This window comes from Puma concolor, chromosome A2, assembly GCF_028749965.1.
Source record: "Puma concolor isolate L17-30 chromosome A2, mPumCon1.1.hap2, whole genome shotgun sequence".
NCBI lineage: Eukaryota > Metazoa > Chordata > Mammalia > Carnivora > Felidae > Puma > Puma concolor.
The window spans coordinates 79,277,924-79,522,194 of NC_141668.1; the positions used below are offsets into that span (position 1 = coordinate 79,277,924).

The window sequence follows — 244,271 nt, forward strand, 5'->3', positions numbered from 1 at the left end:
AAATACAGCTGCTCAACTTTTGTTCAGAGTACAAGTTATACAAAGATGAGCCAAGAGGAACCTATTTCTTTGCAGGAAATATGGCCTTACAAGGACAATCTCTCCCATGATTCCATGGTATGAACGGCTGGCCACCGAGAAGAGGCACATCCTCAGAGAGTGGAGAGTGAATTATCAAACCCTTCTCTTTTGAGGTCCAATGTTATTAAAACCTTTTAAATGGTTGGTGTTTGTCCTAAAGGAAAATTGTTGTCAGTATGTCCTTAAAGTTCCCCAATGGGTTGCTAAAGATTAGGGAAGGAGAAAATGACCTGATAATGGAGACCTGAAGGTTCATGAATGTAGAGCTGAGTACATCATATATCTATTGTGGAACACGTGGGCCCTGCTGATCTAAGCCAATCTGTGTATCCTATGCTTTTAACCCGAGTGATTACTTCAGACATGTGTGTGTAACCAGATCACAATGATATTTAAGGTCACACTTGCTGAACTATCTCATTAAAAGAAAGGTAAAGAAAAAAATTTGATTGTGGAAATGGCAGAGATGACATGTCTTTTGTCCAAGATGTTGAGGTATAACATGTGAAGTTGGTTATATTGAGTCCTTATTACTGTCACCAGCAGGGAAACCCTGAGGCTTCCCTGGAAGGCCATTATGTAGATCCTGAGGATAAAGCCTGTGTGACAAAAGGCAGAGTGGAGAGATGGAGAAAACACGGAGTCTTTGATGACACAGACTATTGTTAAAGCCTGTCTGAGTAGGTTTTTCTTTCATATATACTGATAGTTAATGGATTCAACAATTTAATTGTTTTAAGAATGTATGTAATATATATAGTTTTACCTGATTTCGCCTGTATATAAATATTGACAAAGGAAGAATACACATAAAATGATTGATCTGAGCTCATTAACCCTTACAAACAGTTCTGCCCTTATCTCTCCTAACTTCTACCTCTTTCTCCCACTTAGTTTTGAAGGATTTCCAGAGATTATTGTGTCTTGGCATTTAATGTTTTATATGGATATACTATACTTCCTTCATAGAGGGACCAAGCTAAAAATTGTCAGTCAAATGTTGTTGAATAATGACTATTTATTTTATTTTTTAAAAATTTTTTTTTCTCAACGTTTTTTTTTATTTATTTTTGGGACAGAGAGAGACAGAGCATGAACGGGGGAGGGGCAGAGAGAGAGGGAGACACAGAATCGGAAACAGGCTCCAGGCTCTGAGCCATAAGCCCAGAGCCTGACGCGGGGCTCGAACTCACGGACCGCGAGATCGTGACCTGGCCGAAGTCGGACACTCAACCGACTGCGCCACCCAGGCGCCCCAGGACTATTTATTTTAAAGTGGACCTTAATTTCTTTTTTAATTCCAGGACAAGATGACTTCTCATAGTCACGTGTTAGGTGATCCGTAACTGGAAATCTGTCATTCCTGGATTCTAACTATATCAACAGAGACCATGAGAGATGATTTCTGCTGAGCACCATGGAAGTCATTAACAGTTTGGCTTGTCTCCATTTTTAGGTCAACACTCTCATACCCTCCCTCATTCTATTTCCAGTAGTTCATGTTTTCCCAGAATAGCTATGAAATCATGTAATTAGCCTCCAAATCAGCAACGCTGACACAGCCATTGGCATTAAGTACAGAAAAAATTGATCAACTTATTTTAAAGAAAACATCCTAAGGGAGTGAGGTCTGCTTTCAAATGCCAGGGACAGTTTGATCTATTAATACTACATTTCTGTCATTATAACACGAAATGGCTACTAAAAACTGTTCCCACATTGCCTCCAAGAATGCCTGCTTCTAGATGCAGCACATACCCCGTTGATCAGATTTCTGCACATGTATCATGGTGTGCCCATCACAAAGGCAAAGGAGCTGGGTCCAGATGGAAGACTATAAAATAACATATTTAAAGGTGAGGTAGGTGGTATATGAGGGCAAGAGTGGGGTGCTACCCAAGAGATTTTTTAAAAAGGAAAATGGTGGGGTGCCTGAGTGGCTCAGTCACTCAAGCGTCCGACTTTGGCTCAGGTTATGATGTTGGGGTTTGTGAGTTCGAAATCTGTGCTGACAGCTTGGAGCCTGGAACCTACTCAATATTCTGTGTCTCCCTCTCTCTCTCTGCCCCTCCCCTGCTCACACCCTATATCTCTCTCTCAAAAATAATCATTAAAAAGATTTTAAAAAAAGGAAAATGTATTTTCTTTTGTGTTTTTTTTCTATAAAATCAATATATGGTGGATATGTCAGACATATAAGATATTACCTGGGAAGACAGAAAGACTCATGAATAAAAGTAAGACATAATGGTGACCTGATTGGTGGTGTGTCTGGGTGTATATTTGTGAGTACGTGCATATGTAAAGTCAATCCAATTTTCTCATCTGAAAAATACAAATAACAATTGCACCTATTTCACAGTGGCCTCATAAAGATTAAACGGAGGGAAGCATGGAAAGCATTTAGTGCAATGCCTGCTGCATTAGAAGAACTTAGAGGGTGTGGAGGAGAAAGCAGCAGGCACAAGAACACATAGGCGACGCCATCCATTTGCCTCCTTTTCTGCACAGTCTGAGGTCTGCCCAGGAGCTGCTCTAAGTGCTTTACATGTTTTAACTCCCTTCATTCCCACAATAGGTACTTTTGAGTACCTTTAAGGCAGGTGCTGTTTTATCTCCATTTCTCAAACCAAGAAACAGGCACCAAGGTGTTACTAAGCTTAACCTTGCCAACATTACAAAGTTGGCAAGCAGACAATCGCCGGAGAGGGGATGGGCCCCCTTCAGTCTATAATGCTGGCATCAATGGAGTGTGAATGTCCTTGGAGCCCACCTTGAGGTTCTGATGGTTTCCAGGAGTTCCTACTTTTTGCCCAGAGGCTATCTTTTCCAAAATTAGTCATCTCGTGGTTCTTGGTTCATGAAACTGCTTAAATTTGTATAATTGTAGATTTATAGGAGTCCTGTACATTCTTTAACTTTTCTGCCTGTTTCCAGGCATCTGATGGTTGTAGTTTCTCTTAGGAGCTGTTAAGACCTTTCTCTTTTAAAAATTTTTAATGTTTATTTATTTTTGAGAGAGAGAGAAGGGGGGGAAGGCAGGGACAGAGAGAGAGACACACACAGAATCCGAAGCATCTCCAGATGCTTAGCTGTCAGCACAGAGCCCAACATGGGTCTCGAGCTCACAAACTAGGAGATTGTGACCAGAGCCGAAGTCATACGCCCAACCAACTGAGCCACCCAGACACCCCAAGATTTTCTTGGTTCTTTGTATGCCAGGTAATTTTGGATTTTATTTTGGGCATTTTGAATATTATACGTATCTGGGTCCTGTAAAAATCCTTAGAAATGTTGATTTCATTGTTTCAAGTAGACAGCCTGGTTAGGTTCAAACTACAAATCCTATCTTCTGTGGGCAGTGGCTCAATTTTTAAAGTCTTTCAAACTTTAAAGCCATGTGGTCCCAATCTGGGACTTGAGTGGGGCTCTATACTGCAGTTCCATGGAAAGCTTTCACTATGCTGTTTTGGGTCTCTATTGCACATGTGCATCTCAGCTATGAACCTAAGACCTGTGTGGGTTCACACAGGGATGCATAGGTTGAGCGAATTTTCTTTCAGCTTCCTCTTCTGTGATTTCCCATCTTCCAAGGATTCCTTATCCCAGTCCTGTCACTAGAAAGCTGCAGTTTCTCCTAGAGTTTCAGCCTCCCCACACTATTGTGCCCTTCCCATAACTGGAGCACAGGGGCAAGAGAGAAAAAGAACAAAGAAAAAAATGTGAGAGAAATCTCTTGGGCTTCTCTCACATTTTTGGGTATGGTGAGCAGGCCCTTCCCTTTTTGCCTGGAGATGAGGGTTTCTCTTTGGGTTTTAGCTGCTGCAAGACATCAAGTTTCACTACTCTAACACTGGAGTTTGCTTCAGGGAAAGCTGGGATAGAGAAAAAGAAAAAAATAAAACAAAGATTTCTCCCACAATCTCAATCAGGCTACTACCCCATCTTGTGATAAGAGAGTACAGTAAAACCTTGGTTTGTGAGCATAATTTGTTCCCGAAACATGCTTGTAGTCCAAAGCACTTGTATATCAAAACAAATTTCCCCCTAAGAAATAATGGAAACTCAGATGATTTGTTCCACAAGGCAAAAATATTCATATAAATATTATTACAATAGTGTAATATAATACAAAACAATAAATAAAATACAAAATATAAAGAAAAATAAACAAATTCACTTGCACTTACCTTTGAAATCCTTTTTGACTGGTGTGAGGGAGATGAGAAAGAGGAGGGTTATTGTGTAGGATGATTTTCACTGTCACAAATGAAATCACTGCTATCTGTTGGCCCAATGGAATCTTTTTCTGCATGGGGGCCATTGTATACACTCACACAGGTGTTGACTGCAGTACAGTATTAATAAACTCTTGTCATATACTGTATTTAATGTAAGTGGCAATAAGGCAGCAGAGGAAAGGGTCTGTATCTGCAGAAAGCCTGACCTAGCAAGGAGCAAAGCATTCCCAAGCTTACTCTTACATGGAAAACTAAAGGACTGTCCATAGGTGCTTTGAAGTGACAGAAAATACACTTGTGCCAGTTGTGGACACCTTCCAACTTTCTGAAAAATCACTGATTTCTGCCAAACACCACAGGCTGAGACAAAGCATCCGAGCATGGGAGGCGATCACCTATAATCCCACAGCGAAAGAGAGAAGAATCATTGGCTCAGTTGTGATCATGTGATGTTTGGCATCACATGCTAATTGTATTGTAAGACATAACTCATTTATCAAGTTAAAATTTATTAGAAATGTCTGCCCATCTTGCAGAACACTCACAGAACAAGTTATTCGCAATCCAAGGTTTTACTGTATTTTTCTCAGAGATTTTCACGTTCACGTGTGCTGCAAGTAGTATTTGGGCTGCTCTCAAGTCTAAGCTGGGAAACTGTTGCATAGGCTGTTCTTCAGTTTTGGTTTCCTTCCCTAATATGCCTGCTCTTGTTTATTTTCAGAGACCTCAGATAGTGCTCTTTGTATTCTCTTGTAGGACTTTTAGTTATAATCACTAGGAGAATTAGGGTGTAGTGGGCTTACAACAACTTACATGGAAGCAGAAACTCTTTAGTTACCTTTTAAGTTGAGATAATCCCATTCCTGGGTGTTATATAAATTCACTATGTACTGTGGTATAAAGAACCTTAATCCACTGGAGATTCCTATCCCGTTGATTTATTTATCCACTGAACAGTTGAATGCCTACTATGTTCTACACCCTGGAAAAAAGTGCTGGATTACATAAATAAATAAGACCCAGTTTTGAACCAAGTGTCTCATAGTATGCACAGAAGATGGATAAACCAGTAATTGCAGTATAGAATAAGGACTCTAGTGGATCTTGAACTTTTTTTTTGGACCAACCTCGAGTAGGGAACGTTCTCTATTAAAGGCTGAGCTCTGATCTCTCCCTCATTTTTCATTTCCTTTGATAGTTCCCCGTTTCCCTCTCTGCCTTTTTTTTTTTTTTAAGTACAGTCCAGAACAGTTGGTTCCAAGGTAGAACTAAGTGTTTTTATTTCACAAAGAAATTTCAAGGCTATATTTTAAGCAAAATTAAAAGTAAATTCTCACTTTGGTGGGTTACATGAGAAGGATTTAGAACCTGGATACATCATCTCCAGTGTCCTCTGCCATCATTACCCTTTGGTCTCAAGATCTTATCTCTTGTCAAGGGATCAATCTCTGACTGACACACTTTAAAAATACCTTCTTTCAACCATTGAGCCAATGCTGAGCTATAGCTGTGAGTTCTCTTTTAGCTTGCAAAACTTAGTGGCCTAAAGTAACAAATGTTTATTACCTCACAATTGCTCTGAGTCAGGTGCTAGATGCCTCTGGTTCTGAGTCTCTGGTGAGGTTGCAGTTAGGCTGTTAGGTGGTGCCATGGCCTCATTGCAGTCTTGACTGGGAAGGATACACTTCCAAGTTCATTTATGCGGTTGTGAGCAAGATTCAGTTCCTCTTGGGACATTGGACTGAGGACTTCTGCTCTTTCCTGGCTGTTTTTTGTTGGTCACTTCTTTCCTATGTATGTCCAGTTCCAAGCTATGCATGTCCAGTAGGCTGCTCTTAACATGTCAGCTGACTTCCCTCAGAGCAAGTGTGTAAGAGAGTGAGAGAGAGAGCCCAAGATAGAAGTCAAGGCCTTTCTGTAACTTAATCTCAGATGTTAGGCCATCACTTTGGCCAAATTGTATTTGTTAGAAGCAAGTCACTAATCCAGCCCAGGCCCACGGGGAGAGGATTATAAACCTTGACTGCCTGGACAGTCCATTTCTGATTTACTGTAAAGAGGACTTCTCTGTCCTAAGTCATGAGATATTATAGCCTTTGCATGCTGACTCAAAGCATCTAAAATTCCATAGATATTTATCTTTGCATTAAAAATTTTTTTAAATGTTTATTTGTTTTGAAAGAGAGAGAGAAAGAGAGAGAGAGAGTCAGAGCACAAGTTGGGGAGGGGCAGAGAGAGAGACACAGAATCTAAAGCAGGCTCCAGGCTCCTAGCTGTCAGCACAGAGCCTGACGCAAGACTAGAACTCACTAACTGTGAGATCATGACCTAAGCTGAAGTCAGATGCCTAAGGACTGAGCCACCCAGGCACCCCATCTTTGCCCTTTTTATTTTGTTTATTCATTTTAGCTTTGAACAACTTCTTTATCAATAGGTTGGATTCAGTCAAACTAGATCTCCCTTTAGATTATCCTATAGGAAGTCATACTATACATTTATATATCAATAAAAATAATCATCTTCCTAAAAAGTCTCTACTGTCTTTTCAAAAAAGTATGCAAAGTACTTAAGGCTTCATATTCATGTTGTTTTCATGTGCCTTGTCTTCCTCTTGTTTGTTTGTTGCTTCTTATTTCCCAATTACTCTTGGAAGATTGAGGACATTTTGTCACACCACAAAACCTTTATCACCCAGGGTCACTTTGGGTATATCATTTTTCAGGACATGTGATTCTGGGAGAACTCTACAAATTCAGAATTGTATTATTATTTATGTATTAGTGCATAACTAAAGATGTGCTGATCAAATCAAAACAAGGGAATTGCTGCCATGGAAAAATATACATATTCCATTTCTATTCCATGCTCTGCACCAGTAGGACTACCTCTAATAGAAGAGAATGAACAGCCGTAACATTTTGGTTTAGCGTATCATTATAATGGAACGGCACTTACAATCTTCTGCTTCTTCAGTTTGTGTCCACTTTAGAATTTAAGAAGTTATGTACTACACAATGTGTTGTTTTTATTTTTCATATGATTTGATTTCCCCCAATTCGTGAATGTTTTCAGTTTAACAAGACAAAATTTGGAGCATCCTCTTTGGTCTGTTCAACAACAATCTACCTGTTGCTAAAGCTAATTGAGCATCATTAACCGCATTATTACCACAATGCTATAGGGGCACATACATGACACGTATGTTGAGAGCCATGAGAAATAAGGACTTGAACATTTTGTGCTGAGGAGTCTAAGAATCCAGAGCTAGACTCTAAAGACACAACCCTGAAATAAAATCATTGTACATAGATAATGCAGAAGTGCAAACATCAATTTCTCCTAAATCCTAGAATAAAATGTATAGTTTGTTATTTTTTGTCAAAACTTTTATTCACTGAACAGATGTATTGAGTATCCATAGGTGCCGGTTCTGAGCTGAAAATTGTCACTTCTCTTAGGGTTCAAAGTATGATAGAGAAAATGGGAGTAAATGGCCAGAAACAGTGCCATCTTTCTCTCTTTTTTAAATGGCCTTTTTAAGAAGTACATTTTATTATGAACTATATTGCACATATATAAACTTTTTTATTAATTTTATTTTTTTTAATTTACATCCAAATCAGTTAGCATATAGTGCAACAATGATTTCAGGAGTAGATTCCTTAATACCCCTTACCCATTTAGCCCATCGCCCCTCCCACACCCCCTCCAGTAACCCTCTGTTTGTTCTCCATATTTATGACTCTCTTCTGTTTTGTCCCCCTCCCTGTTTTTATATTATTTTTGTTTCCCTTCCCTTGTGTACATCTGTTTTGTCTCTTAAAGTCCTCATATGAGTGAAATCATATGATATTTGTCTTTCTCTGACTGACTAATTTCGCTTAGCATAATACCCTCCAGTTCCATCTACGTAGTTGCAAATGGCAGGATTTCATTCTTTTTGGTTGCTGAGTAATACTCCATTGTATATATATACCACATCTTCTTTATCCATTCATCCATCGATGGACATTTGGGCTCTTTCCATACTTCGGCTATTGTTGATAAGTAAATAGCTTTTTAAAATTGGTTTCTTTTCCTTAGTCATGTGCATTTCAAGTTCCTCTATGACTTTTCATGGCTTGACAGCTCCTTTCTTTTTAGCCCTGGAAAATATTCAGGAAATGCCCCAGTTTATCTGTTCACCTACTGAAGGAGATTGTGGTTGTTTCCTAATTTTGGCCATCATGAATAAAGCTGCTATATATATCTTTGTGCCAGTTTTTGTGGGGACGTGAATTTCCAACACATGTGGGTAAGTAACAAAGAGTGCTTGCAAGGTCATATGGTAAGAGTAGATTTAACTTTTCCCATCTCCTTTTTACACCCAGTTCTATTCTTCCATACTCTGAAGTTCAGCTTACAATACATCTTCTTCAGAAAGTCTTTCAGATCACTTCTGCTCACAGAATTCTTTCCTGCCTTTAAAATCATTTTATGGAGGTGGTATGGTACAGAGCAGTGGTTCTCAAACTTAAGCAGGCAGACGGGAATCCTGGTGAGAGGGCCTGTTAAAACACAGATTCCTGGGCTCCAATCTCAGAGCTTCTGATTCCGTAAGTCTGGTTGGGGCCCAGGAATATGCTTTTCCGACAAGTTCCCAGGGGATGCTGAGGCTTCTGGTCTGGGGACCACATATTGAGAACCACTGCTAAAGAAGCACACAAGACCACCCTTGGAGCCAGACAGGTCTGGATTTGTATCCCAGTTCCTCTCCTTCCAAGTTATCTGACCTGGAACTAGTCATTTTACCTCTCTAAACCTAAGTTCCCTCACCTGTAAAAGGAACAATAATAATGACTACCTCATAGATTACTAGGATGAAATAAAATAAGACATACAAATGTTATAAAACACTGGATTTCTTTGGTATTATTTGTATTATCTATGATAAATACTAATCTATAACAGTTATTATTTTTGTTGTTGGAAAATAAAAAAGTTAGGGAGAAGAGATTTGTTGGTGTTCACGGGCCAAACCCAAAGAGGACAGCCAGCACTGGTTGGCATGTGAGCAAGCTCCGTGGGGAGTGGGGCAATTGGTTACCATACGTTCTGCCTGCAAGACTCACTTCCGTGTGCACGGTATTTCATCCTTAGCAAGAGGCACAGCGTGTGCTGGTACGTTACCATCTGATACAGAACATCCCAATTGGGCAGTTTCACTGAAAGTTTCTCAGAGGATTAGCTCTTCTTAATGTGCAGCTTACCATGTCTGCTTAATTTAGCATAGACAAGAATATCTGGTCCAATCTGCTGTGCTCTAAGTGGCAGGCTTGGCTGTTCTTGATGTACACGGTTTAAGTCACCTCAGAGACAGCTGGGGGCTGCTTTCCTCACAAGAACACAGTGGGCATGGCAAATAGGACCTTTGAATGGTCCATCTTGACAGGTAATGTCACCCATAACTCTTGGCTGGGCTTGGCTGACTGGCTTTGCTCTGAGATCTGTCTCTGGGTTGGAGGGTTAGTGGCTATAGAGAAAACCCTTTTTCATGGCCATGGCAGCAGTGGAAGAGAATGAGCAGAATAGGCCAGGAATATTGAGGCCTAGGCTTGAGACCAGCATTTTATCACCTTTGCCTGCCTGTTTTGGTCAAAGCAAGCTTCATGAGGTGGGAAAGGTAGTCTGCCTCTATGATGACATTACACAATCAATTTACCCCCCAAAATTAACAAAATGAATGAAGGCTCTACATGAAGAAGACTATAGCAATTTCAACATAAAACCAGGGTCTGAACAAATTGAGAGGTATACCATGTTCTTGGATGAGAAGATTCAATTTAAAAGGTAATTATTCCCAAATCAATGTATACATTTCATATAATTACAGTTAGAATACCAATTTGGATTTGTTTCGTGAAGCTGGGCATAATTACCTTAAAGTTCAGGTGGAAGACAAAAAAAAAAAATCTTAAAAATACCCCGGAAATTTATCAAAAAGAATAATGAGAGGGCCTTCCCTTCTATCAGAACATAGTATAAGGGTGCTAAACCCCAAGTAATATGGAAGTGGCACAGGAGTAGATACATTGTCCGTCCATATAGAGCAGGAAACATTAAAATTTAACATATGACTGGGGCACCTGGGTGGTTCAGTGACTTGAGCATCCAACTCTTGATTTTGGCTCAGGTCATGATCTCACAGTTGTGGGACTGAGCCCCACGCTGGGCTCCACACGGAGCGTGGAGGCTGCTTGAGATTCTCTCCCTGCCTTTCCCTCTGCCCCTCTTCCCCAACTTGTGTCCTCTCTCTCTCTCTCAAAAAAGTTAACATATGGCAAGAGTATTTCAATTTCAGGAGAAAAGATTTATTTAACAATTGGTTGCTGGTAAAACTGATTGCCCATCTGTAAGAATACAAAATCAGACTCCTATATTTCATATATATTTAAGTAAATTCCAGTTAAAATACTTACATATAAAAAATTAAAATATTTTTTTTAAAAATTTTTTTTTTGTCAATGTTTATTTATTTTTGGGACAGAGAGAGACAGAGCATGAACGGGGGAGGGGCAGAGAGAGAGGGAGACACAGAATCGGAAACAGGCTCCAGGCTCCGAGCCATCAGCCCAGAGCCTGACACGGGGCTCGAACTCACGGACCGCGAGATCGTGACCTGGCTGAAGTCGGACGCTTAACCGACTGCGCCACCCAGGCGCCCCAAAAAATTAAAATATTAAAAATTTTGGAAAGAAATTTAGGAGGTAACATACAATCTAAGGAGAGAGAAAGATCTTAATAATAATAATAATAATAATAATAATAATAATAATAAATCCTAGAAGCTGTATTTAAAAATTGACATAGCTGAGAACATAAATAGTAAAAATCTTGCATGCAGAATAAACTATAAGCTATGCCTGCAGATAGTCATTAGATCTGGAACAACTATTTACAAAGCAGATGATGAATTTAGCAAGGGTTAATAACTATAATACACAGCTTTTATAATTTGATAAAAAGACAACTCAATAGAGAAATAAACAAAGGATATAAATCTTCAGGTCACAAAGGCAAATCCAAACAGCTGATAAATATATTAAAAGATGCTCTAATGCAATAGTAGTCATAATAATGCAAACTAGGGGCACCTGGGTGACTTAGTGGGTTAAGTGTCCAACTCTTGATTTTGGCTTAGGTCATGATCTCTTGGTTTGTGGGATTGAGCCCCACATTGGGTTCTGTGCTGACAGGAAGGAGCCTGGTTGGGTTTCTCTCTCTCCCTCTCCGTCTGCTCCTCCCCCACTCGTGCACACATGCACGCATATTCTCTCTCTCAAAGTAAAAAACAAAAACAAAAACACCTTAAAAAATGTAAATTGAATTAACATTGACATGTTGCCTTATACCTTCCACGGTGGCAAATATATATATTTTATTTTATTTTATTTTATTTATTTTATTTTATTTTATTTTATTTTATTTTACATTTTATTTTTGAGAGAGAGAGTGCATACATGAGAGGGGGAGAGGGGCAGAGGGAGAGAAAAAGAATCTCAAGCAGGGTGCTGGGCGTGGAGCCTACTTAAGATTCTCTCTCAGGACGCCTGGGTGTCTCAGTCGGGTAAGTGTCCGATTTCCGCTGAGGTCATGATCTCACAGTTTGTGAGTTCAAGCCCCATGTCGGGCTCTGTGCTGACAGCTCAGAGCCTGAGGCTTGCTTCGGATTTTGTGTTTCCCTCTCTCTGCGTCCCTCCCCTGCTCACACTCTTTCTCTCTCTAAAAAATAAATAAACATTTAAAAAAATGTTTTTAAAAAAGATTCTCTCTTCATCTCCCTTTGCCCCTGCCCCACTTGCATTCTTTCTGTCTCTCTTTTGCAAAACAATTCAGATATTATATGCATATAGTTCAAAAAATAAAGAAAGCTTTCTCCTTCAATATTAGGTGTTTCTAATGCATCCTGGGGACTGGCATGGGGAGTGTTTATGTACTTTTTAGCATATGTAAGTCATTTTGATTCACCTCCCCTCTCCCTTCAACCTTAGCTTCATTAGTTTCCTGCTGCATATAGAATAAAATATAAACTTCTTCACATGGTCTGAAAGACTCATCATGATTGCTTCTTTAACTTTTTCTTCTGTTGTCTCCTTTTAGCCCATTTCACCTCACTGGCTTTGTGCTGTCTGAGGTTCTTGCCCTGGATGGGTTTCACTGCTTAAAAGACTCCTGGATCTGACTTTCAGGGCTTTCCTCAGCCTATTTATACAATGTATCCATTAGTGTGTTTTATTTTCTTTATGGCACTGGTCACTCTCTGAAAGTATCTATCCATTTAATTGTTTATTATCTTTCTCTCCCATGCACAAGTAAATTCATGAGACAAAGGACTGTCTTTTTCCTGTGTTTCCATAATATCTAGAAAAAAGCAGTGCCTGGCACGTAAGAGGGCATAAGGCATGTTTGTTGAATGAGTGAATATACCTTCCTGAGGACACACGGACAGACAGACACATGCATGCAAGCATGCACACATACTCAGAGCAATTTACACCAATAGGATCATGCTACCTTTAAAAACAAAATTAATGATATGTCTTTGAGATTTTCAGAACAACAGACATACATCTACATAGTTTTTTTTTTTATGGCTTAAAGATCTTCAAGATATAAAATTTAGCTAAAGAAAAAAGCTAAGAGGAGAATGTAATACTACTTTGTGCATGTACTGTGATTCATTTATCTAGTCCCCTATTGATGGATATCTTGCTTTTGATTCCAGGAGTTTGCTATTTCAAAAATGCAGCAATGAATATATTCATTGTATCTTGGAACACTTCTCTTTCTCTCCCACTTTAAAAATTTTAATATTTCAGGTGGGTACATATTTGAACAACATTTTATCAGAATCACCATATTATGTGACTGTTATTGCTGATAGGAGAGAGAGAATATTTTTCACCATTATGTTTTAATTTTTTTTTTTTTTTTTTTTTTTTTTTGAGAAAGAGAGAGAGCAAGTGCAGGCATGGGAGGGCCAGAGAGGGAGGGAGACAGAATCCAAAGCAGGCTTCAGGCCCAAGCTGTCAGCACAGAGCCCAATGTGGGTCTCGAACTTACGTTCTGTGAGATCATGACCTGAGTTGAAGTCGGACATCTAACTGACTGAGCCACCCAGGAGCCCCAGGGGGAGATATTATTAATTACAATTAATACCTGAGGATTTTCAAAGATCAACAGGATGATTCTTAGAGAGAAAACATTGTTCTTTTTACTTTAGCTCCAGACTTACTGTAAATGATATTATTATATGTGAAATGCCAATTTTTAAATGAATTTCCTAGAAAAGAAAGAAGTATTTCCCTTATTACTCTGACTTTTGAAATAAAAGCAAGAATTGGTTCATTTCTCAAGTGCAAAATTCAGCAGAAGCCATGCCTGCTGACCCATAAGAATTTTCAAAAGGCTGGCTAATGCATTATTGATTGTACTCTTTCTAATTAGTTCTAGGAAGTGGGCAGTCCTTGGGGTGGGGTGGAGGGTACGGGGCCTGGAGCAGTATTGTGCATCCCCTTCTCTGCTCCATGGGTCTTGTTAATCTAGTGCTATGGAGTCATGAGGAACACAGACAGCTTGGGTGGTGAAAGTTTCTAGAAGGGCTAGCCTGAGGCTGGTGTGAGGCAGTAGGGAGAGGGAAGGCCTCCCGCTGAGCTCCATGGCCTAGCAGAAGATGACCTACACCGCATGTTCCCGTGGAAGACTCAGGTCTGATTAGCCCTCAGAACCAGCCCCTGCCTTACTCCATGGCTGCTTCCTGCTTCACAATTCATTTTTCAGCAACAGCTGAGGACAAGGGGAGACGTAGGTGGTCCAGGGCTGTTTATTGGATCCTCACATCCTACATTAGTGTTTCTCAGAGGGTGACCTTTGTACCTGTGTGTACCTCTGGGCATACTCCAGTTTACCAGTTTACCGGTGGTTCTTTTAAAGGCATTGCTGTAAGCCTAAGCAGGGTCTCCCACATGCTGCTCCCAACCCCAGTCTGTATCTTGTCACAGTACGACCCTCTGGGCAGCCAAAAATTATGGCAGTGAGCAGTAATGGCCAGCTCCCTAAGACCTGGCAGGGCCTGCCCTTTCTTGGCAGCAATTTCATGCCTATTTACGCGCCCGGCGCCAAGAAGAAAGCCAAGAGAGAATCTGTGTGCGCTTTACGCGCTTTAAATGCACAGTGAATTCTCATACTTTTAAGTGTGGCCAAATGAATATTTTGAGCCGTATCAATCTGGTTAGCAATTCCTCTTTCCTCGGAGAGAAGAAAGGGTTTGGCATAAGGTGGGTAGAGTGGCAGATGTGTTTTCTTTTCTATATCTGGATTAAGTTTGAAAGGAGAGGTTTTCCAAGTAGAAAAGCTAGAATTCAGTTTAAGCAACAGAAGTCTGAAGATAGGGGCTATTTTGAACCCACCTTGGTCTGTGGTCCCCTCCCTTTTGTCTTTCTGTACTGTTTTTATGTGATTTTGATTTTTTTAAAAAACTAAACCTTGGGAAGGCCACATATATATCTCAGTAACATACCTGTGACATGATGTCAGGAGTATTTTTATCTTTCTGGAGCCTTTTTCCAGTGCTAATGGCTGACTCCATGAGATGCCAGAATACCTCAGAAAGAAGATGAGGTCACTGAGACTTCCCATTCCGTAAGCAGGACAATATCTCAGAACTGCAGATGGCAACCATTTTGTGAGATGCCCCCATCCCCATCCCACCTTTTCATATCCTAGTGTTTACCATGGGAGGTTCTAATGGTAAGTAGTGTGGCATTGAACTTTAAGAGATAATAGAATGTGGGAAGGTGACCAGTTCTTGACCAATATATGAACCTTTACAAGCATGTGTGCCTTTGAGCTGGTATTGAGCATTTCATTACATATTCATGCCAATAGGTCGAACTGCATAATACTTCCAAAGGTTCTACCTGCCAGAGTCTATCTATGTTCATGTTGTATTCTAGAAGACTCTGGAAGGACTTGACACTTAGGAAGAAAGGGCTGGTTCTGCTATTAGTGACTGTAGGTGTTTGTTCATTTTCTATCGGGAAAATTGCTATTCTTTCACCAAGATGTTTATAATTTTTTAAAAACAGCACTTACTAAATGATGAGGTAGTGTTTTCCCTTTCAAATAGGAAGAATGAGTATAATATTTTTTCTTTTTTTTTTTTTTTAAATTTTTTTTTTTTCAACGTTTATTTATTTTTGTGACAGAGAGAGACAGAGCATGAACGGGGGAGGGGCAGAGAGAGGGAGACACAGAATCGGAAACAGGCTCCAGGCTCCGAGCCATCAGCCCAGAGCCTGACGCGGGGCTCGAACTCCCGGACCGCGAGATCGTGACCTGGCTGAAGTCGGACGCTCAACCGACTGCGCCACCCAGGCGCCCCGTATAATATTTTTTCTAAAGAACCTATTATTAATGTTCATGATCTGTAGGTCACCAATTACTTTGCTTGCTGCTGATGGGGCAGTGGCAGGACCTGAAGGTCCAGGACGTTACTCCCATAATTATAGTATATTACTTCTAATAATAACTGAAAAATTATTTTTAAATATAATTTTATAAATAGTTGAATCATAATTAAAGCTCAGTAGTGAATATTTTGTTTCATGTAGGTTTCCATTTTTAGTATACCACATGTTCTTTTTTTTTTAAGCTAGGCACATTTTACTTTCTATTTTGTAAATTCCACCTTGGATGTGGGTAGTCACACCTCTATTATCCTAGAAGGGAAGGAGTAAAGAGGTGAAGATTACAGGAAACAGGAGTAGATTGAGTATGTAACCCTCTTTGTAAGTAACAAGGGTAGTCTAGAGAATATACTCCAAGGGTGGACCTACTGTTCCATGTAAGTGTTAGTTTCCTGAATGTTCTTGTAGATATCCCATCAGAAATAATATAGTGAGCAGAGATGAGCACAGTTTGTAATGAACAAATGTCTTCTCCACTAGAGTAAAATTTAACATCAAAGACATATTTTTATGCTTAATTTTTGGTTGTATGGTCTATTTTAAAGCTCCAAAATGATTCTATAGTGATTTTCACTAAAAGACTTAAATAATAAGCTGTGTATCTCTTGAAGGTTAGAGTCAAAGATTATGACAGGCCCTGGGAAATCACAGCGGATAGTGGTAACATGATCTCAATTGACGTCACAGAATTCTCATACTTTGACCAAAAGCATAATGGAAAGAGAGAGTAGGTATTTGTAAAACTGTAAGGAGCCAACAATGATGGGAAAGATTACTTTAAGAGTGGACATTTCATTCTATGTCAGTGATGACAAAGCTTAATACACTTTAGCATGGCACAGATAATTGCGTATGCATGGGATATCCTTTAATACGTAGACCGAATTTTCCTAAGGCCTACCATGTCCAATTTCATGATGTCATGAAAAGATAGCCATAAAAAAATAATAAGGAGATAGGCCCATTTGTTATTCCTTCTTAATTTTGTTGCTGTTTCTTTCTGCAAATCCCCTCAAGAAGGGAATGATACCCTAGCATGGTTTGAGATCTCTCAAGGTTTGCATTTCTTTCTTCCATTCCTCTTTTTCCCTTTTGCTTGGCCTTGGAACACCATTATTTATACTCTAGTTGTTTACCCTTTGAATTAATTATCATGACTTATAGAGACACATGTTCTGTTATCTGTTGCACATCATTAAGTGGCATCATTAGAACATTAAATTATATCAGGGTGAAAAACATTGGTGAGTTCCACTCATTAATATACATATCACCCTTGCAAACTCTAGTTATGAACAACCATCTGTGCAAAGATCTTGCTGACAAAGAGAAGAAGCCTATAGATTATAGCCTCTGCACAAACACAACTGAGGAACTCCACAATAATTGTTAGCTCACGATGAGTCCCCACAGCACTCCAACCAATATAGTTTGAGTGAGATTGTGGCCAGAGCGCCACTAGAAAACTATGTTCACACTGACTGGGGAACATATACTGTACCAGTTTCCTACTAAGAGCTTGTCTGTTACAGTATCTCTGTTAGAGAGTTATTGACTCAGCAGAAGTGTTGCTACAGAGAGCTTCAAATCTATACTCCAGGTAGTTGGAAGAAGGTGGGAGGTCAGCACATGGGTAGGCTCTGTGAGCAGCAGAAAAGGATGGAAGCAAGGTTTGTTTGGAGGGTCTTCTTCTGTGTAATGGTCTGCCCCTGGTCGACTGGCTTCACTCTGGTTTGACAGAACCTTAGAATTCGGTCAAAGATCTATATCTGTCATGCAGTAGGGCTTCTTGTTGTCAGGGCTGTGATGTAGGAGATCTTGGTGTCAATCCTGGGTCTGCCACTTACTCTGTGTGAAGTCCAAGCCTCAGTTTACACGTTTGTATTACTTCCTAAAGTGTCTGTAAATGTACTCAACTAAGGCTTCTCACTCTTGCTTCCATGATGTAGGTGGAAGTGAAAATGCAAATCATGATGCTTCCATTCTTTTCTTAAAGACTGTATATGAGTGACAGGGAGAGGAGAATGAGTGTATGAATGGAGACGGCCTGAGGGTACCTAGGATTTCCCATATTTCCCAAGGTTCATGATGCTCATTGGCTTTTCAACTCTTGTTTACTTCCTTTTCTTCCAGAGCCTGAGTTGTAAGAGTCAGCAATAATGGACTGGTGAGTAGGCAATACTGAGGTGGTACCCATCTCTCTGCCTATAAGGTATTTGTTTCTGGGTAGATATAGAATTAACTGTAGTCAAAAGGAAGCCAGAGGCTATAAGTCAATCCTGCTCTTTCCTGAAGGCAGAGCAAAGATTCTGGGTTATCAGACTGAAGCGTATAGAAAATTTACTAAACACGGTTTTATAGGTTTAATTGTGTTCCCACCCCTAAATTCATATGCTGCAGTCCTATCCCCCAGGAACTCAGAATGTAAATTATTTGGAAACAGGGTGATTGCAGATGGAATTAGTCAAGATGAGGTCACACTAGAATAGGGTGGGCCTTTAATCCAATACGACCAGTGCCCTTATAAAAAGGGGAAGTTTGGAGGCAGACACACACACACAGGGAGAACACCACGTAAACATGAAAGCAGCGATCAGGTTCTTGATCCTAGCAGTCAAGGATCACCAAAGACTTCCAGCAAATCACCAGAAGCTGGGAGAAAAGCATGGAACACATCCTGTAGCACAGTCCCCAGAAGGAACCAAGCTTGCCAACATCTTGACCTTGGACTTCTAGATTCTAGACCCATGATACAATGAATTTCTTTTAAGCCATCCAGTTTGTGGCTCTAGCAAACTAATATATGTGGGGAAAATTAATCTCCATTTCTCTTAAAGCTGGGAATAGGGTGAAGCAAATGAGGCACTTGCCTCAGCACATTTAAAGGGCACCAAAATAAATAAATAAATAAGTGAATAAAGTCCTCATAGTAATCAAGATAAATAGCACCTGAACGCAATGTTTTAAAAAATTGAAAGTAATGCAAAAAATCAATGCCAAAAAAAATCAGAAGTTTAAGTAGCAACAGGATCAGTAACAGCTTCATGCTAAGCATATTGGAACACGGTTCAAAAGAAATGAAAAAATTAGTAATACTGTGTTTGTAGTGTTCTTAAAGGACACTAGGCTTATATCTAGCTTTTACTGCTATACAAAGCATCACAATCAACACCTTAATACACATACACTTGTCTAATGACATCCTCAGGCTAACTGATTAGAAGTAGAATTATTGGACCAAAAAAGTACAGATTTTATGATTTGATGCTCATCGTTAAGCTGACAAAATGTTACTTTCACCATTGATCTGTGGATACATTTTACTCCTGGATATAATTTGGTGTTTTTAATATTTCACTCATTTTGTGAATTGCCTGTTCATGTCATTTACATATTCTTTTGCATTATTCATCTCTAAGTGTTTTATTTAAAGAGCTCTTATCTGAAGGATATTATCTGGATAGTAACTCCTAGTTAATGTTATAGATATCACTAAAGGTTTCTCCAGTTTATCAGTTGTCTTTTAACTTAATATATGTTGCATTTTACCCAACCAGAAACCTGAGTGTAGGTGGAAAATAAGATGGTAGGTCGTTTTTATATGGTTACAGACTCATAAATATTAAGGGCAGACACCTGACGTCAACAACAGGCCAGAACAGTGAGGAGCTTTTCCCTGTATCTGTTCACTGCTGAATAACTGATACACGTGTACGTAGTACATACATACTGACTGATTGGCATGGACTAATGACTTCTACTTTTTACCTAAACCAATTGGTGTTAAGTTTTTGTAACTTACAGTCAGAAAGAGTCTTGATTTGTCGGGCCACATAATTTGGGGAAGATACTTTTTTTTTCCTGCTAAACACAAGGAGAGATTTCCAAGGAACCTGAAGAACTGAAGAAACAGGAGTCTCCATTTTCCTGATGTTGGAGGGCAAAGGCTCAGGTGGTTTTCTAGATGGACTAATTATAAATGAGAAAATAAACCAGGTTTTGGACATCAGAATCATGGAGGCTGTTAGCATTTACACATATCTGAAGCTCTAAGTGTAAAGGTTGGATTGGAACTGAGGGTCAAAATTTTTTGTTTACCCTCATGGAGGTCTGCCTCCAGGGAGAGAATGTGCTGATCCATTGACTTTAGGCATTCTGGTTTATGGCAATGATTTTTTATCGTATAATATCATGGTGGCATTTGGTTGGTTAATAGGAATCTTCCCTTGGGGCGTGACACAGTACCAGGGACTTGGCTATTGTTACTTCACTCCAAATTTAACCTTCTCTGTTCTCCTCTGCGATGATGTGGCAAACTACATTTGCAAACTACATTTCCCAGAATTCTTTGCCTATTAGGCTCAAGTAGAAGGCCCTACAAAGAAATTGGGAGTTAGGAGGAGGAGATTTGGTGCCTGTTTGCTTGCTATTCCTGTTAGTAAGGCCTCTACATCGGCATTTTGTTCCAGTCTCCAGCTTCTTTTAGTACTTTGCTTATTTGTCTTCTCAGAGGTACCTGGAACAGCCACGACTCCCTCCTCTGAGCTTCTAGGCTTTGATAATCTAAACTTTGTATTCCCTTGGCCTAAGGGGTAGTGGCTGCACTTAGGATCTCTGCATTACCTCAGTGTTTCTATTTTGCTCTTTGGGCCCCCAAACATTTATGTAACCAATTCCTTATATTTAATTCCCTTCCTGGCTAGACCCTACTATGTAATAACAGGAATGGTCTCAGGAAATATATCCTAAAAGATAGAATTCTGGAATTGGTTCAATTATGCCTTTGGTCTTAGGTATACTGCTTAACTCCTTGGCAGTAAAGAATGAGTTACTAATAATCCATGGCATGCTTTGATATCATGATTAAATAAATGATCTCTTGTGATGTGTTTGTTGAAGCAAATGCCTTAGAGACCAAGTGGCTATCATACTTTTTTTTTTTTTTTTTTTGGCAGTAATGAAAACTGCAAAAACTAGAAGGTAGAATAACTACTTCTGATTGCACTCATGGGTTTACTGAGAAAAAAATAGTAAATTTAGGCCTTTACACTTTCAACTCAAGACACTGTTGGATAATCAGAGTTTCTGTAGCAGTCCTAAAAGAATCTCTTATACTCTGTAGCCACTGAGCTGACTTTGCTGAAGATTAATCCATAATTTAATTGGGTAAGTTGCAGAATTACAATACCAGTTGCATTTATAACCTATCAACTTCTTGCTTGAAAGTTAGGACATTGACTGGGAAGGAGTGGGACCTGGAATGGGGTTATCTGTGAGACTCTGAGGACACCGGCTTTTCTCACTCAAAGGTCCTACGGTAACCTCACTGATAGCAGCCTCTTAAAAAAGGCATGCCTCTGGGCACCTGGGTGGCTCAGTTGGTTGTGTCCAACTCTTGATTTCAGCTCAAGCCATGATCTTGGTGGGTGACTTCCAGTCCTGTGTTGGTCTTTGTGCTGACATTGTAGAGATTTCTTGGGATTCTGTCTCTCCCTCTCTTGGCCCCTCCCCTCCCTCTCAAAATAAATAAATAAACTTAAAAAAAAAGCGATGCCTCACCTTGTCAAGACCTATCAACACTATCTCTCATGGACTCTATAACTTGAGTCAGAACAAGTACAAGGTGTGAGTCAGGAGCGTATGGCTATGCTCAAAATAATTAAAAATTTTTGTTATTACATATTGGCAGAAACCTGGTGAATTTATGTGGGAATGAGTTTTCTGGTTGTTAGACTAAGAAATGGAATATAACGTTGGATTAGGCTAAATTTATTGGTATGGGTTCCCAGAGCTTCTGGATTTAATGGATTAGCTCAAACGGCTGAAAGTGGTTGTGACAGTTTGCTTGGTTGATTGATAGTCAATCCAAGGAGTCCTTGGTTGTCTACATTCAACGAGGTTGAGATGTCAAAGTTTCTGGGATAATGCGGAGGAAGAAATTCAAAGGTTTGGAGAGGTGCAAACTTTGGAGTGGATTATTCATCTGGCAGCTTCTCACTGCTCCACCCTCTTCACTATCATACTAGAGAGGGCCCAGCAATTACCCCATTCACTAAGGCATTGAGACATACATTAGTGAGAGGAGCTCCAGCATCTATAAAAAAAAGTGCATAACCATGGTAGCTGTTCTCTGGAGGCTAGGGATGAGGAAATCAGGGTGCTTTGACTTTCTTTGTGCAGGAAGACACTGAGGCCCCTCAAATTTAAGTTTTTTGGGAGCAGAGGTAGAACCAGAGCCGATATCTCTTGACTTCTAGCTTGAGACTCCTTCATTAAACCTCATTAGGTCCAAATCCATCATTCTTGTTCTTGTATATACTTTAAGACTCAAGGTCACTTTGGTTTTACAGGTTTATATTCATGCATATTTATTCTCTTCCTCACATATGATTTATGGATAGAAAATGATGAGATAATCTCATAACGTGCAAAAACACAACTGCAATCCATTAACGTAGCTGCTGCATGCATGTTCACGCTGCTTTCCAGGTACAAAGACTGTGCTGAACAGTTTTAATGGAGACCTTGTGACCTGCAAAGCCTGAAAAGTTTATTATTTGGCCCTCTATGGAAAATGTTTGCCCACCCCTGCTCTAAAAATAAAAGCATTTAAGATAAAGCTTAAATGTTTTGTGATCACTCTTCTTTTTGTCTGTATAAATTTGCTAATATTGTGTTTTCATGTTTGTAGATTTAAAGTTATCTATGATTTCTCTGGTCACTAGGAAAGATGGGGCAATTTTCCCAGAAGACCAAACAGAATGACAATCCTCTAAAGAAGGTAGGCTACTTGAGCTCCCTTTTCTTAGGTGAATTTAATTTAATTTAATTTAATTTAATTTAATTTAATTTAATTTAATGGTTTAATTTTAAGTAGGCTTCATGCCCAGTGCGTGGACTAACACGGGGCTCCTACTCATGACCCTGAGATCAAGATCTGGGCTGAGATCAAGAATCGGACACTTAACTGACTGGTGATACCTCCTATGATTAAGAGATAACTTTACTTTTACAATTGTTAATATTCCCTCTATTTTTAAAAAAGCCTCTTTCAATATAGCTGTATAGACCAAAAACTTAAAGACAACCATTGTTAATTGTTACTTTGGGTTCTTTACGAGCATTAATTTTAATTGAAAAATGCTAAAGAAGTACAAAAAATGGATGCATTCATCATTTTCTGATTGTTTCTAGCTTAGCCTCGTATGCAATATTTATATAATATTTAGTCAATAAATAATTAGTTGTCACCTGCCTCTTTTTTTCTTGTGGAACATAAGATTGTATGTTATTTTCCATAAGTCAACAAGCATGCTCATATCCAGGACAGGCCATTATTTCCGAAATTACTGAAGTCATCCTGGAGATGAAGTTGTTTTGAGATGACTGATTTTTTTCATTATCCCACCAGTCTGAGTATTTACTGCTGTGCTCCTTGTCATCGTTCATATTTTAAGAATCTCTCAGGGAAATAGAAACATAAAAAGCCCCTAGGATCCTTCTCCCTTTCAGGGCTGCTGTGACGCCCACCCTTCCTAGCTTCTGTTGAACTCCATCATGGCTTCCTCCTCAGATTTGTCTTCCAGAGAGACTCCATGAGGGAATGCTTCCTGATGGAGGAACAACCGATAGTGTATCAGTCTGAAGACGTACTCAAACACCTTTTCTCAAGTGACTAAACAAATATGCTGATTGAATAATGATTTGATTCTTCCTTCAGCTTTGCTTCCCTTCGCTTCACTTAACACTGTATTAGTGTCCGATTGCTGCTGAAATAAATTACCTCGAATTTAGTGGTTTAAAACAACACAAATTTATTCGCTGACAATTTTTGGAGGTCAGAAGTTCAAATCGATTCTCACTAGACTGGAAATCAAGGTGACCGCAGGGCTGTGTTCTTTTCTGGAGATCGTAGGGGAGCACCTGTTTTCTTGCTTTTTCCAGTTTCCACTTCGTTCCACATCTATCTTCAAAACCAGCCATGGCCTGTCCAGTCTTTCACACATTGCATTACTCTGACACTGACACTCTGGCCTCCCCCACATTTAAGGTCCCTGTGATTACATTGAGCCTCCCAGGGACAATCCAGGATAGTCTCCCTGTCAAGATCCTGAATTTAACCACAGCTGCAACGTCCCATTGGGCACATGAGACAGCGTGTTCACAGGTTCTGGGGATTAGGACATGGGCATCTTTCTAGTGGGTGCGCTGTTCTGCCTACCACAAACACTTGAACTCAAAAAAGCAGATAATCTCTGAAAAGGAACAGAATCATTGGGAAGATTTTGTTTTTCCATTGCTATTTCTCAGTCATACTAGTTGACTACTTCAGCTGTTGCAGTATAAAATACATTTCAGGGATGAAGTTACTATTCTTGTGTGCCTCTTTTCAGGGCTAACTTGAGGCAAAAATGTTTTAATTTTTATTTAAATTCTAGTTAGTTAACATACAGAGCAATATTGGTTCTGGGAGTCGAATTCAGTGATTCATCGCTTACATACAACACCCAGTGCTCATCAGAACAAGTGTCCTCCTCAATGCCATCACCCATCTAGCCCATTCCCACCATCTGGCACTTACCCACCTGCCTCCATCAACCCTCAGTTTGTTCTCTGTCCTTAAGAGTCTCTCATGGTTTCTTTCTCTCTCTCCCTCCCAGCCCCATATGTGTATCTGTCTTGTTTCTTAAATTCCACAGATGAGTGAAATCATATGGTATTTGTTTTTCTCTGACTGACTTATTTCACTTAACATAATCCTTGTCATTGCAAATGGCAAGATTTCTTTCTCTTTGATGTCTGAGTAATACTCCATTGTATATATATACCACATCTTCTTTATCCATTCATCAGTTGATTGGCCTGGGGCAAATTGTGAACCTATAATTGAATTTGTTTGGCCTGTCGATCCACCCCATCCCCACCTCTGCCTTGTCCTATTTCTTCTTCCCCGAAACTTCTGTCTTTTCTTACTCCTGGTCTTAGGCTAATACTGATAAAGTATTTTGTAATAGGAACTAAAAAAAAAAATGACGTTCCTGAAGATATTCACAGTATCAAAAGGTTTTGAAAATCAAAAGACTTCTATATCTTTTTTTTAAATTTAATTTATTTTTTAAATTTACATCCAAGTTAGTTAGCACATAGTGCAACAATGATTTCAGGAGCAGATTCCTTAATGCCCCTTACCCATTTAGCCCATCCCCCCTCCCACAACCCTTCCAGTAACCCTCAGTTTGTTCTCCATATTTATGAGTCTCTTCTGTTTTGTCCCCCTCCCTGTTTTTATATTATTTTTGCTTCCCTTGTGTTAATCTGTTTTGTATCTTAAAGTTCTCATATGAGTGAAGTCATATGATATTTGTCTTTCTCTGACTAATTTCACTTCGTATAATACCCTCAAGTTCCATCCAAGTAGTTACAAATGGCAAGATTTCATTCTTTTTGATTGCCGAGTGATACTCCATTGTGTGTGTGTGTGTGTGTGTGTGTGTGTGTGTGTGTGTGTGTGTTTATCCATTCATCCATCGATGGACATTTGGGCTCTTTCCATACTTCGGCTATTGTTGATAGTGCTGCTACAAACATGGGGGTGCATATGTCCCTTCAAAACAGCACACCTGTATCCCTTGGGTAAATGCCTAGTAGTGCAATTGCTGGGTTGTAGGATATTTCTATCTTTAGTTTTTTGAGGAACCTCCATACTGTTTTGCAGAGTGGCTGCACCAGTTTGCATTCCCACCAGCCGTGCAAAAGAGATCCTCTTTCTCCACGTCCTCGCCAACATCTGTTGTTGCCTGAGTCGTTAATGTTAGCCATTCTGACAGGTGTAAGGTGGTATCTCATTGTGATTTTGATTTGTATTTCCCTGATGATGAGTGAGGTTGAGCATTGTTTCATGTGTAGGTTGGCCATCTGGATGTCTTCTTTGGAGAAGTGTGTATTCCTGTCTTTTGCCCATTTCTTCACTGGATTGTTTTTTGGGTGCTGAGTTTGAGAAGCTCTTTATAGATTTTGGATACTAACCCTTTATCTGATATGTCATCTGCAAACATCTTCTCCCATTCTGTCGGTTGCCTTTTAGTTTTGCTGATTGTTTCCTTTGCTGTGCAGAAGCTTTTTATTTTGAAGAAGTTCCAATAGTTCATCTTGCTTTTGTTCCCCTTGTCTCCAGAGATGTGTTGAGTAAGGAGTTGCTGTGACTAAGGTCAAAGAGGTTTTTGCCTGCTTTCTCCTCGAGGATTTTGATGGCTTCCTTTCTTACATTTAGATCTTTCATCCATTTTGAGTTTATTTTTGTGTATGGTGTAAGGAAGAGGTCCAGGTTCATTTTTCTACACGTCACTGTCCAGTTTTCCCAGCACCACTTGCTGAAGAGACTGTCTTTATTCCATTGGATATTCTTTTCTGCTTTGTCAAAGATTAGTTGGCCGTATGTTTGTGGGTCCATTTCTGGGTTTTCTATTCTGTTCCATTGAACTGAGTGTCTGTTTTTGTGCCAGTACCATACTGTCTTGATGATTACAGCTTTGTAATACAACTTGAAGTCTGGGATTATGATGCCTCCTGTTTTGGTTTTCTTTTTCAAGATTGCTTTGGTTATTTGGGGTGTTTTCTGGTTCCATACAAAAAAAAAAAAAGACTTCTAAATCTTTAAGACGCAGAATAGAGCTATAAGCAGATACCGCTTATATGCACGTAGGCCTGTGTGGTCATTTCAGCACTATGCTGGCATATACCCTGGCCCCAGACATATTTCTAGAGGTGAAATCATAGTGGCTTCTCAGTCCCAACTCCATACTTTTGCCGGAGAGTCCTTCAGCTCTCAGAACATTGTATCCCTTTGTCAGAGCATGCAGCAACCACTGGGTCCCTTGTATCCCTCGTGTGAGCTGTAGGACACATGAGTGCTGCTTCAGGCTCACTTGGTGTCTTTCCAACACAGCATTATTGCTTCTGCATCATGTGACACTCCAACTATAGCCAGTCTTTCAAGGGTTGCAGATAAGATTACCAGGAGACATACTCCAAGATGGAAATTTGCATGCAGAAGTTTGTGAGGAGGGCTCCCAGAATCTCCACCTGGGTGGGAGTGAGAGGAATGATGAAAGCAGTATTGAAGCATGATGGAATGTGGCAAAGTCTCAGCCAGTCCTGTGGAAAAGCTTTGAAGCTGAAATAAGCCATAAAGTTGTCTTGAGTTAAGGCAAGGGTGCTAGGCACCCTATTTTGACCAGTATTGGATCAGTATCAGACCTGTATTGACCAGTCATGGGATGAGAATTGCTCCCTGCCCACCAGACCCCCTGGGGGCCATTCCCTTAGGCAGTGTGGCTCTCTTTATCTGAAAACAGTTCCCTGAGAAATATTTAGCTGTGAGCTGTCAGATATCAATACTGCCATAGTCTAAGAAAATGAGTGTGTTAGTCTTGAAGGAGGGAGAAGCTGGGGGCCACACCACAGCATCCACTATCGGGGGGAAGCATGCCATTAGCCACTCCTGACTCCCAATTGACATTCTTGGGATCCCCCTCTATTCACCTGGATATTTCTACTTCATTCCCCCATTCTGTCTAGGTATTCTGCCCTGAGAGGGAGAGAAGGGGTGTAGTCATTTGATGTTATTTCTTTATCTCCTGTCATTTTTATTTTCTACACTCTCCCTGGACAGTAAGGTGTGGGCTTTCTTTTGTCCTCCTCCTCCTCTCTGTAGTGGATTTCTCCTATATTATGTTGAAAAGAACGGTGAAGGGTCTGAGATTTTACCCTGCTCTCAAGCTAACAAGTTATAACGCTTGCCACAGTTTCTAAGGCATCTGGCAGAAGACATGAGACTCCCAAGTCGGAGACTGGGGCTTTATTACCCAAGGCATGTGAGGTAGTATGAGCTTCATGTTTGTGCCCACCCTCCAGTTCCCCCAACTCCCATGGGAGCAATGTTCATGGCTCTATATGGGTGTTATGCACAGAATGGATATATGTCAGAAACTCTAAGCACAGGAAGCCCCAAATGTGCTCAAACTTGGAACCAGAGGGAGACATTTTTTTCATTTTACTAGATAACAAACAAACCTACCCTGTTCTCCAGAGGGACACACTAGTCCAGAGTAGTCCAGAGTAGAAGACTGTCAGTGCCTCTGCTTATAAGATGTAAAGAAACATGATTCATGGAGAATTGACTCCCAACACACACATCCTAACCCATAAGCTATAAGCTTTTTTTACAGCTCAGCCTTAAAGGTAGGTGTGTTATTTCTACATTGTGCAAGAAATTATCATCAGAGGCTTCTAGGCTTGACTATTGTTGTAAGAGCTTTGGGATACTAGGAACTAGGGATTTTTAAGGATAAAACATACTGGCTTGATATCTCCCAAATATTGCCCAAATTATCAACTACTTTTGTTTTCTTATACATTTTCTATCTAAAACTTAGGAAGCTCACAACTGTATGATGTTTGTAACACACAGATATTGTCTTGTCTAGGACCATAACAATCTAAAGACTGCATTTACCTGAATTGACCATGTTGAGGACCACACGGTATGTTTTAAGGGTTGGGCCAGAAAGTGAGATATATCACCAGCCATATGTCTTTGGCCCACGCTAGTTACACAGTCTGACCTACATGCCAAGGGTGGGGAAATATGATCTTCCTATTGACTCTGTCATATTCTTTAATAAGAATCTGTCAGTCAATAATATTTATTCATGATCAGCTTGGTGCATATCTTTGTATTAAGCACCGTGAAAGTAAGGAGAGAGTCAAAAGTTCCCATGCATGGTTGTAGAGAATGGGTTCAGGCAAGAAGTCTTTTTTGACTCATTCTGTTTAAGTAAATCATTTAGTAATAGGTTGAGTTCAATGCTCCACTGCACGTTAGTTTTTTAATTTTATTTATTTATTTATTTATTTATTTATTTATTTATTTATCATAATAAAAATAACTTTATTGTTTTTTCTAATTTGTATCCTACAAGGAAGCAATAAAATTGAAAGTGAAAATCACCTGCAATTCACTACCAAAATCAGACTTAAAAAAAATCTAATTGGCTTTATTTTTTTAATATATAATTTATTGTCAAATTATTTTCCATACAACACCAAGTGCTCATCGCAACAGGTGCCCTCCTCAATGCCCATTACCCACCCTCCCCTTCCTCCCATCAACCCTCAGTTTATTCTCAGTTTTTAAGAGTCTCTTATGGTTTGGCTCCCTCCCTCTTTTTTTTTTTCCTTCCCCTCCCCCATGGTCTTCTATTAAGTTTCTCAGGATCCACATAAGAGTGAAAACATATGGTATCTGTCTTTCTCTGTGTGACTTATTTCACTTAGCATAACACTCTCCAGTTCCATCCACGTTGCTACAAAAGACCATAGTTCATTCTTTTTCATTGCCACATAGTATTCCATTGTATATATAAACTACAATTTCTTTATCCATTCATCAATTGAAGGACATTTAGGCTCTTTCCATAATTTGGCTATTGTTGAAAGTGCCACTATTAACATTGGGGTGCAAGTGCCCCTATGCATCAGCACCCCTGGATCCCTTGGGTAAATTCCTAGCAGTGCTATTGCTGGGTCATAGGGTAGATCTATTTTTAATTTTTTGAGGAAACTCCACACAGTTTTCTAGAGCGACTGCACCAGTTTGCATTCCCACCAAGAGTGCAAGAGGGTTCCCGTTTCTCCACATCCTCTCCAGCATGTATAGTCTCCTGATTTGTTCATTTTAGCAAGTTAGTTTTTTTTAGAAATTAGGGGCATATTTAAACCCTGGAAATGATATATAAATTATGGTGTGTGTATCAGATACATGTTTTCTGGGTTCAAACATTAGGTGCCTAGATCCCTGGTAGTTATTGTGGGTAGTCCTCTACTTTCAACAGCTGAGGCAACAGAAGAGGATGAGCAGAAACACTGTAAGCAGTTGGGTATACCAGTAACAGGTTAATTCTTTGTATAAGCATAAAGAAAGATACTTCATGTTAGGCAGTCAGTGGCAACCTAAAGGAAGTTGGGATCCGGCCTAGGGATCTGGGTCATGAGAAAACTATATGAAAGAACAGGAAACAAGTGACAGGACATGATCATGGTCATCAAATTGGTAAGGACTTGTAATGTAAAAGCGGGGGGGCAAACCATTGTGATTATTGAATATGTAATGATGTTAATAGCTAAAGAAAAGAAAACCTAAGTTAGAAATTACTATGACCTCCTTTTTGCTGCAACAGACACAAATATATTTTCAACAGAGTTGGTGACCTTGTAATTATAAGATGAAAGCAAATTAAGTAGCTGCTTGCCTTCTGAGGTCCAATTTTGATTCCCCATCCCTTTTCTTATTTTTAAATGATTCAGATAATCAAGTAGACCAATGATATTAGTAGGGAACTAATACTTATCGAATGCCTCTTATATGTTGGGAAACACACTGACACTTAAAAGATGTTTACTATTTAAAAAATTTTTTTTGTTTAAATTCTAGTTAGTTAACATATAGTCCAATATTGGTTTCAGGAGTAGAATTCAATGACTTATCATTCACATACAACACACAGTGCTCGTTATAACAAGTGTTCTCCTTAATACCCATCACCCATCTAGCCCATGCACTTACCCACCTGCCTCCATCAACCCTCAGTTTTTTCTCTATTGTTAGGAGTCTCTTATGGCTTGTTTCCCTCTCTCTCCACGTCCCCCCTCCTTTTTCCCCCTTTTTTCACCCTTCCCATATGTTCATCTGTTTTGTTTCTTAAATTCCACATATGAGTTAAATCATATGGTATTTGTCTTTCCCTGACTTATTTCTCTTAGCATAATACACTCTAGCTCCATCCACATCATTGCAAAAGACAAGATTTAATTCTTAATTCTTTTTGATGGCTGAGTAATATTCCATCATATATATATATATATATATATATATATATATATATATGATATGTATATATATATACACATAACATCTGTGTATGTTGATGTGCATGTATATATGTGTGTGTATATATATATATATACACATAACATCTTCTTTGTCCATTAATTAGTTGATAGACATTTGGGCTTTCTTCATAGTTTGACTATTGTTGATAATGCTGCTATAAACATTGGGGTGGATGTACCCCTTCAAATCAATGTTTCTGTATCCTTTGGGTAAATATCTAGTAGTGCAATTGCTAGATGGTAGGGTAGTTCTAGTTTTAGATTAAAAAAATTTTTTTTAATGTTTATTTTTTGGAGAGAGAGGGAGAGACCAAGTGCAAGCAGGGGAGGGACAGAGGGAGAGGGAGACACAGAATCCAAAGCAGGTTCCAAGCTCTGAGCTGTCATCATACAACCAAACATGGAGCTGGAACTCACAAACCTTAAGATCATGACCTGACCCAAAGTTGGATGCTTAACCAACTGAGCCACCCAGGTGCTCCTATTTTTAGTTTTTGGAGGAACCTCCATACTGTTCTCCAGAGTGGCTGCACCAGTTTTCATTCCTACCCACAGTGCAAGAGTGTTCCCCTTTCTCCACATCCTCACCAATATCTGGTTTCCTGAGTTGTTAATTTTAGCCATTCTGACAGGTGTGAGGTGGTATCTCATTGTGGCTTTAATTTGTATTTCCCTGATGATAAGTGATGGCGAGCATCTTTTCATGTGTCTGGTAACCATTTGGATGTTTTCTTTGGGAAAGTGTCTATTCACGTCTTCTGATCATTTCTTAACTGGATATTTTGTTTTTGGGGTATTGAGTTTGCTAAGTTTTTTAAATAAATTTTTGATACTAACCCTTCATCAGGTATGTCATTTGAAAATATCTTCTCCTATTCTATAGGCTGCCTTTGTGAAACAGGAAACTATCAAAATCTTCAAGGAGAACACAGGCAGCAAATTCTTTGACCTCAGCCATAGCAACTTCTTACTAGACACGTTGCCAGAGGCAAGAGAAACAAAAGCAAAAATGAACAATTGGGACTTCATCAAAATAAAAAGCTTCTGCACAGTGAAGGAAATAGTCAACAAAAATGTTTACACTTTTAATTCTCATGAGGATGCTTTGAGGCAGGCAAGATTATCCCTGTTTTATCAGAAGAGAAAACTGAAATCCAGTGAAGGAACATGACTTAATGAAGGACACATGACTAATTGTGGAATTGGAACTAGAAACCAAGTCTTTGGACATGGTTCATTGATTTACATTCTAATGGTGACATAAATTTAACTGCTTCTTGTCAACCAGAGATGGTTGATATTTTGAGCAATTTATAAAGCTATATAAGGTAAAATAAAAGATTGCTTATTTGAAATCTAAAAAAAAATGGTGAAAGAAAGGAAGAAAGGTAAAATATTGAAATGCATTGATTTGGCATCACAGAAAAACATGTGTGCCTCTCTGACTCTACAGTTCATGCTCTCATTCTCTTTCTGTCCCTTTCTAATTTATATTTCATCAATTTCTAGAAAATGATTGATGTAAATTCTTTGGCTGACTCCCAGGAAAGTATCAATGCAGTAAAATTATTTTCAGATTTCTAGCTAAATAGATTGCTTGCCTCCAGATTGTGAAGAACCAACAACATGGGCAAAAGAAAAAAAAATCAATGCAGGTAGTACGTGCTTTTGTGCTTTATACAAATGGAATCATATTATATACATTTTCTATAGCTTTTGTGTCTGATATTATGTTCTTGGGATTTATCCATGTTCTGCGTCATCTGTAGTTCTTTAAGTTTTACTGCTGAATATGCAATTCCATTGTACATATATACCACAGGTTTTTTTTTATCCTTTGTATTGTTGACAGACATTTGGATTGTTTCCAGGTTTTTGCTGTAACAAATAAATTCTGGTGTGAACATTCTTTTACAAGTATCCTGGTGCACAAATGCAACTGCAGGGGATGTATATTCTTAGGAGTATAATTGCTGGGTCCTACAGTGAGTGTATCAGCTTACTGGATAATGTCATAGTGTTTTTCCAGAGTGAGTGTTGTGCCAGTTTACACTCTCAACAGCCGTGTAAGAGTTTTGATGGTCTGCACGATTGATTGATTGATTGAGAGTTAATGCACAATGTTACATTAGTGTCAGGTATAAAACAATGTGATTGGACAAGCCTATAGGTTATGCTCTAGTCATGTAACAGTCTTATTGTTCCAAAATCACATCTTACCCTTGTTATTGTCACTTGACTCTTACAAATCTCATAGGTCAGTGTAGTTTAAACTTGTATATCCTTGAAAATAATGAGATTAAACATGGTTTCTTATGTTTTTTGGTCATTCATGTTTCCACTTCTGTTACTTTCTAGGCTCTTTGCCCATTTTCAGTTGGGTTCTTTGACCTTTTATCATTGATTTGGACAAGTGGCTTTTTTTTTTTCTTCATATTTTCTGGACACAAATCATTTCACAGTAATTTGTGATGCAAATCTTTTATGATTTATTATTTCATTTATAAATGGATTTTTTGGTAAACACAAGTATTAAATTTTAATGTTGTCAAATTTATCATCATTTCTTGTATAGTTTGCACTTATTGTGTCTTAGTTAAGAAATTTTTTCTATTCCAAGGTTGTAAAGATAGTCGCTACATTTTCTTCAAAAGTGTTTCATTTTTGGGGCAACTGAGTGGCTCAATTGGCTGAGCATGTGACTCTTGATTTTGTGTCAGGTCATCATGATCCCAGGGTTGTGGGATGGAGCCCCATGTTGGACTCTGTGCTGAGTGTGGTGTCTCTTTAAGATTCTCAATCTCTCTCTCTCTCTCCCCCCACCCCCCGACCCAAACCTCTCCCTGCTTGTGCTCTCTCTCTCTAAAATAAAAGATAAAATGAAATAAAGGAAAACATTGCTTAAAACAAGTGTTTCATTGTTTTGTATATGATTTTATGAATATATATGGTATGTTTTAGAAATGTAATTCATTTGTTTTCCATGTGGTTAACAAATTAGAATCCATCAAATTGGGGTTTTCTTTTATATATCAAGTTTTATGACATATAACCAAAAAGCCACTCCCCAGTTTTAGACATTTTCACATGATATTATGTGATTATGATTATATATGTTTTCATTGAAAACTAAAGTATGGTTAAGGTGGATTAATCTAGATCTGATAAGCAGGAAACAGGAAAGGTATAAAAGAGAACTTTGAGGCAGGGGAGTCCAGTTAGGAGTTTATCACAAGTTTAAGACAATTTGGCTCTGAATCATGACAGTGACATGGTAATGGAAAGGACAAAAATGTGAGAAAAGTTGCAGAGGAGGAACTCTTCATTTGGTAAACAATTTAATATGGAAAGCAAAGTAAGATAAGTGGTAAGCATAACTGTAAGTTCTGATCTTGGATAACTCCAGTTTTAGGAAAAGCAAGGTTATTTAAATATTAAATTTATTAAAATTGATATGGCCACAGGATACAGGTAGAGATTTAGAAAGTATTTGTACATAATTGATAAGTTTTTTTGGAAGGTTGTTTTAAATTTGGTTTCTGCTTTCTTATTGTTTCATAGGAATTCTTTATATATTGTGGATATGAATCCTTCTCCTAGGAAGCTCTTCCAGTTTGTGGGGTTTTTTTGTTGTTGTTGTTTTTGTATCTTTTTATGGTGTCTTTTGAGACAGGTGTCTTAATTTTTATGTAGTCAATTCTATCAGTTATATTGTTTGTTTGCTTTTTTCTTCTGAGAGAGAAAGAGAGAGAGAGAGAGAGCGAGCAGGGCAGAAGCAGAGAGAGAGAGGGGGAGAGAGAAAATCTTAAGCAGACTCCATGCCCAGGGCTCTGCCCAGCGTAGAGCCTATAATGTGGGGTTCGATCTCACAACTGTGAGATCATGACCTTAGCTGAACTCTAGAGTCAGAGGCTTAACCAACTGAGGACCCAGGCGCCCCTCAATTATATTCTTTATGTTTGCACATTTTAAGACATTTTTCTGTGCAGTGAGGTCATGAAAATATTTTACTATATTGTATTCTAATTATCATTTTAACAGTCATGTATAGATTTTTAATCCAACTGAAGTTGAATGTTGTTTAACAATATCAGGTAAGGATGCATCATCATTTTTACCCCTTGTGGAAACTCACTTGTCCTAGTACCATCTTGAAAAGTCCATTTGTCTCTCACTAATTTATTTTTATTTATTTTTAGTTTTTAAGTTTATTTATTTATTTATTTATTTTGAGAAGGGAGAGAGAGGCAGAGTGTGCAAGACAGAGAGAGTGTGCATGCAAGTAGGGGAGGGGCAGAGAGAGAGAGAGAGAGAGAGAGAGAGAGAGAGAGAGAGAGAGAGAATTCCAAGCAGGCTCCAAGCAGGGCCCAACACAGGGCTCAAACCCATGAACTGTGAGTGAGATCATGACCTGAACTGAGATCAAGAGCTGGATGCTCAACTGCCTGATCCACCCAGGTGCCCCTCTAACCAATTTTTACTACCACCTTCATCATATATCATGTGATAAATGTATGAGTCTATTTCTAAGCTTTTTACTAGATTTCATTTCTCTAATTCTCAGTCTGGGCCAATACCACCTAATTTTAATTTCTATAACTTTATAAAAAGTTTCGATATCTAGTAGGGCAAGCTTTCACAACTTTTTTCCTTCTCCTTTGATAGAATAGCATCTTGGCAATTTTTTGACCCTTGAACTTCAGTATAAATTTTAGACTAAAGGGGTGCCTGGGTGGCTCAGTGGGTTAAGCATCAACTTCAGCTCAGGTCATGATCTCACAGTTTGTGAGTTCAAGCCTCATGTCAGGCTCTGTGCTGCCAGCTCAAAGCCTCGATCCTGCTTCAGATTCTGTGTGTCCCTCTCTTTGTCCCTCCCTTGTTTGCACTCTGTCTCTCAAAAATAAACATTAAAAAAATTTTTTTTAAATTTTAGACTAAACATGTTAATGTATACACACACAGCTGATGGATTGTTACTGCTACTGCATTGAATTTATATAACAATTACAGAGCTATGATCTTTATGGTATTAGTCTTTTAGTTAATGAGCATCGTATACTTCTTGATTTACTTACGCCTTTAATATATTTAAGCACAGTTTTATATTTTTGTCTCTAATAGTTTTACATATTTTTATTAAATTTCCTTCTGAGTATTTCATGAATTTTTATGTTAGTTTTTAAAAATGTATTTTTGGAGGCACCTGGGTGGCTCAGTCAGTTGAGCATCTGACTTCAGCTCAGGTCATGATCTCACATTTGTGGATTTGAGCCCTGTGTTGGGCTCTGTGCTGACAGCTCAGAGCCTGGAGCCTGTTTTGGATTCTGTGTCTCCCTCCCTCTCTGCTCCTCCCCTGCTGGTGCTATCTCTGTCTCTCAAAATATAAAGTAAAACATTAAAAAAATTTAAAAATGTATTTCTCAACTCTGTACTATTGGTATATGAAATGTAATAGATTTTTACTCGGCAAATATACTAAACTCTTTTCTTATTCTATAAATTATAGATTCTGTTGGATTTTCATAATAGTCATACCACTTGAAAATAATAATATTTTAATTTCTTCCATTCTTTCTAGGGGCTATTTCCTTTATTCCCTTTTGGTACTGGCTAGAGACTCCAATGCAAAGTTGAACAAATTGGGTATTCTAGTCATTGTCTTGATCTCAAATGGGATATTTTTATCATTAAGTATGCTGTTTAGTAGTAGATCATGTGAAGAAATTTTGCTAATTAAAAAAATTTGAGGTTGAATCATTGGGCTGGAACAAAAGAAAAAATGGGCAAGAAGACTTTATTGCGTTTTTAATTTTAATTTTTATATTTTTAATTTCTAAGTGTCTTATATGGTTCCTTTTTCCCTCCTCCCCCCCCCTCCATTTCTTTTAAAATCAGTTTAATCTTTAGGGGCGCCTGGGTGGCGCAGTCGGTTAAGTATCCGACTTCAGCCAGGTCACGATCTCGCGGTCCGTGAGTTCGAGCCCCGCATCGGGCTCTGGGCTGATGGCTCAGAGCCTGGAGCCTGTTTCCGATTCTGTGTCTCCCTCTCTCTCTGCCCCTCCCCCGTTCATGCTCTGTCTCTCTCTGTCCCAAAAATAAATAAACGTTGAAAAAAAATTTTTTTTAAATCAGTTTAATCTTTAAAAAAGTATTCTCGTATTTTTCCTTTCTATCTTTAGGGCCCTTTTAATTTTTAAAATAGATTAGGTATATTTAGTATTTATTCTTTGTCTTCTGATTACAATATCTGAAGTTCTTACATATCTAACTCTGTTTCTCCTATCTCTCACTCCACGTGGCATATTTCCTCATGCATCTTGCAAGTTTTAACTATAAGTTCTTAGTTTTTGAAATTTTATCTGTTTGAATTTTTCAAGTCCTGTATTGGCAATTTATACCTCCAGTGACTATTTGTATTAGCTTCTGCCAAACCTATGGAACTCTACCAACATAGGAACACTTTACATTTTCTTGCTTGAAGATTTTTTTTTTTTTATAGTCCCAGGTAGGATGAGATCAGGTGAAGGCCAGCTTGTGGATATGAATTCCAAGGTAGGATTTAATGTTTCCTTTTACCCAATGCCACATTTTATAATAGGCAATTTTCTTTGTTGTCTCCTGGATTTATTTCTAGTTCACATATACCTCGAGGGTTTAGGCCTCTGGGGTACTTGATTTATTAAGGTATCTTCTGTTAGATTCCTCATCTTGGTCAGGTGCCTCTCAGGATTTATCTCCTGTTACCTATAAATACAGAAGCTCAAGTTCACCTTCATAGGCAAATGTCCTCAAAGTGAAAGCCAGATTCAAAGCTCAGGTTACCTCTCTGGATTTCTATTTTCACATAGTTTTGGGTTTCTGAGGGTCCTTACTTTTCTTGCTAACATGGGGATGTATTTAAATTTTTTTCAATTATTTTAATTATTTTCAGTGGGAGGGTTGGTCATGTGTCAGGTGTATCATATTACTGGAAAATAGATTTCTTAGAGTCTTTGAAAATAATTTATTCCTATAATAAATTTGCATTGGCATGAAAAAATGGGGGAATCCTTTATGAATAATAGATACTATAAACATAACATCACAGACTAAACACTTATTCAATTATTCACTGTTTTATACATATTTACTGGGCATTCTGTGAGATGCTGTGCTACACTGCAGGCGGTACCAATAAGTATATTGAAAGGTCCCTGGACTTCAAAATCCTTTATATCACTTATAGATATAAATGATAAATTCAATAGAGACAGGATAAACTAAATACTCATACCCAGTTGGGGAACTAAAGCAAATCTCTGTATAGAAGTTGCTATTTTATCTTAGTCTATAGGATAGACAGAGAGAGATGAATGGAACTTCATTCCAGGAATGAGCTTTATATATATATATAAAGCTTGGAATGGCTTTATATATATATATATATATATATATATATATATATATATATATATGCTTGACTGGATCATAAATGATTTTAAGGAAATGGTTAATGATAAGAATGGAAAGTTAGGCTGAATCCAGAGCGTGAAGGGCCATGAATTCTAGGCCAAGCAATTTGAACTTAAATTAGTAGGGGGGCTGAGTTATTAATAGATGTATATACTTGTCGGTTTTAGACAGTTTAAAATGTGTCATTTACGGGAGGCTGAGAGTGGAATCAAGACTTACTCAGTTAATCGATTGAAATTGTAAACGGGTAAATGAGGATGGGATGAAGTATGGGAGTGTGAGACAAGCAAAATACAGATATTTTATTCAGGGTTTCTGATGATGGTGGGATGTTGTTTACATAATTACTTTCTTCCTTAGCTTAGAAAAAATGTTATTTATATTCTGAATAGGTTTGAAGCAACATCTTGGTATTTCCTTCCATGAGTTAAGATTCAAGCCTGAGTTGTGACCCTAAGGACACATTATTTAGAAACTAATATTTCCCTCATTTTAAAGAGAAAGATCTGGGCCAGTTCTTGCTCAGTTTCGGTCATTTTATCTTTTCTATTATTGTTGTTAGGATATTAGTTTAAAAGAGCATCTGTATAAATTTCTTAGGTCAACTCACTTTGACAATAAGAAAAAGAATCATTAAATGCCAATTAGGATTTCTGGTATCGAAATTCAAGGTCTACTTAAAAACGCTAGGGATCATAAAATGATCAAAGGAATACTAATAGGCATACTACAAATGGCTAATATAATTTTTATTTCAGAACTGAGATGCAAACTGAGAATGTGCATCGTTCTCCACTCCAGTCCCAAAACCTCATTAGGCTGCGGCCAGCCTGTGGGGGAGTGACACGACTGAGGCTTTCTCAGGCAAAAGACATTAACATTACAAATGAAAGTTGGTCCAAATCTATCTCAAGCAGTATTTTCTCTCAGAGGTATAGTAAGAATTACATTAGCAGTGCCGCTATTAAGCTCTGTTGAATAATTCTGTATTTTGGAAAAGGAAAGTGACCTTTTGTATCTCTTCGAGGGGAATAGCCATACAGATATATTTAAGATAAGGCTAATTGGGACAGGACACCAGAGTTACAAAAATATGTGGGGATTTTTGGTATTCAGTTAAAAGATACACAGTATGTTACACAAAGCATTTCATAATACTAGACAGATGTGTGACCTTCCTCACTTCTTAATCAACTTTATCTCCTGTTTAGAGGCTGTAGATAGGGAATGGAGGACAGAAAAACACTTGCTAATTCTCCATTTTTGTACTGCTCTGAAATATGAGCACAGTTTATAACCTAAACTCCTCAATAATTAGTGTAACTATTGTTTTCTTCAATTATCAGAGTTACATATTTTTTTTTATGTTTTGACATACTTGAAATCTGGGTGTTTCCTAAAAAGCAATGTCAAAAAGGAACATGGTGCATTTCCTACACTTCTTAGTGGTCATTATCTTTGTGAGTAATAATACAGTCGTATGTGGTAGGATTCAATGCTTGAATTAACTTGGGTTGGAATCTGTAATGTTGCTTTAAAAATTAAAAAAAAAAAACCCACTATAATACAGAAGTAAAAGAAAACATTTTATACAAAGAAAGACTATTGAACACCAAACAACGAAATCAAAGATAGTAGAAAACTGTCAAATCTCTGGAACATATTATGGCCTTTCAAAGCCAGGAAAGAGTACATGACAGATTCTTGGGCCTGAAGGATTATTACTCAGGTGCCAAGCATCTGTCTAGCAGAAGCTTCTGGATGACTCTCAAGAGAAGGTAATTCACTTACAGTGATGGTAATTCAATTAAGGAAAAAGTGAAAGTATCAGCTTAACCAGATATGAAATGCAAACAAAACCCTAAAATAATACTGTCAATCTTAAAGATGCCCAAGAGCCAAGATCACAAGCATGGATTATAAAAAGCAACATGTTGTCATGCTGCCTGACCAAAATCAACTCAGAAGGCTGAGTGGGAAGACACTGGAACTCAAACTGCATTTTGACGGTGCAGAAAGGGCTATCTCCAATTACATGAACAAAAATATAGTACCACAAGTATGAAAACAACATATATCTCATTTAGTGTTTTGTTTCTGAAAACACAATAAATACTTAGAAGCAGAAATGGTAATCACTAAGGTCCAAAATGGATTTGCCATCTCTAAATTACTTCCCACGAACATGATATTCTTTTTTGATAGGGTTCTAAGTTTGAGATGGGATAACAAATCTATATTTCAGTAGAACACTTAACAAACTCATTGCATTCTTGTGGACAAAATGAAGAAATATGGCCTAGATTAGATAGTGTATTAGAGTTTGAATGAGTGTGGATATGGTCTGACGAGTAGATTTATGGCATCTGGAGAGGTTTCTGGTGGTTGTGGATAACTCTTTCCGAGGCCTCATTCTATGCAGTGTAATTTGTTGGTAACTTGAACACATGGAAACCTTTCTCATGAGACTTGCAGTTGTAAAAAAGTAGCAAGGATAAAAATACTTTAGATCAAATCAGTATCTCTAAAAAATTTTGACAGACTAGAGGGATGGACTGAATCCAGTAAGATAAATTTTATGAGATAAATATAAAATCCTGAATCTGGAATCCTGTTCGGATAAGCTAGTTCTTAATTTCTAACCATTTTGCTACACCTCTCTAAGCCTCAGTTTCCCTATGTATAAAATGGGAATAATAATACTATCTACTTAGCAATTTGAGGTAAGGTCTCAGCACAGTGCTGGCACATAGTAAGTGCTCAATAGGTATTAGCTACGACTTTTCCAGAAATCCTGGAGCAGAATCCAAATTCTGTCATTTATGGGGTATTTGAACTTGAGTAAGGTACTTACTCTTTTTTAATTCTTAAAAAAATGTTTATTTATTTTTGGGACAGAGACAGAGAGAGACAGAGCGTGAGCAGGGGAGGGGCAGAGAGAGAGGGAGACACAGAATCTGAAGCAGACTACAGGCTCTGAGCTGTCAGAACAGAACCTGACAGAGCCTGACGTGGGGCTTGAGCTCACGAACCGCGAGATCATGACCTGAGCCGAAGTCGGATGCTCAACTGACAGGGTCACCTGGGCGCCCCTGTACTTATTCTTTCTAAGTCTCATTTTCTTTACTTGAAAATGGGGATAAAAATAGTACCTACCTCGGGGCGCCTGGGTGGCGCAGTCGGTTAAGCGTCCGACTTCAGCCAGGTCACGATCTCGCGGTCCGTGGGTTCGAGCCCCGCGTCAGGCTCTGGGCTGATGGCTCGGAGCCTGGAGCCTGTTTCCGATTCTGTGTCTCCCTCTCTCTCTGCCCCTCCCCCGTTCATGCTCTGTCTCTGTCTGTCCCATAAATAAATAAAAACGTTGAAAAAAAAAATTAAAAAAAAAAAAATAGTACCTACCTCATAGGTGGCTGGCACAAGAGGTAAACGAGATGATGGATGTGAGGCCCTTTTTGAGGTGCGTGGCACCTAGTGAGCTCCTAATGAGTGTTAGCAATTACAGGGAACATTAGTGTGACTTGTAGAAAGTCTACCTGGAATTAAATTGCAAAAATAGAACTACAGCCTCTCTAGAATAAGGGAAATTATACTTCTACTCTATCAGAGATTAAATCTATGCTATTACTTCAGTTTAAATGTATACTTTTGAGAGAACTATTGGAAAATTGAGGTGAACAGAAAATCAAACAAGGTGAAAAATAATGGCAGAAACTGGGGATGTTTATTTTGGAGAAGGTTGTGAGAGGAGGAATCTATTTGAAGGGTCACCATGTGAAAAGGAAAGAGGCTTGTTTTGTGTAGGCCCTGAAGTGAGGATTATGGCATTGAGACATGTTTGTTTGTTTTTTTTTCCTTTTGTTCCCCCGAAGGAAGACTTTCGTCCTGTGAGAGTTGATGCAAAGGTAGGATGACTGCCTGAGAAAGTAGTGATTTCTCAGTGACGGAAGTTTTTTAAGTCTGAAGAGTCATTTGATGGAGGCTTGCAGAGAGGATTCGGGGATTTGGGATGGGATTTGGCTCAGTGATCTTTAAAGGCCAATCCTCTTCTTAGGTTCCGTGGTTCTGCAGCTGTTGACTTCTTTACAGTTGCTTAACATTTAAAATCTTAAAACAAAACAAAACAAAAAAAAAAAACCCTGCCGTCCACTCACCCAGTTTCTCTTTCAAAAAACTATTTGACTGAAGCACCTCACAGTAAGTAAGAATTGCATATCCCTGACCTTTAAGGGCTGAAATTTATTTCCTTCGCTGCTCTTATCTGCCAGTATCTGGGTAAATGGATTTGCAGAATCTGTGTGTGCCAATCAGACTTGCCTTTCTTTTTAATAGGACAGTTGATAAAATGGTTAAAGAGTGGTCAGGCCACAGGATTCCTGATGGCTCAGCTTTTAGAGCCAGGAGTGATTTGTCCCAGGTAATGTCAATTTTAGTTAATAGACATGCAAATATTGGGTATGTGGTTCAGACGCAAGCTTGTTATTGCAGAGAATTCTTTGAATAGTATGTCTCATAGGAAAAAGTTGTATTGACATTTACTATTTCATTCAACATAATAGTCTGCTTCCAAGTGGTTTAATGTTTCTTTGATTTTTAGTTTGTGTTTCTTGGCCTACAATTACATGTTGGAAAACTCAAAGACTATTTCCCTGCTTTTATATTGATTAACAGATAAATCATGTGTGTCTCTGAAGGACGATGGAAAAGGGAATTTCTCCAATGGATACACCCTTAGCATAAACATTGCCTGGAAGAAGGTAATATGATGTCTAATATACATCAGTTCGTGGGTAATACTAAAGATTTGGCATCTGGTGAAGGAGTTGGAAGGAACAAGGTCTGAGGTTTGCTAATAAAGAGGGTTGAGGATGAATTATGTAAATGAATCTCTTGAAAATAGCCTAGCGTGTAGGAGTATTAATGTCCCATGCAAAGTTTCACCAAATGTTCAATTAGCCAGGTGAGCCAGGTGACTCACGCTGTTGATGTCAGTCAACTCCTTTCTCGGGTTACTTTACTGTGTCAATTAGCTCATAAACAGTGGTCCATCACAACAGTGATGAAGATTGTACATGGCTTAGTAAAAACTTGATTGCCTGTCTCCAAGACTGTTTTGGATCTCCCACCATGGCTGAATGCTCGATCTGCCAGCAGTAGAGATGGACAGTGAGCTCTTGAAATTGTATGATAGAATGAGGGGACCAGCCTAACTGCTGGTTGATTATATTGGGTCCCCTGCATTATTAAATGAACAGCATTAATCCTCACTGAAATAAACACCTAATCTTGATGGTTTGTTTTCTTGGTCCATTGTACTGCTTCTGTTGCCTTGATGCCTTATTGACATCGTCTCTTATTACCTCATGTTTCCCCACACAATATTGCTTTTAATCAAGAAGCTCATTTCACAGTAACATAATTAAGGCCAGTGCTTTTGGGTTTCACTGGTATTTCCACAAAACATTCACCTAGATGACCTGGCTTATGGTCTAGCAGAATGACCCAAGGAATTGATTTACTGTGTCATCTGGGAAACAGTACCCTGTGACATTAGGGTGGTGTCCTTTAGGATAAGGCATATTCTCTGAACCGGTGACGAATATATGATGCTGTTTCTCCTAAAACCGGGCTGCATTGGTCCAGAAACCAAGGAGGGAAGTGGGGTGGTATTTTTCATTATTATACTGGATGAACAAAGCACAAAAATTCCCTTCCCAAGACCATTACTTTAGCTTTGGCTAATTTGGAGGTCTTAGTATTTAGTGGAGAAATATTCCACCAGATGAGACAACTGAACTGAGAGTTGAGATGCTGAGATGACCATTCGGCCTTTTTGGGCTCCTCCTGATAAACAGACCAGGAAGCACAAAGGGAAACAAAAAGTTTCCTATGATTTTCAACAGTGGACCTCAGGAATTCCTCTGGAATGCATCCTAGGATTGTAATATCCAATGATAACAGTTAATGGGAGTCTACAGCAGCCCCATTTAGTTAAGATCACCAAGGTTCAAACCATTTGGGAATTAATTTGTGGCTTGCCTCCCCAAGGAACCAGGACCACTGAGATACCACCTGAGTACAAAGGGAACGTGGAGGAAGAAAGTCATCAATACCAAAGGTAATCTCAGAAGCAACTGAAGAAATGAAAATTATTGTCCCTACTCGTATTTTCTTGTTTTTGTATTTTTATAATATATATATATATTTTTTTCTCTTTTGTTTCCGTAGTTTTTTTCAAAAATTAGTAACTTCTTCATGTCTATAAAACCTAACATATTGTCAACTTCAGTAGTTGTTACCTTTAGGATTCATGGGGTTGCACTATTTAATTCTTGGGGTGCCTGGGTGGCTCAGTTGATTGAACATTGGACTCTTGATTTCAGCTCAGATCATGATCTCACATTTTGTGGGATTGAGCCCTGGGTGAGGCTCTGCGCTGAGCCTGCTTGGGATTCTCCCTTTCATCCTGCCCCTTCCCTGTGTTCTCTCTCTCTCTCTCTCTCAAAATGAATAAACTTAAAAAAAAATAATTTATTCTTTAACATACAGTAAAGTTGACTTTTTGGCGTCCACTTCTATGAATTTTAATGTATATGCAGATTTGTGTGACTGCCATCACAATCAAGATACAAAACAATGTCATCACTCCCCCCAAATTTCCCGTGGGTTGTTCCTTTGTAGTCACACCACTTTACCGCCATAATCCCTGACAACCACGGGTCTAATTTCTATCGTGGCAGTTTTATCTTTTTGAGGGTGCCATATAAATGGAATCATTCAGTACTCTTTTGTACGCTTTTGAGACTGACTTCTTTCCCTTAGTATAATGCCTATGAGATCCATCCAAGTTCTAATGTGTGTCAATAGTTCATTTCTTTTTATTGCCGAATAGTAATCTCCTAGTTTTTAATATATGGTGGATTGGTGGTAGTTAACTTTATAATTCATCTGATAGATTTCAGGATATCAAGATGGATTGTCACTGAGAGCTAGAAGAGCAATGAACATCCCTCAGAGATGCAAGTTTTAATGCAGGGGTGAAAGCGTTTATGTAGGTTGAGTGGCAAGGGGGGGAACTGCCGTAAAAATGCACTTTAACTCACTTCTACCCAATCTGTCCTACTTTTAGTGTGCCTTCCTGAAGCAAAGAGGAGAGACAGCTAGCTAAAACATTTCCAGACTCCCTAGAAACCAGATTGTATATTAAAACTAGATTTTGCCTAGGAAATGTCCTCACATGAGATTCGGAAGGAGGGAGGGAACAACATGAGACAGCAGCTGCCTGAGAGTAGATGGATTCTTCCGGCTGACATGGCAACAAGGGCATTTGAGTCTTCTGCTCTAGTAGTCACAGAGGTTTGGATGTTTGGATTTTATTTTTTATTTTTTGGATGTTTAGTCTTTGAGCATTGCATGTGCTGAGATCCAAGCTTTGTTCCCTGGCCCCTCAAGAAATTCTGTAAAGCACTCCATGCTGTGTAATAAGTTCCTTTTTTCCTTAAAGAAGATAAAGTGGATTCCCTTGTCCGCAATTCATCCTTTGGTTCTCAAATTGAGAATTTGGGGATTTCCCCTCAAATTCATTGTTGGATAAATTTTAGAAATGATTAAATTCATTGCTGTGAATCTGAAATATTTTGTGTGAGCACTAACAAACTAACTGCTCTCATTAATGGTACTCTCATGATGCATTCATCCATGCAACCCATATTTAGTGAGTGCCTATGTACTAGATCTGGAAATACAGCAATTAAAAGAAAAGCAAAACGTATTTTCATGGAACTTCCATTCTAGTGAGGAGAAATAGACAATAGGTAAAATAGGCAACATGCAAGATGATGATCTGCCAGGGAGAAAGGTAAAGCAGGGAAGGGGATAGGGAGCATCAGCAATGTGAGAAAGGGTGGCCAGGGAGGTCCTTACGGGGAAAATGACATTTGAGTCCTGAACAAGGAGCATTCTGGGCAGAGGGAGCAACAAATACAAACACTCTAAGGTGGAAGAAATACCTCTGGCAGGTTGAAGGAACAGCAAGGAGGCCAGTGTCGCTGGTATACAAGGAGCAAAACCTAGGGATCATAAAGTCAAGTAAAACAATGGTATTAACATTTTGTGTTAATGAGTGACATACAAGTCATCTAGAAAACGTATATTTTTATGCATATGCATATACTATTTCTGATTATCAACAAAATGCAAATACAAAACATAAAAATTCTGACAGGTGTAAGGTGGTACCTCATTGTGGTTTTGATTTGTATTTCCCTGATGATGAATGATGTTGAGCATATTTTCATGTGTCGGTTGGCCATCTGGATGTCTTCTTTGGAGATGTGTCTATTCATGTCTTTTGCCCATTTCTTCACTGGATTATTTGTCTTTTAGGTTTGAGTTAGGAAAGTTCTCTGTAGATTTTGTATACTAACCCTTCATCTGATATGTCATTTGCAAAGATCTTCTCCCATTCCATCAGTTGCCTTTTAATTTTGCTGATTGTTTCCTTCACTGTGCAGAAGTTTTTATTTTGAAGAAGTCCCAATAGTTCATTTTTGCTTTTGTTCCCTTTGCCTCCAGAGACGTGTTGAGTAAGGAGTTGCTGCGACCAAGGTCAAAGAGGTTTTTGCCTGCTTTCTCCTCGAGGATTTTGATGGCTTCCTGTCTTACGTTTAGGTCTTTCATCCATTTTGAGTTTATCTTTGTATATGGTGTAAGAAAGTGGTCCAGGTTCATTTTTCTACATGTCCCAGCACCACTTGCTGAAGAGGCTGTCCTTATTCCATTGGATATTCTTTCTTGCTTTGTCAAAGATTAGTTGGCCATATGTTTGTGGGTCCATTTCTGGGTTTTCTATTCTGTTCCATTGATCTGAGTGTCTGTTTTTGTGCCAGAAATACTGGTATTTCTTAAGAAGGAAACATTTATAAAGAGCTACAAATGTACCAATAAGCATGGCAATGCTTTAGGCACATTAACTCATTATTTTATTAATTCATTGCAAACCAAGTCTACAATGTCAGTTATTTTTAAGTCTAAATTATGGATAAAGACACAGAAGCCAAGGGAGAGTAAGTAATGTTCCCCAGATCACACAGCCAGTAAGCAGTGGAGTTTTGATTTTAAATGCAGGTTTTGGGGCGCCTGGGTGGCGCAGTCGGTTAAGCGTCCGACTTCAGCCAGGTCACGATCTCGCAGTCCGTGAGTTCGAGCCTCGCGTCAGGCTCTGGGCTGATGGCTCGGAGCCTGGAGCCTGTTTCCAATTCTGTGTCTCCCTCTCTCTCTGCCCCTCCCCCGTTCATGCTCTGTCTCTCTCTGTCCCAAAAATAAATAAAAAACATTGAAAAAAAATTAAAAAAAAAAATAAATGCAGGTTTGACTGACTTCACAATCTTTTGAGTATCTCCATAACCTCTTACAGAAGGTTCAACTGTATACCCAAGTGAAACATTTTTCTTTCTTTACTAAAAATAGTTCTGTTTTGAGCCTTGAAAGAAATGGAGAGCAAGGGACATATATCCCACTGGTAAAAGTCTTTGTGGACTTAGAGACAGTAAATCAAAACACCCTAATTTAGCCTTTCCTCATATGACCTATTTTTCATTTTTTGAAGAACCATTTTGTTTCTTTTTGAGTCCTCTCCATTTATCCTCCCCAATCCCCCATTCTTTTTCCCCTACTAGTTAATTTAAGATATGGTGACCAAACTGAGGTATAAAATATAAAATATACCAAATTGAGGTATAAAATATGGATAAAATATAGGATATGGTAGAAGAATCACTTAAGAATTACACTCCTTTTTAATATACTTCAGCTCTCTTGTTTTAAAACTTGAACAATGTGTATTTTCTGTAAAAAAATTTCCAAACATTTCTAAGTGTGGAAAAGTATAAAGAAATAGGAAAAAAATCACCCATAACATATTATCTAGAAAACATCGTTATGAAACAGTCTATCCCTTCAGTCTATTATCTATCATCTATCTGTAATATATATATATAATATATAATATATTATATATATAATTTATATATAATATATTATAATATATTAATATATATTATAATATAATATAATAATATATAATAATTTTATATATAATATGTATAATTTATAATATGTATATGTAATATGTAATTTATAATATGTATATGTTATATATATTATATAATTTATATATGCATTATATATGTAAATTATACATATTATATATATATATTTATTTATTTATTATTTATTTATATATTTTTTAAGAAGGTTCCATGCCCAGCACAGAGTGGGGCTCAAACTTAAGACCCTGAGATCAAGACCCTGAGATCAAGACCTGAACTGAGATCAAGAGTCAGCCGCTCAGCTGAATGAGCCACCCAGGTGCCTCACTTCCGTCTTTTCAAAAGGAATTTTTGGGAGCGACTAGATGGCTCAGTCGTTTAAGCATCTGACATGGGCCCAGGTCATGAACTCGTGGTTCATGGATTCAAGCCCCACGGGGCTCTGTGCTGACAGCTGGGAGCCTGGAGCCTGCTTCAGATTCTGTGTCTCCCTCTCTCTCTGCCCCTTCCCCACTTGTGTGCACTCTCTTTCTCTTTCTAAAAATAAGTAAAAATTAAAAAAAGGAATTTTAAAAACGAGTAAAGATCATATTCCTTGAAATAATTTAAATTTTTGAATATTTTAAAAATATAGAACAATATAGAGGGTAATAAAACTAACTTCCTAAGTGGGTGAGCCCTAGGATCAGACTGCTTGTGTTTGAATGCCTATCCTGCATCCTGCTGAGCAATCTTTGCCTTTATTTCCTCATCTGCAAAATGGGGACACTAAGAGTACTTCCCCGAGAGGGTTGTTTTACAGGTTACATGAAGTAGTGCTCTGAACCCTTTTGGAACAGTGTTGGTCTCTATCTATGAATAGCTCAATAAATGTTAGCCGTTATAATAATTACAACCCAACACCAACGAAACAACATTACATTCTGTCATATTTACTCCAGATACTTCCTTGTTTTTCTCTTTCCCTATTATCCCTCTTTCCTTTCAGAAATAAAGTAAGGAAGGTGTAAGTGAAGTACCTTGTATTCTTCTCAATCCCAGTCTCCTTTATTCTCTAGGCAATCACTCCTGAAATTGGTTCATATCCTCCTATGCATGTTATTTTTATTTTTATTATACTGAAAAGATCTATTTTGTATAAGTTTGTATCACGATTTTTCCCATTTAACTGAATGCATTTCATAAAAGCATTTCCCTCTATCAGAGATTTTTCATAAAACAATTCTTTGTGTTGAGAGTATATACCATTGAATATTATTATTTACTTAACTATTTCCTTAGTATTAGATAGTTAGATTTTATTTATTTTCTTTGACAAATAACACTGGTGCACACTTTTATCCTTACGCTTTTATATGATGATTTCTTGAGGTAGGATTGACAGACATTAAAGAAATAAACATTCTAGCAATTCATAATGATTATGAAAATAATCTATGATAATTATGGAAAAATTAAAAACAAATCTGTAAAAATAAGAGGAAAAACATCTGTATGCCACCATTGAGAGATTATCACTACTGACGTATTGATTTCTGGTCACAGTCCTTCTATAAAGCACTTAAACACTCCTCTTGCCCTACACACTATACTTGGGAATGTGCTGTTTATGAAAGTTTGTTTCTAGCTTTTTTATATTAACATTATATGAGCACATTGTCTTGACTCATTCAGTATTCTTTGGGAAACATAATTTTCAACATCTACATAACTCTACCATGGGAAGTAGCAGAATTCATGTAAACATTCCCCTATTGGAGACATGTAGACTATTTCATTTTTAGTTGTATTAGACAATAATGAGTATTCTTTTTATTTATTTATTTATTTATTTATTTATTTATTTATTTATTTATTTATGAGAGAGAGAGAGAGAAAGAGAGAGAATGAGGCGGGGAGTCGGGGAGAGGGGCAGAGGGAAAGAGAGAGAGAATCTAAAGTAGGCTCCAGGCCCAGCACAGACCCCGATGCAGGGTTCGATCTCATGACCCTGAAATCATGACCTGAATCGAAATCAAGACGCTTAACCAACCGAGCACCCAGGCACCCAGTGAGTATTCTCGTATAGAACTTTGTGCTCCTTATTCCCTACTTCCTTAAACTACAGTCCTGAAAGTAAAAAGTACTGGATTAAGATGTAAATATACTAAAGGTACTTGATGTATATTATCAAATTGGTTTCCAAAATACCTGTTCTTTTGAGTGTATAATGCACAACATACATTTGCTTAAACTATTATCGCTTTGCTAATTAGATACAGAAAACACTTTTCACTAATATTTTCATTTTGACTGTTTAAAATTGATTTTTAGAAAATTTGTTGCTTGGGGCGCCTGGGTGGCGCAGTCGGTTAAGCGTCCGACTTCAGCCAGGTCACGATCTCGCGGTCCGTGAGTTCGAGCCCCGCGTCGGGCTCTGGGCTGATGGCTCAGAGCCTGGAGCCTGTTTCCGATTCTGTGTCTCCCTCTCTCTCTGCCCCTCCCCCGTTCGTGCTCTGTCTCTCTCTGTCCCAAAAATAAACGTTGAAAAAAAAAAATTTAGAAAATTTGTTGCTTGAATTCATTTAGATTTTTTCTAACCTTTGTGAAGTTAGACAATGTCTAAAAAATTGGGTTTATTATACCATAATCTGATTTAAGTTAAAAAAATTAAAAAAAAAATCTATGTGTTTAGCATCATTTGTCTATAGCAATGGCATTGTTAAATAGCAAAGTTTGGTTCAATTTTCAGGTATCTACTGCAAAAGTTAAAGTGGAAAACTGATGACCATCTAGTGACTTTAAGCTATTTAAACCTTCCGAGTTGAAACTCTCCTTCATCAAATTTCATTAGGGATTCTATATTATTTTTTTTAAACTCGATTTTTTTCCAATATATGAAGTTTATTGTCAAATTGGTTTCCATACAACACCCAGTGCTCATCCCAAAAGGTGCCCTCCTCAATACCCATCACCCACCCTCCCCTCCCTCCCACCCCTCATCAACCCTCAGTTTGTTCTCAGTTTTAAGAGTCTCTTATGTTTTGGCTCTCTCTCACTCTAACCTCTTTTTTTTTTCCTTCCCCTCCCCCATGGGTTTCTGTTAAGTTTCTCAGGATCCACATAAGAGTGAAAACATATGGTATCTGTCTTTCTCTGTATGGCTTATTTCACTTAGCATCACACTCTCCAGTTCCATCCATGTTGCTACAAAGGGCCCTATTTTGTTCTTTCTCATTGCCACATAGTACTCCGTTGTGTATATAAACCACAATTTCTTTATCCATTCATCAGTTGATGGACATTTAGGCTCTTTCCATAATTGGCTATTGTTGAGAGTGCTGCTATAAACATTGGGGTACAAGTGCCCCTATGCATCAGTACTCCTGTATCCCTTGGGTAAATTCCTAGCAGTGCTATTGCTGGGTCATAGGGTAGGTCTATTTTTAATTTTCTGAGGAACCTCCACACTGTTTTCCAGAGTGGCTGCACCAGTTTGCATTCCCACCAACAGTGCAAGAGGGTTCCCGTTTCTCCACATCCTCTCCAGCATCTATAGTCTCCTGATTTGTTCATTTTGGCCACTCAGACTGGCGTGAGGTGATATCTGAGTGTGGTTTTGATTTGTATTTCCCTGATGAGGAGCGATGTTGAGCATCTTTTCATGTGCCTGTTGGCCATCCGGATGTCTTCTTTAGAGAAGTGTCTATTCATATTTTCTGCCCATTTCTTCACTGGGTTATTTGTTTTTCGGGTGTGGAGTTGGGTGAGCTCTTTATCGATTTTGGATACTAGCCCTTTATCTGATATGTCATTTGCAAATATCTTTTCCCATTCTGTTGGTTGCCTTTTAGTTTTGTTGGTTGTTTCCTTTGCTGTGCAGAAGCTTTTTATCTTCATAAGGTCCCAGTAGTTCATTTTTGCTTTTAATTCCCTTGCCTTTGGGGATGTGTCGAGTAAGAGATTGCTATGGCTGAGGTCAGAGAGGTCTTTTCCTGCTTTCTCCTCTAGGGTTTTGATGGTTTCCTGTCTCACATTCAGGTCCTTTATCCATTTTGAGTTTATTTTTGTGAATGGTGTGAGAAAATGGTCTAGTTTCAATCTTCTGCATGTTGCTGTCCAGTTCTCCCAGCACCATTTGTTAAAGAGACTGTCTTTTTTCCATTGGATGTTCTTTCCTGCTTTGTCAAAGATGAGTTGGCCATACGTTTGTGGGTCTCGTTCTGGGGTTTCTATTCTATTCTATTGGTCTATGTGTCTGTTTTTGTGCCAATACCATGCTGTCTTGATGATGACAGCTTTGTAGTAGAGGCTAAAGTCTGGGATTGTGATGCCTCCTGCTTTGGTCTTCTTCTTCAAAATTACTTTGGTTATTCGGGGCCTTTTGTGGTTCCATATGAATTTTAGGATTGCTTGTTCTAGTTTCGAGAAGAATGCTGGTGCAATTTTGATTGGGATTGCATTGAATGTGTAGATAGCTTTGGGTAGTATTGACATTTTGACAATATTTATTCTTCCAACCCATGAGCATGGAATGTTTTCCATTTCTTTATATCTTCTTCAATTTCCTTCATGAACTTTCTAAAGTTTTCAGCATACAGATCTTTTACATCTTTGGTTAGATTTATTCCTAGGTATTTTATGCTTCTTGGTGCAATTGTGAATGGGATCAGTTTCTTTATTTGTCTTTCTGTTGCTTCATTATTAGTGTATAAGAATGCAACTGATTTCTGTACATTGATTTTGTATCCTGCAACTTTGCTAAATTCATGTATCAGTTCTAGCAGACTTCTGGTGGAGTCTATCGGATTTTCCATGTAAAATATCATGTCATCTGCAAAAAGTGAAAGCTTAACTTCATCTTTGCCAATTTTGATGCCTTTGATTTCCTTTTGTTGTCTGATTGCTGATGCTAGAACTTCCATAAACTCGATTTTTTAAAGTGAAGGTATTGATCAGAAAATCACAAACCATTTGAATAAACTGCTGTTAGATTCTAAAACAGGTACAAGAGAACCAGAGTTGTTTGTTTGTTTTTTTTAATTTTCCTTTCTCTGTCAGTCTTGTGGTGGTTTTAATTACCTAAAGTCAAGATCTTTTCTACAGGTAAGACTGCTATGAAAAACATTATTATTATTATTATTATTATTATTATTATTATATAGTTGACATACAATGTTACATCAATGTTACATTAGTTTCAAGTGTAGAACTTAATGATTTGATAAGTTTATACATTATGTTGTGCTCACCACAAGTGTATCTACCACCTGTCCCATTACATCACTCTTACAATATCATTGACTCTATTTGTTTTCCTCTGCTTTTTATTCCCATGACTTACTCCTTCCATAACTGGAGGCCTGTATCTCCCTCTCCTCTTCTCCCATTTGCTCAACCTCCTCCCTCCTCCCTTCTGGCAACCTTCAATTCTCTGTATTTATATTTCTGATTCTGCTCTTTGTTTGTTTATTCATTTTTTTTAGCTTCCATTTATGAGTGTAATCATATGGTATTTGTCTTTCTCAGTCTGACTTATTTTACTTAGCATAATACTCTCTAGATCCACCCATGTTGCCTCAAATGGTACAGATCTCATCATTTTTTATGGCTATGTAATTTATTCTTTTATATATATAATTATATTATAAATATATATATAATTATTTGTTTATATATGTGTATATATAATTCTACAGGTTTTCTATCCATTTGTCTATTGGTGCACACTTAGGTTGCTTGGCTATTATAAATGTCTTGGCTATTGTAAATAGTGCTGCAATAAAAATAGAGGTACGTATATCTTTTCAAATTAGTGTTTTCACAATTTTGGGTAAATACCCAGTAGTGCGATTATTGGCTTGTAGGGTAGTTCTATTTTTCTTTTAATTTTTTGAGGACACTTCAAACTATTTCCCACAGTGGTTGTACCAGTTTACATTGTTCCAACGGTGTAAAGCGCTCCTTCCTTTTTCTCCGAATCCTTGCTAACACTTTTTGTTTCTTGTCTTTTTGATTTTAGCCAATCTAACAGGTGTGCTTTTGATTTGCATTTTCTTGATGATGAGTGATGTTGAGCACCTTATCATGTGTCTGTTGGCCATCTGTGTGTTTCTTCGGAAAAACATCTATTCAGGTTCTCTGCTCATTTTTTTTTTTTTTTAATTTTTTTTTCAACGTTTTTATTTATGGGACAGACAGAGACAGAGCATGAACGGGGGAGGAGCAGAGACAGAGGGAGACACAGAATCGGAAACAGGCTCCAGGCTCTGAGCCATCAGCCCAGAGCCTGACGCGGGGCTCGAACTCCCGGACCGCGAGATCGTGACCTGGCTGAAGTCGGACGCTTAACCGACTGCGCCACCCAGGCGCCCCTCTCTGCTCATTTTTTAATTGTTTGGTTTTTTGGTGTTGAGTTGTAAAGTTCTTTTTTTTAAATGTTTTATTTATTTTTGAGATGGAGAGAGACAGAGCGTGAGCAGGGGAGGGGCAGAGAGAGAGCGAGACACAGAATCTGAAGCAGGCTCCAGGCTCTGAGCTGTTAGCACAGAGCCTGATGCGGGGCTCGAACCCACAAACCACGAGATCATGACCTGAGCCGAAGTCGGACGCTTAACCGACTGAGCCACCCAGGCGCCCCTATAAGTTCTTTATATATTTTGGATATTAACCCTTTATCAGATATGTTGCTTGCAAATATCTTCTCCCATTCAGTAAGATTTTTTGTTTTCTTGATGGTTTCCTTTACTGTGTAAACGCTTTTTATTTTGATGCAGTTCCAATAGTTGATGTTTGCTTTTGTTTCCTTAATGTTTCCTTTGTTTTTTAGATTTCCTAAAATCTAGAAAATATTGCTATGGCTAATGTTGGAGAAGTTACTGTCAGTGTTCTCTTTTAGGATTTTTATGGTTGCAGGTCTCACGTTCAGGTCTTTAATCCATTTGGAGTTTATTTTTATGTATAGTATTAGAAAGTAGCTCAGTTTCATTCTTTTACATGCAGCTGTCCACTTTCCCCAGCATTATTTATTGCAAAGGCTGTCTTTTCCCCATTTTATATTCTTGCCTCCCTTGTCATAGATTAATTGACCATATAAATGTAGAGTCTCTGTGGAGTCTCTATTCTGACCTGATCATTGATCTTTGTGTCCATTTTTGTGCTAATACCATACTGATTTGATTACTACAGCTTTGTAGTATATTTTGAAATCTGGAATTGTGATACCTCCAGTTTTGTTCTTCTTTCTCATGATTTCTTTGTCTTTTGGGGTCCTTTATGGTTCCATACAAATTTGCTTTAGTTCGCTGAAAAATGCTGTTGTATTTTGATAGGGATTGCATTGAATCTATAAATTGCTTTGTGTAATATGGACATTTTGACAATGTTAATTCTTCCAACACATGAGCATGGAGTATCTTTCCATTTGCTTGTTTCATCTTCAATTGCTTTCATCAATATTTTATAGTTTCCAGAGTACAGGTCTTTTACCACCTCAGTTAAGTTTATACCTGTGTATTTTATTCTTTTTGGTGCAATTGTAAATGGTATTGTTTTTTAAATTTCTCTTTCTGTGACTTTGTTGTTAATGAGAAAATTGTTTATGGACAGTGATAATATGTCTCACTGGAAAATCTGTAATTGTCACGTAACCTATGTGCATCAAGTAGGACAATCTTTATTTTTACAAGGAAAGAAACTATCCATTAGCCATGTTGTTAAGTCTTGCTCAGATAAAAAAAATATATAATCTGACTCACACAGTTTGGATGGATTAAAGAATAACAAATATATAAAAAGAAAATAACTAAATAAGAAATTATAGGATCATTTACACGATCTGTAGAAGCACAGGTGTCTCTAAAGATAAAACATAAGAAGAAATCACAAAAAGAAACATTATATTTGAGTACATAAAAATGACAATCTTCTGCAAAAAAGGCCACCTGAAACAAAATTAAAAGACTACACACACAGAAATGTATTTGTGACATATGTGGTAAACAAGGTGTGGTACACAAAACTTACAAGATTGCTAGGGTGCCTGAGTGGCTCAGCTGGTTAAGCATTTGGCTCTTGGTTTTGGCTCAGGTTCCTGATCTCACAGCTAGCGAGTTGGAGCCCTGCATAGGGCTCGAGGTTGACTGTGAGGAGCCTGCTTGGGATTTCCTCTCTTCCTTTCTCTGTCCCTCCTCTGCTTGCTCTCTCTCTCTCTCTCTAATAAAAATTAAAAAAAAAAAAATTAAAAGAGATTGCTTACAAACCAATAAAAAAGATGGAACTTTAATGGAAAAATAGCCAGAGTGCCAGTGGAAAGTTCATGTGCACTGACAAGAGAAGGAAATATACAGTCAGTAAAAATACATATGAAAAACTATTTAATGTCACAAATTGTAAAAATACATTTAAAATACTAATAAGATAGCATTTTCATCTTCTACCAAAATGGTAAATATCTAAAGTTTTATTACAATCTAGAATGATGTGAAAGAAATACTCAAACTGCTGGAAACAACTGATATAAAGTTTTTGGAATTTGGGAATTTGTGCACTAGTCATCAAAACCTAAAAATACACATACAACGCTATCCAATGACATCAATTGCAGAAAGGCATCATAGGAAATTAAAAGTAGAGGTGTGAACAGATTATGTACCAGTGGCAGTCATTCTAGAATTATTTATAACATCAAATACTTGAGAAACAATGCCTAATATCTGATAGAAAATCGTGTATCTCCAAAGAGCAGACGTTATCAGACAACTATTAAAGCTGTGTTGGCAGAGGGGTGCCTGGGTGGCTCAGTCAGTTAGACATCTGACTCTTGGTTTCAGCTCAGTCATGAGCTCACAGGTCCTGTGTTCGAGCCCCACGTTTGAGCTCTCTCAATCCCACGTTTGGGACTCTCTCTCCCTCTCTCTTTGTCCTTCCCCCTCCCCCCTCCTCTCTCTCTCAAAATAAATAAACTTAAAAAAAAAAAAAAGGAGCTGTGCTGGCAGAGACTTCAATGACTTGAGAAAATATTCACCTTGTTAAGGGAAAATAGAAGTTACAGATTATAATTCTAGTTTTGTAGTACACAGGCAGTTAAAAGACCATGAAGAAACGTCTTCCAGATGCTAATACCATTACCGGTGTCATGTCTCATTGGTGGGATCCCTACTAATTTTTACATTCTTCCTGATGCTTTTAAGTATTTTCCAAAATGTTTACAATAAACATGCATTATTATTACAACCAGATGAGAGAGAGAGCGAGAGAGAGAGAGAGAGAGAGACTTCACATTCCACGTGGAAATGTTTATTTAAAAAAAATATTAGGGAGTCACAGAAATATTCAGGTCAATTTATGAGTCTGCCAGGTACATTTCTCCAGGTACTCAATTTTCAGAAACTTGGGCGCTCCTGTTGAATAACAGGATAATTCATGTAATCACAGAATTGCAGGCCAAGAAGGAACCTCTGGGATCCCCCAAAGTGAGGAAGGCATCATGCCCATTTCGTGCACCAGTTGGTGTCCACTACCCCGTTCAGTATGTTTTCAATGAAAGAAAACATGGAGACCACCCCAGTAATCGTACTTATGGAAAAACTGCTTCCTCCAGAAACGAAAGGGCTTTCTTGCCCAAGGTGATACGGTTCCCATGAAATGACACGAGGAGTAGCTGTTCTTGTGGTCACTATTACTACCAACCCGTACCGCACCTACTGCTTGCCAGGCACTGCCCTAAGTGCTTCATGCACGTCGATTAATTCAATTCTCTTCACAACCCTACGGGGGTAGGTATGGTTACTGTTTTCGTTAAGCAGGTGAGAAAACTGAGTCACCAACTGCATCGATATTTCATTCCCCTTTCCTCCCTGCCATATCACGCAAACCCTAACCATCAAAAAATCGATCTGACGCCCTCTAGCTTGGATCCTCACCCAGGGCTGTTCCTAGGGCGCATCTGGGAGTGTGTGTGATGCGGGTCAGCTGGGAGGTTTTAAAACGGCGCCGCCGGATAAACAATATCCTGGTGTTCAGCGTTTTACTCTGGCTCCATCCCTGGAGCGCCCCTCCTGGCGGGCTGCGGGGACCGGGGACACCAAGGGGGGCCCCAACCTCGCTCGCCCTCCGCGGCGTCGCGAGGCGCGGGCCCGGCGGCGGCGCAGCCCCCTCCGGACTGGACTCGCTCGGCCGGGCCGCAGCCCCCGCCCGCGCCACCTGCGCCCAGGCCCCCGCGTCTCCGCCCCGCGTCCCGCCCCCGCGCCGCGCCCGCGCCCCGCGGTCCCTCCCTCCGGCGTGACGGGAGCACCGGCGCCGGCTGCCCGGCAGCGAGCGCAGCCGAGCTGTCAGCGGGCGGACGGGCAGGGGGCGAGCGCGCGGCGAGCCGAGCGCGCCCCACCCGGGGAGGCTGCCTTCCTGCCGGCCGGCCGACCGCAGCGGGACAGAGATGCGGCTCCTCGCCCCGGGGCCGGCGCGGGGGAGGGGCCGGGGGCGGCGGGCGGGGGCTCCCCGCTGCGGGCTCTCGCCGCCCTGGAGCCCCGCCTGGATTTGCTGCTGGGCGCTCGCCGGCTGCCGGGCGGCCTGGGCTGGGGACCTGCCCTCCTCCTCCGGCCGCCCGCTTCCTCCTTGCCTGGAGGTGAGCCGCACCTGGTCCTTTACCTGGAGTTTGCGGGGGAGGGGGAGGACCAGCGGGAGGAGAGGGGCGAGGCTGGTGCCCGTTCGTCCCCCTCCCCGCCGTCGCCTTCTGCCTTCCTTGGGGGACAGGGGCTTTGGTTTGTGGCAGGGATGAAGTTGCCCGCCCCGGGAGGCTGGCCGAGAGAGGGTGTGTGGCTTTGCTGTCTTTTGGGTGATGCTTTTTCCGTTCGCGCTCCTGTTCTCAGGGCACTGAAGGACTTTGCGGCGCCCTCTTCAGAGTGCCAGGCTTGAGGACCTGGGGCCTCGGGAGAGATTTCAGCGAGTGGGATGGCGGGGAGACTGGGGAAGCCCCGCTGCTGGGATTTGGAGACCTGTCTCTTCACAGCTCTTGCAGAGAGCCAGATACTGCCACAGGAGGGTTTCCCGCTCCCCCCGCTCCCCGCCCCTCCTCGCCCGTTCTCCAGTCCCCTGGCTTCCCCTAGACCTTGTGGGGTCTCTACCAACCCCTTCTTCCCCCTCGCCCGCGCTCAGCTTCCTAATGAGGCCCTGGGGACTTGCTAAGCCAGTGTGTGGTATCACTTGGCATCCTTCTGGCAAAATATGGATATGAATTAGGGAGAATAAAAGAGTGTGTACTTAGAGAAGAGGCGGGTTGGTGATCTAGAAAATTAGAAAAGACAGAGTGAATATGCTCCTTTTGGGAGGTGTTCATCTGGATGAAGCATTGCCACTGTTTATTTTGTGGTTCGAGATTACTGTTGATTTACAGCCAGAAAGAATAATTATGGGTGATGAGTTTTTCTCCTGCTTTTAGGGGAGCTGGACTTAACGTGCCAAAAATTTACAGGGGGTGTCGTTGGTAGTTGTATTGGGTGTTTATCTTTCCTTTTAGTGTTCCAGAAAGTCCATCCTCTTAATGAAAATCAATGAGGGGAAGGAAGCAACATTTCTGACCTACTTTGAGTGATTACATTGGGCAGGATATGAGGATTGAATACTGTTTTTAGGAAGATTGTGAGGAATCAGGGTGATGGGTCATTTTAATTTTTGTAGCAAAAATAGGTTAGCCCATAGCCCCTCTGGGAAGAATGGCCAGACACAGTTCCTTTGTGTGTGAATGCTGTAACTTCTGAATTTTACCCAGGCTTGAACTGTAGAGTATTTGTGTTCTGGACCTCATCCATCTTCCTTGGATTTTCATCTTCCTCTCCCATAGTACAAGTCCCAGGACAGACCGAAATGAGAGAGAATCAGATCAAAGGCACGTGTGGGAGCACGCAGAGCATTGCAATTGGGGAAATCAGGGCAAGTGCTCAACACACAGCTGTGTTTAACTTCAGAGTTTATCAATATAATTAGTAGTGTAATCTGTGTTCTCCAACTTTACCTATCACTTGGGAATGATCCGTTCCTCCACGTTTCCATGGGAAGCTGCTTCTTGGATAGCCTCCGGTTGAACAGTTGTAACAGGACAAACCTAAAGCCTTACCTCCAGCCCCCGGCCTCAATATGCACAACATACTTCCTTTTTCTGAAATGAGAAGTCTTGTAACACTAATTCTTAGTAATGAGGAATCTACTTGAACCTTCAGGGTGAAAGACATGGCCAATGGAGTGATGCTTTTTGGTCACTACAACTAGACTGATCCTTTAAATTTTTTTTTAATGTTTATTTTTGAGAGAGAGAGACAGAGAACAAGCAGAGAAGGGGCAGAGAGAGACACAGAATCTCAAGTGGGCTCCCGGCTCCAAGCTGACAGCACAGAGCCTGACGTGGGGCTCGAACCCACAAACTGCGAGATCATGACCTGAGCTGAATCAGATGCTTAACTGACTGAGCCACCCAGGTGTCCCATCTGATCCTTTAGATGACCACATGGACCACACAGGTACACCTAGAAAGAACAGAATAGGAGTCTGCAGCCTAACAAAGAAATACTGAAATGAAAGGCAGGAAGGTGCCAAAAAGTTGAGGAAGTTTCTCTTCAATTAATTCTACTCTTTGTTGCACTAACTTTAGAAATTGCATGTGACTCAATTCCTTGAGGTCTCGTTTGAATTTTCCCCCCAAAAGTGGGAATAAATGACTCATAGAGGAGGGTTGTATTGAGCTTGCCTGTGGCTCGTTGTGTTTTTAGAAATGGTGATGCACAGATCCATTTATATTCTTTCCGATGACTGGCAACATTTGTAAGATGACTGACTGGGAGTTAGAGCTTTCTTTGGAATTTGGAGGGGCCAAGCAGGATCATAGGGGCTAAATTTGCTCCTGGCCATCTGGTCTAACTAGCTGAGACAGTTTTATAGAATTGATCACGGTTTCTCTCTGACATTATTTTTGAGAGCAAAGGGAGAAGGGCAGGTGTTTTTCAGGCTCTGAGGGTAAGGGTCTGCTTGTCCTGGGAGGTAGGGGAGAGGTGTCCTCCGAAGTAGAGGTGTGGAATTGTAGGCCAAACTCCTGTGAGCACAGACATAAAGTAAGTATTTTGTGTTCAGTCTTGCCCATTTGTCCCTTTCCACTATTTAGTAATACACACAGGTGGGGCACCTGGGTGGCTCAGTTGGTTAAGTGACTGACTCTTGATTTGGGTTCAGGTGATGATCCCATGGTTTGTGAGTTTGAGCCCCATATCTGGCTCTGCACTGACAGTAAGTAGCCTGCTTGAGGTTCTCTCTCTTTCTCTTTGCCCCTTCCACATGTGCGCATGCTCTCTCTCTTAAAATAAATAAACTTAAAAAAAAAAAAAAAGAAACAGAGGTGAATGGCACACACTAGAACAGAACTGTGAGCTGGGGAGGATTGTAAGAGTGGGGTCAGAGGCTGGAAACAAAGGCCAGCTCTCAATAATCTGAGAGAATGTTGAAAATGATGGAAAAATCTGTAATTCTAAACCTGATATTTTTTTCCCCCAGGAGTTTGAGTTTCACCCTCATTGATCAGTATTTTTATAAAAGTAGTCATGATTAACTGAGTTACGTAGACTCTGATTTTCCTTGCTTGGTTTTGGAGGAAAGCAAGGGAAGGAAAAAGAGCACAGAAAATTGTCCTGGGACTAGTCAAGTTATAATTGCTGGAGTTCAGGGAAAAAAAAAAAAAAAAAGACAACTGGGTTATGGATAAAGTTTCACTTAGATTTTTGCAGAGCATTGGACTCAGGGGTGAAACTCATAAAATACAACTTACTTTGTCAAGTCATTGGATGATGGAGCCAAAAAAGGGAGAAAAAAGATTACTTTGGAATACTCAGCTGGTGATCAGATCAGTAGAGTGGAAGCACAGGTATTGACAGGAAAGCTATAGGTTGGGAGACAGAAATAAAACGTAAAGTCAGTGTGCCAGCAGAGGGAGGACAACAGGATGTGACTTGGGTAAATGGTGCTTAAAGAAAAGAAAAAACGAAGACTGGACATCAGAATGTGCAGAATTAATTTCTCAGGCCTGTGTGTGGGGAAAAGTTATGAAGGATAAGCATCCTATGGATTTCTTGGCCCGAGTTCATTGCTTGTAAAATGACAGTAATAAAAACTGACCTACCTATTTCTGTTGTGAGGATGAAGTTACTATATATTAAAGGAAAAATAAATCTATATAAATGTGAGAGTTGATTATTGCTGGATTAGTAGACCTAGATTGTGATATTTCAGAAAGGGTCTACGGGGAGATTTCAGAGCTTCTTCAGAGGATAGGCTTATCCAAGAATTGAATGGAATGGAATTTTTGACTCATTGAATAATAGGACTTAATGGAACTGCCAGAGGAAAAAATGATAAAGGCCAACAGATGACTCAGAATTGGAGTAAGGTATTAGAAGATAGAGTTATGAGAGTAAAAAGAACAGAAGTAAGTGGATTATGTTTGCATTATTTAAATTTTGAAAATTAAATCAGAAAATAGCTTGATTCTTAGTTCACTGCTCTCAAATCCTGCATAATACGATTCCACTGGTCTCTGAATCTTGAGGATGATGATGTCCTGCCAACAGATTTTATTCCACAGACATTTATTGAGCTTATACTATGTGCCAGGCGACATGTCAGATGATGTGAAATTACAAATTAAAAAAAAAAAAATTTAATTGGGTAAGGGTGAGACAGAAATGTAAACAATTGCAGTGATTGGGTGCCATGAAAGGAGAAAGGGGATGTCACATCTAGTGAGAAAGATCATAAAAACGCCCTGTAGAGGAAGTGAATGAGACCTGAAAGATGAAGAGGAATTTGCCAAGCAGACAAGGATCATATGTGAGTGTGGGCTAGAAAGGACATCTCTGGTGTAGAATATAGGTTGAAAAAGGGCAGAGAGACAAAACAGCTTGTAACTGGAATACAGCATGCTCTGGAGAGTTTAGTGAGAGATGAGTCTGCGAGGCAAGCAGAAGAAGCTTGATCATAGGGTACTCCATATCATGCTAATAAGCTGGTCTTCATTTGGTGGGTGTTGGGGAGCAATAGAAGGATGTAAAAATCAGGAGCAATAAAGTATGCTCTACTTTGGCAACAATATGGAATCCATATTAGAGGGCTAGGAGATAGAAAGGGGTAAGACCTGCTAGGAGCAATTGTAATAGTCCGGGTAAAGGATAATGGACCTCAGCTAAGAAGCAGACATGAAGATGGCACAGCGGTTGTGCTGGGAGAAGGTAGAATTTTCAGTAAGTGGATGTGGAGGGTGAGGGAATGAAAGGTCCTGGCTTGAGGAGAAGATGGTGCCTCTAACCTCCTTGAGAATGAAAGTGAGGAAGACAAGATGAGGACCTTGGTTCTGGAGAGGTTGACTTTAAGTAGAGTTGGTCATTAGGCAGTTGGTTATCAGGCCTTGTTGCTCAGGGGTCTGTTCAAGTTCACTTGAACTTGAACAAAAGACATGGTTGAAAATGCTGGATTGGATGCTCGTCCAGAGAGTGGGAACAAAGAGGATGAAAGGTAAGGTTTTACTAACATTAAAGGCGGTAGAAATCAAGGCATCCGCAAAGGAGACATGTAAGTAATGCTACTGTAAGGGAAATGGACTGTACAGAGTGTGAGGAAGGTGAGAAAAGCCTTGGAAGAAGAAAGGGGTGGTTGTGGTGTCAGTTGCCCAAAGAAACTCCAGTAAGATGAGGATTAAATAGAATATTGAATCTGACCATCAGGTTGTTGGTACTCAATGCCAGAGTGGTTCCTGTGGAACGGTGGGGATAGCTTGAGTATCAACTGAGAGGCGAGGCAGGGGTGATAGAGCAGAACTTTATTATACAGCATTTGTAGATTAGGTAAGAGATTGGGTCTTCCACATCTGCATAAATCAGGAGAATTGCAAATGGCCATATCTTCTGTTTCAGATTCGGATGGCAACAGTTGAGAAACTTTGAGCAGGTGGTCTCTGAAGGTCATGAGCTGTGGGGGAGGGTGTCAGAGATTCTAAAGTCACACTGCCCGGAAAGAGGTTAGGGCCCAGCCTCTGTTTTCAAGCAGTTGAGATAATCTTTTCTGCGAGGCTTGTGGAGGTGAATTTTCCATTTCAAGTCCTTCCGCTGAGAACCGTTTCTCATGTTTTAGGCAAATGCGAACAAGTCTTCACACCATCAATATTTACAATGTAAAACTAAGAGTTGACAGTTCTGTGAAGTGTCATATTTTAGCACAAGGGATGGAAATAGCAGAGCATAGTATAGAGTGGCACATTTTCCTATCATAGTGCGTTCTTCAGAAGTGCCTTGGATCTTCTTCTTTATTGTCAGAAAACACCAGCCAAATTTGGGTTGCCTTTTCCTCCCCATTGAAGAAACCATGGATATTTCTTGTCCCTTTTTGCATTTCTTAATCTAAGCTACCTGTAATATTTCAATATTAAACCCATATTTATTGTGTACTTAACTACCAGCTACTGGTGGTGGTGAAATGGCGCACCATGCATATGGCCCTGCCCACACTGAGCTTTATAATCTTGTGAGGGCAGAATCGAAACAACATAGCCCATCATACAATCATGTTTACCATCGTGGTGTGATTTGCTGTGTGCAGGACGGGTGTATAGCTCTTCTAGTCCAGGGGATTCCCGAGGAAAGGACGTTGAAGCCCAGTCCTAAAGGAAGGGTAGGGGTTTGCTGGATGAAGGTTGTGCTTGGTGACGATAGAACATCTCAGACAAAGGAAGCCGCCCGGCCAGGATTAATTCCTGTATCCTTCTTTAACGCCTCAACCCTTTAACTGCTAAAGACAAAGGATCTTTTCTCCGAATTCTAGTCGCAGCCCATTGTTTACTCTCGGGCATGTGTATGCTGTTCTACAAATGTTTTGCACGCACAGGACCATCCTGTACGGTTGGGTGAGTTGTGCCCTGAAGAAGGGCACCCAGCTAGGGGGGCAAGTAAGAGCTAGAATCTGTCCTGTGTGCATGTGGCCAGCCAGCTGTCCTGGCACAGGTCGGCGTCCATCTGCAGGAAGGAATACCTTTTCCCAATTTATAGTCCAGGAGAGACGTCATTTTCTAAGTCATGCAAAGGTCATATGCTTTACCAGAGGCTCGGAACATCCTCCCCCACTCCTCCAAGTACATGATATGCTCATTGAGGGCAGGACTTCATCATCTTTTTCAACAGACAGTGATTAAATATCTTTACGTTGAAGACACTTTAGGGGTTTTAAAGATGAGTGAGATGTAGGTCCTCTTTTCTGGCAGCACTGATCACTGCCTTGAAAGTAAAGTAGTGTGGGTGGCTTCCACTTTTTAAATTATAAAAAGAAATTGATCTTTATAGTACATTTAATCTTAATTGACATCTTCTCTCATTTGTACCAGATTTAAGACACTGAAATAAAAACCCAGTGATCAGAATATATTGAAGTCTATTCTCAACTCAGTTTATAGCTCTGGAGTTCAGGATACTATTTATTGCTTATTCACATCTTCACTTTTATAGGTCTTTTCTCTAGGTCAGTGGTTCTCAAAGTGGGATCATAGGACTAGTAGTGTTAACATTACCTGGAAACTTGTAAGAAATGCAAGTTCTTGGGCCTTGCACACAGCCTGCTAAATCAGAAGCCCTGGGGTTGTGGCCCAGCAATCTTTGTTACAGCCAGCTCTCCAGGGTTATGTTATACCCTGAACTGTCCTAGTTATAAGGGGAGGAGTACAGTTTACTGCCTTAAACCCAGGGATCTGTTTCATCGTTAAAACTCCTTCAGCTATAACTCAAGCTGATTGCTGTTTCTGCAGGGCATTTTAGAAACTCCTGCAATAATCACATCCAGTGGGGCGTGAGCTCCTCCCATTAGCCTGAAGTGTATCAGAAAGCATTTCTCTGTTATCTTCTGTACACCAGGTACTAGGCAGGATGCTGCTGCTAATACAGGATGCAGAGGACCTTGTCATCCCTCTCTAGGAGCCTAAGGCCTGAGGGAAGACGGAAACATGGGAATTAATGAGTGTTTCTCTCTGAAATAGACATTGGAATAGATAAACATGGTAATATAAAGAAAGTATGGTCAGCCTTTTTGGTTAATGTTTTCCAATGTTTGCTACTTAAGAGGAGGAGAGTGTTGTGTATACTTTGCTCTAACTGCAAAGTGTCTTCTTGTTAGAGTAGATGTAGTATCAAAGGTGGGCAATCAATATTCAAATTTGTACTCGGTCACCGTTTTATGTGACCATGTGCAAATCATTCTCTTTGAGTCTTTCTTTGTCTGAAAATGAATATAGTAACTCCTGCCTTATCTACATTAGAGTTACTGGGAGAATCTAATGAATTTGAAAATGCTTTGTAAATTTTAATGCAATCCAGATAGCAGTTATTATGCACGTTGAAGTTAAAAACAGTGTTTCTGAAGGGATGGATTGAAGTATGAAAGGGCTAGGAGGTGGATAAGAAATTTGTTAACTTAAAAAGTATTTTATAGGGGTATTCTTTTTTTCATGTTTAAATTTTTAATATTTTATTTATTTTTGAGGGACAGAGTATGAGTGGGGGAGGGGCGCGCGCACACACACACACACACACACACACACACACACACACAATCTGAAGCAAGCTCCAAGCTCTGAGATGTCAGCACAGGGCCTGATGTGGAGTTCAAACTCAGGAAGTGCGAGATCATGATCTGAGCCGAAGTTGGGCACTTAACCAATTGAGGCACCCAGGCGGCCCTAGGGGTATTTTTCTAATTATTGAGGTTGTGTGTTGTGAAAATTTTAGAAAATAAAGTATAAAAAAAGTCAGCTGTAGTTCTTCCACTTGGGGATATCTGGTATTAATGTTTTAGCACATTTCCACTTGCACATTTTCTTTCTTTTTTTCTTTTTCTTTTCAAAACCACAAGCGAGCTTGTCTTGTGTCTTTTCCTCTCTTGTTATAACCATTTTCCAATGCCACTAACACTTCTTTGTAAATATTTCCATAATAGTTATAAATATCTTAATATGTAATATATTGCAAAATATTGCATCATTTGAATGTCTACCTTTGTTTACTTGTAAGTCATTTATTTCACCATTTCACCGCATATGCTCTTGTCTAGGTGAACGATGATCTTTTCTTTGCTAAATCCAGCTGTTGTTCCTCACCTTTCCCTGCCTTGTCAGAAGCCCTGGACTTGGTTGCTCTGTCACCACTAAAACTTTTACATGGTTTCAGGCACACCTCACTGTCTTGGCGTCTCTCTACACTGTGATTCTTCAGTCATTACTGGTTCTGTCTCATCTCCCTGATTTCCTTACACTGGGGCTTTCCAGGCTTAATCCTTGGCCCTCCTGTCTTTTTTTTTTTTTTTTTTTTTTTTTTGGTCATCCTCACACTCTTGGTGGTATCATCTAGTTTCTTAGCTTTAAATACTATCTACACGTGGACAGCTCTCAGATTTACATCTCTCCTCACTGGACCTTTCCCTGGATTCCCAGCTTGCACAGCCTTGGTGTCTCCACTTGGATAGTTGAACTCCAACCTGACACATTTGAACCTGAGCTCCTGAAACTGCTCCAAACCTACTCTTTCCCCATTTCCTCTAATGAGAACTCCCTTCCAGTGGCTCAGGCCTAAAACTTTAGAGTCTCCACAGACTTCTTTTTCTCCTACTTCCTATATCCAGTCTGTCAGCAAACTCTGTTGTCCTGCTTCAATATAGTTAGCGTCAGAACTTTTCACCTTCTGGGCCACACCACCATCGTCTCTTGGCTGGATTATAACTTCCCGTCTAGATCTCCTTTAGTTTAATCTCAACAGAGCACTTAAGAGATCACATTAAAACATAAGTCCAAAAAAGTGTTATTCTACTACTCATAGCTCTTTGAAGGCTTCATTCAGAACCAAAGCTGGTGGCTTATAGGACCCAGTGTGGTCCAACTTCCCATTAAGCCTCTAATGACGCTTGAGAAAGCCTGTTTCATAGGACTCTCTCCATTCTTAATTCTGCTTCAGCCTCTCCAGTCTCCTTGCTCTTTCTAGAATGTGTTATGTGAGCTCTTTTCTTAGGGCCTCTGCTTTGCTCTGCTTGCAACTTCATTCAGCTCTTTGGCTTTTCTCCCTCATGTGCTTCAGGTTTCTACTCACTTGTCATCTTCTCAGTAGGGCTTTCTCGGGACTCCTGTTAAAAATAGCCACCTCCTCCTTTGTATCCTCATTTTGTGCTTTCATTTTTCTCCACAGCACTTTCCAGCATCCATTATAATATATATTCTAATTATTTTTTTGTTTTGTTTTTATGACCCCCCCCCCCCCACCAATAAGTTGCAAGCTCCATCAAGACAAGCCAGTTGCTTCTTCCCTTCCTCTCTCTTTCTCTTTGAAAATAAGCTACTTTATCCCTGGCGTTTCAAACAGGGCTTGAGACAGTAAATGCTTAATAAATGCTTCTTGAATGAATGAGTATATTTAATTTGGGGTGCTGAGGTTTTTCATTGTTTGTAATGTACAAATGTTATAATAACATAAAACATTGTCTGAGTTTGTTATTATTGAAGATACATTACTTGCAGCAGAAATCTTAGGTCAAAGAATGTGAACTATATCCTGGGCAACACTGGAAATTGTTACTTATTGCTACTAACTTGATGGTGGAAAATGCTGTCTCACTGATGTAATTAACATTTCTTTATCACTATTGAGAGTCAATATTTTTCATATCACTTAGCTTTTTGGAGAATTTTCTGTTTAGGTATTTTCATTTAATGTTTTTCTTAGATATATGGTAGTAAGGATACCATTCAGTATACACTGAAGATATATTTCTCTAGATTTTTTTCCTGTCCACATGTCTTGAGATAATATAATACCCAGAGAAAGCAATTAGTTATTTAGACTGTAAAAATATATGGTCTAAAAATATATAGAATTACTTAACACATCAAATAGCAATAAATTTAATTTTTATTTATTTTAATTTTTACTTTTTTAAAGTTTATTTTGAGAGAGAGAGAGAGGGAGGGAGGAAGGGGGAGAGAGAGAGAGAGAGAGAGAGAGAGAGAGAGAGAGAGAATGAATATCCCAAGCAGGCTCCAGTCTCTCAGCCTTGAGTCCCATGTGGGGCTTGGTCTCATAAACCATGAGATCATGACCTGAGCTGAAACTGGGAATCAGATGCTTAACTGACTGAGCCATCCAGGCGCCCCTAGGAAAATATTCAATTTTTAAAAACACTGTTGTTTGGTACATAGTACCTTACTAAATTCCTCCAATAAATGAAGTCTATCATGTGTTTGGCTGACAAAAATACTAAAGCAACTGCAAAATGACTAAGAATTCTTGGGCTTGGAATGACAGTCTTTTGTTCTAAGATTGTGTTTTTGAAATTTCAAGATCGTCCTACTTCATCCTGTGTTCTTTCTTTTTCAGTGGCCATTCATATGTTTATCTGTTCATCTAGCATGTAATGAGTTCATATCCTGTATTTCTTTCACTGGGAAACTACTAATGCCTAAGTCTGTGATTATTACAGTACAGACGGGTTACATGCTGTGAGGGAGTTGTGCACAGGGTTACACGGAAGCAAGGAGAAGGGGCAACTGAATCAGATTAAGGAACCCTGGCCTCAGAGAAAGTCCTGTTGGAGCTGAGTTTTGAAAGATTTCCCGAAGTGCTTTCTGGGATGCACAAGAGGCCAGCATTTCTCGGTCAGAGAAAATAGGTTGTGTAACAGCACAGAGGACTTAACTCCTATGACCATTTCAAGGGCTACAGTGAAGGCACGTGGATAGGAGTGGCAAGAGATGGCTAGGTTGTGGGGAAGGCAGGAAAGCTATGGGGAGCCACTGACATCAGGTTAGGATTATTCTGTTGGTAAAAGGAGGATGATGAAGGAGGGATCTTATTGGAGGCAGGGAGATCAGGTAGGGGACAGCTGCCTCTCCCACGGGGAGAGCAAGAAGTCAGAGCTGGGCAGCTGACAGAGCGGGGTAGTGGTAGTACTCAGTGATACATCGCAGCCTCCAGGGACTGCTAGGGCTTTAGCCTTGGGCTGCTGGGTAGATGCTTAGCCTTTCATTGAGACTGAACATTTAGGAGGAGGAGGCCAGGTGGCTGAAAGAAAGAGGATGAGTTCATTATTGGCATCATGAGTTTAAAGTGCCCAAGGGACTTCCAAATAGCGCTCTCCCAGAGACAGCTGGATGTCTGCGAGTGCAACAGAGAGACAGCGTGTAAGCTACAAGCACATAAGAGGTACTTGAGGCCACTGGCGTTGATGAGGTCACCTGGGCTCTTAGCAGGCAGCAAGAGCAGTGTGCTGAGGAGAGGGCTCCGGGAAACGCCTGCATGTAAAAAGCAAGCTGAGCCAGAAGCAATTGAGAAGGAAACTGAGAAGGCACAGCCGGTACGGTGATAGCACAGAAGCTGGCTGAGGATTGAAGGGGTAGCTGACCACCAGGAAATCTGGAGGATGATACCCACGTGGTGTTGCTTGACGTTTAGTAAGGCGTTTGAAACATCATATCCTTGTGGGCAAGAAGCAGAAGGATATGCTGAATGATCGTATCACTAGGCAGATTGTTGGCTATTTGAACCCAAATGTACCCTAAGGTTATTAATTTAAGGAATTGATGCCAATCTGGAGGGAGGTGTTCAGTGTAGTACTATAGTCCCCACGTCATGCACAGGGGATATATTCCAAGACCCCCAGTGGATGCCTGAAACCCTGGACAGTACTGCACCCTATATATACTGTGTTTTTTCTTGTACATACATTCCTGTGACAAAGTGCTCTACATTTTGTGTAAGAGATTAACAACAATAATAAAATAGGACAATTACAACAGTATACTGTGGTAAAAGTTACATGAATGTGATCTCTCTATATCTCACTGTACTGTACTCACCCTTCTTGTGATAATGTGAGATGATAAAAGGCCTGCGTGATCAGGTGAAGTGAGGTGAATGACAATGTTGCATTAGGCTATTATTGACCTTCTGGTTATACATCAGGAGGGGGTGGGGTTCGTCTGCCTTGGGTTTGGTTGCTTATGGGTAACTGAAACCACCAAAAGCAAAACCACGGCTGGGGGCCTAGTGTACCTTTGGTCTTAGTATCTAATCTTTGAGTTGTTGTTGTTTTACTATTTAATCGATGTTTTGGTTTTGGGAAGGCTTAGCCAAATTTTGTAAAGTCAGAAATCTGGGAAAGATGCCTAATGACTTGGAAAGCAGAATTGGGATTCAAGATGATTTGAAAGCCTAGAATAATGGGCAAACATAATTGTTCTAAGTATAGACTGTCCTTTTGGGTTCTGAAATTTAGTTGTTTAAGCATAGGATGAGGAAGTCTTGCTGAAAAAAGATGAAGAAGTCTTGCTTAAAAGTACTTTTGAAGCCACAGATGTCACGTGGCTGCTAAAAGCACTGATGGTGTGTGTGTTAGGCTCTATTAATAAGAGCAGAGTACTTGGCTCACAGAAGGTAGACGTTTAACTTAGGTTAGTGATTCAATTTAGGAGTAATATTTGAAGAGGGATATTGACATATGGCGATGTTGACTTGACGTGCCAGTTAGGAAATGAAGTATTTAGAAGGTATGTCCAAATACTTGACGACTGACCAAAGGAATTGAGGCTGGGTAGCTCTGAGAAAACTTGAGGGAATCATGATAGCTTCAAATGCATTATGTGCCGTCACGTATTAGAAGCATTTATATAATGCTCTTTTAGAGGATGGTATTAGGATTGGTGGGTAGTAGACAAAAGGGTGCAGATTTTAGTTCATCCGAGAAGGTGTTTTATATCAGTAGTGTCATGAACTGCTTCTTTGTACTTTGGAAGTTGCAGGTTTCCTCTTTTGGGCAGGCTGATGGCCTAGGTCACATCTGTGGGAATGATGAGTTCTGGTTCCCTACTGTGTGCCTATATTCATATGGTGGCTTTAAGGGGCAGTTCAATGACTGTTCAAGGTTACATACATCCCTCTTGTAACAAGTAAGAAGAGAAATCTTTATCCTCGGCGCTTTAGTTCTAGGACACATTCCTTCTTAAGCTGTCGTATTTAACACTTTATTCTAAGATTGCTACCGTGTAAACATAAAACAATTGCCCTTTGGTGTTTAATGTAACATCCTAAAATGGAGAGTGGAAAAAATTGGCCATTTGAAATTTAAGTCTGATGCCGACTTCTATTTGGTAATTCTTGGGCATATCAATAATGCATACTAGGAAATAACTTGAACTAAATAACAGTTGATGCTTAAACATATCTGAGCTTGGTATGCTGGGGAAGTGCTTCCGTATCTAAAGAGCAGGTAAATATTAAAACTATTTGCTCTATTTTTTTTACGATGTCTTTTTTTTACATTTGACCTTTTGAAAATTAAATGCAGTACGTGTGCATTCTAGAAAAATGAGGCGATAAAAATACTCATAATTTTACCAAATAAGCACACTACTTTTAACATTTTAGCATTTGTAGTAGGAAAAATTAATAAAAAGAGCACTAGGAACAATTTTAGGGCATTTCATTTACTAATTGATGAATTCATCCTCCAGACTCTAATGAGATTGGTCCTAATACTTCCAGCTTGGTAGAATTACTACCTGTGAGCCCCAGCTGCTGCCCCATTGCTCACATTTGTAACCATCAGGAAACCCTGTCTCTATCACATATTTCATATGTCTTTGCATATATTTCATGGCAAATATACATGTATGTTTACAAAATTGGAATATTCTGCACATACAGTTTGGTAATCTTTTTTTTTTTTCATTTAACTCTATGCTGTGAACTTATTCCCTCATTTTGACTTCTCTAGAATTTTTATTCAGTGCTTAATGTAAGGTAAGCATCTAACTTTATTTTTGAATAACCAGATTTCCTAAATAGTGTTTTGAACAACCTGTAATTCATCCTTTCTCCATTGATTTGTTTTCTGTACCATCTATTGTGTGGGTATATATATTCTTTTTAATCTATTATGTATAAAAAGTGACATACATATCCTCAAAAGTATTTGATTTCTTTTGGGCTACTTTGTATGCTGTTTATTTATTTATTTTTACCAAGATTGCACACAGAATTTTGTAATATGATTTTATAATATACTTGTTGCTTTTCTTTCAAATACTTTTCTGCTGTTCTCACTACTCTTCAAGTTCAACTTCAGAATAATTTTGAAAAGTTAAAAAAAAAATCTCACTGGAATTTTCTCTTGGATTCTGTTAAATCTTTTAACTTATTTGGAAAAACTGTCATCTTTGTAGTGTAATCTTCGCATTTGAAGACCTAGTTTCCTTTGGCGCTTGGAGTATTCTGTACGTTTCATGAGCACTGACTTTGTAAGTTTTTTGTTACTATTTTTTTATGGCAGCTTTCCCCTACCATTTTATCTTTTTGTTTGTTTATTTATTTATTTTGAGAGAGAGAGCACGAGCAGGGAAAGACAGAGAGAGGGGGAGAGAGAGACTCTCAAGCAAGGTCTGCATTGTCTGCATGGAGCCCGATGCGGGGCTTGATCTGACAAACTGGGAGATCATGACCTGAGCCAAAGTCAGACTCTTAACCGACTGAGCCACCCAGGCACCCCTACCATTTTATTTTTTAATTGATTTTCCCCTGATAGGCTGAAAAGCCATTGGTTTTTGGAAATTGTGTATCTTGTTATAGAGTGGTCTTATTAATTCTAGTATTTTGTTATCTTTGATTTTCTTTCTAAAAAAAAATTTTTTTTAAATGTTTGTTTATTTTTGAGAGAGGAAGAGACAGAGTGTGAGCAGGGTAGAGGCAGAGAGAGAGACAGAGAGGGAGACACAGAATCTGAAGTAGGCTCCAGGCTCTGAGCTGTCAGCACAGAGCCTGATGCAGGGCCCAAACCCAAAGACGATGAGATCATGACCTCAGCTGAAGTCGGACACTCAACCGACTGAGCCACCCAGGCGTCCCAGATTTTCTTGATAACCGGTACCATTTATTGAATAGTGAAATGTACGAAGCACTTTACTTATATTAACAGTAATCCTCACAGCTATCCATACCTTTGCTTTTAGAGTTGAGGAAACTGAAGCTCAAAGGCAATTCATACCTTGAGAAAGATGTCAGAGGTAGTGAGTCCTAAGCCTGGGATGTGTGTGTCCTCAGAGATCTCACTTTCCACTGAACTTCACTGCCTTCCACTCTGCCTACCCTGAGCTGGTTTGTACCTCTAGTTCCTTACAACTGCTTCTGTCAGGATATACATGGAATCTTACCAAGTGTACCGAGCAACTATTTATAATGTTTTCCTCCTTCAGGCCATCATTTTTAGATTCCTTTTTCTCAGGGTAGTAATCCCTTTCTCATGTGTTTTAGAAATCTATCCTCTGCTCCAAGGTAGATCTTGGTGTTGCACATGTTTTAACAAAATGAGCTCTCTGTACGGCTGTGTTTCAGCCACAGACAGGTGTGTAGGTGGCCATGGCCACTGGTCTCCTTGTCTCGAGGATGAGGTGTCTGTGTAGAGTCCTTAGTGCAAATTGTGTTGTCTGGCAAACTGTGTCCTGCTGGGCTGATCAACTGAGGGGGAGCTCATCCTGTCTAAACTAGATTCTTGTTTAGGAAAATTTTTTTTGGAAGAAGAATTTTTTTAGACAGAAAAAAGGAGGACAGCTGTTCGTGGTTCTTCCCCAGTAAGCACACCTGACGGGCCCTGGACGTAGTGCATGTTCTGTCTCTGTCTTGCCCTGTGCAGTTCTGGGAATAGAGGATGCCGAAGAGTTAAGCCAGGGCGAGGGGTGTGGGTCTGATGACATCTTAAACCAGAAGCCTGTAAAACTTCAAACATAAAAGGCTGAACCCTGTTGTTGAAAAAAACCTCTATGTACCAAAGACAATCCCGAATGGAAATCAATGGGCGATAGTTCTATCATTTTACCACAACTCTTTCAGTGTTTTTGTTCTGTATTCCCTTTTTCCTTAAACACTTACATCAGAGTTATGTGGGCCAGGCATTGTTCTAAGTGTTTGAGACGTATTAGCCCATTTAAAAGCACATATGTAAATAATACTGCTCTAAAGTGTTATTCAGATATTTTAGCGGAAGGCTAACAATTGCCTCAATCTTTTTTAAACTTTATTGAAGATTAATTGAAGTACATTGAACGACATAAATATGCAGCGTATAATTTGGCCAGTTTTGATGTATGTATACACTTAAGAAACGAATGCCAAAATCAAGATAGCCATTACAAATACCCGCAAAGGTGTCTTGCTTCCCCTCATAATCTACTCCTCCCCCCACCCTGTCCTTAGGCAGCCACTGATCTGCTTTCTGTCACTATAGATCCACTTGAATTTTCTAGAATTTCATATAAATAGAATTCAATGGCATTCACTCTCTCTCTCTGTTTTTTTTTTTTTTTTTTTTTTGCACTGGCTGTTTTCACTTAGCATAATGATTTTGAGATTGATTCACGTTGTGGTGTGTTCAATAGTTTGTTCCTTTTTATTGCTGAGTAGCATTCCATTGTATGGCTATACCACATATGCGTATCTATTTTTAACATACTATAGTTCTAATCATGGTACTTGATATTCTTAACCTCCAATATGATAATGTAATCTATGAATATCAAGAACTCATTAGCGAGCATTTCAAATGGGTTGTTTATAAAGTTCGCCAGCAGCAGCCCAAAATGTAAATGTAAGCACTAAAGGAATGTTGACGTTCTGAGATATTCTGGGAGGTAATTTATTTTTCTGTTTTACTGAGTATTTAGTGCTATTTCAGATACGTCTTGATTTTTGAAAAGCTAATCATTCAGTTAGTTAGATATGCTTGTTGGGATTACTTCCACTTGCCTGCCTGTCTGCCTACAGATCATTTCATTACCAATTAATGTTTGTCAGAGTGCAAGGGACGAAGGCAAACCTCCCACCAAGCATTCAGAAGCTAAAATGAGAACTTTTTTTTAGTTCATCGTGGTGATGAGCATTTGTGTACTCTCTAGATGAGCGTTATGTTTGTATTCATTTGGAAGGACAATTAAATATATTCATTAGTTTCATATAATAGTTGAGATTATATTTCAAAATAAAAATCCAGCAAGATAGCTAGGTTTAATTGCATTTTTCTTTTTTTGGTGGGCGGTGATAGGAATTCGGTTGGCTAGAACCGAACATTTAGAACAAAGTAAGAATGCTTTTAGACTAGTAGTGGTTCCATAAACTTTGGGGACTCTTTCTTTCTGTCTCTTTCTCTCTCTCTCTTTCTCACCCACCCTCCCTGCTCTCGCCCTTCCCTTCCCTTTTCTTTTTTCTTTCTTCTTTTTTCTCTTTTTCTTTTTCTTTTATTTCTTCTCCAAAGAAGCTAAAGGTACTAATGGGAACTATAATTGTGAGACTGGCTGATCTGTCCTATTTGGGTTTATTTCTTCTGTAGCAGTAACTGATGACTTTTCCAGGACAGGGAGAATGATGTGACTCATTTGTCTTGATAGCAGTGAGTTCTGCCCTCTCTGCTTGGACATGGATACAGGAAGACCATTACTTAAACCCACCCTTCTTTTCTGCCCCTTTTCTCTGTCCTTCCTTTCAAAACCAGACTCTTCACCTTTATTTCTTCAGTTTTCTACCTTTTTTTCCCACACCGTGTAGTCTGGCTTTTATCCCAATCATTTTCCTAAATCTCTTTTTGTGGTCAGTAATCATCACCTAATTATTAGTGGTTTCTTTGTTCTTCATCATACGCCATTTCTCTGCAGCATTAACCCTGTTTCCAGGCTGCTGACTTTGCTTTCTAAGACAGTGAAATCTTGTATTACCCAGTATTAATATCTTTCCTTCTTTAGATAGCTCCTCTTTTCTTATTTTTCTTGGAAAGTGGTGGTTTTCCCAGGGTTGTGCTTTTGGTTGCCTTCTCTTTGTATTATATATGTACTTTCTGAGTCTTAGCCCTATTTTCTTTTATTCTTATTTTTATGTAAATAAAAGTAATACCTACTTATTACACACAATTTGAGTGTACATTTGAGTACATGATTTGAGTATATGAACACTTTTGAACAAGCAAATGATGAATATCACCTGCTGTCTCACTGTGGTGAACCATTGTTGAAATTTTTCATCTGACTGCTTGTCTTACCTAAACCTTTGTTTAAATCAATCTTAAATCCAACTTCTAAATGCCCAATTCTCCACTGGATTCCAAAAACACATTTACAACTCCTTAACAGACACCTCTAGTGGGACATCCTGGATGCCTCCAAATTAAATACATTCTGAACCAAATTAATTATTTTTCTTGTACTTGAAACTAGTTTTTCTTCTTGCTTCCACTTCTGATTGGTTAATAGCAACTTGATGTTATTGATCCTTTTCCTTCTTGTCTGTAAACTCCATATCACTAAGTCATAAGACAGATCATTTTAATTTGGTCTACGAAGTCCTTTATCACGTGGTCTCAGGAGATCTTTCTTAGCTCTCTCTTTGTGCTCTTAACTTTCTCCTGTTTCAACCCTCTGTCTTATCCTCCTGTCTAACCACAATTCCAATTTTCAGGAATTCTCATGCACTTCTATCCTAACGTGCTTAAGCCGGTGGCCACATCTGAAAAACCATTTCCTCTCTCTCTCTGGTATAACTTATCTCTAAATATCATTCGCGATAATGTGGTTGAGATACTCCTGCTCAGATGGAATGAATCTAGGGCCTAATACTTCCTACATTTGCTTTGATTTGTCCTGACTAGAGAAGAAGCCCATTAAAAGGGCCCCTTACTATTGCTTTTAAATCTTTGAAGAGCTACCTGTGAAGAATGGACTTCAAGTATATTTCAGACAGCTGACCTGGGACCAATGAGTGCATGTTATGGTGAGGAAGATTTTTCTTCATATTAAGGAACAGCCGTAACCTTTAATGATGTACGGCAATGGAAGAGACTTGTTAAACTAGTTAACTATACAAGCAAAGACTAAATGACCATTTCTCATGGATTCATTCATTTAATCGATGTTGTGATTCACTTTCTCAACTGCTGTGCTAGAGGTCGAAAGATGAAAAAAAAAATCTTTTCTTGAAGGAGCTTACAGTTTAATGAAGTGGTTCTCAACCCGGCTGTGGATTAGAATCACAGACCAGTGAATTATTTCCATTTTAGAAATGTCAGAGGACAGGGTCTAGGTAACATATCCAGTGTACATCCATGGATGGTTGTGATGACTTATCTAAAGTTTACTTCTCAAAGTGTCATTTATTTAACACCGGCCTTAGGGCAAGCCATATGATGTTGATTTGGGCAAAAAGAGACTTACTGCTCTTATGGAATTTATAGAATGGTAGAGTATAGACATCACACAAACACGCGACAGTTGGTATTAAGTCTGAGCGGAAAAGTAAAGGAGATGAAGGGACATAGGAGGTGTCTGGTATCTAAGAGGTCAGGAAAGGGCTTTTGATGCTATGGCATTTGAGTAGTGCCTGAATGAAGAAAGAGATCAAGCTATGCAGACATCTGGGGAGAGGGCTTCAGGCACAAGGAAGAACAAGTACAAAGGCCTTGAGATGGTCATACACTTGACATGTTCACAGAAGAGTGACCCACTGTGGCTGGAGTAGAATGAATGAAGGGCATGTGACAGGAGGTGTGAACACAGATCACATGATGCTTTCTAGGGGATGTTAAAGACTTTGACTTTCATTCTGAATGAGGTGAGAGAGCCCTGGAGGGTGTTGAATACAGATATAATATGATTTATATGTAAAAACATCAATCCAGCTGCTGTGTGGAAGTAGATGCTGGGACATGGGTGAAAACAGATGAATTAGGTTATTACAATAATCTAGATGAGGCAGTATGGCAATTTAGATGAAAGTTTTAGGGGTGGAATGGTAAGAAGCAATTGGATTCTGTGTATATTTTGAATATAAAAAATGTTTTTAAGGGGGCACCTTGGTGGCTCAGTCAGTTGAGTGTCTGACTCTTGATTTCAGCTCAGGCCGTAATCCCAGGTTCATGGGATTGAGCCCCAACATTGGGCTCTGCACTGAGTGTGGAGTCTGCTTAAGATTCTCTCTCTCTCTGTCTCTCTCCCTCTGCCCCTTTCCCTGCTCATGTGCACTCTCTTTGAAAAAATATATTTATTTTATATATATGTATATTATATATATATATTTATATGTATATTTTAAAAATATTTTTAAAGGGACCATAGGCTTTACTAAGATTTCCCAGGGAGTGACTTTAGCCAGAGAAAAAAGGGGTCCAGGACCAAGTGCTGGGATGTGTCAGGGGTAGGAGAGCCAGTGGAGGAGAATGGGGTCCCCGAGGCTAGATGAAGCAAGTGAGGGAGAAGACAGGCACTGAATCATACTCTGTTGTTAGACTGAGTGAGAGGGAAGCTGAGCACTGATGTTTCAGTTTTGTGAGGTGGAGGTCATCAGTGATTTTGACGAGAGCAATTTTGATCAAGAGGTATAGGCAAAATGTGACGGGAGTGGGTTCATGAAAGAATAAGGAAAAAAAAAAGAAGGCAGGCACAGTGAGAACACACAGTGCTTTGGAAGAGCATTGCTAATGAGGGGGGAAGAGAAAAATGGGAGTAGCTCAAGGGGGGAGTACAAATACTTGGTCACACTAATGCCAAAGCTCCTTACAAATGCAAGATTTTGTTCTATAATTAGTGGCCCTGGTTTTATTTATTTTTTGTGATGCCTTGTTTAAGAATTGCTTGAGGTGAGGCACACCTGTAGTTTCCTACCCTGTTTAATTTGAGACTTTTAGAAACCAAGCTCAGCCATTTTATTTACACCACATAACTGTTCTTCTTCCTTTCTAGCTTGGGTATGTCTTTTTGCATTAGTTTTCTGGGGCTCCAGTAACAAAGTGCCACACACTGGGTGGCTTAAATAACAGGTATTTATTGTTTCACAGTTCTGGAGGCTGGAAGTCCAAAATAAGGTATCCACAGGATGGGCTCCTTTTGGGGGAGGATCTGTTTCAGGCCTCTCTTTGGCTTGTAGATGGCCAACTTCTCCCTCTGTCTCTTCATATCCATCTTCCCTCTTTGCCTTTGTGTACAGTTTTGCTTCTTTTTTAAGGATAGCTGTCGTATTGGAACTGGACCCACTCTAGTGATCTCATTTTAATTAGATTACTTCTGTAGAGAGTCTGTCCCCAAATCAGGGCACATTCTGAGGTACTGTGGATTAGGATTTAAGTGTATGGATTTGAGGAGGGGACAGGATACCTTTACTTACTCATAGGCTCATTTCTGAAGATTTATTCTAATATTTAAAATGTTTCTACTGGGTGGCATTTAGGCACAGTTAATTTAGTCATTTGGGGGACATTAGTGTTGCTTTAGAGAATTCGGGCCAGGAGGTGGATTTCTTGATGTAAAATGAGCACTTGGTGAATTGGAACCTCAATAAACTGCCTTTTTGAAAAGAAATATAAAATGAGTTAGAGAGGTGATTTCTTTATACTTTATGTGAACGCGAGGTTAGACTTCTCTTAGACTTCTCAGTTACTTTCATGTTTAAAATAGTAGAAAAAGTAAGCCAGTAGATACGGACTCTCTCTACCTTGGGAATAAGAAGGGGTAAATCAGAGTGCCTTCTCCAGGAAAATGGCCACATAAAGTGTAGGTATCACCTCCCTGGTGTTATAAAGATGGAAGTACAGCCTAAATAGAGGCCAACATCTGACCCCATAATATATCAGCCTTGTTATAGAGAGAAATTCAGTTGTTTATGAAGAAAACTTTTGTTGTTGCATTAAAAAGCATTATAGAAATTGGTTCCTATTTGCATTTCTGGGTGGATGACCCAAGGAACAGTTTCCAACAATTGTTTGCCCATCCTGTTCTCTGTACAGAGTTGCTTTCCCAGAGCAGGTTTTAGTTGGAATACCCAACTAATAGCCCATTAAGATGTATCCTCCTAAAGCAGTCTGTGACTGTAATGACTTTTATTTGGGATTTGTTAAACTACAGAATGTAACTAATGATTGTAGTTGTCAGCACATGGACTCATTAGCTCTCAGTTCTGTATTAGCGCAACAAGGGAGAGATGTAAATTTAATTGCGCAATAGCAAATATTTTTTCGTGGGCTTATTACTCCCTTAGAAGGCAGAATACACTGCTCTAAAATGAAGAAAACATCTGTGGTGAAAATTAGTGCTAAATGAAACACTTACCTGGACATTTTTTGAATTATTACTTTTTGGTTTAGAAACCTAACCTTTGGCAGTGCTCTGAAATAGCGCTGAATGAATCTCTTGGGGAGAGCCATGATTTTTTTTTTTTTTTAATTTTGGGTATTCTTGGTTTAAATAGTTAAATATTTTTTTTCATATCGTTCAACTTTGAACATAAAAAACAACCCTCTGAATAAGAAAGTGAATTCTTCTCTAGTGTAAAATAGCAGCAAATATATCCTCAATAAGCTTTCCACAGATTAAGCCTGGAAATAGTTCAGATACTCAGTATATTAAAGCAGACAATTTGTTATGATGGATTCTTATTTTAGGTCCACAGTGTACCTAATTGATAACCGTGGCTCAGTGAGATCTGATATTCTCATGCATTCATGAAATCAACTTCTTCCCTTACTTTCTCATGTTCAGCGACTCTAGAAAGGCATCTTTTTCTTAGTACTTTCTCAGTGACTGTACTGATGAAATACAAAGAGCATATGGAAGCAGATATATGCGTAGGTCTTGATTTTATGTTTTGGTAGACTGGTTTATTTAAGCAAATACAACAGGCAAATATGTTTGTTTAAGGTTTTCCTTTGTACCAGCTGCTGCTTTTTTCTCTTTCCTAGGCTGGCCTGCCAGAATTGCACACCTTTATTCCTACACTATTTGACAAAAATTTCCAACTGAAAAATTTTTCAGTGGGTTAATATATTAATATATTTAACATGTATATTTTAAGAATGTTGAGGATTTTGAGTGTTTTTAATTTACTAAAATTTTTTAGTGATAGAGGCTTAATGTTTCTTAAATATTGTTTACAGAATCGGCCTTAATTTACAACGGCTTAAAAATCATACAGTCTACTTTAATTATTCAGAAGAAAAGTTTTATTTTTATGGCATTTTTGGGGGGAAATGAAATGCTAGAGAGTTAATGTTCAATTGGATGTGTATATACCACACTTGGGTGAGATGAGCATTGACCAGGGAGTCAAGCGACCCAGGTACAGGACTTTTCTTACTGGTAGTTAGCTCTGTGACCTTGGGTGACTTGTTTTCTCTTGGATTCAATCTTCTCATTTGTTAGAAGAAAAAGATTGGTTTAGATAATCTATAAAGGCTCTTCCAAGCTCAGCGTTATCTTAAGACTTCATTTCTTCTAGTTATATATTTTTAGAGAAATAGGGGTTATGTCTCTGCTTCTTATTGGATACTTTGGACTGAATGTGAAATTTTCTATGTCCAGTCTGGTCATACTGGGCAGAGTGATGAGGCTTGATAGTTTCTAGAAACTAAGCATTGTCTACAAATAGTCAACAAGAAGGCTTGGTGAATCGGGCCTGTGCTACTTTTGTTTGACATAGACATGTCAAACCAGCTGATGACTAGTTATATAATTTCATGTAGTCATCCAAGTCAATTGAGTTTAGACATTTAGCCTGAGATACCTAATATTCCTCAAGACAAAGTTTCGGGGAGTTAGAAAGTCTTAACCTTCTCTAATTCTGCCTTGGCTTGTGGGATGATTTAGAATAAATAGGACTCAATTTTAGTAATAAATTACATCTCTGACAGTCTAGGATTTTTTTCTGTAGGAAAAGACTCACAGGTTACTGACATGAAGCAGGCATGGGTGACATTTGCTTTTCTTCTCAATCCTCCTTAGTTTAGTCCCTGGCCTGTGGTCCTTATTTCAAGTTCTGAGACCTTGTTTACTCATTTGAAAATGATCATGCTCCACAGGGATGTTTATAAGAAGAGTTATTCCTGAATAGACATCTATTCTTAGAAAGGCTCAACATTTTGGAGATGTCTGTGTTCCACAGATCTATGCATCTGAAAGCATCTCCCCAGATCTAAATAAAGTGTTTTTCCTTGGGAATATGTATCTCTTGGAGGGGTGGAGTAGGGAATAAAATATGTTCTGAGACCAGCTGGTAAAATTCTGCAAAAGAAGTGTGGTAAAATGAGGCACTCTCATAATCTACAAATGAGAGTATCATCTGTTAAAGACTTTATAGAAATTTTCGGTATCATTGGTCAAGAGCTTTGAAACACATAGTCTCACCAAGTATTTTACATCTTAAATTGGTCAACTTAACAGTGATGTACTTTTTTTTTAATTTAATTTTTTTATTTTTTAAAATTTACATCCAAATTAGTTAGCATATAGTGCAACAATGACTTCAGGAGTACATTCCTTACTGCCCCTTACCCATTTAGTCCATCCCCCTCCCACAATTGCTCCAGTAACCCTCAGTGTTCTCCATATTTATGAGTCTCTTCTGTTTTGTCCCCCTCCCTGTTTTTATATTATTTTTGTTTCCCTTCCCTTATGTTCATCTGTTTTGTCTCTTAAAGTCCTCACAGGAGTGAAGTCATATGATTTTTGTCTTTCTCTGACTAACTTCACTTAGCATAATACCCTCCGTTTCCATCCACGTAGTTGCAAATGGCAAGATTTTATTCTTTTGGTTGCTGAGTAATACTCCATTGTATATGTATATACACACCACATCTTCTTTATCCATTCATCCATCGATGGGCATTTGGGCTCTTTCCATACTTTGGCTGTTGTTGATAGTGCTGCCATAAACATGGGGGTGCATATGTCCCTTTGAAACAGCACACCTGTATTCTGTGGATAAATGCCTAGTAGTGCAACTGCTGGGTTGTAGGGTAGTTATGTTTTTAGCTTTTTAAGGAACCTCCATACTGTTTTCCAGAGTGGCTGCACCAGCTTGCATTGCCACCAACAATGCAAAAGAGGTCCTCTTTCTCCGCATCCTCGCCAACATCTGTTGTTGCCTGAGTTGTTAATGTTAGCCATTCTGACAAGTGTCAGGTGGTATCTCATTGTGGTTTTGATTTGTATTTTCCTGATGATGAGTGATGTTGAGCATTTTTTCATGTGTCAGTTGGCCATCTGGATGTCTTCTTTGGAAAAGTTCATGTCTTTTGCCCATTTCTTCACTGGATTATTTGTTTTTTGGGTGTTGAGTTTGGTAAGTTCTTTATAGATTTTGGATACCCACCCTTTATCTGAAATGTCATTTGCAAATATCTTCTCCCATTCTGTCAGTTGTCTTTTAGTTTTGTTGATTGTTTCCTTCGCTGTGCAGGAGCTTTTTATTTTGATGAGGTCCCAGTAGTTAATTTTTGCTTTTGTTTCCCTTGCCTCCGGAGACGTGTTGAGTAAGAAGTTGCTGTGGGCAAGATCAAAGTGGTTTTTGCCTGCTTTCTCCTTGAGGATTTTGATGGCTTCCTGTCTTACGTTGAGGTCTTTCATCCATTTTGTGTTTATTTTTGTGTATGGTGTAAGAAAGTGGTCCAGGTTCATTCTTCTGCATGTCACAATCCAGTTTTCCCAGCACCACTTGCTGAAGAGACTGTCTTGATTCCATTGGATATTCTTTCCTGCTTTGTCAAAGATTAGTTTGTGGGTCCATTTCTGGGTTCTCCATTCTGTTCCATTGATCTGAGTGTCTGTTCTTGTGCCAATACCATACTGTCTTGATGATTACAGCTTTGTAGTATAGCTTGAAGTCTGGGATTGTGATGCCTCCAGCTTTGGTTTTCTTTTTCAAGATTGCTTTGGCTATTCGGAGTCTTTTCTGGTTCCATACAAATTTTAGGATTATTTGTTCTACCTCTGTGAACAGTGATGTACTTTTAAGGTGATTGATCTCAGCGTTATTCATAGACAATCCCAAATTTCAATAGGAGGCTGGTTAAATTGTTTCCTGTGTTAAATGGAATACCATGGCACCATTAATTTTGATGACATAGCATTGTGTTTATTTACATGGGAGAAGTTTATAATATATTAAGCAGAAACTAAAGCATGTCATGAAAACTTTGGTAAAGGGATATAAATGTGTATATTTATTTGGAAAACTGTATAATAGGTTAACAGTGATTTTACTTGGGTGGCAAGATTATGGATGGTCTCCCTCCTATTTCATACACTTAACCTCTATTTCTCATTTTCCACCAAGACCATGCATTCTTTTGAGAATAAGTAGAACATAACAAGTGAAGCACTTAAGATAGGATTCTGAAGTCAGCCTGCCTGGGTTTAAATCCCAATACTGTCACTTGCTGGCTGTGTAGTCTTGAGCAAATCACTTTATTTCTTTGTGTCTTTCTTTCTCATCTATAAATCAGAGACGATAATAATAAATAACAATAATAATACCTACCTCATAGATTTGTTGTGAGGATTCAATATACTCCATGTATATGAACCTTTGAGAAGTTTGTAGTAAGTACCATATTCATGTTAGCTATCATTATTTGTTAGTAAGAATAGTGAGTAGGCAAGTGAGAGACAGATGGACAAACAGACACACTAGCATACCTAGAACTCAGTGGCAGAGGTAATGGTCTCTTATGCAATCAAGCATATCAAATTGAAACAATTTGGTAAACTTTGAAGAGGAATATGATGATTAGATGTTTACCTTTTTTCTTTTTTAATGTTTTTTGAGAGAGAGAGAGAGTGCGAGAGCGTATGAGTAGGGGGGCACAGAGACGGAGAGAGAGAGAGAGAGAGAGACAGAATCTGACACAGGCTCCAGGCTCTGAACTGTCAGGACAGAGCCCAACACGGGGCTCTAACCCACAAACCGTGAGATCGTGACCTGAGCCGAAGTCAGACGCTTAATGGACTGAGCCACCCAGGCTCCCCTCTATTTTTTTAACTTTTAAAAATAATGAAGGTGTAATTCACATGACACAAAATTAACCATTCTATTGTATTTTTTAAAATTAACCATTTTAGGAACACCTGGGTGGCTCAGTCAGTTAAGCATCTGACCTTGGCTCAGGTCACGATATTATGGTTTTTGAGTTTGAACCCTGCATCAGGCTCTGTGCGGACAGCTCAGAGCCTGGAGCCTGCTTCAGATTCTGTGTATCCCTCGCTCTCTGCCCCTCTCCCACTTGCACTCTGTCTCTGAAAGATAAATAAATGTTAAAAAAATTTTTAAAAATTAACCATTTTAAAGTGAACAGTTCAATGGCAATTAGTATATTCACAATATTGTGCAACTATCATCTTTGTCTAGTTCCAAAACATTTCTTTCATTTCACAGTAAAACTGTGTACCCATTAGGCAGTTTGTTCCCATTCCTCACTCCCTGCAGTGCCTGGTAACCACCAGTCTACATTCTGTGTCTATGGACTTACTTATTCTGGGTATTTTGTATAAATGGAATCATATAATATGTGACATTTTGTGTCAGGCTTTGACTTAGCATAATGTTTTGGAGGTTTGTCCACATCATAGCATGTAACAGTACTTGACTTCTTTTTATGGCTGATTAATATTGTATTTTGTATGCGTGTATGTGTATGTATATGTGTGTATTTACATGTGTGTTTGTGTGTGTGTGTGTGTATATATATATATATAATTATGATTTGTTTATCTTTTCATCCACTGATGGACCTTGGATTCTTTCTTCATTTTTGCTCTTGTGAATAGTGCTGATATGAATAGATGTTTGCTTTTATATAATAATTGTGGTGATGGTCTATTATAAAAAATTTAAGAAATGCAGAAAAAAAAAAAAACGGAACTACCATATAATCCAGGAATCCCAATACTGGCTATGTGCCCCAAAATGTAAAAACACTAATTCAAAGGGATACATGGAACCTTATGTTTATTACAGCATTATTTACGATAGCCAAACTATGGAAGCAGCCCAAGTGTCCATCGATAGATAACTGGATAAAGAAGATGTAGTGTGTGTACACACACACACACACACACACACACACACACACACACACACACTGGAATATTACTCAGCCATAAACAAGGCTGAAATCTTGCTTTTTGTAATGCTAAAGTGAAATAATGCTAAAGTGAAATAAGTCAGAGAATGACAAATACCATATAATTTCATATGTGGAATTTAAGAAATAAAGTAAATGAGGTAAGGAGAAAAGGAGGAAAAAAAAGAGAGAAACCAAGAAACAGATTCTTAATTGTAGAGAACAAATTGATGGTTACCAGAGGGAAGATGGGTGGAGGGAGATGGGGGAAATAGGGAATAGGCGTTGAAGAGTACTCTCATCATGATGAAAATAAATAAATAAAAAAATTTAAGAAATGTAGAAATGCAAATAATCTCATTTCACATTTTGGTATAGGTCCTTTCAGTATTATTTTTTTTTTTAATTTTTTTTCAACGTTTTTTTATTTATTTTTGGGACAGAGAGAGACAGAGCATGAACGGGGGAGGGGCAGAGAGAGAGGGAGACACAGAATCGGAAACAGGCTCCAGGCTCCGAGCCATCAGCCCAGAGCCTGACGCGAGGCTCGAACTCACGGACCGCGAGATCGTGACCTGGCTGAAGTCGGACGCTTAACCGACTGCGCCACCCAGGCGCCCCCCTTTCAGTATTATTTATGCATAAACACATGTATAAAAACACACCGTGTAGAAAATTTTTTTTAAACATAAGGTTTTTAAATTATTTATTTTATTCATTTTTCTTTTTACATTTATTTATTTAAATTGAAGTTAGTTACCATACAGTGTAGTATTGGTTTCAGGAATAGAACCCAGTGATTCATCACTTACACAAAACACCCAGTGCTAAAGCTTTTTAAAAGAAAATTGAAGGTCATGTACATTCTGAGTTTTTTCCTCATTAAACTTTGTTGTAATGGATCTCAAATTCTGTGACAGATTTTTGGTCAACTTGTTTCCCTTAAAAGATGCTGATTTTAAGATTTAAAAAAAAAATTTTAATTTATTTTTGAGACAGAGTGAGAGCGGGGGAGGGGCCGAGAGAGAGGGAGACACAGAATCTGAAGCAGGCTCTAGGCTCTGAGCTGTCAACACAGAGCCCGATGCGGGGCTCGAACTCATGGACCTTGAGATCATGACCTGAGACGAAGTCAGATGCTTAACCGACAGAGCCACTCAGGTGCCCCTAAGAGCTACTGATTTTAAAACCTAGTAACTAAAAACTGCCACCCACACACAAAACAAATGGTCCACAAAATATTCTCCTTTTCTGAAAGTTTTACAATGCATTATTAAAATCAACCAGTCTCTTACTAATAAACTTAAATGGCCAATTGAGATATACAGTTCTGAGACCTTTCTTCCACCACTGATTCAAACTAGTGTGGCAGCTATTGGGCATTTATTCATTTAGCCTTCTGAGCTTCTGGGCAGGCTTGGTAACCTTGCCAGCTCCAGCTGCCTAATTGTCCACTGCTTTCATGACGCCCACAGTGACGATCTGTCTAGTGTCACGAACAGCAAAATGGCCCAGAGGAAGATAGTCAGGGAAGCTCTCAACACACATGAGCTTGTCAGGAACCATAGTAACAGCAGTAGCAGCATCAGATTGCAAGACGTTGGGGCCATCTTCCAGCTTTTGCCCCAGAACGATGATCAATCTTCAGCAAACTCATGAGCAGTGTGAGCTGTGTGACAATCCAGCCCAGGTACATAGCCAGCAGTGACGTGGCCTGGATTATTCAGGATAATCACCTGAGCCATGAAGCCTCCTGTTCTCATTGGGTCATTTTTTGCTTAGTCAGATCACCATAACGAACATCTCTGAGAGACGTGTTCTTGACAGTGAAGCCCACATTGTCCCCAGAAAGAGCTTCACTCAAAGCTTCATGGTACATTTCAACAGAGTTTACTTCAGTTGCAACGTTGACTGGAGAAGAGGTGACAACCATGCTGAGTGTGAGAACACCAGTCTCCACTTGGCCCTAGGAACCAAAACCACCAGTTCTGTAGATGTCTTGGACAGGCAGACGTAAGGGGTTGTCAGTTGGATGAATTGTTGGCAGGAATCAATCCAGAGCCTCCTGCAGCACTGGTTCCACTGGCCTTGCCATCTTTACATGTGACTTTTGATTCCTTGAACCAAGGCATGTTAGAGGTTGGCTCCAGCATGCTGTCACTATTCCAACCAGAAATTGGCTCAAATAGTACTGTGTTGTGGTTGTAGCCAGTTTTCTTAATGTAGGTGCAGACTTCCTTAATGATTTTTTTGTGCCTCTTCTGACTCTAGGGTGGCTCAAGAGTTAATACCAGTAGTTAGTTGTTTCTCACCCAGTGTGTAAGGCGAGAGGGCATGCACATGGATCTGCCCATTCTTGAAGATCCCTGATTAAAATTCATTAACACCAACAGCAACAATCAGGACAGCATAGTCAGCCTGGTAATGTGCCTGTAATCAGGTTTTCGATCAAGTCTCTGTGTTCTCTGTTATCAGTGATGGTCCCATCACACTTGCTGTCTTGAGTTTCCACAGGGCAATATCAGTGGTGGTCATAGGCTCACACTCAGTTTTCAGTTGCTGCAAGACCCAGGTATACTTGAAGCAGCCCTTTACCACCTCAATAGCAGCCTTCTCAAATTTTTCAATAGTTCTTTTGTTCCCATCATGTTTGTATATGGGACGGCCAGTAGTGGTACACTTCCTGAATCTGCATGTCCAATGAGGACAGTATTGATAGGAGTCTTTTCCTTTCTCATTCTGACAGATTGAGTGAGGGTTTTTACGACACCTGTGTTTGGGCAGCAAACCCACTATGAACAAGCTACATTCTGTTTTATGTCAGTACTTACCATCTACCGTCTACCGTTTTAAATATTTTCTCTTGTCTTTAAGTGTTCTGGTATGTCATGATTTTTAGTAAACAGAATTTATTTTTCCAATCTCTTTTGATAAAAATTTAACTCTTGGCTTCTATTTAACTAATGCTATGATGAATATCTTTTTTTTTTTTTAATTTTTTTTCAACGTTTTTATTTATTTTTGGGACAGAGAGAGACAGAGCATGAACGGGGGAGGGGCAGAGAGAGAGGGAGACACAGAATCGGAAACAGGCTCCAGGCTCCGAGCCATCAGCCCAGAGCCTGACGCGGGGCTCGAACTCACGGACCGCGAGATCGTGACCTGGCTGAAGCCGGACGCTTAACCGACTGCGCCACCCAGGCGCCCCTATGATGAATATCTTTTTATAGAAAATATTGCTTAATTATTGTTTAAGGATAAAGTCCTAGGAATAGAACTGTTTTGTCAAAGAGTATATGCTTTTAAGGCTTTTGACACACATTGCCAAATTTCCTTCCAGAAATAATAGGCTGATTTACAGTCCTCCCAGCAATATTTGAGTGTCTGTTTCTTCTTTCATTTGTTCATATTCTTTTATTCATAATCATTTTCACTTTAACAAAAAGCATATCTATTTATATTGTATTTTAAATTTCTACTTATATAAAATGTGTCACCATATGTTTGTTGTTTCCTTTTGTGAATGCCTACTTCATGACCTTAGTGAATTTTGTCTTTTTGTAAATAACTAGAATTTTAAAAATGGGTAATGAAGATGTAAATGTTGACAATCTGTTACAGACATGTTCCTAGTTATTTGTCTTCTCATTTTGTTGATGTATTTTGGTCACAGGGGATCAAACTGTCTTTATCTAGTGAAATCTATTGTTCTTTGTTTTTCTTGGTTTCTGCCTTTGTGCACACATTTTTCTAAGTTTTAGGTGATTGTGGTATTTGTGTTTGATAATGAGCAAAAACCTTATATTGTCTTGTATGAATGTGGTTTAAAACTTAAATATTTTTTACAAATGCGCTTGTCTCAGTATGCATTTGCTGTATAAGAATTTTCTCCAGTGACTTACACAAAATTGCAGTTAAACTGAGAGCTTCCTGAACCATCAGCCTAGGATCTTCTGTGTTAAACTTAAGAGGCAAATACAGATCACAGAAGACAAGAGCCCATCTGGGATTTTTTCAGGGAACCCATTTCCACAGCATATGTCTGAGTCAGAACCCATTGACTTAAAAAAATTTTTTTAAAAATGTTTATTTATTTTTGAGAGACAGAGTGCTACCGGGGGAGGGGCAGTGAGAGAGGGAGACACAGAATCTGAAGCAGGCTCCAGGCTCTGAGCTGTCCGCACAGATCCCGACACGGGGCTCTAACCCACAAACCGTGAGATCGTGACCTGAGCCGAAGTCGGACGCTTAACCGACTGAGCCACCCAGGCACCATGAACACATTGACTTTATCTTCTCTCCATATTTTCTCTGGGTCCAGAGCCTTTTAGCTTGCATTGACTTTTGAGGCAGTGAGATCCTCATTCATCAAAGAAAGATTGAATTTTGTTCATCATGCCCAATTGACATGTACAGGAAATTGGGCTGGTTCTTTTTCAGGGGAAATTGTTTTTACCCTTTGAAAATCATTTCACTGGAATACCTCCTTTCTTAGGCATTCCAATTCATTTGTCTTTTTATATCTTAGGGAAACAAATTATATGAATGAGTGCTAACCTAGGTAGGCATCTAGCATTTTTTCTTGCATTAAAAATGGGAAGTGACTCTTTGGGTGGTATAAAATGGAACATCTGTTTACTTCAGGGTGAGGATGTTAATGACAAGTCATTTAGTGTTTATCTACTTGTTTTTGTATTTTATTTCTAAATGATCTGATTTTTTTGTTTGTACAAAAAGAAACATGTTTCTTATGAAGGAAATCAGGAAATAGAAGCAAGCCAAATATGCCAGGGTGATTACTGTTGGTACCTTTGTACAGATGTATTCTAATCCCTGTCATGATGTAGTCATTCACGCATTTTACAGAAACACAGTCATGTTATACGCATCATATCATGAGCATATTGCCATGTCAGGAGTAGATATATACAGTTTGAAATAAGTGCACAGAATTCTGTGTGCGTGTATCAAAATAGAATGCAGCAATTCCCTACTGTTAATCATGTAGAATGTTTTCTATTTCTTGCTATTACAGGTATGTAATAGACATTATTTTTTAAAAAAAAAATTTCACACTTTAATTTTTGAGAGAGAGACAGAGCGTTAGTAGGGGAGGGGCAGAGAGAAAGGGAGACACAGAACCTGAAGCTCTGTGCTGAGCTGTCAGCACGAAGCCCCATGTGGGGCTCGAACCCATGAACCGTGAGGTCATGACCTGAGCTGCAGTCGGACACGTAACTGACTGAGCCACCCAGGCATCCCTGTAATAAACATTATTGTAGCTCTGTCTTTGCTATATCTAGATATTTATCTTATATATTTCCTTAGGACAAATTCCCCCAAATGGAATGTTTCCAATTTCCCAATTTCTGAATGTTACAAGTGTTCTTTGTGTGTGTGTGTGTGTGTGTGTGTGTGTGTGTGTGTGTGTGTTTTGTTTGTTTTTTAGAAATTGTCAGGAATGTGAAAAATATAGATTGGGTACCTTTTCAAATTTATTACATGAAATCAAATAAAAATTCCTCTTAAGTGTAAAGGCATTGTTTATCTTTCTATTTCTCTGTGGCAATTCATCTTCCACTCTAATGTATTTTCCTGACTATAGAATACAAATGTGAAAAGGGTCATTGTGATAGGAATTCTATCTTTATTCTTTCTGGAAGGTTGATTGTATGTGTGTAGGGGGGTTACTTTTTGAGGGTAAATTTTTAGAATGGAAGTTTCTATTCTTTTGACCGTGCCTGATCTGTTTTCACAATTGGGAAGGTTTTTGCTGTTGGTATTACTGTTTGCTGAGGATTACTCACCTTGTTTTCAACTTGTACCCTTTATCTTTTCCATGGACATCAAGAGCCCACCTCGTTCAGTTGCTGAGCAAGATTGTGGGGGTGAAGAAAAGATAGGTCCATTTTCTCCAAATAGTCATGTAATCTGATGTGACAAATACTTTACTAGGGCCAATTCTTATATAATTGAGTAGAGCAATTGGAACATTAAGTTATTTGGGCAGTGCTCTGTTTGCTATTTTGGGTTCTCTTCCTTGTAAATCTTAAAAGTTTCATAACCTAGAACTTCATAATTTTATCAATGATAAGTGATCTGATTCAGAAAACAAAGATACAGATTGGAGCTAAAATATTCCAGTATACATAAACACAAAAATACAGGACAGTTTCATTGTCAACAAAGTCTTTGAGAAAAGGTGACTGTGTCTCTCTACCTTTTGAAGGGTAAGAAAGAATTTTTTACTTGTTTGCTTTTGTGCATTTAGATTTGTTTGTCTCAGGTTTCAGTTTCCACTGTGAATCATTGAGCGCAGAAATGGCACACCACTAATTTAGGAAAGACCTGAGCTTGTGAAGGTAATCACACCTTGAGAGAGAGATTTGTTGTCTGGAGAGGAAATTGCTGCTGTTATTTCCAGTGCTTTAATTAAGCAACTGGCCAATGCAGACCTATTCACTGACAAATAACCCACTTTAGGAAAATGTGTCGTGTAAAGGGCTCAAGCTGAAATCTGAAATGTAGGGATATTATCAGAATAAGATTTTTCATTTTTGAAGGATTCAAAACAGGCCTTTCAAAACAGCTTTGATAGTTTCTGTTACTGAAGGATTAAATTATTGAAAAAACTGTAGGCAGAGAGTAGCAAAGACCTGGGATTAAAATTGGTGTCAGGAAACTCTCAGGCAGGTAATTGATTTGTGTTCAGTGACCATTAGATACAGTATTGCAGTTCACAGCCAATTTATCAGTTTTATTTGTGGTCCTAGATTTTGGTACAGAATATTGATGAAGATTGTTTTGATAAAATATTAAAGCCAAAAGGTATTTTTGCTTATATTGCAAACATATTTAAAAAATATGAAGACAGACTTTCTAATATACTACATGATTATTTCCTGGTAACAGAAATCGCACATGAATCACTTGTATTTTTATTGAAATATGACCTGTAGACAAAAAACTATACATATTCAATGTATACAGTTGATAAGTTTGGAATATGCATTCATGCGGTGAATTGCCACCATAATCAAGGTAGTGAACGAATTCATCATCTGTAAAACTTTCCTTGCATAGAAGTTACTTCCTGAAGTGAATCAAAGAATGTTTAGTTTATATGCAGTTTCATTTTACTGTTTTCTCATGTAAACATTATTATAGGAACCAAGAGCCATCTAATTACATTGGATGAGAGAGAAAGTTTGCTAATTTCTTATATTAAGTGGTTGATTTGTATAAATCAGTATTTAAAATTTAAAATATACACCATGTTTGCTTCACTTCAGCAGAATTTTTAAAAGTTGTTTCTTGGGGCGCCTGGGTGGTTCAGACGGTTAAGCATCTGTCCAGCTTTGGCTCAGGTCATGATCTCACTGTTCATGGGTTCGAGCCCTGTGTCAGGCTCTGTGCTCACAGCTCAGAGCCTGGAACCTGCTTTGGATTCTGTGTCTTCCTCTCTCTCTGCCCCTCCTCCGCTTGTGCTCTGTTTCTCCGTCTCTCAAAAATAAATAAAAATGTTAAATTTTTTTTAAGTTATTTCTTTTACCTTCATATTATTTGTGAATAATATCATTGTGACGGTGTTTTTGAAAAGAGTAGATAATGTGTTCCACTGGAGTGCTTGAAATTCTGGAAGTAAACTTGTGTTCAGACATTACCTTTAGCTTCTTAGTACAGCTACGCTTTAACTAAATCTAATATTACCAGACAATTTTCTGGAAATATCATTTATGTAAGCATTGAAGCTTTTACCATGTACATGTAAGTCTTGCTTTTCATTATAATTTTAGTCTGTAAAGTTGCCATAAAGATTGAATTAGCCGATAGTGAATCTTTGCTTCCAGTGGAAATACAAGAGGCTCTGGTTACAGCATTTTCATCAGCCTATCAAAACATGACCTTGTTTTATGTATGTTTCCATTTAAAGACATCTTATTTAATATATATTGTTAACTCATTATAATTGAAGTCACAACCAATGACACTGTCACTCACATCTGAAGGAAACTTATCTAATACATGTGTTTTCTCCATAAGGCATATTACAACCTTCTAGGAAAACTAGACAGCACTTCAGCACTATGCTTCAGGCCACTCTAAAGGGTGAAATCACTCGTATAAAGCACAACAAAACAAAAAACCAAAACAGAAACAAACCCCCCCCCCCAAAACTTGGCACAACATATGCTGCCAAAAGGATACTTGTTTGTAGCGTGAGAACTGATACAGGAAGGCAGAATGTCATCTCGTTTGACCTCAGCTGGGAACCTGCATGTTCGGTGAGTCAAATTTTTGCTATTCTTTGCACATCTGTGAAGGATCCCGAGAGCACCACGAGTATTGACCTTGGGGTTACAAATACGTTTTTGCAAGTAGGAGAATTTGCATACATGGAATCTGCAAAAAATGAGAATCAACTGTAGCTATTTTAGAAGGGCAGAGTTTTTGCTGTTAGGTCAGCGTGGACCAACACTCAAGCTTGGGTTAATATCTTGAGCTTTATTCTTTTCTTTTGAGATTGTACATAATCTATGATAGTTTATGTACAATTATCTGTTGGTAATTTTTGCGTACATTCCCACATATAGGTACGTTATCTTCATTTTATAAGATTGGATGCTGAGGTCTGGAAACAAGCTAAATATCTTAAAGTAATAGCAGAACTGATGAGGAAGTTGGCCAAATACTTCTTTGTCCTGTGCTCAACAACATTGTAACCACATGTGCATAATTTTGTGTTTTACTTTTTTCCTTTTTAGGCCAGCTTTAAATTTTGTCATGGTCAGTAATCTAGAGGATTTTTTGCTTATTAAATTTCTTGGGTTTTAGTCTAGTGCTTTACTCCTTAATGTATTCAACAGGCAGGCTGTGTGAACTTTGTTTCCTTCTATGAACAATTGCCGATTTAAAGCTACCTTCTGCCAAAGGGCCCATTTCAGATATGACTTTTGTTATACTTTGTTTATTCCAATTGAAACTTTCTTTTAATCCCTGCTTATCTAAGACTTAGCTCCCATCATATTTTTGTTGCAGTGAAGTATCTCTCAGAGTGTTATACATGTTGTCAATGCAGAAACGGTCACTAGCTCAGGATAGAAAGACATGATATAATTGAATAAAAACCTGATGATTGCATGTAGATCTGTACTGTTTAACACTGTAGCCACTGGCCACCTGTGGCTATTGACCACTTGAAGTGTGGCTAGTCCAAGCTGAGATGTCCTGTAAGTACAGAACTCACACTGGATTTAGATGATTCCATAAAAATAAAATAACATCATTTTTCATTAATATTTTTATATTTAAGTATTTAAATGATGATATTAGGTTAAAATATATTGTAAGTAATCTTACCTTTCTTTTTACTTTTTTAAAAAAATGTTTATTTTTGAGAGAGAGAGAGAGAGAGGGAGGGAGGGGGAAGGGAGAAAACGAGCAAGCGGGAGAAGGGCAGAGAGAAGGAGACACAGAATCCAAAGCAGGCTCCAGGACTGAGCTGTCAGCACAGAGCCCGACCTGGGGCTCGAACTCATGAGCTGTGAGATCATGACCTGAACCAAAGTTGGACGCCAACTGACTGAACCACTCAGGCACCCCTCTTTTTCCTTTTTTAATGTGGCTACTAGAAAACTTAAAATTACATATGTGAGTCACATCTGTAGTTTATATTCTATTTCTTTTGGATAGAATACAACTGATATCAGTGTTATGCTGGATGTTTAAAATGTATACATCACATCTCTTATTTCCTTCTCTGATCTTTGCTCCCCTCTTTTGAATAAGCCTCTTTGCTCCCCTCTTTGAATAAGTAATGTTGTCCTGTTGGGTAGAAGGTAAGAAATATAATACTCTTGTTCAATGATCAACTCCCTAGTGACCCACCCACTATACTTCTCATTATAGGTAGTAGTTATGCACTTCTGTAAAAACTCCCAAGATACAAATTAGTGAAAGCTGAGTAATTATATATTTTAAATTTTTTTATTTCTTACTTGATAATATTAAGCCAATTGGCAATTTTGAGAACTCACCAAAACTGAAAAAAATTATCGAAAATTTGCTAAAGGGAATTTGAAGTAAATATCAGCAATCTTTGCTCTCAAGAATGAGTTCATTTTCAAGGGGCCTGGGTGGCTCAATGGGTTAAGTGTCTGACTTAAGCTCACTCCGGTCATGATCTTGCAGTGTGTGAGTTTGAGCCCCTCGCCAGGCTCTGTGCTGACAGCTCGGAGCCTGGAGCCTGCTTCGGATTCTGTGTCTCCCTCTCTGTCATCCCCACCCACTGCCTGTGTCTCTCTCTCTTTCTTGTGCACTCTCTCTTTCAAAAATAAGCATTAAAAAAATAAAAAAGAAGAATGAGTTTTTTTGAAATTTGCTACTGTCACTAAGAACTGAATATTACCAGGGTGTTGATTAGTACTATGAATTTTAAAAAGCTGGGTGCTATTTTCCAGTATATAGAGGTGGATTCACTCCAAGATATGTTTTGCTCTTATTATTTTGCTTAGTGTAGCATCAAGCACAGTTTTTATTTGCAAATTTGTGTTGTGGCAGTACTTTTAAATTTCTAAAGTCATTATTATAAAAGCAACATTTTATTCACATGAATTTGGACAATGAAAATTTGTATATACTAATTTTAATATGCTATCACGTTTGAGTCTCTACTATATATACCATACTGCTATATAATATTTTAACAGATAGTAATTGAACATGTATAAGGACCTTTTGGGAGCAATGAAAATTTCTCTTAAAAAAATTTTTTTAATGTTTATTATTTTTTTTTTAATTTTTTTTACATTGATTTATTTATGAGAGACAGAGATAGCATGAGCAGGGGAGGGGCAGAGAGAGAGGGAAGAGACAGAATCAGAAGCAGGGTCCAGGCTCCAAGCTGTCAGCACAGAGCCGGATGTGGGGCTCGAACCCACGAACCGCGAGATCGTGACCTGAGCCGAAGTCGGACGCTTAACCGACTGAGCCACCCAGGCGCCCCTAATATTTATTATTTTTGACGGAGAGAGAGAGAGAGACAGAGCATGAGCAGGGGGAGGGGCAGAGAGAGACAGGGAGACACAGAATCTGAAGTAGGCTCCAGGCTCTGAGCTGTCAGCACAGAGCCTGATGCGGGGCTCGAACTCACAGACCGCGAGATCATGACGTGAGCGGAAGTCGGATGCTCAACTGACTAAGCCACCCAGGCACCCCAGTGGAAATCAATTTCTAATATTTGCTGGTGAATTTAATGTTTGGTACCACGTGATAGATAAAAAAAAAATTGTAATAAAAAAAGGCTAATACACTTTCTGACTGTGAGGGAAACAGTATATTTTGGCTAGAATTAATGTTGATTTAGTGATTATTACAGAGTTCTTTGTGTGTTTATCCTCAAAGATCTATTTTGACTTTTACCATTTCTTCTGAATATTTTGCTTAAGGGTGTCATTTTTGGATTGCTCTGTTTTACACGATTGGTTTTAGGTTTGGTTAGTTATATTAGGCAAAAAGTGACTTGGCACAAAATTAGTGTTCTCTCTCCACCATCGACTGCCCCCTAAACCTCAACCAGGAATATTTATCCTCTCATATTTTTAGGAGGCCTGGGTAACTGTATCTTTTAAGTTAGAAAGTTTAGTTTTGTTCCTTCCATTAACAAAATATTGTAGCTACAGACAAGAAGATACTCTTGAAGATGAGTGGCTTCTCAGTTCTTTTGGTCCTACCCATTGCTTTATATTGTTTAAGAATTACAGCTGCTATTGAATGCATATTTGGGACCACTGCTAACCTATACGGTACCTTTGTGTGAATTAAAAAAAGAGGAGGTGGGGGGGTGCCTGGGTGGTTCATTCGGTTAAGTATCTGACTCTTGATTTCTGCTCCGGTTGTCATCTCACGGTTCCTGAGTTTAAGCCCCAGGTCAGGCTCTGCATTAAGCATGTGGAGCCTGCTTGGTATTCTCTCTCTCTCCCTCTCTCTCTGCCCCTCCCCTGCTCTCTCTCTTTCTCAAACATAAATAAGTAAACTTAAGAAAGGAGGAGGAGCTGGAGCACCTGGGTGGCTCAGTCGGTTGAGCCTTCGAGTTCGGCTCACGTCATGATCTCGTGGTCTGTGAGTTCGAGCCCCGTGTCAGGTTCTGTGCTGACAGCTCGGATCCTGCTTCTGCTTCTGTGTCTCCCTCTCTCTCTGACCCTCCCCCACTCATGCTCTGTCTCTCTCTGTCTCAAAAATAAATAAACATTAAAAAAAAAATTAAAAAAAAGGAAGGAGGAGGAGGGAGGTGCCTTTTGCCTGAATGCAACTTTCACCATGTGCCCTGGTGCCCTTCATGTGCAGTGAGGGGTGAATTTTAACACCTCATCTACTTTGTCCCCCTCAGGATGGTATGTTTACAGTGTTCAAATGGCCCAGTAATGCAAGGATTCCCTGAGGAGTATCTTACTTATATTATCTAATCTGAAATATATTTTATATCCACCCAAGTATTAAGTCCAACTGCTATTGCTTATTTTACTAGAAACATTTATTTTTATGAGCACTTAGAATTTTGATTTCCATAAATGAAGAAATTGAAATTCTGAGGGGCCAGGTGACTGGCACAGTGATGTAGAGCTGGCTAGTGGCAGAGTGGGGGGTCACTCCTCGATTTGTGTTGCTCCAGGTCTGTGCTCTTGTCTACCATCACCTAAATTCAGTCCTCGTTTTATGGCCAGAAGTTAAAACAAATGAAGATGGGTAATTCATAATCACAGGTTGGATGGTGTTGGCTACCAAATTATGGCACATGGTAAGATTGGTGAAAATCATGGTCTCTTAAGTTTGACAACTGTAAAGGTTTTTTTATGTAGTGGCTCATGTAGAAATCCCACTGGCTTTTTCTTTTTTTTTTTTAATTTTTTTTTTCAACGTTTATTTATTTTTGGGACAGAGAGAGACAGAGCATGAATGGGGGAGGGGCAGAGAGAGAGGGAGACACAGAATCGGAAACAGGCTCCAGGCTCCGAGCCATCAGCCCAGAGCCTGACGCGGGGCTCGAACTCACGGACCGCGAGATCGTGACCTGGCTGAAGTCGGACGCTTAACCGACTGCGCCACCCAGGCGCCCCTACTGGCTTTTTCTTTATAAACTGTAGTAGCCCCTGCCTATAAGTGGTGCTATTCTTAGAGAAATAGTAAAGACAGTAGCAGAATGAGGCTCTTCTCCTTTCTTCTCTGAGGTTCATCTCTCCTGTCATCTCCTAAAAACAGAAATTGTTAGTGAGTTCAAATTCTAAATTTCACTGTGGCTTTCAATAGGAACGTAACAGAAATGTAAAATACCACGTTGTTTAGCTTTTCCCAAACAGAAGTGACGATATGCTGTGCCTCCCCCTATGTAGCCTATCACTTTAATTCTGTGTCAATATGAACACAGATGAAAATTGTAGATGGTGCTTCTGATAGTTTGTTTCTACTCCCTACACTGGAGCTTTATTTTGCAAAATGAGCTTAGCCCTACTTGAATCCCGATTTCAAAGATTTTCAGCTGCAAAGTTGACAAAACTTTTGTCAGGGGTGAGAAGTATTGAGAATCTTGCTTTAAATCTCTCCTTCTCCCTCCCGCCCCCACAAGAATGTATTTATTTGTAAGAATTGAAACTACAGATCTTCCTCAACATAATGTCGTGTTACCTCCTGACAAACTCATCATAGATTGAAAATCTCGTAAGTCACAAACGCCTTTAATACACCTAACCTGCTGAACATTATAGTTTAGCCTAGCTTAGCCTAGCCGACGTGAAACGTGGTCTGAATGCTGGCAGGTGTTTACCCTGCAGTTGGGCAAGATGCCCTATTACAAAGCCTCTTTTACAATAAAGTATTGACCATCTCCTGTAGCTTATTGAATACTGCACTGAAAGTAAAAGACAGAATGGCCATACGGGTACAGAATGGTTGTAAGTGTATCAGTTGCTTACTCTCGTGCTGGTGAGGCTGACGGGGAGCCGGGGCTCACCGCTGCTGCCCGACATCACGCGTGTCGCTAGCTCAGGAAAAAATAAAAATTCAGAGGGCAAAGATGGTTTCTACTGAAGGCGTTTCGCTTTTGGTGTCATTGTAAAGTTGAGAAATTGTAAGTCCCCATCCTAAGGCGGGGACCCGCCGTAACTGTACAATGATGATATGGAGGAAATGCTGAATGCAAATTCCACTGTGACGTTTGACAGTAGCCATAGGCACAGATTTTATTTCTCAGTCTGGGGGGAAAAAAAAGACTTGGAGAAAGGAAAGGCTTTGGATTTGGGCTTTTTCTTTAAAAAATTTTTTTTTCAATCTTTTCAATTTTTGAGAGAGAGAGAGAGAGACAGATTGCGAGGGGCAGAGAGAGAGGGAGACACAGAATCTGAAGCAGGCTTCAGGCTGTTGGCACAGAGCTTGACATGGGCTTGAACCCACAAACTGAGAGATCAGGACCTGATCTGAAGTCAGACACTTAACCGACTGAGCCACCCAGGCACCCCTGGGCCTTTTCTTTTTCAATGAACTTACTTGGAAAGAACCTTCAAAGGTAGTGTTTATAAAAACAGTTTTATACACTGAGATTTTAAAGGGTGTTCTTAAAGCTTTCCTAGGTTTATGGCACAAAAACAGACACATAGACCAATGGAATAGAATAGAAACCCCAGAACTAGACCCACAAACGTCTGGCCAACTCATCTTTGACAAAGCAGGAAAGAACATCCAATGGAAAAAAGACAGCCTCTTTAACAAATGGTGCTGGGAGAACTGGACAGCAACATGCAGAAGGTTGAAACTAGACCACTTTCTCACACCATTCACAAAAATAAAATCCAAATGGATAAAGGACCTGAATGTGAGACAGGAAACCATCAAAACCCTAGAGGAGAAAGCAGGAAAAGACCTCTCTGACCTCAGCCGTAGCAATCTCTTACTCGACACATCCCCAAAGGCAAGGGAATTAAAAGCAAAAGTGAATTACTGGGACCTTATGAAGATAAAAAGCTTCTGCACAGGGGCGCCTGGGTGGCGCAGTCGGTTAAGCGTCCGACTTCAGCCAGGTCACGATCTTGCGGTCCGTGAGTTCGAGCCCCGCGTCAGGCTCCGGGCTGATGGCTCGGAGACTGGAGCCTGTTTCTGATTCTGTGTCTCCCTCTCTCTCTGCCCCTCCCCCGTTCATGCTCTGTCTCTCTCTGTTCCAAAAATAAATAAACGTTGAAAAAAAAATTAAAAAAAAAAAAAAAAGCTTCTGCACAGCAAAGGAAACAACCAACAAAACTAAAAGGCAACCAACGGAATGGGAAAAGATATTTGCAAATGACATATCAGACAAAGGGCTAGTATCCAAAATCGATAAAGAGCTCACCAAACTCCACACCCGAAAAACAAATAACCCAGTGAAGAAATGGGCAGAAAACATGAATAGACACTTCTCTAAAGAAGACATCCGGATGGCCAACAGGCACATGAAAAGATGTTCAGCGTCACTCCTTATCAGGGAAATACAAATCAAAACCACACTCAGGTATCACCTCACGCCAGTCAGAGTGGCCAAAATGAACAAATCAGGAGACTATAGATGCTGGAGAGGATGTGGAGAAACGGGAACCCTCTTGCACTGTTGGTGGGAATGCAAATTGGTGCAGCCGCTCTGGAAAGCAGTGTGGAGGTTCCTCAGAAAATTAAAAATAGACCTACCCTATGACCCAGCAATAGCACTGCTAGGAATTTATCCAAGGGCTACAGGAGTACTGATGCATAGGGGCACTTGTACCCCAATGTTCATAGCAGCACTCTCAACAATAGCCAAATTATGGAAAGAGCCTAAATGTCCATCAACTGATGAATGGATAAAGAAATTGTGGTTTATATACACAATGGAATACTACGTGGCAATGAGAAAAAATGAAATATGTCCTTTTGTAGCAACGTGGATGGAACTGGAGAGTGTGATGCTAAGTGAAATAAGCCATACAGAGAAAGACAGATACCATATGGTTTCACTCTTATGTGGATCCTGAGAAACTTAACAGGAACCCATGGGGGAGGGGAAGGAAAAAAGAAAAAAAAAAAAAGAAGTTAGAGTGGGAGAGAGCCAAAGCATAAGAGACTGTTAAAAACTGAGAACAAACTGAGGGTTGATGGGGGGTGGGAGGGAGGGGAGGGTGGGTGATGGGTATTGAGGAGGGCACCTTTTGGGATGAGCACTGGGTGTTGTATGGAAACCAATTTGACAATAAATTTCATATATTAAAAAAAAAGCTTTCCTAGGTTTATTGGAAGAAAAGCATGAGAGCTCATAAATCTGTATAAATACTTTCATTCTAGTGTAGAGAGTGTTAATAGGTTGCTTTCCAGATAAACTTATAAAACCATTTTGTGAGCACCCTACATGCTTATTAGCTTGCTTGGTAACCAGTGGTTATCTTGAGTTTTTTTTGTGGCTAAGGGTGAGAAGACCGGAGAAAAGTTTTAGGAACACAAGTCTTTTTCCGCTTCCTCTTGGTGCAGACCTGCTTTATGGGACTGTTGGATGAGCATTTGTCTGACTTTATATGTGAAATAACCATTCCTTCCCCATCCTTTGTTATCCCAAAGCACTGGGACACTCCATTGACTAAAATTAAACTGCTGCACCTCTGCCACTAAAGGCTCCTATATAATCTGTACTCAAGCTGTTTTTCTAGTTGTTTTTTTTTTTTTTTTTTCAACTATTCCTTCTCAAACTCTGCTTCCAAGTCATACTGTGTCCTTGCAATTCTGGCAGTAAGTACTACAGTTGGTTTCTCAGTGCATCTCTCCATAATGTTCCCTCTGTGTGGGACACCTTTCTGCTCCATTCCCTACTTCTGTTTTCTCTGTTGAAATACTATCCACAGGCTGAGTCTCTGTTTCCTCCGTGAAGCTACTCTGAATCTCCCAAGTGGAGGTCCGTGCTCTCTCTGCTTCCCCGTTCAAGTTATACCTTCACTGTAGTAATGATCCCAGTTCATCTTGCGTGCTGATTAGTTGAATTCATGTCTTATCATGCTCATGTCTTATAGGTCTCTTTTATCTGAGCAATGCTTAACATTTGTAACCATTCATTACAAATATTAGCATTTGTAAATATTTTTTGATTCATGAAAATCAAAGAATTCAGATATGTTCTCTTTCCTTCCAAGTGTCCTAAATTCAGCATTCTATTACTTATATAGTGCTGGATTTCCATTTACTAAATAACTTTTCTATGCTTCATGTTTCTCTGATTGCTTTTTAAAATTGTTTTAAACTCACAGAAATGTCACAAGAGTAGTACAAGGAACTCCTGCATAACTATAACTATTATACAGATGCACAGTTTATATTTTGCTCTTACTGCTTTATTCATTCTGTGTGTGTGTGTGTGTGTGTGTGTGTGTGTGTGTGTGTGTGTGTGATTTACGAGTAACTTGGAAGGGTGCCTGGGTGGCTCAGTTGGTTAAGCATCCGACTTTGGCTCAGGTCATGATCTCCTGGTTTACAAGTCTGAGCCCTGTGTTGGGCTCTGTGCTGACAGCTCAGAGCCTGGAGCCTGCTTCAGATTCTGTGTCTCCCTCTCTCTCTGCCCTCTCCAGCTTGCACTCTGTCTCTCCCTTAAAAATAAATAAAAACGTTAAAAAATTAAAAAAAAGTCTAACTTGGAGTTAAAAAATTTAACATTAAAGAATTAAAACAAAACAAAAACAGACTAACTTCTGTTCCTTTCCTAAGAACAAGATGATTTTTTTGACACAGCCATAGTATCATGATCAGAGTCAGGATATATTACATTGACACTTTATTTCTATCAACTCTAGAGTTCGTATTCAAATTTCATCAGTTCCAGTAACGACCTTCATAACTTCTTTCCCTAGTCCAGTACATGATCTAAAATCCCACATTGCATTTTGTTGTTATTTCTCTTTAGCTTTCTTTGATTTGTAATAGTTCCTCGGTCTCATTCATCCATCCATCCATCCATCCATCCATCCATCCATCCATCCATTTAGATTTTCACATTTCTGAAGAGTATAGATCTGTTATTTTTGTAGAATGTCCCTTAAATTGGATTTGTAGAATATTTCCTCATGATTAAATCATACTGGTAGTTGCGTGATTATCAATTTGTCCAGGTATTGATGAGAACTTTGATTATTTTGTTAAGTCTGCCAAGACCTTCCCCTAAAGAAGTACTTTTCCCCTTTGTAAGCAATTAGTCATTTGTGGGCTGTACATTTAGGCTGTAGGAATATCCTGATTCCTGTTGAACTTTCACCCGCTAGTTTTAGCAGCCATTAATGGTTTTCTAACATCAGTATTCCTTCTGTGCTTATTGACCTTGTGTGGAAAAGAATCACTTTTTTTTAAAATTTATATCAATATCGATTGATGGATTCTTAGTAATTCAGAGTATTTATTTTGATGCACAAATTGGCCCAGAGACACTCCGAGCTAGCTGTGGTGCCACTTTTACTCGTTTCAGTTATTTTTTAACATTTCCTTCCTTTGTGACATAGCATGTTCTAGTCTTATTGTGTACTTTTCTGCTTCGGCCCTGAGTTAGATTTTTCTTCAAGGAGACCTGATTCCTTTAAAAGAGGATGATATTTAGAAACTGAATTTTGGGAACCGACCCCTGTTTTCTAGATCTTATTAGTAGAGCTGGAAAATGGGTGCTTGTGTTCAAATATATACATGCACATATATATATGTACGTGTTATTTAGTTCCGTATCTGTCTTTTCAAATTAGAAGTTACAGGTTTATATTGGTAACTTCATTCGCAACATAAAACCACAGGGTATGTTCATGTTTTCCTCCTTTAAATACTGGTAATTGCGTTTCCATCACTGAGAATGTGGTTTCAGTTATCCTCACTGTATGTACTCATTTGCTCAAGTCTAGAATACACAGAAAGTAGTTGGAGAATTAGTAGCCTGTACTCCTGCAAAAAGCAAACCTGCTAGCTAGAATCCAATACTTACTTTTTTGAGGTATAACGTACACATAGTCAAGTGTACAATCCTAAGTGTGCACTTTAAGTTTGACAAATGTGTGACATAAACCTCTATCAAGAACAGAGGATATTTCTTTTTTAAATTTTTAAAAATGTTTTTATTTATTTTTGAGACAGAGAGAGACAGAGCATGAGCTGGGGAGGGGCAGAGAGAGAGGGAGATACAGAATCAGAAGCAGGCTCCAGGGTCTGAGTTGTCAGCACAGAGCCCGACGCGGGGCTCGAACCCACGGACTGAGAGATCATGACCTGAGCTGAAATCGGACGCTCAACCAACTGAGCCATCCAGGTGCCCCGAACGGAGTATATTTCTGTCACTCAAAAAGCTCTCTTGTATTCCTTACCCGTTAATCATCTTCCTAACCCTGCTGCCAAGTGGCAGTAACTTTTCGGACTCTTTTGATCACAGTTTAGTTTTGCCAGTTCTCAAACTTTATCTAAATGGAATAATACAGTACATTGATGTGTGTGTCTGGCTTCTTTCACTTAACATGATGTTTTTGAGATTCATCCACATTGTTTCATACGTCAGCAGTTCATTTTTTTAAATGGCTGAACAGTATTCCCTTTTGTAATGGTATCACTCCTTGTTTATCCCTTCTTCTGTTGATGGATGTTTGGGTTTGTTCCTAATGATAAAGTAAGTAGCTGTCGACATTTTTTGTACAAATCTTTGTTGTGGACATTTTGTTTTTATATTTTGGAGTAAAATCTTAGGAATAGGGTGGTTGGACCACTGGGTAGGTGTTTATTTACCTGTATTAGAGACTGCCAAACACTTGTTGCACAGTGGTTGTACTATTTTTTCATTTTCATCTTCAAGATAGGAGTGTGCCAGTTGGTTCACATCTTTGTCAACATTCTGAATTTTCACTATACCTAACTGTAGCTGTTTGGGTTTAGTTGTATCTCACTGTGAGATTTTTCATTTCCCTGGTGGCCAGTGATGAAAACACATTTTTATATGTGTATTGGTCATTTGTTTATGTAACTTTGTCAAGTTTCAGTTGAAGTCCTGTGCTGATTTTAAATTTGTTGTTTATTATTGAGTTGTAGGAGCTCTTTATATATGGTGAATGGGAATTCTTAGCCAGAAGTATGTTTTCGGGGTATTCTTTCCCAGTCTGTGACTTGCCTAATCTTTTTTCTTAATATTATCTTTTGTTGAGCTGGACTTTTCAATTTAAATAAAGTCTAATTTACCTTTTTTCTTGTTTTATAATTATTGCATTCTTATCCTGCCACAGAAATCTTTACCCTTGTCATGAGGATATTCTCCTGTTTTCTTCTACAAGTTATAGTTTTTAAAAAAATGTTTATTTAGTTTTGAGAGAGGGAGAGGGTGAGCAGGGTAGGGGAAGAGAAAATCCCAAGCAGGCTCTATGCTCAGCGTGGAATCTGACGCAGGGCTTGATCCCATGACTGTGAGATGATGACCTGACCCAAAATTAAGAGTTGGGATGCTTAACTGACTGAGCCACCCAGGCGCTCCTCAAAGTTAGAGTTTTAACTTTAAATTTATGGGGCTTCTGGGTGGCTCAGTCGGTTGAGTGTCTGACTTCGGCTCAGGTCATGATCTCACAGTTTGTGAGTTTGAGCCCCGTGTCAGGCTCTGTGTTAACAGCTTGGAGCCTGGAGCCTGCTTCGCATTCTGTGTCTCCCTCTCTCTCTGCTTGTCCCCTGCTCACACGCTGTCTCTCAAAAATAGATAAAGATTAAAAAAAAAGTTAGGTCGATGATTTATCTTGAGTTAATTGTTTTGTGTAAGTATGACAATAGGATTTAAGGTTTATTTGTTTATCCTTATGGATATTCTGATCCAGCACCATTTGTTGAAAGGACTGTTTTTTCGCCATTGAATTACTTTGGCACGCTTTTGGACGATCAGTGGCCCATATCAGTGTGAGTTCCCTGAATCATCTTAATTACAAACATGACTTTTGTATTCATCGAGCTGTTACTTTCTATTTTGAGCAGCATTCATACAAACTTTTATTCAGTTTTTACCTGGGAAATATTTGTGTTTGGACCACCTTTTCCATCAAATGTTAGGATAAGTTGGGGTGGGATTTGTTCTGGGGCGAAATCTATCACTGGGTCCTAGCACGTGTACTATTTGCTTCTCTCCACATGGTCCTTTTGCAAGCATAGAAAGCTTCCTGGGCAGTTTCTTTCTCACCCTATTTAAGAAATCAGACTGTAATAATGCAGTCAGTCTTTCATTTTTATTAAAATGTATGTGCCATGGTGCTTACAGTAAATAAATAAAGGCAAATGCCCTGCTTTTCTTTTCTAGTTTTCTTCATCTACTTGGCATGTATGTATTGAGCTTCTGATATAAGCTGCTTCACTGTGGGCCCATAGGACGAATGACAGTTGGCTTTGGTGATTACATTTCATAAAACTTCGGTAACATTTTGAGCACAGACAGGGCTGAAACTTGCCATACGGGGTACCTGTGCTGAGCTCATAAAATATGCACACACATGTGCATGTGCCTTCCCCTACTCCTTGGAAGAGATAGAAGATCTACCTTGGAGATCTCATTAGGAGCAGCTCTGGACTGTTGGAAAGAGAAATGATAGCTTTCCTTCTTACTGCTTACTGTTTAGGATTCATTTTCCTTAGCTTAGCAATTTTCTGATGGAGTCTAATATTTATCCTTTGGTGGAAAACATGTAAAATTGCCTTCCTTTTTTGTTTTTAGATCTCTCACGCAGAGCGGTTTTAGGGCTTCCTCTGCCATTAATGTGATGTGTCCGACGGCTTCATGGTAAGAATGTGCTGCCGATAATTGGGTGTGCGGCTGATGATGTGCCTCCCGTAGCCATCAGCCTGCGACCTTGATGGTGTGTGTTAGAAAAGAGTGTGTTGGGCGACTGTTGTTAGGTCTAATCCTCTGCAGCTGATCAAGAGTAATGGCAGATGACAGGGCCGGCAGGCTCAAGGCTCCCAGGAAGAGATGCTCTCTGCAGCATCTTGCATACAACAGCCTGTCAGAGATGCTTAGAGTTTGTAGTGGGAGCTCCACATGGCTGACAAGGCAGCAGCATTATGTCTGAAACATGGACACATATTGAATTTGTATTAGCTTCTTTTGTAAGGCAAAATGCAAGTACCTAATGAAATAAGTAACATGTGTAGCAACATTGATTTTTGTTTCCCACTGGTGCACAGAGGCCAGGTCTGTTCTCTGCTCTGGTGTTCAAAAGGGGCTGATCCTTAGCCTGCAGCTCTTCTGCATCCATTTTGGCAAGAAGCACATTCTTCCTTTGTTGTCCCCGCCCATCCAGGACAGAGGGGCATCTGTTGTCATTTCCATTATTTATCTGGGAGAAACAGTTTTACTTAATTATCTTCTCTGCTGCTGGAGGCCTGGCGCGGCTCGCTTCCTTTTGAAAAGATAATAGGACTCAGGGCTGTTAATACGTTTTAATTAGTGAGCTCATGGCAAAGCCAGTGTCTCACACTTAGTTCTTTAGATGGCTTTGTAGATAAGAACCTCCGCAGCAAAACCAGGAGCCTGGGAGCTGCCGGCACGCTTCCCGGGAGCCGCTGGACTCCGAGTGAAGTAGCTTGTTTTCTCAACACCAGCATTCCTGTCTGACCCTGCCAAAGTGGCAGAGGATGCGTTCTGGGCTACTGCACGTAGCTCCTTTGTATCGTACCTTTTCCTGGCTGTGGAGGAAACCTAGCTCTTGCCTCCAGCAACGGTGCCGCTCGTGTTCTCAGAGAATGGCTTATTTAATGCTTTATCCTCAGAGCTCCAGCTCCTTCATTTTAAAACAAGACATTTGAACTGAGATGAGCTTTCAGGCACTTTTGAGCTCTAAGTTTAGAGTCTTTAATGAATGTCGAGGTTCTGGAGATTTGTAAGCCGTAATTCCAGGAATCCAGGACTCAAGGAGAGGAGCCCTTGGCCGGTACCATTCATTCATGTGTAGCCTTGGGAAAGGGTGGTTTCATTGGAGCTCTGCAACGTTAGTCTTTGTAAAAATGCAGGGTGAGGCCTTCCTGTCTCCCTTATCTTTCTTTGAAAATAAACAAGGTGATATTTCTCAGCATATTCACATGTGTTTTTAAAGCTTGATAGTTTTCAAAAGGCTTTCATGTCAGAATGCAGATGGTATTAATTTCTCTTGAGGAGCATAAGCCCAACCTCTGAGAGGTTAGGTGATTGTCCCACCTTTCTCACCCTGCTGGTACATGCTAGGGCTGGAGGTAAGAACCTGAGTTCCTGACTCCTGGGTCACATGGTGATGCGTAATAACTCTGGGAGATGCCCTTCACAGTTCTTCTTTGCTCTGGAGATGGTTCCTCATTGAGAGCATAAGAAAATGCAGTCCATAGATTTTAGATCCAAGAAATGCCCTCTGTTAGCAGTGCCAAGAGAGGGCAGACCTATAGCACTTTTGTAGCTCCTTGTTTACTCATATATGTAGGTAGCAATAGAAAGCCTCTGGGGAGATCAAGTTTGCAATGTAGTAATTAACTCTTTCCCTCCTCCTCTTGGAAGGGCCATTCATCATGTCCCCCCCCCCCCCCCGCCCTTTTCTTTAATTTTTTAACATTTATTTTTGAGATACAGACTGAGTATAAGGGGGGAGGGGCAAAGAGAGAGGGAGACACAGAATCCCAAGCAGGCTCCAGGCTCAGAGCTGTCAGCACAGAACCCATTGCAGGGCTTGAACTTACAAGCTGTGAGATGATTACCTGAGCCGAAGTTGGACGCTCAGCCGACTGAGCCACCCAGGCGCCCCTCATGTTTCCCTTCCAAAACTAAGCCCCAAAGCCAGAGAGAACGTCTGGGCCAGAGTGTAGCAGGGGAGGTTTTGAAGGAGTTTGGTTCACTTCTCATCTGTAGTTACTGTTGACTGGCAAATCAAACAAGTGCCCTGTGTGTCTCTGGGGGAGGGGCACTTAGGAATGAAGAGGGTGGAGGCATCTAGCCCCAGATGCCAGAGCTTCACAACATCCTCTGGACCTGAAGGGTAGGGGGTCTTTAGTCTCGGGAGGACCTCAGTGCTAAGGACACAATAGTTGAGTGGGGGGCATTGTTGGATTTCCTGCGAGATGTTCCTCGGCTATGCCTGATGTACACCTCTGATGAGGAGCATTCGGGTTATCACTGGTGGGTCTAGAGGAGATGCGACCCCCTCCACCCCCTTAGCATCTTGTGTGCCTTTGTGGAGGGAACACTGCCTGGTTGCATGCTTTGCCTATACTAAGAAGACTTGGTTGGTAGAAAACTTCAGTATTTAGCATTCATATGGGGGGAAGAAGCCATGCCTAATTATTTGTCACTGGCATCAGATGGAGACGTAGCAGTGGCCAATCGAATGGGGAGCACTGCTGCCCAAGCAGCCTCCACCCCCTCGGTTTCTCCTTGCTGTCCTCATTAGAGTCAGGGTATGGGTTCCCTGAGGAAGCAGGCCACTTCCTCTCCATCTCCACCAGAACTAGTAACTGACAGGTGTAATCTGTGTTAGAAGGGAAGGACACCCTGGCTTTAAACTGGATTGGACTAATTTTTAAAGTAGAAACGGCTGGGAACGTTCCTGGATTAGACTGAGATATTTCTAGTTGGTGAATTACTTTGACCCTTACCCAATTTGATGAGATCCCTGATTTTGGGATTGGTAACATTTAATGGAAAAAAAAAAAAAAAGCATGATGTTGAGACTTTACAGCCAAATCTGACAGAATAGATCAGCTGTGACTGGCAGCTCTCGTGGATCCCAGTTTACTCCATTAAGTTTAGACGTGCACAGGAAATAAAGCTGCTGCATTTTCCATCATGAAATCTCCTCAATCTGTTTAACAATGCATCTAACTCCTCTGGGACTGGGGCTCCAACAAGTAAGCTTTAGACACACCAGCTCACCACTTCTTTGCACACCCTCCTTTTCTCCCCACGGTAATTTGGGAGCCTGACATAGTGGGCTTTCCTCTTCCAGTTGGACCAAGTTTTCCTTTATGTCATTTCTTGGCAGAATGTTTTCCAGGAAGCCTAGTTTATGGAGGAAAACAATAAACAATACACTCTTATTCCTGTTACACATCTCATTTGATGTCCCCCCAGATCTAAGCTACATTATTTGTTTATAAATTAAGACTCTTTTGTAGATGATGCTCGGAAAAGTCAAGGAAATCTCCCAGGCCACACATCTAGGAAGAGACAGAATTGATTTTAAACCCCTCACTCCATCATGCTGCCCCCTAGCTTCCTCCCCAGAGTATGCACTTTTTCTAGGTCAGCGCTTTGCAGAATACACTGACTTCGCCAGCAATTCAGCAGTGCGGTTACTTCCTGATATGGGTCAGTGGATGATGTTTTGTTCCCTTGATTGAAAACATTGAAATGATGGTGCTTTTCCTACATTTTTAATTAGCCAAGCTGATGCTTGTGATGTGAAGCCAATGAGTGGGATTCATTTCCTATTGTCTATTCTGCACAATGTGTGGGATGCGGTTGTCCCTTGCTTAGGTTAATAGCAAAGGCAGAGTAATGACAACAGCAGCAGCAAAATGAAAGGCTGGCTCGGAACCTACAGCAAGTCAGGGACGTTGCAGGGCTGAGTCAGACACTGAGTCCCGGCCAGTGAATGGATCCAGGCTGTCCTTCTCTCTACTCCTTCAGGCATCTCTGGAATGGATTATATATACAGGACACGTTAAATGTTTACTGGGAGAGGGGTCCAGTGGCTTTCTCTTTCCCAGTTTAGAAAACCACCCTTTGGTCAATGCCTTGGGGGCAAGGAGGGGCTTTTCCTAAGCCATCTGTGAAGTCTGCAATTGCCCATGATGTGCCAGTCTTACCTCACGGCTTCCTTCACAAATGTCACCCTTCCTGTCCCTTTTTTTTTAATATGTAGTTTTCAGAGAGACAGCACAGCCTTTGTTGATGCGTATTAACCAGGACAGTTTCATAAGGAGTGGTGTGATAGCTTGCAGGGATGGTCGTCAAATGTCACATTTAGCTTTCGATAGTTCATGTGGCATTTTGCCTTGCATATGGACACTAATGTGTTCTCTGTGAGGTTAGCCTGGTTCTTTTGGACGTTTTTCAGGCACATTTAGGAAGTCCCATATGGCACTGTTTATTCTTTCATCATCGTTCCTAGGTATTGACCTTTAGACCTGAAATTGGTCTGTTCTAAAAACAAATGAAATAAGAATATCATCAAGTGCATGGATCTTTGTTACAAAAATGCACAGAATTTATCCTTAGTGTTTTAGGCCATCAGATTATTCTTATCCACAGGAGATCACCTGGAGGAATAGAATCTGTTCTCTCTAATCTAGATTTGGCCTTTTAAAATACAGGTGAAATATGGTGCTAAAACCGTACTCAGTGCTTGTTACTGTTGTTTTCCCTGGAGAGGCTTGGTGCTTCAGCGGGTGTTGATAGAGCCGGGTACACTGTCTCCAGAAGCTCCTGCATGATTCTAGTGAACAGAGCAGAAAAGAGACCCAGGACACATGATTGTGGGAACTGACCTAATTTTTTACTTCAAGCTATAATTTCAAATCATTTATATTCTTTACTCTGCATTTTGTACGCTCAATTGATTTTTATAGTTGAATAATCAAGATGGTAATTGATAGAATATATCATTTACTAAAATTAGTCGAAAGTTACCCCAGAGAGTTTACTGATGGGTGTTTGCATTTTTCATTTTAACTATTTTGCTTCTAGGGCTTTTAAGGTATCTTTATTCCTGCAGTAGAGCAAAGCACCAGACGTAGAGATGAAAGAAAAGTGTTTCCAAAAGATACTAGAAAATCAAAATACTGAATACCCTGCACAAATCAAATAGGATTGCATGCTTGATATTCTTAAGTGGCTACATTGGAGAATGCCAAGGAAAGGTGATTGGTGCCAAACTAGGGGCTTTGTCAGCTGTTTTTCCTTGGCTGATACTGACTAGGTAATTTATTAAGTGTCTCTCTTTTCCTCCCTTCCACCGCTGAAAAATATGGATAATATCAGAAGAGAGAAAATGGAAAAGAAACCAATTTAGTGTTTTTGTGGTGTTGTTAACCTCACTAATATGTGAATACATTTAAGAAAAAAAGATTTTTTAAACCATGAAAGTTGCAGAACTTTCTGTGAACCACCACTCTCCATTAACTGTCCCTTTCCTACATCTGTAGCTTGATGTTGTTGGTTATAAGAATTCATTATGGTTGCCTCAAGGTTCTTGGAAAAATTCAAGAAACTGGAATCCTAAAAAATACTTGGTAAAATAGATTCTTTTGTGTATATATTTACATTTGGTTTATGAAAACATGAGGATTTAATAAATCAGAATTGTCACATACTATAAATGTATAGTTTCATTTAGCCTGAATAGAAGCCTACAAAGTAGATTAAGATGAGTAGCTGTCAATAAGGGGTGTGTGAATTTGCACTCCCTCCCCCCAGGGGACATTTGGCTCTGGGGAAGGCAAGCTTTTCTACTGGCATTTGATAGGTAGAGGTCAGGGATGCTGTTAAAATGCTGCAGTGTGTGGGGCAGCCCCCCATAACAAAAAAAGTGGCCCAGAATGTCAGAAAGTGCCACTTTTGATAAGCCTTTTACCAGATCCACAGGTAGGAGGCCTGGATTTAAATTCTAGCTCTACCACTCAGTAAGACTTTGGGCAAAACTGTTGAGCCTCAATTTTGTTTTTGTAGAAATCGAGATAATGCTTCATCATCCACCAGTTTTTTAAGTCTTACAGTGCTGATCACTGTGAGCTAATGGGTGTTAAAATGCTTTATAAACTAAAGGAAGGCTATGTACAAATTGTGTGATAATAGAGTAAAAAAAAAAAAAGGATGTTTTTATATTACCATTGTTTAATCAGAGTACTTTTTTGATGAATTCAGAATTTTCTGAGTAATGATCTCTTGAAGGGTAAGACTTAAATTTCTTTTATGGGGGCGCCTGGGTGGCGCAGTCGGTTAAGCGTCCGACTTCAGCCAGGTCACGATCTCGCGGTCCAGGAGTTCGAGCCCCGCGTCGGGCTCTGGGCTGATGGCTCAGAGCCTGGAGCCTGTTTCCGATTCTGTGTCTCCCTCTCTCTCTCTCTGCCCCTCCCCCGTTCATGCTCAGTCTCTCTCTGTCCCAAAAATAAATAATCGTTGAAAATAAAAAAAAAAAAATTAAAAAAAAAAATAAATTTCTTTTATGTCGTCAAGTAAAATGCCATGTATATAAAGGAACATCATATTTTTGTTAATTATGCATATGCATATTGCAGACCCTCTGTTAATGAAAATCTATACTTTGTCCACCCTCGTGTAGTGCTGTTTGATTCTTTCAGCTCCTAGATAGTGGGTCTAGGTGCTTTAGTTTGCTTGATGAAATGTTGATCACACAGAACGTGTTTCCTAAATAAACACATACTATATAGGTTTTTTCATAAACATTCAGTATCCAAACTAACTGAGGAGGTTAGGGTTTCTAGAGCAAATCACTTTGCAGTGCACCTGACTAGATGAACACTAGATTGAGAGACACTTCTGTATTTGGTAGGGATTTGGGTCTACATGTCATCTAAAATGGACCCAGAAATACCCTTGGCCAAGTGACCATTGTGGGAAAGGACACTTAAGACAGTTTTGGGTCAGATCTGTCTTGCATCAAGTCAGATCGAGGAGTGTGAACAATTCTGGAGGGGATCTGAATTTCCTGACTTGATGTGAAAGCCCGTGGCTACCCAGGCCAATAAGGGTGTTGTTGATGCTTCCATGTTTTTTCATGCCATTTGTTTTCTGCCTAAATTTTCCAAGTGCATGGAGAAATAGGTTGGAATAGTTAATGTCAAACATTAAAGTCATCCCTGGAACCATTGAAGTCTCCTGGTGTCTTGGAAGAGACAGAAGAGCTTCTTTGGCCATAAAGGAGGCGCATAAGTGGAGGCTGGCAGCTTCTGATCTCATTCTCAGTGAAATCAGATTTAGTGTTAGTTGGTAAGTCCCTGGAGAACTGTAGTGGCTGCTCTTTGTGATGGACATCTGCCTTCATTTAAATTTATATATGAATACCGCCCACTCAGGCAGGCAGCCTATAATTTAAATGTATTTAGGTTACTTGCCAGTTTCTTTCATTGGACAGCAACTTTTCAAAACATTAGTCCAGTACCTTCCCTTCCATACTCTTTATTCTAAAGTCTTAAACACCCGTATAAAGTGTGAAACATGGAAGAAAATACAAATTTGTTTTCTTTCCCTTCCTACTTACTGATTTTTTATTATTTTTTTTTTTACATTTTTATTTATTTTTGCGAGACAGAGACAGACAGAGCACAGTCGGGGAGGGGCAGAGAGAGACTGAGACACAGAATCCGAAGCAGGCCCCAGGCTCCGAGCTGTCAGCACAGAGCCAACTATGGGGCTGAAACTCACAAACTGTGAGATCATGACCTCAGCCGAAGTCGGACGCTTAACCCACTGAGCCACCCAGGCACCCCTTCCTACTTACTGATTTAACCATAGTGATAGATAGCTATTTGGAAAGATTAATGACAGGCTCAGAGAGAAATTTGTAACATACGTAGATAGTTTTAAAAGCCTTATAAGAGTAAATGCTGAATATAGCTAAATTTGTGACTTTGCTTGAATATTAATATAGTTAATGCCATATTTAGAATTATAAGTGTTTCAGGAGATAGCTAAAAACTTCTAACTCAGCATGCTGGTCTCAGAGTCTTGACTGTTCTGCATTCAGAGTATATGTGGGAGAAAGTAGATTTGTGTGATGGTTAATTTTGTGTGTTAACTTGACTGGGCCACAAAATGTCCACGCTTTTGTTATACATTACTCTGGGTGTTTCTAGATGAGATTAACATTAGAATTGGTAGACTAAGTAAAGCAGATTTCCTTCTCTGATTTAGGTGGGCCACATCCATCAGTTGAAGATCTGCATAGAATAAAAAGTCTGACCCTCCTGTGAGTAAGAGGAGACCCCTACTGACTGCCTTGATCTGGGTCATTGTTGTTTTCCTACCTTGGACTCAAACTGAAACATTAAGTTCTCTCTGGGTCCCAAGCCTGCTGGCCTTCTCACCGGAACTACATCATCAGCTCTCCTGGGTCTCTAGCTTACCAACTGCAGATCTTGGGATTTGGTGGCCTCCATAATTGTATGAACCAATTCCTTATAACCTATCTATATCTATCCATCTTCTTTCCTTCCTTCCTACCTACCTACCTACCTACCTACCTACCTACCTACATACCCGTTTCTCTCCCTACCTACACAGCCTCTTTGTTCGGTTTCTCTGGGGAATCCTGACTAATACAATCAGTGTTTGCCAGGGAATGGGAAGAGGGATAAGGGGTATGAGGTGTCTTTTTGGGGGGCAGTGATCTAAATGTTAAATGATTCAATAGTTGATCCAGTGGTGGTTGCACAACCTTGTGAAACACTACTTGTACACTTGAAATTGGTGAATCTTATGGTATCTGAGTTATATCTCAACTTTAACAGGTCAGGCACATCTGGAATCCACACCACTTTCTTCTCTTTCTTGGACCATTGCACTAGCCCCTACTGGTGTCCCTGCTTCCCTGCCTCCACTTCTATGTAGCAGCCAGTGTGCTCCTTGAAGAAATTGGAATTATTTCACATTAGCCTCCTACTTCAAACTCTGATGATTTCTCATCGTACTGAGGATAAAATCCAAATTCCACTTTATGGTCTGCAAGACCCTATTTTGTGGCCTCCTTGCCTGTCATCATGCCACTCTTTTGGTTCTTAAAACTATGGTCAGATTCAGCTCCTTTGTATTCCTCAATAGTCCACTCCTGTTTTCCTTCTGGGCCTTTGTAGCTGTTGGTCCATCTGCTGGGAATGTTCTTCAGGCTCCTTCCTTCTGTGGCCAGTTCCTGCTGTTGGTGGCCCGCTTTTGCTCCCCATCCTTGGCACTTCCTCCCCCATGACTGCCTACATCTCATGCTTCAGCTCATATCATAAATGTCACCTTCCATGAGCACCCCATCTGCAGTATAGCACCCTGTTTGTTTCCAGTTTACATTATAGCCTCAATGATCTGTTATTGTAGTTGTTGATTTTTTTTTTCTTCTCTAACTAGAGAGTAGGTTTCCCAGAGGCAAGGCTCTTATCCATCTTCTTGTCCTTCAGTTCCCTCACATTTTAGCTCAGTGGCTGGTTTTGTTGTGGTTGTGGGTTTGGCTCTGAGAGGCAGATGACCTGGTTTCCCTGTACTGTCATTGTGATCTTGTTACTTGTATTTCTTCTCTGAGATCAGGGAATCTGTCTTGTGGAATTGTTGTGAAAAGTAAATCAGATAATTCATAATTCATGTTATGCATTTGACACCATGCTTAGCCCATAAGTAAGTGCTCAGTAAATTTTAACTAGTAATATAATACATAATAATTGTTCAAAAAAGAAATTAATCTAGAAAAATAGATTCCTGGGGAGAATTTCCTCTCCTGGCTGTCAAGTTTATTTGCTAGTTACCTTCTTTTTCTTGAATCTTACTTATTTTGTACTTTTCCCCTTGCTCACCCCCCATTCCCAACCTGCTGGGGCAAGTCACTTTATATTTTTATTATTATTCTTGAAAGAGGAAACAAAATCCCAAAAGGTTAATGGGCAGCCTGGCCTAACTCACATTGGCAGCGTTAGGGCGGAGCACCGAGCAGGTCATAGCACCCCCAGTTGGGTGCTGCGTCCATTTGCTCAATTAGATCTTCCTTCTCACCACTCAACTGTGTTTATGAGTCTACCATGCTTTTCTGGGAAAATAACCGTATATACAACTATAGGAGTACCTTTGGTTAACCTAAAGTAGGAGGCAGCAAACTACATAAAGCCAAATCCAGCTCTCCACCAAATTTTGTAAATATGGTTGGAATATAGTGGCTCTTAACTCGTTTGTGTATTCTCTATTCCTGCTACAGTGGCAGAGTTAAATAGTTTGCTCATGCACCATCTAAGCCAGTCATGGAGATCTTCTTTCCCTTGCCTGAGATTAAAAGTGAGCATGTGGTCCTGTCCTGGCTAGTGAGAAGCAAGGGGAAGTTTCCTTAACCATAAGAAAGCAAAACTGAAAAGATGTTCCTTTATTCTGTTTTTGGACATTGTGTTGTGTGGAGGTGATATGTGGAACTACTATAACCATCATATGGCCAGTTTAAGGATGAAGCCAACCCTGATAGAAGGGAAAAATAGAAAGGAAAATGTCCTTGAGGACATCCTTGAGCCATTGAATCAGTGAACTTTAAAAAGTATTCTACCATGGTGGCTTCATGTTATAGGACAAAAGTCAATTTTCTTGAGAAGGCATTTTCTTTTCTTTTCTTTTCTTTTCTTTTGTTAATTAGTTTATTTTTTTTTTGAGAGAGAAAGAGAGTGAGCGGGGGGGGGGGGGGGAGGGGGGCTGAGAGGGAGGGAGAGGGGGAGAGAGAATCCCAAGCCAGCTCCATGCTGTCTGTGCAGAGCCCGATGTGGGACTTGAACTCATAAACTGTGAGATCGTGACCTGAGCTGAAATCAAGCATCAGATGCTTAACCAACTGAGCCACCCAGGTGCCCAAAGAAGGCGTTCTCTGTTACTTGCAGCCTAAGGTATTCTAACAGATATGTTAGTATGTAACATGTTGGTATGAATGAATGAATGAATGAATGAATGAATGAATGAATGAATGAATCAGTCAATCAATCAATGAACAAATAAATGAGTGAAGTGTTGGGCAGGAAGTGTAGCCCTGTCTCTTTTCCTTTCTTCAGTGAGGAGTTGATTTATGGGATGTCTGTCAAGTATGTCTGTGAAACTCATTTTTCTTTTTTGTATCAGCTGAAAAGTCAGCTTTGTCTTAGCACTATTCTCCCATTCATTTCCTGAGATACTAGTCAGTTTATTATTTTATTTTTTCCATATTGACAGTGAAAGTGCCTATCTCTTGACCCCTGCCACCCAAGCTTTGTGACTGGGGAAATTCCTTAGACATGTCTTTCTTATTATAAGATATTAGGAAGCCCTAAAAGGAAATTTTATCACATTTTAGACAAGGATTTTTAACCAATTCAATTTTTAAAAAGTCTATGTGTTAGCAGAGCCATTCCTCAGGGATGTGCATTTTATTCATGCTTCGCCACATCACTTAAGGAATCAAAAGTGATTGATGAGGACTTTATACTAATTTGATAGCTTTTATCTTGGAATTTCAAAGCACCTGATAAATGATTTTGGTTTACTCATTGTTTTCCTCATAATTCAAAGGAATGTTTTATGCTTATCTTTGCAACTCTCTGTGTGTTTGGAAGAAAGAAAAGTCCAATATGGTTTCCTCATTTCCTGGGTGGGCATGTCATTTCTAGGATTTTTCTTTTGCCCTTCCCTCTGTGTATAAGGCAAAGGGATATGATTGATAATTACCAAAATCATCAATATTCACTGAACACCTCTGCTACTCTAGGCTCAGATGATACAAGAGACGTAAAAATTCCTGCTCCCATGAGAGGTCAAACTTTGGCCAGGAACAGAAGATATGTAATAAGAAAGGAAGTCAGACGAATCATACTAGTGGTATGGGTGGAAAACCTGAAGGAGAGCAAAGATTTTGATGTGGTATAGATTCTGTTGGGGAGAGGTGGTAGGTGGGTTTGCATGAAGAGAAGAATTTAGCTGAGTAGACTGTGTATGTGTGCGTGTGTGTGTGTGTGTGTGTGTGTGTGTGTGTGAGGGAGGGAGGGAGATTGATAAGGGAGTTTCTACTAATAGAGGAGGCAGATGAGCACACAGTGCCTTTAGAGGTTAGTAATTAGGCCAGTTTGGTTGGAATGTTGGGACTGTGTAAAAAGTTGGATTTTGAGAAGACTTTGAGGGATAGATTATGGAGGAGTTGGAACGATGGGAAAGTGGTTTGGACTCTATTACAGTATTAAATCCATGATTGCTTTTGTAAACAGGCTTGATTTGTAAAAGAAAATAAGCAATAACATAATTCTAATGTAATATAAAAATACAGTTATTAAAATGAGGGGCACCTAGGCTTAGTTGGTTAAGCATCCACCTCTTGATTTTGGCTCAGGTCATGATCTCATGGTTTGTGGGTTCGAGCCCCGCGCTCACAGGCTCACAGCATGAAACCTGCTTGGGATTCTCTGTCTCTCTCCTTCCCTCCCTCCCCCTCTTTCTCTCTGTCCCTCCCTTGTTCATGCATTCTTGTGTGCATTCTCTCTCTCTCAAAATAAATAAAAATTAAAAAAATACAGTTATTAAGTGAAAGATTTATCATTGTTAGTAACTAATTAGCTGTCCTCTAAGTATTTGTAAGATTCCCCTCATTTTATAATAACCAAGATGCATTATTTTCTTTCCTCTTTGGAAGTTCTATGCTCAGTAGTTATGGCATTATGTTGAAATAACTCATTATCTCTTGAATTCCTCCATTTGTTCTAGAGGGCAGGCCATGTCTCATTCACTACTATATTCCTAGCACTTATTGTGTGGACCACTGTGTAGTTGTGGGAGTGAACTTAGTTCTGGGTTCTAATCACTGCATTTCATAGGATTTTCTTTTTACTCAGTTTCTTATAGTTTCTATAGTGGCCCTCTAGATAGGTGATCATGACATTCTTTTTTTTTTTTTTTTAAGTTTATTTAGGGGAGCCTTGATGGCTCAGTTGGTTAAGCATCTGACTTCAGCTCAGGTCATGATCTCAGTTCGTGGGGTCGAGCCTCCCATTGGGCTCTTGGCTGACACCTCAGAGCCTGCTTTGAATTCTGTGTCTCCCTCTCTTTGTGCCCCTCTTCCCCTTGTGCTCTCTCTTGCTCTCAAAAATAAATAATACACATTAAAAAAATTAAGCTTGGGGCGCCTGGGTGGCGCAGTCGGTTAAGCGTCCGAGTTCAGCCAGGTCACGATCTCGCGGTCCGTGAGTTCGAGCCCCGCGTTGGGCTCTGGGCTGATGGCTCAGAGCCTGGAGCCTGTTTCCGATTCTGTGTCTCCCTCTCTCTCTGCCCCTTCCCCGTTCATGCTCTGTCTCTCTCTGTCCCAAAAATAAATAAACGTTGAAAAAAAAATTTTTTTTTAAAATAAAAAAATTAAGCTTATTTATTTATTTTGAGAGTGAGAGAGAATCCCAGGAAGGCTCCATGCTGTCAATGCAGTCTGTTATGGGGCTCAAACTCATGATCCATGAGATCATGACCTGAGCTGAAGTCAGATGCTTAATCAACTGAGCCACCCAGGTGCCCCAACATTTTTAATTAAAAAGATTTTAGGTGTTGTTTTCAAATTGATTTAGGGTTTTCAGAATATAATATGCTGAAATTATTTTGGATCAAAACATCAGTGAAGACATTAGAGAAACTTCTGTTTAGAATGACATTGTTCTGTCCCCATAGCAGCATAGAAAGGAGGAATTTCACCTTTCCATTTAATGTGATTAGTCAGTTTGTGCTAAGAAAGAATATTTATGAGGGCTTAGCTGTAAAACTGCCTTTCTTAATTTTTCCACCTGAACTTAGCTTAGGAAATAATGTGAGTCTTGTTTCTTTAGCATGACCTATAGTAAATCTCCATATTATTTAGATTTCATCGTGATTGAAGATTCCTGAACTAAATCTAGGAACAGTATATTTTAGAAATGTCTTTTATTAAAACAATTTTTTTTTTGTTTTAGTCAGCTTCCTGTTGTAGCAGTAGTTTACTTCCCTTCCCTTCACTGATAACACTCTTTTTATTTACAAACTGGAAAAAGCATATGAGGCAGTTCCCTCCCAATATTTACTATTCCCTCTTCCTTAGTGATAGAAACCTGGGAAGCATGCTTAGTTAAAAGATGTTTTCTCAAGATTCTTTGCAGCCTGTGGCAATGGACCAAGTTTTGGCAAATGAGCTATAAACAGATGTGTCAGATGGGATTTCCAGGAAGGCTGTTCGAAAGGAAGAGGGCACACATTCTCTTCGCTTTTTCTTAGGTTCTTTTTGTCTTGGTGACTGTCATAAGAATGGCAGGAGTTCAGTAGCCTTCTTGGATCATCAGGTGACCTTGAGAATGGAAATCAAGATAGTTGAAGCGGAAAGACAGAAGGAGCCTCATGACTTCATGGAACCTTCAAACCAGCACTAAACTGTTTCTTGCTTGTTTATGCCGAAGAGAACAAACCGTGGCATAGCTAAGCCAGGGCACATTTTCCCACCTGTCAACAATAATTCTGTAATTACATTTATAATAGGGAATGTCATTCAGGTATTTTGAAAGTAGAAGACTGTAAATTTTTCTCAGCAATCACCTAGATGATGATAATCCCTAGAAATGAGGAAGTCTGGAGGTGAGAACCTATTTTCCTGGAAGGAGAGGCTGTGTGGTGTACTAGACAAAACATCAAACTGGGAATAGGGTACCTTGGAGTATCTGCCCTGATTCTGTCGCTGACCAGCTGTTCAGTAACATAGTTATTTAATAGCATGGAACTCTTGTTTCTTCAACTATAAAATGAATCATCACCACTCTCCCAAGCACCTGATACAGTCACTTGCCAAGTGTTTGCTTCGTGCCAACTATGTGCAGGCGTTTTGCTAGTCCTTGGGACTTCATAGCACTTAAACTGCGTTTTAACGGAGTGCTCATTGCCCTCAGATACGACGTATGGCAGATCTAAATAGGATACATTTATAAATAAATCTATGATTGCATACATTGGTAGAGTAATAAAGAGTGCTGGTGAGTTTATTTATAGCTCAGATGTACAAATTCTATTTTTTTCTTTGTGACAAATGTGTCCTATAGATGAAAGGAACAGACATCATTTCCTTTGAAAGTAGGGTTTCCAAGCTTTGTGGCTACAACTTGCTGTATGGTGAAGGTATATATTCCAGGGAGATTACATAAAATCTTTGTAGTTTGCAGTTGAAGAGTTTATTTCTTTTCTGCAGATACTGAAAAAAAGTAATATTTTACAGTGAGAGCCATGGTCTATATAGATAAAAACTAAAATAAAACCATTAACCCATCCAACTAGTTCTGTATCTTTGCTGTTTGTTCAAGTGTGTTGTAGTGGTCCTTGGAAAACAAATAATCTTTGACGTCTTTTTTGTCTCCCTGAGAAGAGTTAACAGCTAGTTCAATACTTTGAACTCTTTAAATTTTTATTTTTTAATATTTATTTAATTTTGAGACACAGACACAGAACGTGAGCAGGGGAGGGGCAGAGAGAGGGAGACACAGAATCTTAATCAGGCTCCAGGCTCTGAGCTGTCAGCACAGAGCCAGACTCAGGGCTCGAACTCATGAACTGTGAGATGGTGACCTGAGCCCAAGTCAGATGCTTAACCGACTGAGCCACCTAGGCGCCCCTCAATACTTTGAATTCTTAGGGAACTAAGATTTGCAAGAGTATTTTTCATGTGATAGCTCTTAAAATATTATTTTGACCTATGGTTTCTCTTTTAATTTTATCCCAGGTTGAATCAAAGTTTTGGGGGCTTATAAGTTTGTTCTACAGTAATAAGGATATACTATTTTTCTGTATATTTTGAATGTGCATGTTTTCTACTCTTTGGGATCTCAGTGAACACAACAGGACTCCGGGCATTTCACTTGAAAGTTGAGGCAAAGAACCAGGCCCATACAGGAAGTCTCAGAAATGGTGGTCAGAGCTGCCCCATGAGGGGAAAGCGAGGGCTAAAAATGAAAATCGACTCTGCCTCACGAATTTCTTTTCAGTCACTTCTGCGTAAGTGGTGGTAAGTGCCATTGGCAGTGGCATGGCAGTTTCTTTTCTTGAAATAGAAGGGCCCAAATATGTGCAGATGTTACTTTTAAAACGGGCTGTCTATTCTAGTGTGCTTGTTTACACTAAAAAATACTCAGAACACTTCAAAACACAATAGCAGTCCCTAGCCTCCTGAGGCGTCTCATGCTCAGTGCAGCCAGCCAGTCTGCTGATTTGAGAGCCAGCATAGCCAAAGGCATCGTGGGAGCATCTCTGATTTCTAAACAGGCACATGTTTTGTATGTGCATATTTCACCGTCTTCATTACAGCTAAACCAAGCGATATTTGGAGCCCAGAGCGTATAGCCTGCGTAATTTAAAAGGGAAATAAAGACAAAATTGATTGAAATTGCATATTTAAAAAAATACCTACAATCTGTCGGTTCATTATTTATGGAACTCTCACAAAAATAGGTGATTGGTTCGCCTTCATGTGTTCATTTTACTGTAATAGCGGGAGGACCTTTCACTACCAAAGGCTCCGGTGATTTTAATTTTTAGTTACTAGTAGTTTTATAACACTGTGTTGGGTCAGTTTCTACTTAAACTGCTAGTGTGCATGAGAGAAAAGTAAAATTACTCACTTAGGCCTGCTCTTTGTTTTCTTAAAACTTTGGAGAGAATTTTATTTTGGGGTAAGTGGAATCTATTTTGGTTCATTGTTTCATGCAGCGCATTGTGTTGTGACTCACGGGCGTGCAGTTTCAGGCTCCATGATCGGCTTTACGAGATTTATGAAGATAGAGGTGGCATTTGACCCTTTCCCTTGGGTGGCTTAGGTTCTCTGGAGGAAGGGAGACACGTGCACACAGGCATTTAACAACATGTCATGACGTTAATGTAGACATGCTTTTTTTGCAAACTGTGTTTAAAAGTTTTGTAGTAATAGTGGCAATACATCACAGTGGTTGCTAGGATCTAGGCATGTCCTAAGCACTGTCCTGTATTAACTCATTTAATTGTCAAAACAATTTCGTGGGGGAAGATACTATCATTACTGCTGTTTTACCCAGGATGAAACATTAAACAACCTGCTGATGCATCAAAGTAGGTCTAGTTTCAGAGTCTTGGGCTTAGATGAACTACATAATTCTGCCTCGAATTAAATTACTACAGCTAAGAAAATAGTTGTAAATAATGGTTTCTTCCAACACCAACTTTGAAATTCGATGTGAAGGCAATCAAAACGAGCATTTAAGCAGAAGAGTTTAATAAAAATGTTAAAGGAGAACTTCACTTTTAAATTTAATTTCCGAGAGGGTGATGGTTTTCACAGTATCATCTGTGAGTCAGCTACTTACCAGTAAATGTAAATATGAGCCATTGGTTGAAAGAGTGGGGAGCCTTCATTAGAACAGTATGTCAGTCAAGAATGTGATACTAGAGAAGAAATTTGAATATCCCTTTGAGCTAATCATGATGAAATTTAGGTCCTCCAATAATGGAGATCCGGAGCACAGACACCAGCCTCTCTGCGTTAGGAGGAGGAGACTAACTCTGTTCTGAAGGTGGTGCTGCAACTTTGATGGAAACCCTCTTATCTGGCTGATATTATATTGCCTGTAGGGGAGGAAGAGGATTGAATGACATTTCAAGATGTCTTCCAGCAATAGGTTCCTGTAGGGGACTGACCTACAGGATGTGAATGTTGGCCAAACCTAAATTTCAACTCGTCATGATCAAGGACTTTAACAGACCTGATTGTACTTGAGTTAAGTTGTGGACACAGGCTAATTTTTCTGCTTTAAGGTTGAAATGGCTAATGGTTAACCCTACCTTATTTGCTTGGTTTAAGCATATGACTAAGTATAATCACAGTTGATTCCTTCTTATCAAAAAAAAAAAAAAAAAAAAAAAAAAAGGACTGGGAGTTCTTTCTGCTTTTTTGTTCTAAGGTATATAATTTTGGCCTTATCTAGACACTAGTGAGTGATACACAGGTAAAATGTGTTGGGGGAAGGTAAGTGAACATGGCTATGATATTGGAGACCTGCACTGGTTTTTCAGAGAATGGTTACTATGGTTTCAAGTATGGAAATTTGATTAGTCTTTATTAATGTGGTGTGGAATTTGGATCCAGTGGAAAATCCATTTTCTAAAACAGTTTTCTACCACTATATTAGTATTAGAAAAAAATGGCTTCAGTCGAATGGCAACATTTCTAATTTTTAAACTGTGAGATTAATTTGGGGCAGCTGAGTAGGATAGCCCTGCACAGTGGGGATTGTCCCACAGCACTGAGAAACATTGGTTGATAAATAAAACATCTTAGCTTAGGGTATTAGATTTGTCTCTGAAAGGGAAGATATTATAAAAAGGTTGAACTTACTTGCAACAGTGGACTGCCAGCATCTCATTTTTAGAAGGCGAATTCTCATGAGCCTCATTGTTAGCTGTAGTCGGGTACTGTTTGTGATACTAATGGCTTAGTGGACTTAACCACTGAGAGATTTAGACTTCTCGCTTGAGGTTAATCAATTGGGCACAGGTATAAATTCTTCTCCCAGTAAGTTAGTCAGTACATATATATTGAATGCTTATTACTTTTCTAGAACTATATTGGGTTCTTGAACCACATTGAGTTTATCACCTCAGATCTGGGCATTTGTCTTGTTGACTGAGGCAGCCTTTGCTGCTCCCACAGTGTGGCTACGCTGTTGTGGGAGCTATCTCTCAAGTTGCTTGAGGAAAGAACCCAAGAGCATCTTCATGACCACGGTATGTGCCTCTTAACTGAAGCCCTAAAGTTTCCCTTATTGCCACTAAAACACGGTGGGACCTATTCAGCACTCACATATGTGCAACCTACAAGTTGTGGGGAGTTAATATCCTATGTGGCCAAGCTTTGACCAACCAGAGAAAGAAGTCAGTGGCCAATTTCTTCTTTATTCCTACATCTGCACTGGCTGTTTGGAGATCCAGTGGCTTAATCCTGCCTCTATGAATACATTCTACAAATCTCCGGATTCAAAAGGAAATTTTGGCTAGCTCAGTGACACACTTTCTTATGTTTGCTTTCTCTTCTTTCCTGCCTCACTCCTGCTTCCCTGGAATTGGACTTCTCATAAGCTTTTGCCTCAAGATGCAAAAGGAGAACCTGGGGTCATTCTTTTCTGAAAGAGATAAATGTTTTGTGGTATTGCAAGATAAATCACAATGATATAATGTGATGAGTGCAAGAAATGGATACAGGAGCTTGGCAGTCAACTGAGGAACAATTCTAGCTGGTGGAGGCTGGTGAGTTAGGGAGGGATTCCCAGAAGGAGGTGCTTCTTGAGTTGAAGCTTGCACAATGACTAGGGATTCACCAGCTGCCTGAAGCAGGTGGAGGGAATCCTGTAAGAGTCCTAAGACAACCAGTGGCACTTGTTATGGTTGGGGACGTGCATGGATTAATGGCAGCTGGTGGGAGACATAGATGGAAAGTAGACAGGGCCAGATCATAAATGGTCTTGAATATTCTACTTGAGAGATCAGTTGGGTGGATTCATGGAGTAGAGCAGAAGCCAGGTCGCAGTGAATTGAGGGGTAAATGAGAGACAATAGTGAACGATAGCACAGACTTCTCTTTCATGAAGCATGCCTGGTAAGAAATAGAAAAGAGCTGGAAGGGGACATGAGGTGTATCAGTCAGGGTCCTGGCAGGAAACAGCTCACACAAAAAGTTGAACTGAATAGAATTTAATATAGAAACTTTTTCGGAAGGTATGGGCAGCTTTTAAGGGGCCCAGCGACAGAGGCACCAGGAACCAGCAGGAACAGATTAGGAAACTGTTAGCACTGATAGGCCTGAAGGGGCCAGGAGAGCACGAATGGGCTATGGAAGCTCAGTGGCTGTGGAAGGTGGGAGGGAGGCAAATACTTCCCAGCAGTCTCCTGTCAGTCCCTCCTGTTGGATGAACATAACCAGAATCCGGAGGACAAAGGAACTCAAATGATAAGGTCTAGAGTGATCAGCCTCTCTGGGCCTAACGTGGGGCTATAAGATTGGAGATTGGATCTCAGGAGCAAATGATGAGTCACCAGCATGCAGAGTCAAAGATTTTTTTTTTTTTAAATAATAGGAGAGACATGAATAATTTACATGGCTCCGAGAGGAGAGCCAGAAGAGAGGGAGGCAGAATAATTAATGGACCAAGTTTGAGGAGAGGATAAGACTTGAAGAACAGATACTCGCTTTGAAAAATATGAAGGATGCATTGCTACATGAGACCAAAGGCAGGGAGCCAGGCAGGTGGGTAAGTTTGTACCTGCACAGGCACACACAGAAGAAGGGAGACCATTTGAGGAATCTCATGCCTGGAGAGCTTCTATTTTCTTGTCGAGGTAGGAGGTGAGGTTATCTGTTGCGAGTGAAGGGACCGGGCTCTGGTATATGGCTTGAAAATAATAGTGTTAATTATAGAATCGTCATGAAGACAGTGGAAAAGAAGCACAAGAAGACAGCTGAGGGGGTGGGTGTCCAGCTGAGACAGGAAGTACTAAGCACTAAAAGCAGGTAATAAAAGGAAGAAGTACCCATAATACATATTAATAAGTAAATGGCCAACATTAGTAGCTGTGATCTAGTGAAGACAGAATTTTCCTTGTGCTGTTTTTGGCTCCTAACTATGTTTTACATGTACTGCTGGGTCTCGGATTTCTCACAATTCCGTATTTCCTCAGTTCTAAGGTACTATTTATTTTAAAATACAGCAGAAGTATATTAACATTTTTGACAGTCTTTTTTTCTTTAATGTTTATTCATTTTTGAGAGACAGAGAGAGATAGAGCACGAGTGGGGAAGGGGCAGAGAGAGGGAGACACAGAATCTGAAGCAGGCTCCAGCCTCTGAGCTGTCAGCACAGAGCCTGATGCGGGGCTTAAACTTACAAACCGTGAGATCATAACCTGAGCCGAAGTCAGATGCTCAACCGACTGAGCCACCCAGGCACCCCAGTGTATTCACATTTTTGAAGGATGATGAAATCCTCATTGTGTTAAGCATACAATTTTTTCCAACCACTCATAGTAGAAATGTATCCGCTTCGTTATAAATCATTCTTCTTTACTACCTCTGTCAAAGACTAAGTCTGTGCCTTTACCTGAAATAGCTAGATTCTTCTGAGTTACTTCAGGCAGCAGTCCCAGAGATGGAGTGGACTGTTTCTTTTCTGAACCTGTGCTTGGGATACTGGTCTGTATCGTCTTGGTCTGACACAGCCTCTGTCTCGCCATCCATGACATTGGTCTCTGCCTCATTTTCCTCTGTTACCCTACCGTCCGTCTTGAGTTCTCTCTATATTCTGACTTTACTGGCCACCATGGAGTTTGTCTTTTGTTGGCTCACGCCCTGGCTCAGCAGGGCTTAGGCATGTGTCAATTTATATACTTAATTAGTTCTTAGAGTATTCTATGGTTAACACTGGACTGTGGTTTCCCATTTCCTACTGTTTCTTTCTCTTAACAAATTACATTTCCTGGTGTAAATAATTTGAGCCCTGTTTTATAAATATCCCTAAAACCTTTTTTTTTTTTTCCTACCAGTTACACTCCTGGATTTTGTCACTTGTAATGAAACACTATTTCTTTGGAGTTATTCTGAACTGTTGGGCAGATAATATTTTAGTGACAGTTCTGCGAGATGCGTGAGGTGGTCTTATTCTAGTGTTGAAACATCAGTGGTTTCTTCTTAGGGAGTCGGCAGCTTCTGCCCCCTCTTGTTACATTACCTCTTGTGGGAGAGGTGGTCTTGCACACCACACCCCCTCACTGTGGTTGCTGTGCTGTATTCCTGTGTAATTTTTTTTCCCAGCTGTTGTAAGCCACAAAGATAACATTCAATTCTTGGGATACAAATAACTCAGCTGAAGTGATAATCAAATGAATGGATCGTTGACTTACTGTTAAGTTTTTCCAGGCCCTGGCTGTGACAGTCAGGCCATTCTGTGTAGTTAGTGACAAGTTTCTTTTGATAGGGATTTCAGCAGTCTTCAGATTTGCATCTTAGAATTGAAGAGGTGTGGTACTCCTTCTTGCACATTTCTGCCGCGAAGATCACATCCGAAAATACATCTTTGTAAACTACAGTAAGCTAAATAGGTTGCAGTACTTATTTGTATGCCTAGTATAAGGCGTGGCCTGAAATATAGTAATTCAGTAAGAAGTTTTTAGGCACACAAACCTAAATATTACTTTCTTTTCTGTATGAATGATCATCTCACGTTTGTATAGTGGTCTGTTAATTTACTTACAGTCCTATAAGATAAGAAGAGAAACTGTTTCAACTTTATTCCAGGTAGACAAGAAAATCAAGGCTCAGAGATGTCAGGTGGCTTTCCTAAGGCACACAGCTGAAAAAATGGAGGTGCTGGGACTAGAATCAGGGTCATCTCAGGCTATGAATAATATGCCTGCTTAACAATTCTGAGCTGTATCATAGCTGTGGAAAGGCTGTGGAAAGCCCTGAGAAAATATTTATTTTTACACAAAGATGCCCGTATGTATTGGGGAACAGAATAAATTAAATTAAATAGACTTTATAATTTCTAACAGTGTGCCTTGTGTATTTTTTTTGTCTTAATTCATTCCTGTGTACAGAGATGTGTATTATATTTTGGAAAGACACATGTTTAATTTTCTTGTTGGAAGTGACTATTGTATATTGCCTTTAAAAATATGAATCAAGGCATCTTGGGGGGCTCACGGTTAAGCGTCTGACTTCGGTTCAGGTCATAATCTCGCGGTTCCTGAGTTCGAGCCCTGCATCGGGCTCTCTGCTGTCAACTCGGAGCCTGCTTTGGATCCTCTGTCCCCCTCCCTTTCTGTGCCTTCCCCCCTACCTCAAAAACAAATAAACATTAAAAAAATGAAAATATGAATCAAGAGAAACCTGTAGAAAGGAAAGTCATCCTTATCTGTATTTTCTAATTTTTCCAAAGTAAACATATATGACTTAATGTCAAATAGGTAATATAATTGATAACAGTTTCTGAGATAAAAACCTGCTTAGAAATATGACTGACACCCTAACAGTGGTTATTTCTGGTTGGTGAGATTATAACAGATATTTATTGTCTTTGTGTGTTTCCGTATTTTCTAAACTTGTCACACTGAACATGTATTGCTTTGTAGTTAGAAAACAAAACATTAAATATTATTTTAAAACCAACATAAGAGGAAGAGAGACAAAGCTGAATAATCAGAAGCCTTACCATAGAAATTAAAGATACCTTGGAACAAGTAACTTGTGAAGAATTATTTTTAAATTTACTTTGAGGTCATTGATTCCCCAGGACACAGAGTGGTGGAATCAGCAGGGAAGTGTGGGGAGGGATTGGGCAAAGGGAATTATTGCTGGCTAAATTCTGCTTTCTGTGACTTACGGAGACAGGTTGTGAGGTAGCAATTTTTATATTGATTTCTGCTTCTAAGATTTTAAGATCTGTCATTAGCTCTTAGGACTTAACAAGGAAAGCATGGAAGCATGGACCAACAAGGAAGTATGATGTCATGCTTTGGAATTCGGCAGATTTAGGATTAGATTAGGTTCTATTCCTAGCTTTGCTATAGATCAGCTGTGTGACACTGGGAGGTTACTTAAATATTTGCCAGTTTCATTACCCATAAAAACTCTCCCTTCAAAGGCTGTGGACAGCATTGAGATTTGTGGGAAGAACATGGCACTGTGACTGGTATATGTTACTCAGTAATGGTTGGCAGCTGTCACAACCCCTGCAGTCATCTACCTGACCTGGGATTTGAGACAGTCTTGAATATGAGTTGGTTTCATGAAACTACCCTGTACCTCAGATATCTGTCAGCACTCTTTGTTGAAGGTGGCAGGAACCCAGCTCAAATCAGTTTCAGCTTTAAAACAGGGGTGCCTGGGTGGCTCAGTCGGTTGAGCGTCCGACTTCGGCTCAGGTCATGATCTCACGATCCGTGAGTTCGAGCCCCGCGTCGGGCTCTGTGCTGACAGCTCAGAGCCTGGAGCCTGTTTCAGATTCTGTGTCTCCCTCTCTCTCTGCTCCTCCCCTGTTCATGCTCTGTCTCTCTCTGTCTCAAAATAAATAAATGTAAAAATAATAATAATAATAAAACAGGGTATTGAGTGCATGTATTTTTGGGGTAGCTCCAAGAATTGGTTGAAATATGGAATAGCCATGGGGACTTTTGAGTATCGTAACCTCGTGGGGGATGATTATAATAGCTGCTTTAAATTCTTTGATAACTTTAATATCTGTGCATTTTGAGTTACTGATTGATTTTGAGTATTGGTCAGATTTTTCCTAGTTCCTTGTATGTCAAAATAATTTTGCATTTTATTCTGGATATTTAAAATGTTATGTTGGGGCACCTGGGTGGCTCAGTCGGTTAAGCGGCTGACTTCGGCTCAGGTCATGATCTCGCGGTCCGTGAGTTCGAGCCCCGCGTTCATGCTTTGTCTCTCTCTGTCTCAAAAATAAATAATCGTTAAAAAAAAAAAAATGTTATGTTGTAGAGCTTCTAGATACAGAGAACAGATTGGTGGTTGCCAGAGGCAGAGTGTGGGGGGTGGACGAAATGGGTACAAGAGGTCAAAAGATGCAGCTTCCAGTGATAAATAAGTCATGGGAATGTCCTGCACTGCATGATGACTATGGTTTATAATGCTGTGCTGTACATTTGAAAGCTGCTAAGACAGTAAATCTTAAAAGTTCTTATCACAGGAAAAACATTTTGGACATATGCATCGTGATGGATGTTAACTAATTGTGGTTATTAACTAACTATGATCATTTTGCAATACATACAAATATTGATCATTGTGTTGTGCACCTGAAACTAATATAATGTTATATGTCAATTATACTTCCATTAAAAAAAATCTGCTATGAGACTTCTGGGTCCTTTAAAAATTCTCTGTAGAGTTTTTTTGTTTGTTTTAGCAGACGGCTGACATGGTTAGGTTCAGACCACCACCTTTTGTACATGGCATTTCCGGTGTTAATTCAGTTTTCAAAACATTGTCTATTTTTTATTTTCGGTGGTTGGAGTTTCTGCCTCCTGCTTGAGCCTCTCAGGGTTTAGTTGGAGTGGTGGTTTATACCTTACTTGGGTTCTCTGTGGCAGTGCTGTGATTCTTTCACTCTATTCCACACGGGCCTGCTTGGAGGTGAGCCTGGGGCTTGTGTGGGTCCACACACAGAACTGGGCGATCCCCTTCGCCGTCACTCTGGGATATTTCCTCAGGGACTCCTTTTTCTACTTCCTATGGCCAGAAAGATGGGATTACTGCATATTTTAGCTTCCACACTTATCTGTGATTCTTCCTGAATGGGGTAAAGAGGCAAGAGAAGAAAGGGAGAGAAGAAAAAGGATTTTCTCCCAAGCTCTGCACAGCAGAATCCCCTGTTTTCGTTCTTTTATCCAAAGAGATGGGTTTTTTCTTGGAGTGTCAGCTTCCTGGGTCACTGTGGTGTCATCAGTGCAGGTCTAAGACTGGGGCTGGCCTTGGGGCAAGGCTGGAAGAGGAAAATGAGGGCCAAAAAAACAAAAACAAAAACAAACAAAGCCCATGGTCCTCTCCTCCCTGTCCACAATTATCCAGCTAACAGAGTTCACTTTTCTTCGTCCTGTGGCCAGAAAGATAGGATTCTCTTGGAGCTTTTGAAGTTTGCACCTACCAGACAGGTCTCCGACTTGGCCCATCTTTGGCTCAAAGCCAGGAGAGAAAGGAAGAAGAAAGAACCAGTGTGCTGGTTATCATTTGAGTTTTGATTTTCTTCCCCAATCCACCTGCTGTGTCTTGTTTTGTCTTGACTTTTGTTTTTTGGGGCAGGCTGGGAAAGAGAAGTTGTGGTGGGCTTTCTGTACATTGGCTGACACCAGTGAATATTTGCTAATAATGGCCAGATGACAGGTCTGTATTACAGCATGGTGTTCCAGGCTGCCCATTCAGAACTGCATGGGATCTTAGAATAGTTCCCCAAAAGGTAACTAGGGCAAGGGGCATGCTGTTACCTGATAGAAATGGGGAAAGGATGCTGGTCAGACAGAACAACTTTTATTCTTTCTGATTAAAAAGGAAAACCTTTTAATAGATATTAGATATTTTAAGGTTGTTTTCTAGGAGTGTAGTTATGACAATAAGTGTTATTAGGATTTATTAGGATTTTTTAAAATTCTGTTTATTTGAGAGATTCTTATAGCATCAGTTGAGTGCAAAAGAACTTCAGCTTATTTTTACTCAGCTCACAAAATTTGCAAGCAAAAACATGATTGAGATGTCAAAATGTTCAGAGCCACTTATCACCTCTGCTATTTCTGTAGACACTCTTTACAAGTAAAGCTCAATTTCAAGTGGTAGCATTGATGATTATTAGCTTTTGAATTTAAAATTTATTTTTATAAATCTTTTCTGTCTGCCCTTGGCCAATGGCTTAGCTGGATCCAGATGTAGAGTTTGCCTCTTCCTGGCCCAAGTTCATGAATCCCGCAGGTGTGTTTTCAGAACTCCTGTACCTCCTTGTTCTCTTTCCTCCCTTCTGACTCTTGCCATCTTTCTTTTTCCTCCTTGTAGCAGAATCCTCCTTCTATCTGCCTGCTTATCCAGTACTTACGCTCTGGGTCTTTTCTTCCATGTTACCTTGTACAGAATTTATCTGACCTATGTCTTGGGACCTTTGTCCTTAAAGCCTTGCTTGGTGATTGACACTCATCAGAGAAACTAACCTAGACTGAGGTGCCAATGAATGGTAATGGAATAAGCCTTCAGTGAAAGTCTTCAAATTTTTGCACGTCCTACCAGGTACCTTATCCTAAAGTCAAGAGAAATATGAGCATCTTTTTTCTGTCTTAGCAGAGCAAGTACCTCAACTTGGAGAAAATAACACATTTTAACTATAGAAAAACTTGAAAATACAGAATCACAAAAGAGAAAATAGAAATCACTATGTTTAGCATTCAGTTCACCATTGTCAACCTTTTGGTATATATACCTTGAGTCACTTTTCCATATACTGATTATACACTCATGTACCTTAAAAGGGTTCAGGCATAGTGTTTCTTAACCTTTATATTATACTTACATGTCAGAAATATTTTTATTAAATATGGCATTGGCATTATCATTTTAGAATGGACTATATAAAATCCTGTCGTGAGTATACAATAATTTATTAATCAGTCTCTTGTTGCACATTTAGATTGTTTTCAAGTTTTTTGTATTTTATTTTTTTAAGTTTATTTATTTTGAGGGGGGTGGTGTTGGAGGGGTGCAGAGAGAGAGGGAGAGAGAGAGAATCATCTCAAGAAGACTATTGTTGTCCGTGCAGAGGCCAGTACGGGGCTCAGTCTCACGAACCATGAGATCATGACCTGAGCTGAAGTCAGATGCTTAACTGGCTAAGCCCAGGCGCTCCTTTAATACGTTTTTGAAACTTTTGATGCTGTTTCTCTTGGTGCTCATTAAATAGTAAGTAGTTGCTCAAATTTTGCAGAAGCAAAGGTGCCTTTTCAGTTTCAGCCTAATTTACATCAAAAAACGTATAGTTGATGGTGCACCTGGGTGGCTCAGTCAGTTGAGCATCTGACTTTGGCTCAGGTCATGATCTCACGATTCGTGGGTTCGTGCCTGGCATCGGGCTCTGTGCTGACAGCTCAGAGCCTGGAGCCTGCTTTGGGTCTGTCTGTCTCCCTCTCTCTCTCTGCCCCTTCCCAACTCATATTCTCCTCTCTCTCTCCCTCCCTCCCTCCCTCCCTCCCTCTCCCCCCCCCCCCACCCCGGTCTGTCTCTCAAAAATAAACATTTAAAAAAATGTATAATTGCTATTACACACAGATAAGCTTGCAGCCATGTGTAATTAGACAGAATAGATGGATTTCCAGGGATTTGGCTTTTCCCTGTTTGGAAAATTGGCCTTCTACATACCACTGTGCAGTTTTAATTGAGGTTAGGGGGAAAAAATAAACAAACAAAAAAAAATATATTACCTTCACTCAAGAAAGCCGTCCAAAGTTAGATCGGATTCTTCCTCTCTCCTAGGATATTCTGTCTTTTTTGTATGGATGTTGTTATACAGTGGGGATCATTACCACCTGCAGAGGGCCTCATTCTGGTCCTCTTCCAGTTGTGTTCCTCTTCTTGTCATGTAGTCACCTGGCCAAGGAACCCACCTGGATGTCCTGCCCCCCACCCTTGTATGCCATGCTCTAGATGACATGACTTTTGAACTGTATGCTTTAAGGGCCTGGGTCTGCTGCCAGGGCCTTCATGGGCTTTTCCCAGGTGCATCCTGATTGTGGGCTGTGGGAGCAGTGGTGACAGACCGGGTGGGCAGCGGGCATTGTCACTTGTATGTGTGGAGACTATTTAAGGTGTGGGTGGGTATAGAAGAGGAAAGGGCACCTCAGACCCTTGCCCTTGGTCCCACAAATGTGACGGATGAGACTGAAAGAGAGCTGCTACATGGTGCTTTGTTACTGTACAGATGTCCTTAGGTTATGACCAGGTACGGGCAGAGAGAGACTTCCAGGCAGAGAACAAGTCGTGTGCGAGGGCCTGGAGGCAAGGAAGAGTGTAGCATGTAGCACATAACCTGTTTCGATATTTCATACATGAAACAGGTTGAGAAACGAAATGTGGAGAGACAGAGACCTTTTATGTGCTTTTTCCTCAGCCAGATGGAAGTTGTTGCAGGGTTTTGAGCAGGGATGACATAATTAGACCTGGCTGCAGAGCGTCATGAGGGAGAAAGAGCAGAAGATGAACGCCACTTAGGCTGCTGGTGATAGCCATCCAGGAGGCACGAGATGGTGACTGAAACAGGACAGTGGCCCTCATGACAGAGATAAGACCCTTGCCTCCTACATAGGGCTATGCTGTGGCCTCGTTTGAGTCAGAAAAGGTTATAAGCATTATTTTGGAAAGCTTACAGGGTTCTGCAAATGTGAGTGTTATTGTTAATAACAAAAATAATTACCGTATTTGTGGACAAGGGACAAAATTGAGATTCTAGCTAATATCAATTATAAGGTAAGCATATATGAAAATCAGTTGAAATGATAGGGGTGACTGTCATAATGTGAGGTGTCACAGCCCCTGAGGGCTCCTTTGGGAGCAAGAAGGTCGTTCTGCTAGTGTTTAGGGAAGGTGGCCCAAGTGGAAAAGACACTGGTGTTGGAGGTGGCTGGGTTGGATGTTGGCATTGAGTGTTGATGGGTAAGTGTCTTTGAGGTGGATCTCATCATTCGGTATATAGTTCACATGGTCCCCTATGGGGACCATGGTCAAGAGGCCTTTCCTTCCACTTGTTTTGCTCATGTCCTGAATCTTTAAACTCCCTATTCCACTTTTTCCAGAGGAAATAATTCTTATCTCTTGTCATGATGTGGAAAGGAATTGGGAGGAAGGGATCTATATTCTCAAACAGGTTTTCAACCAGTCTTGTTCGTAGATTTTGTTGACTTTCTGAGATATTTGGTACTTTCAGTTCTGAGAGTTCCTGCGGCTCAAATCAGCTTTCTTCTCATTTCATCTGCCTATGTAGCTCTTCGCTTTCAGATTTTCTTGCTTTGGTAAGTTGATAAAGCTCATCTTAGGCTTTCTGTCTTCTAAAAAATTGTTGATATCTGCGTCTATTGTCATTTTCACTTCTAATCTTTTTATCTTTGTCTTTTTAAACTGTTAGGATTTTACTCCTTACTCTCCTGAGAAATTCTTGTGGGTTTGTGGGAGCAAAGACAAACATATGTTTAATTCAGCAAGTTTAAATGTAGTTAGATAATAAAATAGTGATTGCATGCGTTTAAAGACTTAAAAAAAATTTTTTTTGAGAGAGAGCATGAGTCAGGGAGGGGCAGAGAGAGAGAGGGGGGCAGAAGATCTGAAGCAGGCTCTGCACTGACAGCAGCAAGCCTGATGCGGGGCTCAAACTCATGAACCATGAGATCATGACCTGAGTCGAAGTCGGACGCTTAACCGACTGAGCTACCCAGGCGCCCCCCTTAAAGACTGTTTAATACATTTTACTCAGTATCTTCTATGAATGTATTAAAGTTAACATTTCCAATATTGGTACTATTATAGATGTCTAGCTATAAACTACTTGAGAAAATTGAAGTTTTCTTCATTTCTTTATGGGTAGACTTGGTTTAGAATATTATTCCCTGACAGTGCAGGGTAGTACAGGAGGTAGTTGGTTCCCATTTATTAAGAGCCATGAAAATATGACATATAGACTATAATTCTACAGTTTTCTTTCAAAGATTAAGAGGAACTTGAATGCATACTGTTGGTTGAGTTGCTTGAGGTCTTATATTTTGATGCAGGCAGGCCGGGCCTAAGGACCCAATCCTATAGGACCAGCCCAGAGGGTCTTTAGTTTCACGCAGGATGGAAATCAAATGTGAGCCAGCAGGAGGTAAAAGCAAAGTTTATTGAAGGTATAGAGAGAGGAAATATGGACAGAGCATGTGGGAGACTCAGGAAAGAAGCATGAGCCTTGTCTTTGTTTGGGGGGTTTTATTGAGGATGGTGGTCAGGTGCACATATCCTCTCAGGCATCCAGGAACCGCTTAGAACCAAGACAAGAGCCCAGGCATTATTCCTTGGAGCCAGGGGGCCTTGGTGTGGAGATGTCTAGCTCTGGTGGTCTGGAATGCACCTATGATAGCTGTCTCTGGCCATTCTCACCTGGTCCTTTGTTAGATGTTATCTCTTCTAGAGAAGTGATTGACTCCTTGCCCCTTCCAAGGAGGACATACAGTATTGGCATTACAAGACATGTGCAGAGTAGGGTGGGGCTGTAGATCCTAGTAAGAATAGAAGCTGGAACAGAAGCAAAGGAAAGAAACCCAACTTTTTCTCTGATGGGGTCCCGTCCATTTCCCTAGCTCAGTTTCTCACTGGTAGAGGTGAGATTGGGATCTAGGTCTGTTGTTTCCAGTTCTTTGCCTATCCCTTTAAAAACTTGCATTGAGACACCATAGAAGGAAAATGGTCTAGCCTGGATTCTTCCAAGAAGCCCTGGGCACTTTTCACTGACACTAAAATGTAAGCCCAATGAGACGAGGGACTAGGTCGCTTTGTTCACTGCAGTATCCCCAGCGTCCACGTGTCTACGCTTGGCACATGGGAGGTGCTCAATAAATATATATTGATTTATAAAATGAAGTGACTGCTTATGAGGCCCTGTTTACACAGAGAGACATTGAACTCCAATTTAAAACATGAACTTTGTCAAAATAATTTCACAAAAGCAATAGTGTCTGCAAATGTGGCGAAGAGGATGTGTCATAAATAGATCAGATACCTATTACTTCACTTAGCCTTAGGTTCCCATGGTAACTCTGCGTTCCTTTTATAAAAGAAAAATCTGAATATAAATATTACTGCACATTGCAGTGCACATGTACTTGATAATGTGGGCTAAGGAAGTTTTTATTATAAGATGCGTGAGTGTCTGCAGTAAGTATTCTCACACTTTTGACCTTCGCATGTAAGTAGGATGAGTTTGCTCACTCCCTGGAGTGCAGTCGAAGTATTTGTGTGAGGCCCTATAGGCTCGTATTCTTTTTCCTTCTTGCTGCTTCGCTGTCTCAAATATGGGTGCAAGCTGTTTGCTGAGCACTTAGATTCGAGAGCTTTCCTCCCAAAGGAGCTGCAGTCTCATCAAATACAGGGTGTGCTGTTCTCAATGCTTTACATAAAAACGTTCAAGGAGAAGGAACCATATATGAAGAAAATGGATTATATTTGCTTCTTTTTGTCCCATTCCCGTGTGCGTGTTCTCGTAGGTATTAGCACTTCTTCTGTGAGGCCTGAGTCCTCTAACTGCCTGTATTCTTTTGAATACAGTGTGTGCTCATCTGCGTCTCTATAATTAACCATGGTCACCTCTTAGTTGACTCTAGGGGCTACTCGGAACTGAATTTCTCATTGATGGGTCACTGCTATGAACAAACTTCAGAGTTCCCCTGAGGTCTTCCACAGAAGACCAGGCAGTTTCGTTTGTTCTTTTATTAGTTCACTCAGTGGCTCATCTGTCTCTCCACCCTCAGGCTACTGTATTTCACTGCATATCTTCAGGCATCTTACCTTCAGGCTTTGTGTCACTGTTTGTCACACCCTATCAAACTAACCAGGAAGGAACTGGTAGGGCTAGAATGCGTACAAACCCTGCTATCTTTCAGGGCTTTCTTCTCAAAAGCTGCTCAGGTGGTCCAGCTCACAGAAATTTGTTCTGACTCTGAAATCATTACATAATGAGGTCACCTCATGCACATTCTCCCTTATTTTTCCAGAAAACATGGCTCCTAAAAAGCAAGCCATTTGGGTGCTAAGAAATAGTTGTTGTGTCTAAATGGGGTGTCTCTCCTGATCAGATGAGGGCCCCCAAACGTGGGGCGACTGACTGGGTGGAAGTTGGTGGTGCGGGCAGTGACAAAGGCGACAGAAGTTTATAGAATACATCTCAAGAGAGCAGGATGCAGGACAGCAGAGGAGAGGCTGTCTGCAGCAAGGCCGTGGATAGGGGCTGTTTTAAAAGGGGGAAGATGAGGAGGTATGGTGACATATGGAATCTTCCCCCCTTTAAAAAAAATTTTTTTTTGAATGTTTATTTATTTTTGAGAGACAGAGAGAGACAGAGTATAAGCAGGGGAGGGACAGACTGAGAGAGAGAGACACACACACAGAATTTGAAGCAGGCTCCAGGCTCTGAGCTGTCAGCACAGAGCCTGACGTGGGGCTTGAACCTACAAACTGTGACATCATGACCTGAGCTTAAGTTGGATGCTTAACCGACTGAGCCACCCAGGAACCCCAGAATCTTCCCCTTTATTGGTAGCTGTGCCTGGTTGTACGTAGCCCATTGGTTAGTTATGGCCTATGGATTTTTTGAGGTGGGTCCCCTGATGGGCCTGTCTGTATTCAGCCAGGTGTTGACCATGGGCCCTTTCTATGTTCCATCGCTCAAGGCTGTTTGCCCGAAACGGCCGCTACAGTAGTTATCTGCTAGAGGGTTTAGACTGCGATGAATTTATTGAGAAGTGGAACAACATTGTACCTTATGGGAGAGTTAAGGGATGTTTGTTGGTAATTTTCACCAGAAGGAGTTTTTATTTGAACACTGACCTCTGATACTTGTATTCTACTCTGGAGCCCCTAATCTTTATGCTTTCTTATAAAATCATATGGTACGTGTGTGTCCTGTCTGCTCCCAACAAAATAATAAGCCTGAGTACAAGGACTATGTGTTGTAATTATGTTAGATCTTCCCCATAGCACTTAGGCCATAGTGCTTATTTAATAAACCAAGTGCCACATAGTAAAGAATGGTATATATTAATGTTAACATATAAAAATGATACATATTATTATAAGCATAAATCATTATATATGTTAATGTTTCATATAAAACGTGTGTATTGTCAAGATATGTATATATGCATATTATTTTTATATTTGAGATTTATTTGAATCATTGGCTAGCCTATGTGTAGTAAAATTCTAATAGTTGTCATCATGCTTAGAGGCAATACCCCAGGTTTTTAGAGGATGCCATGAAGCTTTTGAAATATAAACAACTTTTATGTTTGGGGGTGTCAGGGGAAACCAGAACTGGTTGGTGGTTCAAAGAGTAAAAACAGATTTTATTCTGGAACGGTTGTAATAGCAGAAAAGAGACGTTGTAGAGAAATGGGCTGGGTTTTGAATATAGCACGGACAAGTGGGGGTTCATAGGCAGGGAGCAGGGTGGGAAACCATCAAGTATAAATGGGGGGAGATTCTGGGTAAACTGACTTCTAAAACTGGGTGATGCAAGGATGAACACAGACGTCCAAAGGCCAAGGCTTCCCTGGGAAGAGAGTTCAGAGGAGCTCGCCTTAAGATTGGTCAAGGAGAGTGTTTGTCAGGGGCACTTGGGGACTCCAGCGTTTATTCCATCGTATTCTGATATTTTGTGTTTTAGTTGTAAGAAAACACAATTTGAGTTTTTGCTTTTTGAGAGTTTGTGCCTAGGTTTTTATTTGTGAGCATGTGTTTCTGGGGGGAGGACCATGATTTCTACTGAGGGATTATCTTTCCTTAAATGTTTGGTGATCAGTAGTAATTCCATGCTCTCTTTCTTTTTGGGTTGTTCTCTGGTTCCCACATATTTACACTGCAAAGTTTTCGAAGGATACCATCATTTTGTTATTTGGGGCAGTGTCTCCGTGCCCCAGCATTCTGGGATTTGCAGACATGTCTAACTAGCTGCCATCTTTTGTGTATGGTAGGTCCCAAATGCTTTGTCCAGTCTGTGATTTGGAGAGTGTGGCTTGCGAGCTGATGTTGCATTGTTTTTAGAGCACACTCTGATTCATGTCATTATGTTTGGCAATAAACTGTCTGGAGCCCTGAAATTATCAGGACTTCTGCCCCTGCAACTTGTCAGGAAAACTTGTGAAACATGATGAAATAGGCAGAAAAGATGACGGGGTGTCCTGTGTGGTGCCCCTTGCTTGAATGATCAGTTGCTCTAGGGACCTATACCTTTGTCTTCGAACTATTTTACAACACTGTTGAGTTGTAGGAAACCAATAGTAATACAGATGACTCTTGTCCATGGAGGTGAGAGTGTGTCTTATTCTTTGGAATGCAATTAATTCATCATCATCCTCTGGATATTTACTCTTTCTGCATCTCTTTGTTCATTTCGCTTTCCTGATTGCCAGCTAATGGGTGTTCTTTGAATTCTCCTTGGAACTTGTTACAACATGTTACGGATTGACTTGCTAATTAATGATACATAAAATCTTTGACATGTATTCTACATTGGTATAAGAAAAAATTTACCTTTTTAATAGCTCTGTAACACCTGGGAAATTCCCATTTCCAAAGGATCACTGAAGTGCTCAATGGTGTAGATGGGTCTGTGACTAGAGTTTTGGGGTATTATGTATAAATCTGAAAACTTATTTGCTATTAACTCTCTTTATTTGGTACCTTGAATACCAATAAGAATATTTGAGGAGTATATATTGTATCTTTAGTCATTTTACTACTTCACACTATTGCTTACATCTTTGGTATGGATTTAAGGGTTGCCTTCAGAAACACATTTTAAAGAAAATTCTCTGTTATCTGCCCAGATGAAATAGCCTATTAAATAATTTAAAACCCATCTGGCTTGGGCTACAACCTAAATTCCTGACCCTGAATGCTGCCCTCTTCATGAAATAGGTCTGCATTTCAATATTTTTAAATTATGAATAAACACATTAAAGCTTCCTGCTGTGATCCTAAGCATTTTGTAACATAGAGTAGCTGTGGCCCTTGAGAGGTCAGTAACTGGGAGGAGGCAGATAGGATAAAGAATTTTAGGAAAGTTAATTGACATATGACATCTGCCATTACAGCCAGAGAATATGGTATGCCTTTGACCTGTTCTTATTGATGTTTTCATCTCCTAATTGGCAACTTGAATGACAGTGGTAAAAGAGAGTTTTCTGAGCTTCCTAGCTTATTCTGAGGCCTTCTTTTGGAATTCATGTCAGACTTCTCAGCATCATTATTTTGCAACAATGATAACAAATTACCTGAATTTTACATATGAGGGCCAGGATCTTCTCAGTGGGATGTGAAAATAGAGAAGACTTCCTAATACAAATAAGTGGGAACAAGAGACACAAGGAAGCCATTATGTAAGTGCATGGCTGGTCAAGGCCATTCTACAATAGTGGGTTGTGATAGGCTGAATAATGCTCCCCTGCCCAAGTCCTAATCCCTGGAACCTGTGAATGTTACCTTTCCATGATAAATAACAATAAAAAAAGGCTTTGAAGATGTGACTAAGAATTTTGAGATAGTAGATTATCTCAGTGGGCCCTCAATGCAGTCCCAGTGGGAGGAGAAAGAAGGCAATGTGTCCACGGAGGCAGAGACTGGAGTGATGTGGCCACAAGCCAACAAATGCTGGTAGCCACCAGAAGCTGGAGAAGGCAAGGAATGGATTCTTCCCTGAAATCTCCAGAAGGAGCGTGGCCTGGCTGATGCCTCAGTGATGCTTGGACTACTGGCCTCCAGAATTGTAAGAAGACATTTCTTTTGTCATACGCTGCTAAATTTGTGGCAATTTGTTACACCAGCCATTGGAAAACCAATTCAGAGATTACTACCCAGAGGTGGGGAGCTGCTGTAACCATACCTAAAAATGTGGAAGTGGTTTTAGAATTGGGTAAAGAACAGAAACTGAAAGAAGTTTAAGGCACATTGTAGGAAAAGCCTGGGTTGGATGGAACAGACTGTTGGCAGAAATGTGAGTACCAAAGACTCTGCCATTGAGGGCTCAGTGAGAACTTGGTGAGGAGCACAGTAGAGAAAAGGTGAACTGCCCTAAGCAGAATGTTGGCAGAGATAGTGAAGGTGCTACTGGTTAGGGCCGAAAAGGAAATGAGGAATATGCCATCGGAAATTGGAGGAAAGATGGTCCTTGTTATATAGTAGTGGAAAATGCAGAAGAATTTTGTTTTATGTTTGGGTGGAAGGCAACACTTATAAGTGATGAACTTGGATATTTCCAGAGGAGATTCCTGAGCAAAGTATTGAAGGTATGGCCTGGTTCCTTCTTGCTGCTTGTTGTAAAGTGTGAGAGGAAATAGACAAATTGAAGGAAGAATTCTTAAATAAAAAGGAAACCAGACTCGATGTTTGGGGAAATTCTCATTTTGTCCAGGTTCCAGACAATGCTAAAATCAGGAGACCCGCCATTATGAAAGTACGCTGAGGAGAGAAGCCCAAAAATGTGTCTGGAAAATCTTTTGCTAGTGCTGAGGAAATTGGGTGTCAGACTCATGGGTTTTTTTAACCCTCTCAGCAGAAGCCAGGAATAGGGCTGGGAGTGTCCAGGAAAGATCTATGGAAGATCCTCCATCTAATGGAATGAATCTTGTGACATGCACAGGAGACTCACAAGGTTTTTGATAACATGAGTAGAAACACCGCCAGCTTGAACTGAAAGGAACAGAGGGGGGTGAAATGGAAGAAGGCCATTGGAATCCCAAAATTTTACAGGCAAGAAACAGCTTAATAAACCAGCTCAGCTGCAAATATGTTCTCCTTTTCAAAAAACAAACAAACAAACAAACAAAAAAAACCCAAAAAACAACCTAAGAATGACTCTGAGGGTGGAGCTCTGGGACCAGATGTTGGAGCCCTAAACTGCAGAGGATTGTTTCTAATGGAATACTAATGGAATCTGTCCTGCCAGATTTTGAAATTACTTGGGACTGTTGGCTTATTCCTTCCCTTTCTCCCTTCCAGTTCATCCGTTTTAGAATGGGAATGTCTATAACTGTTGTTAAGGTCCAAACCCATTGTATTTTGGAAGCAGGTAACACAGGTGCCAGATGGAGAGGAATGTTGCCTCAATGTGTATCATAATGAGTCTTCCCATACCTGATTTGGAGGTTTACTTCTGGGACGTTGGAGCTGATGAGATATAGACGATGTTTTGGATTTTGAGTTGGTGCTGTAATGGGTTGAGTCTTTAGTGAATGTTGGGATATGGTGAATATATTTTGCATGTGAGAGGGACATGTGCCTTTGGAGCCAGGGAGTGGATTGTAGTAGGTTGAATAATGCCTTCCCTGCCCAGAAAACATAGGCATGTCCTCATCCCTAGAACCCATGAATTATCTTTTATGGAAACAAGGACTTCGAAGATGTGAATAAGTTAAGATGGGGGGATTATTCTTTATTATCTAACTGGATCCTAAATGTAATCACAAGTGTACTTACGAGAATGAAGCAGAGGGAGATAAGACAGAAGAGGAGAAGGTAGTGTGATTGCAGAGGTGGAGACTGTAAGCCAACAAATGCCAGCAGCCACCAGAAACTGGAAGAGGCAAGGAGTGGATTCTTCCCTAGAGTCTCTGGAGGGAGGCCGACACCTTGATTTTGGCCCAGTGATACGCATGTTGGGCTTGTTGCCATCAGAACTGTGAAACGTAGGGGGGAGTCCAATGGTTTCTGCTTCTCTGCGTGCTCTCGTCTCCTGTTTGAATATACAACATCCCCAGGCTCACTGTTAGACTTGTCAAACCATCAGGCTTTGATACTAGAAACTTTTCCCATTCCTTCGATTTTAAAACAGTAACCTTCTATTTTAAGCATAATGGTGTTATATAAACTGAAAACTCTGGTAAATAAACACAAGGCTTGACTTCTGCTCTTAGCTGTGTGACATAGTAGCTGGGTGTCTTTGGCTAAATCATTCACCCAGTCTGAGTTTCAGTTGAACCATGGCAATATTGTTAACTGTCCTTCCTGAACCATGTCACTGTTATGAGTACCGATGCATGTGTAGATGCATGTGAACAATGTCAGATAAATAATGTATGGTTCTATCATGTTCAGCTATTCATGGTACTACTTCTAGTTATAGGGAAGCTGTGAGGAGCATTTTTGCACATAAATCTCTGACCACATTAACTGTTTTTCCCCCTTAGATTGGGTGCTACCAGAGGGATTTGAGGTTCAAATTTTTGACCACTTTAAAGCTACTGATCCACTTTTTTCCAGAAAGGTTGCATCACTTTACTCCGTGATGGGAGGCACACAAGTGCCCCTTTTACTGCACTGAAGTCTAAGAAAACTTTTTTTTTAATGTTTATTTATTTTGAGAGAGAGAGTGCACACCTGTGAAGCGGGGGGAAGGGCAGAGAGAGAGGAAGACAGAGAATCCCAAGCAGGCTCCACACTGTCAGCACAGAGCCTGATGTGGGGCTCGATCCCACATCAAGACATAGAGTCAGATGCCTGACTGAGTGAGTCACCCAGGCCTTAGAAAACTTTTAAACATGATTTTAAAAATGTGCCAACTTGATGAAAACTGTTTGTATTTCTTTGTCGAGGTTTAAGTTTTTTAGTTTGTATCGCTCTTTAATGAGTTGTGTATGTTCTTTGACCATATTTCCAAATAATTATTTGTCCTTTCCTGGATTAGTTTTTGGAAACCCAGGATTGTTAATTAACCTTTGTTGTGTGTTGTTTCTTCACCCATTTGTTTTGTTGTTTATTTTTTACTTTATGATGACTTCTGTGTCTGACCATGGTATGTAGTTACATTTAGTGAACTTTTACTGCTTTCCTTCCCCCCTCCCTCCTTCCTTCCCTCTTCCCAACTTTTCCTCTGGAACATTTTTCCCATTTGGCTGCTTTTAATGATTTTTTTTTTTTAGGTATGTAGATTTACCCTTAACTGGAAGCCATATTTGAAACCAGGATCTTGTCAACTTAATCTCAAATTATCTGTTGTCTTGAGTGGTCAGATATTTGAGTAGAAAAATAATATTCACAGAGGATCGCCTGAAGGTATACTAAATTTTATTTCTGAGGCAGAGTCTCAATGCAGCATAAAAACCTTTGCTTCCAGCCTGATAATTCCACCTTCTCTACCTTCTGATCCCTTATCATTTTGTCTTATGTATATGCAGAAACTGAAGCAGAGGAAACAGACTCAGACAGTTTGTGCTTTACCACATCTCCACTACCTCCTTTCTCTATCATCCTCTCCACCCTCACGATCCTTAGTAAGGATAATATCTCTACCATCCATCAAGCGCTAACTCAGTGTAGCCTGATACAGCTAACATTTTCCATGCATTATCTTAAATAATTTCCACAACAGCCATACAAGGTAGGAAATATTCTTATTCTAAGTTTACTCATGAAAAATGGATGCTTTGAGAAGTCAAGTGGCTTGCCCAGTATTACACAGATTGTACCTGGTGTAGTGAGATGGGAGTTCAAATCCACACCTTTTTGATTTCAGGAGCCATTTCTTAAGTGATATTCTTTCTCTGTGTACACACGTGTGCATGCGTAAGCACACGCACACACATACACCTTTCCACCTCACACACCTGATTTCCTGATGGTGATAGGACTTGAGTTTTCTGTTCTCTCTGGTCACTGATATAGTAAGGGAGGCAAAATAGAGTGAATGAATCCAAATAGCCACATCCAAGATAATAACTGAATAAAGAGGGTATTGAACTGAAAATATTTGGGGGAGGATTTAGAATTTCTTTCATTCTTAAAATGCTCCAATGACATTGTGTCCTTGTTCTCCCTCAGTTCAAGCACCTCACAGTTGTAATGTGCTCTGACCAGGGGAGGGGTCATTGTGAAAACATCAAAGCACCCAAAAGCTAGAGCTAAGTGGGTTTGGTCTTAATTTGGCATTTGTAATAAATGTCTATTTTATATTCTGTGATTGACGGCAGCCTGCTGTGGTGGGTGTGTATGGAGCCTGGGAAAGGTGCTTAAAAAACTGCCTTTTACTAACATTTAGATGATTAATTATTATACCTGCTGTTAAATTTTAAGCTGAGAATTAGGTCAGTGGGAATGGTTTCTTCTTTCTTTGAACAACTGGGGACAGGGGTGGTATTCAGTTTCCTAGTGTTATTTAGCCCTTAGAATCATATCTATCAATTATTTGGAGCTTAAAAATATCTGCAAAAGAAAGAGGGTAGTGTGCTGTAGTGTGCTTTTCTAGGAGGTGAGACTCAAGGTCAATGGTCACAGCTTGAGAGCATTGGCTGTTCCTCCTCATATCCTCAGTGCCTACTCAGTGCCCGGCCTGATAGAGTTTTGATAAACAAACAAACAAAAAACAAAGCCCTGCTTGGTGTGAAGGCAATAGGGTAAGACCGAGAGTCAAGCAGAGAGTACTGTTTGGAATCAGGCTTGTGCGCAGGTTGGGGGGTGATTGAGAAAGCACAGTCATCCCATTAAAACTAGCTCTAACAAAGGCTTGTTTTTGTGATTGTTTGCAGAAAGATTACCACTTTGAATATACAGAATGTGATAGCAGCGGCTCCCGGTGGAGAGTCGCCATTCCGAATTCTGCAGTGGACTGCTCTGGCCTGCCTGACCCAGTGAGAGGCAAAGAATGCAGTAGGTTTTGAGTTTTTGACTGTTCGTTTTCCTGATTAAACTGTGTCCGTTTGGCCCACGAAGTTAATTATAATGAATGTAAGAGACTTTTAGAAAAATGAGCATATAGCATTGACATCTAGCAGAGCAAAAGCTTCTTCTTAATACTCGGTGCCCTTATGCCTGAAGTCTGTAATTAGACACAGCAGTGTTGAAGGTGCCTGCCCGCCCGCCCACCCTCCCTCCCTTCCTTCCTTCCTTCCTTCCTTCCTTCCTTCCTTCCTTCCTTCCTTCCTTCCTTCCTTCCTGTTTATTTATTTATTTTGAGAGAGATTAGGCATGCGCACAAGCCAGGGAAGGGCAGAGAGAGAGAGAGAGAGAGAGAAAGAGAGAGAGAGAGAATCCCAAGCAGGCTCCACGCTGTCAGTGCAGAGCCCTATGCCCGGCTCGTGGTTCCTGAGATCATGACCTGAATCAAAATCAAGAGCTGGACACTTAACTGATGGAGCCACCCAGGCACCCTTTATTTATTTTTAAGAAAATCTGTTTAAAATCTGGTTTACCGTCTTAGTTGCAACTCTGGAAGGCGGAGTGGCAGAATTTCTCTTTAATAGATTTTTTTCTTTATGTTTTTAAAAAAGTTTTCCAAAACTTGGGTAAAAAAGACATAAACTCTACCATCTGAACCATTTTTTAAGTGGTTCAGCAGCATTAAGTACATTCTCATTGCTTTGCTATCATCACCAACATCCATGCGTAAAACTCCTCCATTTAGCTCTGGGTTTTTTTTTTTTTTCTAAGCCAAAGAAATAATGTAATTTGCCTTTTTAGTGTAACCTACAGACAGATGGTAGAATTGATGAATGTCACATTCAGTAGCTTGTCTTTTAGCAATTAAACAGGTTAGAAGCGCAGCATTATGAGTTAATAGAGAAATAGGTTATTAAATTTGTTTTCATTTATAAACTCTGCTTTTTTTAATCCTTTCATTTGTTGAGTGATGTGTTCCTGCAGTGAAGTAGTCTCGGGATAGATTGGAGTTCAAAGCCAGAAGTAAGACACAGACAGGTTTTTTTGGGTTTCATGCTGTCTCCAAAATGGTATTCCTAAAAGCTAAGTTTTTCTGTTTCCAAATACAAGAACAAATAGATAAGCAAATTATTAAAGGATCGTTAATTCTTTCCCATTCATAGAACCTGTCTCTCTTACTGGCTAGAGAAGGTGTTAGCATGGGTGGTGGGTTTACTGATGAAAGGGAGACAGGAAGACAGCAGTAGTCTTATGGGGCAAAATAGTGGAAGATCCTCAGTGAATAAAGAGAGAACCTGGGATCCTTCTAGCCAGTGAAGACTTTAGTCTAGCAAGACTCTTTAAAAAAAATTTTTTTAATGTTTATTTCTTTTTCAGAGACAGACAGTGAGAGCCAGGGAGGGGCAGAGAGAGAAGGAAACACAGAATCCAAAACAGGCTCCAGGCTCTGAGCTGTCAGCACAGAGCCTGATGCAGGGCTTGAACTCATGAACCATGAGATCATGACCTGAGCCAAAGTCGGACGCTTAACCAACTGAGCCACTCAGGTGCCCCTCAGTCTGGCACGATTCTTCAGAGGATAGCAAGGTCACTATAGAATAAGCTGATATAAGGCTGGAATGTTGTCAGCCACCTATGCAGAAAGAGCATAGCTCTCACTAAGGGGGAATTTGAGTGAAAAAGGGAAACAGTGAAAAATACCTGTGGAATTAGCCTGTTGTAAGATGCTTCAGTTACTTTCCTAGAAAATCTGTATATTTTTAAAATCTATATTTGCCTTTTACTTGTGAGCTAATTCCTTGGTTCCCTTGTAAGCAACCCTGTTGGGGTAGACTACCTAACCATTATGAACGCTACTCCTTATCTGGGTGCTGTGGTGGTGCTGGCTGGCACTGGCTTTTGGAAAGTGATTATTTGTTTGAAACAGGCCTGGGTGGAGTATTTCACACCATGGACATTTGCAAATTGTACAAACCAGGTGCCTCCTTTCCCCTGAGAGCTGGTTGTTAAACATTCACCAGCATATCACTGATTAAAGGTATTGGCCGGGGCGCCTGGGTGGCGCAGTCGGTTAAGCGTCCGACTTCAGCCAGGTCACGATCTCGCGGTCCGTGAGTTCGAGCCCCGCGTCGGGCTCTGGGCGGATGGCTCAGAGCCTGGAGCCTGTTTCCGATTCTGTGTCTCCCTCTCTCTCTGCCCCTCCCCCGTTCATGCTCTGTCTCTGTCTCTGTCCCAAAAATAAATAAAAAACGTTGAAAAAAAAAAATTAAAAAGAAAAAAAAAAGGTATTGGCCAAAGATTCAAAAATCTATCATAGATTTGATGCTTAAATAGGAAATATTTCTATTGGAAGAAGGCCAGGGACATTTTTTTTTTTTTTGCACATTATTTACCAGTCTTCCAAAGATAATGTTATGAATCTCACACTCCAGCTAGAACTTTTCTAAAAAAAAAAATTGACTAGTAATCAAGTCACTATTAATTTTTGTTTTAAAAATGATACTACCTACTTTAAAAATGGTACTGACTTTAAAATGACAATACTGACATGATGGCTGGGGACATTTTTAATCTTGGCATTTTCTCTGAAGTCTGAATTTTCATTTATTTCTGCATAATGTGATTATGTCTGCTCTAGAAACTGTTTTAAAAAGCACGAAAAACATATCTAAGAAACTTATAAGCTGAGTTAATTCCTAGCACTAACCATGGTGCTTACCACATTCCTAGACATTAAAGTACTCCTGCAGGCAGTTATAGTAATAACTGAGTATTTGCTCAGTGGCCTAGATTTTCTATGGCTAATAATAACTATCATTTCTCATGCACCGATTGTATGCTAAACATTGTGCTGAGGGCTTTATATCATTCTCCCATCGTATCTTTATGACAACCCTCTCAGATAGATACCATTGTTTCCATTTTATTGATGAGAAAAGTCAGAATTAAAGAAGTGAAGTACCTTACACAGGTCATATGACCAGGATGTGGCAGATCTAGGATTCAAGTACAGACATGTCTGATTCCAGAGCCTGCCTCTGATTTAGGCTGCCACGTCAGGATGGGGGACTTTACTGGGTCCCACGTGGGAGATGTAAAGCTTATTGGTGGATATCTTCAAGGGAGGATTTTAGAAACTCTTGTGGTTCAAGGATAAAGGAGGCTAAAAGTGTTACGGTTCCGGATTGGCATGCTTCTTGCAAGCCGTGGGACGATACCACAACCTTGGCTGGCGAGTGATGCCCATAGGTGCTAGACTCAGTAGTTAGGTCATAATGATGTGGCCCAGGAGTTGGGCCACAAGGAAAAAGAAAAGAGAAATATGATGTGTGGCAACTTCAAATAAGTGAAGAGTATTAGGGCAATTATTGAGTTGGACTTAATTTCTCCATATCGTAATGTCTAAATGAAATCACACCCAGAGTTTGGCCTCAGTCGAAATTGCTGTAGATGCTTCAGAATGTAATTGGGTAGGTTTTTTTCTTTTTTCTTTCTTTCTTTCTTTCTTTCTTTTTTTTTTTTTTTTTTTTATCAGGAGAAGCAGTACAGGCCTTTTCTTAGGAAAAGGCTGATAGGAATGTTCAGGTAACCATTGTAAATTTTTCCAGAAGATTGATGGGCAAGCTATATTGTATAATCTTTATTAAAAAAAAATCATATAAAAAACCTGGCTGCGAGGCTCTTGTAAGTGAAGTTGGTGAAGTCTTTGTTGTGCTAGAACTCTGGGTGGTATGTGAGCGGGAAGCTTGTAGGGCTCAGGAAATGGCATAGAGAGGCCTCTGGTTGTTAACTGACAGTGGCCCCCACTGTCCTCCTGTCCCGTCTGCTGGGGCAAGCTCCTCAGTCTCTCAGGTAGTACTGCTCCAGGCAGGCCTGTGAGATGCCCTCATTTCCCTCCTTCTGTCTGGTAATTCCAGGCTTAGCTCCAGAGAACTATGCTGCTTCTCCAAAGCCCTGCCAGGAGACTTGTGTTTGTGAGTGTCACTGGTCATTTGAGGTCTTGGTGTCACTCAGGCCCAGCTCGCAGACAACATGCCGTTGCTGGACTACGACACTCCTTGTCTTCTCCCAGAGCAAGGGACAGAGCCCGTATCTCTACTCCACCTCTTCTCCACTGTTGGGTCAATTCCCTAAAATCTTGCCTTGACCCTCTGGGGTCTCCTTGACCTTGTTAGATCATCACAAACAATAGTCTTTTTGGAATGCTTGCCTGGGTGGGGGTATACCTTCCTTCTCTCTCATCCCTCATCTCTTCCTCCCTTCCTCTTCTTCCCTCCATTCGCCCCATCTTTCCCTCTCCCTTTCTCTCTATCTCTGTCTCACTGGGGAAAAGGCCCAAACCTTAAAAATAAAAGCCTGGCTACTGGGAATGGATAGAGGATTCCTTTACTTATTTCCTTACATATTTTCAGACAAGTCTAAGGCACTGAGGTGGACATAAACATTACAAGATACCTCTCCCTCCTGGGAGTGTCTTCTGTTGCTTTCCCCTTCAAATATTAGTCATGACTTTGAGCACAATCATAGCACACTGTTTTCTAATTGAGGATGACCATTTAAGATAGCTGTAATTCCATTTAATATGTTGGCCTCAATTCGGTCAGAGTCTTGTGGGCGTTTTGTAATCTTGTGCTTTAGTATCTGTATAAAGTTCTAATATTTGGTTATCTTGGATCAAAAAGTGTTAATGTTCTGATTAGAAAAAAAAATGAATATAATTTTTTCCCTTTTTTCTTGATTTCTCTCAGATCTCTATTGTTACCTATTTATAGCCAGAGTCACTCATGACGGTTTCAGTGAACAGCTTTCAATTTCAGTTTAGAAGTAAAGGAAGAGGAGGGATTCTCCTGAAGAGAGAGTTGGTTTTAGCTTTCTGAGGGGGGCAGATTGAGAAATCCATTCCTTGGCATCACAGCTTTTGCAAATGTAAACTTTTCCCCAGGATTCAACTCATAGTCTGTTTCTGTTCTGTGATGAGTTGTTACTGGGACAATAGCAAGTGCACTTGGGCAAACAGTACCTGGGCACTAAGTGGCAGTCACATATTTTGCTGTAAGTCTGTTCCATGGAATACTAATCCCAAGAAATACTTCATGTAAACAAAGTGTTTGCAGGGTTTTCTGTGGTGAAATACTAGTATGTTTAGAAAATGGTGAATCCCCTTCATGGAGGGCTACAGTGAACAGTTTCATATTAAAGTCTCTGAGAAACCTAATACATATTTATAGAACATTTCCTGTGTGCTGAGTGCATCCTGTTTTGCTCAGAGTTTGCCAAATTTATTTGATTACAGGACTCTTTTATCTAATGTGTAGCTGGACCCCACAGGCTAATTTCTGCAGATATAATTTTTGGAAAACGCAGGTGTAAGCACACGTGCCTGGCTAATTTAGTAAACTTTTATATGGTTCTACTTACACTAGATTTAACTAATTTCTTTCTTTTTTTAAAACTTTTTTAAAAAAATGCTTATTTACTTATTTTGAGAGAGAGAGAGCACGTGCACATGTGAGCACACGAGCTGGGGAGGGGCAGAGAGAGAGGGAGAGAGAGATTCCCAATCAGGCTCCCCACTGATAGCATGGAGCCTGATGCAGGCTCGAACTCATGAACCCATGAGATCATGACCTGAACTCAAACCAAGAGTCTGATGCTTAACCAACTGAGCCACCCAGGCACTAGGTTTAACTAATTTCATGTGATTTCTTTGCTCTGCAGGTACATTTGCAGCCTTAACTACATTGGTGTTTGTTTGAAGACCTCTCATGGTTGATGGTCAGGTGTGATATACACATATGGTTAAATCCCAGATCTGCAACCAACTTGTATATCTTGGGCAAAATATTCAGTTCACAGCTACTTACTGAACTTTAATTTATTCACTGGAACAAGCATTTATCATTTCCTATGTTCTTGACAATAGGAATCCAAAAATAATTTTACAAAGATGACTGTTTTCTGTGACCTTTCATTGTAATAAGAGCAGATGGGTAAACATGTTATAGTATTGGGGCAAAGTGAATGATAGATATAAACACCTGAGGTGATCTTACCAAGGAAGATGGATGATTTCTGTTCACAGGAAGAGGGCTCACAGTGAAGCAGATAGAAGTTTGAAGTTCAGAATCATCTGTTACCAGCTTAATAACCTTGGAAAATTATCTAAGCTTTGGCAGCTTCGTGCAAAAAATTGTGTCCATACTGAGGATTGAGTCGATAAATGCCATATTTAATGGGCCATATATGTTAATTCTCTGAGCATCTCTGAAGCAAACCCTGAAGGAAGTTGTTGAATTCACTGATACAAAGTGGCCTTTGAGACATAGGAAACATGGACACAGGTGCAGACTGGGGGCAGCACTGGGTTTCCCTGGGTGCATTCTGAGAGCTGTATGAATGGTTGTCAGAGAATATAAGAGGGTACAGAGATTTTGGCAAATCTCACAGGCTCCTGTGTGTCATACCAAGGACTTTGACCTGGAGACAGCTATTCATGGATGTCTGAGGAAGTTAAATGAATTGATACATCTAATCTACAGTGCTAGGTAACATAGTAATATAACTTAATGGTAACAATAATAATAATATTAAAATAATAATGTAGAATTATAACAGCTAACAGTTATTTGCTACATGCCAGGCACAATTGTAAATGTTTTATATGTATTCATTCAAATTTATTTAGGCATCACCACACCTTTTGAAGTAGGTACTTGTATTACATCACACTGGTAGGTCAAGGGCAAAAAGGGGATTTGAACCCAGGCAGTCTAGCTCCTAGGTTCATGTTCTTAACTCCTATGGTGTCCTGACTCTTTGGAATATTCTACAGTATATACTGAACAAGTGTTAGTCCCTCTTCTTGAGACATCCATGCTCCCCTAACTTTTATCTCTTGAGTAAAATATAATGCGAGTTAATATCCAGATAACTAAATGATTTAAAAAAATAGCATGTAAAGGCTCAGATATATTGATTGATGGGTCATTTTAATGCATTAATGATCTTGCTGTAGATTTCATTCTTTTTTTTAATGTTTATTTATTTTTGAGAAAGAGAGAGCAGGGGAGGGGCAGGGAGAGAAAGAGAGAATCTCAAGCAGGCTTTGCACTGTTAGTGCAGAACCTGATGTGGGGTTTGAACTCATGAACCATGAGATCATGACCTGAGCCGAAACCAAGAGTTGGACACTCAGCTGACTGAGCCATCCAGGGGCCACTACCTTAATTGTATCTCTTTCTCTGAAAGGTAAGAGAATAACATTCAGAATTTACGGCACATTTGCAGTTGTATCCTCATATACAACGAAAAGTTGGTTAGTATTTTTTTCCCTGTGCCTAGAATATTGTTGATGCTTAATACATATACTTTCATTATTCAATGTGTATTAGAAAAAATTGGTACTTTATTCAACTGTAGAATTTATTATTTTTTATTTTATTTAAAAAAAATTTTTTTTAACGTTTATTTATTTTTGAGACAGAGAGAGACAGAGCGTGAATGGGGGAGGATCAGAGAGAGAGAGGGAGACACAGAATCCGAAACAGGCTCCCAGCTCTGAGCGGTCAGCACAGAACCTGATGCGGGGCTCGAACTCACGGAACGCGAGATCATGACCTAAGCCGAAGTAAGCCGCTTAACCGACTGAGCCACCCAGGCGCCCCTATTATTTTTTAAAAGTAGGCTCCACGTTCAACGTGGGGCTTGAACTCACGACCCTGGGATCAAGAGTCAGACACTCCACTGACTGCGGCAACCAGGTGCTCCTCAGCAATACAAATTCTTATTTTAGAATAGGGTTCTTCTTCATTCATGCCAAGAAGAGAGGTGCTGTAGCCCTCTCATGGCTCCTAAGAAAGCTCTAGAACCTTCGAATGTTTGTGGATTAAATAACTGTGGTGTTCTAAATTAGAGACCAACTTGGCTGTTTCATTCTGTAGGCAAAACACAGAGACCCAATCAGATTTGTGAAAATTTGTTTTATATGGAAAAGGAGAGGCATACTTTGTCCTTGATAGGCTTTGTCTGGAATGTTGACACATCAAGTTCCAGGTGGGAAGGTTGCGGAAGTTGCATGGGCTCAGCAACACATGAGGCAGGTGAAAGGCCTGAGCAAATGGGATTATGAAAGGGACAGCTCAGAAATCAACCTTTAGGTCACTTGTGGTTTTCAGTGGGAACTAGGCTGAGGGTGGTTCTCTGAAAAACATGTTTTATAAGGAGATGAGAGAATCAGCCCTCAAAACTGCAGAATCATATTAGGAAGTAGAGGGTGACTGACACCTTCTAAGGAAGAGGAAAAGTTCAGGATGATAAGAATCAAAGTGTTAGGACATAATTGGAAGTTGAGAAAACTGATTTCACAAATGCATCGTTTCTGGCCCCTTTGGTGACCTCATCAAGTACTCTCAATGTTTTCCTTCCCCTGACCTTCGCTGTTGTATTTTTTTCTATAAAACTTATGTCATCTTATGCCTGATGGACTGGAACTGGTATTCTCCCCTATTAAACACTGAAGTCAGAAAGCAACAATAAAAACCATTTGTTATTATTTTTTTTAAAGATGAAAACTACCTTAGTTAGCTTTTTCTCATAAAAGGTTGGAAACCAATTTAATGGGGATTGTTAATCTGCCAGGATAACAAATCAATTTTCCTGCCAGGAGCTGTTTTGTTTTTTTTGGGGGGGGGGGTGGCTGGGGATCATTTTCTGGTTCATCAGTCCCCTTCAAGAAGTGCAGTGACAGTCATATGGTCCTATGGACAGAGCTGTGTGAGGACCCATCCACTGGAAAGGATGTTAGAGGCGGGAATTGGTTTTCAGAGATGCAGGGGCAATGCTTTCACGAAATCCTCTTTTTCAGAGAAGAGCGAATTAGAAAATATTAGCCAGGACTGGTTTGTATTCATGCACTTGTTGGAATGTCTCCTATCTCACTTTAATTTTTGTAAAAGGAGATGTAGTTTTTTTCTTTTCTGAGAATTTCACAAGTAAAAATATAAAAAGGTAGTCTTCACGTGTTGCCTACATCACTAGCCCTGAGGGAGGAAAAAGAAGATCTGAGATTTGCTGGACTCAGTATTGTGTTCAATTTCTCCTAGATGCCATTTTCTACTTTTTTTTTGTTTTGTTTTGTTTTCTGACTGTGCTGTCAGCACAGAGCCCCCTGTGAGGCTCGAACTCACGAGCTGTGAGATCATGACCTGAGCCGAAGTCGGATGCCCAGGCACCCCTTATCAATCTTATTTAAATTAAACTAAACAACTGAAGAAAAAAGAGGCACATTTTCTTGTCTTATTTCTGGAATTGATTTATTCATTTTCCCATAAATATATGTAATTACTTTTTATTTAGCTATTAACTTAGGTTTACAGATAAGATAGAATTTACAGTGAATTTAGCTTAGTGCATATAAATTTTGAATCTATTTTGAGGTAGATAAGTCTAGACTAGATTAGCATAGAAACTCCATCAGAATAAGGATTGTTTCCAAAATATACATGGTGCGTGGTCTTTGCCAACCAAGTGCTGTGTACTCAGGAAGTATTTGTTGAATGACTTCATGTAATATAGTGTGATTCTCAGGTACTTATCTGTAATGACATTACATAGGCTTACTAACTTGTCAGCATCTCATTAAAAATTAAAAATTTCTTTTATTACTAGTTTTTATTGCTGTTTACTGTTTAGAAAACAAATTTCAGTAATAAATTATCTTGAATTAAATAGAAAAATGAATGAATTATGAATAAATGTAATTGATAGTTACCATCTTTCAAAGCATGAGGTCTCTGGAGGAAGAAATAGCAAAATTAAAAGGCCCTTGTGGTGAAAGGATTAAATAGATAGTCTTTATTGTTAGGCATAAGTCATAGATGATAATCAGCATACAAATGATTAATTCAGTAGCTGTTATTTAGTACATTGTACTGGGTGGTTGCATGATCATAGAGATGCTTTGAATTTTCATGTCACTTTTCACTTTCAGAGTGATTTCCAGTGTCTCAGGGGACCACAGCAGTCCTATGAGGGAGAAAGTGAAGTGATCTCTCACTGGAATATGAATGAATCAAGGTATAGAGGGTTAAATAAATTGCCCCAGCCTTTTTTGCTAGTTGGTGATAGATGACTATAAATGTTTTTTTTCCCTGTTTCTTCACACATGCATATTTCAACCTTTACAGATTCACAGTAGCAGAAATAGAGGTCAGAAAAGAGGCATAAAGCTGAGAAAAAGAACACTGAGTTTAACACATGACCTCTTGGTTTAGATTGTAAGAGAATGGATCTTTTTTTAAAGTAGGCTTCATGTCCGGCACGGAACCCAGTGTAGGACTTGAACTCAAGACCCTGAGATCAAAACCTGAGATAAGATCAAGAGTTGGATGCTTAACTGACTTAGCCACCCAGGTGCCCCAAAAGAATGGATTTTTGACATCACTCTTTCTCTGGGTGCTTAGGTAAAATACTGTGAGATATCAGACTGTTGAGTAGCATGGGACCTTATGCAAATAAAGTTTTTCTGTTCTTAGGCCAGAACTTTGATGTCTGCTTAACTTTAATTCAATTCAGATACTCTAGGATTTTGAAGTGGTTGAAAAATTATATTTATTTAGAAATGACTGTTCAAATGAAATGTACTCAACTGACATTTAGGAGAGTTACAACAGCTACTTACAATAACTATCATCCTGTTTTTGTTGAAAGTGTCCTGTTATACTCTAAAGATATTTGAATGAAAATAGTTTAGTGCCTAAGATTATAAAAACTTTTACAATCCACCTAAGAAACCAGAGTCCGAGAAAGCAGTGTTGAAGTGGAAAGTGGGTTTGGCTAAGATGGATGATACCAGAAATGGGAAAACTGGTCATTGTTGGTGACAGCCTAAAGGTCAGCAGTGCTTTGTTGGCATAATCTCATAGAGCACATTGTATTTAACAGGAACATGGGATTCTTCTCTTCCTTTGACATGTGACTCAAGAGCTGGATTCCAGGATGGACAAAAGATTGAGAAACAACAAATGATGAAAATAAAAAAATGGTTTAGACTCTTTATTTCCCCTGGATCATTAAAGGCCCTGTAACCATTTGACTAGCTTTGATTACATAATTATTCTGAGGAAATAAAAAATTATCAATCCAGTGGCAGAACTCTTGTTGTCTCAGACCCCTGAATTGTATTATTACTAATTATTGCTAACATATATTGAGTGATTTATGGCAGGCACACTGCTAAAGGCTTTTTATTGAATCCCACAGCAGTTCTTTGAGTTAGATATTATTATTATCTTCCTTTTTACAGATGAGGACAATGAGACTTAGAGAAGTCAGTAACTTGCTAAAATATTTCATGAATGTGTGTTTTAGGAATGATATATTAAAAATTCCACAAGATTTCTCAGGATGGGGAATGGTTATTGCTCCATAATGCACAATAATCAATATTGTTTAACAACTCAAGACAGGAAATGAAGAAGGATGTAAAGTATAATTATGGATTCATTTGGAATTGCTTGACCTTTTTTGCATCAATTATTATTATTATAAGTTGAGTTTTCCTGAGGTAGCTGCTTTGGAATCAGACCTAAATTTGGGTATCAGTTTTGCCACTTATTAATGGGTACCTTCCTAATTGGGTTATTTGAATATATTGTGCTTCATTTTTTTCATGTGGTAAATGGGCATATCTTCCTTCTTCACAGGTCTGTTATAAACATTGCTCCCAATTATTTGTGAATTCCATATTTGAAAATTCACATGCTTCATAAAATTTGTTGGTGACCCCCCCCCATCAATACAAATAATACTTTCACAGTCATTTGCAGACATGTACAGAGCTTTAAAAATTTGAGTCACCCTATCACACGGTCTCAGCTGAGGTCAAGCAAGGTGACATTCTGCCTTGTTTCTTACAGTGTCAACAAATGTCCTCTTCACAATCTATTCAGTGCACTTTTTTTCTTTGCGTTTTTATACTTTTATCGGTTATTTTACTGTCTAAAATGGCTCCCAAATGTTCTGAAGTGCTGGCTAGTGTTCCGAAGTGCAAGAAGGCTGTGATGTGCCTTATGGAGAAAATACATGGGTTAAATAAGCTTAGTTCGAAGATGAATTATCGTGCTGTTGGCCATAAGTTCAATGTTAATGAATGAACAATGTACATTAAATAAGATATTTTTCAACTGAAACACACATAAAACAAGGTTACGTATTGATCTGTTGCTGAAGATATTGTGGCCAGAGTCTCATAGGAGCCTAACCCTGTATTTGCCAAGGATAAAAAGAATTGACTGTGTAATAAATACTCAGAACTTTGACTGTCAACTTTATCTTTCAGCCTTCCTTCTGGTCTTACAGAAGGAGCCACCTCTGAAAGAGTTGGGGGTATTCTTAATGGTTTTAACAGGGCAGTGAACACTCTGAAATAGCACAACGCAATCTTCTTCTTAACTTCTAGAGTCCCTTATAGTAACTTATAAAATATTACTTCTCATTAATTAAAAGTTCAGTTTGGGACACTAGACTAAACTATCTTGAACGATTATTTTATGAGAAAGTATTTTCAGCTTACCAGGTGCTGTAGTCCCTGCTGCAACTGTTCAACTCTGCCATTGTGGTGCAAAAGCAGCCATAGACAACAGTAAATGAATGGTTTTGACTCTGTGTGTGTGTGTGTGTGTGTGTGTTTTCCTTTAAAAGTTTTATTTATTTGAGAGAGAGAGAGAGAGAGAGAGAGAGAGAGAGAGAGAGAGAGAGAGCAAGTGGGGGAGGGGCAAAGAGACAGGGGGACAGAGGATCTGAAGTGGGCTCTGCACGGGCAGTGGAACCGATGCAGGTCTCATACTCCTAAACCATGAGATCATGACCTGAGCTGAAGTTGCACGTTCAACTTGGTTTCTTACAGTAGTTATCAGTTTACTAGAAGGCCTGTAAACCATAGAAGGTGAAATACAGTTTTTTCCGTTACTGTGTTTCTCTGCTGATAGCGCTGGGAGTGGTAATAATAGCAGAGGGAGCATTTATTAAATGCCAGGCACTATGCTTGGCACCTTATACTATATTTTATTTAATTACTATCGCCGTGCGAAGCAATACTATGTTTTTTATCTCATTTTTCAGAGAGGGAACTGAGGACCCACAGAAGTGAAGTAACTCACTTAAGGTCATAGGAAGTTGTATAACCTGGTTCTAGGATGGTTTTGACTTTGTAGCCAGCATGCAACATCTTTTGCCTAACCTTTTCTTATTTTCTGATGTTCTACTAATTTTGGGATGTTGAGAGTTGGAATTTCACTGTATAGACAAATTAAGCTTTTCTGAAGAAAAACATTCTATTTTTGTGAGTGAATAAGTAGATGAATGTGGGTTTTAGCTCTAATTCTTTATTTTTTAAAAATTAACTTGTTTGTGTATCTTGATAAGTATCCAAATATGTTATAAAAGGAGAATCTATCCAAATGTGAGGCTTTGCTCCTTCAGTCTGCTGGGAGATATGTTTATATTGATCAATTAATTTGGAGGTTTTATTTTATTTGGAGGTCTTGTTTCTTTAATATCCTCATTAAATGGTTAGAAAGTCCTTTGCTTTTAAGTCACTAATATCATTTTGAACACGGAACCACACATTTGGGGGACATAGATTTGCATTTGTTGAATGAATAATAACTCAGCAGCACAACTACATTCCTTGGTATAACTCTGCCAACTCTTTTTCCCATTGCCCATGCCTGCTGTGTCTGCTTAGTTCTCAGTTCTGAGTTAGTTCTCAGAATTAGCACAGAGCTTGTCATCAGCAATAAGATGGAGGTTATAAAAATGACTGTCACAGCTGTGAATATTGAAAAAGTGGAGATATTGGTGTAGCTATTGCATGAGAAACGCTATCCTCCTATTACCCCTTTATGTTGAGTTCTCACTCACTGGGTCAACCTTTTATTTGGACTTAGTATTTGCCAGATAGATTTAGGAATCCAAAAATAATGATACTTGTTTTCTGGAAGCTCAAAGTCTCACATCAACTGATACACATATATATCACCTTATGAGTAAGTTTGTGTGTGTGTGTGTGTGTGTGTGTGTGTGTGTGTGTGTGCACGCACACGCGCACGCGCGTGCCTGATGCCTAAATGCAGGTGTTATGAGAAGAGGATTGTAGGAGGACAGAGGGAGGCACAACTGACCAACCTACTGCCTGGTGGGGACAGGGAGGTCTTGTGAAGAGGGTCATTTTTGATGTAGGAATTGGAGTTTTCCAAGTGGAGCACATGGATTCGTTAGCTTCTCTGGAGAAAGATGACCACAGTAGGAAGAGAAGGGATGAAAAAACTTGGGAATGATATGAATTTTGTTAGCTTTGGAAGAGGATGGGGCAACAGATGAGGCTGGGAAAATACGGTGGGGCCAAATTGTGAAGTGCATGTGGTAATAGGGACAACTTCAGAAAGCTTTAGGGGTGCCTGGGTGGCTCAGTCGGTTAAGCGTCGACTGTTGCTTCAGCTCAGGTTATGGGCTCACAGTTAGTGGGTTTGAGCCCTGTGTCAGGCTCTGCGGTAATATGACAGTGTGCAGCCTGCTTGGGATTCTCCCTCTCCCTCTCTCTGTCTGCCCCTACCCAGCTCATGTGCACACTCTCTCTCAAAATAAATAAGTAAACTTAAAAAAAAAAAAAAAAAGCTTTAATTAGGGTGTAGCATGATCAGAACTTTATAAAAGTAATTCTGGTGACTAAAATTGATGGAGAAGTGCAGTGACTAATGGGGTCTATATTCTTCTGACTTCCAGCTTTCTCCTGTGCTTCTGGAGAGTATCTAGAAATGAAGAACCAGGTATGCAGCAAATGTGGCGAAGGTACCTATTCCTTGGGCAGTGGCATCAAATTTGATGAATGGGATGAATTGCCAGCTGGATTTTCCAACGTTGCAACATTCATGGACACTGTGGTCGGCCCTTCTGACAGCAGACCAGATGGCTGTAACAAGTAAGAATCCAAGGGAGTCTCTGGATCTTGACTAAGTACTTGAGAAGGGTATAGTTGCTCTTTTCCAGAAAGAAGTTGGGGATAATCTTGGTACCGAATGGGATTATAGATAAGCTAATTGCCAAGAGTCATTTTTTTTTTTTTTTTTTTTATGGACAGTCACTACAAATAATGTAGGTGAATTTTCATGAGGTTAAAATAATTGCTCTTAGGACATAATAGCTACCATATTGAAAAATGCAGTAAAGCTATTAGAAAAACATTAATTTTCTGATAATAAATTTATAACATTGAAGCCACTGGAATTTTTACAAACCCTTCTCTGATTTTTAATGGGTAACTTTGGATTTGTTTTTCTTTTCCTCTGAAAGGAAGAATGTATAATCTTCATTTAGATACTCAATGATCTCCTGTAAGAGAGAGTAGGTTAAATAAGGTGGAAAGCTCTTTTGCTTAATTTCTACCTTAAAAAATTTTATAATTGAAGTATAGTTGGCATATGATACAACACTTTTAGACGTACAGCATAGTGATTTCACATTTATATATATTATGAAATGTTCATGCTAACTATAGTTACCCTCTGTCACCAGAATTATTAAGATGTTATTGACTATATTACCTATGCTGTAATTTCTTCCTTTCTTTAGGGGATTATTAGCTTTGCCAATGACAACACTGGTGGAATGTTAAATTGTTTTAAAAAGATATAAAATGTTTATCTTTGGGCTGTAATCCTTCCTGTTCTCTTGTATTCGCTATATAACATTTCCTTCTATATGGCCATGTATAGAATAATTAAGCATTAGGCCTCTGGCTACTTTTGAACAAGAATGGCTTCTCAGGAACTGAACATTTTTACCATGAGCTAAGGATGCTTGGGAATAATTATCTGAGCTAAGATGCATTCTCTCCTTCCTACCTTCCCTTAATCCCTCTTGTTTTCCAGTGCTCTTTCTCTCTCTGCCAAGTGACATTTTTACTCTTTTGATAATCATTATTTCATTATATATAGAGAGTTGTGGCATTAGATATCATTAATGTCTAAATATATATATATTTATATGTGTATATATATGTATGTATGTATGTACACACATATACATATACATGTATATATACATGTATATACATATGTGTATAAATGTGTGTATATATTTTTTAAATGTAATTTAATATTTTTAAACAAAAGAGCTCTTTAGAGGAAGGTACTAGTAGGATGTTATGGTACCTCAGATCTTTGTTTTAGTGGGCAAGAGATGTTGACATCGCTTCTTTTTCTACTTAGAATATGTAGTTTATTCAGTAAAGAAGTTTAATGATGAGTACAACTTTTTCAATGTACTGTCTTGTGTAATTTTCTCAATGTGAATTTCAGTCTGATATTGCTATGATCATCTCCCTCCCTCCCTTCTTTTATCCATTCATCCAATCTTGCTTCAATTCTTTTTAATTGGTTGGGTCATATAGATGTATGCTGAACTTCATAAGGAATTGTCAGAGTTTTCCAAAATGGTTGTATCACTGTAGACTCCAGTGTGTGTTTGAATTCTAGTTACACTACACATTTACCAATATTTTGTTTTGTCAGGTTTTGTTTTAGCCATTTATGTGTGTGTGTGTGTGTGTGTGTATGTGTGCATGTGTGTGCACGCATGTGAAATGATACCTCCTTGTGGTTTTAATTTGCATTTCCCTTGAACAGTTTTCATATGTTCATTGTCCATGTGTTTTATTTTTTTGTGTGTATGTGAGATGTCAACATGTTTTACCCATTTTCTATTTTTTGGGGTCATTTTATTATTGAGCTATATGTGATCTTTGTGTATTCTAGACATGAGTTCTTGTCATGTATATATTTATATAAAACTTAATATATACGTGCATACACAAATACATATATATATATAGGTATGTGTGATGTTTTCTCCCAGTTGGTGGCATTTGCCTTTTTATTTTCTTTTTTTGATTTTTTTTAAAGTTTATTTATTTTGAGAGAGAGAGAGAGAGAGAGAGAGAGAGAGAGAGAGAGCAAGTGGGGCAGGGATAGATAGGGAGGGAGAGAGGGAGAGAGGGAGAATCCCAAGCAGGCTCTGCACTGTCAGTACAGAGCCCCATGTGAGGCTCAAACTCACAAACTGTGAGTTCATGACCTGAGCTGAAGTCGGATGTTTAACTGACTGAGCCACCCAGGCACCCTGCCTTTTCATTTTCTTAATGGTGTCTTTCGATAAACCAAAGTTTAAAATTTGAGAAAGTACAGTTTATCAGTTTTTTTTCTGTTACGGTCAATGTTTTTTATATCTTCAGATATCTTTGCTAACCTTGATTACAAAGGCTATACCTTACAATATGCATTCTGACAGTGTAATTATTTATTACTGTACCTTTTGCATAATATGTAAAACTTTACAACAGTGTGGTTACAATTATACCCTCATCTGTGTGCTATTGTCCTGTATTATATGTAGAAACATCTTATAATTCCTATAATACAATGAAACATATGTTAAATAATCAGTTGTTTTTAAAAGAACTAATGAGATAAAAACAATATAGGGGCACCTGGGTGGCTCAGTCCCTTAAGCATCCAACTTCGGCTCACGTCATGATCTCATGGTTCGTGAGTTTGAGCCCCACATCGGGCTCTATCCTGACGGCTTCAGAGCCTGGAGCCTGCTAGGGATTCTGAGTCTCCCTCTCTCTCTGCCCCTCCCCAGCTCATGCTCTGATTCCCTCTCTCAAAAATAAATAAACATCGGAAAAAAGTTAAAGAAAAAGAGATGAAAAAATATAGCTTTATATGTTTGTCTACATAGTCACCGTTATGGCTGCTCCTTCTTTCTTTATATAGATCTGAATGTTTAGGATTATTTTTTTCAACCAGTGAAATTTTCTTTATCATTTCTCATAGTATAGGTCTGCTGCTCCCAAATTCTCTCAGCTTTTCTTTACCTAAAAGAAAGAAAGCCTCTCTCTTTTTTTTTTTTTTTTTTTTTGCCTCCATATTTTGGAGAATATTTTGAAGAATATTTTCTTGGACATTGGACTGTTGACTTTACTTTTCTCTTTCTCTGCTTTAAAGATGTTCTACTACCTTCTGAACTCTCCCTTATTTGTGATGAAAAGTTAGCTGTATTGTTTATGATTAATTCCCTTCTATGTAAAGTGCCTTAATTTCTCTATTTATAAAATGTTCTCCATATTTTTGCTACTTAGCAGTTTGACTATGACATATCTGGCATTGGTTTTCTTGTATTTACTTCAAGTTTAGTGAGCTTCTTGGATTTGTAGGTTGATAGTGTCACCAAATTTAGCAATTATTTTAGCAGTTACTTCACCAATAATGTTTTTCTGCCTTTTTCTCTCCCTCTTCTGTTTCTTTAACTCCAATTACACATAGGTTAGACCACTTGATATTGTCTGAAGGTCACTGAGGCTCCTTATTTTTTTTCAAATTTTTTTCTCTCATATTTCAGAATGCATGATTTCTATTGCTCTATCACTAACTATCTTTTTTCTTTTCTTTTTTCAGTCTCAAACTTGCTCTGAGCCCATCTGGTGAATTTAAAATTTTACATGTTATGATTTTTCAGTTCTAGAATTTCCATCTAGTTTATTTTATGGCTCTTATTTCCCTTAAATACTCGAGATTCTTTATTCCTTCACTTATTGTGTTCATCTTTTATTTATAGTCGACTGTATTTGGAAGAACTGTCTTAAATACTTGCCTGGGTTTTTTTTTCCTGTCTTTTTTCTCCATTAAGGGTCATATTTTCCCACTTATTTGCATGTCTAGTAAATTTTTATTATATCTTGGGCATTGTGAATGTTAAGGTGTAGGGAATGTGGATTATTTTTTTTCTTCATTTTAAGAGTGCTGAATTATGTTCTGGCAGGCATTTTAGGTACTGAAAGAGCACTTTGACCTCATCAGGCCTGGTTTTATTATTTTTTAGGGTGGCTCTGTATTAGTTTCGCACTTAGTTCTAGGTCATGGCCTTTATTTTAGTGAGGGAGTTGGCAAACTGTGGCCTTTGGGCTCTCTCTTTGTTTCTGTAAACAAAGTTATATTGGAAGACAGCTGTACTCATTTATTTATGCATTTTCTGTGGCCGCTTTTCAGTTACAACAGCAGAATTAAGTATTGCAGGAAGGACCAGATGGTCCACAGAGCCAACAATATTTAGTCTCTGGCCCATTATGAAAAGGTTTGCTAGTACATGCTTTAGGGCATGGCCCTTATTTTCCAAGATGTGGCACTTCTGGGGTCTCCCATAAATGCCCAGTATGGTTATCAAGTTTTCTCCTCTCTGGCTGACCTGGAGCTCCAGTGACTCCCATTAAAGTGAGCTCTGTGATTATGTCTCAGCTTTGCAGTGGCTGTTTTCTGCTATGTCTGGACACTCCAGCCCCAAGCCCAGAGAAACTCCATATGGACTTCTGGACACCCTGTTCTCTGATTCTCAGGCCTATCAATTCCAAGTGCTTCAGCTGCCCTAATGACTCATCTCTGCTCCTCAGCTCAGTGAGACTCTGTGCTCTGCTTGAGTGCTGTCTCCTGGTGCCACAGTCTGGGAAGTGTCCTGAAAAGTGAGGTCAGGGTCAGTTTGGGCATTTTCTTGCTCTCAAGAATCTCAGTCCTGCATTGTGTATTGTCAGTGCCTGAACATGGCTCATGTATTTTCTTTAGTTTAACAGTTAAAGAGAAAGGGCAAATCCAAATACCAAAGAGTGAGTCATATTGGGATCTGGAAATCTCAGGCTTCAGATTTTTTTTTCTGTTAGAAGAAAGAAAAGAATTTGCCCAAATCTCATTCTTATCCATATAAACAGTTACATCTGAAGAGAAGGGTGTTAAGTTGTGCTTTCATACATTTTGGTTAGAAATATTTTTGGCCAAAGAGTCAACAAGTGACTCATTATTGGTTTATCTAAGAATTAGGGTTAGATTTACAACTTAATTTAATTAATTAATTAATTAATTAATTAATTAATATATTTATTTAATTTAGAGAGTGAATGTGTGTGTGTGAGCATGTAAGGGGTAGAGAGAGGGAGAGAGAGAATCCCAAGCAGGCTCCGTGTTGTCAGTTCAGAGCCTAACTCGGGGCTCAATCTCATGACTGTAAGATCACGACCTAAACCAAAATCAAGAGCCAAATGTCCAACTGGCTGAGCTACCCAGGTGCCCCAACAACTTACATTTTATTCACCAGTGTGTTTTCTTAATTTTTCACTTTTTTAAAACAAAAACTCCAACCAGACTCTTACCCCTATTATATACTCTGAAACTGGGATCTATATTTTACCTAGATTCACTTTAAATGGATTTTTACTAGTACTATTCCTTCTTTCATCTCAAGGAACTCCCTCATCCCCCTGCCAGGTATATGTGTTTATAAATAAAACTTGAGATGTTGTTTGAGAAAATAATTCTCCTTCAGACAATTGTAGTTTGTGGTCATCTATTTAGTAACCAAATTTTTGGTGGAAAAATAGTTTCCTAGCAAATGAATCACATAACCTTAACAAATTTGGGAAGTCCTGTGCCATAAGAAATGAACCTTTTCCCAGTAACGTGTTGGCCTTCGAGTTCCAGAGAAGCTTGAGACTTCTCTGCTGTGCTTTGCCGATGGAACTACTTCTGAAACTGAGTTAGGTAACTTGTGAACAGAAGAGGTTTCTGAATGCTAATGTAAAAATGCCTGTTGGTTTTGTTTCCACAGCTCTTCTTGGGTCCCTCGTGGAAATTACATAGAGTCAAATCGTGATGACTGCACAGTATCTTTGATCTATGCTGTGCACCTTAAGAAGTCGGGTTATGTCTTCTTTGAGTACCAGTATGTCGACAACAACATCTTCTTTGAGTTCTTTGTAAGGCCTTTTATGTTCTCAAATTCACTTTTTGAGGAAATTCATGTAAAATTTCCATTAATCAGTTGTTGCCATTGCGTTGTATGCCTCCTCATTTTTTCCTGTTAATTGAACCTTTTGATCTGAAAAGAAAACCTTATATTTCTCTATAATACTTTATTTTCTAGTTAGTATTGTTACCTCTGAACTCTCACCTTGTCGAGTAACATTGGGCTTGTTTCATTTTTGGTTATGATCATTGGATGAGCATTTGACTTAGACTTTTTGTGTGAAAAATACCTTCACCGAGAGTCATTTTAATTTTTTTTATAACTACAGATACGATTTTATTCAAAATATGTTTTCACCAATTTTTGTGTTTTTTTTCCTCTTTGCAGTTTCAAGTATTTGACTGATTTATGTGTAAACTTGGGCAATATTATAAAAGTAGAAGTGGCTGTATGTTTCTGATTCTGTCAATTTTGTACAATCTAAAGGCATCAGTGGATGAGATAGTTGATGTCTCTGGTAAGAGATGAAATAGCCTTACGGAATATAGGATAAAATAATAGTCTGACAGAATAGGCTGTTATCACTAAAATTATTTAAACATTTAATATAAAGTGTATCTAATCTAGGAAATATTTGTTGTGTCAGTCACTCTTATGCTTGAGAAAATGTTTTCGGATTGACTTATAAAACGAAAAAAAAAATGTGTGTTCTACATATAAGTGGGAAAAATATCTTACAAAATGTTCCTGTGGTCCGAATCTCAGGAGCCTATGTGCTAGTAATGCTAAAACAAATTTATATTGCTCCTGATTATGGAAATTGTTAGTCAGAAGTTTTTTGGTAGGAAGAGATACTTGCTGTTGAAGTATGAGCCTTGGATTTGAAGTCAAGAGATTCTGGCTCAGGCCCCAACTACAGTGGCTGGTTGTGTGTTTCAGGCAATTAAAGTTAACTTTCCAGCCCTCAGCATTCCCTTTTGCCAAGTGGATTGTATGACAAGACCTTTTAAGGAGCCTCCTGGTTCTAATCTTTTGATGACTTTAAGATGTTAAGTAACATTCAAACAGATTTCCTTTTGAAGCTACATTTTGTTTGCAAAACACTTATTAGAGTAAATGATTCCCAACTCCATGGGACGTTTTTGCAATCTTGCTAAAACTGGAATAAAGTTAAGAAGCAAGGTAATTATGTAACTGTTAGAATAAGCATTTAGTTTTTGTATTGTCAAGTAAGTCCTTTGAGAGTTGTTGGTAAAGGTACTCTTGAGGCATGAAGTTTGATTACTTCCTTTCAGTGGTCCCTTTGTTCTTCTGGTTATAGACTGAGAAGGGGTGGTGAGTTCATGTTCCTTCTTTTATTGATGTTTCAGCCTGATAGGGAGAAGTTTATTGACTCAGAAAGTCAACACTTAAGTCGTCATGCTAATGGTTAATGGAAAGGAAATGTCTCAAGACTGAAAGATGCACTTGTACCTAGAGACATTACACAATTTAAATTTTTTTAAAACGTTTATTTATTTTTGAGAGACGACAGACAAAGCACGAGGAGGGGGAGGGGCAGAGAGAGAGGGAGGCACAGAATCTGAAGCAGGCTCCAGGCTCCGAGCTGTCAGCACAGAGCCTGACGCAGGGCTCAACCCCACGAACTGTGAGAACATGACCTGAGCTGAAGTCAGTTGCTTAACTGACAGAGCCACTCAGGCGCCCAGAGACATTACACAATTTAAAGCAATAAAGTAATTTTAGAACTATGTGGGAACTTCATTCAGCTCCTCCACTCTTCTTTTTAAATGACAAAACTGAAGCCTAGAGAGAATAAGTGATTGGACTAAGGTCATACCTTTACTACTTACCTTTAGAATGAAGAACAGAAATCAGATTTCAAAATGCCAGTAGAACGTCCTGAAAACACATGATGTTTGATTTCAGCTGAAAAAAAAAATGCTTTCAGCTTTTCCAAACAGTGATCATCAAAGGTATATTTAGGGTCCATAGCTGCTTAAAAATGGCTTACCACTTGCATTAGAATGGCCATTATGCTTATAGTATAAATATGACAATTAGATTTAGTTAAAAAAAAATAGCCTCAGTAGGTGATATTCCCTGATCTTTTGAGATGTTAAAACGATCTATTTTCCTGTTAATAACCTTTATGAAATATCTATTACAGAGTACATTTTTTAATCATTTTCTTAAGTTTATTTTTTATTGAGAGACAGAGAGAGCATAAGCTGGGAGAGGTGAGAGAGAGGGAGACACGGAATCCGAAGCAGGCTCCAAGCTCTGAGCTCTCAGCACAGAGCCTGATGTGGGGCTCAAACACATGAACCGTGAGATCATGATCTGATCTGAAGTCAGACACTTACCCCACTGAGCCACCCAGGCTCCCCCAGAGTGCATTTTCATGTTGTTTTTAAACTAGTCTGGAAGGTGAATACAGTGGCAAAGATGTAGAGACGAAAGAAATAGCAATTCTCGCAGAAGTAGAGGGGATGAGTTCTTCCTTTAACCCTACTCTGTTGCTGACTCGTGTGCAATACAGCAAAATAGCCTAACCTTTTGATGTCTGTGTATTCTTCACAGGCCTGGAAAAATAGTGTGCAAACTCTGAGGCATTTTTAAGAGTTGTCTGGAAAACACAAAGTGTTTGGTGCTAAAGATAGGAGCTATAGTCATTTGAATTGGCTTGGCATATGATTAACATTTATCCTCCTCCCCCCACGCCCCCAACCTGAAAAAATTTAGGGCTTTGGCTTTGGCTGTAGCCACTTACCTATGTATGGACTTTGGAATAAGTCCTGTGGAACTGAACACAGAGCAGATTTCATTTATTTATTAATTTAAAACGTTACTGCCCTAAATCTTATAAAAATAAACTTTATACTTTGGGGCCTGCATGGTGAATGCAAGCTTTGGACACATTGGATAAGTTTTTGGTGATGACTTTTCTCCTTTCTGTGAATTTTCAGGGTTGACTGCTCTCATCCTCTCTCCTTCCCTCCTCTCTGTTCTTAACCCTTTTGTTACAATAATGAGGATGCTTTACTTAGAACCACAGTAAACAGTTGTCGCTTGGGCTCCAGAGGCCTTGGTTATGCTTACTTGCTGAGAATTACTCACGGCCATTATTTAGTATGTATTGAAAGAAGCTCTTACAGCCTGTCTTGTGCTGAGTAGTGCCTTTAATTAAAGCTATTATTCAAGAAGCTTTACTGGGGCCATTGTGTTTCATCCATAGATTCAAAATGATCAGTGCCAGGAGATGGACACCACCGCAGACAAGTGGGTAAAACTCACAGACAATGGAGAATGGGGCTCTCATTCTGTAAGTCTCTCTTTGTTCTTCTTCTCTCCCACCAACCCTCATTCTGCTCCTTCCTTTTCCCAATTTTATAAAGAAGTTTATTTTATGAAAAAAAATTGTTCATTAATTTAGACAGTTTCTGGGTAGGGAAGAAATTGCCTCAAAGTTTCATGGACACAGGATCTTTCCAGATGTTTTTTTTACTACCTTTCTCTTTGGGTTTCTTTCCCTTCTCTTCGCTGTCAGACTCCAACTTTCCTCCTTTTCAAAGGGGCTTTGACAAGAAATAAGGCTATTGAAAACTAATACACAGAACCTCTGGGTGTGTAAGTTTGCATATGTGCCTGTCACGTGGGAGAGGATCAGTGGCTCTTGGCACTGGACGGATCCTTTGTTCCATCTTTCTCTGCAGTGTCTCCAACAAGTGACTTTCAAACTTGTTTTGTTGGGGGCTGTACTGACTCCATTGTTGGACAGCACTGCATCTCACAAAATCCATCCGTGTTTGAAGCCAAACCTGCTTCCTGTCTATTTGTCACCTGTTGCTCAAACTTCTACCCTCTCTGGTCACATTTGGTAAAGTTACTACCTACTCCCCACAGTACAGCTCCAAATGCTTGAAAGCAATGATCAGGTAACACAGTCTGTGAATCTGTTATTATTGGAGGCCCTCTCCCGTTGGAGTAAGGCATGGATTTAAAATCTAACTCTGGCTTACTGTAGTTGTGTCTCTTTAGGTAGTTGGCTTAATCTCTTTGAATCTGAGTTTTCACAAGACATGGGGGCAGTCTTGCAGGGTTAAATGAGATGTTATACAGGAAAGACCTCATGTGGTACCTGCAGTGTAGACTAAGCTCTATGTCAATAAGTGACCATCCACCCTCACCTTTCCGTTATAGCAGGTGCCCCATCCTTGAGTGATTCATACAGTGTACCCTCTCTGACTATTTTTGATCTGTATGCCTGGAAGTGGTAATAGAACCACTTAAGATCCATTTGTCTAAGCATTCATTAAGCTGCGTTTTGAAGGTACAAGTAACCCTTGGCAACAAATATGCTTTCTTCACTTAACCCAGGGGAAAGTATGTAATGTATAACTTTGCTGAATCTCTGGCATTGTGAAATACATGTTTTAATTTTATGGAGCTTGAATCTGGCCAGCCAGAGACTACACAGAAGAATAAAAGTGGCAAATGAGAAAGCAAGGGACTCTTATATCAGTTCCTTTGACAGAAACGGCATGAGATTTATCAGAAAAGTCATTTGATATGTAAAAAGAACATGGGGCGCCTGGGTGACGCAGTCGGTTAAGCGTCCAACTTCAGCCAGGTCACGATCTTGCGGTCCGCGAGTTCGAGCCCCGCGTCAGGCTCTGGGCTGATGGCTCAGAGCCTGGAGCCTGTTTCCGATTCTGTGTCTCCCTCTCTCTCTGCCCCTCCCCCGTTCATGCTCTGTCTCTCTCTGTCCCAAAAATAAATAAATGTTGAAAAAAAAATTAAAAAAAAAAAAAGAACAATGTGCTGGTGGCAAAGGAAGCAAGTATTAGATGTACTGATCATTTAAGTGCTGGAGATACACATTTAAATCATGTTATTTTACAACAGTCCTATTTTTCTCTGGTTGCTGTTGGAGTATCGTTTCTTAAATAATTTTATTTCTATTTATTTGTTTTGAAATACTGCTTTTAAGTTCATTTATTTTGAGAGAGAGTGAGAAGGTGCAAGCAGGGGAGAGTCAGAAGGGGGGGTGGGGAGAGAGAGAATCCCAAGCAAGCTCTGCACTGTCAGTGTGGAGACTAATGTGGGGCTCAAACCCAGAACCGTGAGATCTTGACCTGAGCTGAAACCAAGAGTTGGACGCTTAACCCACTGAGTCGCCCAGGCACCCCTATTAAATAATTTTAGAAGGAAGCAAACTCATTCTGTTGCCTTTTTGTTTTCAGAGCCCAAAGATCTGCTTGTGAATAGTGGCAGTCAATAAACACTGGGCTGCGTGTCTTTTTACTGTCTAGAATGAGCACCTTTTAATTATGAGCCAAGACTTCATGCACATGGTTTAAACATCATTTTCTCTTTTTGTTCAGAGTTAAAGAATTCTCTTTTCCTTCTTTACTGGCATATTTTTTTGGATTGGCAAACTGTTTGTTTGTTTTTTTAAAAGAATGTGACCACAACAGATCTTAGGTCTGAATTTGCAGTAGACTTAAGGTTGTAGGTTCCCAATTAATGCTGTTTCATAAAAATGTCTTGAAAAGTGTATACGGGGTCATCTTTCAGGTATGGTTGAAGGAGCCTGGTTTGTCTGATGTGAGTGCCCTGTATTCCTCTTTACAGGTAATGCTGAAGTCAGGCACCAACATACTGTACTGGAGAACTACCGGCATCCTTATGGGTTCTAAGGCAGTCAAGCCTGTTTTGGTAAAAAATATCACAATTGAAGGTATTTTATAGCAATCTGTTCTAGTGATCACACATCACATTTTAGAGTTAGTTAAAACATTGGCCAAATGTTTGGTTTGGATGTCTGAAGGGCTTATGGGGTAGGATACATGTCTAAAGACTATTTTTTTGGACAAGTTGACTGGTGTTTTTATACCTGTAAACTAAATTTAATCTCTGTGAAAAAATAAGTATGATAACAATTTTGGTGTCTTTAAGTAAAATAAAATGATCCTTGTTAATAAGAACCTATTCTTCATTCAACAGATGTCTATTGTGCCAGGCATGGAGCTCACTGGGATATAACAGCTCACAGTTATATCTGTAGAAATAACAATAACATAAACTTCTCTGCCTGACTGTCTCCTAAACCTCTTATGCCTCTCTGAACCAGTCAGGCATTTTCTGGCCCAGGAGAGAAGCCAATAAACCCTGGAATAGTTCATTCTCAATTAGGGCTACTTTTAATTAAAGCAGTGATTCTCCTTTATTAATGGCTTCTATTTTATTGCTTTCTGTACTGGTTCCTGTGACACTAACTCATTAGTCATGGGGACATCTGCTGGCAAAGGCTGGAATTACAAGCCAGAAGAAAAGGCCATTTCCCCTAGGGTCTGTTACATCTTGCCTGTGACTTAATGATCAGTGGAGGAAAGGGAACAGGTGGTCATAAAGGTCAGAGAAAAGTAGGCTCATAGAGAGCTTAGAGTTAGTGGAATTGTCTTTTTGACGACTCAGTTGATAATTTAGTATACCTCTGTGAAATCTCAATCTCTTGTTTAAGTGTCTGCTCTACTTAGGATGCATAGGATAGTTTCTATCCCAGTTTTTTGCACACGGTAAATACTTCATTGCTGTTGCACGAATGGGATAAAGGATCCCGGCTCACTATTACTACTTCTGGTAGAAGCAGCAAGAAGGTGCTGATCTGCTTGTTGCTCGTGGGTCCTCCCTCCCATGCTCTGGTTTTCATTACCACACAGGGGTGGCATACACATCAGAATGCTTTCCGTGCAAGCCAGGAACCTTCAGCAACAAACCAGGCTCGTTCATCTGCCAAGTCTGTCCCAGAAACACCTACTCTGAGAAAGGAGCCAAAGAATGCATCAAGTGTGAAGAGGAGTCCCAGTTTTCAGGTAGGACTGGTCTTTGCCAGTTAATAGTCTTTGTTCTTTCTCTCTAAAATTATGTTTGTTTATAGTGTAGAGTCATGAGTCAGAAGTCACATGTAAAATGTGGGAACGGTGTGCCAGGAACCAAGTGCTAAAGTGAATCAGTATTGAATGGATAAAATACGACTTACTGCCCTTTGTGCATGACTTTTCCATTTGTAATTTTTTTCTGTTCTACACCCTACAGGGAATTATTTTGGATATATTTATACTAATCTAAAAAAAATCAGATTGTAATTTTACGTGATTTGTTGGCATAGAGATGTACTTAGAAAATTTTACTTTGTTGCAGATTTACAGTGTTCAGATAATAATGGAAGAAATCTAATGTCTTCTTGGAAAAATTATATGTTTCTTGTGTATCATGGAAACATGTATTGCTCCAGGGTAAATAAAAATACAGGCCTTTATTTTCCTTAGGTCTAGCTAGTTCTTCCTAAATTCCTTTAGTGAGGAAGGTTATTTTTAATTTTTAGTTGTCTGCTTTTTTTTGTTTTGCTTTGATTTTTGCTTTTACTGAGAGTCACAACATACATGACTCATTTCTGAAATGCATTTTTATGTTGCAGAGGAAGGGTCCAGCGAATGTATGGAGCGACCTCCCTGTACCACAAAAGATTATTTCCAGATCCATACTCCATGCGATGAAGAAGGAAAGGTATATAGGCTGTATTCAGTCAACTGCATTCCGTTTTAATCCAACCCTCTTCCCAATTTGAGCAGACTCTACTTTGTTGGTGAGAGACTTAAATGAGTTGATTTATAACACATGTCTGTAAGTGGTATGGCGGAAGTTTAAAAATGTAGATTTTGAATCCTGGTGTCCTGGCTTTGATTTCACACTATTACTTATTAGTGCTGTGGGCCAGTTACTTGCTCTAAGTCTGTTTTTTTTTTTTTTTCCATCTGTACAATGGGGCTGATTCCTACCTCATAAGGCCACTCAGAGAATGCATGAGATAGTCACTTTAAAGTTCTTAGCATAGTGTCTGGCACCTAGTGAGTGCTCAATAAATTACTGCTATTCTTAACAGGAATTTTTTTTTTTTTAAATAAATAATAGGATCAGGGGGAGCACAACCTTTAAAACGTGTACTATGACTCCCAGGATGGAAGCATCTTATTTGGTTCCTCAGTAGGTTTGATCAATAAAAGCCATGCAGCCATAGGCACATTCAGTTATGGCAGATTATCATGTAATTGCATTTAGAAAACGCAAAGTAATTACCATACAGATGGCACTTAGCCAGAGGAAGAATGCATACATGAACCCTGCAGTTGATGTGCTGTTCTCTTTATTACAGTTAGACTGTATTAGCTTATGTCTTGGAGAAACGGATTCAAGTGGCTGCAATGCAGCATTTTCTTTGTGTTTACATCTTTGAAATAATGGCATTTAATTAATTTTTTTTACACATTTATTTTAGAGAGAGAGTGCAAGCAGGGGAGAGGGGCAGAGGGAGAGAGAGAGAGAGAGAGAGAGAATCTTAAGCAGGCTCTATGCTCAGTGCAGAGCCCAACGTGGGGCTCAATCCCACGACCCTGGGATCATGACCTGAGACAATAGTTAGAGTCTGATGCTTAACAGACTGAGCCACCCAGGCTCCCCCGTGGAATTTCATTTCTTGACCTAGTTTGGAGAATACACATAGATGTCAGTATTGCTTTTGTTTTTAATTTTGTATCCGTAGTTTCTAGTCTGTACTTTTTATATTTATGTTATTATTACTCTTGCTCTTAGTCCTAAAATTATTTTAAGAATTGACTTTTGGGGCGCCTGGGTGGCGCAGTCGGTTAAGCATCCGACTTCAGCAAGGTCACGATCTCGCGGTCCGTGAGTTCAAGCCCCGCGTCAGGCTCTGGGCTGATGGCTCAGAGCCTGGAGCCTGTTTCCGATTCTGTGTCTCCCTCTCTCTCTGCCCCTTCCCCGTTCATGCTCTGTCTCTCTCTGTCCCAAAAATAAATAAACGTTGAAAAAAAAATTTAAAAAAAATAAAAAATAAAAAAAGAATTGACTTTTGAATACTTAAGACCAAGCACATTCTAGTATTTACAGGAGAGTCATTACTTAGAATAATTCAAGAGAAGGCCAATTTACATTAGTTGAAAAAAATTTTTTAAGTTTATTTATTTGTTTTGAGAGAGGGAGAGAGAGAGATGGGGAGAGAAAATGAGCAGGGCAGGGGGCAGAGAGAGAATCCCTAGCAGGCTTCACACTGTAAGCACAGAGCCCATCGTGGGGCTTGACTCCTTGAACTGCAAAATCACGACCTGAGCCAAAATCAAGAGTCAGACGCTTACCCAACTGAGCCACCCAGGCACCCCTAAATTAGTGGAAAATATTAATAATTATATGTATTATTTTTAATAAGTATATGTATTATTTTTAATAAGGACAGTAACTCAAACAACCCTTAAGTTAGAAGGAGTTATAAAGTAATATCTTGATGGCCCTATAATAGTGGCCAAACAAAGGGTATTTCCATTTAGAAAATACATGTAGAGAACTACATGTATGTTGAAAGTAATTTGAAATAATGGTACTTAACTAAGTTTTTTAAAACTAAACTTGACTTATTTAAGTAAGGTGAATTGAATTTACTTTATTGTATGTATAGTAATCACTAATTCAGCATTACTGAAGCTTATGTGAATGAGATCCACAAATGGTTCTAGTCTTGGCTATAATGAAAATATTTAAAAGTGCTGTTTTTATTATGTCAACAAGTAGTTTTTTGTCAGTGAATACTGTGACAAGATTTAGTTGACCTGGGCCAAAAGGAAGTAAAGCTATACATTAAATGTAGAATGCACGGAACACACACACACATCTGTGCACACATATGCATGCCCCCATAGGCATGTTGTGTTGACACATTCACACAAATTGCTTTCTTTGTTGAGTCTGGGTAACCCCTGAACATGTTCTCAGTGTAGAACAACACATTGTACTAGCATTCCATAAACCCAGTGAATCTTTAAAAAGTGATTTGAGACTTATTGCAAGATAACAATGTCTTGCTTCAGAAGTAAACAAAAACCAAAAGGAACTTAATTAACAGGTACAATTAATTAATTAATTGGTGGGGAAATAAAGATTGCACATGTGAATTTGAATTTTTTTTTTTGTTTTTTGTTTCAACATTTTCATTTGTTCTGGTTTCATCTTTTAAAAAGGTATTTTAGGGGCACCTGGGTGGCTCAGTCGGCTATGCATCCAACTCTTGATTTCAACTCACGTCATGATCTCACGGTTCATGAGTTAAAGCCCCTGCATTGGGCTCCCACTGATAGTGTGGAGCCTGCTTGGCTCCCTCTACCCCACTTGAACTTGCACACTTGTGCTCTCTCTCTCAAAATAAATATATAAAGTTTTTTTTAAAAATAGAAAAGGTATTTTATTCTTGCTTGGCTCATCCTGGTGATTTGCTGGTGGTTTAGTGATGTTTTCAGGTTGTTCAATGACTGTGGCTCTTTTTGTCCTGTCGTATTCTCTTTGATCTTATTTTCCCCTTGTGTGGAGAGGATCCTCAAGGAAAGCAGCTACTGATGTATACAGACTTTTGGACATGATAATTTATATGACGTAGAAATGCCCAGGTTTCTGTATTCATTCTGAAGTTTAGTTATTTGATTGCTTCCTTCCAATATGGAACATTTTTCAGAAATATTTTAATTAGTAACTGAAACCGTTCTAATCCTGATTGAGAGACTGATTAACATCATGAAAAATGTGGAATGTCCATTCATTCATTCATTTATTCAGTGAATCTTCACTGAGCACTGGTTATATACAGAGTGCTGGGTGATGAGGGCAGAGCCAGGGACAGGCAGAAGAAGAAGGTAAATGTCTTCCTGGATTGTAGGGCAGTGGTTGTCAACTTTTTTGTGTGCATCAGACTCACCTCGAGGCTCCCATCCCAGATTTTCTGTTTCAGCCGATCTGGGGTGGGACCTGAGAATTTATATGTATTTTTTTTATTTTATTTACTTTTTTTTAAAGTTTATTTGTTTATTTTTGAGAGGGGCAGAGAGAGAGAGAGGGAGAGAGAGAATCCCAAGCAGGCTCCACGCTGCCAGCACAGAGCCTGACACTAGGCTCAAACTCCTGAAATCGTGAGACCATTATGTGAGCTGAAACCAAGAGTTGGATGCTCAACTGACTGAGCCACCCAGGTGCCACAAGAGAATTTATATTTCTAAGAAGTTCCCAGGTAATTCTGATTCTTCTGGTCTAGGATCTCAGCAGTTTGAGAACCACTGGTTTGGATTTCAGTGGAATAGAGATAGTCTGTCAAAAAAACCCAAAAACTATTATTTCCAATTGTGATTAGTGCTACAGGAAGAGAAGTCTGAGTTTTATGGGGATCTGACCTAGCCTGAGAAGGCTTCAGAACTGTATGAAACCTCAGGCCCAGGTATGGAAGAAGAGCATTTTGGGAAGAGGAGCAGATTGGTGAAGATCTGATGTTGGAGGGAGCATGGTGTGTCTGAAGAACTAAAGAGATTTGAGTGAGACTGGAGTGTGGGGATGTGGGTAGGGGGTTGCATTAGCTGCAGCTAATGGCATAGTTTCATGCCAGAAGAGGGAGGTTTCATAGTGGTGAATTAACTTGAAATTTTTGTGTATGTTTTGTTTCAAAATGTTCAGAGCCCATTTTTTAAATATATTAAGATATACTCATATGGCTGCATGCAAGCCCATGCACAGATTCATTGCTGGAGATTTGAACTTAAAAACATCTTCACCTTGCTAATGGCCAGGTAGTCATCGAGAGAAGGCATCTTGTAATGTTTAGCAACATATTTGAACCAGCTTCTCTGATCTTCCAATGGCTAAGATAGGGAATTGTGGACTAAATGATCTGGTTAAGAGGATATATGGCTAACTGAGGAACTGTATGTAAACGTCTGACTTAATAAATGGATATCGACCAGGAGTGTAGTTGATATTAACTGGTAGTGTAGTTCGTATCATGTATTGGCTGTAGGAATATAAATTTAGCAAACTAATTATATATATCCTATGTCATACCAACAAGAATATGAGTACATGTGAGTTATTTTCAACATTTGATTTAAAAATCCTCAACTTACATGAGGATATTAGGGATAAGTGTGTTGAACTGTAAATCAGTAAAGCTGGGGAGAATGACAAAAGTAAAATTTAGAGAGACCTCAGTGTGCTTGAACAGTGAGCTCAAATGACCAAGTGTTGGTGCTTATTGTGTTAAAGTCTCAGATATAAAAGTATTTAGAAAAGAGAAAACATGAACTTGCCAAAAATATTTCAAAGAGAATCCAAACTTTAGAACCTGGCTTACCAAAGAAAAAATGCAATAGAAATTTAATGGGGGAAAAAACTCCCCAAAATATGAAGGGTACTTAGTTTTCAGGTAAGTAGGTACATAGTTGAAAAACAAGTCCCCCACTTGTTTATCCTATCCACAAAGGGTGTCCCAGGTCTGCTTGCAGAAGTTAGAGGGATGAGATGATTTTGTTAGGGAGTCAACCACTTACAGACAAGGCTTAAGCTTTTGTTTATTTTGGGTAACAGAGCTAGATAGAGTAACTTTATTATTATTATTTTTTTGGTCTTTTATCTCAGGGTAAATGGTAGTTCCCTCCCATGCTCTGACCATGGGATGCGATACACATTTCTTCTGAATGGGTTGCAAAGCAAAGTGTCAGTTTTGCTTCCACACTTGGAGATGATTGACAATTCTGTCGATGAAATTAAAAGATACTTTTCAGCATTTGGGGTGAGTGGAAGAGGGCAGGAGCCTCTTGACTCATATGACTGGGAATTCAACCCAGAGCCAACAGCTTTATTAGGACGTTTTTCTCTTGATCTTCTCATTGGTATTCTTGGCACAGTTTGCTTTCCTTCAGAGGCAAGCTCATTCCTGTGGTACCAGATGCCTGTTGGCTTCTCCACTATCATCCTCACAGCTTTTGATCAGAGGGAGGCACTGAACAAGTTTCAGAAAAGACTCTTACTAGTCCTGCTTGAATCGTGAGCCAACCTCAGACCAGCCATTCTGTCCACTAGCGTGGGATACTCTGTTTGGACAGCTTCGTTCACTGACTGATCCCTGTGGCTGGGCAGCTGGACTGTATAACTCCCTTTTCCTCTCAGTGTCACACAAGTCAGTTCCTAAAGAGGAAAAGATGATATCTCTTACCACACTGAAAAGAGAGTGATTCTGTGCAGTTTCACAGAACTCTTCTGCTCTTAAATAACATGAATAGACATGGCAAGGTTGTCTTCATATACTGGGAATTGCCACAGAATTTTTTGCATACCTCTCCTGATAGTTTCATCAGTGGTCATAGAAGGTTTGCTAGTGTTTTGGTATCAGTTCACTTTATTGCAAACACAGTTCTTGTAAAGATGACTGTTTCCTTCGCCGGACTCTCAGCTTCCTGTAGACAGAAATGTGTTGTTAATCACTTAAAAAGAAAAAAAAAATCTCTAAGCCTAGTAGAGTACCTGGAATATAGAAGATAATGAAGCATGTTTTGAATTAATTCATAAATAAGAGAATTAGTAAGTGAATGAATGATTAACACAGTTACAGAGTTGTGTTCTGTCCTTGGCAAAGGGCTCAAAATAATTTTGACAAAACGGGAAGAATCTAAAGTAGAGGGGTCAGGATATTAAACTCTTTGATAGGAAATATGGTTGAAGTTGCTGGTAATATTTTTTCAAGTTGAAGAAAAGACACCATGGGATGGAGGAATTTTGGTCATCTTTCTGACATTTTCTGCTTGTCCCAAAGAGATTTCATCTCTTTGAATATCCATTACATCTCATGTTTCAAATGATGGTGGTGACAATAATGATAGTAATAGAAATGATGGTATTAATAGCAGAAGCATCTGTCATTTACACAATTGCGTGCACACTCTGTGCATGCATGTGTATTCAAACATTGCCTCTAATTATTTTTCTGAACAGCTATGCAATTTAGACATACTCAGTTTGTAGATGAGAAAACTGAGGCTTGGTGAAGTTAAAGTAATTTCCGTAAGGTTATAGGTAGCCAGAGCTAGTAAGTTTTAAGGCTGGAATTCTAATCATGTTTGTTTCCAAATCCAATGCTTTTGTATTCTCTTCAAGTATTTTCTTTTTTTTTTTTTTATGTTAAAGTAGTTTGTGAACCTGTCTTATCATTATTAGACTGTAGCCACCTTCAGAAAAAAAAAATTTGTCTTATTAATATTTAAATTCCCCACAGTACTTTCTCCCAGTAGGTACTTAATGAAAACTTCCTTAATAGTAAGCTAAAGCATTAGGAGGGAAATCGTAGAAATGAAGAAATAGACTTTTCTGTGTTATTCCATAAGGCAGAATTTGGGCGACTTTATAGAAGGTAAATTCCATTGACACATACTGTTCTGATGTTTTGTCATAGAGGAAACTTACTGCCAGGGTTAGAAGGGTGCCTGGCAGGACAGGATGGTTTAGAAGGAAGCCTTGTTGAGAGGGGACATTAGACTGTGCAACTTAGTCATCTCTGAGGCTAGGAAATTGGTGGAATTTGTCTAGTATTTTCTTTGCCCTTTAATGAACTTCAGTGTTCTAAGTTATTCCAAATGCTCACTGTCTCTTACTCAGTACTTGTGAATTGTATGGCAAGGGTAAGATGTAGGGGACATTAAAATATAGGGTATAAAGGGATATGGGTTTTATAACTGCCTTCCTTCCTATATGGCTTAAGCAAGTCAAATATAATTGGAAACTCTGTTTCTGAATTAGGATGACGGGAAAAGACCATGGCATTTCCCAGTGATTAAAGAGTTCTAAATCTGTATAAAATAAAATTTCATGATAGTCTTCTTTAAAATATTTTTAACAGCTTTATTGAGATGGAATTCTCATATCACACAATGTATCCATTTAAAGCCTTAGTTCAGTGTTTTTAATATTTTCACCCCAATCTAATTTTAGAACATTTTCTAAAGCCGGAGCTAGAACGTCCGGTACAGTGTTCAATCCCCAGAGTGTCTTCCACATAAAGGTAGAAGAGGACCCAAGCTTGGATGCATTTAGAAAGGGGACAAGGACATAACCACAAGGGAAAACAGAAAACATTAGAACTTTCACAGATAAGGAATCCAGGTGAATGCTGGTATGTAGTTGGGGAGCTGGGCACATGGTGAGAGCGTGTGTGGGTGTTGAAAAAAAATATTTTAAAGGAGACTATCATGAAATTTTACCTGATACAAGTTCAGAGCATGTCTTTGAAGGAGGGGTTGGACACAACTTGGCAGAATGGTGTGGGCATGTTGGAGAGACAAAGTGATGAGGGCTCAGTGTCTCACCCCTGGAAAAGATGGAAGGTTGGAAAAGGCAGGAAGGAGAGTAATAGTCTGCCTAGTTGGGAACATACAAGTTAGAACATCATAGGAGCAGAAGGCAGTGAGGCTGGAGTAGCGGTTGATAGACTTTTAAAGACCATGGAATTTAGCTCTAATGAATTCAGCCAGTCTACCAAGCCCTGGTGCTTCTGTACAGGGACATTTGCAGGAAGAAAGTTGACAACTGTGGACAAATCCAGTCTCAAAATCTGTCTAAATTTAGTCTTCCCAGTCTTGAATTTTATTTTGACATGAGAATTGATACCTCCATGTATTTCTCTAAAAAGTATTTTATTCCTGCGTAATATAGTCAGACACTATAGATCTTCTCTAATCTTACTGCCCGTTTGATGAGTTTTGTTTTATGAGGGGTTTTTTTTTTTCATAAAATGTTTCATGATTTTGTCTCAACTTGCCAAAGAATGAGTTGATTGTTGGTTTTTTACCTGTGCTGTGAGCCATCTGGCACTCGGTATCATTTATATTAATTATTATCTTTCCCCAGTCAGCTCCACTTGAGAGCATCTGTCCCCATTAGAAAGGGAGGCACAGAATCAATCTGCCATGTGAAGCAAGAGGCTTTGTGAACAAAACTTTTCCTATAGAGCATTCGAAATTTGGCTTCTAAATGTTTACATTTAAAGATAGTGCACATTTTCTAATTTTTAAACATTTACTGTGCTTGGATTGAAATGCAGGTGGTCAGCTGACTTGGTCAAAAATATATTTGCGTATTTTACTATTTTTACCCTAACCCAACTGGCTCTTCTTGACTAGTGTTACTTTACTGTTAACTAGCTGTGTCTAATTCTTGGGCAAGTTGTTTCACGGTTCTTATCCACAGCTTCCTCATTTATGAACTTGAGGATAATAATACTGACCTCCCAAAGTGGTGGGGAGGATTACGAGGTGAGCCCCCAAAATCAGTGCGAATGCTCAGGTTAGCACCACCCCACCCCTCCTCTCACGTGGGACCCACCTATTTTCAACAGTGCGGTAGGTCATACCTAACGTGATGGAATTTTAATGAATGTCCAAATAGGTCAGCGAATTTGTGAATTGATTGGGTTGAAAATTTGTTTTCTATACATGCTGAGCCAGAATTCTAAAAAGACCATCCCCCAATATAATGATGTTTCATTTGCTTCTATTCTCAGAATTTTAGACTCCCCCTTTCTTCAGGGGAGTGGAGAACCCCTGCGGGATACAGGATCTAGTTTATTATCTTAGCTGTTGAGGAAGTTTCAGCAGGAGCGGCCATCATTTTACAGATGGGAAGAGGGAGGCATATGGGTGCAGTGGCTGGTTAAACTGTATCATGATGTGGGCCATAAAATGAATGCAGGAAGAGAGAGTTGTAAAAGGAAAAACATGTTATTTATAGTTCTGTTGAGACAGCTACCTTTTAAACCTTTTTCTTAAGCGTCCTTCTTCAGATCAGGTAATTTGCTCTTCTGTAAGAGAATACTTGAGAATAAAACTGAGTAGTCTAAAGGATATGCTATATAATTTTTTATTAACTGGAAATAACCATAGACAAGTACCTTTAATTTTGTTTCTCCAGCTTCAGTATTAGACTTATTATTGCAAAAATTGTTTTAAAGGAGAAAGATTCACTGGATTATATACCTATTGAAGGAAACTGAGTCTCTTTTTAAAAACTACAGTTATGAAAGAAATGATTTTTCTCTTTGCATTTAGAATACCTTTTTTCCCCTTTACCGAGTATATTGATTTTGTTTGTGAATGGGTAACCCATTTAATATTTCTGGTTTCAAAATGAGAGTAATTTTATAACCATAACTTTCTGGGTTTGGCTGAGTTACAGCTATTTTGTTGTATTTTGTGCTGTGTAAGGGTGTATGTATGTGTGAGAGAGAATATGAGAGGATGAGGTCTAAAAGATGACTGTCTGTTAAAGTAGAGGCTGTGTTAGCCATAATGTTAGAAGTACCTGTAACAGGGCCCAGAATTAGAAATATTTTAGGTATGGCTCTTGAAGATTAACATCAGGTAGACAAAGATTCAGAGAGCAACCACATGTATTTGTGAAATGCCATAGTCTTCTTAAAAAGATGAATCTGTTCTTTTGTGATCACGTTGTGCTAAGCCTGGTGTTATGTGCTGGGGGGTGAGGGGGAGGAAGAGGGCGGTGGAGATCTCCAAATGAGAAAAGTAGTGTCTGAATAGAAACATATGTTGGTTATGGAATAGAGCGAATGAGTAGCTAGAAGAGTAAGGGTTATACTCATGTGTCTATATTTTAAAGAGGAATTCCACAATGAGGAACTTGCTGTATGAATGAGGTAAGGCCACCTGTAGCTCATAGTGAAAACATTTGGAAGTAACAGTCATTCTCCCACCAAAGGTTTTTCTTGTCTCATTTTGTTACTAATGTTTTAGATTCTTTTCAGCTGGCCCTTCTATCACTGTGTGACTCTTCCTAGGCTTTATGTTTAACACTTTTTGTTATTGGAAATTTAAAGGAAAGATACAATTTTATATCACCTGCAAGTTTTGTTTTGTTTTGTTCCCTACCTCCCCCTTTCCCCCCTCCCAGACACAAATTATGTACAAGTGGATAGAGCCCAAAATCTGCCGGGAGGATGTCACGGATGCTATTAGGTTGCCCCCTTCTGGAGAGAAGAAGGATTGTCCACCTTGCAACCCTGGCTTTTATAACAATGGATCATCTTCTTGCCATCCCTGCCCTCCTGGAACATTTTCGGATGGAACAAAGGGTAGGATGCCAATTGGTCAAAGAATTGGACCTTTAGCCAAATAATCTTGCTGGACTATTGTGACCTTGTTAACTGTTTTTATGGAAGACTTATAAAACATACTTATCTCAGGAGAGTTGAGAAATATTATAATGAATTAGGAGATGAGGTCTTCTTTAGCATACCAAGGATAGCTTTCTAGGGGCATCTTGTGTAATATGTGTAATATTCTCTTAATGGGATGACTCTTCCTTTGATATTGATAAAAATTCCACCATATTAACTGATTAAGGATAAGCACTCATTTTTTGGTGAGAGTGTACACATATGTGAATGCAAGCATAAAACATAACCTCCTCTAATTTACATTTTGTGCTATAATAATAGCAAAAATTGCTCGATCACATGGCAGTGAAAATAGTCTCTAAGTTGTTTCAGAGTGTACAGTTGGGAAAGTTTTAGTGTATATCGAATAATTTAGAAAATAGTATACAGAGTTTTTTAATTTTCATAGACAAAAATTAAAATGCATTTCAGTTATAGCCATCTCACTTGAATATAGCCATGCCATATATTTACTATCTAGAGCCTGTGATAGATGGCATAAGAAGGACTCAGGAGTCTAATTGACTTCATTTTGAATCCACATCCTATAGGTGACATTTAGTATGATTGATCTAAGTTACTTAAACCTTTTTTTTTTTTAAGTTTACTTATTTTGAGAGATAGAGAAAGCACAAGTGGGGAAGGAGTAGAGAGCGAGAGAGAGGGAGAATCCCAAGCAGGCTCTGTACCAGCAGCACAGAGCCCATCACAGGGCTCAAACTCAGGGACCGTGAGATCATGACCTGAGCTGAAAATTAGAGTTGGACACTTAACGGACTGAGCCATCCAGGCACCCCAGTTACTTAAACCTTTTGAACCTCAATTTTCCCATCTGTAAAATTGTGGATAATAACATCTAGCTCATTATCACTGACCAGGTTATGTAAAAATGTGTCCTATAGTAGTACTTTGGTATCAAGAAGTGTTTGCTCAGTAAATATTTCTCTCTACTGATGTGATTAATGCAAAGTGTGTTGGGCAAATTCGGAAATGGTTGGGAAGGATCCTTCCATTTCATTGTTGCAGATGTTAATTTGAATCAGGTTTATTTATAAACCTGCCTCTTTCCATATCTCTCAACAACTATGATTAGTTTTCAACATAGTGAGTATTTTGAATTTCAAGTAATCAGTCCATAATTACATGGTATAATACTCTGTTAAGTTTAATAAACAATAGGAAAGTTGAAATATTTCCTTGCTTGCAAGGTAGATGGAACTGATTCTAAGGTCACATATAAGATAACTAGTTTCAGATTACCCTTCTTGTGGAGGGTGATTTGATATTATCAGTTACTCTCAGATTTAAGGAAAAAGTAATTTTAAAATATTTCATATTTAGCCTTTTCCTTTTTTCATGCGAGTCAAGTGTATAGGGTAAACTATATGCAGAAATATTTTTTGTTGCAGATTTCTTTGGCAAAGTTACTCTTTTTTTTTTTTAAATGTTTATTTATTTTTGGGAGAGAGAGAGAGAGAGCACACACAGGGGAGGAACAGAAAGAGAGGGAGACACAGAATCCGAAGCAAGCTCCAGGCTCCATGCTGTCAGCACAGAGCCTGATGTGGAGCTCGAACTCATGAACCGCGAGATCATGACCTGAGCTGAAGTTGGATGCTTAACTCACTCAGCCACCCACGCGCCCCTAGAGAAAGTTATTAATTCTTAAGCGAATTGGCGCTCTAGTATCTCTCCTTCCCACTTCCCTTTTTGCTAATTAAAGTTTAGTAGTCCTTAGAGGAAGAGGAAGATGTCCAGATGTGGTTTAATTGTAATTGTTTATTTCACCTGTCTCTTGTAGAATGTAGGCCGTGTCCCGCTGGAATGGAGCCTGCGCTTGGGTTTGAATACAAATGGTGGAATGTCCTTCCTGGCAACATGAAAACTTCCTGCTTTAATGTTGGGAATTCAAAGTGTGACGGAATGAATGGTGAGTTCAGAATTCACCTACCTAATGAATGTATTTGGGTAATAGAGACTTTTGGACCCAGGTCTCTAAGAAACATACCATATATGGGTATGAGGAACCTCAATCTTATCAGTTGGCTACGTGTCTGTCTTCCAGCCCTCACATCAAAATAGTAAATGTGGTGTCAGAGCCAGTTGACTTTTCTGTAAGAATATGAACTATTTTGCATTTCTTTGGAGTCAGTTTTGAAGTAGATACTGATGATCATCATTTATGGTTATAAATACCAGAATAAGATCACTGAGGGATGTAATAAAACTTATGTCATTTGCCATTTTGAAGAGTAGTATGACAGCATTTCTTCCAGGATTTGTTGAGTTTGGCTCAGCACTGAGCTGTATTGAGAGGTGAAATCATCTCTGATTCCCCTTCCCTGTGAAATCTGTGACTGTGTGTACAAAATATGTATGAACCCTACTTACTGAAAACTTGCAAGTGTGACAGAATACTATGTAAGATGGTGGCTAAATTTTATTTGTTCTACAATTTTAAGACCCGAGAGAGGCTAGCACCTATTTGTTCTGCAATATTTGCTGGTTGAATGAGTGACAGTATCTATGTGTGTATTTTTTAAAATGTTTGTTTATTTTTGAAAGAGAACACAGGTGGGGGAGGGCAGAGAGAGAGAGAGAGAGATAATGGGACACAAGATCCGAAGTGGGCTCTGTGCTGACAGCCATGAGCCCTGTCTGGAGCTTGAACTCAAAAACCATGAGATCATGACCTGAGCCAAAGTCAGATGCTCAACTGACTAAGCCACCCAGGTGCCCCACCTGTGTTTATTTTTGAACTTGATGCTCGCAGTAGGTGTCACAAGTAATAGAGTTTTACACCAAAATACATCCTTTTACTTTTATCATCTCATTAGAAATTTTTATGAGCTCACTTTTTCTCCATTTTATATTTTGTTTTAAAAAAGTTCTTTATAGTTGCATCTGTTTTAAATCAGTACCTATCTGCAATAAATAAACTTGGGATGTGGGAAGTGAGGTGAATACATGAACACAAAGATTGAAAAGCCGTAGGTCTTTGAATAATGTTGGTTAAGCATGAGTGAGAGTGGGAAAGAAAAAGCCTTAATATATATTAAACATTATGAAATACTTTCTTTATTGACTACTAATCCCATTTCTAGGAAATTATCCTAAGAAGAAGAAACAATAGAGTAGTTATTACCTGACCATGAAGGTGTATGTTGATCCTGGATTGAATTCTAAGTTGAGGAAGTTAAGACCTATGGAGGAAAAATAAGATGGAAAGGCCAGGGAATTGAATGATTTCATGAAAGCATTGATAGGAGTGTGTGTATATGTGTGTGTGTGTGTGTGCGCGCGCGCGCACCTGTGTGTGTGTGTGTGTGTGTGTGTGTGTGTGTGTGTGTATTCATTTGTAAAGATCTTCTGGAACATTTAAAAAATTTTTTTAATGTTTTTTATTTATTTTTGAGAGAGACAGAATACAAGTGGGGGAAGGGCAGAGAGTGAGGGAGACACAGAATCCGAAGCAGCCTCCAGTCTCTGAGCTGTCAGCTCAGAGCCCAACATGGGGCTCGAACCAGTGAACCGCGAGATCATGACCTGAGCTGAAGTTGGACGCTTAACCGACTGAGCCACCCAGGCAACCCTATCTGGAACTTTTATTTGATCTTTTAGAGAATTTAGTCTAAGTCTCATGACACTACTTGATAGCCGCTTATTCTCTCCTTTACGTAGAGGCTAAAATTTATATTTTTGCTAATTTTCAGGAATATTCAGCTATTAATTTGAGAAATAGACATCTCTGCCGTATTAGTATGTGATATTAGAATAGCAAATAGTAATGTGAAAAATACAATACAAAAATAAAGATGAAAAGGTGATGTGTATTTTTGTGTCTGGACAGTTCAATATCAATCTTTGAGAGGAGTAGCATTGAAAAGAAGGGGGACCTTAAGTGAGAGGCCCAGGAACAGCCTGTTTCATGAGGTAGTCACCCAGTCACGGGGTTCACATAGATGTGTTTTGACCAGCTTGATTGTGTGATTTGGAGTACTTTGAGATTCATGTCTTGTCAGTCTGAGTTTTACACAGTCGTAGAAGAGATAATGCAGAAGTAAATCTTCATGTATTGGAAGTTTGTCTAAGAGTTACCTATAATTGGAGACAAGTTACTGTTTATCCATGAAGGTGTTCATAGAGCATTTTCTGTGGTAACAGAATTTGAAATGGTCAATCCGGCGATAGATGATGTTTATGAAGGTTATGCTGTACTAATCAGATGTTATTACAGATGTTATACAAGCATTAAAAGCATTACTAAGCAGATGTTATACAAGCATTAAAAATGGCAGTCATACGGAAAACACTTTGACAATGTTTCAAGAATTTTGAATGTTCCTATTCTCCAACCCATTAATTCTATTTCTGGGAATTTATATGAGGGAAACATTGTGAAGATGTGAAGAGAGAAATTATGGAAAAATACGTTAACTTTAGTGTTACTTAGGAGAAAAACTAAATTTTCAACAATGGGATATAATTAAATAAAATTATGTTGTAAGCATACCATATATTATTGAATCATTAAAATTAGATGGGGAAATGTTTTTAATATAATAATAGAAAAATCAGAAGACATTGCTAATGAAAAAATCAGAAAATAGAGTAAATAGTAAAATCTAAGGTCTATTTAAAGTGTGTACTAGAAAAATGATTGAAAAGAAATACATTGAAATGTTAAGAGGCCATCACTTGGAAGTGGGAAGTTTCAAGGAAGTATGAATTGTTTCATTTTTTTCGTTTAGTTTTATTTTATTTATTTATTTAAAATGTTTATTTTATTTTATTAAAAAAAATTTTTTTTAACGCTTATTTATTTTTGAGACAGAGACAGAGCACGAACGGGGGAGGGCCAGAGAGAGAGGGGGAGACAGAATCTGAAACAGGCTCCAGGCTCTGAGCAGTCAGCACAGAGCCCAACGCGGGGCTCGAACTCACGGACCGCGAGATGGTGACCTGAGCCGAAGTGGGACGCTTAACCCACTGAGCCACCCAGGCGCCCCTGTTTGTTTATTTTGATAGAAAGCATGCAAATGCGAGTGGGAGCAGGAGGCAGAGAGACGAGAGAGAGAGAATCCCAAGCAGGTTCTGTGCTGTCAGCATGGAGCCTGAGGTGGGACTCAATTTTCTAAACCGTGAGATTGTGACCTGAGCTTCAATCAAGAGTCACATGCTTAACTGACTGAGCTACCCAGTGTCCCATAGTTTTACCATTTTTAATAAACATTCCTCCTTGGCACACATTGCTTTCCAAGTCATGGTAACAACACAGAATACTGGTTTAAAAATATATTTATTTGACCTAGTAATTCTTTTACTGAGATTCTTTTCTAGACAAATACAGAAAAACTTTACCAAAAATAGGTTTAGTATTATAGTGTCATTTATACTAGCTAAAAGGTAAAAACAACCCAAATGGTTAAATTGGTTGTGTGGTCAAAAGGAGGTAAGTCCAGGGGAACCTGGGTGGCTCACTTGGTTAAGCATCTGACTCTTGACTTCAGCTCAGGTCATGTTCTCACAGTTTGTGGTTTTGAGCTTCATGTTGGGCTCTGCACTGACAGTGTAGAGCCTGCTGAGACTCTCTCTCTGCCTCTCTCTCTCTCTCTCTCTTTCTCTCTCTTTCAAAATAAATAAATAAACTTAAAAAAAACAAGGAGATAAATCAAGTAGTGTGATTTGGTAAATTATAGACATTAATTATATCTGTCTCATGATAAACTATTAATTCAGTCATAAATATGTTAGTAAAGTATATGGATAAAATGCATATGCAGTAATGTTACCATATAAAACCATGGCACAAAATGTTATCAACAGTAAGAGCTCAGTGATGTAAAAACGTGTGCATCAAAAGATAGTGAAAAGAAACTCCTCAAAATGTTAACGCTGGTTTTATTTATTTTATTAAAAGTACGTTTAATTTTCATTTCTCAATTTTTCTGTGGCTTTCAAAATTTTATAATAAATTTAAAAAGAATTTCTAAAAACAAGTAAATAATGGTGTGTGGAGGGATGCTTCTCCTTTCCTTATGTAAGAGGCCCCTTTCAGCCTATAGTATATTGATTGTTTCTGTGCAGAGGACAGACCTTCCATCACCTTCTATGTGCAGCTGCAACTATACTGTTGACAGTTGTTAGCATGCGCCTTTCTCTCTTTTATTCTCCTGACTCCTCAGTGAGTGTAGACCCAGTCTTGTCTTTCTACCCCTACTGCATGGTTCCTGGCACTCAGTGCATGCCACTTGAGTAAATAAATAAGTGAATGAAGGCAGAACAGGAGTTTTAAATTAGGGAACAATAATATAGCAAACTATAAGAAAGAACACTGGACCCCAAATCTTCATTAAGTAATTTGACATTTTTAGTTTCCGTTGGTTACCTGAAGAATAAGATTTTCCATCTCAATTTATTAGAATGGATAAAGACCATCTGTTTTAGTTAAAAAAATAAAAGCCTAATTGAGAAAACTTGTTAGTTTTCTCATTGAATAGCTTCGGTGCAAAAGTATGTATTACTTGATTCTTCCTGAGGAATCATATAGAATGTCTATTGATATTTAGGAGTCTACCTCTGCATGTAATTTGCTACTGCAATGTAAAAATAGGGAATTTGGGGGGAGTATTTCTAACTTTGAACGTAAGCACCAGTAGTCCGTTTTTTAAACCTTATTTAAAAAGGTTGTTGGAAATCATTAACGGAATTTTTACTGATAAAGATGCCTTATCTCATTTCCAGGTTGGGAGGTGGCTGGAGATCATATCCAGAGTGGGGCTGGAGGTTCGGATAATGATTACCTGATCTTAAACTTGCATATCCCAGGATTTAAGTAAGGAAAACCAATTCTGATTCCCTTCTGTAAGAATCCTCATGCCTGCTTCCCTCTAGAAATAGTTGAAGTATGACTGCCTTCATAACATATACTTACATTGTGACGGACTTAGCAAGTAACAGGTTGTTATAGGATAATGTATTACATTTAAGAATATCTGTAAAATTGGTGATTGAGAAATTATAACTGTTAGTTGTATATTACTTAGATGAAGCTCAAAGCTTTTAACACTAATTCTGTCCAAATGTTACAATGACCATGATTCTTGGATGCTTAATGAAGAGGTCTTAGTCCAAGTAGTTTATGGGAGTATCCTTTGGTTTATTTATTTATTTTTCTCTCAGTTTTCTTTGTAAAGTAGTATGTTATAACTCTTTATTTTTTTTTTAATTATTTTTTCAACATTTATTTATTTTTGCGACAGAGAGAGACAGAGCATGAACGGGGGAGGGTCAGAGAGAGAGGGAGACACAGAATCGGAAACAGGCTCCAGGCTCTGAGCCATCAGCCCAGAGCCTGACGCCGAGCTCGAACTCCCGGACCGCGAGATCGTGACCTGGCTGAAGTCGGACGCTTAACCGACTGCGCCACCCAGGCGCCCCATAACTCTTTAAATCCCATTTAGGTTTAGTTCCCCATGTTGAAGCTTCCTAGTAAGGCATCTTTTTCCTGCTTTAGAATGGATGGTAGTATTTATAGTAGGAGATTCAAGCACATTAACATGGTTGTGTAGACTACTGGAATGGTATGGGTGTGCAGAGATTGAGTGAGGAAGAAGTGGCTGGAGGCAGCCATTGATTAGAAGAGATGAGCATGGCTTTCAAAGCTTAATAGAAAAAGTGACTTAGTTTTGTTCCATATTGTATTTACAAAATACTATAAATATTGTAATTTTAATCTGTCAACTAGACCACCAACATCTATGACTGGAGCCATGGGTTCTGAACTTGGAAGAATAACATTTGTCTTTGAGACCCTCTGTTCGGCTGACTGTGTTCTGTATTTCATGGTGGTAAGTGAAAGAGAGGCTTTCAAAGGCGGGTTTCTAAGCTTAGCGTTTTCTTTCAAGTGTCAATTCATTTATGCAAGTTGGGATAAGAATTCCATTTTCCTTCCCATTCTTAGGCCCTTCCAAAAAATTAAAAAATATCTAGGGGCACCTGAGTGGCTCAGTCGGTTGAGCTGCTGACTTCTGACTTCCACTCAGGTCATGATCTTACGGTTCCTGAGTTCCAGCCCTGCATTGAGCTCTGTGCTGACAGCCCAGACCCTGGAGCCTGCTTCGGATTCTGTGTCTTCCTCTCTGTCTGCCCCTCCCCTACTCACACTCTGTCTCTCTCAAAAGTAAATTAACATTAAAATTTTTTTTTTTAAATGTCTAAAGAAGTCACTAAGAAATGTGCAGTGTAACCCACAAAGAAAGCTTGTGTTCTTCATGGGAAAGACTGAGTGAGGGGGCTTGGGCAATTGACGGAAGTCAGGGAATATTAATCTGGTAAAAATTCCTTCCTAAAAATATGCCACCAGCACAATGAAAAATTCGTCTCTAATAACCATTCAGTACTTCAAACCATCAGGAGGGAAAAACCTGTATTAATAAAGTGAAGGTAGAATATAATGGGAGTGTAAGGCATCAGGAAGAAAGAAAACTGTTCATTGTTAAGTTTAATAAATGTAGACAAAGGACTTTACTCTGTGCATGTTCTAATTTCACCTACTTTTTCTTGATGCCCATATATTTCAAGTCTTAGGTTGATAAAAGTAGCAACACAAAATTTATTAAGACCTCATGTGGCTGTTAGGTTGTTGGCTAGGATTTTAGCACTGTAAGTAGTGACTTCATAGACATGATTTGTTTTTGCTTTTTTTCCCAATAGTCTTTTAGCAGCTCATTAACAGGCTATTAACAATTTCCTACATGATATACAAGATGAAGATTTAAATATTTGTGATTACTACCAGATTAAAGGAAGGCAGACTATTTTGTTCTGAAAAAGAAAAATTGACTTTGTAGTAGTAAAAGAAGATCATGAATTATCTTTAACACATCCATTTATTACACCACAAGCAATAAATATTCAATTCCCAGCTCTGCCGATTTCTTTAACCCTTTAAATCCTCTTCATCCTTGGTGCCATTGCTGAAATCCAGACTCCCATTATTTCTCAACAGCAGTCTCTATTCTTTTTTCTCAATTCTCTCATATATGCTGCTATCAAAATTATCTTTATAAACATACAAACACTATTAGAGGCCTCAACATCAAATCTACCTACTTTCCCTTGGTGGTTTTTTTATTGCCTGTGGCAATGGTTATTAAAGTATGGTCCCTGGACCAGCATCACCTGAGAATTTGTTAGAAATGTAGCTTTCTGAGCTTCATCCTAGTTGTAATGAGACTAAATCTGTATTTTAACCAGCCATGGGAGTAGTCCTAACATCAACTCAGTTTTAAGAACTAGCAGCCTTTGAATACACTTAAAATTCCTTAGCATGATATCTATATGGCTTTTTGTACTCTTAGCCCAGCCTCTGTTACCAAGCCTACTGTTATTACTACTCACATCTCTGTAGACACCCTGAATTTGTTACAGGAACACCCTGTACTTCAGTTCTCATGCTTTGACACTCTAAGCCAGAATAACACTCTTCCTTTTCCCCTTTTGTCCCCTTCAAGCCTTGCTCAAACGTCACGTCTTCTGGGAAGCTTTCTTTCAATCCTTTAAGTAAAATTAGCCACTCTCTCCAGTGTGCTCCTGAAACCCTTCAAGAAAACTCTATTTTAGTCATGTGACTGTATTGATGTTTTTGTCTCTCTCACTTGGCCAAGCACTCTTGAGGGTAGGGATCACAGGTATTTATTTTCATGAATCAACCTTATAGTTTTTAGCTCATAGCAGAATCTGCTCATTTTCTTTCCTCTCTGTTAGATTTGGTTTTCTCATAGGATTTTTTTGTGATATCATTAAATAGCATATAGGAATGCTGTCAGAATCATGCAGTGTTTTACAGAGGTAAGACGGTATTATTTGCAATAATGCAATAAGTTCCTTTCATTATTGGAATAAGCATCTAGAAAGATAGTGTTTAACAAAGCACTATCTGTGTTGTATGAGCTTCTTTTAGGAAGTGGCATGTATCCTGGTTTGGTTGTTTAGTAAGCTGGGGAAGTTCTGCAATGTATGACAAACACATTCTGTTATTCCTTTCTGTGGTGTGAACTCAAGACACATATCTTTGTACCATATTTGATTACGTTATAATGTTTGACTCCTATGTTTACATCATAGAAAGAAACAGACATATTTTGAGCTCATGCCACTGTATTGTCAACATCCCAGATAACAGAAGCCCATCCAAATTTCTAAGCCCTCTGTTAAGGTTTCTGCAGTCAACACTAATTAGAAAATTTAAAGGTTAGCTGAAGTTTTCACTTCAAATTAATTAGATGCATATTACATCGGTTGACTTACTATATTTGCCTTCTCACCACATTAATGACAGCATATTGGTTGAAATGTTATACCTTTGTATATTATTCTGAATATTGAATTTAGCTAAGGAAATCAGAAATAAAATATGATACAAAATTATCCTTTGGAATTCAGGTTTAAGCAGGAGAAGATTTCATGAACTTAAAATAATGTTCTGGTTAGTCTGCACTTGGGGAAGCCTGGAAGTTGCAAGTATAGTTCAGGGGGAACTTATAATTCCTGTGCAAGACCTGCCTGGCAGAATCTCTCAACGAAAAAAGATAAACATTGAAAACCTTGCTATTCTGTGAGGGTTCTAGAAGTTTACTGTGAGAAGTTTGAGGAATTACATTTCCCTTCTAAGTGTATTTCCTAAGCTAGAGTCATATGCTTGTAGGCGCACACACAGACACACACACACACACACACACACCCTTAAATATACTATAATTTGAGACCTCTTTCAGGTTACATTGACAACGTAGTTTAAAAATTGTAATTAATAAGCTAGTGAGTGCTTATGTAGACTTGAAGCATGTTTTGAGAGCTCTAGAGTTATGTGCCCTCCAGATAAATATTCACTAACCTTACAGGGATTACTGTAAATACACACATATTTGTAGTGTATACATATGTATATCCATACTGAGTTTATGCCTTTTTTGTTTATATTTTTCTACTATATTTTAGGATATTAATAGAAAAAGTACCAACGTGGTGGAATCATGGGGTGGAACCAAAGAAAAACAAGCTTATACCCACATCATCTTCAAGAATGCAACATTTACATTTACATGGGCATTCCAGAGAACTAATCAGGGCCAAGATGTAAGTTCCACGCACTTTTTTTTTTTTAACACAAAGATGATGCTCCCAATGGAAATTCATACAAAATGATCATTCAAATCTCTTGGAGGAAAAGACTTAGTTTTTTTATTGATGTAGAATCAATCATTTGGTTATGGAGTACATTTGTACAAAAATGGTATATATATATTTTGAGAGCAAGAATGTATGGGATTGAGTAACACAGTGTATCTTTGGATTGTTCTCCACTGAACAGATAGATTTGCTGAAAGCTTAAGAGAAACAAAATCTAATTTTGTAGTTATTTAAAAACATATTGTTAAAGCTTTCTGAGACTTTGAGAAGGCTGGTGACCGTCTTCCTCTTTTTCTGAATGATCTGACATTTGTCCAGGAGCCATCAACTGGTGTTAGTTTATTATTTCCTTGTAGTTGTGTCTCCTTTTACAGCCTGGAGAGTGTGTATTACACATGAGTGGGTTAACACACAGAATTATTTATTCTCTTTTACTTTCCCTGCTAGAGTAGACCTTGATTCTCCTGTACGTAAATTCCATTGTATGTTTCAATAGTAGCAGGACTGTTATTTTTGTGGATCTCCATAGACGTGACTATCCAAGGTGAAAACAAAGTAAACCACTTAAAGCTGTGGTAGCAAATGCAGAACATTTTCTGTTTTCTCTTCAGACTTTCATCAGGGAACCCATTCCCAGATGTTACTTGACTCTAATTGTTCTTGACCAGTGTTTGGATTACCATAATGTGGGGCATGAATGTGCTATGGAATGCTTCCTTGACTTTTTTCTTTTCCCCAGACAAGAAACAAACATTAAGTTGTCTCGGTTAGCATTGCTGTCTACTGACAAAGTGGTGCCCCTTGCCTGGTGGGAACTAGATCTTCTTTGATGCAGTGTCAGAAGAAGGAAAAGTATAGTCAGGGCCAGGTTTTGCTCTCTACTATGCATCTTTTTGGTGGAAATCAGTCATAGGCTAGGGAAAGGACTAGAGAGGGAGAGAGAGTCCCAAAGGGGTGGTGTGATGGCATCAGTATTACACAGTGTTTGGGTGAGGACCAGAGTCCTGGTCTTCCAAGACTACTCCCTTGTCCAAAGCTTTTCCACTTGCCACACTGCAAACATCCTATGGTATCATTACTTTTAGGCTTATATCCGAATAAACAAGTATGGGAGATAAAGTTGTTCCACTGTTAAACCATACCAGTTCATCCAGATGTAAAGCCTATAAACGTGCCTGAGTTTGTACCAGTTATGACAGATCTTGTAGTGATTGTGGCTAAACTCCTGGAACTTGATTACTGAGGAAATTAGCTTCTAGTGTTAAGATCGAAGGTTGTTTTTTAAAAGAACTGAGAAGAAATAATATTAATCCATTGTCACTGATAAACTGTTCGGCTGGAACACTCTGCTTGGTTCTTTGGTGATATCAACACAAAACACTCTGGTTTTACAACTCAGCCCCAAGGCAGAAGTCATTACTTTCTGCTCTCTTTTTAGAATAGACGGTTCATCAATGACATGGTGAAGATTTATTCTATCACTGCCACTAATGCAGTTGATGGGGTGGCGTCCTCATGCCGTGCCTGTGCCCTCGGTTCTGAACAGTCGGGCTCATCGTGTGTCCCCTGCCCCCCAGGCCACTACATTGAGAAAGAAACCAACCAGTGCAAGGAGTGTCCACCTGACACCTACCTGTCCATACATCAAGTCTATGGCAAGGAGGCTTGTATTCCATGTGGGCCTGGGAGTAGAAGCACTCAGGTAAGTGAGTGTGCATTTCAGTTGTTCCCGGGAAGACACACCTTCATAAAGAAACTCAGAAGTTCCCTTTAATATTTCTCCGGCAACTACAAAGTTGCTAGCTATGTTTAGAAATGGCTTTTTCATTTTTGTGTGTGTGTTTTCTGCCCTTAACATTTCTTAAGCACTTAATATGTGCCATGAAGGTCCTAATTCCTGGGGGCATAAAATAGTAAGGAAAGCACTCAAATAAGAATGCCTTCCAAAAATATTAAAATTGATATTTTGTGTCTTCTGTTAAGGTAGAGCAAGTAAACTACCTCTGTAGGCGGGGCATAGAAATATATGGAGAACAAGTATATCTTAGAACATTTTAAGGGCAAAGGTTGATGCCATTTTTGGGTGAAAGAGAAAGTAGTTTTCCTGTATGTTGACACTGGTGGAACAGGGTGTCCACCTGTTTATTAAAAGGCTGTTTATTAAAATACCTTAATACAAGAAACTAGTTTTGGAGTAACTTCACTCTTACTTTTAAGAAATGCTGATTTTCCTGAACTCTACCAAGGAAAATCTAATTAGTGTTTGGAAATTCTCTATATTCGTATGGTAAAATATAACTAGGACAAAATTACTGAAAGAGTTTCAAACATAGAACTTTTTGGAAACACATTGTTCATAGCAGCTAATATTTTCTTTTGTGCTGTATATTTTTTAATTTCTTAATCTCTAATCAAAGGACCACTCAGTTTGCTATAGTGACTGCTTTTTCCACCATGAAAAAGAAAATCAGAGTTTGCACTATGACTTCAGCAACCTCAGCAGCGTGGGCTCGTTAATGAATGGACCCAGCTTTACTTCCAAAGGAACAAAATACTTCCATTTCTTCAATATTAGTTTATGTGGGCATGAGGTGAGTTCTGGCTGTCAAAGTGAGATGGAGCTGTATTTCGGCTTTGCCTGAGTTGATATTTTCTGTGTTGATGGCCCAATAAAATCTCTATGGGAACTAACAATCAAATGTCAGAAACTGAGCTGTGATTGCTTAAATTCTGTGTTGCCTCCTAGCAGGCCGGCTGGCAGCTTTCTCCAGCAGGGCCAACCTTGTCTGGTTCTGCATTCATCAAGGCACTTATCTAGCCAACTGAAGCCCAAAGCTTGGAGTTATGGTGTAGGTACTTGAAGCATCTTTCATTTTTTGTAAAAATGGGTCAGGCTTGTCAATCCCACCTATTTTTCAGTCTGGCAGTTTTGGTTTGGGAAAGTTTTACTGTTCTTTATGTCGTCCGTTTTAAAAGAAAAAGACTTCCAAGAGGAAGTTTATTCAACAATAAAAAAGGAGGTAAGCAGGAGACAAATGTCGCTTGATCAGGTAGTGTCTGCTAATAAATAATGGGATCTTATTTTTCTGTGGGAAGAAGCAGAACCTCAATTAATGCTGGTAATGGGAAGAATTACAGGACTATATGCCCAGTATTTTTATAGATCTATGAGGTTGGGGTAGGAGAGTATGTATATGTATACACCATTAGCAATGATGAAAATGTAATAAGGCATTTCCTCCATGTTTCTTTCCATATTAACTTTGGCATCTCCAGTGGTCTTCATTATGAGATGCTGTGCCACACTTTGCGCAAAGGAACAAAAAGAGATCTGATGACCACAGATGTTTTCAGACAAAAAGATGTGTAAATTTATTTGGTATAGTGTTTGTCCTGTCCTGATTTTACAGGGAGAGATCAAACACACTTTATTGCTTAGTTACTCAGTTCATTTGACAAATAAATAAATATTAAATACCTGTTATGTTGAATACTGAGTGGAGCAGTGAATGAGATTAGTTACACATTATATTATGCTTTTTCTTGTTCTTGTGCCTGTGTTACCACTGTATTTCCTTCCATCTTTCCCCTCTTCTTTTCTGTCCTCTTTCTTTCCTTTTTGTCCTCATTCCTTTTATTGTAGTTTACCTCTTTCTTTCCTCAGTAGTTTCTCTCTCATCTTTTCTATTGTTTTCATCTTCTTGGCTTCAGCCATTTAATTTAAGCTTAGTAAAAGTATATTGTACTTGTAGTGTGAGAAGGCTTGGTAGAGGGAGAAAATTTTTTAAGTTTGGATTGTTAGCTGCATTAAGAAAGATAAATCTGTATTCTTTTCTTTATGCTCATGTGTGCTTACTTTACATCTAAGATCAGTAAAATCATGTCCTTTTCCCCCTTATATATTCCTTCATAGACATTGTAGAGAAAGCTATGGTCATTTGCAGTGGGACTATAGTATATTTAAATAGCCTTTTAACTTTAAATATTCCAACTGATTAAATGATTAAAAAAGTAAATCTCTGTATTCTCTTCAACTTACTGTGTAGTTGAGTAGGTACATGTCATTGAGTAAAGACACATGTAGTGGCCAACTATTAAGAACTTAGACGGGGGTCCTATGATTTTGCTGCAATATGGCTTTTATGCTTTCTTCTTCAGCCTTCACATTTCCTTTCTGCCACAATAGGCCGGTAAAGGAGAAGGAAGAGCAAGTCTTCTCCTTTGGAATTAAAACCTTCACTCAGAGTTATCTGGTCTCTTTGAATGCATTGCTATCCTATGAATCAACGGTTTTGTAGATGATTTTAGTTCCTTAAATTAGATGGCTTTCATCAGCATAAATGATGCTTGTAGTTGGATGAGCAGTGTAGTATTGAGTGTATATATTCGTTATAACTTAAATGACTCTCAACCCTGGTTAGACGTTGGAATTCCTCAAGAGCTTTTTTTTTTTTTTTTTTTTTTTTAAATGCTGGTGCCTGGGCCCCACTTCCTTTTATTGAAAGCAGAATCTCTGCAGTGAGGAGAGAGCCACTGCTCTACTAGAGTCATTAGCTCTCTTGAGATCCACTTTAGAGAATGACTCTTCAGTAAAACCTCTTGATGACTTTGTTTTCCTAGGGGAAGAAGATGGCTCTTTGTACCAACAATATAACAGACTTTACAGTAAAGGAAATGGTGGCAGGGTCAGATGATTACACGAATTTGGTAGGAGCATATGTATGCCAGTCAACTATTATTCCCTCTGAGAGTAAGGGTTTCCGAGCAGCCTTATCATCACAGTCCATCATTCTGGCAGATACATTTTTAGGTAAGCTTCATTTCGTTCCTATATGCATGCATGCAGTTATTCTAAAATTATAGTACTGATAACTTGTCATTGTGTTAGTATTTGCCATAGATGATGGAGGCTATAGGCAATTCTAATCCCTTTGTAACATGGTTAAAAAGCTCCTACAATTGAGATCTATTGATCCATCTAAGTGAGTACAAGTATCTTCTGAGTTTACATATTAACTCATGTGATAAGATGTTTTTTGAGAGTCTGTGCCTTTCATCAAGTTCTCTAGGAATTTAAGAAGCAAAATAAGTTTGGAAACCAAAACTTTAAACAAAATAATAGTAAAAAAAAAAGTAATTTATAAATCTAAATCATAATATTTACCACCAGTTTGCATAATATTTTCTTGTATGAGAAGTAAGCCGGTGACACTTAGCAATGGTGAATGTGCCAAGTTTTATTCCCTACCTGTTTCTTCTGTCTTTGTGGACTGGAAGGTATAGGAAAGTTTGAAGAATGACCTCTCAGTTATTTTTAGGGATCCAGTTCATTAGAACCTCTGGTATGGTGATAAAACATTTTACAACATATCAATCTAACAAGCTTCATAGGTGATTCTAACATACAGTAGATTTGAGGACCATTGCTATAGATTCCAGAGGAATTGAGCTTTAATTTTCAGCACCAAGGTCAGTCACCAAGCTTGTGCTCAGCATCAGAACTCCTCATCTGAAGGAGAGGTTGCTGTTATTGCTTGCATTTTGGCTCTGCTCTCATTTTGCCTACCAGGAATGAGAAAAAATGCCTGACTTTTAGATTAAACAAGTTTTGGAGTTATTTTCTGGAAATTATTAGGGCACAAAATTTTTTGTTTTCTCAAGTATATCTATACTGAGTTGAAAGCTGTATTAGCAAAATAACCCAGCTTGTTCTACAAAAACTAACTTTTTATATTGTTAGGTTATTGAAATGTCAGAGCTGGAAGGGGCTTTAGAGATTATCTCAATTACTTCTTGAATTTTACAAATTAGGACATAACACCCAGGGAAGTGAGGTGACTTAAACAAAATAACAGAGCTAGGGAGTAGATTGTTTTATTTTTTTATTCTATAGAGCTTCGTAAGGTTCTTAGTCTTACCATGAACGCATTAATTTAATATGATATTTCTGGTCAAATGACAGTATCAAAGTGAAGCTGTTTTCTATTCATATACACAGAAACTAAATAAACCTAATTTTCCTGTATTGCTTAATAGCTTTTTTTTTATTGTTATCTAGGAGTGACAGTTGAAACTACATTGCAAAATATTAATATAAAAGAAGATATGTTTCCACTTCCACCTAGCCAAATACCAGATGTGCATTTCTTTTATAAGTAAGTGAAGATGCTGCTTACCTTGACAATTTTAATCAAAAGAATGTCTCTTCAGGGTGCCTAGAGTCGTAGCTTATACTTAACAGATAATCAGTGATTAGTTTGTAAATGGAAGACTGAGTATAAAGTAGGAAACATGAAATATTTTGCAAGTGTTATAGTTCAGATAGATGTCTTTTTTCTGTTATATATATTCTTTTAAATTAGGCAATAAAGAGACTCTACTTCATTGTCTAGACAGTATTTGTAATTCACACATCTTAATAACAGCAAAAGTAGATATGGCTTCTCTTCCCTTTAAAAATGTTTTTTGATTGTGACTTTGATTATAATTATAGTAACTTTGCTAAACACCTTGATGATAGCTTATCACATTAGCTGAGAAAATAGTCAACTCTTCATTGGCAGTGAAAGCAAATGAGCCCAGTTTGTATTAAAATTCTCAATTAGTGAACTTGGACACATTTTTCTTTTTCATTGTTTCATAGAGTATAGAAGTAGTTCTACACAGGATATTTATGTCTTGGTGACCTATGTCATGTCTGTTCTGTGGAATAACATTTGCCTTTCAATAGGTCTTCTACAACTACAACATCTTGTGTTAATGGCCGATCAACTGCTGTGAAAATGAGGTGCAATCCTACTAAACCAGGAGCAGGAATGATTTCAGTCCCCAGGTATTCTTATTTCTATGTGATTGTTTCACATTTGTATTTATTGTGAGGAATCAAAACTCCCCAGAATCTTACTATGTTAAAACATGGTCCCTATGAATGCAAAGCAGAAAGAGAACAGAAGAATATGTAGGTTTTTATTATAGGGATATGCTGTGTGTCTCTTAAGAGGAACAAGTCCTCACAAATCTCAGTACATCCCAATCTCCTCAAAGACATATTCGCCTCCTGTTTGCTTAATTGTCTTGAAAATTATTTCAACATATAATTACAGTGTTTGTATCCTTGTATTTATTCTTACTGTTTAGTCCCAATTTCCTTAAGAGCTGGATTATATATAACCTGGCTTATAGTTCTTGATCAACAACGAACCACCTGGGTGATCTAGATTGAAGTAATTGAACCTCTGAATCATGGTTTCTTTCTCTGTGAGAGAATAGGGGCCAGGGTGGATAATTTGTATGATCCATTTCCAGCTCCTCCGTTTTCTGATTAATAGTGGCAGAATCACCAAGGTAGAATCTGATCTATAGAATATATAATACAGTTCATTTGACTTGCTGAAGTTGAGGCAGTAGCTCTCCACAGTCTAGATTTGACTTCTACAGTCCATATTGGGTAGAAACACTAGGAGAAAATGGGCAATTTCATGGACTCAGAACTGTCAACGTAAATAATGCTTTCATGGTGTGAATGACACTTAAATGTCTGCTGATTTTTGTTTTTTGCAGTTATTCATTGTTCTGTATGTAGATTGTTTATTTCTAATATTTGTTGGATTAAGGTACCTTTATCATAGTTCGACTTGAACGTATTTCTCAAGTTAACATAAATATATATGTGTGTGTGTATATATATATATATATACACATATATGTGTGTGTATATATATATACATATATAATTTTCTTTTAAATAAAATTTTATATTAAATTTTATTTAAAAGAAAATGACTGACTTAGTTTTGTTTTTGATAGTTTCGCAGTAACCATTGAGGGATTTTAAGCTATCTTGCTTACGCATATCAGGACATCAGTATTGGAAATCAGTGGTCTGAGCATTGCTTCAGCATCTTAAAAGTATTTCCAGGGGTATCAATATTGTGGGTTTACTTTGGGGCACAAAAGGACACTCGTATTCACCTCTTAACCAACTGTGTTTCTCTGGTTCTCATAGATCTAGGAATTAATTTTTCTTTTCACCTTTTCAAGGTGAGAGAAGTATATGATCAGAGGAGAACATAATAAAAGTTACTAGACATCAGTGTAAGAGGCAGAGGGAGCCTGATGCTCAAGGGCATCATTTGGTGGAGGATCCCTATGCCAGCATCCAAGCTAGAGTCAAGGCAGCAAACCACCCTTTGTTTATGAGAAGGTGTGTTTAGAGTTTCTTTAATTATTCCCTGATATCCCCCCAAATAGCTTTGAGTTAAGATGCTTGTTCTATTAATGGTAGCACTTATAACGTCCTTCCTTGGACTTAGCAATGAACCTCTCAGAGTCTAGCCTCTAGGAGTCTACCTGGATGGCTTCCAAAGCCTCTCCAGGTGTCTCATCCAAGCAGATAATATTACCAAAGATTAGATCTGTCCATGAGAAAATATATCCACTCTAACTCTCCCAAGGTGGGTTCTGATGTGTTAAGGTAAAAAAAAAAAAGTTTCCTGATGTTAAATTATGGCACTTAGAAACTGAGTTTTTCCTTGTGGGGAGGGGAAAAGTAGTTTTTCCTTTAACCTGTAGTAGTTTATTCTACTTCAGGAATATAACTGTCTTTGCCAGGGTTTCTCAAGATCACTCGTGGCAGAATACCTTGGGGTTTCTTTTAAAAATCAATTTCTGGATCTTTCCAAAAACATAAAGAATATCTTGAGTGTTGAGCATAGGAATATATATTTTTTAAACACAAAACAGTTCTGGGAGTCTGGCTGGCTCAAATGGAGGAGCGTGCGAGTCTTGATCTAGGAGTTTTGAGTTAGAGCTCCCCACGGGGTGTACAGACTACTTAAAAACAAAATCCTAAAAGAAAACCTGCAAGACAATTCCGAAGCATATTAAAATTTAGGAACTACTAATCTTAACCCACTGAGACAAATTCTCAAACTTTGTTCTGCATTTTAATTTTCTGAAAAGCTAATTTAAAGTACCTTAGTCTAAAGGGTAATCATTCACCCATATTTGATAAGACTTTGTATATAATTGTCATGCACATCGAGGTTTGAGGACCATTGCTCTAGGGAACTGCTTGAACCTAACAATCTAAGTGTGTTTTAGTTCTTTCTTGAATCAGTTTCCCATTAGGGCACAAGGGGGAGCTCTGGGATCAGAACATGAGAAACAGCAGCTTGTCCTGAAATAATTAGAATTTTTTTTTAGCTGTGGGGCTGAATAAAGATTTCCTACTAACAGTAAGGAATTGTTAACAGAGCCCAGTTTCTTATGCTACTTTTGAAGCAGATTTACTTTGCAGTTTTCTTTGGGGAGGTTTAAGATCTCCATAAGAGAGGAAGGTGCTAACCAGGCACTTGCCTCGAGAAATCTCATATGCTGTAACCAAAAAAATCTCAGAAAGCAGACTTTGGCAATTTGGAAGGGATGCCACCCCCGGGAATTCTCCTCTCTTGGCCAAGAATCTTGGCAAACCAGGAAAGGAGACTTTAGTAGTAGTGATGTTGGTTGGGGCTCTGTATCTTGGTGACCTGGGAAAATGGGAATGTCTTAACAGAGTCGTGGGGCAGGAGAAAAGGGGCAATGTGTATTCTCTATGTATCTCATCTGAAGTTTAGAGGGAACAGCAAACAGCAAATTATCAGGGCTGCCTACTAATCTGCAATTGGAAAACCACAACCTGTCTGTTTGGTCTGGCAAATGCAGTTGGTTTCTAATTCTACAAAGTGTCTGGAAGGTGTGAGACATTTTAGATAAAAATTTAGCAGCATGATGTCTGTGGCAGATGCAATCTGAGAGCCAGGCTGGACTTTGGGATTATCTGGTGCAGTTTGTATCTTGGCCAGCAAATGAATTTGTAACAAGTAGACTGCTGATATCCCTGAATAGATCCCCCTCCAGCCTCTGCCTAAGAAACTTTGCCAGCCTCCAGTCATGATCGGAGGTGGTTGGAAAACTTGGAAGTTCTTCTTTCACTAGGAAAACTTTGGACCCAGCATTGTGTCGGAAGAGTTCTTTCAAATATGTGAGAAATTTCTATTAATGGAAAGGTTTTGAAAACGCATTATTAGAAAATGGGCAAAAGGAATCATTTTTACTCTGATAATGGAGATGTCCTAGCACCTTAGAGATCCCTCAGTCAGAACCATTCATTTCACACAGTAGGAAACACTGAGGACCCAGGCTGTATAACTGTGTTGGCACATTCAGGATGGAATGTTGTCCTGACTGTGTCTCGTTCTGTTCTTACCATCATGTTTTCATCTTGCTGTTTTTTCCCTCCAGTTCTTCACAGGTAGAGATTTGCAAAGAAGCACACTAGGCAGAGAGACAAATATCACATTTATCTGGGGGATAACTCATTTGATCTGCAAGTTATTGGTGCCTTGTTTAAAATGAGTCATCCTCCCTCCAACAAGGTCATCTTTAGTAATGGTATGAGTTAGAGGAAAACATCGTGCTCTCTCTTTCTCTTTCCCTCAACTTATAACTATATTTAACTGCTTGGGTGGTTCATAAATCAGTCTAAAACTATTTTGCCAAAACCTCCTTCAAAATCCAAGTTCATCTTCAGTTTTAAGTGTAGCCTCAGTCTCAGAGATGGAGTCAAGCTAGTGGGTGTCTCAGGGCCAAGTGGAGAGGGGCTGTTGCTCATTAAAAAAAAAAAAAAAAGAAAGAAAGAAAGCATAGCTTCTGAGAATATTATATCTCACAAAAGGGATGCTTCAGAGATCTGTCCTGAAGGCGTTCAGAGGTTGAATGTACCAAGGCTTTATTCCACAGGCTCTGATTGAGAGTTTCTCTGTCAAAGTCTTTGGACCTATAGGACACTATTGTAGTATCTTCTTTGGTTTTGGGGGAGTTCTGTTGAAGCCAGGATGTCTATCCATTTTGAGTTGGTAGGAGCCAGAGGATAATGATTGGTTAACGGAGTTCCTTGTTTTCTTTTTCCTCTGAACTATTTATGGACAGATAATAGATATCTAAATCTGCACAAGTTAAATTTAAAAGGCAATAGAATTTAAAAATTTAAAGCCAAATATGTTCTTAGAACAATGAAAATGAGGAGGCATATAAAAGCACTATGAGCAACAAGTAAAAACCCATTATGATTAAGAAATGGAAAATTCTAATACAGAATTGTTAAAATTATATGCTTCAGCACTAATGAGTAATGTTAAGACATGACATAAAAATGTCATGAAACAGTCATAAAGTTTAAGGATCCATTTTGAAATAAGGATGGCAAAAGTTTGACAGATTTTGCAGAGCCTGGAGGTAAAAGGGACTGGGGAGTATCAGCTAATGTAGTTTGTACAGATCTTGATCGGATTCTGGCTTTTGGTAATTAACCTCGGGGGGAATCTGTAAAAAGGGCGGTTTTTGCAGGAGACTGGTAGAATTTTATATCCCTGGATTTAAGAGGCATAGGTCAAAAAATCTTATGTTCAAACTCAGTCATAAGTGATTTATACTCTTCAGCCTCAGGGCAAACAAAATTGGAGCAAGATCCAAAGCCATTTTATGGACCCCACACAAGAAGGCTTTCTGCCCATTGGCATTCTTAGCAGAGAAAGGTTGAGCTTTCTCAGAAGCCAAAGCCGAAGGGAGTTACTGGCAGCTAGTCAGCATCTCCTATGCCAGACAATGCCCGTCTGTGAACTCCGAGATAGGGGAACCCCAAGAAACCCAGAAAAGCCTCACATGAAAGCGTCTGAGTAACATTAGTGCTCTGACACCAAATGAGAAAAGTTCTAGGCATATAAGACTATGGCCTTTCCCCCTGGTCTCCTGAGACCCACTGTAGAAGGGATCGAAACATACTTACACCGTACGTGAATTTATTTTAACTTTGGAGTTTGCATAAAGTTCAGGCAAAAACAAGTTTACACTGCTTTATCAACTGTCTAAACAATTAGCAATAGTTTGAGTATTGGGTTGTAATAGTTCATAAGAAATTAAGATTACTGTCCATGAATTAGTAGATGAACCAAGTAGACCCTGCTTTAGGTAAGATGATTCATTTAGGGGACGCTAATAACTCATAGCTCAGTCCACTTTACCCCCAGAAAATGTATCCAATTTAGAATCCAAGACATCACTTACTTAAAAAAAAAGATTCATCTGAATTCTTACACATGGCCAGTGCTATCTGCAGTGGTAAGGCAGTTCCAGAGCAAAATAAGGAAACTGTAAAGTCTTCCTCGTTTAACAGTAAAACCAAATTAGGATGCACCTGGTTATCCTTTGTGTTGATGGTGGTTTCTCTACCTAGAGTTCACAGCCCTGGGGTCATCTTGTGGAATTCTAGCCTTGCATACCCCAGCTCTCCAGGATTATGTACTGGCTCTTTAGACATCTACTCTCTGGTTTCTATGGTGATCTTGTGGATCAAAAATTATAAAAGAAGCACAATTAGTGACACCTTTACAAGGCCAGGGGGTAGGGGGTAGAGATGGTGGTGGCACAGGTCATCAAAGGGAAAAAGGTTTCACATATTTGGCATTAAAGTGTTTGTCTATCTTACTACTTGCTTTTTTGTTCTTAGTAGAAGAAAAAAAAATATATATATATATACTCTTGCATCTTTTTTTTCCCCTATTTTCCTTTTATATATAAGCACTATTGAAATTAGTACTGCTTCCTACATCCTTGTCATTTCACAGGGAAGGGCTGATTCAACTGTGGAACTTAACGTTTATAACAAAGAATCAAATTTGGATGTTCCACATTGTAAATGATTCGTTGGGTTCAAAGAATTGAAGAATTGATTCTAAACTAAACTGCTTTTAACCTAAGAGTATATTTTAAAAAGTGGAGTCTACCGGGGAAAGACACTGAATCATTGCAGTATTTTGACACCTAATGGCAGCTTTATAAGTTATATCAATGTCTTGATTTTTTCCCCCAATTCTGTACTTCTCCCAGTTCTATAGAGAGTGATGTGAATTGTTAATAGTCTTTTATATTTTGCAGTACTTTAAACTTTCCCAAATTGTTCTCTCATTTTGTCCTTTATAACAACCCAGTGAAGGCAGTGGAACAGACATCTCATTTCTGATAAATTACAGCTCTGAAACAGCATGGGGGAGGGGCCTAATCACTTGTGGAAAAACACAAAATCACTTGCAAGTCCAGCCACACCTGTAACCCAGGTTTTCTCTGCAGAGCTCTTTGCAACTTTGATTAATTTTCCCCTTTTCTTTTTTATTTGTTCAGCTTTTTTTCTCGAATTTTACCAAACTTATTCTTTTATTTTCCCAAGATAAACAGCCCTCACCACCCTTGAAAATGTCTCTGTGTGGGAAAGATAAAACAAAATAATTTGGGAAGGAGAGAATTGAGCAGGAAAGTATTTTGGTAATTTTTGCTAAATGATCAAAAAAGTTAATTACCTTTAAAGTTTCAAGTCATTGTTATGCAAATAATAATTGTGTTCTTGAAAAACATTTCTGATAGGTTACTCAATTTTTTTCAGAAGTGCAATGTTGAGTTGGTTTTACTGATGGGAAGTAGGGATCATTTTTTTAGGTGGCATGATTTTCATCTCTTGTACTTACCATTTTTTTTTTAAATCTCTTTTTGTTTCTTGGTCTAAATATACTTTACTCCCTTTTACAAACAAGTCGAGGCAGGTAAGAGTTAAGCCATTTTTCCAAAGCGTCCCCCTTCATCACTGTTCTTAGCTCTCATAGTACCAGGCCTCTCTTTCTGAAGCACGTTACACAGAATCATGGTTTTATTTACATCTCACCACGTTGACTTGGTCTACAGCATGCAAGCATTTGGAAGGGTAGGCCTCTAAAAACGTAGTCCATTTTTAGGCACTGTAGACTTCTGTGTCAGGGTTGGTATTGTAGAGTACCCTGAGAATATATACTGAGGGTATGGAATTTTACTTCGCTGGTAGACCGAAAATTACAGTTTGGGACTGCCTATCATCAGAAAGGCATCTGAAGTTAAAACTTAAGAAGGGGTGTTTTGGGGTTCTCCCTATGATTGTGTGTCTATCTTTTGCCCTAGGTGTTTCAGGACACCTGTACTCAGCAGCAACAAAGGTCTAAAGGAGGTTTTCAGGGCACTGCCCTGAATTTGCACACTTAATTTAAGGGAAGTATAGTAGACAAATGAAGGGAATAGTGTTCTCCCCATTTTAATTAATTCATGAACAAAACAGCCATTCCCACCAGAACCTTTCCACATAACTTCCTGCTTCAGTCAATAAGGATTCTCTACACAGTAAAAGCAGTTTAATTTTATCCATGCTGTGTTTATCTGTCCCTAAAAGGAAGGAGGCAAACTGATATAATAGGCCCACCCACCAGCAAGCAGTTTCAAAAAGTCTCCATTCCAGCCCTGCCTGGTGGTTGGTTCAGTGCGATCCTGCACCTGTGTCTAAGGCCCCTGCGTCATCACCGGGTGGTGACAGTAACTGCCTCTTGAAAGAAGTCATCGTCTGGCTGAGGCAAACCAGGAGTGCACAGTCATTTCCATCCTTCAGCTGTGTGTCGATCTGGTAGTTGTTTTGTTTGTCTTTTCACTTCAGGTTGTTTTGTTTTCATGTCCCCCTACCCCCCGCCCCGCCCTGCCCACCCCACCGCACTGTCGAGACCATGGTCTAGTTCATCATTCTTTTCCCTGAAACCTTTGCCTAAACACATTACTTCAAACAGAAATGGCACCTCCATCCACCACCTAGTTCTTGCCTATATGCTTTGTGCCCACGCACTGTCCTGCTCTTGAAGCCATTGTGATCATGACCAGCTTGGAATTTCCTTCCAATCCGTCTACCATTTCATCCCTCTGGCAGGCATTCCTTTACTTTCTTCCTTTCTCTTCTGGCTACCTCCTATTGGATATTCTAGACTTGTCTTAGGCATGCCTTCCACCAAGAAGTTCTCCCAGAACTTTTTTGTCATTATATCTGTCTCTCCTTTAAATTAAAAAAAAAGTAGCTTTAGAGAGACAAAATTCCCGTGCCATAGAGTTTGCCCATTTAAAACAGGCAAGCCAGTGGTTATTAGTATACTCATAGATATATGTAGCCATCACTATCATCATTTTTAGAGCTTTTTCATCACCTTAAAAAGACCTATCTACCCTTTGGCTATTGCTTCTCTTTACCTTAGCTCCCTTCCATACTCCAAGCTTACCACTAACTTACTGTTGCTGTGGATTTTCTTATTTTGGACTTTTATAAAAAATAAAATCATTTAATATATAGAATTTTTTTTAAAGCTTATTTATTTTGAGACAGAGCAAGCAGGAGAGGGACAGAGAGAGGAAAAGAGAGACTCTCAAGCAGGCTTCGCGTGGTCAGCACAGAACCTGATGTGGGGCTCAAGGAAGGGCTTGAACTAATGAACAGTGAGATCATGACCTGAGCCGAAATTAAGAGTTGGACGCTTAACCTACTGAGCCACTCAAGTGCCCCAAATACATAGAATTTTTGATAGGCTTCTTTTACTTAGTATATTTTTGAGGTTCATCCAAGTTGGGGCATGTATTACTTCTGCATTCCTTTTTATGGCCAAGTAATTTCCCATAGAATGGTAATATTACATTTGTTTATCTCTTCATCTGCTGGAAGGACATTTGAGTTGTTTCCACCTTTGAGCTGTTAAAAATAATGCAGTTATGAACATTCATGTACAGGTTTTTGTGTGGATAAACGTTTTTACTTCTCTTGGATTTTTATCTAGAAGCGTAATTACTGGATCATGTGGTAACTGTTTGTAATGGTCTGAAGAACTGCCACCTTATTACAAAGCACTTCTCTCTCTTTCCAGTCCCATTAGCAGTGTATATAGGTTCTAATTTCTTAACATTTTTGCAACTTGTTATTACCTGTCTTTTTGATTGTAGCTATCCTAATAGGTGTGGAGTTGTGGTTTTGCACCCACACATTGCTTTCCAGTATGCAGTAGGCACTCAAATGTTTATTGGACTTGGCTGAATATAAGAGCTGTCATTTCATTTTTTATTTCAGCAAGTGCCCAGCAGGCACCTGTGATGGGTGTACATTCTATTTTCTGTGGGAGAGTGCCGAAGCTTGCCCTCTGTGCACAGAACATGACTTCCATGAGATTGAGGGAGCCTGTAAGAGAGGATTTCAGGTAAGTGTCAAATCTACCTACACAGAGCTATGTGATTGGAGAAAAATAGACAAGTCTGGCATCACTCAGATCCTAGAAACTCAGGTTCAAAACCATGGCTAAAGTTTATAGTTAATGTTGCATTAATATGCATTTAAAATCAAATTTAGTATGTAAACTCCCATATGCTGGGGTAGCTGAAGGTATGCAGTGGCATTGGGAAAAATAAATCATGCAAAGGAGTTGTAGGCTATGGTGTTTATCTGGTTTATAAAGATATCATTAAACGAAGATGTGATTTATATAATGCAGTTATAGGTATATTTAAGACATGGGTGATATAAGTGATTCACTACAAGAAGCATATCTAAAGAGTAAATAAAGCATGTACACATATAATAAAATCAAGATCCTATTCTGTATTTTCTGTGCAATCATATCTTTGCTAATGTGTTTTTTAAAATAAAGTTGGGATTCTCCACTCTATATTTTTTATTTCCTTTTTCCATTTAGTATATTTCTCTTGTCATTAAATTTTTTGAAAACATGATTTTTAGTGATTGACAAATACTCTATTATAGAGATAATTTGGGATTTAATAAAACCCCCGATGGACATTTGAGAAAAATTGAAAACAGTATTTTTGTAAATAACTCTGTAAGGAACACCCTAGTTGGAAATTTGATTCTTTCCTTAGAATTTATCATAAAGAAGAGATTAATTGGATCTAAGGCAATGGACCTTTTTAAGGTTCTTGATACATATTACTAACGTGATCTGGTTGTATCATTTTGCGCTTCTGCTAGTAGTGTTTGAGCATGCTTATTTCACTGCACTAGCTTTGAGTAGTGCCATATGAAAAACACAAGCTTTTCTTCCTTCAAGATGACTTACCCCTTCAACCTGTCTGAAGTCTATTGAACTAACAATAAAAATGCACAAATTGGGGCGCCTGGGTGGCGCAGTCGGTTAAGCGTCCGATTTCAGCCAGGTCACGATCTCGCGGTCCGTGAGTTCGAGCCCCGCGTCAGGCTCTGGGCGGATGGCTCAGAGCCTGGAGCCTGTTTCCGATTCTGTGTCTCCCTCTCTCTCTGCCCCTCCCCCGTTCATGCTCTGTCTCTCTCTGTCCCAAAAAGAAATAAACGTTGAAAAAAAAAAATTAAAAAAAAAAATGCACAAATGATATTGAATCACTACTAGGGGTGGTAACCTTATTGGGGAATTGGCATCAGAGAATCAGATTCTGATAGGATTTCTGAAAATCTGGAATGCAGATGGGCTAGGGCTGTTTCTCAGGTCACCTGGAGTGGGGAGCATGCTGGAGTGCTCACTGCATAAGGGGACCAAGGAGCGAGCGCTGTGTGGTCCAGGAACATGTAGAGGAGCTTGTCACTGGCTGGTGGGGGGGCAGGAGTGCAGGAAGAAATCAGAATGCTCTACCTAATCTCCTGCATTCAGAGTATTAGTAGCACCAGTGTTCCCCTCTAGGGATTTTTCTAACTTTAATTTAGGAAGTGAACCTGTAGTAAGAAATACATTGTACAGCAAATGTAGTACACAAACACCAACTCAGACACTTAGCAATATGCCTAAAAATGAAATTAAATTTCATGGGACAGTACCTATTTTCATATTTTATGATAAAGTCTAAGCGTAAAGTTAATATAAAATGTGTTTTCATCAAATAATTTAATACAGAACAGGAAAAGTTCCCAAATGGGCAACACTAAAACAAAAATTAGGAATGTTTTATTTAATTCATCAAGTGTGCTTGCCTCTGGATAGCTCATTCCAGTTTGGAGCACACAGAGACCATGCTGCTCATGCATCTAGTACACTGTTCAGCCAGTTTCTTTTTAACATTTTTAAGTGGGTCAAGGATGAAAATTCTTAGCTTACAAAAAAAAATGCTTTCTTTATAGTCCTCATAATAATAATACACTTTTTATGTCTCACAGTGGAAATGCTTTTTTACCATTTCTCAAAAATCGATACACTTATTTAAAAAAATTTTTTTTGACATTTTTATTTATTTTTGTGTCAGAGAGACACACAGCATGAGCAGGGAAGGGGCAGAGAGAGAGGGAGACACAGAATCTGAAGCAGGCTCCAAACTCTGAGCTGTCAGCACAGAGGCCGACGCGGGGCTCGAACTCACAGACTGTGAGATCATGACCTGAGCCAAAGTCAGACACTCAACTGACTGAGCCACCAGGTGCCCCGATACACTTATTTTTTAAAGAATAAATAAAAAACAAATGCATTCCCTTCTTTTGCCACCAAGTTCAACTCCAGGGCTTTGGAAAGTCAGATGACCTCTTTTCTAAATATTCTTTAATATTCAACATTTCTCTTCCAGAAAGTAATGATTAGAAGTTTAAGACCATGAGATTACAACAGTTTCTCTAATTTCATTCAAACTTTGCTTATTTAAAAAAAAAAACTGTTCAGCATGCTATAAGAATGTTATGAACACATAGTTGCAAGGTGATTGTTTTTAGTATTTGTTTTTGTCCTAAAAATAAACTTTTGGAACACTTTCATGTGTTAATCATATTGAAATATATAATTTCCCTCCCCAAATTTCAAATGTAACTTGAGAAATTGCAAAATTGGTTAAATACACCTTTCTGTTAGACTTAGATGTCAAGTTTGAAAATATTTGCCATAGGAGATCAGGCTTCAGTTAGAAAAATATAAATGCCACACTTAAGCTCATGCACCTTAGTGTATTCCATTGAGACAGTAAAACAAATGGGTATGACACAGGAAGTGGGTATTTACTGCCAGTCTCTGAATAAAATATTTTAAAAAGTCTGCCATTCAGTGAGCTTTATATAATACTAATGACAGCTTTCCCTGTTTTCCGTTATGGTAGTCCCGCCTTCCCCCATGAGGGATATGTACCCAACTGCCCTGTGAATGCCTGAAACTGTGGATGGTACCAAACACTATATATATCTTGCTTTTCCTTATACATATGTACATACATACCTATGATTAAGTTTAATTTATAAATTAGGCACAGTTAGAGGTAGCAATCTGCGGTAATAAACGTTAAGTGAACGTGGTCTCTCACAATATCTTACCGCACTAAGCTCCCCCTCCTTGTGATGAGGTGAGATGATAAAATGCCTGGGTGATGAGATGAAGTGAGGTGGATGACGTAGGCATCATGATGTACTGTTCGGCTAGTATTGACCTTCTGATGATCTATCAGGAGGGTCATCTGCTTCCCAAGTGAACCCCCAGAAAGTGAAGCTGCAGGTAAGGGGCCAGGTACTACGGCATGTTCATGAGCAAGGGTGGATTTCTTTGGGTGGCAACAGCCTTATGATAGAAAAAAAAACAGTGATTGCAAACTAGTGCTGTGGGTATCATTTCAGTTTTTAATAATTGGACTGTGTTTCTGTCCCATTTCCCGCTCCATCCTTTGCAGTTTTTCACTCTGTATTGACGGAGAGCATATGTTCCCAATTCTGTAAATATATTGAATCCAGATGTGTGTGAAGTTACATTTACACACTGCAGCAAGTACCCACTTAGAGCTGTTGTAAACTCTGAGAGTGGCACAACTCGGGGAAGAAATGCTCTTATCAGATTGGATCTTAGAAATCTATACCAGCTTCTCAGTATCTAGTAAGCATTACTTCCAAATGTCATGCAGTAGTAAAGATTTGAAGAGATACTGTGTTATCACTAAGAGGGATATTTTTAAGTTTATCATCAAATTTATCTCACTCTGTTCACAAAATATCCCAGCATGCTGGAAGAATAAATTTTTCAGCTGCAGTGTCAGCCATTTTCTCCTCTGCCAATGACGTGACTGAATGAAGGGATAAGGCATTCTAATTAATAGTTACAGATGACTGAGGAATTGTGCCAGTAGCTTGATCTTTTTTTTTTTTTTTTTTTTTAACAATTTGAGGAGTTTATTGAAAAGTTAAGTAATCTGGGTTTACAAAGATCTTTTTAATTTGAAATTTTAACATTTCGGCTATAAGACTATCATTAGACATTAGAGCTTTAGCATTTTCACTGGCAAAAATTTTTGTTAGAATGTATTTCCAATGAAGTCATCATTGGCTGACCAGAGTTAACAGCTTTCTTTTTATTGTCATTATTTACACTTAGAGATGCAGCATTTGAATTTGACGGAACATGCCCCTCATATCTCACCTCATCATTCTTTTTTTTTTTTTTTTAATATATGAAATTTATTGTCAAATTGGTTTCCATACAACACCCAGTGCTCATCCCAAAAGGTGCCCTCCTCAATACCCATCACCCACCCTCTCCTCCCTCCCACCCCCCATCAACCCTCAGTTTGTTCTCAGTTTTTAACAGTCTCTTATGCTTTGGCTCTCTCCCACTCTAACCTCTTTTTTTTTTTTCCTTCCCCTCCCCCATGGGTTCCTGTTAAGTTTCTCAGGATCCACATAGGAGTGAAACCATATGGTATCTGTCTTTCTCTGTATGGCTTATTTCACTTAGCATCACACTCTCCAGTTCCATCCACGTTGCTACAAAAGGCCATATTTCATTTTTTCTCATTGCCACGTAGTATTCCATTGTGTATATAAACCACAATTTCTTTATCCATTCATCAGTTGATGGACATTTAGGCTCTTTCCATAATTTGGCTATTGTTGAGAGTGCTGCTATGAACATTGGGGTACAAGTGCCCCTATGCATCAGTACTCCTGTATCCCTTGGATAAATTCCTAGCAGTGCTATTGCTGGGTCATAGGGTAGGTCTATTTTTAATTTTCTGAGGAACCTCCACACTGCTTTCCAGGGCGGCTGCACCAATTTGCATTCCCACCAACAGTGCAAGAGGGTTCCCGTTTCTCCACATCCTCTCCAGCATCTATAGTCTCCTGATTTGTTCATTTTGGCCACCCTGACTGGCGTGAGGTGATACCTGAGTGTGGTTTTGATTTGTATTTCCCTGATAAGGAGCGACGCTGAACATCTTTTCATGTGCCTGTTGGCCATCCGGATGTCTTCTTTAGAGAAGTCTCTATTCATGTTTTCTGCCCATTTCTTCACTGGGTTATTTGTTTTCCGGGTGTGGAGTTTGGTGAGCTCTTTATAGATTTTGGATACTAGCCCTTTGTCCGATATGTCATTTGCAAATATCTTTTCCCATTCCGTTGGTTGCCTTTTAGTTTTGTTGGTTGTTTCCTTTGCTGTGCAGAAGCTTTTTATCTTCATAAGGTCCCAGTAGTTCATTTTTGCTTTCAATTCCCTTGCCTTTGGGGATGTGTTGAGTAAGAGATTGCTACGGCTGAGGTCAGAGAGGTCTTTTCCTGCTTTCTCCTCTACGGTTTTGATGGTTTCCTGTCTCACATTCAGGTCCTTTATCCATTTTGAGTTTATTTTTGTGAATGGTGTGAGAAAGTGGTCTAGTTTCAACCTTCTGCATGTTGCTGTCCAGTTCTCCCAGCACCATTTGTTAAAGAGACTGTCTTTTTTCCATTGGATGTTCTTTCCTGCTTTGTCAAAGATGAGTTGGCCATACGTTTGTGGGTCTCGTTCTGGGGTTTCTATTCTATTCCATTGGTCCATGTGTCTGTTTTTGTGCCAATTCCATGCTGTCTTGATGATGACAGCTTTGTAGTAGAGGCTAAAGTCTGGGATTGTGATGCCTCCTGCTTTGGTCTTCTTCTTCAAAATTACTTTGGCTATTTGGGGCCTTTTGTGGTTCCATATGAATTTTAGGATTGCTTGTTCTAGTTTCGAGAAGAATGCTGGTGCAATTTTGATTGGGATTGCATTGAATGTGTAGATAGCTTTGGGTAGTATTGACATTTTGACAATATTTATTCTTCCAATCCATGAGCAGGGAATGTCTTTCCATTTCTTTAAATCTTCTTCAATTACCTTCATAAGCTTTCTATAGTTTTCAGCATACAGATCCTTTACATCTTTGGTTAGATTTATTCCTAGGTATTTTAGGCTTCTTGGTGCAATTGTGAATGGGATCCGTTTCTTTATTTGTCTTTCTGTTGCTTCATTGTTAGTGTATAAGAATGCAACTGATTTCTGTACATTAATTTTGTATCCTGCAACTTTGCTGAATTCATGTATCAGTTCTAGCAGACTTTTGGTGGAGTCTATCGGATTTTCCATGTATAATATCATGTCATCTGCAAAAAGCGAAAGCTTGACTTCATCTTTGCCAATTTTGATGCCTTTGATTTCCTTTTGTTGTCTGATTGCTGATGCTAGAACTTCCAGCACTATGTTAAACAACAGCGGTGAGAGTGGGCATCCCTGTCGTGTTCCTGATCTCAGGGAAAAAGCTCTCAGTTTTTCCCCATTGAGGATGATGTTAGCTGTGGGCTTTTCATAAATGGCTTTTATGATCTTTAAGTATGTTCCTTCTATCCCGACTTTCTCAAGGGTTTTTATTAAGAAAGGGTGCTGGATTTTGTCAAAGGCCTTTTCTGCATCGATTGACAGGATCATACGGTTCTTCTCTTTTTTTTTGTTAATGTGATGTATCACATTGATTGATTTGCGAATGTTGAACCAGCCCTGCATCCCAGGAATGAATCCCACTTGATCATGGTGAATAATTCTTTTTATATGCCGTTGAATTCGATTTGCTAGTATCTTATTGAGAATTTTTGCATCCATATTCATCAGGGATATTGGCCTGTAGTTCTCTTTTTTTACTGGGTCTCTGTCTGGTTTAGGAATCAAAGTAATACAGGCTTCATAGAATGACTCTGGAAGTTTTCCTTCCCTTTCTATTTCTTGGAATAGCTTGAGAAGGATAGGTATTATCTCTGCTTTAAACGTCTGGTAGAACTCCCCTGGGAAGCCATCTGGTCCTGGACTCTTATTTTTTGGGAAATTTTTGATAACCGATTCAATTTCTTCGCTGGTTATGGGTCTGTTCAAGCTTTCTATTTCCTCCTGATTGAGTTTTGGAAGAGTGTGGGTGTTCAGGAATTTGTCCATTTCTTCCAGGTTGTCCAATTTGTTGGCATATAATTTTTCATAGTATTCCCTGAAAATTGTTTGTATCTCTGAGGGATTGGTTGTAATCATTCCATTTTCATTCATGATTTTATCTATTTGGGTCATCTCCCTTTTCTTTTTGAGAAGCCTGGCTAGAGGTTTGTCAATTTTGTTTATTTTTTCAAAAAACCAACTCTTGGTTTCGTTGATCTGCTCTACAGTTTTTTTAGATTCTATATTGTTTATTTCTGCTCTGATCTTTATTATTTCTCTTCTTCTGCTGGGTTTAGGCTGCCTTTGCTGTTCTGCTTCTATTTCCTTTAGGTGTGCTGTTAGATTTTGTATTTGGGATTTTTCTTGTTTCTTGAGATAGGCCTGGATTGCAATGTATTTTCCTCTCAGGACTGCCTTCGCTGCGTCCCAAAGCGTTTGGATTGTTGTATTTTCATTTTCGTTTGTTTCCATATATTTTTTAATTTCTTCTCTAATTGCCTGGTTGGCCCACTCATTCGTTAGTAGGGTGTTCTTTAACCTCCATGCTTTTGGAGGTTTTCCAGACTTTTTTCTGTGGTTGATTTCAAGCTTCATAGCATTGTGGTCTGAAAGTATGCATGGTATGATTTCAATTCTTGTAAACTTATGAAGGGCTGTTTTGTGACCCAGTATATGATCTATCTTGGAGAATGTTCCATGTGCACTCGAGAAGAAAGTATATTCTGTTGCTTTGGGATGCAGAGTTCTAAATAGATCTGTCAAGTCCATCTGATCCAATGTCTCATTCAGGGCCCTTGTTTCTTTATTGACCGTGTGTCTAGATGATCTATCCATTTCTGTAAGTGGGGTGTTAAAGTCCCCTGCAATTACCACATTCTTCTCAATAAGGTTGCTTATGTTTATGAGTAATTGTTTTATATATTTGGGCGCTCCGGTATTCGGCGCATAGACATTTATAATTGTTAGCTCTTCCTGATGGATAGACCCTGTCACTATTATATAATGTCCTTCTTCATCTCTTGTTACAGCCTTGAATTTAAAGTCTAGTTTGTCTGATATAAGTATGGCTAGTCCAGCTTTCTTTTGGCTTCCAGTAGCATGATAAATAGTTCTCCATCCCCTCACTCTCAATCTAAAGGTGTCCTCAGATCTAAAATGAGTCTCTTGTAGACAGCAAATAGATGGGTCTTGTTTTTTTATCCATTCTGATACCCTATGTCTTTTGGTTGGCGCATTTAATCCATTTACATTCAGTGTTATTATAGAAAGATACGGGTTTAGAGTCATTGTGATGTCTGTATGTTTTATGCTTGTAGTGATGTCTCTGGTACTTTGTCTCACAGGGTCCCCCTTAGGATCTCTTGTAGGGCTGGTTTAGTGGTGACAAATTCCTTCAGTTTTTGTTTGTTTGGGAAGACTTTTATCTCTCCTTCTATTCTAAATGACAGACTTGCTGGATAAAGGATTCTCGGCTGCATATTTTTTCTGTCTAGCACACTGAAAATCTCGTGCCAATTCTTTCTGGCCTGCCAAGTTTCAAAAGAGAGACCAGTCACGAGTCTTATAGGTCTCCCTTTATATGTGAGGGCACGTTTACCCCTTGCTGCTTTCAGAATTTTCTCTTTATCCTTGTATTTTGCCAGTTTCACTATGATATGTCGTGCAGAAGATCGATTCAAGTTACGTCTGAAGGGAGTTCTCTGTGCCTCTTGGATTTCAATGCCTTTTTCCTTCCCCAGTTCAGGGAAGTTCTCAGCTATAATTTCTTCAAGTACCCCTTCAGCACCTTTCCCTCTCTCTTCCTCCTCTGGGATACCAATTATGCGTATATTATTTCTTTTTAGTGTATCACTTAGTTCTCTAATTTTCCCCTCATACTCCTGGATTTTTTTTATCTCTCTTTCTCTCAGCTTCCTCTTTTTCCATAACTTTATCTTCTAGTTCACCTATTCTCTCCTCTGCCTCTTCAATCCGAGCCGTGGTGTTTTCCATTTTGTTTTGCATTTCATTTAAAGAGTTTTTCAGCTCCTCATGACTGTTCCTTAGTCCCTTGATCTCTGTAGCAAGAGATTCTCTGCTGTCCTGTATACTGTTTTCAAGCCCAGCGATTAATTTTATGACTATTATTCTAAATTCACTTTCTGTTATATTATTTAAATCCTTTTTGATCAGCTCATTAGCTGTTGTTATTTCCTGGAGATTCTTCTGAGGGGAATTCTTCCGCTTGGTCATTTTGGATAGTCCCTGGCGTGGTGAGGACCTGCAGGGCACTTCCCCTGTGCTGTGGTGTATAACTGGAGTTGGTGGGCGGGGCCGCAGTCCGACCTGATGTCTGCCCCCAGCCCACTGCTGGGGCCACAGTCAGACTGGTGTGTGCCTTCTCTTCCCCTCTCCTAGGGGCGGGATTCACTGTGGGGTGGCGTGGCCCGTCTGGGCTACTTGCACACTGCCAGGCTTGTGATGCTGGGGATCTGGCGTCTTAGCTGGGGTGGGTAGGCAAGGTGCACAGGGGCAGGAGGGGCAGGCTTAGCTTGCTTCTCCTTAGGTGATCCACTTCAGGAGGGGCCCTGTGGCAGCGGGAGGGAGTCAGATCCGCTGCCGGAGGTTTGGCTCCGCAGAAGCACAGAGTTGGGTGTTTGCGTGGAGCGAGCAAGTTCCCTGGCAGGAACTGGTTCTCTTTGGGATTTTGGCTGGGGGATGGGCGGGGGAGATGGCGCTGGCGAGCGCCTTTGTTCCCCACCAAACTGAGCTCTGTCCTCCGGGGGCTCAGCAGCTCTCCCTCCCTTTGTCCTCCAGCCTTCCCGCTTTCTGAGCAGAGCTGTTAACTTATGACCTCCCAGACGCTAAGTCGCGCTTGCTGTTGGAACACAGTCCGTCAGGCCCCTCCGCTTTTGCCAGCCAGACTTGGGGGCTCTGCTTGGCCGGCGAGCTGCCCCTCCGCCCCGGCTCCCTCCCGCCAGTCCGTGGAGCGCGCACCGCCTCGCCGCCCTTCCTACCCTCTTCCGTGGGCCTCTCGTCTGCGCTTGGCTCCGGCGACTCCGTTCTGCTAATCCTCTGGCGGTTTTCTGGGTTATTTAGGCAGGTGTAGGTGGAATCTAAGTGATCAGCAGGACGCGCGGTGAGCCCAGCGTCCTCCTACGCTGCCATCTTCCAGAATTCTCCCTCCTCATCATTTTTATAAAAATAATGTGACCCCTTTGAAATGTAGTTTATTTACATTAAATTTAATTAAAATGTTACAGTTGTCATGCAGTAAAAAAAATTTCGATTACTAATGTCCTTTCTAAAAAACATGCTGAGAATTTTTATCCAGAACTTGGTTGAAACTTTTCCTTAAAGTAAATATGGTTCTCCTGTTCTTTGTGTCTAATTGCAGAAACCTCTGTGCATGTACAATAAAATTACACATCATGGTGTTATCCTTCTGTTAGGGTGTTGTTCAAGTGACCATCAAATACCAGAATATTTAGTCAGACACTATGGTCAAAAAATTGAGTGTTCTATGTCATTTAATGTCAATGAATATAATCATCATGCAAGTTGCTGCTGGTCATTGTATTTGTTGAAGTATAAAAGGAAGCATGCACTGTATTCTAATTTTGGCTCTGGTTAGTGTTATTTGATCTATTCATAAGGAAATTCCTGATTGCTATTCAGTATATTGATTTTGTTATTCACTAGTCAGTTGCAAGTTGCAGTTTGAAAAACATTGCCCTAACAACACTGAGTCGTCTACTTTGGGAGGATAAGAATAAGGACCTACTGTGGGAGGTGACCCAGAATAATGCATGGGAAAGAAGGGGGTAGTCTGTGTGACTCCCCCAACACCAGTCACCAAAGCCTGCCAGTCCTGGTGCGCCTACATGTCCTGGGTCCTGAATTTGCTCTTTTTCTCAGGGGAGACGCTTGTTGGAGGAACTGGACTAACATCATAGGTGGATGAAACCCGTTCCAGTTACCTGTATTAGACAACCTAAGTTGTCATTTAAAAAGATGACTCAGAAGTCAGGGATCATAAGAAGTTTGAGGAAAAAAGCACAAATACTGTGTCCACATAGAGTCATTTTTATTCAACCTCCTCAACATGTACCCAGCCTTCTGATCTGGTGACCCATGCATGTTTTTATTTGGTTTTGTTGTATTTTTGTTCATTATTTTCTTATTCATTCCCTGTCTTTCTTCTCTTTCGGAAGCTTCTACTAGCTGAGTGCTGAATGATCCTCTATGCTTACTATGAATAAAGAGCAGAACCCTTCTTCTGAATCTCATTTCACATGTCATCTGTCTATGTGTGTTTTTAAAGGAAACCTTGTATGTATGGAATGAACCTAAATGGTGCATTAAAGGAATTTCTTTGCCTGAGAAAAAGTTGTCAACCTGCGAAACCGTTGACTTTTGGCTGAAAGTGGGAGCAGGTGTGGGAGCTTTCACTGCGGTTTTGCTGGTGGCTCTAACTTGCTACTTCTGGAAAAAGAATCGGAAGTAAGTAACCTCATTGGAGTGACCATGTAAGAACTGAAGGATTTCTTGTGAAAAATGTAGACCTAATTATGGTTACATCCAGTAGTTTCTTTCAGAGAGACAAGAACTTTCTCCTAGTGAAGGAGTTACAGGAAAGGCCTTTAAGAAAAGAAATGGAAATAATTATTATTCTGGTAATAGATTATAGAATGTTAGAGGTTATTGAATTAGGCCTATCTGTATAAAACAGAGAGCAATGGAGGCTCTGGTTTGCTCAGGTAGATGGGAGCAGAGCTGAGATCAGAAGTCAAGTTGTCTCTCTCTGCTTCTGTTTTTCTTTTCATGACAACATTGTGTCTTCTTGCTCCACTGTTTTCTTTTTCAGTTTCTTGTGGAAAGATACTTGCAAAGAAATAGACCAAGTTTATAGGCAGATATGACCTCTGTTTACTCCAATACTCCAAGAATCTAGAGTTGAATATTGAGTCTAGTTTCTGAATGTATATTGATCTGTTATAAGGTAGTAAATAGAAAGGAATGAGTTGTATAGAGAAACAATAAAGACCAAATCACTTACCTATGGTATTTTCATGCGTATGAACTAAACTTTGGAAAATTATATAGTGAGTTAGCTTCCAAATATTTATACATTAAGAAAATGCATTCAGATGTCAAGGTTTCTCTCTGTTTTTCAAAAGTTCTTCATAATTGGACAGTTTAATCAATGTGAGTTAATTGATAACTTTAACTGTACTGCCGTTATTCTCATTATTCTCTGAAGTCCTGGAAAAGATTTCTGCATGGATGGTAGGTAAATGAGAACACACAGTGCTTTAGCCATAGGCGAGGGAAATAGTTGTTAGCAGTAGAGCAACTATACTACAAGAGCATTTAATGAGCTGGTTTATGACCACCTAAAATGAGTATTAATTTATATTAATCAGCCACTTTATTTATCACTACTTAGACTGGAGTACAAATATTCCAAGTTAGTGATGACAACTAACTCAAAGGAGTGTGAACTCCCAGCTGCAGACAGTTGTGCAATCATGGAAGGAGAAGATAATGAGGAAGAAGTTGTATATTCCAATAAACAGTCACTACTGGGAAAACTCAAATCCTTGGCAACAAAGGTGAGAGCAGAATTGTAAGCTGGTATGACTGTGCATTTATTGATGAGGGGCTTATTAACCTAGTAGTAGCATTCATACAACCCTGTCATTTGGTCTGGCTCTGTCTCCATGGTTGGTTATCCAACAGAAATACCACTAGAAGTACACCAGGATATAAACATAAGAATATTCACTACAGCATTGTTTTTTTTTTTCTGGCTAACAAAGCAGAAACAACCTTACACACCATGAATAAGGAATAGATAAGGAATTTCCATATACAAAGTAATGGAATACTATACAACTGTGCAGCTGTGAAGATTGACATATCTGCTAATAGGTCCAAGATAAGTAAAGTAAAACAACACATAGACGATCACAGTAATTAAATACTCATTTAAGTTCGTCTTTCCATATCAAACTATTAACAGTGGCTGCTTTTTGGGAGTCTTAAACTAATTGGAATCTTTAAGTTTTGAAATAGTGTATTTTTGTACTTTTTGGATTTTCACAAAGATAATGTATTCTTTTCTAATTTTAAAAGTCTTAGGTTAATTAAAGATCTTACTTTTTTTAAAAAATTTGGTCACAAGGTGTTTTCACATTGAAAAGGCCAAAGTTATATAAACTGTTGAGGTATTAAAGGTACCTTATCAGATGCCATCACATTTGTCAGGTTTGAAATGATTACTGTGTCCAAACAGATTAACATTATTAAGCCTTAAATGTTGCTTGTAAACACATTTTATTGACATTCTTTACTATTGACCTAAAATAGGAGAAGTTAGCAGTTTACCCCCTCAGCATTAAAGATAGAATGAAATAGAGGAAAGAAAATGTGTTTCAAATAATTTTCAGCAGGAAGGACAAGTGATAAAAGATTACATTTATTGAGAATGTTTTAATAACTATTTCCTTTTACTCTCATTTAAGTATGTAAATATATTACAAGGTAACATTTAAAAATAAAATGAATGAGCCATATTTACTTTCTGCTAATGATTAACTTTTTTTTTTTCAATGTGGTACCTTAAGAAGGATGCTATTGCTATGGAATAACAAATGTACAGTTAGTATTAAGAAATGAGATGTTGCCCTGCTTGCAAAAAAAATCAAATAAGCCTGCCACTGTTTCTTGGCCAGTTTAACAGACATGAAGCTCCTGGTCAGAGACAAAGGACTGCTCAGCACTCATAGCAGGAGCATTAGCCAGGGTGTCAGAATTTATACCAGTTCCCCAAATCCTACTTTTCTCAGGGCTATGTGAACAGGAACAATTGTCCCTTGCACACTCAATGGCTTGCATTACAGCAAAGCAAGTCTAAGCTTTGGCTACTTGGCTATTTTAGAATGTGCAGTTAGCATGCCTATTCTTTGCTCTAAAGAGAGTTATTATTGTTATTATTCTAGACAGGTAGTATGTGTGTTCATTGATCCAGAGGGAGACACTATTTCCTGACATCTGCTCTGGAAAAATATGGTATCTTTAACTTCCAAGGCTACTTTCTATACCAAGATCCTTAAAGAGATATCTTGAATAAAGAGAAACCACTGCCTTGCTCATAAGATGTAAAGAAATCCAAAAGAACCATGGAGAATTGTCTCCCCAAAATATCCAAACCTCATTTCTTTTCCTTTAAAATTTTTATAATGTTAATTTATTTTTGAGAGAGAGAGAGAGACAGAGAGCAAGCATGAGTGGGGGAGGGGCAGAGAGAGATGGAGACACAGAATCTGAAGCAGGCTCCAAGCTCTGAGCTGTCAGCACAGAGCCCGACACTGGGCTCAAACTCACTAACTGTGAAATCATGTCCTGAGCTAAAGTTAGATGCTTCATCGACAGCCACCCAGGTGCCCCTCCAAACCTCATTTCTATACCATCTTGGCTCCTGATCAGTTTTCCCATTAGTATAGCACTGTATCCACCACTCTGTTTAATCTGATTGACTAAGGCTGGGTTTCAATCTGGTCACTTTACTGCATATAGCATTTAAATAAAGCTACTACTGTTAGGACACCAGACAGCAAGATGAGATGAACCTTCATTGTTAGCTTCAAACATACACCCAGGGTCCCAGATTCAACTAGCTGATTAAATCACATAAACCATGAGGGTCCACCTTAGAAAGCCAGGCAGCTTTCTCTTTAAGTCCCTCTATTGACATTTCCGCTCAGCCTGCAATCTTTCCATTGGCACCGGGATCTTTCTTCCATAAGATTCATGTGGAAGAGAGTCACAGACGTTTTCAAAAATTTGCAGGATCCAATAAAGCTCCCACTTTTGTCTACATGACCATGGCAGAGGAACTTGGTGAGTAGTATATTCAACCAAGTGGTTACTATCTTTTTGATCTAGGATGATGACAATCCAGACACCACAGAATGTATGAGGGACTTCACAGACTTTGTCTTGGCCCTGAAGGGTGACGTTTAGGTCAATTATATCATCCATAATAGTGTTTGAATAGTGAGTTGATGTTGACATGAATGTCATCAGAGGCTGAGATAGTGTCATTCATTATTTCAGCTAAAGTCAGAGACAAATTTCATACCACCTTTTCTAATTGAATACCTGACTTTAGGGTGAAGGTGAGTAACATCAGTTATCCCTTCAGATACCTCTAAATAACCAACAGTAGTCTCATTTTGAAAATCCTTGGAATTGTTTAACGGTTAATGATATATTGGGGCTATTTCCACAAATAATTGAATTATGACCACTTAGAACCATTCCTAGGGTACAAATCAAGCCACCATGTTTTTAGGAGAGAAATTAATACCTGGATTCTGCACGAGAAGTACAGTCCTGAAGGTACATATAGTGCCTTTGGAAAGAAAATAGTGTTTACAGTTGTTGGAGATACCAAATAGGACCTTATATTAGCTAAGCAACTCAGACTCCTGGTGACTGCAAGCTCCTTGCTGGCTAGTAAACCTTAAGGTTTCCCATTCACTTCAAGTAATTCTGTCTCTTCATTGTCTTTGAAGAGACTGCTTGAGGGCAGTCATTCCAACTTTTCCTGTTTGCCTGTGCTGCAAACTAGGTGGTACTTCTTCACTCCAAGGAATGACTGAGCAATGGCAATAGGAATGGTAGTGTTGATGTTTTGGGGGCAGAAGCTGGGGCCATTCCCTGTGCTACTTCGGATCGACTTCTCAGTAAGTTGAAGAGGAATTATGGTTAGAGCATCTGATGGGCATGGTAGACCTAGGAGTCTTTGAGACTCCTAGGTTTGAGAGAGGAACACTAAGGCATTGTCCTTTATAAAAGGTGACAGAGTGGCTCTGAAAAACAAATGATCATTAATATCCTTCCATCGTTCATACCTCTCAGGGTCTAAAGTATCTCCTTCTCAGGCACCTTATTATCAGACTACATTGTTAATCTTCTTCCACTGCCACAAAATCAGTTTTTCCCATTTCAGCTAAAACTTTACCTTATTTCTACTTATCCCATTATTGGCACCCAGACCTATGCTCCAGAACATTCAAGTGCAAGAGGGACAAAGGCATTAAAAAAAAACTTATGATGGAGACCCAGTGTGTCCTCTACCCTTGTCCATGTGGGCTGTGGTAGGAGGTCTTGATAAGCTGTGTAGTCAGCCAAGTGATTGGTATTCTTTCGGTCTAGGGTTATTGACAGTCCAGTAAAACAATACAGATGGCTAAACTAGAATTATATTTGAATCTCCTAGACTCCCTTCTGGTGGGGTTTACTACCAGCCATTCTGGGAGTGGCTTTTGAGTAAAAAGGACACATCATGTCCAGGAGTGGTCAGGGTAGAAACCTGGATTTTTTTATAAGTGTATATAACCTTATATAAGTGCATATAACCTCAACTTTCTTACTGATAATTATGTGTGACACAGCCAAGAGGAGATTATCCCTTTCTGGGGATAGCCATGTTTAGTAACTGAATGATCTTATTAAATGTGTGGACTAGGAGGAGGTGAGGGAGATAGAGTCAGAAATCTTTTGATTTGATTTTTGAGAAGGCCCTTCTAATGGTCAATGATATTTTTCAACAGTATGAAGTGTCGAACGTCAACTGAACACCTGTACTCTCAGCCCATATTCAGGTAGCTTTGGTGATAAAAAGGGCATCATTTTAGACTGGAAGTGATTCATAAAGCCACAAACATTAATAAGATTGTTTTCAAAGGCCATAGTGGTGTGGCTAGAGTCAACAGATCAGACTGAAAGAGGAACACCATAACCTGAACAGGCATCACAAGTGGTAAGGAATTACTGACAGCCCAAAGAGAGGTGATCAGAGATGTGACATACATAATCAATTTTCCAGGGAAAAGCTGGTCAACTTTTGACCTGAATCCCAAGTCTTGCATGCTGTGGTAACCTCTGCATCCAAAAAACAGTCCTTTACTTTGCGCTCAGTGTGTGATGCCAGATTCATTGCCATGGTGGACAGAATGATGGGTCCGTGCAGCATTTTTGGCAGTCCAGTGCAGTTTCTATCATGTGCTTAATTCCATTTGATCTTTTCAGACAATGGGTCCTTAATGGAAGTATCTTCATGAATGACCCAGATGATTTGATCAGCTAAGATTTGTTTCTGGAATTTGTTGCCCCAAAGGGGAGTAACTTTAATGTGCCAGTCTATAGTTTTCCAAGTGGCAGACCAAATAGTCTATTGACTCTTGGCAATAGCTCAAGAGTTACTGGAGATAGAATAAGGTTTATCAAGAGAAGTACTGGCCACAGCCATGAGAGTGGCTTTGGGTTCTGCCCACTGAGCCAGACAATTTTGTAGGCTTTCAGTTATTCATACCTGGTGTTGAGATAGGACAGCTACAGCAGCTGGTCGACACTCGTTGGGTGTCAGATCAACCAAACCATCAGTGAATGCAGCCCCAATCATGTAGTAGAACTTTGGTGAACCAAGGGCCAGAGCCAGTGGCTTCATTTTTGGAGGTGGAGTAGGGGATAAAATTCCCCCCGTAAGGTATGCTGCCATATTTTCCTGTGAGGCTGAGTTGCTGCTGGGAAGTATCAGCTATATTGCTGAATACATCATTTATATTTGACAAGTGAGGCTTATTATGCCCTTTCCACCTTGCTGACCCACCATGAACGGGACTATCAGGCTATGGCGTCACAAGCTGCGCACGGCAGTGGCTTTAAGTTTTGTCAAGAACTCAGTAATGAGCAAATAGTTGCTTTTCAAAAGGACTACACCTGGTAGCCATATCAAGGTGATGAATCTAAAATCCCAAAAGATGCTTCTGGGAGAAGGCTCTTTATCATTGCTGGAGTCTTTAATTGGCAGCAACATTAATGACTGAGAATTGTAACACAAACTGGTCATTAGGGTTGTGAGGCCACGAAGGTGGAGAGCATGATTCAACTTACTGGACAGTACTTAACATAGCCTGTTAGTTTGGGCCTGCCTCAAAAGATACTACTTTGTAGGTTAGCTGATAGAAGACAGCAGGGAGCCTATTCAAATGAAGCCATATTGTCTCCAATAGCAAAGTGTCTGGTAAGGTGCTGGACTGCTTTTCCATGGCTGGCAGATGGCAAATCTAGTCACATAGTCTCCAGAACCTTTAGTCAATTAGCAGGTTCCTGAATTTTGTTGGGGTTTCTCAACCATCTTTGTTGGCAGAAGTCTGATAGCACAGGCAGGGCTATTGAGATTGGGACTTTTAACTTGACACCAACAGTGCATCATTTGGGTTGCGACAACTTTGTGCATCAGAAGATGGAGAAACTTCTGTGTAGTCATGACACAGGCACTTGTTGCAAATGGCAGAGGAATTAGGAACCCTTGGTATATTCTGCTAGCTCTTCTCTGCATGGGACTGTTCTTGACCAGGGGAATCTCCTCTGGTACTTAGGAGATGAGGATGTATAAGCATATTCATCTCCTACTTTTTCAGATGTAGAAGCAGCAACATCTTGAGTAGGCCTGTAGAGCCCTTCACACAAGGTCACATTATCTTACCTTCCCTGCTGAGAGCCTTGCTTAAACCCCATTCATTGAATTTGCATGTCCCTCTCCTATCACAGGTTCTGGTAGAATGGTGACTTTGGTGGCTGCCACAACGAGTGATAAATGTTTGAATCCCTTCCCTCCTCAGAACTCCCTAGCATACTCAGATGGTTGTGCATAGCCTTCTTTCCCTCTCCGTGACAGGAAAACTAATCATCTTTCTCTTTAAAGCAGCTAAAGTCAAGGTAGATGAGGAGGATGGAATTAAGGGTGCAGAGACAAAGGCAGTTTCTGTGACAGCAAACAAGGCATGTGTTTGCTTTTGTTTTTAAGCAGCACAGCAGTTGCTCAACCAAACTTCCAGTATTTTGGTCTATGTGAAATCCTATGTTGAATGGCAAGGTTATCATTCCTAACATCATCTGTTTCAGCTTTGCGACTCCTTAGCAAAATTGATTTCTGTCTGAGGCTGAGGGTATTATGTCCTTTTGTTGATTTAGGCTTGACTCACATATTGGAGCCTTTTAAAAACATTTTTTTAATGTTTATTTATTTATTTTTGAGAGAGAGCACAAGCAGGGAGGGGCAGAGAGAGGGGGACACAGAATCTGAAGCAGGCTCCAGGATCTGAGCTGACAGCAGAGAGCTTGATGTGGAACTCGAACCCATGAACCATGAGATCATGACCTGAGCTGAAGTTGGACGCTTAACCAACTGAGCTATCCAGGGCACCCCTTCATTTTCATCAATCTAAATTATAGCCTGGTTTTAAAATAAAGGATAGGGGAAGTTTTCAGGTGGGGCTGATCATACTAACTTATGAAGATTCCTTTGGGTCAGTTTCTCATTCTCCAGTGACCTTCTGCATTGTAAACCCAATATGGGGCATGAAGAGTCTCAATACTAGTCATAGCCTCACTAGGTTTTCCTGTGGGAATTAGTCTCAGGGAAATCTCCCAGAGAAGGCCAAAGCTTTGTTACTGCAGTCAAGACCCATTACAAAATGTCTGAGATTTTTATAGTCATCTTTGATAAAGTTGGCATGGTAGAGTACAAGAGATGTTTATTCCTAGGATGGCCCAGCTGGTGCATTCTTTTTTTTTTTTTTAATCATTTTAAAAAATTTATTTAGTTTTGAGAAAGAGAGAGAGAGAGTGAGCATGAGTGGGGGTAGGGCAGAAAAGGAGACACAGAATCTGAAGCAGGCTCCAGGCTCCAAACTGTCACCACAGAGCCCGACGCGGGGCTCAAACCCACGAGCTGGGAGATCATGACCGGAGCCTAAGTCAAAGACACTCAACTGACTGAGCCACCCAGGTGCCCCAGCTGGGTGCATTCTTAATGATCATCTATTCCTGCCACATCATCTCCAAAGAGAATCAGCAAAAATTCTAACAAGTCACCTAGTTTCTGCCCTTAAGTAGGTTCCATTTTTTTCTTTAATGGTCATCGTAGGTACATATCTCTGTAACCTCTGTGTGAAAAAGGGTGAAACCTTTTCCTATAACAATGAATTTTAGTATTATTTGTTAGCAAGGAACACAGCTGCAGCTGATGGCCTGATTGGTGAGGAAATCCTCCTTCTCAGAAGAGTGTTAACAACATCTAGGCCACCATTCAGACAGCTGACCCGTGAAATTTTGGAACCACTTCCCAGAACTCAGTCTACAACTACTTCCTCAATTCCTTTTCATTTGTAGGCAGTGAAGTGGACGACAATTTTATTACCTTGTTGAGCATATAATTTGGTCAACCAGAAAGATACCTTTCTGTCAATTTTCCATCCTCATCAGCAAAACAGTGAAGAACTATCAAGGTTCTGAAACCGCACTATACTTGCTAGCCAACAAATTAGCCTGCCATTCTTTCTTGGACATTTTGAAGACAGGAGTCTGCTGGGTCAGAGACAAAACAAGTTTATTACTTGCAGCAATAGCAGTAGTCAAAACAACAGTGTTTACTTTGTTTCCTCAAAGCCCCAGTTACTACAGAGTGAAGCAGACTAGATGACACACAGTGGGTTATGTTATAGAAAAGGAGCCCTTAGCTTGGGGAATCTGAATGTTTTATAACAGTCAGGAAGCATGTCTGCCATTTGCTCCACAGAGAGGGACAGTATGAGAGCTGTAGGCAAACTATTCTTTTGTTCTAGAAGAAGACTTTACCTATGTCATCCAAGGCTTTTTGTAATATAAGCATATTTGCGAAGATTGTGTACCATAACGGACATTGAACATATTCCTCCCAAGCATTCAGAAACACAGGAGACCCATGGAGAATTACCACCATCATTAGTTTACTTAAACTTCTCTTGCCTGATTTGATCTTGTGATTCCTTATTTGTAAGGGCATTGTCTTATAATGGAGGAAGCATTTAGTGCCAGGCAAGATTTTTAGGACAGAGTGACCTCTAAGCTGAATGCAAAAGAAAAAGAGGGAATTACAAGTATTAGTAAACTTTTAAGTGTCTCCTCATATTGCAGGACCTCCTTTGTTGTTGTTATATGGCCAGAGAATTGAAATCTTGAAAGGCACCTGAAAACAATCACAGGAAACGTAGTGGAAGATAAAGTCTTTCTCCCTGAGAAGGCTCAGTGCACCTAATTCTGTTTTGCATAGCAATTCTAATTGACAGAATAATTTAAAAATTGTTTAAATGAAAATTTAAAATGTTATGGGAAAGCTGAAAGAATTATACAGTGGTACAGTCATATACCCACCACCTAAATTTTACATCTGATTTATTACCTATCTTTCTAAATCTCTATCCCTCTTTCATTTATCAATACATATTTTTTTTTTTGATGAATTTCAAAGTAAGCTATAGAATTCAATACGTTTCATGCCTAAACACTTCAGGATACATATAACTGATGAGAGAATTAAATATTTTCAGTTTTTTCTAAGGGACAGTGTTTACATAGAGTGAAATGCCCACATAACAAGGATGCAATCTGATGAATTTTGAGAAGTGTATATGCTGTGTCACCCCAAATCCTATCAAGAAATAAGATGTTAGCCTCACCACTGAAAGCTGACTCACGTCCTTTTGCATGCAACTGATCCTTATCCTTATCCCCCCAGAGGAAACCACTGAAGTAATCTTTTTAAACTGTAGATTCGTTTTATCTGTTTTAGAACTTCGTGTAATTGTAATTACACAGTGTGTAGTATTTTGTGTAAGTTTTCTTTCACTCAGACAAATGTTTTTGAGATTTATCTACCCTCTGTTTATCAGTAATAGATTCATTTTTATCCAGGAGTAGTATTCAATGAGATGGATATGCCAAAATTTGTTTACCCATTCTCCTATTGATGAATACTTGTGCCATTTCCAGTATCTAGCTCTGAATAAAACTGCTATGTATACCATTGGACAAATCTTAATAGTGTGTCCTTTACATTTTTTTTTTTTTTTATGCTTGGCTTTGTAGAGTAAAAATGGCTGTAAGTTTCTTAACTGTCTTCATGTCATTTAAGATTTGCTTTATCTTATATATTCTTATTCATGTCCTAAAGGCCAGACCTTATTTGGTATTTTCCTACCAATACACTGGACTTGTCAGGTTTTATCTATAGATTGACTTTTCTTGACTTTCCTCAGCAACTTTAAAAATATATCTTCAGGAATTTTTTTCAACTTTTTTCTTTTATTTTTTCATTCCACCATCATTCATGGAACATTGTCTGTTAGACACTCTGCCCGGTTTTGGTGATACGTCAGAGACTATCTAGTTTATTAGTGCAGGACACATGCACATTTTACACATACACACAGACACACCCACACAATGATCATCCAGTATGATAAGAGCATTGAGTTAGAGTCTTGTGGAGAACACAGGAGAAGGGAATGCAGTAAAATGGGTAGTGATGAGGTAAGGAGAAGCTTCTGGAAGTTGACTTTTGAGTAAATTCTTGAATTCAGAACTTAAAAAAAATCATGTGTATGGCATCTTTATTTAATGCATGAGTAAACTGATATCTAGAGACTTTTCCTTATTTGTCCAAGGGAGGGTTAGGTAGGAATTAAAAACCCTATCTGCTAGTTCAAGTCCAGTGTTTTTCCTTCTGAAATGTAGCATTTCAGTACATATTTATAACCACTGATTGACAGCCTACCATGGGGTAGGCCTGGAGTCATGTTTTGGGAATTAAAAAAAATGAATAATCTGCAATTCTGCCATCCGTAAGTCTCAGGTAGTGGTGCTGACTCCACACACACGCGGATGTGTTTGGATGCATATACCCCACCATCTCACCAATAGGAGCAAAATCCCATGGGAACACAGAGGACATGGCATCTAAAGCTGTATGAAGCTAACATGATTCTATAAAGTGTTTTCAGTGTTTTATTTCAAGTGACGCCTTGAGGATCACCAGCAGGCCTCTTCCTCTTTCCCCCTCAGGAACATATTGAATCAAATTGTCTCCAGGAAAGGCCATAAATATCTTGGATTTCCTTTTAAGTTTATTGCTGACACCCTAAAGCTCTTTCCCATGATGCACTGTAGGCTCCTTGAGGACAGACATTTTGTATCCCTGAAGTCTAGTCGTGCTCTTGCAGTGCATTGGTGCTTAATAAACATTTGAATCATCAGTGGTTATTTCAATAAAATGAAGTCCTGTCAACAGGAGGCTTCAGGCAAGCTTCTTCAGGGCCGCAGAGAGCACTGAGGAGATGTACATCCTGCCCTCCCAGGGCCATGTCATCTCAGCATGGGCAGGGATAAGTGATAGGTTGGTGTTCATGTGGTGACATTTTTCCTATAATCCTTTCCCTCTAGCCCTAAAGCTTGTCTGAAGTCTTGGACTTCACTCAAATGAGAGAAAGCACAAAAGCAGCCTTATTCTTTCTGGCAGGCACCCAGTGTCTACTCACTTTTATTGTCTCATTTGACTTCTCTACTTCAGACACACATCTGTTTGCACCTAGGACTGGTATGCCTCCTATTTCCTTTACTTTAAAAATAATGTGGGGAGCCTGGGTGGCGCAGTCGGTTAAGCGTCCGACTTCAGCCAGGTCACGATCTCACGGTCAGGGAGTTCGAGCCCCGCGTCGGGCTCTGGGCTGATGGCTCAGAGCCTGGAGCCTGTTTCCGATTCTGTGTCTCCCTCTCTCTCTGCCCCTCCCCCATTCATGTTCTGTCTCTCTCTGTCCCAAAAATAAATAAACGTTGAAAAAAAAAATTAAAAAAAAAAATAATGCTAGTTTCCTTCATCTCTATCCTCTTTGAAAGCATAGTCACCCCATTGCATTCCAGTAGAATTCAGAAAGTTTTTTTCTAACGTGAGAAATCTCTTCTCTTAATTCTCTTTTTCCCCGTTAAAGATTCACTTAAAAATTTGTTTAAGTTTATTTATTTTGAGAGAGAGAATCCCAAGCAGGCTCTGTACTATCAGTGCAGAGCCCAACTCAGGGCTCAAACTCATGAAGTGTGAGATCATGACCTGAGCAGAAATCAAGAGTCAAACACTCAACCAGCTGAGCCACCCACGTGCCCCAAGGATTACTTATTTTAATAGGCTACAGTTTGAATGTAATACATAACACAAGCCAGCAATGATGGATTTGAGTTAAACTATTGACATTACCTGATGACTTGTTTTTAATATCTTTAGTAAGTATATGCCCAAAAGATTTTCCTAAAACGTATCAGTGAATCCTAACGATCTTATGTCTTATTGGTGCTGTCCTCATTTATTTCTGCTGTCCGTCTTCTTCCATTTATCCTATATTATCTTGAGAATACGTAGTTTATGTTAGTTCTCTTTTGTAAAAAATTCACATGTCAGGGTCATCTATTTTGGCACAGAGGTCAGATATCCCTTTGGGAAGGGTCTCAGTGGTTTCTTCACAAAAAACACAGCTACATCTTTTTCTATCTATTGCAGTAATGTGTTTGCTTCTATTTTGGTTTGTCTGTCTTATCTCCTGGACATCAAAAGCATCCTTTAGGGTAGGCATGCTATTTGTTTTATATCTGCCACTTCCTGTAAAATCCTAATTACAACTGGCAGGTATATTGATTGAAATGATATCCAGAACTTTCCTTCTGGACCCATAAGATCCTAAAATCTTACTGGAATGTGAGTTGATTTTGTTTTTTTTTCTTCATAGGAAAAAGAAGACCATTTTGAATCTGTTCAACTGAAATCCTCAAGATCCCCAAATATATGAAAAGACAGTGCCGTAGCCTTCAGACTAAGGAACAAAGAAAGCTGATCTCTAGTTTCAGAGGACCGTAGTTTAGATCCTGTCCTCATATCCGGCACATTGGTGATCTCACAGAGGAGGGCCATGCCGCTGAAAAGGGAAGGAGGTTGAAATGTTTGATTGCCTTATCACATGGTCAAGTATCTTGCCAAAAATAGGAAAGCAAATGGTTTGGGTCTCAACTGAAGATGAAGCTCCACTCAGGAAGAGATTTATCTGTAAATAGACATAACTGGAAACCAAGGTTAAGCCCACCAGTGCACTGCTGATGCATGCCATATAATTAATGGGTAACTTTTATTCTTTATAACTTCTACATAAAAAGTATGCTTTGGAGGGCAGATTTGAACGTATGCATTGTGATCCCATTTATGTCTTTTCTTTGGGGAAGATTTGAAAAAATCTTAAGGTAGAGTTTTTTTTTTCCCATTATTTATTTTCCTGACATACCTTAAAACACCTTTTCTATTAAAAAATCATGAACAAAGAAAGACAGTAAGTTTTTCATTTTTTCGTAGGGTCTTTCTTGATTTCAGAAGCCTGAGTAAGTAACTTTTTAGGAAGAGTAAACATGTAAACACGTGTTCGGGTTTTCTACACTTCCATTTGCCTTTGAAATTTCATCCTTGTTGGAACTGGTAAGAAGGGCTTGAATGAAGGTGTTGAAGGAAGACTAAAAAATAAAAAAAAAAAAAAAAAAAGGCCAAGAGAAGCCAGACTTCCCATGAAAACAAGCAAGCTGACACGATCATAGAAATCAAATGGCTTAAAACCATTTATGTAATGTTTGAAGTATAATTTTAAATGAGTGAGAAAGCTTGTTTATAAAATCACTTGCAAAGTCATGAAGAAGAAAGGGGGATGGCTTGTGTATAAGTACAGATAACTGTGAAAAGGTATTGGGATAATTTCACGGTTCACAGAAAATGGCAGTGGGATATTTGTTGTCTATCAATCAGCAAAGGTATATGGTTATTTTTCTGTTAACACATTGAGAATTATGACTTTCATAGAAATTTTTCATTTTGAGCAAATAAGGCAGGAATTCCATTTTGGACCATTGCATATAATTGTATTCACACTAAAAATGTGGTTATACCATAAGTAGTTATGAAATAAGTGTTGTTCTTATTCAGAAGTGATCCAGGTAATCGTGATATTTCCTCTGATGGATGGGTTTCTAGTATTAGCACGACTTGAATGTTATTTGTTGAGAGAAGTTTGGAAGAAATTGGATTTGACTAATTTTGTGTAAACTTTAATTGTTTCAAAACTGGGAAAGAGGGGAGTTTATTGATCATTGATGATCTAAGGTGCTCCGGTTTGTTTTCAATAAACAGTAATCTTTGTAGATCTTAATCTAGATTTCTAAAAAGACTGGTGATTGCCTTAGAGGCAGGCCACAGGGGCAGTGTTTGTGTGCCCCAAGTCTTTGAATGTGGTATGATTTGTAATTTTTGATTCAGCAGGTAATGTCTTTATTTTTGTGGAAAATGGGAGAAAAATAAATAATGGTGCTTATTCGGTGGGTAAAACACTGGACCATCCTGTTATTGTTGAATGAATGTTTGTTTTGTGTACATCTTTGCTGTGGGATTCATGAGTCGAGATGAGGCTGCCATTATTTTATTGTTGTGAAATTCAGGGAGGGCGTCCCTTAGCATAAACCTTTTCCATGTTCAATTTCTTAAATCTTATTTTTTTAAATAAGAGATTATTAGAAGAAATTATTTTGGCCTTGCTCACATTTCCCTGGTAAACCGTGCTGATGAAACACGTTCCCCAACTTGATCCAAATTTAAACAGAAGAGTGGCAATCCATTTGAGATGCCCCTTTTCAGAGGAACCCCGGCAAATGTATTCAGGCTGCACAGAGTCAGGAGGGTCCACAGAGTCACCTGTCACCTCTCTCCATCTTAGGCTGTGCTCCATGTGTGTATGTACCAAGCCATAGAGATAATTGGGATTTGCTCCCAGGTAGCTTCTTTCTTCTCCTGTCACTGGACTAAAATCTCTGACATGTCAAAAAATGCCTTAAATTTTAATGAACTCTCTGAAAATGTAGTTGGTATTGAAGAATTTATTTATTTTATTTCTAATTTTAGGTATAAAATAGATTTTGTCAGCTCGCCCCATCTTTGGAAAGGAGCTGCCTTTTCCCTTTGGATCCCAGTGATTTGTCATTTTATTCCAAGCACTGAAGAAGTGTGACAGAAAGAGTATCACGAGGAAAATATTCAGACCAATCTTAGCTATAAAATTTACTGGAGTTTTATGTCTTGCCTTTGCAGAACACAGTGGAATGTTGAAAGGCATAAACAAATTAATCATGTTTCTGTGACTTTTAATAGACATTTGTTGTTTCTTTCCCCTCATAAATGGTAGAAGAAGAAGTTGTAGGTTATTTTTCTAAGAGGCCCAGGTTTTGAAGCCTTAAATACTTCGTTAAGTCTACGGTTGCCTGTAATATCTCTTAGCACTCTGTCAAAACATATTTAAATCAATTTTCTGCTGGATGAGACCATGTCTTCTATGGATAAATTACATCATGCCATTTAACACTGTTGAGCAATTTGATACATGTCCACTTGATTTAAAAGACTGAATTTTATGCTTGTTGACTTTTCTCCTTTTTGGTTGCTAGTAATCAAGTCCTTTGCAGGATTAAAAATGTTTCATAGTATTTTTGTGTAGACTTTTGTGGTTATTTTCTTCCCAAGGAGAAAATATGGTTTAAATGCTTATCTGGAAGAATTGCTTGGGTCCAGTCATTTATTAAGTGGAGTCTCCAGGTTCGTAGGTGGAGGGTCATGATTGACTGTGATTCTTCAAGACCCTCTGGGGCATCTGTCATTGGACATCTCTAAATAGAACTACCTCCTATGCTTCCTGGTCATTCCTAATGGGAAGCTAATGTGCAGATCATTTCTCTCATCCGATGAAAGTGAATTTCCTGGAAGTTGGGGTGGGAAGATGACTGCAGCTGGTAAGTTTAAAGTCAGTGTATTGCTCACATTTATCTTTTTTTACACAGAAGTTAGGTAGAATAGATCTTCTTTAGAGGAGTTAAAATACCCTCACATCTAGTTTGTCATAACCATGAATACTATCTCAGATTTATAAGACCAAATCCTAAATTAAGGTTGTCCTAAAGGAAAGATCCCAAGGGGAGTAAACTGGAAAAAAAAAAAAATCCCAATACTTGATGCATTTGTTGAGTGCTAAAATGGACTTCATCCTCACAGTAACTGGCCAGAGATGACATTCTTGCTGGATTTTATTTCTTTTAGTTTAACATTTTAAGATGAGTTCATTTTAGGATCATAAATGAAGGAAGTAAAAACTTGGATACGGGGACAAATAATTGAAAATTGATAACACTATTGCAGTTGATACTGATACTACCATTACAATTGATATCACTAAT

General features: G+C 39.2%; 1 protein-coding gene, 1 long non-coding RNA gene and 1 pseudogene across 4 annotated transcripts; 2 read left to right on the forward strand and 1 right to left on the reverse strand.

Annotated features, from left to right (window-relative positions):
• The first annotated feature begins 17,964 nt into the window (after positions 1 to 17,964).
• On the forward strand, positions 17,965 to 28,365 carry LOC147583281 (uncharacterized). The gene is made up of 3 exons (XR_015243001.1): positions 17,965 to 17,996; positions 22,555 to 22,610; positions 28,315 to 28,365. It is a non-coding gene; the product is annotated as an uncharacterized LOC147583281 (long non-coding RNA).
• Positions 28,366 to 58,577: 30,212 nt separating this feature from the next.
• Positions 58,578 to 243,527, forward strand: ELAPOR2 (endosome-lysosome associated apoptosis and autophagy regulator family member 2). 3 transcript variants are annotated; one of them, XM_086696794.1, is made up of 22 exons: positions 58,578 to 58,876; positions 149,774 to 149,894; positions 164,685 to 164,880; positions 170,610 to 170,757; positions 173,986 to 174,072; positions 176,385 to 176,490; positions 177,473 to 177,625; positions 178,231 to 178,319; positions 188,586 to 188,766; positions 190,652 to 190,780; positions 195,595 to 195,685; positions 196,598 to 196,700; positions 199,852 to 199,989; positions 201,482 to 201,745; positions 202,461 to 202,634; positions 204,664 to 204,853; positions 206,102 to 206,198; positions 206,774 to 206,875; positions 216,029 to 216,155; positions 227,404 to 227,582; positions 228,529 to 228,694; positions 240,749 to 243,527. In XM_086696794.1, exons 1-22 carry the CDS (start codon positions 58,688 to 58,690, stop codon positions 240,806 to 240,808), a joined length of 3,090 nt encoding a protein of 1,029 aa, XP_086552920.1. In that variant the 5' UTR covers positions 58,578 to 58,687; the 3' UTR covers positions 240,809 to 243,527. The 3 variants fall into 3 exon arrangements, with proteins under 3 accessions (XP_086552920.1, XP_086552921.1, XP_025785561.1); XM_086696795.1 differs by lacking the exon at positions 58,578 to 58,876 and adding an exon at positions 149,398 to 149,641; XM_025929776.2 differs by lacking the exons at positions 58,578 to 58,876; positions 149,774 to 149,894 and adding an exon at positions 159,959 to 159,977.
• On the reverse strand, positions 88,579 to 89,954 carry LOC112866322 (elongation factor 1-alpha 1 pseudogene; annotated as a pseudogene).
• Positions 243,528 to 244,271: the final 744 nt, after the last annotated feature.

What these genes read in the sequence shown, in the direction of transcription:
- ELAPOR2 (XM_086696794.1), top strand. Translation starts at nt 58,688, where the DNA reads ATGCGGCTCCTCGCCCCGGGGCCGGCGCGGGGGAGGGGCCGGGGGCGG. An exon ending in TCTGGCAGATACATTTTTAG is followed by an intron (nt 204,854 to 206,101) that starts GTAAGCTTCATT and finishes ATTGTTATCTAG; the next exon opens with GAGTGACAGTTGAAACTACA. An exon ending in GATGTGCATTTCTTTTATAA is followed by an intron (nt 206,199 to 206,773) that starts GTAAGTGAAGAT and finishes GCCTTTCAATAG; the next exon opens with GTCTTCTACAACTACAACAT.